This window comes from Poecile atricapillus, chromosome Z, assembly GCF_030490865.1.
Source record: "Poecile atricapillus isolate bPoeAtr1 chromosome Z, bPoeAtr1.hap1, whole genome shotgun sequence".
NCBI lineage: Eukaryota > Metazoa > Chordata > Aves > Passeriformes > Paridae > Poecile > Poecile atricapillus.
Genome location: NC_081289.1, coordinates 33572942 through 33861299, shown reverse-complemented (window position 1 = coordinate 33861299; position 288358 = coordinate 33572942). Strand labels below are relative to the sequence as shown.

Here is a 288358-nt window from a genome sequence, read left to right as displayed (position 1 = left end):
AACTTTCATTAGCAGGATCGAGCTAGTGAGAGCTGCTGGCTATTAAAACTGCTCTAACTTGTTCGTTTGGCTTTGCACTACAGAAAGTGTCCCTGAATTCACTGCATGCTATATCTAAATCTCAGGCTGCATGTCCTGTGGAACAGATGTTGATTTAGGATTTTTACTCAGGACAGGGCAGAGGGCATCATATCCTCTTCAGTAGCCTGACCACTGGAAAGAGAACGAAAAATCACCATTCTGGGTATACAGAATGAGCATGTTTCATATGTTAACCTCCACAGAAGCACAAACAGATCAGTCATCAGCGTGTTGTTCATCAAGGCATTTCTAAATAACAACTCCTCTAAGAACCAGGATATTATGGGTTGAATAGCATTTCTGCTCTACTTTTCCCCTTCTCTTTGAATTCATTTAGGCACCTTGAAGCCACATGTAGAAGTTGCAGTGACACTGGAGAAGCTTGAGCTGATTACTTTCTGCTTCATGGTCTGCTGAGACTTCAGGCACCAGGTTCTTTGTGGTACTGATTACCCTCACATTTTAGCCCATTAAGCATTGCATATCTGCTGAGCTATCCAACTTTTATTCAGAAAGCTAAAAACCTGTGCCATCATCCAGCACTCTGCAGATGCCCCAGATATTACAGCAGCACAATCACTCTACTGTTTAGAATACTTTGTTCCTGTCTCTGTGAATTATAGGGTGTCACATCATAGCATGTGTTGCTAAAGTAAGAAGTAACCCAGCATGACGTGACATAATGGGATACAGCCTGTAGGCTCAGGGAGAGAGGTGGGAAGGGAAATACAACTAGATCCATATCTGATGAAAAAATCGGTGACCAAAAATTTAGCTAAGCAGTTACTAGTATCTTATCAGATTATTCAAAAAAAAAAATCAACTTTTTGTTACATAGTGGCCCATAAGCAGAGTCATTTGATTGCATAGCTATAAAAAGTAGACTCAAAATCTTTATTTGTATTTCTGTTAGCTCATAACTTCTGCTGATTCTAAAGATGCCCCACTTAGCCAGCATTAACAGCCTCTGTAATTTGAAAAGTTCTACAGAAGCCCTTTAGTTTCATCAGTCTGGAAGAGACATGGGATGGGGTTCAAAGCCTGTATGTTTCTGTCAAAAACATGTTTATGATTTCCTGTCAAGCTCATCTCTTCCCACTCCTCCCAGACTTGCAGCTCCTTGGCATCAAAAGGCTCCCAAAGCCTGTCCTGAGTTCAAAATTCCCTTGTCTTCAAAAATAATTTTTGCCCTTTTATTTCTCATCCTACGGCAGATCAGAACCAAATGTTACAGTGACAAAATTCTTTGTGGAAAGGCTTTACCTCTCTCCTTTACAACTTGCAGGCTTTACAACTCTACTCAAAATCTACAGAAAGAACCAAATTAACAGCAAAACTGCTGTTGCCATGACACATAAAACCAGTTTCTTGGGAGACATTTAGGGTTTAGTCATACACCAGACTCCTGTCCCTCTTTTTCTCTCTCTACCTACACCTAAGTATACTCAGCCACAGGTAATTAGGAAGAGTCTCTCCAGAGAGAGATATATTAGCCTGCAGCCTTATTGTTCTCAAGGGAGAAGTACATTGCCTGTCCTAGAATAATTGTTTGTAATTGCAAAATATCCTCTGACTAAATAAAAACAAGATTCTCCTTGGCAAACTCAGACAGGCCAATGGTTATTTATTGTTTCCAATATCATTACACATTTGAACTCAGTCATGAATCAGAATCCTAAGGGCCACCCTGCCCATCTATATGTATATAGATGAATCTAAATGTATGGTTTTATATTCCTCCATTTCTGACTAAGATTTTTATAAGTGGGTCATTGAATTAGAGAAATGCAGACAGCAAAAAGCACTGGAAAGACATGGCAAAGTGCTCGTCTTTTATTAATGTGGTACTTGTTCCTTTGAGTGTTTTTGAGCAATATGAACAGGGCTAGTTTCTGAAAGCAGAAAAAAGGAATTGAAGAAACAATTTGAATGACTGAGAAACTTTCAGAGAACAAACAACAGTCTTTCACCTGCTAATTAAAAAAGTGCATTATATACTGTAACCTTTCCAGATGCAAATGTTTATGTTCTTATTCAGTGTAACCTTGTTTCAGCTCTGATTTTAGAATTTTCTGTTAAAGTCCTGAAGAAACATTCCATGCTTTATCAGGTTGCTGATACTGAACCTTTTCTTGCAGCTGTTTGCTTGTTTCTGAAAGGTGATTCACAGAATAAGAGCTTTGTGTTGGTGTGTCACTGCACATTTAATGAAGACCTTTTTTCCTCTGCTCCAAACATGCTGGCTCTGTCACATGCACATCAGAAGTATTTGTTCCACTTCCCTGTCTAACTGTATCCCTACATCAACAGAAAAAAATCTCTTCCCAAACATTGATTGCCTCCAGAACAAAGAGTTTAGTCACTGTATGCTTTCCCTGCAATCTAAATGTTTATAAAAATCAACCTAATAGACCTACAAAGTCTGTCTATAAGGGCACTGTCTGATGACTCAACACATGTTACAGATGAGACTGAGATGGAAGAGAATCAGCAACTCACTGCATCTTTGCTGAAGACATCATACCTCTGAATATGAGAAAATACAAGCAAACAACCCAAAGTACATCTACCTGTTCCCTGTAGACAACTAGCTCCACTCCATTTTAAAGAAATATAAATGGATGTCTTCCTAGACGCATTTCAAAGAATAAGACACAAACTCAGCTTCCTGAGTTAACCCCATTACTCTTGACTTTGCTTCTGAGAGGTTTATAGTAGACATTTTTTTTACTATATTTTCCCATCTATTTGCCAGTTGTTATGTGAAACTTTGCCGTGTTTTGTTTAGCAAGATCAACCAGATGTTCATTCTGTGTTGATTTTTCAGCCTCAGCAAACAGAGGATGAATTTTAGTCTCATGTCTCTGAGCACTTTTCCATCCTTACTCAGACACAGTCCCTCTAATGGAGGGGAAAGGTTCTCTCTCCCTAGTGAGCATCTGAGACAGATGGCAGAAAGGGGAGGGGAAAGAATTAGGTTTTTTCAGATGTCTGATCTGCATGTATTGCTCACAGGCCCAGGGACATACAGCTCCCCAAATTTTGAGTCAAAAATGGAACTTCTTATTTCAGGTTCTTCTGGAATTTAAGAAGTTTGGAGGAGTAAATTAGTTCACCGTTTTATGTAGCATGGTTCACCTGCTGTTATGATCTAGGCATTTTTTAAAAATACTTTTCTTTTTCAGCACTAGTGACATTTTGTTCCCTTGTCTCTTCAGACAATGACGAACCTGGTGGGGTGTTTTGTTCTTTTATTTTATTAAGAATTAGATCTGACTGAAGCATTCATAGGAATGGAGAGTGCTGTGTTAGACCAGGTGAAAGTGCCACTGAATGAAAGCCCAGTTTCCTGCAATGGCCCATCATGGGTGCCTAGGTGGGAAAATAAGAACAGCATAAGCATGTGTGGAGATACTAACTCACAACACTCTCTCAGCCTGCAGAATTCTACCATACAGGGGCTTCTGATCCAGGATCCTTCTGATCCTTTTCATGATTAGTTGCAGCCCAAGCTCACTGGATTTTCAGTTAATTAATCAGATTAATCCAACCACTTCTTTAATGTCTCCAACACATCCACAAGTGGCAAGGAAATCTGGAAGTGCCTATTGGAGCAAAGATTATCTAATTTAACGAATTAGATAATCTTTAGTAGGTTTTTGAATTTAAAATTTGAGAGACCTCTCCATTTCACAGTTAATTGTCATCTTGCATCACTCTTCAAATCAAAGAGAAAAATTTTCTGCTATCAAAATTCCTTACATTCAATTTTTTCTTTAATAAATAAAGAATTGTGTGTCTCCTCTGCAAAGCAGTGTAGAGAAGCAAAGGCTACAATCCTCCTAAGCCTACACACATACCGTATTTGTTGCTTTTCACATTCTCATGGCAGAATAATATAATGGCACCATTCCCCACTCTTTTCTTTTGGTCACATGCAGATTCTGAATGGACTTCTCTTGGATCACTTGGAAGATATACTAATAGGAAATACTAATGTGCCCTTTCCTCAGGGTGACAGGTTATATAGAGAGGTTTTTCATCAATGTGCTTTATTTCCTGCCAACCATATGGAAAGCAAGAGGAAAAGTCTGGAATTAATGACTCCTAGGAGACTTAAAATGGAGACAGAAGACAAAGTACATCCATTATAAATGTTGTTTTTAAGACATAGTTTTACAACAATCTCAAAACATAAGAAATTGAAAATTATATTCACAAAACTAGATAATCAGGTATGTAAGCATATACCGTTTCAAAGATGATATTTTGAAGATAGATTTGTGGATTTTAAGTTTAGAATGGGTTTGATCACTTCTCTGATATCCTGCATACTACAGATGGACAGATGAGTGGGAGGAATTACTCCTTCTTTAATCTAAATTTATTCAGAGTGACAACAATTGGTTCCGTGCCCCTGATGATCTGAAGGGTTGGCTGGTGTGGAAAAAAGTGTGTGAAATTTTACAGCTGGCTTTAAACCAGCCTTTACAGTATACTGTAAAATAATTATTTTTCCCAAAAAAAGACCAACTTTATATCAATTCTTGCTGATAATGTTGGATCTTTGAAGCCTTCACTTAAATATGTAGATCCTGCCAGTTTTAATGATGTGGCCATTAGTGGGTTGAGGCTTTTTTTTTTCTCAGTAGAGACTTTTTGCTTGGTCAAGCAGCATTAATTTTATTATATAGTACCAATGATGGAAAAGATGTCTAACTATCTGTCTGGGGACTCTTTTCCTGGGGTTTAAATGCTTCTTATAAATTTATCCCAGACAGCGTGGAAGAAATACATGGCAAAAGATAAAAAGCAGTTCACATTACTGGTTTGAGAGGGTTATGAGAACTTCCCTCCTTCTATGTTTTGACCAGATATTTTTGTTTAATTTGTTGTGAAGTGTGACAGGCCTGAGAAAATTTAAACTTGCCTTGAGAGAGGAGGAATACAAAAGCGACTTTTAGATCATTCCATGAATTAAACAGCAAATGTCTTTGCATATTCCCTGGAATATTCTTGTGTATTCCTATTTTTTTAATAAATAATGAAAGTACACATAAAAGTTTACAGATTTTGATACAAAATCAATAAGTGTTCTAGCTTTAGGACTTTTCTTTTGAGCAACTAAAAACTCCAGATAAGCCTTATACACATAACCCTGACTCTTGTAGTGAAATTACACCTCAAACTAGAGTCAGCAGCCCTTGGGTTACAAAGGGAGGAGACAAGGATCTCTGACTTCTGGTCATCTATGGCTTAGCATATGTAATTCTTCTGCACTTGAGATCTTGCTCTCAAGTCCCAGGAGGGCTGCTCCATTCCTCCAAGAAAGACTGCTCCAAGAGGACACCAACTCCAAGAGGTGGGATCCCTTTCATGTTCCTCATGATCTCTGTGCTCTTTCATCTTTGACCCTCCCAAGATCCACAGGTTCCCATGCAGATCCAACATGCAATAACTTTGCTCTGCTCAGGCACTTTGCTAGCCAAGAGGTGAAACTTGGCTGGGTGAGGTGGCATTGTGGATGGCTGGATGCCATCTCCCCTGAATCAGGTACTGTACAGGAGCAGGGATGCAGTGGGGGTACTGGTGTTCCACAGAGTCAGGCTGCTCAAAGTACCATTAAAGAGAAGGCACTATCACAATGCCAGCCTTGTAACATTTTTGGGGGTAATGTGCGCATTGTTACTCATGAGACACCTGACCTAAAAAATACCTGCCAAATTGCCTCTCTCCACTCTGCTTCCCAGTTATGACAAGTGAAATTCCTTGGATTCCTTTATAAGATGTTCTACAAATGTAAATTACCCTGCAAAACAAAAATGTTTCTTTCTTTGACCTAATTTGGTGCTTTTTCCATCATTCAGGTCAAAATCCTCTTTCTCACAGGATCGATACAATACACCAGGAGAAAAGTCCATAGCAAAGGAAGTATATCTTCTCAAGGCAAAGTACTGGTGAACACAGTGAGCTTGCACACAAGGCCATTCTCAATAGCAAATGAAAAAATATCTCACTTTTCAGAGTATCCCAGCAACCAAGGGTAAAAACTTTTCAGAGACAAGGCACTAACCTATTTCACTAATTCACTGGGAGGTGGCAGTTGCCTGCATCTGAAAAAAAGTGGAGTGGGGGTGGATTTGAACCTTAGATAGCAAGAGGTTTAAGTCACCTCTGTTTATTTTGCACCTAGATCACTATCTTCCTATGATCTGTACCTAAGGCAAAATGTTCTGTGAGCACACAATTTATCTTAACAGTATTGCCCAAAAAAACCAAAGTTCAAGTTAGGAGACAATAAAATATATCAATTCAAATAACATTAGAAGTTCAGAAAGCCTAAGATATGGACATTTATGGATGAACACAACATTTCTGTTTAACAGTCAGAATTGCATTTGAAATTCCTCTATTGGCTCATGCACTGGAGCAGCAATCAGAATTTATGAAAAATAAAATAAAAGGTCAAAATTACAAATGTTATAGTGATGGTAACTCATGCTCAGTTGAAAGCTAACTAGCTATTTTAAAAGCATGGTTTTTTTCTGTTCCTCATCAATATGCAAATATTAGTCATAACAGCTTTAACAGTCCTAACAGAGCTGGAGAGCCATAATTCTTAACAGAGATTTTCCCAACATGAGAAATTGCCAACATTATATTCCAAGAGCCTTATGAATAGGAACCATGAAAAATTTTGTATAGTAATCTACAAGCAGTCAAACCCCATTAATTTATTTTTATTTCTTCTATGTAAGGCTCAAACTCAAAGTATTTTATATTCCAGGGGTTTCAGAGGGGTTATGGTATCAGTGCCAATGATTCTGTATATGCTAAAAGCACAAAAACTACCGGGAGTCATTGACCTACAAAAAGGTATAAGAATACCTGATATAAAGTGCTTTAGGGCTTTGAATGTTTTTTAAAACCAACACCCAGATCTACCCTCAGCATGAAAGCCTAAGGCAACAAGTTGTCAATCCACATGGCAGCAGTGGGAAGAATGATTCCGAATAGCAGCCCAAAAACTGGGACACAGACTTTTGGAGAGTCTTTCCCCTGGGATGCCATGCTAATATATCTTTATAGCACAGCTTTTTTTGGGTATCAGAAATATCAGAAATACTGCTGAATAAATGAAGCCACAATAGCCCATCCACAAAATCCAGCTTGCTCACCCAAATTATAAGGAATTGAGCAAGGATAGAGGCAGGGTTTGTGAATTTCTCCCATGGAGAGACATGGAAGAAACTCCAGACAAATTTCCTGAGGAATATCCTTGTTACTGAAGCCTGTTCCTGCTTCAGGATTTTCTGTTGGAGAGGGGGTGAAGATAGGTACCCAGAGCTCCATCATCTACATGCTGACTTGTCTCCCTGTCTAGGCCCTGTACAGTCAGTGTGAGAGACCTCACCACTACAGACAGACCCACCCAGCAGGCATCATCCTATCTGAGAAGCTCAGTGTGGAAGGAGGCAATGAGGTCAGATTGGACACAGATTGAGAGACACTTCTTCAAGGCAGCCCTGTGTTGCCTGAGCTGCTAAAGAGCAAGAGGACAGGCTGCACACATGCTGGGAGGGAATGGAGATCAGATCAATTGTGTTTTTGACAAGGTCAACACACATTGTGGTAGTGACAGCTGGTCACACCTCCTCTCATGACTCAAACAACTTGACCTGGTTTCAGGTATGGATGCAAAACCTCACTCTTCACCTTCAGTGCTAGGTCCATGCTTGTAGGACTCAACCTGGGTTTCAGGTATGGATGTAAAACCTCACTCTTCACCTTCAGTGCTAAGAAAGTCCATGCTTGTAGGTGGGTCCCACATGGTAGGATGTGATGAGCTAACTTGCAGCATCATCTGCATGGAAACAAAACATTGTACTTCCCTGCCCTGAAATAAGCTAGGCCCCACAGACCACAAACCCACTGTTAACAGCCCCACAGTAATAAAAGCTTTCATAAGTGACAATGTTTGAGGCTTTGAGTATTTGTGAGGACAGAGAAACCAAATGCTGGTTTAGGCAGACAAAGACAGATGCTTTGCATCTGTGTGCACTATCACATTCAGGCTTTTAGTTTATTTTCAGGTCTTTTGGAAAAAAATATTAGGAAATAGTTGGAATCTCAATGACACAATTTTCTAGAATGCTTTCCCTTGACTTATTCCTGTGCCAGGGTTACTCTGACTGCTGCTAAAAAAAATTGCATCACAGTCTCATAAGCAAATCAGCAGCCTGTTTCTCATCTCCAGAAGTTGTTTTCTGTGTCTTTTAGCAAGTTGTGTTCTATCATAATTGTAAAAGGAGGATTTTTTCACAACTGAAGCCTTGGTGTACCCTCTTCTGCTATTGATGTACCTCTGCATCCTGCTGTCTGGCCTGCATTTTCAGAAAGGAGAAAAAGGAATGGTCTGCTAGCAGCAACAAAATACACAGAAATGCAGCAACAGGGACAATTGTGCTAAGGATAAACAAATTTATGCAAAGCTAGTGTATTCATAGATGTACTGTAACAGGGATTTTTCAAGCCAAACAGGAAAATGGTCTTCTGGCCTAAAAATGTATTTTACCTTGTAATCAGTACTTGAATATTTCCTAGAGTGTTCTATGAGAAATATTGGTGCTTAAGCATGAGGGAAGATAACAATAAGTAAAGTACTCTGTTTGGGAATAGAATGAATATTTATGCTACAATATGGTGACATTATTTCAGGGATTGGATAAATAACCCAAGGCATTTCCAGAAGAACATCTTTCCAGTCATCCAGACTCTTCTTAAATTGGATGAGCACCACACTGACAAAAGCTCACTATGTCCTTTTGAAAATCACCCTTGAGTCAATGGCTTCCTATGAGTTGCAGACCAAACTGTGACAGTAGCAACTGCCTGTACAACACCAATGCAAGATAGAATTTTACAGATATTATATTTTTTGATATGCAAGTACTTTTGATTGAAATTTACTTGGGATATTTTGGTCATTTGAACAAGGTACTGGATTTATAACTTGTATAGCACTCTCCCTGCCACACAAGCTGACGTTTGATCATTGGCCCATGCCTAAACAGCAATGTTAACCCAAAGCCCCTGTGTTCTTTTCTCTTCATGCATGATTCTTGCTCACAGAGCTTCATGCAGAAGAGATGAAAAGAGGATTTCCAGTGTAAAAAAAACAAAACCTTCTAGAGGCAAACAAACCCAGAGTTTTTAATACCAGAGCTGTCAATATAAAATAATAAACCAAATGAATCTAGAAATATTTTACACAATTTAAAGTCTTAATTTTTCCAATGAGGCCAGACAGTGTTAAGAGACATGGTCCACACATCCAGTGTTTCAGTGAACCTTCTATGAATGATTAACTCACTGCTGCATATAAGGAAGATATCCAACTGGTCTTAGTTTACATTAATTAGTGTATTCTAAGCCATGGCTAAACATACATTGAATATCTGATTAAACTCTGAGAAGATGTATGATCTACCAGATAAAGCACAGGACTAGAATCCAACAGAACTGGATTCTGCTCCTGGCTAACTCCAAGGTATCTAGCCCTCTCATCTGTGCCTCAGATACTCAATTGGTAATGCAAGAGAACAACTTTTCCTGAATTACACTTCCTAATACAAACCAAATCTCAGTGTTGCAACTTGCAAAACGTTTAGGGTGAAGCTGCCTTTGCGAGTCAGAGAATGGCAATGGGATGTCTTTGTTTCTGGGGTGATTAACATTGAGTGCAAGTGCCTCTTTACTGCTCCTCTGGGCATGAATGACTAAGCCATTGAGATAATGAGATATAATTAGCCTCTTCTGCTATCTAGCAACCTTTTCCTTGTCTGTCAGTTACCTGTTCCCTGTTTCAGGAAAACATTGTCTTTCTGCAGTGCCGATAAGATCTTCTGCACAGGTGGTGAATGTTTCAGTGTTCAAGGTATGGGGAGCTTAAAGAGGGATAAAATAATTAGTTACATTCACCTAGGTGAAAATACAAAGCCAAATGAGCAAACATTTTTTACTCAAATCTTAAAAGCTAACACTTGGGAACAGATTGTTGTATTATGGTCCTGCTGCCAAACAAACACTATTAGCAAGGATTACTGAAGATCACTTCATCACAACCTAAAGGTCCTTTTACATTTCTACATCTCCATCAACCAGTGATAATAGTCACAGAATGTGACTATTCACTCTGTTGTAGGATGCCTGCAAACTGCTTTAGCGTGGCCTTCCTCTGTACTGAGAAAAAGAGGAACACTTCCTGGTTTAAAGGAAGGTGAAATTCAGTGCCCAATTTTAGGCATAGTGAAAGTTTTCTTCCAAAGCTGTTGTTTCATCTGTATCACAACTTTTGTCCATCTTTTAACTTGTTCCTCTTTCTGTACCATCTCAACTCCCTTTGTTTCTTTTTTTTTTTTTCCTAGTTGGCAAACACATCCATTTTAAAGGCTCCTAATTTAGTCAAACCAAGGTACCAGAGAATACCAGCATCTTCTCTACATTTTTTAATCACTACTCCTGGTTTTTTTTCCCTCTGTCCACTGTGTTCCACAGGGTGGAGCTCCTTTAAAACATCCTGCAAGCAAATGCATTATCCAACCTGAACTTCCTTTTTCTGCCTATAAAAAATGCTACACTTATGTGCCCTTCACTTCAATGCCAGCTTGAGCTTGTAATAGAGAACACCACCAATAAGAAAGGAACTTCCCTCCCACCCATGCAGATCACCATTTTTCTGCTCCCCTGACATGTGCCAACAGAAAAAGTTGTTGGCAGCACAATGAAGAGTCAGGAAGTTGACATGGGTAAAAATAACTGTATTTTGCTCTGTTAGCTCTTTTCTGCATCAATGCTTGTACTGGGCTAGAGTAGCTGGTGAAGGGAGGGTGTTCAGGGGATGCCGAAGCCAGAATAATCATCCACAGAAAAAGACAGGGCAGGACTGTCTTTTTTGGCAGTGCTACTAGTTTCTGCTGGCTTAAACTGCTTGCAATAGTACCAGGCCATTGGCTCCACTGCCTGTCATACAAAGATGTGTTTCTTCACTGTAATTCATTGTACCCTTTTGTCTCCTTCTATCTTGTGCTCTGCCCTTTGTTACAGTGGAATTTTAGAATGTGTTGGCTTTTGTATAGTGATTAGAAAAAGTAATGATAGTTGCAGTTACAGGAGAAAATGCATGTAGTAAGAGAAATGTTTCCATTAACTTAAAATGATTTTTTACACTTTTTTTCTCACAAAGCAATGATTCTGATTCATGTCTCTTTTTTGGTCATAAATATATCTTGCTGAAAACTGAGGAAAAATATATCCCAAATCAGGTGCCTGCACCTAGAATGTTTCTAACACATTGCATCTCTCTGCTCAGGACTGTTGTAACATATCAGTCTTGAAGAATTTTCTTCTAAATTTTGAAGGACCTACCAGCAGTTATTCTTCTGAGAAAGAATATTATCCTTCTGAGGCAAGTCTTGCTGTCTTAGAAAGTCCTTTCCCACAGCCACAGAATCCATCAGTCTGAAATGCTACAGAAAAGGCTCTAGTAAAGCAATTTCATCGCTTCCCCTCAGCTGTTATCTCTCAGCTGCCTGAGGCTTTGAAGATGCAGAAGGTGAAATAGTATCTAGAAGCACTTAGACATGACAGTGGCAAGAGTGAAGGAACTTTTCAGGCTGAAATAACAGAAGAGGAAGCACGTAGATCTAATGGAAATCCTGTGTAACCTGAGGCATCTCTAGTATCTTCAGTACACTCTACTCCCTTCCTTCCTGATGAAGGGAACAGAGACTCCTCAGGTCCTGTAGTCCCTTGGGAAGATTTACAGGGCTAGAAAGTGACCTATAAAATCAGCACAGACAGGCTTATCAACAGAACTTCCTCATTCCCTGGGTTTGGATGATGTTTGGAGAGCAATCCCCTCCTTAGCTAGTCTCCTTTCTTCTCTCACCTACCTACTGCCTTGCTTGTACACTCTCACCTCATGGCCAAACAACCACAGAAATGGCCAGCGTGACTGACACCAAGAGAAGATGGCTGTGAAGCTCTTAGAGCTGTACAGGAATCTCTTTCCTCTCTATTTTCAGGGGAGAGGTGGGCAAAGGCCACTTTCTTTAGGTTTGTGATGAGCTCATGGCATTGCTGCACCCCAAATAAATCAGCATAAAGAAACCTGCCATGATGTTGCCAAATTGGTGTATTCTTTCAAATGAAGCTTGAAATACATTTCAAAACTTACTATTAAAATGTTTACTGTTCTCTTCCACTGATTGTGGATAGTCAGTAGAAACAAATCCTTCTCCCTTTTACATTTATATTGATGATTTTAATGGCATTCTGTTGCTTTGTTAACAACCAATTTAAAACTTCACAGGGCAGATCTGAGCATGAGCTATGCACATCTGGCTCTGTAATCAGTGTCACTAGGAATTCGTGATAACTTCTCCTGAGGTTTTCCCCTTGCTTTTCAGAAATCAACCAACTCATTTCTAATTCTTCTTGGTTTTATATCAATATCTGATCTATGTTAGAAAACTCACATATTTCTGTTTTTGTCTGAACGTCAGACCAATTCCTTCCCCCTCTAAGAAGAGTCACAAGCAACAGGCAGAGCACCAGGATTGCAAATAATATTTGTCTAAAGACTCTGTCTCAGTTGAACCAGAGTGATAACACAGCAAACAGAATAAACTCTCTGGCAGAAAGCTTGTCTTTGAAGGTGAATGATATCACATAAAAACCAGCTACAGAACACTTACTGATGGCTCAGAAATATTTCTCACCCCTGTCTAAAAGTAGCACATTTGAAGCAAGAAAAGAGGGACTACCTCACAGACAGGAAACTTTAAATATATTATGACCTTTTTTTTGGCACAAGCTGTACAGCCCCAAGCTTCTTATCAATATATAAAATATATTTTATATATGTCATGTTTTGAATGAACATGAAACCAGGACTTGCAAAGTTAAATATATCTGAAAAAATTGTCTCAGTTTCAAATTGGAAGTTGTATTTGTAGTAGGTAGTCATGAAGTAAGATAAATAGTTTATGCATATGTGCTGTTAGGCAGATTTCAGATTCCACTTTCTGCCTCAGAAGCAGCAATAGTATTTTGTCATAAGGGTTTTTACTGGGTGTAAGGGAATCAATATTTTTAATTTAAAACATGCTCATGGTCTCTGTAGATTGATACATAGGTATATTCTTTATATGACAGATTGAAACATATTTTGTCTTAAAGGTCACAGGACTGAGAACTGGTGGTGCTGAGCTCCAATTCTATCTTCCATCCTCTGTAAAATCTTGGTCAAGACAAACTCAGTCTTTTTACAGCACCTGAATCTGTTTTTTGCTTCCCACTTGAAACAAGGTACACTTTGAATCATTTCTCTGTAGTTCTATACTGTTATATTTTCTTTTCATTCTCAGGTTAATTCAGTCTGACAACACTCATTGTGAAAGATGAATCCTTCCCAGGGAACATAATGCAATTCACAGTGAAATAGTATAACAAGTTCTCAGTATATTCTCTTGGCAAAATAGATAGTGGTTTCAATGCTTTTTAAATAATACCATGGAGAAACCATTGCCTCTCCTCCCAGACATTAGGGTCTTGCTAGAGGGAACTCACATGTCATCAGCTACAGAAATTAAGTATTACCAATTAGCTGGCCCTCAACTCCCTCAAAAATCAGTGGGAAGAAATTACATCCTCCAGTCTTTGGAAAAATAACAAGAAAAAAAAGTACTGATAAACTGTTAATTTTTTTATGGCAGATGACACATGAATGATCAGTGTTTAGGATGGAGTGAGCATCTCTCTATTTCTAAAATTTCTTAATGCCAGTGAACCCAAGAAGCTGGTCCACTCCTATTGTTAAAAGCTCTAATGTCTGCTTTGGCAGAATTGTCTGGCTCCACAACTGTCTTGCAATTTGGCAGCAGCATAAATTAAATAGGAATAAGAGTCACCAAAAACCTGGGCACCCGTGGCAAGGCAGGAAGCCAGAATAACTTGTGTAATCATCCAATTTTGAAAGAAAACAAAGTCATCAGGAAATGGGAAGGCTGAGATATGAGAAATGCCTGTGAGGCCTTTTTCTTTTCTTTTTCAGATTTTTTTTCTGAATTGTTATTATTATAGCTCAAGAAGTAAAGAATCACTGATCTCTTAATTCATCAAATATGTTGAGTACTCTGTTTTAGTAGAAATACTTCTAGTTCAGCCATTGCTTAGCATTTGGTGCCCTTTTCCTCTACTATATCTCTCAAGTATGTTTCAATTATTTGAAGGATAATGAAAGCTCTCTCCTGGGAAAAGGGAAGTCATGAGTGATAGAGAAACTGAAATGGTACCTGAGGTTGGCTTGGCAGCAAGCACAGCTGGTGAGCTAATAAAGTCGACATTTCTTACAGATTCTTTTCATTGTGGCCATGTGATGAATGTCATTCTATACCATCTCCAATTCTTCACAGGGGAAATAGAAGGTTGGAGTATTTTAGGAATATGCCTCTGTCAGAATGGGCTCACTGCCTACTCTAAAAATCCTTAATGGAATGCAGCTTCAAAGCTTGGAACATATGACAAAGTGCACCTTGATTCTTTGGCAAGAACTGATGATTATAGGGCACAAAAAAGGTGCTGATCCATTAGATCAACACAGATGACACACACTATGGTAGGGAGTGTTTTATTACTTAGATTTCATTAGGAAGAGTAATAGGGCTTTGACTCTTTTGTTCTCTTTAGAGTAATGGCAGAGTGTTGGCTCAGTTTCTGTAACATTGCTAACAGTGATTAGACAGGTGGCTTGAGTTTTAAATCATAGATTACTTAGGTAGGAAAAGACCTTTAAGATCTTAGATTCAACTATTAACCCAACACTGCCAAAGGCAGCACTAAACCATGTTGCTAAGTGAGGTGTCTACACATCTTTACCTCCAGGGATGGTGACTCAACCACTTCCCTGGGAAGCCTGTGACTCTTAGGAAGAAATTTTTCCTAATATCCAATTTAAACCTCTCCAGGTGCAGCCTGAGGTAGTTTTCTCTCACCCTATTGCTTGTTACCGGTGAGAAAAGACTGACCCCCACCTGCATATACCCCTCTTTCAGGTGGTTGTAGAGAGCGATGAGGTGTCCCCTGAAATTTCTTTTCTCCAGGTTAAACAACCCCAGCTCCCTCAGCTGTTTCTCATCAGACTTGTGCTCCAGACCCTTCACAAGCTCCACTTCCTACTAGCTCCATGCTCCAGCACCTCTGCTGGGAGCGCCACAAAACTGAACACAGTATTTGAGATGCAACCTAAACTGAGTACAGGGGGGTGATCCCTTCTTTTGTCCTGATACAGGCTGAGATGATATCGTCCTTCTTGGCCACCTGGGTACACACACTGGCTCACGTTCAGCTAGCACAACCAGGTCCTTCTTGTCCAAGCAGCTTTCTAGCCACTCTTCCTCCAGTCTGTTTCTCTACTTGGGTTGTTGCGACCCAAGTGCAGGACCTACCACTTTATTTTATTGAAAGTCATGCTGTTGGCCTCAGCCCATTAGTCCAGCTCTTCCATATCCTTCTGCAGAGCCCTTCTCCCCTCCAGCAGATGAACATTCCCACCCAACTTGGTGTCATCTGTTTACCAGGGATGCCCTGAGTCTCCTCCTCCAGACCAGCAATGAAGGTATTAAACAAGGCTGACCCCAATAGTGAGCCCTGGGGAACACCACTGGTGACTGGTCACCAACTGGATTTCTCACTATTCACCACCACTCTCCAAGCTCAGACATCCAGCCTATTTTTCACCCAGCAGAGAGGGCATTTGTCCAAGCCACAAGCAGATTCTCCCAGAGAATGCTTTGGGAAACAATGTCAAAGGCTTTACTGGAGTCCAGAAAGGTGACATGCACAGCCCTCCTCCACCTTGTCATGGAAGGACATCAGGTGCGTCAGGCATGATCTACCTTTCGTACAGCCATGCTGGCTGGTTCTGATCTTCTCATTGTCCTGCACATGGGTCATGATGGCACTCGGGAAGATCTGCTTCATGAGCTCCCCTAGCACTGAGGTCAGTCTAAAAAACCTGTAGTTCTCTTCCAGCCCTTCTTGAAGATGTGCAGCATATTCGTTAGCTTCCAATCAACTGGAACATCCCCAGTCAGCCATGCTTGCCTAGAAATGAAGCTGACTGGCTCAGTGAACACTTCCCTCGGCTCCCTCAGTACCCTTGAGGTGGGTCCCATCCAGCCCCACAGACACATGTGTCTGTACATGTGTCTGTGTACATAGAAGGTCACAGAACCACAGAATACTCTGAGTTGGAAGGGACCCACAAGGATCACCAAGTCCAGATCTTAAGTGAAAGCCCCACATGAGGACTGAACCCACAACCTTGGCATTAGCACCATGCTCTAACCAACTAATTTACCATTTCCCCTTGCATTACAGAGCTTCATTCTCTTCCAGATCAGAGGGCTGGGTACCCAAAGAACAACCAGTCTTACTATTAGACTGAGGCAAAAAAGACAGTAAGTTCTTCATGCTTTGTTACTCTGCTCATCCTCCCCATTCCCCACTCCCTCATTGTTTTTCCAATAAACTGGAATCTCAGATTATCCACAAAGCAGATCAAATAAGAGTGGCTTGAAAGAGCAGACTGCAGCATCACAGAGCTTTGCATCAGCGAGTTTCCATGGTCACAATCAGGTAGTGAAGAAAGCTTTTGTAAGCACCTCTCAGTGTTCTTTATCAACATCTCCCTTCTAGTGTTGTATGGCTTTCTTAAACATTATTTGTTTTTCACTCTGAATTCTTTTCATCACACAAGTGAGGTTACAGATAGGTTAAAAGTGATGAATTTATCTTGCTCAAGAGTTTACAAGACTTATATTTGTAGAATGAATGACAATCATGGAGAAGACAATGACTGTTTTTGGCTGCCCCAGCTCAGGCTGCCTAAAGTTGTGGGAATAGCCAAGCATGGATTGATATCTTCAAGTGACTGGACAGCAAGACTGCAGTTCAATGAAGTGTCTATCACTCATCTGACCCAGCTCCTGGATCTTCCTGTGCTGGAAATGTAAAGGAGGGAACTCGAATCTGCAGCAAGTTGTAGACACATGCGCTTGCTCTCTGTGTCCACATGAGTCAGGCTGTCCTCTACCACCCGCATGGACAGTTTCTATAATGCACTGTGTGATGCCTTAATGCTCCAACACAAACACTGCCAGCGTTCTTAAAGGGGCCCCTTCAATACACACAGGCTTCACCTGCCTCTGTGAGGAGAGGAAATGCAGGTTTGAACCTTCTTTGTACTTGGAAGGTGATCAGGTGAAAAGGGTGATCCACCATACAGCCCTGTCATAACTGAGGTTTTTGCAGGTAATGAAGATGAGTATAGACACTTGGTTTCCACATAAATCCTAGTCAAGATGTCCAAGCCCTCATCTGACTTAGGAATCACACCTTCACACTCCTTGTAATGTGAGGAATGCAAATAAAAAAAGGACAAGGCAGTGTAAGAAAAATTATTTTTGCTGCCCAATCACAATGGATCATATCCCATTTAGGAAACTGGTTGCCAACAAAGTGGAGCTGGGGAAAACCCTGGAAAATCAGATTTGCTGATTCTTCTGTGAGAATAGGAGCAGTAACTGCTGCCTCTGGAAACTGCCACGCCCTAGCAATGCCAATGACTTTCCAATGTTCTGGCATCCATAGAACATAGATTAGTCACAAGCACTACAGACAATTTGTTGATCCAAGGTGCTGCTTTAAACAACTGCCTGTGCTTAGAGGAAAACCAGTGGCAACCAGTGTTTAGCACCAGCAAAGTTCTTCTTTATGAGGCAAAGAAATATTTAAAACTCTGCTGGAGAGATCTTTCAGGCCATTTGCATTCTCTGTACATGTGAGAGATTAGCAAAATTTCACGGCAAAATTTTCCTTCTTGAAAACTGTACTTTCAAGTTGAAAGAAACCATCTGTAAATTTGTGTGATGTTTTTCAAACCATTTTAAGCAGAGGAAAACAGGGGCAATGCCCAACAATTCTACCTCTTGGGTTTGATTTTTTTCAGAACGCAACATTGGGATATTTTTTCAAACCATGCTCCTTAAATTTCTTTAAATATAATTAAATTTTGAGTTAGAAGAACTGACAATCCTGTAAACAGAACTTTTTGTTTTATGGAATTTTTAGAGGTGTTGCCTTTGGGTTGTGAACTAGAGAACCAGCTCTTTGTCACGTCTAGAAACATGGCTTCCATTCTCCAAAGATCAGAATTTTCTAAAAATTTGGTGTGCTCAGAGTAGCTATGGCAAATCAATTTAGGAACTGTGTACCTCTTCCCTGGGCTTAACCATGGCTGTGGAAAACAGCCGAAAACAGGTTTTCCAGAAATGCTGGCCATGACTGTTAAATGCAGATATAATCTGGACACTGAGAGAGGAGACAGGCAGTGCAGACAGCAGGAATGTGCTTGTGGTAGTGGGAAGGGTCGTCAGGCGAGACTGCTACTTTCTTATAACCTAACCTGGGAAAAATTATGCTTTTGAGATTTTTGTTTTTGTTCAAGTTTTCTTTAAGCTTTCTTCAAGTATTTCAGTAAAGTAGTTAAATATTCAAGAACGCCCAAACTGAAACAACTTCTCCTGTTTTCAGTGATCTCAATGGGTTTGAGGGGTTGAAAATTAAGGTTTTCCCTATAGATGTGGAATAGCTCTTGGAAATGTTGAAGCAATTTGGGTGTGCTAGATTACAGCATCAGGGTCTGGGATTTATACTGAAGGCTAAAAATTCTTCCACTGAATGCAAAGGACTATAGGAGAATCTTTATATAATTTTTTTAATTATTTTTCCTTTTCCATAAATCAACTGGATATTTTTTTACATTCAAATGGATATAAACTATTCATTGTTGTTGAACTAAACACATCAAGAATGCAACATAAACTGGTGGTTTCAGGGGAGCAGAAGGAAATGACAAAAACTAGACATCTCTTTTCCTTAAGTAATAAAGTATACAAACCCCAAAGTCTATTGTGAATGCTTCAGAAGGACAAATTTCTTTTTGCTGTCCTGCACACAAACTCTAAGAGCTACTGATAATGAGTCTAACCACACTTTAAGTCTATAACATGCTATAATTCTCTAATAAACTAAGAAAATAGCATATGTTCTTTCCTCACCTGCTAAACAGATGGCAAGGAGTGTAAATTAATTTATTTGACTTTCTTTTTTTTATTGCTTTGGGCATCTTAAATTTAAATAATCAGATTCAAAGTACTAACTTCAATCTAAAACAGGCATGCTTTGGAGAAAGGAGGGATCCTTTTTCAAAGGGAAAAAAAGGTTTCTGGTAAATAGTAAGCAATTAGCCACAAAATGCTACTAGGGGCTGTTTAATTGAGGCTACCATACTAAATTAACCAGATACATGCCCTTGAAAGGACTAGTAAAGCAGAACTACTTACAGATGTTTTTTATTATTCTATATTGAACCTTGTGCTTTTTCTTTGATTTTTTTAATTTGTTTTTCCACGCCAAGAAAATTAAAATGCAAACCAAACTAGCCCAGTCCTTCTTTCTCCCTAAATGGTAGGGCTTGAACGATTGAATATTAGCTGCCAAATTCTCTCTGGTCTACTCTCTGTGGGTGGATTCATGAGACAGAAGTAACTTACAGTTCTTGTCTGCCCTTAATGACTGTCTAATCAAGTTAATCTGCCCTAGTTTCAGGCTTTAAAGAGCACTTATGACTGCTTAGCTCTATATGTCCCATAGATGTGGGGAGCATCGGAAGAACTGTAAATGAGTTCATAAAGTAGCATGGCAAATGCCCTTGGTTTCACTTCCAACTAGAGTGCTTCAAGTACAGAGAAGCTCTCTCCCAGCACTGAGATTTTTGATTCCAACTGCTCCTGGGACAGTCTTACGATCTTATCTCTGAGTTTCCTCGCTATGATTTTTCGGGTTTTGTGTGGATACCATTTTCAGGAGGTTATCATCTCATGAATTCCTGAATCCCATGTGAACTCCATTTGCAGTCTAACAATAAATTCTCTGTCCCTGAGGGCAGTGCGTAATTAAGCAGTATATGTTTGCATTAAGGGTTGATTTAATACGCAAAAACAGACATAGTTAATAAAGGAAATTATCTTATTTGCTATTGGTTTCTCATCCAGTCAGTGGTGAAAGTTTGGGATTTCCAGGATAGAGCAGGAAATCACCGAGACTGGAGATCTGCATAAACACAGGACAGGTGTGAGATGAGTCTGGCATGGGGCACAATCTGGACCCAAGAGAATCTATAATCAGAGGGTTGAGTAAACTTAGCTAATACAATTCAAAGTATCAGACTGCCATAAGTTGTTAAATGTATTATTTAAAAACATTAATGAAGTCAGGTAGTTATAGAGGATCCAAAAGAATGTAGCATATACGAAATAAAATGTTTTAATTATCTATTTAATATTTTGTTTCCTATGACTCCAGAAATACATAGTTCTAATCTCTAAAATGAAAATATATATACTATCCATTTTTAATTAAGCCTTGCCCCAGAATCCTGTATTTCACAAAGATGCTAAACAGCACTGGTCAGTGATTTTTAATATTAAGAAAAATAATCAGTGCATGTACTATCTGACAACCAGAATATAATGACGAAGTGATCAGATGAATTCCTTGTTGTGAATTGTTGAATTCCAGTTGTGTCCCATTATTTAGTCCCATTCTAGTGCAATATCTCAACACTTTAACTATACATTGTCAGTTTAGGTTTTTGGATGACTTACCACACAACTTTCTAACTCCTGTGGGTTTAAGTTTATCCCTCATGTTATTTTAACATAGGTTTGTGGACTCTCATTTCCTTTGAGGATTTTATAGAAATAGAATTGTTACCCAAATACATCAAAAATATTAGTATCTGCAGAATGGGGGAGGGGGTTGTCCTGAAGCCTGTAAGCAGCACCTACAAAACAGGAAGCCATTAACTGCCATGGACATATATAACTGTGGATATATTGCATGGGATATTTATAAGACATTTACTGATAGAGATAAGGGGTTTGGAAGCTGGTTTTGGTTATAGAAATACTGACAGCAGCTATATTCTTTTCTCTTTTCAAGATTTTATTAAAAATAAATTAGAGCGAGGGAAAAACCTATGCTTTAGAGCTAGTTGTGAAGATTTTCAGAGCTTGAAGTTTTAGAGAAGACCACAGAATGGAAGAGGCCTCATACAAGTTATAAATGTGTGCAAGCTTAATTGCCTTTCCAGTTTTGAGATTCACAGCTAAGCCATGGCCTGTCCTTGGCTCTCCTAACCTTCACTTTTAGGAAAACAGATAAATCAGTGAATGAAACACTGGGGATGAAACACAAGCAGCTATTGAAGAGACCTAGGAGATTTATTACTTGAAGATGACTGGAATTTAACCTGAAGGTGAGTTAGTCACTGCAGTGCCACAGGGTTAAAGATTCTTACTAATCTGCTATAGTCAAAACATTGACATCTACATCCATTGCACTCATTTAGCTTTCTGAATGGCCAGAAGCCAGTTAGCACTTTCCTCTGAGCTATAACAGAAGCTTGAAGATGGCTATTCACAACCATTGTCATATCATGGAAGATTACAGCTGGAACAGGATCTCTACAAGCTTGAATTTGTGATCTGTTCCCTCAATAAGGGATGCCTGAGTAAAGCAAAAATTAAATAGAACATCAAAGCTAGACTCAGTTCCAAAGAAAAGAATGGAAAGCTTGAAACGAGAGAGGTTTTTTTTTTAATATCTCTGAAGTGAAAAAAAATTCTGAGGAAAAGTCAAACCAGAAAAAAGACCATGCAGATCAATGAAAAGAAATATGAGACATTTATAGACAGCCAAAAGATCATCAGGCAGTGCAGTCCTCCTGGCAGATTCTGAGGTTGAGATAGCTTGTCCTTTTATTCATTAAATTTCCATTAAGGCACTGTCAGGCTCCGGAATTTTATTAAGCATTTCTAAATTTAAGAGAGCAATCAAACTAAAAAATGCACAAAAAAATAGCAGCCTCATGACCTCTGGAAATTTAGTGCTTGTGTCCTGAATCTATGAGCAGACAGTGTGCTCCTGTTTTGAAGGATGTTTGCGCTACTTGTTTGCACCAGGTTTCTGTTGCATTTAATGCCACATTTCAGGGATCTTCTGGTAACTTGGAGGAGAGAGAAGAAATTTCAATCTTGCACATGTTTTGTACCCATCTTGGCATGCTGAAGGAGAAGGCAGCAGTCCTCTGAGCATTCTAAGTTTGCAACAGCTGCAGATAGGATTTAGGCAAGGAGTGATGAAACACATGGTGGCATTCAATTCCTGTTCTACTCATAAGACTATCATGTTCAGGATCTGACCTGTAAAGCTATCTGGAACCAGAACACCATTTTCCCAGGTTAGGCAGGAACTTTGCCTTTCTTTTTAATGTGTCTGCCTTATAAGTTATCCAATGGAAGGTTGGGTGGTTGCATCCAGAGAGTAATGGTCAGTGGTTCACAGTCCTGATGGGTATCAGTGACAAGTTGTTTCCCTCAGGGTCCATACTGGGACCGGTGTTATTTAATATCTTCATTGCTGATGTAGACTAAGGGACCAAGTGCAGCCTCAGCAGATTTGCTGATGACACTAAGCTGAGTGGTGTGGTTGACACACCTGAAGGATAAGATGCCATCCAGAGGGACCTGGACAAGCTGGAGAAATGGGTCTGTGGGAATCTCATGAGGTTACACAAGACCAAGTGCAAGGTGCTGCACCTGGGTCAGGGCAGTCCCTGGTACCAATCCAGGCTGGGGGATGAACAGATGGAGAGCAGCCCTGGGAGAAGGACTTGGGGTGCAGGTGGTGAGAGGCTGGACACGAGCCAGCCATGGGCACTCCCAGCCCAGAACACCAAACGTGTCCTGGGCTGCATCCAAAGCAGCGTGGGCAGCAGGGCCAGGGAGGGGATTCTGCCCCTCTGCTCTGCTCTGCTGAGACCCCACCTGCAGGGCTGCATCAGCTCTGGGGTCCCAGCACAGGAAGGACATGGAGCTGCTGGAGAGAGTCCAGAGATGGGACACTGAATTGATCAGAGAGATGGAAAACGTCTCTAATGAGGAAATGCTGAGAGAATTAGGATTGTTCAGCCTGAAAAAGAGAAGGCTTCAGATAGACCTAATTGCAGCCTTCCAGGACCTGAAGAGAGCCTACAGGAAAGGTGGAGAGGGACTTTTTGCAAGTTTATGTAGTGACATGACAAGTGGGAATGGCTTCAAACTCAAAGAGAGTAATGTTAGATTAACTGTTAGAAAGAAATCCTCTACTGTGAGGGTGGTGAGGCACAGGAAGGAGCACGCTGCCCAGAGAAGTTGTGGGTGCCCTGTCCCTGGAAGTAATCAAGACCAGGTTGGATTGAGATCTGAGCAACCTAGTCTAGGTGAAAGGTGTCCATGTCCAAGGCAGGGTGGTTGGAATTAGGTTATCTTTAAGGTCCCTTGCTACCCAAATCATTCTATTATTCTATGATTCTAAAAATGTTATTCAACCCTGTCAAACAGACAAAGTAATGTGAGAAGAAACATCTTCCCTGGTCATGTATACAGTTCTAAATACCTGAAACTAGTGCACCTACTTTTGAGGCACCAACTGATTTTTTTTCTCCCTACTCCTTCCCATTACTCTTTTAACAGTGGCTCTAAGCTCCAAGTAGCTTTGATTTTAGATAATGTGGCAAATTTTAAATTTTGATTTTAAAACTGTGGCAAATCCACCCTTGTGGAAGCTCATTTTCCCAAATTTGGGTGCATTTTAAGACAGACCAAATCAGTTTTAGATATTGCCTGTTGATTTGCTTAGTAGTTTAGAAAAAAAATGTAGCAAAATTATGAACAAACTCCAGGTTTGCATACCCAAGCAACATGTAATCCATCCCCTATAAAGACAAAAAATATCATTTCTGCAGTCACTGCTCCCAAGAAGGAAGGAGGAGCTGAGAGTAAACAGCTGCTGCTCCCACTGACTCTTGTTTTTGGCACAGCAGAAGCACACATCAGGAAGCCTCCTCAACAGGGTGTAAAAGAAATGAGTTTTCAACTTCAGTGTTCCTGTCCTACCAAATATTCACAGAAGCTGCTGGTAAAAGCTATGTCTCCTCCCATTTCGATGATGGTCCACAGAGAATGAAGCAACCTTCTCCAAGAGCTCAAGTGTTGTGCACCCTTCTACAGTACAGGGCTATTTAGAATTTACTTGCCACAATCATCTAGATCAACAAAACCTTTCAATGTATGAGGCAGGAGGGAAATTGAATATAGGAAGGAGATTGAAAGAGACAAGCCATGAGGTCCCTTCCAGTTCTGTGTTCTCCAAAGGAAAAAACTGACAGTATCTAGATAGAGTTGCCACTTTAATTCTGTAGTTTTTGTTCGCAAAAGCCCAGTGAGGGAAGGCAGAACCTAAAATTTTCCCTCTTTTAAGTAAAAGTAATGTTTTCTGGAAGTACATATATTGCTAAGATGGGATATGGAGACAAACATAGGGTTCCAGTTTTATCTCCAAGATTGTAATGCATTTTGGATTGGGTTGACGTTGCTCACCAAGGAATTTGTCAACACCAAACAACACAGCTATTAAATTAGAACTAAAATGTAAAGCGTACCAGCTTCTTTCAAGTTCCACCATTATCTAATAATCCCAAGAATTTGAATTTAGGGCATTTTTTCAAGTTCTTTTAAGTCAACCAGAGTGTCACATATTTTTAGGTCTCTTTAGAACTGGTTTTATGTAATGTTTAAAACACACCCTGGTAGGACATGTCAGAACTAAAAGCACAAGGCTCTGTGTCCATAACTCAAGGAAAATTTGACTACAGGCCAGTAACAATGGGCATTTTTAGTCATACCTATGCTGACAGGCTGCCAAATCCAATTACCTGGCAGTGGCTCAGCTTTTCAGGTTCTATGAGGCTATGCACACACTATTAAAATGTATGAATGACTCCTTAAAAGCAGGGCTCAGCATTCTTTAGTCTTAATTTATTTTCATTACTGTCTGAAATGTCACTTTTTTTATAACATAACAGGATATTTTGGTTGTAGGAAAGTACACCCAGAGATATTCCTGGAGAACACATTACTGCTGCAAATAGTCATATTTATATGATTTCTCAATGGTCTACATTTCAAAGCATGGATTTTGGCGCTGAATGGCCTGAGAAAGAACCCAACATTGACTCTTAACCTTCTTAACCTTCATCACCATTTCAGCTTCATTTGTCTTGTTGTAGCTGGGACATCCTCAGCATACGTGGACTTTGTAGTTCATGTCAGATACAGACCCCTGAGGCAGCTGTGGGGAAGGCAATGAATGCACATGATACAGCATAGCACAGAGAAGGTTGATGGGTGAAGCAGCTGTGGATCCAAACTGCCTTTATTGGACAGGTAAACTCTGCCATCCTCCATGTTCTCCTTCTGGTGTTCAAAGTCAGTTTAGGATCTGCCATTAGGTATTACCACAGGGATAGGTACGTTACTCTGCGTGTAACAGTGATGGCAACAAATCCACATCTCTTCTTAAAAAAACCTCCTAATCTGTTCAAAAAACCAAAATCATTTGGCCCACACAAGCAGATGATTAACCAGGAACATTTGTTGTTCAATATTACAATAACCTTCACATCTTGCAATCAATTTTCCCCAGAATCTCCAGCTGAAATTGCTTCTTATGCCCTTATTTCACTAACACACTGGTGGCCAGGGACAGATGTGACAAAGTACAGATTTCAGTGTCTTCTGCAAGGACCAATGTTTTCATACCCTGTCCTCCACCTAATATTCAAGATGAAAAAACCTCCTTGTGGAAAACAGCATGTCTTCCATGTGGCAAGGCAAGTGGTGTTACTTTTTTCAATTATAAAGTGTCTTTAAACAAAATGTTCCCCTGCATGTGTGTCTGTTCCACAATGAATACTTCTCCATGCCTTCTCCAAAGAACATTGTCATCCAATTTGTTATGTCTTATGCTGCCCTGAGAGCTCTTTGAGAGAAGCCAGAGACACAACTGTGCAGTAGCCTGGGTGCTGCTGGAGATGGATCACTGCCGAAGTAGGATTGATCAGAAAGGAAAGGTTAAGGTAAAAATAAAACCATCCATGATGTTTTGTAATGAAATAAGATTTCCTAGCACTGATTGGACTGTGGTCTAACTTCAGCTTAATTAGCAGCTATCCCTACTTGAGAAGAGCATTTATGGTCTCAGTGTTGTGTTGATAGTTGCTGGCTAATATTAAAGGGCAAGGGGGTTAAATTTTTATGTGAGTGATTCAGACTTACCCCTGTGCTTACAGAACAACTGATTACGCAGTTAGGTTAGGCTCTGTTCAGTTTGTCATCCTTTGTTACTGTTTTTGTTGTTCCGGGGAAGGCATCACAGACGTGGGCGAACTTTGCTGTGCGGTGGGATGAGAACTCTCTTCAAAGAGAGGAACTTGGTAGGAGACAGATTTGAGGTGGTGTGGGGAAATTAGTCACTCTGTTGTCTGGTACACTTCTGTTAACTGAGATTTTACAGATCTTGCTGTAGAGAGCATGGAAAGTTTCTTGGTCTCTCCCAAGAGGTGATATAACAGGACAACAATGATGTTTGAGATAGTTTTCATGCAAACACCAAGAACTGGCCCTTTCCTCTTACTCATTTGCACATTGCCCGACTTTTCTCCATTCTATTAATTCCTCTACAAGTCTACAAGTACAACCTCTTTCAACAGTCTTACCTGTGATGATCTATTCTTATCTATATGTTTCTAATTTTCCTTCTATATTTCTCTTTCCTGTCCCTCCAGATTTTGACTTCCAGCAGGGACACTTGCTGAGTAGGCTCTCAGATTGCTCACAACCCACAGAGCTGGAACATTGTTTAGGGCAAAGTACAAGGAGTATCTGGACCAAGTCTGAAACATCAAAGGAAAAAGGAAGGGCTCCCCCAGGCCATCAAGTCCCCACCCACACACCTCACGAAGGTCTGCAGTGATGGACAGGAAGGGGTGCTAAAGGCATTTTTTCTAGTCAGTTCAGAAAAAAACTCCTTTTAATTATCCAGTTCCGCAGATACAGATTGAAAAGCAGAGCCCTGGTCTCCATTTCTTCCATGTCAGAGGAGGTCCTCATCACTAATTTGGCATCTAACTCCCTCTTTTTCCTTGAACATGAAGTTGCATTATTCAGGTTAGTACCGTATTACATGCTTTGATGGGCTATGTGGGGCTCAGCTAGTTAAAAACGCGGAACCACACAACTGTGTAGTATGAGCCTCTACCAAGAGAAGATCACAGAGCATCCCACAGACACATCATTACTGCCAAAACCCTCAGTTACCCTCATGATGGCTTGCTTTTGCCTACTGTTTGTGCTGTCCTTAAACAGACATTTGTTGTGAAATACAGTACTACCACATCTGAGTACCATCTCTCTTCGGGTAAAAGGGGAGGTAACTGGAGGCTTTTTAAGGCAGCCATTCTTGTCTGTTCTAATAGTACCCTTCAGATCATTTCAATGACCTGAGGAAGCTCACAAATACTGTAAAAAATATCATCCCTGTCTCTTCCACTTCAGATACTTTCACCTGATGCTGCATCCTGATTTTATTTGATTTCAATAATTGCTCTCCCTTCCTGTCACCAGTGGTCATATATGTAGTCCTTTTTCTGCTTTTACTGTTGACTTACAAGCTTACAAAGCTTACAAGAAGAGAAATATATATCATTGATTGGGATTCCAGTCCCCCACATTTCCCCTTTGGGCTTTTTCTTTTGCCTTTTATTTTGGGTTTGGTTTGGCATTTTGGTTGGTTGGTTGGTTGGTTGGTTGGTTGGTTTTGTGTTTGGTTGCTTTGGGTTTTTTGTTGCTGTCTTTAATTCTTTTATTTTTTTTTTCATTCAGTGCTTAGTTTACAAATGTGAGGAACAAGAGCTTTAAAAATTCATGGCAATAGATTTGTGACATTCTGTGTTCCTATATGTTTTTATCGTCTTGCATTCTCTATGAGGATTGCTTTTTTCCTCTTTGGTCAGCTTTGATCCCTATGACCTTAGCATGACTTGGATAAAACCTGTTCATTTAAGTATCATCCAATTACAGAAGAATTGGTTATAATACAGAGCTTATGTTCAGCTTCTGACAGTTCTTCATGGGTCTTTTTTTCTAGTCTGGTTTTTAAATTATCACCCTGTGTCTTGCCCCTACTGTTACTTTGCAAATTTTTGTTGTGATTACTTGTGTTTGATTTTGATTAAATCAAACCCATTTTTTATTCAGGAGGTAATAGTTTCACTTGCTCACCTTAAACAACACTTCTAGTTTCTCAAGGTATTTGGTTATGATTTCAGTATAAGTCAGCTGTTTATTACAGCCAAGTGAGATGATTCAATTTCCTTGGTGATGTACTGAATTCCTGTTATAGCAGGAAACAAACATTTTCTTGGTAAGCTAAATTCATTTTATACAGTGATGAATGACTCACTGAGCAATCATTCTTGAACATGGCTGCAGCCCTTTTTGAATACTATTTTTCTAAGAAAGGAAGACAATGTTAAGTTGTGTTTATGGTACAGGCTCGCTTATCTATGAGTACTATTTACATTTTATATCCTCTAGAAGAGAACTGTGACATCCATACTAATATCACAGGATCTCATTTTATTTCCCATGACAGCTAGCAGGACATTGTGATCTCTTACTAGGCAGAGAAAGCATATTTGTTCCAAAGTGAATTTACCAGTTCACAAAAGAAAAGGTAATAGCCACACTTCATTAACTCAGTCTTAATTACCTGGTACATACAACAGGTCTTTTCCCTCTAAGGGGATGTAAGCAAATCCTTACTGCTAACAATTGTGAGGTGAATGACAAGAGCTGTCTTGGACTGAAAATTCTCTACAGTGTCTTCAATACCAATATTTTTCCTCAGAGGCTAAACATTTGGAAAAGTGTTTAGATTTACAGTTTTTATGGAGCAGATTTCCATTCTGACATTTTCTATGCCAAGACTTGGTTCTCAGAGGAGCCATCCACGCCCATAAAATGTAAAGCTAATAGCACAGATGCTGACAGATCCTGATTCATCCCAATACTCTCCTTATACCTTTTCTTATCCATGTGCCAACGTGTGCTAAACCTGAACAGAGGGGTAGAAAAGATTCTGCAGCCTAAATAGGCTATACTTGAGAGGTTCTCACGCAAACTCATGCATCACTGTATGATCTACACCATGAGTGTTTCCTTACCTATTTGTAGGATCAGAGCTGTGGAGTCTGGCTGTGATGTTTCAGGAGCACGTCAACTTGAAATTACTCAGTTTTAGACTCTTCCTCTCCAGATCCCTTGAACAGAGCTGAGAGGTGCACAGTCAGATATGACTTCAAGCATCTGGGCAGAAATAGCCCAGGGGTGAAGCTTCAAGACTCTCCAGTTGCCACTGAGTATCTAATACAAATGTGACTCAGGTGGAACTTGCCATGTCTCCAAATTTGAAGAATAATGAGCAACTTTCTCTGTTAAATGACAGTTTTCAAAACACCAAACAGGATTCACTGAAGGAAGTAGCAAGAGGATAGCGGCCATGAAATCAGGACAGAGAGAGAGAAAGGGAAATTTTGACTGTTTGAACACAGGACAGAAGAACTGAGTGGAGTCTGAGACTGAATGAGGAGGAAGTTAAAAAAGGGACCCAGAAGTAAGGAGATGGAGTTATATGCACCATGGAGAGAGAAAGAGCAGCAAGAGGCAGCAGAAGTGGGATTTAGACTGGAAATCAGATGACAAGAAGACCTTTGTCAACAGGCTTATCCTCTGTTCCAAAGCCTAAAAGGGCATCTTTCCCCTCTTGTCACAGAAAATCAGTTCTTAAGCAAAAGTTGCATCCCTATTAAAGCTAATTTTCAGAGAAAACCATGTACTTCACACCCTGACAGCCTGGTACTATTTATTCTATTCATTCCAGTGGTTCTGGTTCCACATCCATTTGCATCAAGTTCCATGGGATAATGGCATCTGAGGGGATGCTGAGCAGGTTTGCGATAGGCATTATAGATACTATCTCTCATCAAGGCCCAGTAGACTTTCACATCATCAACTTGTGCAGCAAACACTTCTATGTCGATGTGACTCTCCTCTGCAATTACAGTACATGTGGAAGTGTCTTTACCATTTTACCAGTTTGTTCAAGTCTTCTTCTCTGTATCCTGCTCAAGCCTGTCTCCTCTGTCACAGTTTCCAAATCTGAGAATGGGCAAATTCCTATTGTTGAGCTAAAGAAATGACACAAGCTCACTGCAAGAGAAAGCCAACATGCAACTGTTGTAGGAATATCAGACGTCTCGAAAATAGCCAAAAACTCCATTCTAAAAACAGTATGCAAGTCTTTGCCTTATTCAGAGTTTTATCTTGTGTGATTGTATGTCAAAACTGGCAAGGACAATCTTTGTGTGGGAGTATTGTGGGGGTTTTGAATTAAATCATATAAATTCCTTTCTTTTTTTTTTTCACATTATTTTTATTTTCCAGAAGAGTAAGTGGAGAGACAGTCAAGCTGGATGGAAAAGGTGTTACTGACTCATAAGGATGAGAAACAGCCAGCCTTAAGAAGGCATTCTGGATTAATGCTTGCTGATTCATAACTTCCTACATACATGGGAGGAAAAAAGTGTGGATTTTGCCCTGAGCTATATTCTGCAGGAAACCCGCCTTCCCTTCACTAAGTGAGAAAGTAGTTTCAAAACTGTAGGACTTAACTTCAACTCCCAGAAGATGTTCCCTTGAAAAATGTTTAGAATAAAGAATTGAAAACATTATCCCCAGCCACCAACTCCTATTTCCTCTGCCTTCACAGAGAAGTTGAAAACTAGTTAAAGCTCTAATTTCCCAGTTAAATTATCAAGTTATTATTACCAATCAAACAAATAACAGAAGAGAGTTGCATAAAGAAGGCATTAAGGGGTTTTTGGAGAACTGCTTTTCCTTTTCTGTGCAAATGCTACTAGATCAATATGTCCCCAGAAATTAAATAATATAAGAATACAAACAAAATCAAGAGCAATAAGAAAATAACAAATAAGTTGTTTCAAATAGTGTTTCATTTCAAAGGTACTTAAAATTCTACTTATATCCAGTTTATTGATTACCTGTGTTTTGTAAAAGGACCTTATTGACAGAGAGTCCAGGTTAAAGTTTTAATTGTAACAACAACTTTTTATGCCCATTGTCATACCAAGGAGCCCAAAAGAATCTGCCTGTCCCCGTAGAATTGCATGACAGAATTAATTGGCATAGTGAGTAGGATCCTTGGCTTAGAATGCTGACTGATTCCCCTGCTATTGCAAAAGGGTTTTATAGAAAATGGTTGGCAAGATCCTAAGTGAGATAAGGAATGACTAAGGGCAATAAGCCACAATCTGAAAGCCTTAGTGAATGAATCCAGTAATTGGAGTGATATGTGTAAAATAAAAACAGAAGAGAGGAAAGGAGGTGCTGGCTGTTAGCTGCTACATGAAAAATTGAAAATGAACAGCCTGACAGGTTAAAAGAAGAAATTCAAAAAGGAAGGAGTGAATTTTCAACAAAGGATTGAGAATTAAAGGTAAATTAAAGGCTGGGAGCAAGTCTGGGAAAAGGATAAAAAAAAAAATCCAAAACCCACCAAATAAAATTAATGCCACAGGATATAAAGAAAGCAAGAAAATACCAAGAAAATTAATTTCAAGGTAGAAATCTAGAACTCATAAAAATCTGCACAGATATGTATGATACCGAGATAGAGATTTTTGGAATAGACTTGATGGGTCTAATGAGGAAGCCAGTAAAAGAGGCAGTGACTCTGTACCAAACCTGATTAACAAGAAACAATACTGATGGTGCATTTGGAAATAAACCAGAGAGATGGAATACCACTGAAGTTCATAATTTTAATATAGATATTCTGTGAAAAATAAAAATAACCTGGGGAATCAACCAATGGTTGTACCAACTTTGATGTGATAGGGCAGAAAGAGCATCTATTTGTGACAGAGACAGAAGATTTAGACCTAGGCCTTGCAAATTGCCTCACTCTCTGAGAAGATGCTAATCAAATGTTAGTGACTCTACCCGCTAGATGGGCAAAAGAGGTCCAAGAGCAAGACTGGGATGAGGAATCCATGTTACCTAGGCAGGGCCCAGATGAATTGCAGGGAGAATGCAAGAAGTGGCTGTCCTAACACTGCACCAAGCCAAAGCCAAAGGTAATGAACCTAGTCCTTGGGACATTCTGCTACCTCCCCTAAACTGAGATCTTTTGGAAAAGGGAATGTGGGGATAGGAAAATTAGTTTTCACACATCTATATCATGCAATACCTGTGGAAATCCCCTTTCTGCAAGTGTTCCCATAAACTATTTTGTAACTGCAAGAACTTAAGCCCTGACACTTAAGACTCTGAGTAGTGCCAGGTCTTAATAATTTTGGCCTGACCCAGAAGTTGTGCTCCATGAGACCAATGAACTAATCCAATCAAAAAAATACAAGACTGTTAGAGGAGTTATCAACCAAACTGAGAAAAAACACCTGTCTATATCAAGGGTGCCCTAGCAACTTACTTCATGTTTATGAATGGCGGGACAAGAGAAAAAGGCCTCAAGATGCCTCAAGAACCCTTCAGATGGAATATTAAGAAACATTTCTTCACTGAAAGCATTGTTAAGCACTGGAACAGGCTGCCCAATGAAGTGACTATCTCTGGAGGTCTCTAAAAAATGTGTAGACATTGTGCTTAGGGATATAGTTTTGTGGAGGACATGTCAAATTGTCAGTGTTAGGTTAATGGTCAGACTTCATAATATAAAGGGTATTTTCCAGCCTAAATGTTTCTATGAATACAAGTACAGAAGAGTTTTTGCCAAATTCTGGTTTTAATTTCATCTCTGTAAATCTGATATTCACAAGCTCTGCCTGCAATCAGGTCATGATTGGCCTGTGGGAATTCATTATTTATTACTGTGAAGCCTGGTACAAGTTCTTCTGGTGCCTCTGTAGAACCCAAGGGACTGCATTTTTTTTCATGGAGTCTGATAGAGGCTTGGCTCCTATCACCATTTTAATGAGTAATCTTTTCCCATATGAGGTTACTCTTGGAGCAGCTAACAACAGAAAGTATGTTAACTGTGCTGGATGGCTTTATGAATGAAGACAGTGAAAAGGATCTGTGATACCATTTCTGTTCTCTGAACAGCATTGTCCTTTACAAAGGAGGAAGGTCGGAGGCAAAATGCAAGTTACAGAACAGATTTGCAAGTTGCCACAATATCTGGGATTTTTCAAAGATGAGGTCTTCTTTCAGGCACCTCTAGCTAAGGAATTATCTTGTTTACTTTCAATACTCCAGATGTCACCAAAGTAATTTTGATGTTTAGTCTCTAACTTGAAAGACGTACAGTGTGCCAACAAAACATTTGAAGTAAACATGATCTGCTTCAAAAATAGACATGGATCAATAGCGCCAGAGATCATTAAGAAGACGATTTCTTTATTATGTTAGGAAAAGCATGGTAGTTTCATTAGTAATAAAAGAAAGACTCCCTTAGAGTTTAAAGCTTAATGTATTAGTGTTTATATTACTCCTAAGGGATTGATATTTAGGTCTTTTTCTTGGCTTTGTCATAGTTGCTAGGTAACAGAGATGCCTGTGACATGAAAATCTTTAGGGATCAAGATGGAAGAAAATTTTATCCAACAAAGTATGTGTGAATGATTGCTTTTTTCTCAGCCCCACTCTAAGAAAAAGAGCTGGAAGAACACACTTTAAACAGATTTTGGAAGAATGCTGTCAAGGTCATGGAGAATTCTTCTTGGTCCCCTCTATTAAAGTTTTAACATCAGTGGAAGCCATTGGAAGAATCAAATTCTTTTCTCATATTCCTTGAAAGCAGCTGAAAACAGCACAAAGGCAAATGACCACCCCATTTGTCCCTCTGTAGTAAGGGCTGGGCTCATGGTCCCCTGTTGTTCTTTCAGCTGTCTTTCCCACCTCAAGGGCTTTGTCCCACTTGCCCACAGTGGTTTCTGAAGCTCCTCCTCTCCTTTGACCATGGAGAAGAGAGCACCAAGGTCAGGTGGCATGGCTGCATTTTTGCTCCCTGCTTGGTACCCAGCTGACAGAGTTTGGCTTTCAGATTTACAGGTGAGGAAGGCAGCACGAGGAGATTCTTTTTCCAGTGTGCTCTGGTGACCTGTCAGTCACCCATCTAAGATGATGAAACAGTGCTAGAAGCACGTTTTAATATCATCAAGCACAAGCCATTAGCCTTAACTAGACAAGAGGAACAGCCTTCAGGGACCCATTGTTACCTTTAAAGGAGACAGAGGAAATGAAAATGTAACATGTCTCTGTGGGGGCCTGTAGAGTTCTGAGTTCATTTCTTTTAGTGCCTTAGGAAAGAAAAACAAAGATGGATTTCAGCTTTTAGTGCTTTGTTACCAAGACTAATGGCTTCTAGTGCTCATAACAACTATATTATTCTTGTAACAATAAGAATTATTATCTAATAGTTTTTGCATTGTTCCCCCCCTTGTGCTTGAAGCTCTGGTGTATCTGTCCCTTGCTTGGTTGGAAGAAGGATAATATATGGTTTACTTGACATATTTCAAATTTCAGCTGACAAAGAGTAAATGTCTTTCTCAGGCACAGGGTAAACACAGCATTTGGAGGACTACCTCTACTTCTGTTTATTCTGAATTATGTTGTTTCTGCCCCTTGTTCACGTGGTTTTCAAAGGTTTTCACAAAGTAAGACAAACTAATTTCAGCAGATGTTTCACCACTTAATTTGCAAAGAGACATCAGCAAAATTATCAGACTAAAGTCATCTCTGAACAGTTTCTTGAAAATACTGAAATGTGGATTCCATCGTGTCCTTGTAACAGGTTACAAAAGTCATGCGTATCACTTTTGTTCCACAGAAATAGCAGTGCAACTCTGAAAATTACACTACAGTTATAAAGATTATTCTAATTCAGGTAAAAAGAATTGGATCATTATTATTTTATAACATCATGGATGTCAGGATTCATGCTCATTTACAAGTAAACAAAAGAAATGGTGCAGGGGGGACTGAAGAAAAATATTTTATTTTTGTATTTATATAAATTTTGCAAAGAACCTTGGCTAAATATATGCACTTCATACAGTGTTAAGGCACATTAAGTCAGGTATTGCACTTACTCAGCTGTGTTTCACATGTCTGGTTCCCAGAGGGAAATCCCAAACCCAGGATTAGGTATTTACCTCTCCTAAGCAACTGACATTCATTAAGATGAATCCCAGCTCTGATTAGGCAGTGACATAAATGCAACCACTTAAAAACTGCACAGAAAAGGTCTCAACTCCTTCCCTTTTCAGAAGCTGAGATCCTACTTCAAAGCTAACAACAAGCAGTCAGAATCTGGAGCCCCCATTTTTTCTCCTACATATCTCTTTTCAAAAACTGTCCTGGTTACGTTCAGGACAGAGTTAATTTTTGCAGTAGCCAGGAGAGGGCATGGAGAGGATCTGGATGTTATTCTATACCATCTCAAGTCTTTTCTGGGGATGAGGAAAGGGCTCTTTTCCAGGTTTGGTATTGCCTACCCTTAAGGATGGTTCCATGTGATCACCTCTTTGTCATACCCTCTGTCTAATGACAGAGTACTGTTGCTCTTACTGCTCATTTTCTTATCTCACTGCTGTTTCCAGTAAGTTGGTCTTATCTCAACCCATGATATTTACCTTTTCTGCCTCCAATTCTCCTCTCCATCAAGAGGGAAGGAGAGAGAGTGAATGGCACATGGTTTGGAGAGTCTCAGGGGGAGCACCAAATTGGGGAATACCATTCCTAAGCCAAAACAAGAGCTTGGGAAAAAATTACACTTTTTGTCTATCTCTCTGCAGGAATGTGCAATGAAGATCACTCATCCTGCAGGCTCTGACCTAGGAAGTGGGAAGTTGGGATACCAGTCTCTTCTACTCTGCCACAGCTGAAACCTTACTACTCTTCTCACCTCCTTCTTCTCCCTTAGACCCTCAAAAGTTTCACTGAAAACACAAAAACAGCTGTGTGCTTGTGGTTTACAGGAAGCCCAGTCAAGGCACTGCTGGGGAGATATCTCCAAGGCTGGATGGTGCAGGTGTCTGGGGAATTAAGTGGATGTAGGGCTGTCTCTGCCAAGGTTCCTGGGGTACCAAAATACCTTCAGAGTTCAAAATCCAAGGGCTTTGCCCTGCAATTTTAAATGTTAACCCAAGTAATTTTGGTCAAGTTGACCTCCTGACAGCAGGGTGGCAATTTGGGATTTAATAAACTTCTGACTACATTCTTACCAGTCACAGGGTAACCACCGAATCTGGATAAAATAAGTACTCCTGGGGTCTTGGGAGGATTTGAATAAATTTAAATTGGTTGTCATAAAATTTGAAGGCAAGAAACTAGGCATATATCTTTATTATTTCCAAATAAAGCTAAAAATACACAAAATTGTTCCAATTTATAAAACATTATTTCAGGGCTTTAATTTCTTCCTAGATTAACATAAGAGGAGAATCAGTTTAAAATTTCCTGTGCACTTTAAAATTTCTGTTTTATACTTTACCATTAGAAAAGATGGAACAGACTCTTTCTATTTGATTTATAATACATTTTTATGCATGTATAGTCCAACCAGATAGATGGATAAATATACAGAGTGGATCACACATGCACAAGCCACTACTTTTTTCCAGTCATAAATATATATTCCCTTTGGGACCATTACTTACTTTCATATAAAGATAGTCCCCAAACAAAATTTTGTTTTATGTTTGAAAATGCAAATTTTCTATAATCAGAATGGCATGGAGTGAAATCCTGAATGATTTAACAAACTGCATAGAGCCATTCAATCTTATTCTCCACTGTACACCCCAAATGTTATCAAATGAAGGTGACTGAAATAATAACTTGAGTTCTTTATGCTTGACTTGTGGAGAATGATTGTTCAAAGTGGAAAGTCAAAGACGTTTGGCTTTTGGCAGAATCAAGAACATGGAAAGGACTTTGCTTGTTATGCCTATTATGATATTGGGAAACACATATGATCTCCACGACTGCATCTGGGGTTTCAACAAAAGTTGAAATGAACAATAAAGATGTCATTTTGCATTATCTAGATCTGCAAGTAATTTCACATTTAAGGGTCTGGAGTTTTCTTTAAGTATGGAGTAGAATGTATACTCCTGTAAAATGTGTCAAGGGATGACTTACACACCACATTTCTCTTGTTTCAATGATGATTTCCCATTTATATCTGCAATATATTTGAGTAATACAGCAACTTTAATCCTTTAATTTTATAAATATGCACACTTATCTATATATCTGCCCAGATATAAAAATATATCTTTCTATCTAGAAATGTCTCTCTGTGCACAGATAGATAGCTGCAGCATTTACAGGATGGTATGTAAACATGTCTATCTTGAGGCAGGCCTGAACCATACACATTTTCTCAAACATTCAGAGTAAATATCAGAAACCTTATAGTCTGGAATCTATGAGAACACTCAGTATTTCAAGCTTATGAGAAGTAGTGGTGACACCATGTCACCAAAACTTTTACTTACAATTTTTTACTTTACTTTTCATTTGAAATGATTTTTCAAACACATCCATCCCTTTTGAACAATAGCTGTAACAGGGAGGTTTTATTGTTATTAAAAATTGTTCACATTATCTAGTGCAAATACAAACAGTGATGCTAATCACAGATTGGTCTACTTGTATCTTGCCCTCATCTTTGCAGGGGACTGGGGATTTCTTACTTAATGAAGCTGTTAAACAATTCTGTATTTGTCAGTGTTATAGGAGACCAATGATGCTGGCTGATGGCATCATTCTAAGGGCTGCTGAACCAAGTTATTCAGACCTCCATTCATGGTGGTTGCTATCAAAAATGCAATGTTTCAGCTTCTTTTTGTAAGAATTAATAAACTTTCTGCAATCTTTTTCCTTGGTCTAAATCTTGTTTTCCAGTTATTGCACTTTCATTCAATACTTGTCCTCATTTTTCTTCCAGACCATTGAGAACAACAGTGATAAATTTGCTTTAATGTTTGTTCTTAAAGTCCTACACCTCTCTCTCTTGTGCTTTGAGGAGTCCCAGTGTAGGCTAGGCTGCCATGCTGGAGATAAAGAGGGACCTGAGGAAAAAAAGTAATTTTATAGAAGGCAGTGTTGTTTGAAGTAGCACAGGGGTGAACATCAAACTGTCCGATATGCTGAGCAATGCTCATTCCAGAAGAGCTCCCTTAGGCTCACATAGTTCCTCCATTGTGGATTAGTGAAGCATAGCAGATGTGGTGGGTGCTCTACTCTACCCTGTGCTAGTATTTTACCATGATTTGAAGGACTAGCTTATTTCCTGAATTGATTGAGAAAGGCTTTTGTTATGACCTGAAATGTTTTTGTGCAGCCATAAGCTACCCTCCTCACAAGGGGAGGTACATTCCCACCTGCAGCTCGGTGTGCAGCTCTCTTGCTTTGTATGTTCTCTGCAACATATAAAGGACATGAAACTGTTGGAGTCCAGAGGAAAGCCACAAAGGTGATCAGAGGGCTGCAGCACCTCCCCTGTGACGACAGGCTGAAGAAGTCAGGGCTGGAGAAGAGAAGGTTGACTGGAGACCTCATGGCAACCTTCCAGTGTCTGAAGGGGGCCCACAGGGAAGCCTGAGAGGGGCTCTCATCAGGAACTGTAGTGATGGGACAAGGAGTAATGGGTACAAACTGAAGGAGGGGAAATTGAGGCTTCATATCTGGAAAAAAATTCTTTACTGTGAGGGTGCTAGATACTGGAACAGGTTGCCCAGGGAGGTTGTGGATAACCCAGCCCTGGCAATGTTCAAGGCTAGGCTGGATAAGGCCTTGAGCAATTTGGTCTAGTGGAAGGCATCTCTGCCCATGGCAAGGGGACTCTGATTAGATGATCTTTAAGGTCCCTTCCAAATTTTAACATTCTATAATTCTGTGACCTAGGTGGAGGAGATTTTCCTCTTAGACAAAATGCTTTTGCTATTGTTCTTCTGTGATTAGTGACAAACCTGTCAATTTGACTTCTTAAGTACTTAGTAACAACAGATCAGCATTCATATGTGATACTGGACAAAATAAAATTCAGTGAGAAACCAGAGTTTTCATGTTCCTAAGTGGAAATTATTTTAAGCATTCTGGAAAATACTTTTACCTTTACCTTTTCATTTGCTCTGACTGATTTTGTGACTTTCATTCTCCTAATGGTGACCAGAGGCAAAAGCAGGTGACAGAAGATTCTAATGTCAGGCAGAGAAGGTTCTAATGATCACAGAAGAGAGACTTAATTAAAGCCCTATCACTAGAACGGTGCTGCTACTTGTCACATAGGAGAGATTCTTCAACACAGAAAGATTTGTGCAGTCCATTTGTGAAAGTTCAGGGACAAACATTCAACTGTGCATCTGCAGGCAATTTTCACAGCAAGTGTTGATGTCAATTGAAATATGAATGCACCAATCAATAAACTAACAAATTCAAGTCTTGTTGCCAACAGAGAGAAGTTCCTGGCTTTAAGGGAGAGAAAATTTATAAATTGTAGATTATCTGATCCTGGAATTATTTTTATAACTTGTTTAAAACTGTTTAAATAAAACTGTTTTTATAACTTGTTTAAACTGTTTAAAATGTTTATAACTTGTTTATAAACATGTTTTAACTCAGGTTTTCATTTTCTGATGAAAAATTAGATAGTTCCCACTCTCTGAAGTGTGAATTTCAAATTAATTCTTCAATTTAAGTAATCCTGCAACTAGTTTTAAATACTCTTTGAATTTTATAGGTTTATAACAGTAATGCATTTGACACCAGTTTTGAACAGCAAGTTCAGAACCTGGAATAGTTAAAAGTTTCTGCTTATGGAGCGGTGGAATACTTGCTCAATTTATAAAACTTTCATATTAAGCCTGCTTAATACATTGTTCTAGTTACCATGACTACATCTAATAAATGTTTGTATACCTCAGCATGTCTACATCCAATTAAAACCCCCTTATTGACATTTGCTTCCTCGTTCATTTGGCACAATAAACTGAAGTCAGGAACAATTATGATTTTAAAGGAAACAGATATCCCATGTTCACACTTTCAAACCTGTTTTTTCAAAATCCCAGGTGGTTAGAGTAGCACATACACAGTTAGAGCATTCACAATTATTTCTGTCATTTATGGAGCAGCTGGTAGGAGGGCTGAAGCCTGATTTGTGCCCACAAATGCATGCTCAGGCGAGATTCAATTTGTAGCGTTAATTGCGTTAAAGTACAGATTCCTATCAACCTGGAGCACAAAAGGTTTTATAAGTCCTACTTCATGGGTAATTATTTTCCCTGGAAATATCACAGGTAATGGATAAAACTGAGACTGACTTTAAGGAAATCTTCTTTGCAAGAAGGGCAGCGAAAGACTAGAGGAAGGCTGCCCACAGGAATGTGGGCTCTTCATCTCTGGTGCTTTTCAGGACTTTGTTAAACAGTCATGGCTGACTATGATCTGGTGGTGGCAACACACCACCACAACGGGAAGGAATATACATGGACCACCAAATCCTCTTCTAAGCAGCATTTTAATGACTTCTTTTGGTTTTTAAACTTAAGACACTATGTATGCATTGGATGTTGTTAGTTTAATATTCCTGTACATTCACATGTGCCTGTATCCATGCACATACATGTGTGTACACATATAAAACTTGCCAGTAGAAATACAGCCTGTATTTTTAAGAACACTAGCTATGCATGCATTTTCATACAAACCTCTGCAGACAAGTAGGTCCCAGAACAGGACTTCTAAATATCCGCCTGATGTGTGTGTCTATTAATTTTGCTCAAATTGTGGTTGTGGCCTCCGCTGGGGTTTGCAAGATGACTCAGGGAAGGGAGGATTGCAAAACCCAGAGTGCAGCTGTCAGCAGCAGCTCAGGTCCTCCAGGGTGGAGGCATGAGCATAACCAGCTGCTGCACACATTTTAGCTGGTTCTTCCTCTCCTGCCCAGAAGGAACTGAACATCTGCTGGCTCAGGCAATGACACAAAGATAAAAGTGTGTCATGTTTTCTAGGGTTTTGAGAGGTACTGATGCTATCTGTCTCTTGAAATGCAAGACTTCTAAGTTCTAATGTTAGATGCACTGGATATATTTATTAGCACTGGACTCCAAGCCTCCCTCCACGAGGGTAGGATGGTTTTGACAACTAGACTAGGTTGTGACTAAGGAATGCCCAAAAAGGAGCACCTCCTTTGAGCAACACCAGTAAATCTTTGGGTATCTGGAATGCCATGAGAGTAAGCATCTGTGGAACAAGACAAATCTTCCATTAAGTGAATTTTGCTGAACTGGGTTGATGTCGACTTGTAGTGCACATTTTGATGGGAAGAAATCAACATTTTAAATTAAGAGTTGGTTTTGCTCTAAGTTTTCAGGTACTGCAGCGCCACTTGCAGGTAAATTAACCTTTGGGCCACTACTTCTTGTTCTTTAGTCAAAACCAAATACTTCTGAAAGTTTGGAAAACTACTTTAGGAAACACAAAGAGCAGGCAGAATTCTGCTTTCAGAATTTCTACTTTCAGAAATGTTTACTAGTCTTAAAAGATACTTAAATTTTAGATTTAATCTTCTGTTTAAAAAATTTACAGTAAAAGAAACAATAACATTTAGCACACTCACTAGCCACCATATCTGTGGCCATTGTATCTGTTTAAGAATAAGTTTTGGACTTTTCTTATGCAGAGCTCTTCCAGCTGCCAAGTAAACAGAAGTGGCAATGCAACATAAAATTTTTTCAAACAATGTCTAGCATTTATTCATGTAACTGAACTGTAACACTGGACAGAAATATATTGTAAATATATTTGTAAAATTCAAAATTTACTAAGTGCCATTGTTCTAAATATTTGTTCCCATCTCTAAATCCTTCCTCACAAATCCTTCTGTTTCCTGTGCTCTATTCTCAGCCAAGACACCACTTACAAAAGTGAAGCTTGGCCTCTCTGGTGCACATCAAATCACACACCTTTCCATTCACCTCTCCCTGATCCCTGTTATGTCTGGCTCACTGCCCAGAGCCTGCTCTTTCCCAGAGCTCGGTTTTCCAATACCTCCCACCTACCTCAGCTGGTTTTTGGCAGAAGGAGGACAGTGGGAACTGGCAGCTGGCAAATAGCAGCTCCCAGCAGATGCACAGTGGAGGGAAGGAAGGAAATTCTGTAGCAAATGGTGCAGATGGAGCCTGACCTTATTGTGTTCACGTGGCCCTGCCATTCAATGAAAAAAGTCCTTTCTTTAGTCCTGAGCAGCTCTTTCTGCGGCTGTTGCAGACTCAAGCCTAGTCAACATCTCATTGCATAATTGAACACTAAAATTTGCTTTCTTAAATATAAGAATTGCCACAAGTTTAGTCTGTCATGAGGAAAAATAGCTTCTGCATGTATGAAGAAGTCACCCTTAGAAACAGAAAAATAATGTGAAATTGCTAAGTGTTACTTTAACAAGTTGTTAGGTAGGAAAGCATTTCAGATGAACATGCCTGAATATCTCTTCTTTTTTTGGGGGGGGGGGGGGGGTTTAATTAACATAGCTACCTAATTGCTACAAATGCTGACAAACAAGGCACACAAGACTATATGCAACAAATTGTGCTAGCAAGCAAAAACCATCCAAAATCTATCTTTAAAAGACATGTTGCATCTTCATAAAGTTCCCTCTAGGACAATTTATTAAATTATATTTTCTATCCAGTCTCAGCCTACTACATCCTGTTTACTCAGTTTTGTAGTGTGTGATTTATTTCCAGTCTTGTATTTGTTTTCTTTTCTATTTCTTTTTTTTTTTTCCAAATTATTTCAATGACTTTTAAAGGCTGATAAAGAAGTTCATTCCAAGACTGAAGTTAATGAAGGCAGCAGATCCTGATTCCTTACAGAATTAGAAAGCTGTGTCCATGGAAACAAAGAGAAGTGAAACCTGAGATTCCGTTTTTCTTCTCTGCTGTATGATGTGATGAGAAATAATCAGTTTAGTGATATCTGAGGACAAATATTTTGTTGTAGCAATTCCAAGACATGAGGTGCCAGGAAACTAGCATCAGACAAGCTCCAAATGATCACACACACTGAAAAGTAACACCTGCCATTTCCCCAACTTATGTGTCTTAACGTTCATCTTTCCAGCAAGCAACCCTAAGCCCAACCCTATCTGTAGGTTTGCAGCACAAAACCCAAAACTGGTTTCGGTATTGGCTCATGGAAATATGTCATGATAGCTCTTTAAGCCACAAGTTAATGCATTACCACAACTTGCTAATGTTGCAATTGTCCCAACATTAGCTCCTGAGCACAGCTACTTATATGTAATTTATTTTTGAGATCTAGAAGGTGCCAGCACATTTTGTGATGATATGTCAGCAAGCCTGACCTGGGGTGGCTTTTTTCACCAACTGTGTTTTTACGTTCACAGATTTTTTCATTTTCTATTGAGAGCTATGGGTAGATACTAGTTTCTTCTCTCCAGAGAACATTATATTTATAGTACATATTTTTTTAATTTTTGTTTAAAGAAACACCATTTTAACTGGATAACTCCTCTCGCTCTCTTCCCTCCAACATGACTCTCAAAAGCCTTGTAACATGCCTCTTACTCTTTATTTGGAAACATCAGCCTCCCATCCTTTTACTTTCCCTAGAGAGCACAAACCTTCTGTCCCTACTCTTTTTTAGCAGGTTGGTTTTTCTGCATTGCTTTTGGAGCAGTCTACTGAACCATCTCTGTTGCCACAGATAGAAGTCAGCCTCCTCATCTTCAAACCCATGAAAGTTTATGTCTATTTGGTAAAGTTGGAGGACAGATTTAACAGATGAAGTCACAGCTACAAAAGATTAGTCACACAGAGGTAAAATACATCCCCCACCTCCCCCACATATACCCATGCATACTGGTCATGAACAGAGCAGTTACTAAAAATTAAGCCTCATCACCTACTCCAGGTACAGTTTTGCTCTCAAAAATTTTAGTTCTTCCAAGTTGGGATGTCAGACCCACCCTTCCCTCCCTCCCTCCCTCCCTCCCTCCCTCCCTCCCTCCCTCCCTCCCTCCCTCCCTCCCTCCCTCCCTCCCTCCCTTCACTTCCGCCACTTCCGCCACTTCCGCCACTTCCTTCCGCCACTTCCTTCCTTCCTTCCAACAGAGGCCATGTATCCAGCTCTACTCTAAGAATGCCACTCCAGCAATTTTCCAAAGCCTGACTGACTCTACCTCAGAATAATCTGAAGAACTCAATGATGAAGTAGAAGTCCAGAAAATGGTCAGCACAAGAACAGTAGTTAAGTCTTCTCTGGTTTAAAAATCAATTTTTTAGCTTGACCTAACTTAGCTGGAAAAATACCTGTACTTCATCCTAGTCTGAAAAAATCCCTAAAGCTGAATCTAGAACTGGCAAGACTACAGGGTGTCTTCTAAGAACACCAAAAAAATCCCTGTTCATGCCACATCAGTGATTAATTTCCTTTCCATAGACTTCAACATATGTCTTCCCAAAATAAAAAAAAAAAGACAAATACTTGCAGCACAAATGTATTCTGCTAAAAATGCCCCATAATCATATCTTTTCAACTGCTTAAGAGTTCATCTTTTAGATATCTTTGGGATATCTTCTACATTAAGTCCTTTAATTGAAATTACCCAAACACTTCTTCACACTATTTGAACGTATTTCATTTCTACCCTTAGAGGGTCATTTCCTTAATTTCTGTGTCAGAGTTGTTCAGAGGGCTAAACAACACACCTCCCAGTCTGGAAGGAGCACTCTGTGTTAGGGTACTGCAAGGCTCCCCTCGGGCTAATTAAACTTGATTCAGGAGCACAACAGTGTGCTAATAGCTGTGCTGCGGGTGGGGTCCCCAGGTAAGTCACAGAGCTGTGCTCTCTAGACAAATCTGCAGTATAATTTTTCACTCACACTCCAAGGAAAACTTTTTACAAGTCCAAGATTATGAAGTCCTTGGCTTTCCTTTAAAATCTTTCTGACAATTCCTCCGATTAGTCATGTGTCTTCATATTTAATAGCTATAATTAATTCATAACTTATCCTATGTTTTAATTGTAATCTATATGACCAGTTTAGCTTTTCCTGGATAGGGTGGTTACTCCAGTCAATACTTTCCTCATTCTTCCATAAAAGGAACTCACATGGTAAAAGAAAGATTAATTTCTGGAGAGTGTTGAAACACCCTCTTCTGAAAAAGCAGCTAAAGTATTTAAACTTGTTTCTTTGCCCGGGAACGACAAGAAGTCTTTCTGGTACTAGAGCTTTATTTCTCCTACTTTGGTTTTTTTCAGGTTTCTTCTGGTAACAACTCAATTTCTGTCTTTTCTTTCCTTTTTCCTATGGACGAAAAAAAAAATCCTATATCTACTCTTTTATTTTCCCTTATATGGTGGAAACTGCTGTAATGTTTTAGCAATGTATTTACAAAGAAAGACACTGCCACCTTTTTCAGCCTTGATAGCCTCTTTCAGATGTTTCCTGTTTTCCTATAATAAAAATGACTTGATGTGTTTTTGGTTCCTGTGCAGTCTTGTTTTCTGTTAGCACCACCTGGTTTACAGCTACGCCACTGTGTCTCTCCTAAAGTGACAGTCTGCTTAGGCTGACTGGTGGTCCTGAAGTACAAGCAGACCACACACACAGAGTATCAAAGGCTAAATACACTACAGACTTGACTGTGACTACTCAGGAAAGTACACTCAGACCCCATGCGCTACCTTAATCCATAGACATGATTTCATTGTACTATTATTGCTTTTTTCCATTTTTCTATCTTTAACGTCATTCCAGAAAGGTTTCAGTGCTTTCTTTTATACTTTAATATTTGGTTCCTGAGTTGTGATTACAACAATCTGAAAATCAACTTTCAAATTTAACACTGTTGATCATTTTCAGCAAAAGTACCAAGAACATAGAACATGGAGTAAAAGCAAGGAAGACAAGTATTCTTTGGCTTCATTTTTGTCTTTTTTTCTTTTTTAAAATCTTGTTAGCTTTTTAAAATTCATCACAAATTATTAATTCTTTTCTCTCCCAGTTGCTTGATATAGGTCTTCTTTAACTTCTTTTCTTGTCCCAGTCAATTTTGCTACTTTTAGAATGCTTTTTCATCTGTGTTTTCCCACCCTTGAACAAAATTATTAATAGTATTAAATCAGAGATTTGCTTAGGCATGATTATCTGCTGTAGTCTTGGTTTATTGGGATACTCTTGATCAAAGTCAATATTTTAACTTTCCTGATGACTTCACTAATATCCCATTATCTAGCTAACTGTTTAGCAACAACTCATCATGTTATCAGCTGGGATGACAGTTATTTCCTAGTTTCATAAGGTATTTTATGTTGGGTCTCTCTGTCTTTCAGCTTTCAGACTGACTTTTTTTATATTTTCTTTTCCACTTAGAAAAACTTTGTTGGGATGAAGCTGTTTCTTTGGCAGACAAAGAGCAGAACATCACAGTACAAAAAAGTGATGTGCTTTGGTAGATCAAAAGTCAACAAAGCCCAATTTACCAACTGTCATAATGCATAGCAAAAGTTCTTTAAGAATAGAAGAAGCATATGCAATTAATTCAGTGATCTTTCCCAAGGTATCTAGCCTGTTTCTGGCAGTCAGCATATGGATTTCCTGAGCCAGAGGTTCCATCCAGTAGACAAGTGTCCTCTTGCAAGGGTTTGTATGACTCCTTTTATAATTCTTGTAAGCATTTGGCTTCCAGAGTATCCTGTGGCAATGAGTTCCACTATGCATGCAAAATTCCTTTGTGTGTGTGTGTGTGTGTGTGTGTGTGTGTGTGAGTATGTGGTTTAAACACAGTCATTTAATTGTATATGCTCTGATTTCCAAATTACTACACATATTGAATTCTTGTTCCAAGTTTTTCCTCCCTTCACCATATATGATATTTGATCTTCTTCCATAAGCGCCAGCTCCTTTTTAAACTCAAATCATCATCCATTTCATCTTCCTTTACCTGGGAGGAGATGAATAACCATTTCCAAAAGACATCCAGGAATACCTCAAGTGAACTCACAGAGTATTTGATTTAGGAACCAATGCTCAAGCTCCAAACACCATCTCTCAGCTGTAAGACATGTAGTGATGCTCTGCATCACTCTCCAGCCGCCTGTGTGGCTCACTTTTAGACTTCTTATGAGCCCCTTAATGTCTCAAAAGAGTGGGGTTGCTTTTCAGCTTACTCTGTCATTACAGACTTGCAGCTTTAAGCTGTGAATCAGAACCTTTAGTAAAAATTTTTAAAGGAAGAGCGCAACATGGCGAGGTCCTTCAGATCCGAGACACTGGAGCATAACTGAGCTTTTGGGACATGCAAGTAAGCAGCGAAGCAAGCTCTTGCCTAGTACTCAGCCACCTCTCTACTGCCACATTGCTTAAGAAAAACGTGCAATTACTCCAGCAAGCAGTTTTACATGATATGTAGGCAGACTGTCTGTGCTACGCTTTAACAGCCTCCAGCTATAAATAACATTATTAGGAAAGCACATTGCCTTAGAAGGAGAGAACAGAGATAATCACCTTTCTGACTGTCTAGAAACATATTTAGATTTCATGTTTAAGTATTAAAAATAGACTCAACAAATGCATTCAGTTTTTGACACTGGGTTAAGCCTCTTACCCAAAAGATACAATTGACACAATAATGCCAAGAGTTTATTGCAAGTTTTAAAACCCATTAAAATACTAGTCAAAAATCTGAAACCTTAAAAGGCTTTTTAATTAAAAGGTGAAAATTAGGGTCATGACACATTTGTCCTAAGAGATAAAACACAGGCGGCTGACTCAGCTACTCCCCTGCTGTGTACATGTACCACCCTCTTGATGGACACCACAGCCCTGAACCTCAGACAGCTTAACTGCCACAGATTTCAGCCTGGGTTTCCATCTGATACTGAGAATGGTTTATGTAAAACGTCAGCCTGCAAATTATGTCTGACTTTCAGGGAGACATTCTGCATGAGTCCCTGCCACATCAGGGATATTATGGGCTGAAACTGTGTCCCTGCTATGTCCAAGGATCAGATGGTGGGGCTATTTGGTATGTGCTGTACTGTCCTCTTTCTGAAGGAAAATAGAAAAGCACTGGCTTCAGCCTAACTCTTACATCTTCCTTACTCTCCTTAGATTCTTCCTTCATAACATGGTAGAAAGTAAAGCCCTGAGGCCTGTGGCTCTGCTTTTGCCTTTGTGCCACTGTGCCATTTCACCCCTATTCAAGCACTGTTGGCCCGTGGATATGCTGGCCTGCTGGAAAGACCAAGTGTCCCTCCTGGTAGGGCCTAACCTGGAAAGCCTGACAGACATTTGGTTATCAAGCATTTCCCCAGGAAGCGGTGTAACCACACAGCATGCAGCTCCCCATGGATAGCCGCTGTAACATACATTCTGACCCTAGAAACTGGATATAGCTTTGTGGTGAGCTAAATGAGCAAGTGTTCACTGAATCCTGATTAACCTAGCAGCATTCCCCTCTTGCAGAGTGTGGATGTTGATGACACAGCCTTCAGTATTGTTAGGATGCACAGAAATCTTGTGGTATATACCATTGAGGCCATTGCAGCCATTTATGTTTGTTTCTTTTTGTTTGGTCCATCAAAGCTCCATGTAGCCTCAGAAACAGCAGCACTGCTTCAAAGCCTGCCAGCCTGACCTGTGGCCAGCTGAAACCAGCAGCAGGTGGTCAGGTGGAATTTGGACAGGCAGATATGCATATCTCTGTGGAAAAACTTCATTGGCCAGAGTTATTGAACTAGTGAACTACCCATCAAACTAGGCCAACTACATTGGACTTCCACTTTCTGTTTGTAGAAATGTAAAATAAACAAATGCACACACTGAACCATATCATCTTAGGAAATAACAAGCCAAGGACGTAACTGGCCTCCAGCCCATACAGGATATTCATTCACACAGGATACCTGTATTGAACACTCCTTGCTATAAATTTTGTTTTGGTTATTTTCTTGACAGAAGGTCAATCCCACACCCAGGCACTCCCCATATGTTCTCAGCAAAGTTGTAAAACAAGCTCTCTGAGTCAGGAGTTACACAGTGAGGGTAAATACACCTGATAACATGGCCTCCCCAAGTAATACATCCTACAAGGATATCTCTTGTGGGCATGCATTGGCATGGCATGCATGCTCTTGTATAAGTGCCAAATCCAGGAGAGATCTCCAGTGTGGGAAAAATAACTTTTATCATTTATAAGAAGTATAAACAAGGTAAAAACAGTCTTTATTTTTGTCTTCATAATTTGATTCCTCTGAAATGAAATATTTGCACTTTCTGTTGATTATCATAAACTTGCATCTGCAAGCTCACCTAGCCAGAACAACAAATTCTTGATCTTCATGCCTTTCCAAACTGATGATCTATTATGCTGATCTATTATGCTGACAGCTGATCTATTATGGCATTTTATCTCAATTATTTCAAGGACAGAATGGCCACAAATAGAGATGTGTCTAAACAGAAACACTGAAGACAAAAGCCACGTTTATATTAAATATGCTATATCACATATTTACAATACTGAATAGTTGAGAATACAAGTAACATCCAAGTTAAAAACAAACAGCTTCATTACAAGTTGGGCAGTAAACAGACAGCTGGCTTTTAAAGGATATTCTACTTCCTGCTTCTTTCCACATACGTAATGTTTATTTTAAATTTCTGTGGGCTTATGCAAACTGGACAGCTCTACTAACTTCTGATTAGATTGTTTAACTTTCTGGTGAGTGAGTGGTACAAACCCCTCCTTGTGACAAAACCCAGAAGCTAAACATATTGCAGACTCCTGACATAGAGATTTGGCACTTTAATTTGTACTGTAGTGGTCCAAGGTCTTGGTGTGATGGTGAAGAAGGAATTATCATCCTCACTTACACACAACATTCGGCCAGTGGGTAATATTTACTAAGTTGAATTTTTGCTCATTTGATTCTCAGAACATCCACTTTGCAATTATTAAGCAAGGTGACTAGAAGTTTCATAGCAAAACATTTCTTTAGTTAAACCAATTTCTCTCGAGATGATGAGATCATTTTGACAAAACACAGTACTGTTAAAGCAAGGTGGGATACACGGTGGTTTTTAGCACTAGCATTTCTAATAGTAATTCTAAATTAGTTTTAGTTGTTATTCATTTCTATGAATATTTCTGATCTAATCTCCTTTCTCACTTGGGCCATGACCCAAGACTCACCAAAATAGATGGGGACCATTACATCAACTTCAGTGGGAGCTAAAGTGATCCCTAAAAATCAATTAGAAGATCATTGTTTAGTTATGTGTATTCATCTTCTGTGATGAATTTTACAACTATTTTGTTGAAGCCATCGAGAAAGTGGAGATTTGTTTCCTGTAATTCATAGCCCCATCAGGCAATGCGAAAAAATGCATTGTGAGTGCTAATGTGAGCACCAATATCTATACAAATACCTCGTTTATTCAATGTCATCTGTGTTCTTGAAAATAACACCCCATAAATTCTTAATGATAAGTACCAAAAATAAGTGTCACTGAGACACACTGGATCAGAGCAGAAAGCAAATACGGTATTGTATTCTGAGATGTTTAGAGCAGTGTTTGATTATTATACCTGAAGAGAGTACTCTCCTTTAAAGGTGACATTTGCATAAATACATAAAATGAACTCATCCAAATAGAGTAGATGTGGGGAAGCCAGTGCAGAGAAAAGGTTGTCTCGCTCTTTTGTACTGCCTCCCAGCATAGGGACTCAAACAGATTCCAACATCTGGATAATCCACCTTTGTCTAGAACCAAATACCCACACTTCTCATGTGTTTCATTGAATCAGCCATAGTATCTAAATAATATTTTGAAGAAATATTGTTATGTATGTGGGGGGAAAAGGAAGAAATCAAGTAAGGCACAGCATGTGTTTATCATGCCAGTTTTCTGAGATATCTTTACTTGATAACTGTCTTTCAGGATGAATTAAAGATGGGTAAATTATTGGAGGAGTGTCACTGGGAAATTATTAATTCAACAAAGAGATAATGGGTAGTGTTGAAAGGGGAACTTCTGGCTAGAGGACAACTAACAAAGGAGTTTCTAAAAGACCAGTCAGCCCCTTCTAAAAGGGCCTATCTTCTTCAATACTGTCATCAGAGAATTTGGCACAGAAACAGAAATGAACTATTGAAAGGTAGTGACAATACTTATTTGAATGTATTTGTCATTACACACTATTTTAAAGGAAGAGCTGGACAACTTTGAGGGCTAGAGTATTAGAAATGGCATAAAATGCAACATTATTATTGCAAAGCATTGAAAAAGCATATTGAAAAAGCATTTCAATTACTAATGAGATTTTTTTTAACACATCACTTGGAAATAAATGAGACAGAGAAACAACTGAGACCACCAGTTGCTCACAGGATGATTATGATCCATCAAAGTGACTATGAAGAAGGCAAACACAATCCCCATAAATCTTTTTTTTTCCAAAAGAGATAAGAAACCATTAACAGTCTTTGTACTTGTGAAACCTCCTCTGTATATAGCTCTGACTGCTTGTGTTCAAGAACGCTGAATGCAAGCTGAAAGAAATATAGTGAACAAAGTAATGACAAACAACTGAAAGCACTTAACTTTTCTAACAAACCAAGTACTGTAAGGTGACATGTTTGCTGCATCTCACGGGTTAAGCAAAGGAAAAAGTGTTAGAGCTAGACAATGTCAGGACGATTAAGACCAAGTATAAACCAGACATAGATTAATAAAGCCTAGAAATTAGGAAAAAAATTGAAACCATGAGAATGTTATGACCTGGAACAGCTTTTTTCCTGTAAGTGTGGAGCCATACTTTACAGTGGAGCTTCCAGAGTCTGTAAAGAAGAGAATATAATGTGGCCCCACCTGAGGTAGCAGAGATTTGCACTTCCTTGCTAAAGTTTTATATACATTGATTTCATTCTTCCCTTCACTTAAAATTTCCTGTAGTGATTTTGATGAGTAGTTAGGTGAATCTGGGTCATTCATGGGCCCAGCTATAGTTCTACCATCAGCCCTTGAGGCTGATGATTGGTTATAGCAAGTTCAAGAACAGATTAGCAATCAGACTGTGAGCCTGAGAGGTGGGATGGATGTAATCTTCACTGAAATATTTTCATTTGCTGCAGCACCATACAGTATGAACTGCGTTGAAAAGACAGAACAAATTCTTTTTTCATATTTACCTTCATACATTACATGGACTGATGCACAACTATTTTCAAAGGACAGAAACAGGGTAATTCATACTCTCAATTTATTCCTGCTAACAGGTGAACCTACGATTCTTTTCTGTGAATATTAAAGAAGTTCTAGAAAGGTAGAAACAGTAGTGATAATGGTGTTTTTTAAATAAACTCTTCTTGGTATCACCAATACTTCTGTTCAGTTCTATAGTTTTAGACTCCCAGTTATATCTGGGGTTCTCTGTGGTTTACCTGTAAAAGAAAGAAATCTCACAGGTTGTTAGAAGGATTCCGATACCAGCAATAATTTTTGTATTGTTCATGTTCATTAGCCATCTTCTCTTTTGCTGACCTTCATGTCATGTGCCATTCACAGTATTGTGTGAAGTACTGTTACCTTTGCTTTACCCAATGACTATATGAGTTACTGAAAAAAAGTAGAGAAATACTGTGAAGAGATCACAAACAGGATCTCCCAAGTCCTGGCATAGCATTTCAGCCACTGAATAAACCTTCACTTTCATCCTAGAAAACTTCAGCTGAGGCTACCAGGGGTTCCTGCATGTAAATGCCAATGAGATTCATGCCTGGAATAGAAAGCACACAGTGAAGCCACATAAATTTCTCGCCTGTGCAGCTGAAATGACAAACAAAAAGCCATCAATACTTCCAACAACAGAGAAGAGATGTAGCTACAGAAGGACTCTTGGCACTGAAGCCTGTTAATTTTGGCTTTCTGAATAAAGGCTTGTGCTGTCATACAAAAAAGGTATTCTGTTTCTGTTGTAAAAGGGGCTGTATAACAAAGGACCCAGGCAAATACACAAGAGAGCCTAAAGAAGGAAACCTCTGAGGCACTATGTGTTTCAGATCTTTATCAACAATTTAACTTGTCTGTGGCAAGGAGCTGTTGTTTATAGACCTCATGTTCCTCTCTGATGAGTGATTTGGGCTGTGTTGGTTTAGAGTGAATGACTATGTTTTTTAGTTATCCTCTTTGCCTACTTGCCCTGTAGAAATCACCAATAAGTATTTCCAGTGAGATACTCTCTGTTGCTTCTCAAGCTTTGGCTTATGTCCTCTTTTCAGGCTTAAGCACCTATTAGAAATACCGGATAAGGTTATACTTAAGCTGCTTTTAGGGATATGAGTCTGTAAGATGTCTGAATGTCCAGGACCAGCTGCTAGAGTTACACACCTCTGACAAGGAATCTAAACAGCCCACTTCCTGAGCCAGTAATTTAAAGTTAACAATTAAGAAACAACAAAATTATTGTTGTGTTTGAAATCACCTTTTAATTGAGCTGTGCCGGTGAAACATCTGCAGGGAAAATTCTTGCAATATCCTTGAGGTTCAAATTCACAGATTCTCACAGGACAGGGTGAATATGCACTTTTTCCTTACACAAAGAAGGAAACTATCTTTTCTATTACTGTCAAGTGGTTCTAGTGTCTTTTTTTTTCTTTGCCTGAAGAGGATTAGAGCTATATCTCTCCTGCAAAGTGGTATTACAAGGGCAAGCATATTATCTATTAGGCTGGACCAAAGAAGACCCTTCTCCTCCTCTACTAACTATGAAGCAAGAAGTAAAGACTGGTGAGAAATGGAAGGAATGTCTCTATGGCCCTAGGAGTCAGCCTGTCCTTTATATGAGAGCTTCGCAAAGTGACCATTATGAAGTTATTGCAGTCCTGGTCCTTGCCTAGCAGTGGCATCACTGACAGAACAGAAGGATCTTCTTGTGAATGGGGTTTAAAATTTCTAATGCTGAGACAGGTTCCATATCTTCTAGAGAGGAAATGTAAGCAATTACAGAAAAACTGGACTCCTAAATCTCTAGATTTTCAGAAGAAAGGGGCTAACACTATTTTCTGAAAGGCCTTTATGCTACCAGAGTATATTTAGAAGCATGAGAGTCTAATGGGGAGCTTAGATTGTAGAACAGTTACTGCTGGTCTCAGATGAGACTTGTGAAGCCATTTTCTCAAATGAGATATCTGTGAAAAAGTACAAGCATTTAACTCTAATCACCAGGAAAATTTCAGGTTAAAGAGGTAAGCACATACCAACAGCATTTTTTCTATCAACAGGACTTTCTATCATGATTTTAAGTTAACCTCCTCAGAGGAACTTTGTTCTTTCTTTAGGATTAAAATCCTCTAGATTTTTTTGGCACAAAGATTTTGATCCAGGCAATGCATTAGCTTTTATGTCCAATATCAAAAAATAAGCATAAATTGCCAGCTTTGTCCACAGAAAAAGTGCAAACACAAAAGGTCTCTGGAGGGTGTTCCTCTGGATATGCACTGTGCCAGATTTTGGACCCTGCTGACTTCAGAGGCATGTAACTGATCCCAAATCTTCACCACATGAATCTAAATGGCTTTGCTTTATATGCATTATCATGAGTCAGCTCACCTCAGGTGATTTAAATATTGAAGGTGTAAGTGGAGCTAAAGTGGAAAATGACGTGTAGCACTTCATTGTTACCTACACAAAAAGTTTCTGGGCCCATTGGTACTGGCGTCATATCAATTTCTCCTGGACACTGTGGTGATATTCATTGTGAATACACAAACCTGACAAGAGGGCATGAAGAAATCACACTTAGAGGAACTTCCATTTCACCCTGATCCCACCAGGCTTTTGAGAAAAACTGGGAGAAACCAGCTTTGAGAAACATCTTTGGCCTGCTTGGCACCTTGTTACCTGCCAGATGCCAGTAGAGATCCAAGGTGATTTCACCATCACCCTCTTTATAACCTCATTTCCTGAGGAACTTGAGCTTCTCTAGTCATCCTGTCTTTCCATTTGTTTTTCAGTTTGCCTGTGATTTGCCTTCTACCCTAGTACCTTTTAAATCTGATAACTGCTCACAATCACATTGGGCAAAAATGGAGAATTTCCAAAGAAATATGAGTTCCTACAAGTGAAAGCCAACAGGTGGGTAGAGGAAAGCAACTAATACAAATTGGAGAAAGGAGATCCAGAGATAAGTTTCCATGCAAGAGCCCCAAAACCTGGCTGGACTATCACCTTGCATGTGTCTGCTTTCTGATCAGTGTGCAGATGGGTCACAGTTCTGCAGCACTGTGCTACCTCAGCCCATAGTTACCAGACAAGGACCTGAAATAAGGTGAAGAAAAAATAGGGACATGGAGGAAATGGATTAATGTGAGGATGTGTTGCAGACATGAGGGAACAGGGGAAGTCTTAGAGACTTTTGACAGAAACTGTGATTAACATGGGAAGGTCAGATGAAACTCCATAGGAAGTTGGGCTTCCTTGTTCTGCTTTTCATGAAACAGGATATGGGACATATTTAGAACTGAACCAGCTCAAAGTACAGTGGCAAAACTTTCAGAGTACAGCCAAGCTATCATTACTATCTTCATTACAGATTAGGCCAAATTTGACAACAGATGTAGCTGTGCCTACAGTACAGCTGTACGGTGCAGTAACCATACTTGAAGTGAAAGGGACATGCAGCTAAGCTTCCAATAAAGGCCCTTGCTGAGAAGCTCCCTGCTGAAAATTGAGTATCTGAGCTTAAACTAAGGAAACATCAGCTGCACCAGGTACTGAATGTGGGTTACTTTCCAGCATAAATTATACCCTTGCCATAGTTGAAACAGGCTCCTGTCAAAGACCAACAGATGTCTCAAGAGTCACATACCTCAGCTCCCTGTTTGCTGCCAGCATCTGATCCACTAATCATTCATGCTGCATATACACTTACTCCCTCCCAGGCTCCCTTCTGAAGCAAAATGACTAGTTTCTTGGAGAGGAAGTCTGGACACAGTTAACAGAATAGCTTGCTCCAGGCTCCACTCCAGACAGACAAAATGGACTTGAACTCCAGCAAGTTTAACTCCCTCAGTCCATGACAGTCGTCTGATCTTACTCCAATAGGCCTTGTGTCCTCAAATTCCCTACTCACCGTCCTGGGACAGCACAGGCAGGCAATACGTGCTTTGAATTAGTAAATCACAGCTGCTTGCTTAATAATTAGCTTGCAGAGTAATATGGGGCCAGCAGAGACCTGGGCCAAATACTATCCCAAATCTGGCCATGCTGACTTAAAGAGAGTAGTTACCTCTGAGCCATGTGGACAGGAGCTGTTATGCACCACCTGGTCTGGGTCAGAGATTAGCCTTGGGGCAGCTGCTCTGGTAGCACAGTCATGGCCCTTGAGAAAGCCAGGGCAGAGGCCGGAGCCCTCAACAGAAGGACTTTGCTTCCAGGCTTACAGCTGGAATTTGAACTATTCACACTGATAGGTGCCACCCCTCACCATCAGCTCTCACCCGGGAGACTCCCATGGCCCCTCCAGCCTTTTTCCTCAGAGGCTGGTTAAAATATTCTCTCAAAATAGATAATGAGGTAATAATTTTATTTTCCTAGTTGCTTAAGGAGAGTGTTAGAAGAGTTAATCCAGGGATCAAAGGTCTTTGTTAGCAGAGAGTCTTTTGAATCCCATGTGTGCTGGTCACAGAAATAACAGTGAAAGTGTACAGACCTGGAAATGACAGCCAGGCTGAAAACCAAATCTGCCACAACCTTCTAATGATATTTAGTGTCTTTTAAATGTTTGGGTCAAGTTTGATTTTGGTGGTTTATGTGGTCCTTTGTGAGATTTAGCCAGTTGTTGTATCTTTTCATGCAAGCAAAACTTTCAAAAAGGACCTTAAACTCTAGTGACGGAATACAGTTATTTGTATGTCAACTGCAGCTTCTATTTATAGGATGATGAAAATATCCCCCAATCAGTAACTCTCTAAGAGATGGCATTTCATAAAAATAGATTATAGAAAACAAACAAAGATGCAGGCGTGTTTTAGGTTAATCAAAACACTCATATTTCAAACTCTCCTCATAACCCATATATTTAAGACATTGGTAAATTCAGACGGTAAACCCGTTCAGACACAAACACAGCAACTTTACATAGGATAAGGAACTTGGCAATTCAGGGAAAAGGAATATTAATATATCCTACAGTGAATGAACACAATAATAAATGGAGGTTTTTAATGACTCAAAATTAAATTAACTGTTTTCTGTGATACCCAGTAGAGCTTGCATGAAGGCACTTACCAGAGGTGAATGTGCTTTTAAAGGGTGTTAATTTAAGACCTGATTTGTTTGAAGATTGACTTGAAAGAATTTCAAAGGATGTTGCTTAATTAAAAATATTCCAAACTTTGCATTCCTGGCAAAACCTTTTGACCTCTCACAATATTTAATGCTCCAAGGTGAGGAGTTGACTGACCACTCCTCTCTTCCCTAAAGGCACTCCGGATCCTTCCCCCCATGCCACAGCCATCATTAATTGTTGATAGGTGCTCGTTACATTGACCTAAAGCAGCACCCAGAGAAGCAGCAGATCAGGAAGTGGCAGGCACCCAACTGCAGCACCGGGGGTACTTTTCCCAGCTATGTGTCAGACACGGCTCATCCTTCCAAAAAGACCCAAGAACAGAGCGTACACTGGAAGGTCTGCTGACTGCAGCCATCACACAGTCTGGCATTCCCACCGACAGAAGGATCAAATGGAGCTATCCAGAGCAGGCTGGCGAGGAAGCATTAGCGAGACTCCTCCGAGCCCACTGGCTCCCGTGACGAATGGCCTGCTGTCACCGGTTCCGAGGGGGCCTCTCGCCATGCAGGCTGTTTGCATTCAGGCAACACTTTGCTTTTATAGGCCTGTGGAGCCAAAGACTGCTAGACTTTTGAACCCCAGGCTAACTTCTGTCTGGCTACAGCCTCATTTTCTGGAGCCAAAATCTTTTTTAACAACTACACAATAACAAGTAATTAGGGTAAAGTCTGCTAATCTTCTCCTTTGGGCCTGGAGGTTGTGTATTCAGAACCCGCTGAAGGTAGAATTACTGCCATCAAAGCCTGAGGTTACTTTGTGAAAGGGGTTGAACTCTAGGTCAAGGAAATGTTAACTGGACAAAGAGAGATCAGGCAGATAGTGTTGAAATTAAAACTGTCCTACTGAGATAATGCAGAATTGACTGCTTTTGCTCTGAAAACTAGCTGAATGAACAACGTGAAGGGAAGGCTAGAGCAGTTCTTTCAAAAGGTGAAAACACAGCAAATAAAAGATTTATTGACTTTCATTTGGGAATTTATTTGTAGTCTCTTTATTCAGTAAGACAAAGTAAAATATCTTATTTTTATATGTCACATTATGTTTGAGCCATCCTGTTTCTAAATCGGTTTGATTTACTAAATTGAATTAGTTACTTCTTATATATCTTCTCTCTCTCCTCTAAAAGCCCTCATACAAAAATTAATTAGAAATTGAAAGGTTTCTGCTCTGGACTTAAGAGTCCTGGGGACAAATGGAACTTGCTGGGCAATAGGAAGGATAAACAAGTACATATTCACATATATGAGGAGGAAACATGGTCCAGAAGAGAGTGTCCATGAAGTGCCCTAGATATGGCACAAGGGTGGATTTTGTGTCTCTGGTACTTGTATTTAACATAGACCAGGGAGAGAATCCAGTTTTTCAAGGGATTAAAGCCCAACCACTTAAAATCTTCAAACGTTCAAAATAAAATCACAGATTTTGCCTGGAAATTCATCACAGAGCAGGACAGCCCTCATTCCACCACATGGAGTCATTCCAAAATTAAATCCACTCACTGCTGTCAAGGATAACAAATACCTTGCCAGTATCAAAGCTGACAGCTCCAACAGGACCGGCAGCACTTCGTTCTCCCCCGGTGCTGTGAGGAGGTTTTTGCCTGCTGCTACCAGTGGATTTTAAGTCCATATGTGGGAGCAGAAGAGCAGAAACATTGAAGCCAGCTATTTCCCATTCCAGGTTCTACTGGGCTCTGTCACAACACTCCTGCCACCTCCCTTGCTTTTGGGAAATGGATGGAAATACTTCAGCTGACACAGGCAAGGGTCATCTGTGTAAATGTGATGGCAATTACCACAGCAGTGGAATTACATCACAGTTCAATTCTCAGGACAAAATGTATTTAATGGTGTTGCAATTTCCAGCTGGATTAAGCCAAGCACGGTAAAGTGGATATGGCTTTCTTCTTCCAAGCTGAGCTATCAGAAGAATTCTCTTGTGGGACTTCTTCAAGCCTGAAGGCTCCCAGAGTAGCTGGGATCAGAGTAGCTACTATCATGGGAAGAAAGAGTTTTGCAGAAGACCAATGGTAGCAAAAATAATTTTCAGCTCTGATATGGGACACTTCAATGCATGGGGAAAGACATCTCCAGCACTACATTTTCCTCCCAAGGAGGTAGCGTCCTGGAGCTCTCCCCTGAGCTGTGGGCAGGAGACTTTCCAGCCTCTCCAGGAAAAAGGCAATAGCCAGTTTTTTAGTTGTTTAGTGCCCGTTTTATTGGCATTTCCCAGGGGTTTTAGAAACACCAGGCTGTCATTACCTTCCTAAAAACATAAGCTTTCTCCATACATGAACTATAAGACATGGGCTCATCAATATTAGTTTTCTTTCACGATATGTACATTTTGCATGTATTTTCCTTTAATTATATCACAACGAAATTAATTAGTGGTAATGACTAATCATGGCACAAAGCTTTTTTTCTTTGAAGCATTCTTCTGACATGGAGACAGAAAATGACAAATGCATTTTTATGTTAATTATGGCCATGTGAATTGAACCAGATAGATGGCACAACATTAATGCTAAAATCCACCAAAGTGAAGCCTGACATTTTTTCTGAAACTTAGCACAGGAGCAGTGTCCCTGGTACAAGAAGCATTGGGATATATATCTTGAAGTTTCAGATTATAAATAAATATTCTCTGCTGCACTAGGAACAGCACCAAAGCTAGTTAAATGTTGCCTGGTTTAAATGCTTCACAGATTAAACTAACCAGTGTAGCTGTACCATGAAGCAATCCTATATTTATGTGAATATAAAAAATTGCTCTTTAGTCAGATGTTTTTCAGACTAAAATGTGAGTCTATCTCCTAATTCAAATACCTCCATCCACACTCTTTTCTGTTTCAACTCTGCAAAATGAAATTTTGTGGCCACTATTGAAAGCTGCCCATCAAAATACCAAATAATAGTGTTCCAATTAGGACAGCTTTTGGTTTTAGAATAAAATATATAGGAATATTGTGGCTGTTTCACAAAATTCTGTTCAAAATGGGAAGAAAAAGTAGTCAGAAAATGATGCTGCAGAATAAAAACCTGGCCACGTTCTCTGAGGAATTTGTAGGTTTGCACATGGATGTTACCCTTTTGGACAGCTGGCAAGCTGTTTTGGGGATCTTGCAGGCTTGTTTCCTTTAGGAAAGAAATCAAGCGTGTGAGTCAGGTGCATACTCTGGTAACATTCCTTTTTAATTCTAAAAGATTTTTCATAAACCAAACAGAACCAGACATCAGGAAGCACTTTCCTTTCCCAGATACCCCCAGCCTGTCTTTCCAATTAATTCTATGCTCAGATGCTGGGACCATAGCTGGATTTTATAGTTAAGCCAATCACAGCTCAAGCTAATGCCAAAAGATTCAGTTCTGTCCATCTTTCTATTGTCATTAATTGCATCCTCCTATTCCTGACATTGTACTGTGTCTGATGCTTTTCTGGCCTCATGGTTTGCTACATCACGGCTAGATCACCAGAAGAAATATTGATACATTTCACAGAGCTTTGCAGACAAGCAAGTGATTATAGCAATGGAAGTGCTTATAGCAAAGGAAGAAACAAGAGCACATAAATGAAAACAAAGAAGGAGAAAGGGAATAGACTGTCTTTTCAGAGGCAGCTGGTCATCTGATTGCCTGGCCTAGCCTCAGACTGTGCACTCCACCCTGACTGTCTGCTCCATCTCAGTGTGATGACCATGACTGCTTCCCTTATAGGCTGGTGAGTTTTTACTTTTCTGTACAAACAGCTTTCCCATCATACTCTTGTTTTTGCATGCACAGACCATGTATTCTAGTACTGCTCAAGCTTTGTCATGCACTTCTTGCCTTGGGCCATAACCCACATCTGCTTCCTACCATCACTGTATGAAAGAGCATTTATTAAATTATCTGGTACTGAGCCTGAAAGAAACAAACCCATTGTCCTTATCCAAGTCTGTGATTATCAACAGATTAAAGATTTGCCTGACAAGAATTGAGACTTCTATGTAGACACACAAGACACCAAACCAACTAGAAGCTTCCTCAGAGAATGAATCAGTCTTCATCCTCACTTTAAGTAGAAGGTGCAAGGAATAGAATCATCTGACATTCACTTTGGAATAATACAAGTTCATTTCTATGTTTCTTGACTAACAGTAACTCACATTTATAGGAATATATTAGAAAGCCTATTTTTCTTTTTTTCTCTAAAGTAATGGCACTCACATGCACAGCTCCTGGGCCTGATTCATCATTGCATTACTTCAGCTTTATTTCAGGAACTCCATTTATAGTGCAGCAACTACATGAACCGTGAGTCCTGCCTGTGACACTCTCAAAAGCATAAGTGTAGGATGGTCTTTTAAGTGGCTCATGATATAGGACTCAATTGCCCCAGTTCCTTGTTTGATTCTCCTCTGTGTAACTAACTCACTAGGGTGTGAGGGCTCTGCACCTCCCAAAAAACCTGCTTCTTCTTCTCTTACACTGAGCCACCAGAACAAAAGAGCATTTGGCTCCTCAGTTAATTCAGAAATCTCTAGTAATGTGAGAAATTGTCTGGCCCAAGAATCCCTATATTCTTCAATCATTAGAGGATACTATCAATTCTTATGCAACCAATGGTGTGCCATGTGTTTTCACATCCAAAAGAATGCCTCAGCATCTTATTTTGCCAATGGTTAAGCATTTGAGTATCTTTATTAACCAGGATTAGCTGACTAAACTCTGCAGTAAGACTCAGCAATCCAAGGATGTAGAGTGGTAATTATGGAATACAGCAACATGCACATAATTTAAGTCAAGTTGCCTACATTAAATGGCTGTGCAGGACTCAGGGAAAAAGGAAATTTTCTTTTGACCTCAGATAATTACTATATTAACTAACATCACAATAGTATCCCATAGCTGTAACCAGCTCACATTAACCAAAGCACTGTATAAAGATACCAGATTGATGAAATCCCTGCCAAAGGAAGCTTACATACACTTTGAAACACATACACACACGAAAAGGAAACCTGTTCATTTTATTTCACCATAATTGGAAGAGTCTTTTTAAAACCTTAATACTGTAATAACACTGCTTGGTTCTGATCTCTGCTACTCCTGTCTAAAGCCATTGGAATGTCATTCATTTAGACCTCAGCAGAGAGGCTGAAATATTATTGCTGACATAAAGTAAAAACACTATTAGAAGACTATTATTGAGGTTGCAATGTCAAGCACTCTGAATCTTACAGAAGAATGTATATACCTAGCTGCCACTTGGGACACTTCAACCCATACAAAATTTAACTGACCATGAACCCCAGAAACTACATTTTCTCATCTCTGGCCTTTCCAGCAACATCACCAAAGTGCTCTGCTTTCTGTTGGTTGATGTGTGTTTTCTTCTCTGCCCAACACCAAAATTGTTCTTAGTTGACCGGCCCCATTAATATTTTGTTCAGGGAAAACAGGGATGTAAAGAGTATTTATACTGCACAGTGCAGGGATGCTTGAGGCAGATGTGATTGGTACTGCTCAGGTACAGAAATACAGTATAGGTCTCCAATCAAACTTACCAGTTTTGGGGCAGACTTACTCTACGATCCTCCACCTCACGGACACAGCATTACAAACCCTGTCCCTCCTCAGAGTGCACTATGCTGTCCCTGCTTGGCAGGCCTGGCAACTCAGCACCAAGGGCAGGCTCAGCTAAATTTTACAACTGCTAACTTATAAAGAAAGTTGCTCATAAAGATTCAGTTGCTTGGCATGTTCAAACCACCATCTTCCAACAGCTCAAATCTTGGGCAAGAGGAGCTATTCAGGGAGCACCAGGCACATTCTCAGCACACACCCTGCCAGATTTCGAGTTCCTTCCTCCAGGCATAGAAAGCTGAGGATGTTCAAGGAAACAGTAACAGATTTTGTTACACAGACAAAAAACAAGGGATTTTCTTCAGAAAAAAAGGGCCAAGTCTTTTAGAATGACATATTCAGAGGGATATTAACTTCTTTTCATCTTTTTAGACCAGCCTGAGGCATTTATATTCAAGTTCAAACAAAGTCTAGCAAAGCTATAAACATGTGAGAAGTTTCTTTTAAGAAGAATTGGTCCACATTAATAATAGGCATTGTCTACTCTCTGCTCTAACAGCAATTTTTAAGTAAAAAAAATATTTTCTTCACATACAGTAGCCTGCAAAATTTCACTGAATCAAAAAAACCTAAGTGAAGGATTGTAAAGGTATCTGAAAGCCTAATTTGTTGTTCCTGATTTGTATTCAAGAAAACAGACACATTTAGTCTTTATTTATAACAAAAACATCCTGTACAGAATCCAAGTGTTACTCAGTTCCTAATGCTTAAATAGAGTATCAGCTCAGTGCTGGGCTGAATTTCAGTCTAGGTGAGAGGTGCTGTGCTATGTTTCTCTACAAAGAGCCAGGCTGGCCTAGAAACCTCTCAAACAAATTCATTTGGTAGAAATACTGACACAGAAAATAAAATTTAGACCATTGATAACACAGGAAATCCTAATCAGTCAAGCAATAGCTGAAGTCTCAGTGGTCAGGGGTTTTTTTGGGTTTTTTTTTTATGTTAGTAGGTGTCCAGGACTCTAAAATTATCTTTTTTTATAAATCAGGAAAAAAGTTCTCTCTCACCACAATGAGACATCTTGACTTTCTAGCTCTATGTCTAGTTCAGAATACTATAACATTACTATGTGCAGGGAAAAAAGGAACAAAAAAACCCACTTATGCCATTAATGGTCTCCAAACAGAGACAGATAATGTCTTCAAGGGGTTTAAGAGTTTTACAAACACCAGTCTCTGGCAAAGCCAAACTGGTAGTCTCTACTGTTACACTGATTCACATCATTTGGGTGTCCAACGTACCTACTGAACAACCAACATGTTTTCACAAATACTGAATACTTGTGCTTCCAGTCTGGTTTTGGTAGGATGCCATTTCCCATCAAAGGCAAAAACTGCCACCTTCAAACTATAAAGAACTTTTGCCTTGCTTAAACTGTCAGCCAGCAACGTCTTTCAGATGGCTTCACTTGCAGATGGGAATTAATCTTCTACAGAGCTGAGGTCAGCAAGAAAAAAAGAGATGAAAAAACAGACTTCTGTAATGCCCCAAAACATGGTTTTAACAAAAAACCAGAAAATTTCATTAAAATAAAAGTCTGGAAGCTAAGCAAGGACATTGCCCTTTTGGGAAAGTGGAAGATCTTGGGAGAACTTTGCAAAACACTTGTGTCTCTAGCAAAATGAGCAAAGTGCTTCACAATGGTGTCCACATTATGGTAGCCAGACCTCCCATGTAGCATCATTTGGTGTGCTGGTATCTACAGTGCTGGAACAGCTTAGGGATGGGAGAGCGCCAGCATTTTTGTGCGCTTCCTGCGTCCTGGGGATCGCAGCTGCGAAGGAGAGCGGGGCGCACTTCCTGTTGCATTTCTCAAATACAGTCCTGAATGCAACTTCTGTCATTAAGAAATATTTCTTAAGCAGACTCCATACCCCACTTTTCCATCTGATAATCATCTCCTTGTGTTTGTGGTAAGTGAACATCCTTCATCTTTGCCTTATGAGGAAAAGCTATGGCTGAGAGCACTTCAAAATTCCCTCAGTACTTGCAGATCCCTACGATAACAAACAACAGAAAGCATCTAACATGGTTTTCTCCTTTCCTTACAGAGACAAGCACTTCGCTCAAGAGAGGGCAGCTCCCATACCAGCCTTCTGTCTGCACTATCTGCTAAGTTACAGCACATGTTTATCTCTAAAATTTGGCAATGAAGATAGGAAACGTATGATGCTGCACTCTCCATTTCTGGCTCTTGCAGAGGCAGGAAAGGGCAGAGTTTGTATAACCCAAGTCATTACACACTGTGAGAAAACACTAGTAGGTAGCCCCTATTTCCTTTTGGCTATGAGGTGTTTGGAGCAAACTCAGAGTCCTTTCTTGAATGCAGCAGCTCACTGAAGTCCCAGAGTGTCCCATTTGTGCTGCTACACAATGAAGGGGGCTGGCCCCATGCTTGTGCTCATGGGGTAGCTGAGCAATGCTGAGCACGCACACCCAAGGTCTAGGGGGGCACTGAACTGAGCTTAGCAATTTGTTCCACCATCTCCACTCAGGCAAAGCCTTCGGTGATTTATTGCAGTGTGGAGAGAGGGCTTAAGCTGTAGCTTTGTTTAAACATTCACATACAATTGTTTTTCCTGGAGCTCCGAATAAAATGTCATCATGCTTCTCAACAGGGAAAAATTTTTGGATAAGCTTTTCAGAGAAGCTGAAGAAATGTTATCCAGACATGATTGTTAAACCTGGCTTCAATTTTGATAGCAGAGCTGCCTTTGTTGGACACATTTTCCATCTCACCCCACTTTCCTCACCACTCCTCTCTCTCTTCAAATGGGGAGTCAGTGTCTTCTGACACTGGATAGGCCCAAAGGAAACGCTGCTTCCTCATGCCTGCCCTCTCTGTTAGCAGCAGCTACAGAAAGAACCAGGGGAAACCATGTGGAGCCAAATCTACACAGAGACAGGGCACAGAGATGAGAAACAATGTCATCTGCTAGGAAGTGGCAAGAGGACAGCAGTAGCATTTTCTTACTTTTTCCTCTAAAATATACCTTTCCTATAGCTCTCTGTAGCTGACTGAGTCCATGGCACTCATTTTGTTTTTCACTGTGAAAACAAAGAGGAGCAGACAGGCCTAAAGTTGGCAGAAAGATGGTTTGATTTAGGAAATATGTGGAAAACAGCAAAAGAATAACAGAGAAAAGAGAGAGGGTAAGAATACAAAGGAGATGTTGCAACTATGTAACTTAGAAAAAGACCTGTGGAAAATTAGAAGTTATAGGAGGAACATCAGCATTAAAAAAAAAACACAAGAAAGTATATGGGGAAAGAGAAAATTATGGCCACTACAGCAAAAAACAGAGAGTTAAGACATTTTAAAGGGAGACATAGAGCAGTTTGAAAGGGTGTGAATGGGAAAGAGGAAATGCAAGAAGAGGAACCAGCACAATGAGTTACATGTTGCTATTGCACAGAAAATGAAAAGCAAAGTGTACACACAAACACAAATGGAAACCTTGGCCTTACCAGAGCAAACGGGACCGGATGCCACAGGACGCAATTTCATCCTTTGTATTAAAGGTAGATGGGTTATGTGAGAAAGTTCAGATCACTCCTAAGAGTAGTTTTCCTTCCTAGTATCTCCACAACTTCTGAAGGATTTCTTTACCTCACATTACTACATTATAATATGAAGAAGCAGGTTGTGATTTTGTTAGCTGCAAAGGGTGAACATTTCTCCTCTTTCCTCCTGTACACACCAGGCCTTCCCCTACAGGCACAAAGGATTTATTCTTCCCTTCACAAATTATTTTACCAGCTGAGGAACTGTAATAGCTGCCAAACCCCTCAGAAGCTGGAGACCTCTGCCCCATCCCAGCAAGGACTGAAACGAGGCAGGGGACAGAGCGAGTGAATTACTTTGAAACAAGTGCTGGGGAGGGGATAGATGGAATAACCAGGATACACACTGGAGAAGCAAGCAGAACCCAGCCTGAGAAAAGCTGGCAAGTGCTGATGCAGGATGAGCCATTCCCTACACCATGCTGGGAGAGAGTTATTTGGGAACCTCTGTGGGGAGGGTGAACATTGGTGGTACGAGCCCTCATCACTTTTCCTCCAAATCCATTGTAACACAGAGCCAGCCCATGACTGTGAACACTCCCAGCAAAATCACACGTTGAACCAGTTTTTGGGTTGGTTCCACTTGTAATTTGGGGTTGCCTGTGACCAAAGTTGTTGTCACACAGTCTGGTTCAAGTTCAGCCAAGGGTCTGAAACAGCCCTGGCTCAGGCCTTGCTCAAGGAAAAATCTGGAACAAGTTTTCAGCCTGACTCTGTTCTGTACGTCTGTGTGTGTGTATGTCTGAGCAAAGCTGCTCTTCTATGCTTGCTTGTCACAAAAAATGATGAATTGCAGAAGTACCCATTTGGTGTTAGTCATTCGGTGCAGCAGGAAGGAAGCAGGAAGCCCTTGTGAGCATTAACTTTTCAAAGCAGTTTGCAAAAAAAGCTAAAGCTCTCCTCCCCTGGGCTACACAGCCACATACTGCTCTTTACCTCCTCACCTTAAGGGGCACCTACTCCCAACTAACATTCTCAGCTCCTTCAGCCGGAAATATTTGCCCGGTGCAAACAGCTGAGGTATTTGGTGTCAGCCCTTTCTCTGTGCAAGGCGTATTGACAGGGGGGAGGGAAGAGGAGCCTTCCACTTGCCAAACGGGAGAGGCCTGATTGCACTCAACAGGTTCAGTTCACGCTGTGACCCTGCCCGGCTTCCTGCTATTCAGATGTGTTACTTCCCCTTTGTGGTAATGGCCTGTGGCAGCCGGCCAGAAAACACTATTAATTTCAGAAGTGGCCTGACAACAAACCCATAGCGAAACGAGAGGAAGTGGCGGGGAGGCCATCTGTTAACTTCAGCAGAACAGTAGGGACACAGCTATGTAGGTTCTACAAGGAAAGCAGATTAATAATCCACAAAGAGGAAACTGGCTAAAATTATCCACAGACCATATTAAATAAAAAAATAAAAAAAAAAAAAGCCAACAACAACAACAAAAAAACCAAACAAAAAAACAAACAAGGGAGTCACTTGAGCTGCAGCTGGACAGGAAATTGCTAGAGCTGCTTGCAAATCTCCACTTTGAACAGAACAGCACAGGGAATGCCAAGAGCGGAAACCGTTCAAAACTGGATTAGCACAAGCCAAGTTTAACTGCAACCCACTTCTACTTTCACAGTTTATGCACTCAATCTAGGCCACTACTGCATGAGACACTGACTCACTTTTTTCCCATGTTTTGTTTGCATTTCATTTCACACACTTGCAGTTTCTAAAATTACTTCAAGTGTGCTTTGGCTGCCAGGAGTTCTGCAGTACCTCAGCCGACAGCCCCAGCCCCTCACTGTGGTACTGCACACAGATTTTGGCACCACCCTGCCTTGGGCCAGTTATCATCAGGAAGGATGTTAATGAATATAGGTTGCAGCAGGAAGTTTTGCAATTGCTATAAGCCCCCTTTTTCCTTCTGCAGAGACACAACTGCTTGAAGGGTCCAAAGAGGAAATGAGCTGACTGAGGGGAGACTTTTCCTCCTTGCCTTCATTAAGTTGCAAGGTGGATGAATGGCAGCAGAAAAGTCATTTACAGGCTGCAGACTGTTGATGAATCTTTGTGAAATTAGTTCCTGCCAGACAGCTAAGCAGAGCATGAACCCATCTCTTGGCATCTGTAATAGAGTGACCAAAATTCATAAACAAAGCCAGAAAACAGAAGCTCCTTACTCTTAATAATAAAAGAAAAAATAATGAGAAAAAACCACTATGGCCCAGAATGAGGTGCGTCCCTAGTACAGCAAAGAGATGCTGGAATACTTTGCAATTAACCTAAAGGCCTTCAAAAAAAAAAAGCATTTCCTTCACCAAAGCAAGGTGAGAATCTAGCACATTCACTGTTTGTTCATTCAGGCACCAGTGGACCAAAGGGGAAATTGAGGTTTTATTGTCTTAGGGGATGTACAAAAGCTATTAAGAGTAATTATTGCCTTTAAACATAAGCGTATGGGTATGGTGCAATTAACCACAAACACACAGAGGGGAAAGGGGGAATAAACCAGCCAGCTTCTCCATAGCCAAAAATAGTTATTTATTTATTAATAATTTAAGGGTTTACATTCTTATAATAAATTCCATCTTAAAACTTTTACACTGTGGATTAAACTCTCCCTTATTGGCAACCATGTGCAGATTCACTGTGCGTACACACAGGTACAAATGCTCGCACATACTTCCAGTTTTATACAAAAAAAAAAAAACAAAAACGCAAAATATTGCATTTGAGGTGAAGCTCCCTGAAGAATTTGTACAGAGGTAATGCACTGTTTAGCACATCTGAAAGTTTTAAAAAGTGATCAAAAAATCTTTCGCATTCAAAGACAAACCTCCTCCCAGATGATCTATTTACAAAAGGTAAGGCAAAAAATTAATTTAATTTAAAAATATATATATATGTATATATATATATCATATGGAACCTACATCAAAAGCATGAGGAAAAAAAATCACCACAAGGAAAAGAAGGATATATGAAAGAAGAGACTACTTGCTCACAAAACATGATCTGCAAACTTCTCACCTTGCCATTTCTCCCTCATGGAAAACTTGCTTCAATAAAATTCAGCATGCTGCAAATATATTCTTTGCAATTAAAACAAACAAACAAAGCAGAATTTATGAAAAGAACAAAAACACAGGTGTCCCTTGGATTGATTTCTTGAGTACATGTGAATTAAGAAAAAAAAAATGCAAATAAATTTAAGGTTAAATATTTACATTGATCAAGTAGAACACTATCAAGCTCCTAGCAAACAAGTACTCCAAATACACTAAGCTGAAATCTCTTTCTTTGGCTCCTCTAAATTAAAACAAACAAACAAAAATAACCAGTCTTCACTGAAGACAAAGATGCGTGTCACAGATCTGAGAGCAGAGGGCAGGACAGTCCCAGCCTCTAGAGAACACGTGCCCAGCCTGTCCAGCCTCACCCTACCACACAGGGAGTCCTCGGACCCCGGCTACTGGCCAAGCAGGGATGAACGTACTGCCCACCTGCTGCCTGGTCACCACGGTCCTGCCCAGAGAGCTCGCCACGTCCCCTCCCTTTGCAATAGCCGATTCCATACTGTGTAACCTTTCGTTGCCTGCACTGGCAGCTGCTTTTTAGTAGCAGAGGCCAGAAAAAGAGAAAGCTGCATTTCTTTTATCGCTGCCAAAGAGAAACCATTGAGGAGTGATCCCATGAAATGGACAGGAGAAGGGGGGTGGTGGGAGCTCACGTGGACTGCAAGGAATCCACCTGGAAGACGTTCTGGTTGGAAGGGGTGGTGAAATACAGCTGCTGGTTCGGCACTCGATTGTCACAGGGGCTGCTCAGTCCCAGAGTCCGCTCAAAGTCCAGCAGCTGACCCATGAAGTTGAAGTTGGGTGAAATGTTAGACTTCTTCATCTTGACAATATCATAGGCATCATTCATGGACAAGTTCAGCTTCTGCATGAGGTAGGCCACCGTCACTGTGACCGAGCGGCTGATCCCTGCTAAGCAATGCACCAGGACGCCGCAGTTCTTCCCCCGTGCTTCATCTGTACGAAGAAGCAGAGAAGGACACATAAGACAGAGGGTTGGTAACTGATCTCACACACAAATGAGATTAGTATCAAGTAGGAAGAAAGTACAATTCTGATCCCAGTGGCCAGCAGTGCAACTCAAGAGTTAACTTTAGCGGCTTAAAACCAGGACAAGAGAAGAATCCACTCCCCCTACTACCCAAGTCCAAGAGCTGAGAAAACTAAGAATGAGACAAAGGACGCAGGACACGCTGCATGACACTGTTTTAAAAGTCAGTTCTAAAAGACAGGCTTTTGCCTGGAGATTTGCCTTTAAATTCTTACAGTCCCCTTGCCCCAGCATGGAAATCCTGCAATATGTCACTGAAAGGCTTTATACAGACCAGCAGACTGCAAAGGTCTATTAAATTATTCTCCAACTGTTGTGCAGCTAACAATGGAGGTATTCAGGCATTTTAAAAGAATGAGGGAAGTCACAGGGGACAGCCCATTAGGAGGAACAGGATGTCAACATTGGTTGAAAATGGGTTCCTTTGTAATAGGAAATGCATTACAATGCCTGGAGATTAGTTTCTTTGTGGCTTCTAGCCCACATTTCTTCCTGCTAGGCTCAGATTACCTACATTCTCCACTATTACTGGTATCATTCAACCGGATTACAGCACAGCTTCCCAACAGATAATGCAATGCCCGCCCCATCGCACCCCGATGGGACAAATTTGAGTCCTCCCCAAAACGAAGGAGACTGCAGATTTTAACCAGAACTCCTTGGGCCCAAGGGTACAGATTTCCAGAGCTGACGGAGAATGTCTGAGGGCCGGCTGACCGAGGCACAGAGCCCGAGAGGTATATCATTATTAGCACGAGCTTTAATTTAAACTCTGACAATGTATTTGCCTGGGACACCGCTTATTCATAACTTGCATTTAAAAGGTGAAGTTAGACTCCCAGATAGTTTCTTTTTATTATACTACTCCTCAGTAACCTCAAGGAAAAAAGAAAAAAAAAAACCAACAAAAAACCCAAAACCAAACAACCCCAAAACGAACATCAACAAAAAAAAGGTCAAATAAACTATCGACCCCAGGCTTATTTGCCCCCCACCCCCACCCGCTAGGAAGTGATTTTAGAAGATCCCACAACATGAGCAGAGCTCAGTCCCCAGCTCCAACAGAAATGACTCAAGGAGAAATTCCACAGCCAGACAAACTAGGTATGTCTGTGCAGCCCTGCAAAGGTAGCCTACAATTCATTGGGACTTCTCAATAACCCCCCCAAACAGTCCCCAACAGCCCCTCAACTTAAGCCGGCTTTAAAATCAGAAAAGGGGGCATGACCCAGAGACGGCCATAAATGCTGCTTCCACTCGCCCGAAATTCACCAATTCTGCAAAAGATATCGAATTCTGCCTCTTGAGATGTAGCTGTTAACAAGTAACCGGGTCTTACCTATAAAGGAGATGGCCTCAGGAAAGAACTGAGACAGATTTTGGCTCCAGTGGTCAGAGATCGGGATCTGTTTGTACTTGAATTCGCCGGCGTTTTCAAAGAGATTAGGCAGGTTAGGGGTAACATTCAAGATGTATTTAATGCCGAACTCTTCTAAAACGTCCAAATTAGTGGAGTCCTTGGCACAGCCTAAGTAGAGGTAGGGTAGAATCTCCACCGGAAAGGAAGGCTGGTTGTTGGAGAGAGGGCTGCCATCGGAGTCGGTGGCACTGTTGGGGTCTCTGTCAATGTCAGATTCAATGTCGGATGATGAATCGGAGCTGATTCGGAGGCCCCCCAAGCCCAGGACCGGTAAAGGAGGAGAGCTGCTGCTACACGAACTGTCTAGGTTAGTTTCACAGTGCAAGGCGAACTCGGCCTGGAACTTGCTAAAACCACCTGGAGAGAAAAGCGAAGAGGAGAAAATGCAACCTGATATAAGATGGCATGTCGACTTACTTCCCTGATACAGCCCTGTCTGCAAAGGAGCGTCTGTTTTGCACCCTCTCGAGCTCCGGGAAAAAGGAGAAAAAAAATGTCACGCTCTCAACGCAGACAAACTAACTTAAAGGAAGGGTTAAGAAAATCGCCCGCTGCGGTGGAGGGCTCAGCATATTCAAGATTAAAGCTCTGTACCGCTTTGCCCTGCGGGGACCGCTGGAGAGGTGTCTGGCCGGCAATTCCTTCTGCCAGGTTCATGCCGGAATCCCCGTTAGCCCTGTCCTCCCCACGCTGCTATAGTGATTTGGGACATCAAGGTTTCTTTAAACAATGCAAGGATAGGGAGAAAGGGGGGAGGGGGGGGGGGGAAGGTGTGGAGTAGGGGAAAAAGCCCCCTACCCGGGTCGGTGCTCTCCTGGTGCATCAATCCACTGCCCGGGGAACGCTGCAGACCGCATCCCCCCCTCCCTCTAACCTGGGCAGAGATCCACGAGGCTCGGCTCCCCGTTCCCCGCAGCCCCGGGCCCCAGGCAGAGATCTCTTCCCCCAACCCTGGGCGGCCCTTCTCACCTTCCAGATAAAATGCCTTGCAGCCTTCATCTTTGAGGCGCTTGAGGAGCAGCCCCAGCACAGACTCGCCGCCCGTGTTCTCGTTCCAGTCGCGGCTATGCTCGTCGTACAGCACTACGGTGTCGGTGCCGCACCGGCGGGCGAAGCGCTCCCGGTCCTCCTCGCTGCTGGCGACGAGGGACCGCAGGGGCAGGTTGCCCTTCTGCAGCCGCCGCAGCATGATGCCGGGGATGGCCACATTGATGGCCGACTCGATGTGGGACGACTCGTACAACTCCTGAGGCCGACAGTCCATCAGCAGTAGCCGGTCGTTGCCCATCTCCAGCTGCTCGTTCAGCCACGCCACGGATTTACTAATCGCCATTTCCGACGCGAAAGGGACGGGTCTGAACGTATCTAGCATGGGGAAGGACGGGGGGAGCGCAGAGTGCTCTGGAAGCGCCCCTCTCTCTCACAGAGGCATGCGGCTGGCTCGGCGGGCGGGCTGCACCCCTCTAACTCCGCACAACTTATCTCCCTCCGCCCCAGGAAAATGAATCACGCAGCCCCCCCCGCGCCGCTTCCCCCGCGCCGGGCGGCGGTGGAGTCACGGGGAGGGAGAAGCAGCCCTGCTCCCGGCGTGTGTGTGAGTGTGAGCGCGTGTGTGTGCCTGCGTGCGCGCAGCCAGCCTGCCCCGTCTCCTTTTTTTTCTGTCAATGAATCCCTGAATGAACCTGCCTAATCGCCGCTGCAGCCCGAGCCCTTGGGCTTTTCCTCCGCCACGAGTGAATGAAATCCAATTAACGTGCCGCCGAGCGGGGCTCCCCGGCTCAGCATGGAAGCGCTGCGGCGGCGGCGCCCCTCGCTTGCCTCGCGTTCCCCTCCTTGTCCGCGCTGCCCCGCGGCCCCGCGCAGCCGGCGGCTCTCAATGGGTACAACCGCGGGCCGCTCAATGGGTACATTCTCCGGCGCAGCCAATGGGGGAGCGCGGAAGGGGCTGTTGCCGCGGCGACGGGCCGGCTGGAACAGGTTGTGTTGATGAATCGTTAATGAGTTTGTCATTCACAAAAACGGAAAGGAATTTCCGCTCCGGATAAGCCGAGTGCAAACAAGCGGCAGCCGCGGCGCGGCGGGCGGGGGCGGCGGGGGCAGGTGAGGGGGCGCGGCCCGGCGCTCCCCCCTTCCCTTCGCCAGCACCAGCCGCGGGGCGGCCGTCGCAGCCGGCGGAACGAATGGCACTTTTTCTTTTCTTTCCCTCCCTCCATATTTTCGTTCCCTAAGTCATACCCCGCGGGGGCCGGCCGTGTTCCCCCCCAGCTCCCCCGAGCTGATCGTGGCCCGGCTTTTCATTAGGGCGTTCTGGGAATCCCATTTTTAGGGAGGCGGGTAGGCGCTGTCCTCGGCTGATCCCTACGGGGGTGAAGAGTAAACCCCGAGCTAATCTCTTCCTACGCGGCCCGGCTTTATTCGCTGCACGCAGCGCAGCCGGGGAGCCGGCCCCGCCGCAGGAGCGGCCCGCAGGCGCTCCTGCTGCAGCCCGGGCGAGCCACGCCACCAACGTGAGCAGGGAAAGTGGCCCGGCCGGCTCCTCCAGGTAGCCCGTGATTGAACCGCGCTGCGGCCTGAGTCCGCCGGCAGCAGCGAGCCCGCAGCCTCTCCCGGGGCGCGGTGGGGTGTGTGCGGCCACTCGCAGCTGGCCTTTGCCCGCGATGGGGACCACGGCCACCGCACCGCCTCCTCCTGCCTGGAGTGGGGCCCCGCCGCGGCCGTCCCGCTCTTCCCCCCGGTCCGGGCGGGCGGAAAGGCGCTGCAGTCCCGCCGCACCGGGAGGCGGAGGGGAGGGCCGGGCTGCGGTGCCCGTCGGAGCGGCGCCGGGGCGGCAAGGGCCGGGGGGCGCCGCAGGGCCGGAGGCTGAGCCGGGAGCGGTGGTTCCAAGGTGAGGGTTAGCAAATGGGTAAAGGAAAAGCGAGGAGCGACAAAAAATCAGGAGAAGCCTGGCCTAAATGCTAATCCTGCCACCAGCATCTGCTTGGAAGTAAAATTGTTCAGGAGAGGCTAATCTCTCTTCCACTGCTATTGCGCATCAGGGCTCACTGTTTTTAACCCCAGCTGAAGGAGGTTCTTTAGGTAGCGAGTGGCTGGAGAGTGTGACCCTGGGAACAGATAGTGGCATGGGCAGTCCTGTGTATTCCACACAGAAAACATCCGTGATGTTAACTAAAGTTGACACATCAGTGGTTGCAGTTTAAAGCAAGGCTGACACCCAGATGGCATTAACGACGTCCTCCCCAGCAGGGATTTTGAGAGGATTCCTTCTTGCTACCTTTTTCAGAGGCTTGAAAGCGGGACTGAGGTGTTACACAAACCTTGCCCTGCCCCTAACCGGGAGATTTCCTTGAACTGACACACACACCCTGTCGCATGGCTCAGCGCAACTTGTCCAGACCACCTTTGCCCACGGTAGACCTGTCCTCTCTTGTTAAAGACTTTCCAGGCTGTTCTTCCCAGGTGCTTCACTCGCTGTTCCATTCTCTATGTTCAGAGTATGCTGTTTAAATGTCCAGAGCAGTGGCAAATACAACTAGAAAGCAGGAGCCTTTGGTATTATTTATTTAAGTATTTTTTTGGGTGGGATACCTGCCTAGTAGTATAACAATACTATTCCAATAAATAATTATAGCATTTAAAGATATTTTTATCATAAGTACTCTCAATTTTGATGGAAATACTATGAACATTAAAGGGTAAGTGTATGAAGGCAGTAAGATGTTAGATGAAGCATACTCCAGAGAGTTGTAATTCCAAAGTGGAGCTGGAGACACTTGTAATGGTCTATAGCTATAGCCTGCTCATTGCATGGCAGCAGCCTGAGGGTGGCATTTGGTGAGCTGAGACTCAGGCAGGAGATTTTGCTCTACAGCAGGGTTAAATCAGTCAAATACAAACAGCACCCTTTGAATTTGTCATAGTACCTCCCTCAGCACACACCAGCTGAAGAACTCTGAAGGAGAATGAGAACTATATGCTACCTTGTCTTTCTGTTAGCATGCATATATGCACTCCCTTTTCCTCTTTCTGTCTGAACTGCTCTGTCCTGTCTGCCACTGAGGGATGCTGGAGCAGATTCAGTTAACCATGCTACCATCTGATGCTTTGTCAGAGACCAGATGTACAGCCCAAGCTCCACCAGGAGATCATTCATCCTTCAACTTCCAGAAGTTTTTGTAATACCTGAGCAGTGAGAAGAGCCTATTTCTGTCAACCATGATGCCCTCATTCACCCAGCCTCTGGCAGTTTGGTTTTCAACTGTGAAATGTTTATTTTTGGATGGGGAGGGACATGTCTTTATTTTTTTGTCAGTTTGGTTTTGGTTTTTTACTTCCTTGTCTGCAAGTAAGACTTCTTCAGTCTGGCTCAAAGCTTATTAATAACAAATAGCCTATTTTTCTGTCTTTTGGACCATTTTGCTCATTTGTAGTATGTGTAGAGGGCCCAGTAGATCTCCATGAGTGCTTATGACCTGAGCTTGTCTTGGCCAGACATTTAGACACAGAGAACAATAGCATTGCATGATGACAACAATTAAAATTTAGTGTTGCTTTGTCCAATTCCTTCATATCTCTCCCTGTAATAGAAGCCCTGGCCCTGAATTAGACAGACAGGTTATCTACATAGTGTAATGGGAGAGAGAAGAACCAAAAAGGCAGGTATCTATGACATTTTGAAACCGGGCCAACCAGGTCACTCTGAGACACTTCACAGTCTGGAATACTAAGGCAGTGATGTAGAGGCATTCTCAGAAGTACTGATGAAGTTTCTTCTTGCATTAGACATCAGAGATGAGATTTTTTTTTTTTTTTTAAAAAAAGTGCTTTCTTCCTGTAAAGATACTGCTTCATGCCTCTCTTCTACTTAGTTGAAACAGAATTTGATAGGAATCTGTCTTTCTGTGGGAAGATGGGGCATAAAATATATTGGAAAGGGTTTTCTGCTTCTTTGGTCACTCCTTTCCCATGTTGCATCAATCAATATTTACAAGAGCAGGGACTCCAGCCTTCATTTTCCACATCCCACTGATGATCTGAATCAAAATGGCAGAGACACCTTCTGTATCTGCACTGTGTGATTTCAGGCAAGCAAAGAACACTCTGGGACTGCCTGCTGGAGAAGGCCAAGGAGTATAACACATGCTGGCATCAGGATTTTGGGTGAGATGCCAACTCAACTCAACTCTGGATGTGCAAGAGCTTGGAAAATGTAGTGAAGACAGGTTTCTCCACTGACAAGTCATACTTAGGCATGAATTTTGAGGATCATGACTATCAGCTTTGACTGAACCAGCAAATGCCTGTGATTGAGCTAAAAAATCATTCAGCTTTAGATGCTGGAAGTTAGAGGTTCACATTTTACCTACTTATTTCCTCTCATTTATCACTTTCAGAAGGTCTTCTGAGAGTGCACTCTGGAACTGCTTAGCTCCCATTGCTGTCTCTAAATTGTGCCTGGTGGAACCAGTCTGTATTTTTACATGCTTACCTTGCAGTCTGTGACTTTCATCTTCAGGTTTATTTCTAAGTCCTTTATACAGTTCCTTTTAGTTTCAGTAAAAGTGAAAAATGTATGTCCGTGTTGGTTTCTGTGAATGATCTATTTGAAAATAGAAATACACAAATCATTCTAGACCAAATTGCCCATAGAGTACCACTAGTGTAAGACTGGTTAGTGTAAGGTGTCTTAAAGGGAGAACAAAAGTGTCCTATAAGGCATTTTATTTCTTTTATGTAAAGTACAAACAATTTATGGAAATGACATTTAACTGGTTATTCAATGTCCAGTTATTCACATCTAAAATAATTCCTGAAGTTGGAGAAATAAAACACTTGAATGACTCCATTTAGGAAATCCTTTTGACTCAAGTGCTTTCCTTGAAACAGCAAATAGCTGGATGACTTCAAGCACATATTTAATTGTGCCTTGTAATAAAGTAATGTAATTAGCAATTACTTAGGAATGATGCTTTAAAATACTTAACAGCTACCACAGACTTTATTTACCACAGACAGCATTTATTTAAAGGGTTTTGTTTTCTTTTGACTCCTTGTGGTATAAACAAGGTTCCTTTCTGAATGCAGCTCGTGAGTTCTCCAAATTGTTCCTTAGGGTGTGCAAAGGTGAGCAGTTTTGTTTGACAGCAGATCACTACTGGCTGTCAGATTCTCTTCTTAGAGGATAAAACTAAGCTTGTAGGAGGGTAGTGCAAGGGACACATTTAGCAGCACTCACGGTGTATTGGCCAAGCACAGAGGCAAGTGCTGTAATATTTTCTTTTATTCCTTTTTTTTCTTCCCACCACATGCTGCCATTGCTAGGGACACTTTTGGTGGCACTGACCTGTGTATCATTTCATAGTGGTTTTGGCAACAGAAACATAGCACAGGTGGGCAGCTTTCTCTTAAAAATAATAAACATGAAAGGAACAGAAGGCTACGTGTCTGCACACTTTTCTTGTAATTACATGTTAATTTGATAGCTTTCAAATAAAAAACGGACTGTATAATAGCGGCAAAAACCGGAAGCAGACTAAATAATAAAAGTGGCACTGTGTGTGTGATTTCTTGAAATTAGAGATACACCATTAAATTTGGTGGCAGTGATTAAATTAATAAATTTGTTTACTGGTTGGAATGTAAATATGGTTCTGTTACCTTAGCTAAGGAATAGAGCAATTTCTATCTAAAACTCCTGATCCATGGTTCAGAAATATCATGCTAGTTGTATACAGACAACAATGTGCTTATATTATTTCTTTGCCCATACCAAAGAATTCAGTAGGGTCCAGAGAGCGTTTTCATGTTGTGCAGGCTGGTGTTTCTCTCTGCTGTTCAGTGGCAGCCTGTATCACACTATACTGGGCACATGCATCACACCAGATGAGGCTGCTGAGAAAATGCTATAATCTCTTTATAATGCTGCCCATTTTGGTTGAAGGGCTAACTAGGGACTAACATGTGGGCTTACCTGGGGAGGCATTAGTGCTGTCACTAAAGTATGTTCCTTCAATAGCACTGTCCCATTTTTGTCCCATTCACTCATCCTACAAGGAAGCAAACCTGACAGCCTTAAGGAAGCATAGAAAGCAGCTCTCTCTTCCCAGAGCTAAAGATTTCTTTTTCTCTGTATTTCAAGATCCCCTGCTACCAAATCTCTCCATTCTGGCCATGGGAATAAATCCTGACCCTGGGATGACTGAAGACTTGCTCTAGACTATGGAAAGAGTAAACAATGGCTGTGTTTGCACAGTGCAGGGTAAATCAACTGTGCAGAGAGCAGAGCAGGGACAGCAAATTATATAAGAAAAAGATCTTCATCCTGGGACAGGCATATTCAGGAAAAGAAATGCTATGCAGCTATCTTATGTTCTGTTTCCAAAGAGAGCCAATTAGTAGTTCAACCAAGGTATGAACAATTCCATTTCTGCTGTCTGTCTTCTATATGGCCACTGAAATGTGTCCTGGGGACCCCATGGAGCTGAGCACACAGTTTGGCTCCAGGACCTCACAGGGGATGACACATGGACAGCTATGCATCCTGGAACTTCCATTTAGCACTTCTGCTTTACTTTTCACAGATGGAAAGTCCCTCATAGGAACTTCTTCTAGACCAGGCAAGACCTGCACCAAACCAGATACATACACTGAGAGGTAATTTCCTTGTTACTGAGCCTGAAGCTTTCCCTTGTGACCTGCTGCTGTCAAAAAAGGCTAGTAAAAGCTTGTTGAGGGGGAAGTACCAAACTGATGGCCAGACCTAGGTGCTAAAATGTCCTACACTGTTTAAAAAAAACAAATGGCTCAAGTCCCATGCTGAATTTGAAGCACCCCTGGTGCTGTCTTCCAGGAGTTGAAATGTGATATAAGTCACACAAACCTTTCTGGTTTAGTTTGCTACATTTTGCACCTCCATTCCCCCAAAGCAAAGCAAACAAACAAACCAGAATATAAAAAAAAAAAAAGCCAAAGTACAGTACTCTTAAGGGATTGGTCACTACAACTCCTAAGTCCCACAGATCAGACAGGTTACTTCATTTGGAAGCTTGAGAGACTTTAGTTGGTAGAAGAGAGAAACCAGTAGAAAGAATATGTAGTAAATAGAATAAGTGGGAAAAGGGTGATGTCCTAAATGTGGAACAGTATTATAAATGTCTAGGGCAATATTGGGTTGTGTACATTACTAGAAAAGTATATATTGAGGGAACAGAGTCCTTTTGAAAGGCATGCATCTCAAAGTAAGCCATAAATGGATGTAGTTCTTTGATTAAGAGTTTTGCAATATAAAATATACCTCGAAGGCTGGGTGTCTACAATTGTAATCACTGCAAATACTGGCAAAACAGTTACTGTTGTCAAGTTTATTCTGGCTTTGCCATGCTTAGGTATTTATGAGAACTTAATAGCAGAACTGTCACATCCGAATTCCAGGTTATCACTGGGTATGTCAGAGCACAATGACGTGATGATGACAGGACTGTTCATGGTCACAGATTTTGTCACTTATTTGGTACGCTGGTGTCACCAACATACCACAAAGGTAAATAATATTAAAACACTTCTTTCTCTGGGTACTTTTGTACCATTTTCACAAAGTTTCCTATTCTGGCTAAATTGTGTGCGTAGATCTTTGTTCAAGGGTTTGCAAGACACTGTTGTAGAGAGACCTACAGCCCTATGCTTTCCAGTGGTAAACTGGAGCCTTCCTGCTCTTTCTTAGAGGTTTTTGTCTGGTAATCATTATAAATGTTAGTTGGTTATTTTCTTTTTGCTTCTAGTCCCAGTTTGCAACAATCTGCTTCATTTCATGTGGCAGTCCCATCAGACCAGAGAAGTATTTCTGGATCACAACAGAATTTGAATGGGAATAAGAAAAGTGCAGGAAGCAAGGACCAGTGTTCAGTGGTTTCCCGCTCGCTTTCCAGTCTGCACCAGATTAGTGCCTTAGTACAGGGTTAGGATGAGCTGGATGGAGGGGAGCACCTTCCTTCAGATAAAAAGGTTTATGGCCAGCTGTAATAACTGGACTCAGAAAGGTGAATGTTACACAGCATGGAGGTTAAAACTAAATGGGTTGTGGGTACAATTGCTTCTGTATTGTGTTTCAGCAAGGAGAATCCTGAAGACCATGGCCAGAAGCACCTAATCCCAGCCTTGCCCTTGTATGGGGTTCAGGCAAGCCTTTAGAGAGTAGACACTGCCTGCAGTGCTGCCATTTTTGGCTGTTTCCTCTGTGATTGGACAGGATCCTGAAGATTTGGAGGGGTTTGGTTTTTTTTTTCCCTGAGTGAAGTGTAACTTTAATCAGGGAAATCACATTAGGATTATGCTATGGATGATGTATCCTAGATGGTTAGGTCTTCAATACGTAGAAGAACACTCAGTGAGTCAGCCCTGCAATTTTTGGTGGAGTAGGTCTATTCCGGTGTGTGGGTGTTCGCAGAACAATTACGTAAGTGTCAGGGTAACGAGGAACTTTTGACATTTCTGGCAGCTTAACTGAGTTCTTTTCAGTCAAAAATACACTAATTGTTGTTCTCTTGCATTAAACACACATCATTGCCTTAACTGGATTTGGGAGGGTTTTTTTTTAAGCGTCAGTTGTCAGGGCAAGATACTGGAGCAGTTTTATTCTTGAGAAAAGAGGAGATTTTTCACAGTTACAGTGAGACAAACATTTATGAGAACCATTTAAATCTTATAAGAGGGTGAGAAAGTTGATATGCCATATGCCTGGAATTTACTATGCTAAAGCTAATTACTGCCGCTGAATGCAAGGGCCATCAGCATTTTCATTACACCCTCAACACCTTGTCTTTTCTTTCTTTTTTTTTTTTTTTTAATTTTTTAAGTTTTAGTTTGCCAGGGTTTTTCACCTATATAATTTTTCTGATGGACAATGATAATGCAGCCTCCAAACTAACCCTTGAAATATGTTGTGTCCGATATTCAAGGTGAGTAGGCTCAGTACCCCACTGAGGAAAGGTGTATTGCGCTGCAAAAATGGTGTATTGCACTGCAAAGGCAACTGCATTTCTACATGTATTGCAGAGGGAAAGAAGAACTGGTTTGTTTACCAAGATCAATATACCAAAGTTAGTCAGACCAGGTCCACATCTAAATGACATTTGAGAAAAGATATCTCTCTGGAGATTAAATATGAAATAAACAAAAACTGGTAACTGTTTTCTTTCTCATTTAATCCAAACTGTGTCTTTGGTACAAAAACCCTGTAGTCAAACTAGTCAATTGAATTCATGTTTTATTTAAAATCTGGATAAATATGAAATATTTCAAATTATGAATATATTTGATATACTCTCTCTTCTACATGTTACTATTAATGAGCCAGATCATAGCTCTGAAGGGTGCTGAGCATCCCACTGACATGCCTGAACATCTAACAAAACAGCATGTCAGTGGATTTTGGATAGCCAGCTAATGGCTGCAGGATGTTTTTAATCTAAGTGTATTTCCTGAAGTCAGTCAGAGAGAGGGGCTCTGTTACATGCTGTGTAGGTTCAGAGCAAGACCAGCCTACCATCTGTGTTGGTGCTTGTCCACACTCAGTGTATTGGCTGTGTTAGCAAGTCCTTACTGAGGCTAGAGATATATAGGGTGAGGATTCCACCAGTGGCAGGATGGGGTGAGGAATCACCAGAGAACCTGGGTTCTTTGGGCACAAACCAATACACTTTTAGCGAGGAATTTTTCTAATTAGTGAGGACAGCTTCAGCCTAGACATTCTGTCTCAATGATGTGTACATTATGTGAGGGTAATAATTGGATACAGGGACCATGTGTCTTCAGGGAGTGTGTTGTTTATTACTTCTCTTTAAAATAACAGAATCAAAGTTTGAATCTGAAGTTGTTGCAATCCCATTTGCTTCCCCAAAACTTAGAAAATTCTAGAGGTCTGCAGCATGAACTGATTGCCTTATATTGCTTGTAGTCTGGTAGACTGAAGGGATTCATTGTTCTGATGTGTGCAGGAGGAATTGCTTAAATCCAATGAGCAAAAACAAAGGAACTCTCAGTGCTTCATATTTTCTTCCCCAGGATTTATGCAAAGAGGAACAAAGTCTTCTGCATTGAGAGCTCGAGATGAGAGTGCTCTTCACTTCAGCTCAGTGCCTTCAAGTGCCACCCCTGTTGATTCATGTAGTTACTCAGAGAAAACTGGTGACAAATAAGCCTGAGTTCTTCATTCAAAGAGCTCTCTGCACTCGGTGATAAAATTAATTTCTATTAGGTTCAGAATACAGAAACAGACTAATTATTTAAAAATAATTGCTCTCACTCTTTTAAATTCATCAACAACACATGATGCTTCTGCTGTGACAGGTGGACAAGAACTGTTAGAAACAGGTAGGGAGAGGTCACCTACCCACACCACTCAGCTTCAGGGTAACTCAGAAATGTACCACAGGGATTCCCTTTGAACCATTTCATTGGCTGGACTTTTTTATTTACTGAAAACCTACAAAAGCAAATTCACGGATACTGATGCTATTAGTTGGTAAAGTGAAGAGATACATTGTTATGGGAAAATACTGATTACTACCTATTAATCATCCCTCTCTTTTGAGGACATACCATTTGATTCAGTCACTTTGAAGCTATTTATCTCATCTGAGTAAGATCATCAATGGTGTTACTGCAGTTTTTCAAGCTAGGTTTAGCTGACATAGCAAGGCAAAAGCAATGCCTGGAATAGGACATGTGGTAGGTGGTTTCATCTTTTTGCTCTTAAAAGCAAAGCCTATATTGATTTTGCAACTGAGTCCCTAAAAAATATATTGCCTATTACTTTAGAAGGTAAATGAGGCCAAAATGGCAGAGAAATTAACCAAGGACTTTTTATTCTCAGGGTTTGGAATTGATCAGTTGCTCTGATCGTCAATTAAGCTGTGTTCAGCACATTGCCTTTAGAAGGAAGGGGAAGATGAACTTCTGACCACAGAGACAGTACAGATGAGATGGGAAAAACAAGCCAGAAGGTTCATGTCGAGCCGTGGCAAGCTGAGGTCCAACCAGGCACTACAAGTAAGGCAAAGATGACCCAAAACCTCCCCTATGCCAACAGCTGCCCTGTGGATTTGTACAGGTTCAGCCCCATGTCCCTTGTCTCCTTGCCTCCCAAATTCCCACTTGACCTTCATACTCAGGTCTCCAAAAACGTGAGACTGCCACCATTCACCATGGATTGAAAAGTTTGCCTGCAAGCAATTCCTGGGCATCTGTTGAGTGTCCCACATGGACTGTTGTGAGGCACGGTGATGGGAGTGATGGGAGGGCTACATGTGCTGGCAAGCAGGGAGCAGCATTTGCTGAGATTGCTTTTGCCTAAGGCCACCCCTTAGAGCAGGAACATGTTTGGGAGCAGTCAGGAGAATTTCTACTCACTTGGGTGGTGTTATGAATTGTGGCTGAGGACAAGGAGGAAGGGGCATGGTCTAGGCAAAATGCAGCTGCAGAACCTGAGAGAACAGCTCCCCATGAAAAGTGCTGGCTCTGCTCTCTCTGAGAACAGGTTGCCCATCAGCTCTTCTTACCAGCTTAGGGAGAAAGTGCCTTAGCTGACATATTCTTAGATATAGACTGTTTTCTTTAGCTCTGTAATTTTCCCAGCCAGGCCATTTGTTGAAACTCAAGGCGTCTGTTTTTGTTTGTGCTGCTGGGTGAGAGGGCACCCCATGCTTCTTTGTGGGCATGGTTATTTGGAGGAAGTAAGAAATGCTTCTTGAGAAGTGGCAGAGGGGACTTTTTTTTCTGACTCCTTTCCTCCCCTCAGCTCCAAAGAAGAGTTTCTAGGAAGCAAAGTTGTTTTGTGTTTTTTAGAAGACACAGCACTTCTAGGAGCCTACAGTCACTGTATACTTGGAAAGAGAGAAGATGGGTGCATCAGATAAGTGTTTCAGAAGATGGACATACTATTTCATTCATTCAGAATGAACTTCTAAGATTGGTATGTCAAAGATTTCCTCCAAGGGCTTCCTTAGCACAAGGTGCATGTTTTTCTGAAATTTGGCATATGTTTTCAGGACTTTTATAAGAACATGTGGGCTATATTTGCTATGAAGTGACCCTTAGACCAGGGTGAATTTTACCTTCCAAAAATCAACTTCAGCTGAAGCAACTCAAAAACCATGTAAAAAAAAGAAATTTTGCCCTGCTGTCAGTGACATTTGTGAATGATAGAAAACCATCCATATGGCTAAACAGACTATCTGCACTCCCCCACAAGTAGTCACTTAGAGGATGAAAGTACTATTCAGCCTGATCATCTGTTTTGTAACAGGATATTTATCTTTAAGCTTTCAAGAATGTCATTATTATTGGGGGAGGAGGGGAATGGGCAGTAAGACAGAATCTGTAATAGATTATCAATGTTGGTAAGCGAATAAGCTGGAGAGAAGGAAACCTGCCTGAACCCCATCATTCATGAGCCCTGCTTTTGCCCAGAAAGGGAGGCTGGAGGTCCATGATAATACAAGGGGAAGGAGGGAGAAGGAGGAAATGTTCTCGCTGCGGTCTGTTAAGAGTTCAAGGAGACTAAGTGGGGTCTGAAAAGTGGTAGGACCCTGAAAGGGAGGGGTAACAGATTTAGTGTCTCTGAAGAGAGGACTGGTTAATACAGGGAATAGGGACAAGTCTGTAAAATTGTTTCTGTAAGCACATCCTTGAAAGCTAATGCAGCTGCCCTGCAGGGAGGCTGTCAGTGCAGGAGGCTGAATATCGGCTCAGGGACTCTGGTCCAGTTAAGCAAATGACACGGTTCTGACTGATACTGGCACAGGGTATGGCTCAGTGGTTGTGGCTGCCTAAAAACCACCTAATTTAAACTCCATTTCTGAACTAAGGAGCATGAAAATTTCAAAGCTTTTTACTTCCAGTGGAGACTTCCAGGGGTAGTATTAATAGCTTTGGTGAACTGTGCTCCATTGATTTAAAGCACCTGTGCTTCTGAAAGTCAGGATTTTATCAATTTTTTATCACTTACACAGGAAGCAGTGCTGGGCTTAATGCTATTTATCCAGCTGGACATATTGACTTTGACTTAGGAGATCAAAGCATTTTGGTTAGGGATTGTGTAACATCTTCCTATAAGAACTGTCAGGGGTAAATTTACCAAAGCCTGAAACTTTGATTGATGATTATTTTGCATGAGTGTTCAACATCAGGAAGCACACAATAAACCCTTTCTCTTAATGGAGGTACAGGCTGTGGCCTCTTTAAACATACATATTTTGAAACACATTTCAACACCTCCTTGAACATAACAGTACACAAAACCCTGGAGATGCACTTGAAGGTGAGCTGTCCCTCAGCTCCAAGGACACCTCCTTGGACCCAAGATGCAGCTTCGTATAGTGCAAACCTGGAGCCAGTAAGGAGAGTAAGTTATTTGTTTTTGGGGTTTTTCTTTATTTTCTTGCTCTTTGCCATTGTAATAACAGCATTTTCCCATAGGTGAGAGGCTGGAAAGTGCACCCTCAGGAGCTCAGAGGTCCTGTGCTCCCTTGAGTCCTCCTTGCCACACTGGCAGATAGATCCAGCCCCTCCTCGAGGCTACATGAAAGAGACTTGACTTCTTGTCCCAGCTTAAAGTGACACATATCACCTACTGTGAACCAGCTTCCCCCAACTATTTCTATCTGGGTGGTACTAAATACACTTGTTGAACACTTTGATATCTTATATCACCAATTACTGAGGGTTTGTTCACATACTCTAACTTTTAAAAGCAGGACACTGTCCCCCTTCACCAGGGTAATGAGGAGAAACTGCACGGAGAGGAGCTCAGCAGGGAATTCCAACTTAGGAATTCTAACAGAAAATGCCTTCTACTGCTGGCTGCAAAGGGAAGCATGAACAGTGATCTGCCACCTCTGTCTCACACAAAGCCATGCAAAATATCTGTCCCAGCCTTAATGTACATGAAACAGTGGTCCCCTCACCACAAGAGGTGGTGTCAGCATGGATGTACTCTTTGAGTAGTTGTCCTTAGTACAGTAGTAGGGAGCATGTACAGAATTAAAATAGATTAAATGAGACAGATGGTTCCTTGAGTTTTTCTCTCAACACAAAATTAAAGCCCAATAAATAATATAGCATTATACTGGCCCTATTGCTGTCTATTAGTGGGTTTCAAAGCCATGCAGAGCTTTGATCAGTCTGAAAATTATTCCTGTTGCACAAGACAGTGTTACTCTTCTTTTTCTCTAGGTGCAGACTGGGCCCAAAAGATGGGCCAGCCCTACTATGGCCCAGCACATCCTGTGCTGTGCCCTGCAGGTCTGCTCTAGGGCTGGCTGGCACTCACCCGTCATTCAGACACCTGCAGGCAACTTGCTCCTGAGCAGCAAGGCATTTTGAGTGATGGTAAAGTTTTGTCTGATAGTCACAGCCCTTGTCCTGAGCATGCCACAGCCTATGTGCAGCTGACCTGTGCTACTGCAGTGCTCAGGGGTCTCCTGCCTTGCAGAAGGAAATGTTCTCTGGGCTCTTCCTTTATTTTCCTTTTTGTTTTTAGCTACAAACAAACACTAAATATTTTGAGTGTGGATGGCATGGCTCAAGGACTCAGGATGATTAAAAGCAGGAGACCTACAGAGACATCCAGAAATTATTGTTTTTAACAAGACAGGAACTTTGTCTGAAAACAGGATGACTTGCTGCAAAAGACGCCGACAAATCCCTGTAGAGCTTTAGAAAAAACAAGCAGGCGCCTGAGTGTGCTTTGAAAAAAAAAAAAAAAAAAAATTCCTGCCTAGTAATAAAAAGGGATGTGAGGGTAAACAGGAAAAGAGCACTCCACACTGCGAGCAGCCCAGAGGAGAGAGGCTGGGAAGAGCACTGATCTGAAAACCTGATATGGAAACTAAAGGGAAAGATTTCTTTCTGTTTCTCAGGACAAATTCCCTGTAAAAGCCTCGATGCAGCTTTGAGTGGCAGCTGCCCACCAGTTCCTGTGTGCCTTTGTTCTGATACTACAGAGGGTGTGGGAGGGTAGCACATGCCCCACAGGTTTTATTGGCTGGATTCCATGGCTGTAAAGAAATGTTGGTTCTGACTTGCTTGAAATACAGGCTTCAGAGACATTTCTACTGCATAACTGTATTTCCTGACAATGAGGTGACTGCAGTTCTGCACACCTGAACTGCAGTACAATTCACTTTTCTAATTTTAGTGTGAATCTCATGACATATGTTGTTTTCTGCTAAGCCCTAGCTCCTCAAGTTTTGCAGTTTCATGACAGTCTCACTTTTCATGAATCTGAATCTAGTCTTTCTAGCCTTCATGCCTAAGAAAGAAAAATCTTGAAATCAAAGGCAGCATAGCATAATGTGTAAAACAAAACCCCTAGTATTACTATGTTATGGATGGTGATTTTTAAATCAAATACCATTTTGAGAAATTAGTATATTGATTTTTGGGCTTGATCACATTACCTCTTCTGCTTTTCGGCAGAATTTTCAGACTCAAGTACTAAGCAGGTTTTCCACTGGAACCAGCATACTGTTAGTGAGACACCAATAACGATGAAGAGGATGGGATAGGTATGCAGCATCAGACAGAGGCCCAGATATACCAGAATCATAGGATGGGCTGAGTTGGAATCAACCTTAAATAAAATCTAGCTCCAATCCCTGCCATGGGCAGAGATGGCACCCTTTAGATTAGGTTGCTCAGGGCACCATCCAACTTGTCCAACTTGCAGGGATGGGGCATCCACAATCTCTCTGGGCAACCTGTTCCAGTGCATCACCCATTGAGTAAAGAATTTCTTCCTCATATCTAATGTAAATCTATCCTCTTTTAGTTTAAAGCTATTTTCCCTGGTCCTATCACTTTTTGTCCATATAAAAAGTCACTCTCCCTCTTTTTTATAAGCCCCTGTAAGTACTGGATAGCTACAGTGAGCGCCAAAATTCTTTGCAACAAGTTTCTGCTGCTCCAAAGTCAAACGCTTCCTCAGAACTGAAATAACACCTCAGTGGCCAAAGTAGGACATAAATGCACTGACAGTAAAAGATTCATTCTCTCAAATGTAGGCCCCAGTACCTACCAAAATGCAGGTGAGTGGTTTGGGCAGGTGCCCATGGTTTGGCTTCACATTGGGGCTGTTAGGATGGAAGCTGCTCCCCTCTGAGCACCAGAGTTGACACAGTCAGCTCAGCCACAGCAGCTGTGCTCCTACCATCGCTGAAAGAGCTTTTCTCTTTCATTGGCTCCTGTGGAAAATACAGCCATTCAGACAAGGTCCTGTGACCTTACAGGCACTGATGGGAGCTCCAGAGAGACTTTTGTATCACGTCCCCTGGATGCAGCCCTAAATCCCCGGTGATGAATATCGGGTCCTCCGGTGCTCCTTTGTCTCTCTGCGGGTGTTTACCAGCCCTGGCCTGGGAGTGCCCCGTGTTCCTCTGTACAAGGCTGCCTTCCAGAGAGGCTCCAGCCTTTTTGAGTGGCAGGGAGCAGAGAAGCAACACTTGTTAGCGAGCTTTTCTGATAACGGAAAATACATTAGTCTCCACCCTTTTCTGGGTATTGCTTTAAGGCAGACAAAGAACAGCTCCTCCTCGCCCTGGAGAGGAACAGGTGCTGGAAGTGCTGAGCACAGGGGCTGCCCTGAAGCTGGGCATCTGGGCCTGGGGGCCACTCTGCACCCCACAGAGGGGACAGCTATCCCTGCACACCTCTTCATCCCTGTGCCTGAAGCCGAACACCTCCGCTCTGCAGTTGTTTGGTTTCAATTTGCAGTTGGTTCACCTGCAGCATTTGGTTTTGCACCGGCTTTCTCAGGCAGCTCGGTACCTTGGGCAGGAGTTTTTATCCACTCACTTTGTTATTACATAATGGACTTGGGTTTTTTTCTTTGCTTTTTCATGTATTTAATTTTTTATTTTGTTCATATTTTTCATTTTCTTTTAATTTACACCAGTACAAATGAAAGGTGGTTTGCTACTTTTAATGTATGTGTCTGCCTGTAGAACAAACACTTATCTGTAACCTGCACCCTCCAGCACTGCACTACTTGAGACTGTTATATAGTAGAAATTATGATCAGAGAAATTTCCAATTTCCAATAAATGAAATTAAAGCCAAACAAATTTTTATCTCCCCAAAATGAATAGAAATACCAGCTGCTTAGTCCACTGATTACCTCATTATTTGATATTCATACACATGCTCACAGGAACACAGCTATAACAGCATGCTTCAGTTTGCCTCTCTAACTTCACAATTCACAATGAATACAGAATACAAAAACCTACTTGCAGAGTGTAGATAAGCATGTCTGTGAAAGGATTTCGAGAATTTTATTCTTGCAAGATGTTCTTGTCCTCCTCAGACAAGCAAAGACATGATATCATTTGTATTGGCCTAAGAAAAAATAATTCTAAATAGACATGTCATTGTGGTGACAGCTTGATTTACAAATAATTGTAAAATAAATGTGCAAGATACTGAACTACATCATTAGGGGAAAAAAAAAGTTAATTCCTTCTCTACAAGCTTTAAGATACTTAAACTCTGCCCTAAAATGGATCCAAGTTTAATATGATGTCCCAGGTTCCAAATTCAACTCAAAAATTGCCAAAAGAGGACAGCAGAAGCAGCATCACTGAAGATCTAACATGGCAAAAGATCTCTCATTTCTGTTAAAAAATGGTGAGTTAAGGGCAGCTACGTAGCTTTCTGCATCTTTTTTCTATAGCTCTGTCCTAAGTAAGACCTACTGAATTCTGTTTTTCACTTTTTATTTGAAAAGTGGATGTTATGAGCTTTTTTTTTTTTTTTTCTGGTGTTTGCATCTGAGGACATTTTAACTCTTGCAAATGAGTGACTCATCTCAGCCTCTTGGAAGGGAGTCGTGGAAGACTGATGCCATTAGTGCACGATAATTTTTAGTCTATTCACTCTTTAATGGGCTATGAAGTAATTGGCTATTTTGGTGCTGCCTAGCAGGGTTTGTGGCTTGGCCCAGTGTTGCTCCCTCAGTGCCTGCCATGCATATGCCCCACAAATGCTTGGGAGCACAGACTTTCTTCACTGACCAGAAAAAAAGCCATTCAAACCAGCCATTTTTCTGTAAAGAAAGCTGACTGGTTTGGGTAGTGAAAACACAGCCTCGTTGCAATACCACCCTCTCCCCAGGGGGACAATGGCATTGCAGGAGCCAGCCAGGCAGCAGGACGGTCGTGCTGGCCACAGAGAGGAGCAGGGGACAGTGGTGTCACATCACCTGAGCTGTCTGTAGGAAGGTGACTTCTAGGGAGAAGACAGAGGGGAAGAGAGCAGCGGGGAGGCAGTCTGTGATTAAGCTTTGGAGAAAAAGGGGCTATTTGAGCAACAGGACAAGGCTGGCAGGGACCTCTGGAGACCACCCAGTCCAAGTCCTCTGCTCAGAGCAAGGGTCAGCCAGAGCAGGATGCTCAGAGCCAAATTCTGCACCTTTAGCTCTCAGACTGAAGTTGGAAGCCTTGAAGAAGTGTGGCACAGCACAGCTTATGCCAGACTCGTGCTGAGAAGTTCTGGACTATGTGGAATGATGCTCTAAAAAGATAATTTCAATTAAGTTCTTCTTCTTTGTATTTCAATCAGTCACATATTTTTTTCTCCTTGCTCAAGATACTGTTTTGCATCATCCTTGCCATATGGAAGAAAGGAATGGTGCTGTTCTGATCTGCTGCCATAAAAATATGACATGTCTGTGTGATTTTTCAGGGTAGATTAAAACTGGGAATTCCCACTTTAAGGGGATATTCAGCATGTTGAATTTTATTTTCTTTTTAATTTAGCAAGCTACAGTAGTGTCAAGTTTTCCTAAAAATTAGAAGTCTCGTCAGAAATGGGTTTGTACAATATATGTTTCATTAGTCTTTATAAATACTGCTTCAGATTAAGATTTTATTATTTTGGATATTTCAGTTTATAAAAGCAAAATTTGATTTTTTTGGCCATTTAGATGCTGAAAATTTTCAGTGAGGAAAGAGTCTCAGAGATAGCATTACTGCTCTCATTGCGGTCCTCCTGGACTTCTGGGAACAGAACATGGCAAGAATATGAGTGCTTTTAGCAAATCCAACACTATTTTTATAACAAGGAGTTATAAAAGAAATACTCTGTAGATGTGAGCTGCGGGTAAGCATCTTTGCAGTGACAGTATCATCTAGGCTATGGTTTGGTGGTGAGAAGTGGTTCTGGGTTAATGGTTGGACTCAATGATCTTAGAGATCTTTTCCAACCTCAATGATTCCATGATCAGCTGCACCTGAGTTGCAAGGTGTGGTGGTGGAGGAGCCAGTGCAAGGGTTACTCTGCTGTCTGTCTGCCTAATGCTATAAAATGGCACATGGATTTCCTTTGCTGAAGGATTTCCCTTGCTACTCCTGGTAATGGGACTAATACAGGTTATACCTAATTCCCACAGAGGATTTAGGTATTGCTGTCCTACCTTCCCAGTACTCTGCTCTCTGAAGAAGTGGGGTGGCTGTGGTGGCAGTGAGCCAGTGGTCCCCAGGCAGGTTCTCTGCTCCAGCTAACAAATCCTTTGGGAACTGGACTGGTAGCACAACCTAGTGAGCTGGCACTTGAAGAACAGCTGGCCTGGGTGTATGGTTCATGCTCCAATGGAGCCACACTGGAGACAGCCTGACTCTCTCTGTTCTGTCTTGGGAGGTGATCCTCTCCTGTCCCAGCCAGCTCTGTGTGAGCTGATGGGTTTGGGTCTAGCCCCATGGGGACACAGCCATCCTACTTCTTGCCTCATCTCTGGCAGCACTACAGGCATGGCTGTGTTGTGCTTCCTACAAGCCAGGAACCCTGTCTGCTTTAAGCCATCACCTTGATGCACTGTTTGTCCCTCAGACAGGTCAGCAGCCTGGACACTGGGGTGGAGACAGATTTGAGACCAACTGTCATCATTATTCCCCATAAGAATTAGACAAATTGGTTATTCTTACAGGGGCACTTAGGGTACAGGGGAGATTGGACTTTGCATCACTGTGTTTACATGCTGAGGCCTGTACTGTGGCAGCCCAGCCACACATGGGGAAGTATTCTTACCCTTCCCATCTTCAATTCTTAATCAGACAGAAGCAAAGATGCAAAATATGAAATTATTTATTAGGGTATATTATACCAGTATTTAAAAACAGTGCAGCAAAAACTACAAATAGCATAGAACTTTATCCCCATGCATTTTGGATAAGATTTTATGGTAGCAGAGGAACAGTTTCTGAGGCATTTGATATAGAAAGTACATCTTATGGCCTTCCCTGGTATGAAATTCAGAATATTTTCAAGGTTTGTTGGCAGTGCAAATGGCAAGTTACTGTGGACTAGATGAAGTGATGCTGCCACAAGTGGGACACGAAAGATGAGGAGGCAACGACAGCTCTCAGGGTGCAGATGGATGCACTCCACTGCAGCACAGGACAGTTGTATTTTGTTCAGTCCAAAATTGCTGGTAAGTCACCCAGAGTCATCGCTGAGTGAAATAAAGCTGAACTGATTACTAATCCTGTGTCTCTAGTCCTTTTCTCATAGTCTGAAGCTGTATGTCATAGCTCCAGGTTAAATGAACATAAATTAGGTACAGAGCTCAGAAGTGCAGATGACTGGGGAACCATATGTTAATGAGATAAAAATGGTATTTTTCCTCCCAAATGCATGTGAACTATTTAAAGATAAATTTCCTTGGGGGAAAGACCATTTCTGAGAGTTTTTTTCCATTGTTTTTCAGCATCATTTCAGCCCAGTCAAGTAAGCCATGCTACCAGGAACAGGGCAGTATCACCTGCGAGTGATGCAAAAACAGCTGGAGAAGGAGAGGAAGACAATCAAGGATTAGTTGCTGTGGCACTTTGGCAGGATATTGAGCTAGCTCCTGAAGACAACCAAGCCATGTTCAACTGGAGTTGAGAGCTACTGCATGAGAGGGACAGGAAACTGGGGTGGATTCTCTTTGCCAGAAATGATCCTCTGGTAAAAGAGGACTAATAACTATGAGGAGAAAAGAAATATAAGGACAATCTTAGTAAGGGACAGAAAATGCCAGGCCTTTTTATGGTCCCCTGACTCCCTTGCCAAGCAGCTGTGTCCTGCTGCAGAAGGGTAATCCTGGACAGAGAGCAGCCAGCCACAGAAGGCATTTTAAGAGCAGGGTGTATATGATTTCAGTACTTCATCTCCAGGCCTTGGCAGAGAAAAAGAAGCAGAGAAAATGTCCTGATGGGTAGACGCATGCATAGATAGATGGGATGTTCTTTCATCATAGTTTTTTATGGTGTGGCACCTGGGCTGAACACATTCATTTGTAGTGCATTGCATGGTGTGTGAGCGCTCAGCAGACATAGGCAGGTATCTGAAATCAAGGTATTCATGGAGATCAGGAGCAGAATGACCTAAATGTGATCACAAATAAGCTTTAGTGTTGCACTGCAGGACAGTAACTCCCACACTGAAGCAAAGAAGGGGTTTGAAGGTGTGGGCTGCTGGCAAGGACCTACACACTGATGTTTATAAAACATCCTAAAAGAGTGTCTGCAAAAAGCACTGGGGTTCAGCAAGGGCTGACTAGCTCTCCAACACATTGCATTTCAATTTAGGGAGTGAGACACCTGAATTTGGCTTGGGCCAACCAGCAGCAGTTCAAACCTTGTTGGTTGTGCCAGGCTACACCTGTGAAGATTTAGCTTGAGCAAAGTACTCTGCTGAGGCTATCACAGCCTGGGCAGCCTTTGTTGGTGGGACCTTCTGAAGATAGTGGAAAAATACTAAGCTGGACAAGCAGGGAAAGCAAGGAGGAGAGATTGAAGACTATTCTGTAAAGAACCCAACTATGGAAAATTTCCTGGAAACAACCTTTCTGAGAGCAAATTCTTGCACGTGAAATGCTGTACTGTGATAGGGGGTCAAAAAAAAAAGATTATTGACTTTGCAGGTGAATGAATGAAGTGCAACATGAGAAAATGAGCTCTTGGTTTGCCATAGAGGTATTTGTTAAGCTTTCATGTGTTGAGCAACAGGAATGCAAAATCTCTTTCAGTGTGGTGACAAGAGGCATCAGAGCAGTAGGAGTACTCATCTGAATTAAAAATCAACTTTTGCTAGACTGGTGTTCCTGGCAGGTTACACCTGCTTCCCACCCCATGCCTTGCTGCCACTCTGTCTGGAGCAACGTGCTCTTAACAATAGCTGGTGGCTGGAAGGTACAGCGTGTGCTGCATGCTCATTTCCCCTTCCTCCCACCCTGATTGTTATTGCAGCAGGCGGGAGCAAGAAGGGCTCTTTAACACCATTAAGCTGTGAGAAACCGTGACAGTGAGGACCTGACTTCATGCAATATGAAGTTGAAGAAAAATATTTAAAGAGAGAAGATGCCTTCCTGTAAGTACTTTGTACTGTAAAGTGCATGTATATACACAAACACATGCACACGCATCCGGGAGGAGGTGCGTGTCCGTGGGGGGAAATCCTGCCTGTACCACTCAATGAACAAATTCCCACTGGCCTTGGCAGAGCAAAGCTTCAGCAGCTCTCTGAGCGTGTGGGGGACCTTGTGCAGGCGCTCAGGCAGGCACACTGTGAGCATTTTACTCGCTGTAGTACTGGGGGGTGTCCTTGGGCCATACTGGCAGCGCACTGGAATGGAGCTGGGGCAGGAGAGCCTGCCCTCAAGCCAAGCCCCGCTCCACATGCCCGGCTGGCACGGCTTCCTACCTCACATCTGGGCTGGGGCAGCTTTGCCTTGCAACTCATAGGAGCTCTGCCAGGGAGTGACCTGCCACCTCAAGGGACTGGCAGGGGTCTTTGGTTGCCTCTTTGGTTTTGGCTTGGGGACTTTTCCATTTTTTTTTTTTTGTTTTTTTCCCCTCATTGTCTGTTTTTTAACATGCATTTGGATTAATCTAAAAGTTGGTGAACTGCCTTCATTTAGTCTGTTCCCAAAATAGGTAGAATAGTTTTTGAGGGTCAATTAGAAAGGCCAATAAGCCCTTGGATAATCCTGACACTACTACTACTTTCATCTAGCTTATTTTACCCTTGGGTCCACCTTTGGGAAGGCAGAAACTCAAGAAACCTACAACTGACTTTAGTGGTTACTGTCTTGAAAACTACTATTTTATGGTTGATTATAGCTCTGTTCCAGCAAATTTTTTTCAACTGTTTTGAAATTGTGCAGCTCTAAGCATCTTTCAGTGATAATACAGATGGAAATTTAAGATACCAACATAATGAACATAAATCTGGGTTTCCTTAGGTACCATTTGGAGATCCATTAAAAGCAATCCAGGGCAGCAAGGTTTAAAGACCTGCTCTAGTATGTTTAGCTAGAGTGTGCCAAAAGTGGCTATTTTCACCTCAATCCCTGCATGCAATGAGCCAGCCACCTGATTTTAGTAACAGAAAATGAGTGTTTATAACTATCATTTTCTAAATGGATTCTCATTTTTTTGTCCTTCTCTTGCACCACAGGTATCAAAAACCAGCATCACCATGTGTGACAAGCACTTAGCTGCCACCTTCATCCTGACTGCACACTCCAGCTCTTGGAGCATGGAATTAGGTGGCTCCCAAAACCAGAGCTGTGATTCCTGCAGGAAAGCATTCTGTATCCATGCCTGGGACCAGATCTGGGGCAGTATGCCAAGCTCTTCTGACAATTTGGCCTAAACTGTAATTACCAGGACTGGTGGCTGCCTGCTGCTGAAATTCTGCTGTAATATTACGGGTGCTGAACATTTGGACAGTCCCAAGATACAGGCCAGCCAGTCAGGGCAGTGCTGCCTTGGTTTGAAGGTGACATGAAGGACAGCAGAACAGGCTGCTTGTGAAGGAAAGCAAAAAGGTGTTCAGAGTAAGAAACACTGTTTATTCAAGACTCCAAATATCTGGTTAAACAAAACCAAACCAGGAGTCTTACTGAATAGTGTCAAGCATACCTATTTTTGTGTAACAAATAAGTACTAAATCACTTTCACAACAGTCTGAGGTACCTTTAAGACTACCATGTCCTCAGTTCTTGTGGAAGAGATTTGAACCTAGAACCTTCCAGCTGCTCTAGATAAACATCCTCTGGGTTCTTGGTTCTTGGCAGATCTGGGTTCTCTTGGCCATGCTCTGCATTTCACTGGACAAGCTGGGAACATTGCAAGCTGATGAAGAAAAACTGCTGAACTGCTTTGGAGCTCTTAGTGGTGAAATTCATTACAATTTAATGATTTTTTTTTTCCATTCATTTTAAAGCTGTGTATGAACTACTACAAAATGTCATTATCATCTGGTTTTTAATTTTTTTTTTCCATGTTCTGAACACTCTCTGCTTGGCACACCCTATATAGGGAAGTTTGTACAGGATAACACATAAAGGATTGTGGTAACCACTCTATAAAGATGTAAATTGCAGACATTGCCACAGTACTTACAAACTATATTCTATCAAATTTACCTTCAAACAGTGATGTTAGCTGCCCCCAAGCATGTCTGGATGACCCCACATGTGTTAGCAATACACTGCAATGGCACACGTGTTCCCACACAGCCCATCCCTGCACTGGCGGCACAGGTTTCTTTGTTCAGAATCATATTATGCATGTGTTTGTTATTCCTGTTTCTGCTTCCCCAGCTTTCCTTTGATGTAAATTTAATACAACTTTTTTCTTTTTTCTTTTTTTTTTTTTCCCCTGTCATTATTTGAAACAGAAACTCCGGGACAATAGCAGCATCAAATATTTGATATAGGAAAAATGTTAGGCAGTTTGTCACACTTCTTCTGCAAGTCTAAGCCATAATAAAAAATACATATTTCTCAGAAGAAAAATAATAGGCTTGACATTTTTCCAGGAGCTGCAGACTTAGAGTTTGAGTCAGGCTGTGATGCCATGGCACTGAGCTGGCCAAACTCTACTGCAGAGCGTTTGTGTCAGGGGTGCCAGGAGGAGACTGATTGCCTACAACACTGTTAGACACATTTTATTTGAAGTGGGCATTGGCTTGTAAGTCCCTTGCAAATATATATATATACTATACACTATACTGTGCCACACACAGTTTTGGAAGATGAGTGGAAAGACTTATGTGAAGGTTGAGAAAGATGCTTAGCCTTAAGCTTTGCATTCCTCTTTAAATGTTTCTGAGCAACACCTTCACCTGTTATTAGCTTTCACAGTGTATGAAAATCATGCTGCTCAGTGCTTAACCTTTAAACAAAATTTCTGTGACTGCTGGCCCTGGTTCCCAAAGCGACTGTGAGAAATGAACAGGACAGATGGAAGCAGCCTTTCCCAGTGGATGCTACAGAATATTTCTGTAATGATTTAAAGCCATGTTAAACAATATTTTGTTCACATTCAAATGCAGAGCATCCCAAGATGCTGCATGAGACAGGGGAGAGAGCTGAAATTGCTTTTGCAGTGATGCTGGGCACAATTAAAAGCTTATGTCTGAATCTTACATCTATCAAATTGCTGTACAACAAGGGAAATAGCTCCCTAAGTAGCTTTTTACAAAACACTGAATATACTACCATAACAATAAAACCTAACTATCCAGCTGCTGGTGAATTATGTGCATGTGGTACTGTGTCCATCATGTCTCCTCTCCGCCCTTTAATCCATCCCTTTCTGCTGCTGGAAAATAGCAAAGGTCCTCCAAGGAGCAGCTGAAAAGTTTAATAAAAGTAAGTCAGCGCTGCTTAATCTGTTTTTGTGATCTGGCTGCACTTTTTCTGAAAATCATGATTGTTCCTTTGGCAAAGTTCAGTGTAAAGTGAGAGCTTTTAGTGTGGCCCCAAAAGAGGAGAGAAAGAAGCCAGTTGCTGTCTTCTCTTTTGATATGGGAAATAAAGGCAAATGTGTGAAGGTATTAGAGCCCCACTGCAGAGCAGGAAGAGGAAAACAAATGACACTACGCCATATGCCCGTAATCCCAATTAAAATGCATTCAAATTCATTTCTCTTCTCCTCAGCTTCCCTTTTCCACACCAGTGAACAAGCATGTTTGACAACAGAGTGTGGGAATTTCTAGTTCACTGAGAAGGTTTCCTTTCTCTTTGCCCCTGCGTCTACCTGAGGCTGCAGCACCAAACCCTCACCATGTGCTTTAAAGCAAGCCCTGTCCCCCCTCACCACACAGCCAGGCATTGCACACATTGCCAGGGACTCCAAGGGACCATATAGAAAATCACCAGACACAGCTTGAGGTTAAGCATTCTCAGTGGCCATGCTGGGCTTTGCAAGAAACCAAACCTTTTAGGCTCCCTGATGATGCTGTGCTTAGCTCAGAACTTTTCCAGGCATGGAGCTTCCTGTGCTTGAGCAATACAGCAGAAGAAGCATTGAGAAGGTGAGAAGGACCTTCTCCCTTCAACAGGCATGGAGAAGCAGGCACAGCAGCCAAGGTGAGACCTTCTCAGTGCCACTGCTGAAGAAGGGGTCAGGAGGAAAATGCTGCAGGGTGCTTAGAAGACTGGAAAATACCTTGGAGTCAGTGGCGATGTGAATACATGAGAGGAAGGCAGTATGAGCTACTATTAAAGGCTGAATAGATAGAGATGGGAGGGAATGTTAGTGCGGCAAATCAACATGCAAGCACCAAAATTATTTTGAAAAATGCAAAAGAATGCACTTGCCATTATAAAATCAAGTAGGAAGAGCAACAAATAAACATGGTCTATGATGCATAAAACCACTGTTAGATAGCAGAATCCTTTTCTGAGGCAGGAGAACAGGCAATTTCATCTACAGCTTTCTCATTCCTATTTTTCACAAGGTCCTTCCTTGTCCTCTTCATCTTTCCATTGACATAAAAGCTATTGACTGGACCTATAAGCACAGCATTGTTTTTCATTGCCTCTTGATTTAAACTCTGTTGCTTTCTCCCTTGTAGGGTATCTTAGAGCTCAATGAGAATTCAAAACACTTCCCTTATAACTTCACAGTCTCCAGGTTTTGGGTTTTACATCCCCCTCCTTGCCAGCTTCTTCAGATCTCCATCCCACTGCTTCCTACACAGCAGTACAGCTGCCAGGCTGATGATACAGATGCAGAGATAAAATTCAATTTTCAAAAGTTGGCTTAGTAAAAGGATTTAAACATACAGTTCCAGATAGTTGCCTCATGCATTTTCTTTATGCTTCTAGATTCACCATATTGATCTTTGCCTCTTGAAAAGGTGAAGAAATCAACACATGCAGGGTGTTAACCTCCATGCTCACTCATACCACAGGGAAAGTGAGCAGTTGGGGAAAATACCAAGAAAGTGGCTCAGTCATCATTTATTCGAGCAAGAGGCTGCTCTGCAAAGTGCTAGGAAACAAGATCTAATGGACAAGAGCCATTTCTTCCCTCTGCCTTAAGCCTGACTTCTCCCAACTCTGACATCTCCTCAGTCCTTCTCAGACTTCTCAGTGTCTTGTCCAGTTCCCAGCCACTCTGTGTTTTCCAGATCTACTCTTTCATCTCCTTACCCCAGTCTCATCCCCTTGCTGAGCTAGTCTTGGTACCACTGGATTCACATTTGGTCTGGCCTGGCTCATTTGCTATGACAGCTTTCAGCAAGCTGCCTGCCTGTGTTCTCAGAAATGTCTCCTGCAGCAGTTATTTCCCATCAGCTGTTTTTACATTTTCTGATGCTAGAAAGGCTCCAGCAAAGGTCTAAAGGAGGAGGTCATGTATTATCGTATTCTTTAAAAAGGCAGAGAATTTCTAGAAAATTGCATCCCAAAAAGGATACCTAGCATGGAAAATTTTATGCAAACCTTGGGAAATGTGTGCAAACAGCCTCTTGCAAGAAGAAATGCAGGAAAGGAGGGCTATTTGTGGCACACCAAGTCTTTGATTAGAGTAATTATATGAGTTCTTGTCCACTGCTTTCCTAACCAGGAATAAGAGCTCCCAAATTAGTTAAATGATTCTCTATGTCAAGCCATATTAGCACTGTACGAACTGTAATACTTACTTAAAATCCTCTTATGGACAATGTCCTAATTCAAACTGGATTCCATAGATGTTGCAAACAATGTCATTATTATACAGCTTGTCATACCATGACAACTGGCAGAAGCGAGCTTGTTAATTTCCATGCCACTTTGAAAATGTGCCTACACCTCTACCTGTCACCCACCATAACTTCTTAATGGCTGCTTGGACAGGTTTCTACCAAACAGGATTGGTACTGATGCTTCAGGCCAATGGAAAGAAACACGTGAATGTGAGGAAGGTTTCTCCTGGCATATGCCAAGGTTATGCCTGTGGTCACTTTTTGCTGTATGACTGTGAAGACCATGCCGGCTCTGTCATGTGAGATAACCACGGGAGAAATCTGCAAGAAGGCACAACATTTTGAGGTTGCCTCATGATATTCAGGGTTTGACAGGCCCATTGTTTGTACAGCACTAATACCAAATTTATGTTTTTGGGAAACTCCACCCATAACTGATCCAGAAAACTTCCTGATATGCCCAACTAGACTGCAGCCAAGTGCAGTACTTCTAGGTTGTAAAATAATTTTTCAGAGGAAAAGGATGGAGAGAAGAGAAGGTGAAAACACAGAGCAGAAGAGATAAGCAAAAAACTGATGGGCTACAGAAGGACAGACAATATAGGCATGACAAATATTAGTGCAGGAGGAGGCAGAGCTTGTTGGTCCATTTGTGAAGACAGTACAACCAAATTATTAGAGGCTGCATTTAAGCAGAATAGGGTTCATACTTTTCCTCTCCCTGTCTCTTCATTGTCTCTTCCTCTCATACCCTGAAAACTTGAGGCCTCTTCTCCTTGGAAGTTTCAGGGTCTGGCAGGACTTACAACATTGCCAGATGCTGTAATGAAGATTACACTGGAACACATAACTTTCCCATTTCTTTCTATAGCTCCTGGTCATGCTGTGACAGTAATACAAGGCTGATCTTGTTGGTTGTACCAGCCTCTTGATCAATCCACTTTTGGACGTAATGGGTCACTGATTGAGAAACTAAAACTAAGAGGTCTGGAAAAAATGAGATACTCTAACGCTTAAAGAGAATATTAAAATGATGCTTGCAGTTGGATTTTGTTGTTTGGTAACACCAAGACCAAGCCAACTTCAGAGGTTAAATCACCAGATCTTGATGTTGACCAAATGTTTCTTCTCAGGCAAATGCTTTTCTAAGCCAATTAATATACTTATGGATGCTTATGGACTGAAGTTAAAAAACAAGTATAGGATGTTGTTAGAGGGTAAGAGTTTGGAGGACAAAGGCAGATGAAGGTGACTGCCTATGACACGAGCCCTGAGGTGGAAGGGAAGCGACCTGCCTTCCACAGCATGCTTCACCCACTGAGCCCCCAGAATCCCAGAACATGCCTGCACAAGGCTCTGTCCTCAGATCACCCCACATTAAAGAGAAGGAATGAAACATCAGCACCCTCAGGTGATTCAGACTGAAGCGCAGAGAAATATCTCTGGCTCTAAGGGAAGATTGAGCAGATAAACCAGGGAGCAGCAGCCAAACCACCAGAAGCTGGGCACCAAGGCGGTTTTCTAGAATATATCTCTGTGTCTAAGGTCCCAAGAAACCACCTCATGTTCACAATTCCAGCAGCCAGAGTGACCAGAAGGCAGTCAGCCTCTGTCCCAGAAATTGGCCTGGAAGAGGTGAGTGAAGGAAACAGTGCTGAAGGGCACTGCTAGGCATGGAGAAAACAAAAGGCATTTGGACATTTTAGAAAATAGAAGAGGCAATGTTGGCACTGGGAGCTCTCCTGAAAATGCTCAGAAATGAAGTTCAGTGCAATATGAAGAATATTTTACTTCCAAGGCAGTCTAACTGGAGCAGCTTCTCAGGAAGGGAGGAAAGCTGCTGTGGGTCTCCCACGTAAAAAAACATGGGACTGGGGTACGCAAGGTCCTTACTATCAAAATGTCTAATTCCAGACAATCAGAAAAAGCCAAGCAGAGCCAATGTGTATTTCTGTCAAGACCTTTTCCCTCTAATTTAAAAAAAAAAAGTAAAAGAAGTCAGGAAGAATGACAGGTTCAGTCCAGAGCCATCCTGGAGCCATGGAGCCTGGAGAGCTGCCAGGCAAGCTGGCAGGAAGTCAGGCAGGCTTGTGATGGAAACCTGCCCTGTGTTTCATCGGAAATTCATTCAAACAGAGACACTTCTCCAAAACATTTTGCTTACGACAAACCGGCATTCTCTGACAAAAACCTGGGCTGATAGAAACCTCCCAGTCCCTGTTTCTGATGGCATAATCATTCCTTACATAATAAAAAAGAAAAAAAAAATAAGGAAGAGGAAAGAAACTGGGTGTGTCATAGCTAACATTAATGGGCTACATTATATATAGTTTTGTAAGTGACTCCTTATATGGAGCAAATCTTAAAAATGAGCTCTCAGGTATTTCAGTCTGATTCCACAAGTACTGAAGGCTCAGCTTTGTTACCCCACAGTGTACACAAATACAGATGTGAGATTTTGGGTGAAGATGGAGTGATGTTACTGTATCCATCATCTTTCCTTTCTGATTAGCATTTTTCAGATATTGCAGGTTGTTAGTTATTAATTCCTCCTTGTTCCTACCAAGTCCATTAGATAGGAAAATATTGATAACTTCTCCTCTGCAGATTCTGTAACAAGGGCATATTTCTCTCACTTTGAAATTACTAACTAAAGCATTTAGAGAAAACAGAGAAATTTAGAAAATATATACACAACATGGAATACCTGGATGGTTGACAGCGTTTTTCTTCATCAAATTAAAAAAGACAAGATGAGGGATATTTCCTCTTTTATGGTTTTGAATGATACTGGAAAACTCTCTTGGTCTAGCATCTCTCCCGAAGGAGTACCCAAAAGGCTGTAGGAGAAGGTCTGCATACAAACTGGGGACCTAGTCCTGCATTCTCTTCATTTACCTGAGAACCACAGCCAGACATGGGAGGCTTTAATTCAGATAGTTGTGAAATAAATAGCAAAGTACCCTTCTAAACTAACCAGAAGATCAAGTTAAGTGGCTGTATTTATTTTTCGTGTACCATTAAAGGAAACAGACATCAGCTGCAATTCAAATTTTCTTTCTTTGCCCCCCAGTTATGTGAACACAGTGCAGAAGATTAAGACATTTCCAGCATGTAAATTCAATCATGTGAGAAGTCCTACTGATTTCAGGCAGTGACTTCCTATTGAGTCAGCAAAGCACTTTATGCCTGTGTGTGATTTTAAGATGACTAATCTCCTTGGCTGCGCCCGCACTGGCGGGGAGGTACATCGGCAGGATGTCCTGCGGCCCTGGCCCTCGGCAGACACCCTGGCTGTGTCCTGCCTCTGCTTTGGGACAAGACTGGTGTGACCATGAGTTCCCACATGCTGTGCCTTCGTCCCTGTGCCCAGAGCCAGCAAGAAGTGCACTGTGCTTTGTGAGAGTCTGCAGCCAGGCTGACAGGGGGGTGCTTGTGGGGGCATCGCTGCTGCTGATGTGTGGCCAAAGCCCAGCTTCATGCTCAATCTTACCCACATGCTGAAACTCTTTGGTAATTTGGAGTGGTACTGTATCAGCCCTGGCTCAAAGGAGACTTTCACAACTTCTCTAATGAACCTCTCACAATCTTTCAATAACACAGCTATTTATAGGCTAGGTCTATACTGAATAGATTGCAGAAGCTGCACAAAAGCTCACAGTGTTTCAGCAAGGAAGCTGCAGAGAAACATCAGAGCAGACTGAAATCACTCAGTATGGTTACATACAATCAAGTATAATCTATGTTTTGCATGATTAGACTCACTGCTTAACTGAAAAGTTAATGGCATTTTAACACATATAATTTTCTTAGAAGTGAAAGCTGAGTGAAGTACAAGAATTTTCAAGTCTTAGACTAAAGGCTAAACCCTGCCCTTGCTCACGACATCAGATTTTAGGTGTGGCATCACTGAAGTTTAACAGAATACACCCAAGTAGTCAGAGCAGAAATTGGACCAACCAGAGCAGAAACCATCACCAAACATCTCATCTTTCTATTTCAAATTACTTTTAGGCTTTAGCAAACATCCTGGGTCTTGCAGTCCCAGCATGCATCATGAAATGAAAATATTAATTAAAAAATGTTCAACCAGTACACTCATGAGAAAGCATTGCTGCTGTCGTTTTTATCACCCAAGCACATTTCATCTTAAACGTTTCTGAGATATATAAGACACAGGTAGCACAAAGCAACAGGACTTTCTGCATATGGCTCACCTGACTCTTAGAAGAAATCAGACAGACTTTTACTGCTTTGACCTTCCCAGACTTGTGTCTCTCTGACACTTGTTCATGAAGTCCCAGTAAACAGCTAATTTACACACACATGCTTTGCTTACGAATGTTATAAATCTCTTCCTGAATCTTAAGGGAGAATTGACATTCAATACAGGTGTTGGAGCAAGCACTGCAGGCCTTTGGCTTTCACTACTGTGGCCAGGAGAGAGTTCAGTGACACTCTCCAGCACAGACTCCCAGCTCTTCCTACCTTCTGTGCCCTAAGGTTTTATCTCTCTAAAAGGAGAAGGGATTTCCTCTGGGGATTAGGAGGAGATAAAAACCCAAGACAGAGCTATTACTTCATTACATTACAAAGCACAAATGGATAAAAAAGACAGTCAGTGATTGTCTTTCCTTCTTTTTTGGCAATTGATTTCTCTTTAGAGAAGAGAAACAAGGTCCCTCTTATTTACCCAGGTCTGTAAGGACACAGGCCATAGATAGACTTACAAACCTAACTGCAACTCGGAGCTGCAGAATTCTGTATTTATATGGCATTGAGACTCTCAGTATTTCTTCTCAGTCCACTCCTGCTTCTGCAAGTGCACTGAGCAGGTCCTTGCTACAGGCATGGGAAAATCATATAACCCCAGTCACCAGCAGTCTCAGTACCCTCATTAACGCCAGTGTTCTGTCTTGAACTACATTTTCCTGCACTGGTTTAGACTGTTAATACACCCCAGGCAGAGGAATTTCACATCCAGCTCTCCCCAGACTTTTGAAGGATGAGGTTAGGCTAGGCATGTGGATCCAAACCACAAGTTCCAGTTGCAGTGGACTTGTATGAGTAGCCTAGAAATTTCAAAAGAAAAGGAATAGCCTAGAAATTCCCAAATTATTAAATACAAAACTATTAAACTGTTAAACTATCTAACAGCAGCTCTTTTGACCCTGGCACACCCAGATAGTTTTTTTTCCACCTGTTTCATTAACTTTTGCTTCTGAACTGTGAGAAAATGAAACAAGGCAAGCCAAAGACCTTGACCTGATTGTGTAGCTTCATGGCAGGAAATGTGCTAGCAAAAAAGACATTTTTTCTGCTTTATTTACAATTACACTGGTGGTACCTTGTCTAGAACTACTGTCTTAGAAAGAAATAATTTTTAAAAGATGACACATTTTGTCTCACGTAAGGTACATCAGTGCTCACCAGAAAAATCTGACAATGTCAATAAACAATCAAAGATTTTATTTTCATATTATTAAGATGTTTAATTGTAGGTACAATATTAAGTTATAAATATGCTCTAAGACAGATAATAAAAGCAGCTTATCACTCACTGACTAATTTAGAAATTCTTTTTTTTCTGCTGGATTTAAAATTTCTGGTGAAATTGGTGAGGAGTGCACTCAGCACATCCTGTTAGCTGAGTCAATTGAAATTGCACCTGTTCTTGGATGCAAGTCATAACAAATGCAACCCATATACATCGTAAAGAAAAGGATTTGTATGCACTTTTTCCAATTAACATCTGCCTTTTGGCAAGTCATTAACCTATTTTCTCACAAAGAAACAGCTTCAATTGTATTATGCATCCGAAGCGTGCAAAAGTCCCTGAGGGGGGTACTCTGACAAAAACATACTGTTCCTGGATCCAATGTGAACATACATATTCATTAATTGTTTGGGGCAATGGGTACAGAATTTCTGATTTTTACAAGTCTTACAAGGTAAACAGGTTACATAAAGCTATGTCCCTGGAAATAGCCACATCCTGGCTACTGTCAGTAGAAAAATCAAGAGTGATTTTATGCTGTGCTATAGCAATGCAAATAATTCAGCAACACTGTAAAAAAACATTCTAGGAATAAAAAAGAACATTGTTAACCCTAAAAATAGTACAGTGTATTTATTAAACAGATATAAATAAAGATGGTAAATTCTATTTTTCAAATCTCTGTTCAGGACATCCTAAAATGGCAATGAGAACCTATTCTACCACTATTTTTCCAGCTAGAAGATTAATATAATCAAAATTTAAAACTACAGTTTAGATTTCTCCCCATGAAGATGATAATGAATAAACTAATTATAATCTTACATGTGTAAAAGCAAGAATCAACAATCCCCCCAAAGACAAGGGAACTGCACAGATACATTCACCTCTGGGAACTGGTTTTCCAAAACCCTAAATGTTGCTACTGTTGACATATTTTTTATAAAAGTGAATGCTGAAGTAACAATTGGTAGCATTTCTTTCAATTAGGAAGCACATTTCCGGTTTGAAATGTCTGCTGAAGTATGCTGCAATGAGCTGCTGAGCTACTGCACAGGGCTTTGACACTTGAGGAATTTGAAGTTGGGTTTCTCCAGAGACAGTCTCCCAGCAACAACTATTCCTGCCTCCACCTTCTCTCTCTCAACACACGAACCTTAGGGATCTACTACATGTCATACTTTTTAATAAGCAATTGAGCCATTTTTGCAGTAACAGGCCTGAAACCTGGAAGCAGTCTTTCTCCACCAGGTGGCCTATTTATATTTAGTATCAGAGGGATAATTTAGCCTGAGGGAAACTGTACTGCATCGGGTACATTGCTGAGCTTGTTCAGAACAAGTATGGGCTATCAGTACTTCAATGCAGTCTCCAATACAGATATAATTTTCATAATTTAAAGATCCACACAATTATTTTTTCGTGTAGTGCAAAAGCACAAGACTAAATAGCAGTCATTTTCCTCTAGTTTTATAATTCCAATTAGTCAAGTCACCATTTATTTGACAGAATACAAACCCTAGAGTAAATGCTTCTGAGAGTTTAATAGCCTTGGCAGGTGCTTTTAAAGGAAGTATTTTCTTTCCATAAGTTTATTAGAAATTAAGAATAAGATAACTTGTTCACATCAATGCTTTTTGAAAAGAAACATCATATTAGATGGTTATGGCTATCTTTTAGGAGAGCCATCACAGCTTGTGGAAAATACATCCATCCTGTTTTTAACCAACCATGACCAGACATACTCCCAAGTGTCATCATGTTGAGTTTCAGTATCAACAGATCACCCAATGGAATGACAATAACATGTCTTAATTTGGGAATTTTATGTTGGTTCATCAGATTCACAAACAGGAAGAATAAACTGAATTAAATGCTCCAGATAATAGGTACTGAAAAGGAAGAGGGATTAGTAATAGGAGCGAAGGCAGAAGGGAAAATTCCAGCAGAGATTTTATTAAAAAATACTGAAGTAAAAGAAATATCTAAATATTCTTGATAAACAATTTTGAAAAAACTTTAAAAAAAAATCTGCACAATTAATACATATATATGTATATAGTCCACCAAGAGAAAACAAGAAATAAGCAGAAGTTTTAATAGCTACATAGAAGATACAAAAGTGTTTTCTAATGGAGACAAGAAAAGGCAAAGACCACAAGAATATTTACAAATTCATAAAGGGAAGTACATTTGATCTAAAAGACAGCATTTATATAACTTTGTGTTACATAGTATTATAAACAATTGTGTAATCAAAGGTCAGGCTGGAATAACAATGTAAAACCATTCTTTGATAAAAATCTGTGGTTAGGATGCTGTCCAGAAACAGTTGCATCCAAAAATTCTTTGCCATAAGCAGTAGTGCTCAAGACTGAGCTGCAAATATAGAGTACTTATTGGTAAAAAATCAGAGTTAACCAAGGAAGTGAGGGGATGTCTGGCTATCTGAAGGTGGTTGCTGAGAGAGAAAATAAATTATACATGAAAAATTGACTGCACATTTCTATGGCTCTAACTGCAGTCATATTTGCACAGTAAGCTTGTGTACTAAAGTCGAACTAAAGTTGATGTTAATGAGGTTCAGCCTGGGAAATGGGCTTTATCTATATACAGTCAGTTGCAGAATTGGATTAAAATGCTCCCCCAGTTCAGGTGTCCTACTTTTCAACACATGCGTAAAGTTACAGAAACAGACGATTACCTAGTTTTGACTGTGGATTTACAACTGGTGCTCTGCAATTGCCATGTAAAAAAAATGACAGACATAAAGAAAATAAATATTTTCCATTAAAAAATAAGACCTAAAATCATCTAAGAAATGCATTTTTATTAAAAATAAAAATAAAACCCAAATCATCATACACTGCAAAGTTTTTCCTGACTTATGTCTGCATTCACAATGCATTACCTGATGGGGTACATTCATAGCATGCAAAGCTTGAGCACATGTGAACATTCTCATAAGATAAGAATCTTTTGTATTTATGGCCTTGATTTTGTATCATTTTGTGTTTGGTTCAAATATATTCTTCAGAAGTATAAAGCTGATTTTTGTTTTTTAAATATGAGAAGTGAATGTTGATGGGGATGTGATAAGCAGAAGTGTTCGAATGCATCAGTTTTGCAGCTGAATTCACATAGATGCAATTATAGCTTCAAAGTTTAAGCGACTTAATTTTTGTATTTGTAACTAAAAGTTTTCACACTACATCATCTTGCAATCATGATTAAAATGTTTAGAAGACATAGAATAACTCGCTACTTTTTGGTAAAACACTTGAGAATATGTAAGAGACAAAGAACACCTCTGACATTTTTTGTATTATATATTATTTAACTTAGGTGTTTAAGTAATGTTGTCTTAGCACAAAGAACATTATTTTCACAATCCTTGCCTGAGTTTAAAAATCTGCACAGTGGTAACCTACATAATAACTTCTATTAACCTAAAAATATGTAGCTAATGGCTTAGTTATATTCAAAGATCTGATTAGGCTGAAATAAGAGTCCTGGGATGTTCAATGGAAATGATTTAGAAAATACTAGTTTTGATTGGGCTACACTTCATTGAATAGATAACCAGAATATCTGCTTGCTATCAATGTTTGAAACAGTTTTTTAAATTTCTTCCATTTTCATTACTTTGATTTGATGTTTCTGCTTATAGCAAAATCCAGTGAAGAAATGTTCCTTGTGATTTTATGTAACATTCATCAACATAGTTCATTTTCATATTTTATTACTTCTGCTTTCCTTTAACATTTTTTGTTGATTTCTTATGAATTCTTTCAATTTATCTTCAGTAAAAGCAAGACGTTGTTCCAGGACTGAAATAGTCTGCATGAAGAAGAGAATAATTTCAATTTGGTTTATATTACTCACACAGTATTATAGAAGTGTGCAACACAGTAACATAGGAAAAGTAATTTGAACTCAACAGGAAAAAAATACTATAAAATGACATCTCCTTAGCTATTCCACTATTTACAACTGAATTTAAAAATTATGCCTTCGTCTCCATGGAGATTGTCTAAAGGTTTTTGTTTTCACAAAACATTTTCACTGAGAAAGGGAAATACATACATGCATAATGTAAAGTACTCTGAAATACTACGTGAAAGTTACATCCATATTTCAACAGCCATTACTGTGACCTCAAATTATGTATTTCAAAAACCTAAAAGAAACTTTTAAGGAATCCCCAAGAAAAGGAAGTGAGAAAAAAAATTATACTATTAAAAGGTATTAATTCTCTAGGAGATTATCTTCATCAGAAAAAGTAGGTTTTTGGACCCAGGCTGGCACTTTCTTTTCCATCCAACTTACTACACAAGTAATTTTCAACTCATGACTTGACTCCATACTTCCCAAAACCTATTTCTTCCTACTTAATATTCATATTGCAAAAGAACACAGAAAAAAAACGCTCAGCTGCTCCATTTTCAAGTGATATAATGCCAATATATTACAGACTACAAAGAAGTATCTTAAAACATAAGCTAAATGTATTGAGCATTTGCAAACCAGTGATTCAGAGTCACTGAGACTGAGCAGTTTCATTGGCACTAGAGCTTACTACACTGCTTGGATTCCTACCTAAGCCAACACCTCACACACTAAGTTTGGAAAGGGATTTATTGGTTATTTAATTGATTTAACATTGGCAATTTACTTTGTTCATCCCCTGCTAGTGCACGATTGTTCCAGCTGGAATTTCTGCTGAACAACTGGCTTCTGACAAAACTACCCCAGATCTCACTACTGAAATACAGTGATTCTCTTCACCCAGACTTAAAAATACAGCACCAATCTTTATGATTATGTATCAGGAAGCTTTACTTTTAGCAAACGCAATAAATGCAAACAATATTTTCTGAAAGGAAAACAGCAAAACAGTCACTTGACTATAGAGCTATTCAAAATAACCCCATAGTCTTTAATGTTCTGATTTATCAACATGACTCCAGGGTATTGCTGCCCTTTGACAGCACTGTCATTTTGCACTGCAAGTGTCACCTGTTACTGCATACTTACTAGAGTTAACATATTCAGCTGCCCCACAATGTCGTCCAAAGCACTGTCCAAGGAGGAGGAGATGCTTCTGTGCAGTCCCACACTATGCACATCTGACCTGCTCTCATTCTCTGCCTTCCTTTTTGAACTTCTTGACAAGGTAGAAGGAGAGGGACTCAGCAGTTCTTCACTGTTGTCCATATCCTTCAATACAGAAACATAATTTGAAGATTCAGCTGCCTTTGTCTTTATTTAAGTGGAACCATACCATAAGATAGACAGGATTTTAATTAAATTTTTAATTAAAAATCAGGCTTTTAATTAAAAAAAAAACCCTCCACATATATGCATACACACAAGGACCCTCAGATTTGCTTTTTGTACCAGGTCCAACTCATAACACTTCAATTTGTTCTGACCTAAGAGAGAATTCCAGTTGTGATGGATGAGGCAACAAGGAAAATCTTAGCAGTCTTTAGGTACGTGTTTCAGGTACACATGATTGAAGAGCTATGTGCTGTACCCACTAGGGTTTGAATTAAAGCTTGAATAAATACAATTAATGAGGGACATTTTCTTCAAAAATATGTATCTGGTTGACAAAGAAATTCACTTAGAGTAGTTATATGGATGAAAAATCCATATGACTAGATGACCACAAGCGCTCCTTCCAACTTCATAGTATGAAACCTTTATTCAGTATGAATTAACATCTTATCTCAGCATTAAAAAAAGTAGTTTCTAGTTATTTGTTCAGTGATGGTACTTTTTGAAAAATTGATTCCTTCAGAAAATGGGAGAAGGAAACCACAGAAAAGATCCACACAATGCAACGTTGAGAGAAATAACTTTGATGTATCAACATTGCTTCAGGTTAAATGAGAGAGGATGATCTTCCCCACCAGCTTGGTTTTGTCTGTGCCTCATGCTTCTTCATGGTATTTTTGAGTCATGAAAGGTTAAATCATCACTAATTCATTAGAAAGTCCTTCACAAAAACTTTGCCTGATTAATTAATGACTTACTGAGATTTCTTTGAAAACTTCTTATATCTTCAAACAATTTTAGTTTACCTTTAGACTAAAATAAATTGTGGTAGTTAAGTTTTACTATTTCTAATTACATTTGCTATATCTACATTTACAAAATAAACATTTTAAATGGTTACAATTAAACTATTTCTCTGGAATTTATTGACAGCCCATGAAAACATCCATTAGCTATGCAAAAGGGAAATTTTAGTCTCACCTGATGTATTTTATATACACAGCATTTACAATGTGCCCAAAATATATTTATGTTGTAAGGCTAAAGAGATTTTCAAAGGAGAGAGTATTAAAATCTCTGTCAAACATTGGAAAAAAATCCCCTAAGTCTCTAAAATAATCTTGTAGATGTAAATTGCTAGGCAGAATTATTGGCAGACTTTTACAAGATTACCTAGGCATGTTGATGAGTTCCTGTCAAGAATGATTTACACATAGTTGACCCTGCCTTTGAATTACATAGGATCAGAGACTGATGGATTAAATACTGCTACTATGATAATGTAACTATTTTATATTTAAGTAATATCAATATTATTGTGAACTTATACTGCTGCATTATCCACAATAACATTCCTGTGTCTTGAGCGCCATCCTGCACAGTCCTATGTGGTGGGAAAAGGCAGAAAGCAGAGACTGTGGTGAGGTAAGAGAGCAAAGAAGAAAGTCTTACAGCCCTCTCTGGGTTGAAAGTTCCATTGTGCAGTTATATTCTGCAAGGACAGGTCTCAAGTCCCCAGGCAAGAAGCCATGAAGTGCAGAGCACGGCAGAGCATGGCATTAGTAGAGACAGGGCAGATCCCCAGGCATGGAATTCAGACCTTAACTGACAATGCTATGAAACCAGAGGAAATCCATCTCAAGGTCTGATAGTACCATGGTATTCACTGACATCACTTTCATTGATTTATGAACAAAGAAACAGATAAATTCACAGAAAGGTACTTCCAGTTTCCTTTCCACCCTCCTTTCTGGCCTTGGTGACTGACTTAAGCGAATGAACCTAGCATGTCAAATAATAAATGGCTAATGCAACTGATACTGAAGTCTATCAGTGATGCATATTGATACCAGGGTGTGGCAAAAATAAAACTGTGCTAGACATCAAACTAGAGATTTCAAACACTAAACGTACAAGGCTGTTCTACAGAAAGACACAATGGTTATAACATCTGCAATGGACTAAGAGAACTGGCATTCTCAGGTCACATCTACTTTAACTCATGAATCATAGAGCAATGTTTTGTTGGCCAGGCTGTTGCCTTTTAAAATGCACAAAACTGTGGAAGAAAGGGCACCCTCTCCAGCCATGCTGCTCAAATATATCACTGGTCAACAGAAAGCTTTAGTTCGGTGGTTAGAATGCTCAGCCAGGAGCAGGTAAATTCTGTTCCCGTAAGAGGCTTTATATTTTATATACAAAAGGGAATAAAATACATAAAAATTCCAAAAGAGAAAGGACATGAACCCAGAACTTCCCCACTCCTAACTAGATGGTTTAATTGCATTCCTCTCTACAATACCATTAATTTAATTTTCTTCTCAACATGAAAAAAATTGTTACGTCAACTTCAAATTACTCCAAAGAGCTGTATAGTGTAAAAAGAGTAACTTGTTAGCACAAAATGAAATATAATACAAATGGCTTGGTTTTTGGACAAGATAGGCAGAAAATTAATTTCTCAGTTAATTTTACTTTGCTTTCACTCCTTGCTTTAAAGTTTTAGAAGTTTTCAAAATAAAGCATTTCAAGTATCTTGGAATATTTTGCCTCTCAATGTCTCCCATGTACTTTTAGATGAACACGATATATAGGACTGTTGCATCTTAAGACTGTCCATATCTTCCCCTTACAAAGGTTTTATGATATGAGATACTGCTAATGCAGTCCTAGAAGAACTCATATTCACTGTGTTATTTCCAAATTATGAAGATAAATCTTGAGGTTCTTGGGAAACAGTATTAATGGAAGGCTTTGGCATGTTTACTGAATCACAAGATGAATATAGTCTTGAATGCTAATTAACATGGGAAAGATTAAGTTCAATTTGGCATTCAAATGTTAAAGACAAAATATTGCCATGCATTAAAGAACTCCTATCTTACACTACGAAGAACGCTCCTGTATTTAACTACAATGGGAGAGTCTGTTAGAATAGACTTATCAGTGATATTTCTAGAAAAACAGGAAGATAGGGAGCCTACAGAAACCTTGCTTTTGTCTGTAAATTTTGACTCTTTGCCCAAAAGATTCCAAACCTCAACCACGATTAGCTAAATTTGACAGAGAGACAAAGAACTCACTGATTAAGGTGCAATAAATTTTAGGAAAAATTGGAGGCCTGGTAGATGGAACACACTGCAGGAAAACCAAGCAGAAAGCATGTATTATATATTCTGCATGGCAGAAGTATATCCTGACCAACTATCACATGCCTTAAGAAACACAGTTGATAAAGGAAGTTAAAAGCATCAGTGAAAAACACTCAGTGCAGGGACAATTTGTAAATCTTATTAAATTGTATTTTGTAGACAACTGTATGTGTTCTCTGAAAATTATAGCATCTGTTGCTGATTTTAATCAAACCTAAGGAAGAGCAGGGTTCTCAATAGTAATTCAGTTCCTGAAAGCTCCAGGAAGCCATTTGCCAGAACTTCTCACCTCAGGTTAACACAGCTCTGTGACCTCACAGTCCTTAACTCTGAAGGAAATAAGAAGGTGTGAGTAAGACCCAGGTCTTCCCAGATACCAGTAACAATAAGCTCACTGTAAATAAACTTAGTATTGTTTGTCTATTGTTCACAAAGCTACTTGTACTAATGCTATGGGAAGTACATTCATTTTCTTGCCTTTGAATGGTAAAAGCAACTAATTGGCACAAGACAGAACAGGTGTAACTGTAAACTCTGATACTCTCTGACTTTCCTTACAGGCATTCTGCTTTGCAAGTTCAGTGTCCCAGGGATAATCTATTAATCCTCGAGTACTCAAAATTAATAAAAAATAGATTTAACATTCAATGACATTCAAAAATTGCTGTCTGTGATTTATGATGATTTTAAATTAATTTAAATGAATGGAACAGGAGAAGAAAACAATCTGAGGTTATTAGACAGTGGTAAATTCTAGGAACACTTCTACTCTGAGGTTGGTGTTTCTATTTCTTTTCCAAAAAGAAACACTGCACTTCACACTGAAGATTAATTAGAAATTTCACTACAAAATGATGACAAATTTTGCTCTTAAACCCAGCCTAAAGAGATTCTTTCAACCCAAGGAGGAAAGGTGTCAATTCAGTAATGAGAGCAAATGTTAAGCTACTAAAAGTCTCTTTTTTCCTATAGTAAAATTGATCCAAAGTTCAATATATCAGACAAATAGGCCATGAAAGAATATTTTGTATCTCAGTAAACTGCCACCAGCATCACAAGTCAGAGTAGTGGAAAAGTCTTCTTGTAATTTACTGGGTTAAGCAGCAAATTGAGATTTTTCTGTTACATATTCAAAGACTTATGAACACAGTACAACATGAAAGCATTTATAGAAGTAAGGCAAAGATCTTGATGTTTGTCAAAACTCAAACACAGATAAGCAAATAATTGAACTTTCAAAAATCCGTAAGAGCAATGAAATAAGACCACTTTAAATTTTCAACTTACATAACTTATGTCCAAAATGGTTATTTTTATAAAATTCATATATATATTTATATATATTATAAAATAAATATATATACAAATTTATATATAAATTTGTAGAGATTTTTTAAACACTGTCAGAGATCAAGTATGTAGCTATAACTTTAAGACTATTTGCTTTATATTTTAACCTTTCCTAATATCTAACTTCAAAATCTCCTCCAGCTCAGCAAAGGGTCCAAAACTGCTGAAATCTAACACAACACTCAAATGCCAAAACCTTGCTGTAAAGGAGTGACACTAGTCTCTTTTTGGACACCAGTCAGCTCATGTCCAACACTTTCAGCCTTACATTTTATTTTAAATAAAGTTCTTTTTTAAAGAAAGTCTTTCTACACAGTCTTTCCTTCTAATCAGCCCCTTTCTAAAGTACTTGAAATGCTACCAATTCATAAACAATTCTATATGTCACCAGACGTGTCATAAAAATGTCTCATAATTAAAAAAAAAAAAACAACTATTTTGAGAGTCATCAGAGCTATAGCTTATTTTGAGATAATAAATTTTAATAAGGCAATCAATTTTAAATTGTTACTTCTGAGCAAAGCAAAGAAGAAAATTAAAATGTGTACAGATTTTCCATTCACAGCCCATTAGTAAAAACATAAACCCACATTTGGGCAACTTTATGCAAGTTACAAATAAGGAGGAAAAGGAACAGATTTAATTAATCAATAGGAAGTTATTACCATGACATTACCAGCGGATGTTCAGCAGAAAATTAAATTTAGCTTATAAAATGATGTCACAAACAGCAAACCGTAATTGTTCATCTTTGTTTTCTGTAAAGCAAAATAGCCAAAACTCTGTGGGTGGTGCATGATCAATTTGTGAAAAATCCTTACACATAACCTTATCACCTCTGCCTGTTCCCAAATGTTTTCCCATGAAACATTCACACAGAACACAGACACAAACACTGCATTCCCAGTCTCCCTTTGCTTCATGACTGTTAAGAACAGAATCTGAGTAAAATGAATCCATATATAAGGATGCCTGAGAAGTTTTATTTATAGAAATAAAAAAAAAAATCCCCTCAAGGAAAAATGAAAGAAAAAAAGGAAAAATAGAAGCCTATGTCACTCAATTGGCTATTAACAGGCTTCAATCTTCTACGAGCTCCAAAGCAGGAAACTACAGACCACAGTTTCTAAAAGCATATCTTAGAGATCTGATCATTAAGATGGGCTTATAAAAAAAGTGACATTGGTAAGCTTCCTAATGAATCACAAAAATTGGCATGATCTGCTTTTTAAAAATAAACCTTTAAATTTTGAACACATGGTACATTTGCTACTAATAGTAAAATATTTCTGACAGTGTGATTAAAACAACTACAAATAATTAGTCATAAGTAGGGCATTAAGCTCAAACAGACTAAGAGCAAAAGCATAACAGAGTAGTGTCCCACCTTACCAGATACTGAATTCCCGTGTCTTTTGGTTATTTGAAATCATGGGAAGTTCTCAGGAGTAACAGTACAATCATTACCACTGCTTTTTTCCTCCTCTTGTGAACCTACCCTCATATAAAAATGGTTCACTGTGGAAATGCTAAATTTAACCGTTCAAGAGTTGTTTTCATTCTGTGTGGTTTTTTTGGGGGTTGGGTTTTTTTGTAGGACATAATTACTCACAGATCACTTGTACTGCTTTGAAATTATTCTTTTCATTCAATGAGTGATCCACATAAAACAGCTCTCTGATCTATTAGTCTAACACTGAGTACGTTAAATCACAATTTGTTTTATCGGTTCCTACTGAAGAAAACTTCCCTATAGTTTCAGCTGATGACAGCACTCCTCGTTTCCTCTCCTCTTACATGCACATGAATCAGCACAGCAACAACTTGCCACGTACCAACTGTGGCTTTCTGCCCCATGTTATCTGATGAGGTAGCTCTGGAATTCTTTATTTGCAAACTTCAATGAAGGTTTGCATTCAAGCAGTAAAATACAGATAAACTATGTGGCGCATCCAGAGCAAAGTTCTACTAAGCATTTCTAGCTTGAGCAGTCCACTTTCAGAACTTATAACAGCCTTTCACACTTCAATCAAAGTCTTTCATGTAGTCTTAGACATCAGAGTCTTCTCCAGCTTTTAAAAAAATGCCCAAGCTGAAATAAAAATATTAAAGCACTTAACAGAAGTGCATCATAACCAGTTTGACATGGAAACACCTTGAAGGACCACTGAAGGTAGCACATCCTTTGGCTTAGAGCCTGATCATGAGCAGTGGGACCAGGTTACAAACTCACAGCCAATAAAACAGGCCAAACTATCAGTCTGTATTCTTTAGCAAAACAGGCATTTTCAACTACAATGGAAGAACATAACATTTTAAGTCTTGAAAATAGGAAATTCAGCCTGAAGCTAACTGAGTTTATAGAGGCCAGAAGGCCAGTACAAACCAATGAAAACTAGTAGCTTACTTCGGTGGGGGTTTTTTATTTTCTGTACAAAATTAACTGAAATCCTGATGCACTTACAGCTATGGTCTGATTAATCAGATATATTTATTTCTATCAGGATGACAGCTATATTGAAATTACTATTCCTGTGATGGCATGAAATAATAAACTCTTCTGTCCATAGGCATATCCCAAGATATCCTGAAAGTTCTATGCAAAGAAATTATATCCCATTTTACAAGCGTCCTTTCACATACATAATGAGAAACTGACTACATGGTTTTCTTATGTCATCTTTTTCCCCAGAGTGCTACTTCTGGTTTGCAGAAACACTGTAAAACAGAGTACATCCAATGCACTCAGTATTTTATAATTCCTCATATACAGAATCTAGTACAGAACAAAAATATTTTCTCTGCATTCCATCCATGTCAAGAAAGCACTGAAGAAGATAGAATAAACCTTGTTTTCTCCAAGAAATATAGTTATTTCTATTTTCCTAATGAAAACATCTTAGAAGTCCACAAATATTTGAGTGCATCCAGACAGAAATAAATAATATTCCTGAAATGCTTCTTTCTAAACTCTCAGATCATCAGTAATAAACTTAACATAAAACCAGGTGGTTTTTTTCTTTCTAATTTGCTCATTGATGTTAATTTCTAACATTAATAGTAGCCTGCACAGAGTCTGCATCACTTTAAACTTTTAGAAAAAACAAAGAATTTCCCTCCAGAAAACAAGCAATACTGGTGAAAAGTTAGGAATGGATAATTAAAAACCAAACAAACAAAAAGTCCCCAACAAAACAACCAAATAAAAAACTCAAAAGTATTTAATGAACATACAAAACAAACCAGGCAGAAATCATCGAAGGTTCAATTTCCAAAGGTGAGAATCCCCTGTCAGGAAGTCAATTCTTAAATAACAGTTCAGGAAGACTCTATTCAAACACTTTCACAAGTTATAAAAAAACATGCACCACAGGCACTAAAATATAAAAATGTACTCTGTAAAAGAAAGGGAAAAAAGGGTAATCAATTACCTCCAATATATCTTCAGCTTCAGCAAGAAGCTTTGCAAAGCTAAGGAGAAATAACATGACACTATGGAAGCATTTCCTACTATTTACAATTACAAAATAAAGTAGCCAAGTTTAATTTAAGCAAATTACTTTGGACTGTTTGCGTGCGTACGCAAGGGGGCATCTTATACCTGAAATTAAAAAAAAAAAAGTTTCCATAGTGGCTTCTTTACACCTACATAGAGTCCTAATAAAAATTATATTACAGACTCTGCTTGAACTTCCTATCCATTCCAGGGCAGAGAAAAGCTAAAGGAGGCAGGAGGAATACTTGTAACAGAAACTGGAAACATAAAGAAGCAGTTACTAGAATGAGATAATGACAAAAAATTAACACTCCTATGTGGACAAGGCCCTCCTTTCTACCATCACAAATAGAGCATTCTGCTATTTTTGATATTACAAACATTAATAAATAAAAACAGAAGCATAAAAGCTCTAGGACTTTCTTAGAATATGGGCAAATGCCCTGTACTTCAAATAATGGGTTGTGGGGGTTTCACAGAGGGCATCAAGTACATGGGAGGAAGGGGCAGGGTTACCCATAGAGTGTGAAGGAGAGTACAGCATCATCACCACGAACATATCTAATCAGAGAAATGACAGCCATTCTTCTGGCTTGCCTGCTCATGACTCCTTTCTGCACTCTTCCCACTACCTAAAAAAACTGAAAGCCTTTAAACCAATACCTAGCTAAAAAAGTCTAACTGAACTTCACAAAGAAAAAGTACCTGGTAACAATGAGTTTGCTGTAGAGTCTTAAATTATATATAAAGGACAGCACTTCCTGTCTCATTCAAAGTCACCTAGTATATACATATTCAACGTGAATTTACAATGAAAAGAGATTGATCAACAAACCTAGAGGAATTTCTTGTTCTTGAAAGCATGTTTACTCCTGAGGAAAAAAATAAAATGAACGAATATACTTTACCATGTGCAATTGATTTCTCCTAGATAAGGCTTTCATACTTAACCTGTTGAGACAAAACTAATCTTGAACAACTTACTGTATGTAAATGAGAAGAACTAAAGGAATACACTTCTGTCTTAAACCCCACCTCTCAAGAATGAACAAAAAATCACTGAAGACAAAATTCTGAAGTGATAGGCTCTGCCAGAGCAAGAACTGAAGGCTGTGCATAATGTTCTCCTCAGCCCTGCAGAGAGGTGAGAAGGGCTGCAGGCCCTGGGTCCAGCCTGCCCAGACCAGGCATCTGGTGCTCCTGAGGAGCAGGAGCTGGCGGAGGGCAGAGCTACCTGTGCTGCAAAGCTTCCCTCCATGCACTGGCACTGCAGCAGGGCCCCTGCTGCAAGAGCACACAGGAGCTGTTTGCCAGCCCCTACATGACTTATGTGCATATCTACACACAATTTACTCTCAAAGTTATATGCAAAGCTAAAAGGAACTCCTTTCTGCCAGCACAGCTGCATCTGTATCAATGGCTTTTGCCAGGAGAAGTGTCTGAGCTATGGTACAAATTTTCTCATTTTGCTACCCCATATCAATACAACTTGTGTCATAACAAAACGTTTTGCACAGACTAACCTAAATTGCCTCCTTTTAGGAAATGCTATGGGGCAGGGTGCCCATACAAAGATTTCACAGAGAAATCTCTTATTAGCTGAGATCTGGCAGCTTTGATTTTCTTTTAGAGCAGCAGTAACCACAGGTGGTTATACCACTTGACCAGGTGGCTATCAACAATACCAATGAGTTTGTTTACTCCATAGAAGCAAGTACTAAATCTCCTTTAATACAAATTACTTACAGGAAAATATCAAAGAGTTAAAAGCATTTGAAATTAAGTTAGCAATCCAGCACAGTAGAGTCCAAAGTTAAATCCAACAAGGCCAGCACACTTTGCCAAAGAGACATACTACTATCTGCAAAAGGAAAAAAAGAAAAAAAAAAAAAAGGAGTCCAATATTTCATAACTTGGAACTGAAATCTTCTGACTATAGCCATGAAAAATATATTTTGCTATGTAATAGAAGAAATGCAGTTCCTCAGCACTTTACCAAGGCTTCTGTTAATGAAGTGTAACGCCTATAGTGGTTCATGAAGGTTTCAGAAGGCCATCAAACACTTCAACAATAGTGTCACAAAAAACTCCCACAGTATAAAATGAAGCTTCAAAATTTTGATTGAAAAGTCAAATTTATGTCCTTTTATTAGATTTCACAAAATACCTGGAGAAAGTAGCAAAGTCTATCCTGAGCTATTTCAGTGCTCAGTATTAGTAAATATACAGAAGGTTTAGATAAGCTGTCCCATTAGTCCAGGTAAAAATAATACTCAGTCCTGCTTTGTTCAGAGGTGGGATTGTAAAAAAATTGCTTTGGTAGCACCAGAACAACTTTGTACTTAAGTCAGTTGAGTTTTACAATTTACTGTGATAGGAATTAAATTCAGAAACAGCAGAAACTGAGAAATATGAGAATTACATACAAATAGCCAAGAAATGTTAACTTTGGAGTGGTTAAAAAAGAATTTTAGTATCTCAACGATTATTTGTACTTTAAAAATATCAGAAACAAAAGAAGCCCCAGCAACAGCATACTTATTAGCTAGAGATGTTAAAGCTTTATGCATATTTTTTGTGTGTTTAATGAGATATTTTTATCTTCCATTTCAGAAGATAATAAATGTTGTAATTGTATTTCTGGCAAAATACTTTCTATTCCAACCACAGCAAAAAAGACTATTGGTTTTGAAATAACTTCAGAAGTCACATAATTATTCTGATTTTTAATATATCCTGCAAAAATTGAGAAAATACCAGGGGAGTGGGGAAGCTGAAATTACATCAGTAATCACAAAGGATAAACAAAATAATTGTGTGGTCACAGGTCAGAGTCAGCATGAGAACTGTGTCAGGAAAATGCCAAAAAATCAACTAAAAAGTTGACTTAGGACATATAGAGCAAATATTTAAGGCCTAACGTCAGTACAGTTTGAGGGGACAAAAAAGAAATGGTCTTTCAAACTGAAGACCTCTCTAATAAAATATTTAGTCAAACTGTTATTCATAAAATCATTTTTTTTTTATATCCATAATATACATGCTACAATTTTATTAATGCATTTTAGGTTGTAATGCATCGTGAACTCAATTATCTGGCTAGTATTGCTTCAAAAACAGTTAAATCAGAAAGACATTGCAGAATTATGCTGGTTTTAGTGACTCCATTGAAATCCACTCTTCTTTAATCCCATACAAAATATACCAGCAATCTGGAAAATCAAGTTTATAGGTGACAGAAAAGGCATCCTGTAAACTGTTAAAACAGTCAGGGTCACTTGGCATTCTGACTGTGTTCAAATGTCAAAATGAACTTTATCTACACACATGAGACATCAGAGAAGAATACACTACAGAGCAATACACTACAGAAAGCAGAGGTGTTGAAAAAATCCACAATGACACATAACTGGACAAAATTATAAACCTTTATGATAAGGTTACTGAAGAATTACAGTATCTTACATGCAACTAACTGGAAGTGCTAAGCAAACAGTATTGTACTATTTCATTACACTAGCAAAAATTGGAAGTATGGACACTGAATTCCTTTCCCAAGAGATGTAAGGAAGAAGAAAACATCTTGGAAGAATAACCTTTTCAGGGAGGAACACTTGATACTGGTTAATCTAAGAATAGTTTAAGATTAAAGTAATTCTTTTCAATCTCTGTTGCAAGTAGGGAGTCTTCCTTTACAATAAAAATGCTGCGGTATTTAACTCAGAGTTGCATTGCGATGCCTTCACTTCAGGATCTAACACGCACAGTGGAACTCACACCTTGGTGTACAGGAAATATCCATGCAGTTAGAAGATGCCAGAGGACAGCATCTCTCCCCTCCCCACCTCCCTCCTCCAACCAACCCAAACTGCTACAACCAGAGTACCATATCAGGGCATAGAGAGGAAAAAAGAACAAGCCCAAACCCAACCAAACAACTTTTCAGAGCAGTAATGCCACATACCTCCACTGATGGTGTCACCCACAGAGCTACTAATTTTTTTCCCCAAATACTTTTTATTGCAAAATACAACAGAATCCTGTGTTCCTCTTCCAGAATCACTAACCATAGATTTGTTTCTCACTTGGTCTCCTCAGGTGTCATTTATTCTCAGCTTTTACTTTCCAGTGTTTCAAATTCAAGCAAAAAGGATTGAGCTGCATCCATTCAGTCTCTGTTACCTGTTTATGTTACAGCCATGCAGACAGAAGAAATCTGAATCCTCTTAGGCTGAAAAAAACCCAAAACTGAATCCAACATACGTTTGCCTGAACAAAAGGAAACCATTACTAACACCTCCTTTCCTCCTATTTTTTCCACTGCAAGTTAAGAAAGATGTTCAGCTGTTGCATGCATGTAACCCACCACTGTGTATTACAGCACAATCACATTGGATACATGGCTCCACAGACATCAGTCCCATTCACTTAGGTTACAGCCAGTTCTGATCTACTCCATCTCTAAATATTTTTTTCTCATTATTTCCTTTGTGCTCATATTAGTGTTTGGACAGCTGAACAGATCAGGGAATTGACTTGGATGGAATTAACCAGATAAAAACAGTCATTAAGTTAAAATGACTGTGAAATCATCCTTTAGCATTGTTCTACCTAATTTCTAACCCCCACACTGTTTTGGTGGAAGATACAAGCCAAGATGTTTTTCTACATCAAACACCTGTCTGTTGAAGAAAATTTTTCTTCCTTAGTTGCTGAAATTTATTTGGAAAGTCTCATTTTTTCAGTGTTGTTTTAAGCAACCTATGTAATTTCTGGATGTGACTCAGTGCTTCCATTATCTCATATTAAGCAAGTAACTACATCTCTTACTGAAAACTCAATGGTAATGCAACATGGCTTCAAGGAGAGATGTGCTTTATTGGAACAACTAATATATTTGGAAAACACTCAAACAAGCTTTTAGTCAGAAAGCATCCTCTGGGTTTAGATATCACTCTAATCTAACTGATAAATAGAATTTGCTAGCACTTGTTTAAGCACTTTCATTTAGGAAAAAAGTAAGAAAATACTGAAGCAGTATTCAAGTGTTTGCTTTTATAACAAACTTGCATTAACAATTTTGAATAACATATGGGTTTTATATATAAATAAATTTAATTTTATAGTCAAGTTTCTACTATACAGCTGCAAGCATGCTGTGCTAAACTTATACTCCAGTCGTATCTACGAACAAAGGGTAATTCAAGGGCAGTATTTTAACTTTACAATCTTGTTTTCTGACATACTTGATCTGTAGCTCGCTTTATTATGCAACTTCAGATAAACAAAAATAAAATCTTGCAGCCTTCTCTATGAGACACACATTATGAGCTAAACTAAGCATTCCTTTGCTTCTTAGTCCCACAAAATGTGCAGTCTCAGAATTATTAAAGTCCTGTGAATACTAAGTTGAAAAATTTATTTTTACTACTGCATAAAAAAAAAGTCAAACCAGGTGCTTACAGGGTAACAGAGCCACTGAATGATAACTTCGTTAACTTCCATTAAGCTAAATGACTCACAAATGGCATTTAGATCAGTAGTAAATCATCATCTAGGTCAGCAGGAAGCTCATTACAGACTGACAATCCAAGTGACAGAAACACTTTTCTACAAGTGCTATAGTAGTAATTTCCTGTGTGAAAGGCTTGCTGCTGTTCCTGCATTCCTCGGGGGACACTTCTTCTCAGAGGATGTTACTCTTCCCCAGGAAGAGGAAGGAACCAGTTGTTATTGGATGTGTGGGCTGATAGCTGTCGGGCATTTTCTGCATGCCGCAGAATCAGCTGTGAGAACTGTGAATACAGCTTAGGTTTCCCGTCAAAGTGGAGGAAAACACTGCTTGAGCAGACAAGGTCAGAGCATACATGTACAGTATCTCAGGAAACAGAGAGAAATAATACCTGGAACTTCCATCCCTCTAGTTCCCAGAAATCTGCCGATGTGCTGAAGGAACAATATACAGACATGGATCAACTTGAAAAGCATTCCTGAAACACAGCTGCCCTGAGCAAGACCCTACACAAAGTAAGCTTTTACCACTTTTAAAAGGCCTGTTATCTTCCAAAATATTTGTGTATGTGTGCATTTTTTTCTTGTTAGGTCCCTCTCCTAGGCTTCCTGTTCTATAGGAACTCAAGCTCCCTCTATATATGTTGAGACACTGTTACAGGGTGCGTTACCAGTAGTCACTCCATGCCTATTCCAATATCAGTTCACATCCACTGCCTTTTTTTAAGTGATAGCACTAATATGTTTCCTTCTTCTAATCACTTCTTTCCAAATATCATTAAAAAAAACAATCCACCAATTATTTGATTATAAAATTATTAGGGAGACAGAACAGTGACAGACAAATAAACAGGACAATCTCATAAAGTACATTTCCTCAGGAAAGCTGGCTAAAAATAGTATAGGAAATATTATATTCTTGCACTCTCTAGTGCCCAAATTCAGAACTCAGTCTCCAATAAAAACATGACTTTCTCTCCAGCTCCAGTTCACTCAGAGAATATAATCAAGACCATTAAGGAACATCAGGACATGTATTATTACTTAATTATGTAGAGGCACAACATACTTCCTGTTCTCTCCTTGTAAACCATAGATTCCATGCTGTGTGAAATAGCATCACCGCAAAACACAAGGACCATTTGGATCATATTCCTCTTTTATTACATGCATTAGGTTCACCTTCAAACATTTGATCCTTAAGCTTTATTTGATGCTAGAGGTATCAAAGCATATTGCTTTTAAGATTCCATACACAAATCTTTTTAAATGTGCCTGGGCATCTACAGCACCTCTAAATTCAAGTTTAGAGATTCACTGTTCAATATGCAAAACCCTTCATTTTTTCGGCACTTGTGGTGAGTCATTTTGTTCATACACATCCTATCTTCTTTAGAAGGCTCTTAGCTGGGCAGCAGAAAAAGCTGTTCTCTACTGCTTCATGACTGTTCCAGATGGATTAGGGGTAGCCTTTGTGGGGAATGGGAGACAGTCCTTCCCTGAACACAGCTGAACACGTTTAGCTACAGAGCTTTGGAGAGAAGGCAGCCTATCCTCTTGCACCAGCCCCTCACACTGTACCGGCCTAGCATGCAAAGAGTAGAAAGGTCTGTCTAAATTGTACTATAAGCCAAGATTGTTGCCTGTCTAAAAGCAAGATTGGACAGAGAGGGGGATTTGTTTGCAACGACACAAAAGCACAATTCTTATTTTTACTCTGCTGCACTGAACAATTCAGACTTCCTCCATTTACAGCATTTATTATGTGTTTGCATAAGACCTAGCATGAGCCATTCAGAGCCTGTTTGAGAGTTTTTTGGTATGCTCATCTATGAAAAAGGTGCAGACAGCTTTACCTCAAAACTGTGGATACACAGGATCTCTTCACACTATTTCCTAATTTAATTCTGTTTGTCATTGGGAGTTCAGGCAGTTGACTATTCAAATAAGCATTTACTGGTAATCAGAAGAATGGCAGTAAATGAAAAAAGCTCACAGCTATTCAGGGAGTGGCCTTTTTTATTTCTCTCTCTGGGAACAAAGAAGGTAAGGTGATGGAAGAGGCTGGGAACTGTCAATTCTTATCAAAGCCTGTTGGGATTACTCTTCAGTGGAGAGCTCAGTCTAATTGGCAACCGAGTTTTGGACATGGAACACAAGTTGGGCAGTGACTTCAGCCTTGCTTTCAAAGGGAATACTGATGGAACTTTCCTTTGGTAGAGAAAAATGTATGTATATCACGTAATGATCAGAGTTTTTGTCTGATGATATTTAGGAAAGTTGATATCTATGAAAAAAAACTACAGAAAGCTGTTTGTTATGCTTTCAAATGATCTATAAAAACCAGCAAAGGTAAGTACTCGGCACAATGAGTTGCTATATGAGTTTTGTTCTGCCAGCTGTTCCCTTCTGAACTGGACTTAGGCCCCAGAGGAGATGATCTATGTATAAAATTGCCATTACTTCCTTTATTCCTTTTACCCTCCCTTTAACCTCACTGAAGACAGTTAGTGTTTATTTCCACATAAGGCTGAAGCCAGGAAAGGATACAAATCAGAAAAAATTTTGAAGTTGCATGGTAAGGAAAATATGAAGTGTTTTAAAAATTAGTTTTTAAGATATAATTTCTATTGTCATCCTCTCCTACTGAATTCTGTAGTTATGTTAAGCCATGCATGGAAGAGACATTACTCCAAGATCTTTTCAAAGCTAATTTCCATGAGGAAGAATAGTTGACAAAGCCTTCAAATATGCAGAAATGGAAGAATAGGTGCTAATTTTTCATTCATAACTGCTGTCTTTTCAAATACATGGGGTGTTTTTTGACTGGGGAGCTTGGTTGGTTTTTTGGGGCTTTTTTTTTTAAATTCAAAACAAAGGCAGAGAAAAGCGTACAAAAAGATACCTAAACCCTGAAACACAAACTGAGAGAGCAAAGTGTACAGAACAAATTGAGAGTACAGCTACTTCTACTTTTTGCCTCAAGACACCTACTACAAATGCAGTACAGATATACTTTCTATTTTAAAACTTAGTATGCTCTTTTTGCTCCAAACAGAAACAATCTTTTATCTTTCCTCACTCAGTAATTAACCCAGTCTTAACTTTGTAGAAGTTGTACTGTGAATGAACAGTAAGAATGTCTTGTTTTTAGTGTTAAATGGCACTGGCAGAGAAAGAACAGCAAACATTTCCCAGCCAGGGCAGACATTCTGACTTCCAGATTACAGTACATTGCTTTGCTTCCTCCAAATCCTGTTTACATGAGCAAGGTCAGGGGATGAAACATTAGAGAGCCTCTACAGTGATTTCCTGCTTCTGTCAGTAAAAACTACAGAGGCACCATCAACTTTCCCTTGTTTCCAACAGCTTATCAGGGACCAGAGGTTACCAGCATATTGCCTTACAGAATTAAAAAGACCCAACCTCCCTCATGACTAAAACTAAAATTGGAGGATGAAACAGAAAGAAGTACTCCCAAAGAGAAACAAAACTTCCAATTTTTCCTTTTCAATAGTTCAGAAAACAAAGGCAATGTTAAGCTGCTTGACACAGAGAGAAGGGGTGGGAGAGATGCAGTAATGCTTTCAGTCTTCAATGAAATAGAAAGGAGAAAAAAACACCACTCCTAGCCCCCAGATTTGACCCCAATTTTGTAAATATTTCCAGAGTGCAAAAGGTCAGAACACACCTAATTTCTAGTAACTGCAACACATGAAGACTCTTAACCATTGAAAAACTCAGAACAAATTTTACAACTCATTACACAAGTACCAGTTTGTTAGGCATACACAGCTAATTTTTACAGTGCTTTCACTAATACACAGGAGAACTGAAGAAATGAATCATCAAATCCAAAGCTACTTCCTAATCACAATAATACACAGGAATTCTTAATGGTTTTAAATTGTAATCCAAAAGAAAGCAACTCCATACTGAATATTACACTGAAATTTTTCCACGGACACAAGGATCACACTCCACTGAGTTTACAAACGTTGCATCAGTGTGAACCTTAGATGAGAAAAGATTTTTCACCATGTTCAAAACAACTGGCCTTAGTACTAAGCTAGAACAGAAGCTAAAAAGATATGGTGTTTACAATTCATGCAGTTTAATAATATAAGTGTTTTTAGCAAAATCCCTGTAAGAACATTCACATCAGCATATCTTAGCTTAACCTCTGAAGCAAAAAAAATACAACTAAATTTTTTAAAAAAACCAAAAATCACAAAAGCAGGCAATTTAAATGTGGAAGCTGTGATGGATTGTTGGTTTTGATGAAGCAAGAAATTAAAATTCCTTGAAAAGAGGAGGAGGAGTAGGAGGAAGAGATAATACTGGTATTTTCTCAGACAGCTAGAGCTCAAAATAAATGAACTGCTAAGAAAATACCTAAACATGTATTTTAAATTCACAATAAAGAAACAAGAGTGTTATATTTTTAATTATTTGTTTTAAAATCTTCTCTAAAATCTACGCAGATTGTTGTCAAGAATAGATGATGGTGATACTTTGCTATACCCTAATTAACTGGAGTAGTGTGTCCTCTTTTGTGCTTCCTGGTCCCAGACAGACACTGACATCCTGGAGCAAGTTGAGTTGAGAGCAAACAAGATAACAAAGGGGCTGGAATACGTGATACCAAGAAAAGGCAGAGAACCAGGTTTGTTCTCTGGAAGAAAAGATCTTGCTGCCATCTCAGATATCTAATGGATAGACAGAAAGAAGACAGACACACATATATTAGAAGACCACTGTGAATTGAAGGCAACAGACATGCTGGGACATAGGATATTCTAGATACATATTATGAGAAAAAATATTTTCATCAACCGAACACTACAGCAAGCTGCCCAGAAAGGTGGTGGAATCTCTATTTTTACACATTATTAACAAATTAACTGGACAAGGCTTATAAGAACCTGACGCAAGCTGGCTTTGCTTTAAGGGGAAGGTCAGATGATACTACTCCAGACATCACTCTTAACCTATACTGTATCCCTTTCACTACCAAATCTTCACAGAAGGAAGGAAAAGAAAAAAAAACCTTTTTGCTCCGTCACAAATCATCTTAGGGGCAGTTATAATGGATTTCCCTTAAAGGAGTAGGACAACAATTCCAGCTAAAGAAAATATACTCAATAAGAAGAGCACTTTCTCCTATTATCTTTTCTCCTGAACTAGGCTGAGACCTACAGAAGTTTTTGACCACTTACTGTCAGGAATTTTGGTAGTTATTCAACAAAACATTACAAGGTTTAGCATAGACTTCCAATCTTCCTGAAGACATTTCAGGGAGCTTTAAGAATCTCATCAGAGATTCTACAAAAGTTTCAGTGTTGTTGCTCACCCCAGAGAAAGGCTGTATTTAGAGCTGCATTTTCTCTGATTGCTGTCTCAAGTATCTCTCTCCTTCAGTAGAAACATTAATGTAAATATGTTGATTAGCTATTTCCAGTGGTCTAGGGACCTGCCAATGTTTTGCTAATAACCCTTAAGATCCTGATGTGTTACATGTGTGATAAATGCATTGAACAAAAATGCATAAAGAAATCTAAATGCAGACTGCATTTTTCTCTCTGCTCATATCAGAAGGGCAGAACTCCTTAAGGCAGAGCCTTAAAAGAATAAGTAGCTATAGATAGGACATGTGTAAATTAACCTGAAAATCTGATCCAAAATTTTTGTTATTGGAACAACATTCTTTCAGTAGGAGTAGTACCAAAAAGCCATGAACAGATTTAAAATGGGTCTTGAAATGTTTGCAGGCAAACAAAAATGCACAGTGATAATGTCTTTGACAACCAGTAGAAAAAGAGCAACCCATTGGGGTTGGAATCAGGAATATGTATGAGGTAGGATGATGAATTGGACTAGGACTAGAGGATGGCAACCTCAAGTTGGAAAAGGATTAAGAAAAAAAAAATACAAACAATGCACAAAAGCAGCATCAATTCAGTTGAGGACAAACTGTATCAAGAGGAAATCTGCCATTGAAGGTGTGATAGAAATAAAGGCTGCATCTGCCCTTTTCTCATTGTTTCTTATGAAGAACACAGGAAGTCTCTATTAGACAGTCTTCATACATTAGGGAAACTGAGAAAGCTTAAGATAAAAAGGTCCAAGTCACTGAAATCCAGAACCCTCTAGAAACAAGACACAAAGAGTCTAGGTGGCTGGCCTGATTGAAAAACAGGTGATAATTCCACAAATGACAGAAGCTGGTAATGCAGCAGACAGACATGGGACAGGAAAATGATAGTAAAAGATGAGCTGACATTAGAAAGCAGGGAGAACCAGATTGGTTGGCAAAGTTGGAGAAAGTGTTATTCACTATGAGAGAGGAAGGATTTTAGTGGCAAAGGAAATATGCAAATGATTCTTGAATTTGTGTGAACAGTGGCAGGGTTAGGGTTAACCAGTGTTGAACAGGACAGCTGCCCTTAAGGCTACAGTCCAAGTAACAAGGTTATAGAAATGTTTCTAGATGGAAAAAGACACAGATGGGGAATGCTGAAATGCAACTGTGGTGAAAATCAATAAGTGGTAAATTGAGATGCAGGGGGAAAAAAAAAAAAAAGTAGTGATTACTGACACAGTCAAAAAGCATCAATTCTGAAGCAACATTTTTATAATGAAGATTTGTAAAGCCAGACTGACAGCAGTCAAAAAAACGCTGTACCTCTTGGGTCAATGTATTCCTCTGAGTTCTGGGCATAAAGTTTTATAAGCTGCTTTCATATCAAAAGAATTAATGGAGACTAAGTGATTAGTAGGTATGTAATAAAGAACTACAGTGCAATCATACATTTGAACCCTGTGATGAGCAGAATCAGTAATGAACACAGAGTACTTAAAAGTGATAGGTAGTCAATAAATTATATCTACCACAATCCACTGTCTATGAAGCCTGTAAGTCCATAAAGAACTGCATTTCCACTGTGAAAACATGACATAATTGATAAGCCTTAAAATATATAACATCATCACCCCTCAAATACAAGTCATTATATGATTATTTGTTTTAAGTAAAGGTTTCTCAACAACCTGTGCATCATGATCTTCAAAGATGATCTTAAAGAATTTTATACAGTACCTTCACAACATAGCTTTCATAAAGCATTCATGACAAAATAGAACAGCAGAAACCACACCTTTTTCTAAGTATTAACCCTTTTGTAAGTATTAACCCTTCAACCACACAAACTTTTTATAGTAACTAAAATTGCTAAAGACACAATTTGTGCCTTCACAGGAACAGATTCAGAGCTAAAAGAAAAATTCTCAGTTTAACCTAATTCTAGAACAGCATGTCTTTTAGATTTCATACCAGAGCATATTTCTCCTCCCACAAAACTACCGCTAAAACATTGCCTTCCTCTCCTCCCACACGCCATACCAATGTCATATGTAAAGCCAACACTAGAAGACTCTAATCCTATTCCTCTGTCTTAAAATGTATTACTTTTTTTGGTTTTTTTCCTTCTAGGGAACTATTAAATTACTTAAAAGGAGAAATAATAAAACATCACTTTTAGAATTGTATCAGTGAGACAATGATTCTTTAGGGTTACCATTATTTGCAGATAAAGACAGACTACAAAAAGTGCTTGAGAATAAGCCACAAATTTTAACAGCAATATTTAGATGTACTTAGCATGGGCTTATAAATAGAATTTGCACTTAGTATAGTGGTAAAATTACAGGTATAAATTGAAAGCTTTGCTATTACACCATCTTCTGGTTAGACTTGGTTACTGTGACAGAAAGTTTAAGTTGAGAATTTAGGATATTGAGCTCTGAGCACTCGACAATTGCTAAAAAATCTATTTCATTCATATGGACAATAAAAGCACATTTCTGTAACATGTTAGCTATACCCTATCCTTTTCCTTTTTTTTTTTAAGTTACTTACAGGAGTACTGATACGTGAAGATGGTCTAATTTCGATGATAATTGTGTCAGGTGCTTGTTTATCAGGCACATCACAGATAGAGTTGACCTGTTGAAAACGAATTATGTCATTATTTCAGCACCAACACAGAAAAGGAAATAAGACTGAAATAAAAAGTGAGGACACACTTAGCAGCCCAGATCAATTGGTTCCAAATCCCCATTCAAGTTCCTCAAGTTATCCACTAATAACAGACTGTCAATATGCTTACTTCTTCTGTACCAGCTCTGATTGCCAAAATAACTTTGAAAGCACTTCTGTGGAAAACAGGTAGAAAGAACACTGAAATCTGTGGTAAGTTAACAGATCAAACAAGCAATGTTGCTCATGAAACCACAGGAAAAACTGCTTTTTACTGATTGATCAGATACATCATCACAGTATCTGCAATTTTGCTCTTAATATCACAGTTACAACTTGCTTATTTTTGGCTATAAGAGTTAATCTATAACTTTATCAATATTTTGCTAATGTCCTTTCCTGAAAGTGAAGCATTAAGAAAGTATCAGAGAATATGAAATTTGAGAAAGCTGCTGCTTTTATCTTATGGCTCCACGTAAAGATCAGAATAACCTCCCTATAAAAATCTGTGTGCATATTATTCCTACCATTATATTATCTAGGTGTATCACAGCCTAAGATGTTTGCCCTCTCAGCACGATGCATGGAAGTACTATTATTATTATTTCATGAGCTGGCAAAATTTACATAAAGACTAGATGACTTCCAAATCACCAAGAAGTCTGATGTAATAAAGAGAAATGAACTTTTCTATTTCCAACTTTTTCTCAGTAATCCAGAGACAGTATTAATTCCAACCCCTCACTGAAAGGAGAAAAAAAAATCCCAGAACCCTCAAAACTCACACTTGCCTAGTGACAGGGTGAAGTTTAGTCGCAGAAAGTTTCTTAGCTACAAGGGTCATTTTATTTTGACTTCTCAAGAAGAAGATCCTACTATTTCACCTGAAGACTGTCAAAGTTCTGGCTTAGCCAGAGCTGCTCACTCAGTAACTGCTTCAGTGCTCTTTCAACAAGGAAAACTCCATGATGCTAGGGTCCATAAATTGGTATAAAGGCCTTTAGGTCAAAGACATGTTTGTTAAGTAGCTAGAATACAATCTTATATCTGGAATTAATAGTCAGGGAAGGAGGGCAACAGCATCTTGTACTGCCTGAAGACTTTTCATTCAGTTTATTTAGATTTCCATAACTTGCAGAAATTTAGGTTAAAATTAATAGAAGCAAGATCTCCCTCAGTAACTACAAGTGGAAGATGGACAAAGTTTACCAGCAAGCAAGAAGGTAAAGAAACATTTAAAAACAGAACCTGATTATTCAAAGTGATTCTTACACTTTGCAGTGCTAACAAAGCAGGGATGACAAACTTCCTTAAGGGGAGATTTTAATACTGTTTTTAAGCTTGTTCACTTCTCTGAATAGCAGTGCTTAGCTCTTTCTTTTATTCAGTTTCAACAAGCCATTCTTCACCAATGAACCCTTTTTTCTGTCTTCCAATTACAGGTGCATCAGTCAAGAATGAACAGGGACTCAGGATCAACCCTGAGTCCCTGAAGAGAGGACAATGCATCTGCAGGATTCTGCAGAAGGACACTAGATACCTCCTACCTATCAGCATTCTAATGTGGAGGAACTACTGCAGTAATATCACTAATAGCTCTTGAAACATCTTCTTTGAGAACCTATATATAACCTTTTCATTTTATACATCAGAGATTTTGTTATATCAGAGATTTTGCAGAATGAGTCAAATTCTTGATACGGATTGGTAAATAAATACATGGTATTATTAAATGAAAAAAATATGATCTTTTTGTAGAAGTGTCACATCCTGGAGCTAAAATGAAAGTTCCTCTGAGTATTCTTCTGCTTATTGCTTTATCAGTGATAAGGGGAGGATGAGGAGCAGTGTAAACACCGACTAGCAGGGGAGGAACTATCATAAACCATACTAAAAGAATTAAATATAAAATTATTAAGCAACTAGTCAGAAATAGCATTTAAAAGGTGTCTAAAAATGTGCAAAAATATAGAGGCTGTATCTAAGTCCTTTGTACAAATATTAGTGTTTAATATTGCACTAAAAATGAATGAGGTAATGGAATGCAGCTAAATGTAAAAGTCTCAAATTACTTGACATTTCCTGACAAGGTGATGTAGTTAGCTGTAAAATAACTAATAGCTGTAAAATAATACATAAGACCAAGGGAAGTCTTAAAGGTAAGTCTTTAAAAGTCTTAACTTTAAGAAACAAGATAGAAAAAACGGAGCACCAAAATACAAGGTAGGGAGTACTGTCATGTATTACAGGTTTCCAAAAACACTCTTTCAAAGCCTTGCTTTAATTACCTGGTAAACTGATACATAAATATTTTCAATATCATCTTTCAATATCAACTTCTAATATGATAATACAATTATCACATTTTGATCCATAGTACAGTAAAATATAGGGAAGGTTTCTACAGAATCTTTCACAAATGAGAAAAATAAAGTTAATAAAATTAAGAAAGGAAGTTTTAAATTACTCAAAGTATTTCTTAGGAAAGTGATTTAGCTATAGCTACTTCTGAAATAATCTGTCCAAACACAGCAAGGGAAAATTAGCTTTCAATTTGGTTAAAAACTTTGTTCTAGACTGGGGCACTCACACCAAGCAAGCCATATAATCTTTTTTCTACTGCCACCTAGTGTATATTTCAATTTCCTTCATCTAAGAAAATATTTACAACTGAAATTACACTGAAAATTTTAAGATTAAATTAAATCAACAGAAGCTATTTGTGCACAAGAGAAACTCTATGCACCTTAATATGTTTGAATCTCAAAGTTGTTTTGAAATAAACTAGTTTCTAATCTTCCATTTATTTTAAAGAAGTCTTTAGCACATGAAAGGTCAGTTACATACAAACATGACAAATTCTGAAATAAAATTCTCATCAAGTCAAATGCAGTTTTTAGCATATTTCACTAAAACTGCATAACTGATTAAACATACTGTTTTCAAGTAACTCCACAAGGTCCTTATGTCAAACAGAGAACAGCGGGGGTTTATCTCAGCTAAATTTAGATACTGCTAGACACCTGTATTTGAGCAGGTAATCACCTAAGATTATCTCTACAGTCAACAGGAAAAAGTAGGCGCCTTTAGAGAGCAAATAATTTACTTGTATTTCCAAGTTGTCTGAAAAATTGCAATGATTATAAGTATTAATTCTCTACTTACTCGAATATTCAAGAATCACATTGATCAGTGCAGTTGGAGAACAGTTATAAAGCTTTACAAGTCAATAACATGAAATTCAACACTGCATTAAAATTCAGGCTACTGCTGGGCTGAGAAGAAAACACAACTAGTGATTTTCTTGTAAAAGTTAATTATGCCTCAAAAAATAGGTAGGGAGAGAGAAAAAAATAGGGAAGGTATCTGAAAAGTATCTGAAATATTACTGGTTTGCTGTATAGCTTTGAAGAGTGAATAAAAAAAAAAGTTATCAGAAAAGGCAAAATACACTTAAGATTAATCTTTCTGCCACTGTCCAGAAGGCAAAACACCAGATGATACCTGGAATTCTTAGCACTCTTGTGCCAGCTGCTTTATTCAAAAGAAAATTTTCCAACAGGTGATGTGTGAAAACATTGCAACTGTGCTTCTGATCTCAGCTGAACAAATTCTAAGCCAGATCCATTTTTGTGTATACTATTTCCCCAGAATCGACTTCTGGAATTGCTTTGCCACACTGAGACAAGAAGGGATAGAGAAGCAATAGCTAACCAAAAGCATTTAAAAAATAAAAAATAAAGAAAAAAGGGAAAGGTGTGAAACATTAGGAATTTTAAAAAATAGGTGGTGAATTGCTTTCCTCTTGAGTTCTGCCTGTACATCTGCTGTACTTTTTGTGTTCTAACACCTTGAATTTTATCCTAAGGCAATCCCTCTTCATTCCTGTTGTAGAGGTGACTAAACTTAACCAGTTGAGCATAACTCAAGGCAATGTATTACAACACATCTCAAGTATTTAGATGACATTGTAGTGGCTCATAGCAAGCCTTAAGAATTCACTGATACTTTTAAAAATCCCATCTCTGAACTGCCTCCTCTGTCTGCATGTAACTCTTGCATATGTTACCAAGTCTCTTTGAATAGTGTTAACTTCTGTCTAGTTAAGATCAATTATCTTACACTGTTTATATAGAAATATGAAGAGAAAGGAAGAAAATAACTAGAAAGGAAGTAGTTCTGCATATTATCTGAGGTGTAGATGAGATAAAAGGAAAAAACTGTCATTACAACTGCTGTGCTGTAGTGGGATAGATCACACAGAGACAGGGGAATCTCCAACCCTCTTCAAGGCCCCCTAACCAGACACAGCTGAACTGATGTACCATTGATAGGGAGAAGAGATGATCTCCAGAAGCTCCCTCTGACATGCCCATGATTCCATTCCTCCTTTCCCTTATATATGAGAACCATGATGAGCCATTCAAAGATGAGGGTGGGATTGCAGTGCAACAGCCTAACATTAGAATTCTCTCTATTGCTTCTGGCATAGAAAGAGGTTGGCATGCGAAAAAAATAAAATATTTTAACTGAAGAAGGACAAAAATACTTTTTTTTCCTTTTTCCTTCTCCAGAGTACAGCATAGCAGGTCTAGACAATATGCTTTTTCTCAGTTACAAGAGGAAATAGTTAAGAAGATGGAACACTGAAAAATTTCATGCACAGTGCCACCTAAGAATTAGTGCACACTAAATAAAGCATGTTACTGCTGGTAGTAACCTGATACCAGTTTTGTCTGGATAAATTATGTTTTTGTCTAGTTGGTAACGTCTATTCTTCCTCATCACAACAAAAATCACACAATTTTTATTGAGACAGACAGGAGAAGCAATAAAAAAAAGAAAATACATACAGAAAGAAAATTTAATAATGTCACCTGAACACCATCTCAATTATAATATTATTATATTAATTCTAAAAATTAACTGCAAAAGCAATTCTAATCACTATTACTATATTATTTAATTTAAATATATAAAAATGTATTAAAGTAATGAGTTTTGTTGAAACTGTCAGACACTGTTTTGTCTCAAAGTATATAACATACTTGGTGTTTACTTGAGAGAAGGATATTCTAGTGACAATATGATGTTAGTGGAAAACTAGATACAGCAACTCTTGTTAAAATCCTGAAATCAGGCCAGAAAATAGAACACAAAGAGTCCAAACTTTGCTATGACAAAGCCATAGAGCTCTTTCACTACTACAGAGCAGCCCAGGAGTCTATAAGCTGCAACAAATGCTGCAGAATAAATACAGACATAAGGCTAAGTTAAATCTGTCAAAGCTAACTAACAAATAATTTCTTGACATTCAGCTACTGAATTTCCTTGACTAGCCCCTTCAGTATTCATAATGAGGCTTCCTAGCCTTAGTTTAGCTTTAGCCTGAACTCATTAATGCTTATACAGAGTTTCTCAATTACACAGGACCATGAACAAGAAAAAAAAAAAAAAAAATCTGCAAAATTGGTTTAGGGTACGTTTACATCTTTTCCAGGCATGTAAGCAGCAGAGACATCTGGAAATATTGACCTGAAAAGAAAACAATGGACCCCTGCAGCTATAAGCTACTGCATTTGTTTAGTACATGTTATAACTAGGTGCAATTTTAATGGTCTTGAAGCAAAATGTTGCTCTAGCAAGACTGGTTTGAATCTGCTGGCAAATGCTGTGACTGAGTTTGTTCTGGCACTTACCAACTATACTGAAGGCTGTACCTGTAAACTTAGCTTCATTCATTTACCTTACAACAAATATGAAAGTCCAGCACGGAAGTTTGTTTATGAAACTTGTCATACCTACAGTCATGCTGTTCTGACCAAAATGCTAAGCATTATAAAGCTTCACATCCGACTTGACAATAGAATCAGGCACAAAAGAAATCTTAGTCATGGATTTTATCAGAGTTCCCTTCCTCCAGCAAATATTTTCAATCTTTATACTACTCATTTTTATATATATTCATATTGCAAACACAGCCACCCACCCAAAAAAAAGCTCAATATCCCCAAATGTTAATGTTTTAAAACTCTGAGCAGGAAACAAATGCCGTGGCAGCAGTATCTACGTTTTCTACGTAGACAACCAGGAAATGGTGAATTTCTATAGTACTCTGATAGCATATTACAGCAATCAGAAAGCTCCTAAATTTATCTCAGATACAGTTCTTCAACACTAAAGGAATCTGGAGACTATCAAAAAGGAAGAAAATACAGAAGCCAGCCAGCTCTGTCAAGGACTATCACAAATAAAGCATAAACAATGGCCTCATTGAAAGCATAGCACTGTTTACCTGTTGAGCACAACTTTCAGACTGCTTAAACACAGGATTTTTCCTAATACTGACACAGAATATTTGACATTGCACTTAGGTTCCCTAATTTCCAACACTTTTGATGGATGCCAGTGGACTGTTTGACAGTAAAGTAGTTCAAGAATGAAATATCAAGAAATCAGACTACATAGCGATGTAAAACACACTGCTAGCCTAGAAAGTCTTTTAGATAGATATCAAGATCATCTCACAATACCTAAAGGCCTTGGAAAAAGGAACAGCTTGTGGTATCTTTTACTGACTTTCAGTAATAGCACCGCTTTGTCCTGCTTACAATGATTTATTTTTATTAGTATTCTAAAGCTCATTGGAGATTCTGATGCCTTCCGCAATACTTGCAGTGTTATTTCAGAAACCAGATTATCACCTATGTTTTGCTTGAATCAGATGTAGAATACAGACACAGAAAAAACATGAAAGTAATTTCAGCATAAACCTGCCAGCACCAGCTTGCCTAATAACCCTAATTCAGATTCATAAGTTACAGTTGCTTCCAAAGTATTATATATAACAATTAAAAGCTCACTGGTATACATAAAACATATTTAACTATAAATGTCAGACAGTGATCACATAAGCCTCTTGTTTCCTATATCAGACAATTTATTACACTCACCTCAACTGACTTGAGTTTTTTACCATGTAAATGAGATGACCTTGGGTAAATATCAAGAAGATGAGGAGGATCATCAATATGTGTTCTTCTAAAATTGTGTTTGAGAACTTCTTCATAATCCAAAGTATCAAAGTTGGTTTTCCATAGTAATACCTGTAAGAAATCTTTATATCAGTAACTACTTGAAGGCTATTCAGTACTCAAAACATAACTACTCAGTAAAGTCTGTTATTGCTAGTAGATCACTGCATCAAAATGATACTGCAGTGATGCCTTCTCCTGATCTCTACCTCAACACAGGCACTTCCCCAGAGTATCTTTACTTCAAACCTAAAAGATGTGGCTCATTCTATTAAAAAAATAACCTCTAAAATACGTCTATAACCACAAAACAAATTCATGCCCCACTGAACTGTCCCAAGTTACCCAGATCAAGGGATCATATACTGTTAAATTTCTGCCCCATAAAAAGGCTTGCAGGTCTAACAAGAAAGTTTGAAGAAATAAAAGAAATGAGATAGCTCCACAGAACTCTAAAACACCTGGTTCCAGTGTTATATGCAAGTGACACAATGACCAAATGCAAAAGGTCGTAGGATATAGAGGCAGTCCAAAGGTCTTATGTATCCAGTCTTACGAAGATTCCAAAAAACAAAATCGCAACACACCATGTTGCTCTCTCATGTCATAAAATAACTGCATATTTAAGTAATTTAATTAACTTTACATGACCTGTGAACTACTTCTTACTTTACATAGTAAGGGGGAAAAGGAAAAAAGGAAAAAAAGAAAAGGGAAAAAAGAAAAGGGAAAAAAGAAAAGGGAAAAAAGAAAAGGGAAAAAAGAAAAGGGAAAAAAGAAAAGGGAAAAAAGAAAAGGGAAAAAAGAAAAGGGAAAAAAGAAAAGGGAAAAAAGAAAAGGGAAAAAAGAAAAGGGAAAAAAGAAAAGGGAAAAAAGAAAAGGGAAAAAAGAAAAGGGAAAAAAGAAAAGGGAAAAAAGAAAAGGGAAAAAAGAAAAGGGAAAAAAGAAAAGGGAAAAAAGAAAAGGGAAAAAAGAAAAGGGAAAAAAGAAAAGGGAAAAAAGAAAAGGGAAAAAAGAAAAGGGAAAAAAGAAAAGGGAAAAAAGAAAAGGGAAAAAAGAAAAGGGAAAAAAGAAAAGGGAAAAAAGAAAAGGGAAAAAAGAAAAGGGAAAAAAGAAAAGGGAAAAAAGAAAAGGGAAAAAAGAAAAGGGAAAAAAGAAAAGGGAAAAAAGAAAAGGGAAAAAAGAAAAGGGAAAAAAGAAAAGGGAAAAAAGAAAAGGGAAAAAAGAAAAGGGAAAAAAGAAAAGGGAAAAAGGAAAAGGGAAAAAGGAAAAGGGAAAAAGGAAAAGGGAAAAAGGAAAAGGGAAAAAGGAAAAGGGAAAGGGGAAAAGGGAAAGGGGGAAAGGGGAAAAGGGAAAGGGGAAAAGGGAAAGGGGAAAAGGGAAAGGGGAAAAGGGAAAGGGGAAAAGGGAAAGGGGAAAAGGGAAAGGGGAAAAGGGAAAGGGGAAAAGGGAAAGGGGAAAAGGGAAAGGGAAAAGGGAAAAGGGAAAAGGGAAAAGGGAAAAGGGAAAAGGGAAAAGGGAAAAGGGAAAAGGGAAAAGGGAAAAGGGAAAAGGGAAAAGGGAAAAGGGAAAAGGGAAAAGGGAAAAGGGAAAAGGGAAAAGGGAAAAGGGAAAAGGAAAAAGGTATTTTGAGACACTTAGAAGTTACCAAAAGTTCAATGCTGGTATCTACAGCTGCCAGCTACACTAAACAAAACAAAGAGGGGACTATAATCTGACTTAAAACTACTTCCTTATCCAGCCAATAATATTTTTGACAGACATCAAAAGTAGTTTTCAGGTGTTAATAATTATTAAGCAACACAAATCACAGATTTGTTCACAGAAATTTCAAGTGCACTATATGATAGTTTTAATATATTCCTGAATAGCTGCATTGCTACAAGTTCATGTCAGGTTCCACATCTTTCATGACTCCCTTGAGTCAAAGACCCTGAATATGCACTGGGAGACAGTGCACCAATAAAAGTGAGCCCAGACTAACTCAGCCATTAGTAACACTGAAAGAGGAATGTACAGATCCCCTACCGCAACCCTCCTCAGAACCTGCTACTTGCAGGACTGTTAGGTAAGAGTAGGTGATTTCACAGTAGCTCCTGCTTTCTCTCCTCCTTTAGTTGTGCAGGTTCTACAATCTTCCATCATTCAGTCCAGAATCAAGTTACTTACATTTTTTAGTAGTTTCCCCTTATTTTTTTCAGGCTAATTTTCTGCTAGTTTAGCAATTTGAAGTGTTTCAACACTTCAATATTTACTGAGTGTAAATAACAGTAAAGGCAGGAGGCAGTCACCTTTTATCTATCACAGGTGAGATTTTGAGCTGCTCAGGCTCTAAATATGTTTCATTTTGTTCTAAAATTAAAGACTATGTCCCTGCAGCTTCATCATTACAGATAAAAAAATCTGGTAAGAGTAAAACCAGCATGGAAACATCCACATATGCCTTGAGTATCTCAACTGCAATGCAAAATCACAAAAGCAAATATGCACAACCTTAGAAAGGTCGATATTTCATAAAGAAGTATTTCCCTTCACACCAAGGCCTTCATCAGACACAGGTTGTCTCTCCTAGAAAGTAACTGAATTGACAGCATAGACTACTACTTTCCAAACAAACAGGTATAACCTTACTCTTTCACACAAAAGGTCTTATGTTTTCCATGGCAACAGATTAATGAAATGCCATGTGCACATATAGCCAAAAATGTGAGGAACATGAACTTTACAACACTACACTTTGAGATCTTTTTTGTTTGAGGAAATAAGCAAATACAAAGAAACAAAAGTATCCAGTGTTTGTTTCAAATATTTAATGCGCTTCTGAACAACCAGAAACTTGATACAAGAAGCAGAAGTACTGGTTTTCCTTCTTTGATGGAAAGGTATGGAAGCATCTGTCAAGTTATATTATTTCAAGACTATTATGTTTTCAAATATGTATGAAGGGAGCAGTCTCCCATAAACATAGAATGTATCAGCTGCCTCTATCACATGCTGTGAACAGATAATATTTTTCAGGTACTGCATGAGGGGTAGAAGATGATACTTTTATGGCCAGCCTCTGCTCATAAGCATGATGTTGCTGGTGTGGCAGCAGTTTCTCCAACAAATACACCCTACAATTACAGTAAATCAACAATCACAGTATGTTGACAAAAAGTCCCACAACCATCCTCCTGGCACACCTGGAAGAAGGCTGTGGATGGCTCAGCAAACCAGGATGTTTGGGAAGTACATGTGTGTTTACATCAAAAGAAAATGGACACTGAGGAATAAAGTTATTACATTTACTAGAGAAAAAGATACACACCTTGGTAGTTACCCAACAGTGATTAGCACATTTTAAAACTTAGAAGAGTGAAAGTTGAAGCAAAGTAAGTACTCCTCACCCACCAAAACCCATAAAACAAAGAAAAACTTCAACAAACATAGGAAGCCAAATTTTTAAGGCAATTTAAACAGTTATTACCAGATCTGCTATGACTACTTTTTAAATTCAACATTGAACTAAGGAAGTGCCTCCTGATGAAAATGGATCTTCCCTCTCATATATTCAGCATGAACCCACTACATCAACTGCTGAAAAATACGAGACAGATTTTTACCTACTTTCTCCATGCTGTCATGCCCCAGGAGCTCTACGACAGAAAATCAGGGCAGGAAAAAGGCAATGACATGACTGCACTGAACACACATGTCATTCAGGTGGCCCCAAATTCAAAGGAACTTCGAAACAAGACAGGCATTCCCAGGGTGTGTTGGCATTCAGTGGGGAAGCTGTACTAGGCTTAATATTGTAGGTCCTTCATCATAGCTTCTTAGATTAATCTTCTGTCACGTTACCTAGTGAATGCAGGCACTTCTGTTCCTCTCAAGTTCAGTATAATATACCAACAGTCATAAAACTCAAAATAAAATACTCATGGAAGGTAAGATCAGCAATTCAGAATCACATAGGACCTAAGCTGCATTTTGGGATTTAAAATCTTATTTAGAACTTCAGCATGGAAAATAAAAGATCATACTAGTAGGTCAAGAAATAATTATCTTTTCCCCATTCTTGGTTGGCTTTTGTAAGTTTTTTCCCTGCTTGTAAAATTAATATTGGATGATTGATAACATTTTCACTTTTCCAATAACTTCAAGTCTTGGAAGTACTTCTTACCTAACACTGTAATAAAGCAAGTTTGTTTATATCCCAAGACCATGTCTGCCACTAGCTGAAATTTATTTCAAGTTCCACAAAACAGAACATAGCCATGAATTATGGTAAACTCAAAAGATTTTAATTTCAACAGCATAGCTTTTTATATCTACACTGAGCTTCTAACTTTTTGTAACAGGAAACATTGAAAAAGACAACTAATATTGAGGAATATTTCAGACTGAAAGTTTAAACCCTGTCCTACAAAAATTCTTTCTTTTTGGAAAATTTACAGACCTGATAGAGATGATTCCAAGATTCATAGTATTTGTTCTTAATTATGAGATTTATTACAGCAGGTGGAGATATTAATTAATTATAAGACTTACTGTTTAACTTTTTTTTAAAAATGCTCAAATGACTCTTCTTCCCTGTATAAAATCCAGTACTTTACTGCTTCACCAAAGTAAATTAGTAGAAATAACACAGGAGTTTTTCTCCCCAATTCTAGCCAAAGTTTTCCCAGTAATACAACTTCATACCAACAGTGACAGAGTAAAAACTTTAAAAGCAGTGAAAACCTTAGAAAGCAGCTAAACCTTAATATTAATTGCAATACAACTACTTCGTTGACACTGAATTGCAACACTTTAAATATTTTTAGTTAAAAATCATTCCTTTCTTTTAATATGCAAAATAGAAGTGGCTAGTCTTCTCCTCGTCATAACATCCAATGGAAAGTCTATACAACACACTAGTAGAGAGAATGCATGCGAGCATGTGAGTAATTAGTATGTTACTGTGACAAACTATATTTAACTCTCACCCACTGGAACAAACATTAAGACATTTCATTTAAGGAGACAATACCACAAACCTGAGAATCCACTCCACCCGAGGCAAATTTTTCACCACCTTTTGAAAAAGCCACACAAAGTACAGCTCCCTGGAAAAAAATCCAGTACAGTAAAATTAGGGTACTGTAAGCATGGTATTTTAGTACAAAGAGAAAAACTCCAATGCCATTACCTAATATAATAGATTTTTCAATTTTAATAAAATAAGGAACAATTTTACTGTAGTGAAATTTCTGCAAAACTTGAATGAAAAGGTAATATTGCACATTTTCGTAAGATACTACATTACAATTACAACAATCTATATTAGGAAAATAGTGCCATTATCCTTAGATTTTATACTTCAGTTTTTCAATGAAATATTACAATATATATATTACATTACTTAAGGCAATACATTTGAATGATTTATTATCAAAAGAAAGGTTTGTTTGGCATTAACAGGAAAAGGAGGAAATGTTCGCCATTCTTCACAGAAGTTATCTTCTGTAAGCTTCCCCCACCTTTGAAAACACTGTTTTTCAACAGTCAAAATGACTGAAGTCCCAAATAACATGATTTTGAAAATCAAGTGAATTATTAATGAATTCAGAACATGAGCTTTTACTTAACATCAGGTGTGTAATATTGACAGATAAAAAACATGGTTACAGGTAAAAACTGATGCATTTCCTTAACCACTCGTGACAAGGTGCCTTAATACAACACCTTGCTGTCCACTAAATTTTGTCTGCAAGTTGTAAGACAAAAGACACAATGGCATAAATGTTACTTTCCCTTGGTAAAGATACTGAACAACCTATTAAGATCTCCATTTAAAGAGGATTACTGTGTATACCTTGTGTCCATGAAGAGTGTAAATAAGTCTTTCTCCTAAGAGGTCCAGAATCTTAAGGGTACCGTCAGTAGAAGCAGTGATGAGGTAGTTACCAGAAGGATGGAATGATATACAATTAACCCCTGCTCTGTGAACTGATTTACAGAAGACAATATTCAAAGCCTGTAGATATCTGCTAAGAGGATATGTACACTTTATTTCTTTGCTCTTTTCTACTTCCCAAAGAGCTACTTCATTTAAGGGAAAAACAACCAAACTACTGGGGCATAGAAGACTCTCCAAAGTATTTGTTTAGTTTAGTTCTAAAAATTAAGAAAAGCAAAGAAATAAAAACAATTCAGATTGGATTCTGAAGGTCACTAGACTACTAAAGGATACTTGCAACATGTCAATATGACTTGTTTGTCCATTTTCCTCAGTAAGGAATGAAATAACAGACTCTTAATAAATCACATTTAATTGCAAAGAGTCCCATTGTAAAGAAAATAAACTACATTGTTTTTACCTTTGAAATGCTGCAGTAGCTTGTTCATTCGAATATCCCATAGTTTCACTGAGCTACTGGAACCTGCAGAAGCTATACACGTTCCACTCGGGTTGAAATCCACAAAAGTTGCAAATCTAAATATAATTAAAGAAAACTGATTTATAATGTGTTTCCACAGAAATATTTAGGGGTGTGTGTATATATATAAAGCCTACAATATTAACACTGAGCTGCCACAAACTTGTGTGGAACCTACACATATGGAAAACTCAAGGCATTTCAAGCAATTGAAATAAGCATAAGAAAACAAGATGTGTGTGATGAATCATAATCTCATTTTTGCTGAAAATATGGTATAATTGATCCAAGTCAAACCTTCAGAGTTTGTGCTACAGTACAAAGTTCCTACAAGATAGTTCTTGATAAGAGTTTGTAAGCAACAAGTAAAATAATTTTGTCTAAGAACCAAGTATCTAGCTATAACAACATTTTGGACATGAAAAAGGATGAAGGCAGCCATGAAATCAGCAAAGCACATATACATGATAAATATTCCACTGACTTCTTAACTAAAACTGGATAAAAGATGTTTAAGAAAACTGCATATAAGTAAAAGGAAGTATTTTTTTAAACTTAAATAAGGCAGATCACTGAAGGTAACAAAATATTGTTTTCATCAACAAGTGGAAAAGTCTTCACACTTTCCTCTTGTTGAAACATCCAATATCAAATAGCATTATCAAAATTGAGGGAAAACATGGAAACACTTCAAAATCCAAGAATAATCTCTGTTTGGATTATCTCTTGATTGCTGGAAAACACCTGGGTAAGTGCAGCCAGTTAACCTCTTTAGAAAAACATTGTATGAATTATTTTACTTGACATGGGTGGTAGAATTCTGATCTGTTTTGAGATTTAACATATATATATGTCAGTACCACAGAACACTAAATTAATGTCATTAAAATTACACTGTTACATTTCTCCCTTTTTTCTAGTAAAACTTACTCCTCATAATCTGAGAAGCTACTAACACAAATTTTATTTCTTGCATCCCAGATGTTAATCGATTTGTCCTCACCACAAGATGCTATTATTCTTCCATCAGGTGAAAATCTGGAACACACAAGTGTACACATTACTTAACAACTGATTTTGCCTAGATTAGAATTAGATACATAAGTAGCAAAACACCAGAACCAGGAAAGCCTGTTTGAAATAACGATGCTGAGCATTTAAAGGACATTTAAACTTCTAGTATTTTTCATGGACTAATAAAACTGAAAAGAAAACCTTCTCCCCCTATTCCACTCTGCCCCATTTCACAATCAACTACAATTAAAAACAGAGCCATAGACAAGAGGAAGAGAGGGGGTTGGGGGGAAGGTATCAACAACCTAGGGATGTCACTTCAGATGACAAAGAAATTATTATAGAGAACCAAAGGCAAAAAGACAAAGAGGACACAGTAGAATCTTTTGTTCAATGTTAACCTATATTTATGTTCTCTGAGCTCTTTCCAAACTTACAAATAACGGACAAAGCATTCACAATTATTCCTAGACTAGCAGACTAGGTTTTTAAACAGGAAAATTGACTTGTCTATAACTTCCTCAAGCATTATTATTTCACTTATTGAGCAACTGCACAATGATATTAAAAAACTGCTCAAGAACTTTCACATGTAATTTTCCAGAGCTTTCATTTTTATTTTCAGCAATCAGATACTTTGAAACTTTGAAGGGGTCTGCACTTCACCAGTGTTAAATTCCTTTCTCAAGAGGCTTATATCAGGCCTCTCTTAGCTACAGATTTTCCATTAATATGGAGGAAATTAAAAAAAAAAAAAACAGCAATCTTTGCTTGTCTTTGAAGAGCTGTCCTGTCTTTAAAGAGTATGAATCCTAACTTGAAGTCCAAAGGCCATTTCTTTTACCTTTTCCAATTATATAAGCTTAATTCATCTGGATTCATGACATTCTTTAATGACACTACTATTCCAAGAATAGTTGAGAAAATCCCTACAATGCGTGATAAATCTAGAAACAAACACTGGGAAATAAGTCAATATAACAAAAAACAAAACAAAACTGAAGAAAGACAGGATACTGGCTGAAAATGAATACAGAAGACCCCATTTGTCTTTTAATGTAATAGAGTGAATACACTGATTCAGTGCATACACATATAAACACAGAGCAAGTTTTCATACTTCAACTACTAGATTGATACAAAACTTATGTGCATAACATTCATTTATTAAAATTCAATTATAGGTGAGAGATCATTATTTGTCATTCACAGACTTCTCTTATTTCTACTCTGGGATATGAAATCACCTTTGTTATAAATTTGATTTTATTAACAGAATACAAACAACACTTACTTGGCACAGCGAACCCAACCAGTGTGTTGGAATAGGGTAAACAAAGGGCGCTGATAGCAAACACTCCATATTTTTACTAATTTATCATTGGATGCTGAAACTAGGGAGCAGCCATCACGGGAGAAGCTCACACTCCGAACAGATGCTGTATGACCTCTCAGTACTGATGATTCTCCATGACTAAGGGGAGAGCAAAGAAAATGAAAGAAAACCCCAAATGCTAAGTCACAAATCACAATTATATTAGATTTTAAATCCCCGTAAAACTCAATGTTAGCATATTTAGAATCTTACCCAAATGAAAAAGTAGTATACAGAGGCCAAATCTTAATGTCACCATTACTTTTTTACTTATTTAAATATTATTAGAATAACGTTTCTTAAGTTGCATCTAACATGACCAATTTTCCAGAACAATGCAATTAAGCAACATTGGCCTTTTGTCTCATTAGCATTAGTATCTGAAAGAGATTTTTTTTTTATACAGTACTCTATAGAACTGCTTGAAAGTTCAAGTAACATCAGTCTAAGATCATACTGAATAACTCATAATTACTACTAGTCAAGAACAGTCTGATAAGGCAAGTTCGTTAAAAATGTTTTTTTCCAAAAAATTGTTTTCTTCATCACGTCTCCCCAAAATGAAGTGCAGCCATGCAATCCTTATTAAAATATAACCTTTAAGCCAGAGAAATATTATGAAGCATAGTTCTAAACACACAAAACTGTGACCCCTGAGTTGTTATTTTTCTTTTGAAACTACAGATTATTCAGAAAATAACAAAGTAATACAGTGAAGACCTGTGTTGCTTGTTGTCCCCAATCTCCATTTCTGTCAAAGCACAGGCATTTGGGAAGGAAAAAAAAAAAACTTGAGAAAAGCCTTCAATATTCACATTACACAATAATGAAACACATATCCAGCAGTGCTCAGTAATACTCACATGCAAGGAATCCATAGCCTGATATTGTGATCATGAGAAGCTGAAGCCAGCACCTGCCCATCTGGTGAGAACTCTACACTTGTCACTGCTTCTGCATGGCCACCAAACTTGTAGGCTCTGCACTGCGTCTCCAGCTTCCACAATATAAGAAACCTATCCACAGAGCAGGTAACTGGCAAGAAGTAAAATATATTAGGAGTATGCTCACTATTCTTATGAATGTCAGAGCTAACAACTAGGGATTTGGATTCACCAGAGAACTTAATGGGTATTACGGGGAAGGAGGAGTTACTAGGTTTTAATGGTTACTTAGCCTGAGCAGAAGCCTGGTAGCAATTAATGCCAACACCAAGCTTTCAGAAGGATGTCACAAGACTGGGAGAAGTAAAGCATAGTTTTTAACAGGTAGCTCTCCCACATACTAAGCCAACTGGCTTACAAGTATTTTGAAGACATGGAGCAAAATGTTCAAAGCTGAACATCATGCACATCAGTCAGCACAAATCCCAATCTGCCTTTACCAAATCCTAAAAGCAATAGACAAACTCTTCAGTAATCTCATTTTGATCTCTGAGATGGAATTTGTTTCAAGCATCAAGTGTTTAAGTCCAAAAAACACAGTAACTTAAACTCAAGTCATAACTTCTAACACTTCAGATATCTACACTTGAGTGGAGATATCAATATATGATAATTCTATAATCCTATTTAAGTACCAATTTTATAATACTAATATTTGTCTAGTTCAAAAGACAATACAAAGTTGTCAGTCTGAAAATATGAAGAACATGTTTGAGGGTGAATTTTTTGCAGTCACTTTACAGGTGAACTATACTATCTACGATCAAAAAGGCAAACCTAACTTTTATCAGAGCTTGATCGTTTCCAGGAACCGATTAGAAGCAAAGACAATAAGCAGTTGAATTAAATAGGTGCATGTGATTTTCCTACATCCCTACCATCTTCATCTCTGCTAAATTCTAGTATATAGACATAAACAAAAACAAGGTAGTCACACTCCCATCCCTCAGTTTTCAAATTCCTAACTCTAGTAGAGAAAAGAAGGGAGAGGAAGGAAGAACAGGGGCCTCCTGGAAGCTGGAAGAGAACATGAAGAAGATGGCTTTTCTCTTCCCAGTTTCTTTCAAGCACTAACATAGCACAAAGAAATTGAGCTTCCTTATTATCACATCAAGGCAAGCCTCAAACAAAATCAAAGCATATTAGAAAATTATATATCAACTATTAAATTCCCTTTATGACTTTGATACAAAGATATTATTTTTATTCCTGAAAGACTAGCTTCTGCTAAAAGATGTGAGACCAGACTATCTCTACACCCATATCAACAGGCCTATATATGACAAAGAAATACAGGATATTTTCCTCCCACTTCAACTTTTCAAAACCCTGCTTTACAGCAGGGTCTTTCTAATTGTACTTGAAAGAATTCCTTTCTCCCTTTGATTCTGAAAAGTGTGATCTACAGTGGAGTAAAACTAAAAGGAAAAAGTGAAACATAAGCTGAAATAGAATTTGCAGGCATAAGGCTGGAAATGCGAAATGTGTAGACAAGACTAATGGCTTCTAAAACAAATGGTTGATGAACTACCAAATACCTGTGGTATCTTACGAAATGCATGAAGGCTGTGCAGTATCAGCTTTCAGTTCTAAAAACTGAGGGAAATATTCTAGAAAGGTGACAGCACCATTCATTCAGAGCCTGGTTTCTTGCAACTTGGTGTCTCATGGATGGGCTATCCCAAGGTAAATGAGACACAAACAGTGACCTGAAGTTCTTCTTTCTGTGGGACATCTGTGACCATCTTCCTTATTTTCCCTCTGGACTCCCTGTTGCCTATGCAATACTTAAACATTGGATAGGAAACAAAAAAAAAAGCACAGAAGGTCCAGAAGAATTTTTTTAGGATGTGCCGTAGCACAAATAGGCTTGTTGCTCCTCAGAGAATATGTACCAAATATACCCAATATATACCCAAAACCATGTTTAGAGGTGAAAGACAATTTGTCCTTGCTATGAACAACTGAAAAATACGACTAAAACGTAGAAAGCTGAAAACTCACACTGAGCTGACTCCAATACACAACTTACTCCAGTTTATAACCCAAGTGCTTTTTTTTTTAAACATCAGTGTTTCTGTACATACCCACGTATAGCAGATATACCACTGGATAATTTGCTTTTCTGCTGATGAGTCATTACAGAACAGAGCTCCAAAAAATAAGGTCCTGGCCTTACGCAAAGGCCAAGTTGCGAGATCTACAGCCAAGTGGTGTGTAAACAGATACCTGAGCTTCACATATGCCACAAAAAAATTTTATGGTATTTGCAATGAAACAAAGTTCAATTTATGAATTGTGGCTATTGATGCTATACATTGTTATATATAAACACAAATATATGAACACAAGTTGCTGTAATAAAGAATTTCCATCTCACTCTCACTTCCCACAATAACAAAGTGGTGACTAAGAAGGTTGTGCAAAGATCAAAAGAGACAAACTCAGACAGGCTTTAGCAGCTCAATGTACATCTCTCAAAATACTGAAGCATCTCCAATATAATTAATCACTCAGTCCAAGAATTACAGGGCAGATGGAATACAGTGCACATGATGGGTGTGTGAATATTCAAACTCTACCACTGCCAACAAACCCCCACATTTTACAGGAATTCTGCAGCTCTCAATGATACAGTACAATGTCACAATAGAAGGACATTTTGCAATGAATTGCAAGATTTCCTACTCAGAGAAAAGTAATTATTAATTGAACCTCTGTCAAAAAAGCCAATCTAGAATTCTAAGTGCAGAGGATAAAATATGAAGAACTTTTAGTAACTTCTGCAAGTTCAAGTTATTGGCAGTTTTTGTTGCATTCTGTATGCAGGTACACAAGAGGAAAAGAACTGAAAGGAGTCAGCACACTAGCCAACATTTAATTTTCTGGATTTTATTTTTTCAAAAGAAATCCCAAAGCCCTCCACATTTATTCAGTGTTAAGTTTACATTCAATTTCTTTTAAGTCACTTAGAATCAGTAGTTTAAAATATATACAAGTGTTCACCAAATCTTCAAAGTCTAACAGAATAAAAAAACATTTGGAGTTTCAGATTTTCCAGAAATCTGTATGTACTGAAAAATAACTGGATAGGAGTATTGAAATTGTAACATGTTTTTGTTTTTTCCTTCTTTCTTTCTCTAGCCCCTCTTTCTTTTATTCACTCGTTTTTTATTCCTATTGGGAAGATTTAAATTTTATTCTTTTTTGATTTTTGTTGTTGTTTTCTCCCCAGTTTGTTTCTAAATAACACCAAAAAATAGAAAGGGACATTGTGAGGAGGAGGAAGGCTTCATATACATAGAAAGAATAACTTCTCAAACTCAGAGGCAGATTCACTTCTAATTATTGCTTAAATAGATAAGGAATACTTTGAAAGTCAGGTTTAACTTGAAGGTATTTCTTTATATGAAAAGAAGTTTTTGCCAAGTGCTAAAAAATTAACTGTATAAAATTTGCATAGTCTATATTCACAGAATTTTATTACTTTCATCTGAAGAAACATGCATTGCACATACCATTTATGATCTGCCACATAGGAGAATCTAGGCCTTTTTCCTGTCATTTCTATTGACTGTAACAGCAAACTTTTCACAAAAGCACATAATTTACATAATTTATTGCCCCAGTACATAATGACTGGTTGCTTTTTAAAATTTGATAAATGGTTCATAACTTGCAGGTCCATAAAAGAATTCCTGCTGCAAAGTGGAATGCAATTTCTCAGGAATGTTTCCCTTATGTAGTAAAAAGTTCCCTTTCTTTTTTTTAACAAACAAACAAAAAACCAACAACAACAAAAAAACCAACTTGGGGGAAAAAAAAAGGGAAAAAATGGGAAAAAAATCAAATTGCAAGTAACTGCCTAAAAATAAATTAAAGTCTTAAAAGAATCCATACCACACAGTGGCAACCATTTTTAGCATGATTCAATGCTGCATTCCAAGCTCCAAATTTTCTTCTGTTCATCTTCTATCTTAACCTGTTTCCACCCAAACTGCTCAAGGCTTTCAAGTCAATAAGATTTAAGAATATGTTCTAACTTATTCTTACTTTATTTTTGGCAAAACTTCAACTACACCAGGTTTCACTAGTCCCTTTTTAACCCTTCTACCACTAACACCTGTAGCAAATGCACATCCACTACATTGCTCAAGAATCCAGATTCCTAATGCTCACTAGCTTACATTTCTACCTACCAGCCCCATGTAAAGACTTACTAAACTACGACTACTGAAGAACATTTATCACTTCATTGAAAATAATCAAAGCAGCTGGAATGCACAACACATTAAGAAAAGTGTTCAACTTAAATCTTATGAAACTAAAATACAGATACTAATGAAAAATTTCTTTCAAGTACACAATATATCTGTGACATCTACCATCTATAATCACAATCAAAACAATTAGTGATATGATTCAAGAATCAGTATTCTTCAAAAACTCAGCATAACAGAAAAAAGAAAACATTCTAAATAAGTAATTCTGTGAACCACCTTACCAACAAATCTTAGTTTCATCCAAGCTGTCCTTTGTCGTTTCAACTCCCTTCATGTCAGAAGCTTCTGCTTCCCAGCCTTACCCAAGGTCTCCAGTAGTATTGTTTTGACTAGAGGCAGTTAATGCTGTATTATTTCAAAACTCCTTCAAGGGCCGGCCCATGCCAGCTGTTGCCAAAACACAAAAAGCAAAATAAAACAGCCCAAATGTTCCTCGATGTTACCTTCCTCTGCCCTGCTGACAGATGAAATTAAAAAAAAACAACAAAAAACAAACAACAAAAAATCCAAACACGGCTCTAGATAACATAACTTTTGTGTCCCTAGGATGTGGGGCTGAACATGGAAAACCTACACAGAGGCAATGCATACATTAAATATATAGCTAAGAAATAGCAGCAGCTAAGGCAATTTTGTGGCTCCCTTCCTTCCACTGCCTTTAAACAAAATTCTTACTTGTAGCCGTCCCTATTTCTTCCATTTGTGATATCGCCAGCATGTCCTTGGTTCCACTGCTACCACACTCACCTCTAAATGCATGAGAGCTCCTGACTAAGCCCCATGGGGTAAGATTTTTACAATAAGTACAAGATTGCAAAGCAGTGCCAAAGCCCTTCTAGGTAAATAAACTTCCTGTTCTTCTATGTAATATAGTACCCTTAATAGCATGTACCGTCAATCAATGTGCCTCCGTTCAACCTACTCCAATGCTACTGTAGCATTACTTAGGATGTTAGATACATATTTTATAATGCAAATGCAACATAGGTCAGCTAATACCACTGCAAGAACCCTAACTTTCATTCTGGAAGTAAAATTTTTTTGTTTACATGTAACATTATCTTGCAGGATTATTGCATAATTTTAAGATGGAAAAAATCCCTCCTCAGTCCACTCAGAAAGTTTTGTTTTACTACAATCAAGACTGAGCAAATTAATAATGGATCAAAATTTTACAAAAGTAAAAAGTATTAGATGTTCTAATCCATGTTTTAGAAACCAAACCCCACTATTTACTTTTGCTTTCCATACAGTTCATCACTACAGACACATCTGAAAACATTCCAAGGTACTCAATCAAACATTGCTATCTGCTCACATGTGTAAAAAGCTTGGAGATCACAGTCCATTCAATTCACACTACCAGCAGTGATTATTTTTCAAATTTCCAAATCTGATTTTTATCTCCAGCATTACAAGTTCTCATTTGCACATCAGCATGCCCCTCAGTCGTACGATAAGCAGTAAGGCACTTCCCCGAATGAGGATGATAAATAGTCCCATCTTCTCTGAAGTGCCAGATAATAATTTCTGGGATGGGAGATCCATCTTTTGGGCAGCTCCTCATACCTATGAAATCTTCACGCTCAGGGACTTCAGCACACAGCTCAGTTACTGAGTTAAATCTAATCTCCTGATTTGACGTATATTCAAAAAATTGGTTGCCTCCCTGACCATGACAGCCAAAGAGAGAAAGGTGAGACCCTGTAGGATTATGTTCCTGTAAGACATAGTCAAGGCACTCCGTAGGTATTCCCATGCTGCGGATAGCACCGTGCCAGCCTGGACGATCTTCTGGTACATGCAACTCAGCAAATACATTTTTTAAATACCAGTGAAAACTCTTGCATTTCAAACGCTCTCTAAGAATCTTTCTTTCAGAAATGTCTCCGTAATTTTCTTTCCTTGCTGAAGGATTTCTATTGTAGAAGTGGTCTTTGAACTCATCCATCCACACCTCAGCAGCACGTGCCGTGTTCTGAAGGAAATTTGGTCTAGCATAGGGCGCACGCTTTGGAAACACATGGCCCACATGGGAGCACGGATGAATCTCCAACATGCCGCCACACTGCCAAACCCTAAATGATAATTCTAAGTTCTCCCCTCCCCAAACATCCATTCCTGTATCATAGGTTCCCAGGTACTCAAAATACTTCTTGCTGACAGCAAACAAGCCACCAGCCATAGTTGGGGATCTGATTGGGTCGGTTTCAGATCTGCGCCTGAGACGTTCGTGTTTAGGCACTGAGTGCCACTGGAACGTCAGCCGCCAGTCAAAGCCCCCAATCATGGGCTCTGCCGTTTGCATGTAGTATTCAAATGTTTTCCAGTCAATGGTGTCAATGACAGGACAAACAATAACAGTCTCATTCTCAGCAATCCTTTCGAGCAGTGGTTCTAGCCAGCCGGAAACACATTCACAGTGACAATCTAGGAATGTGAGAACATCACCGGTAGCAAAGGTAGCGCCAATCAAGCGTGCACGAACCAATCCTTCTCGTTTGTTGGTTCTTATCAAGCGAACTCTTTTCAGACTGCTTATGTATTTTTCGAGTTCAGCCTTCAAATACACTTTATCGCTCAGGTCATCCACCAGTATAATTTCTTTCAGAAGCACTGAAGGTGTTGTTTCAAGAACACTGTGTATCGTCCGCAGCAGTGTTGACCAGGCTTCATTGTAGAAAGCAATTATAACAGATGTGGTGGGTAGTCTTCTGTAGTTGTAAGATTTAGCTTTACAACCACTCAGTCGATTATCTTCAATGTGCCGGTGGAGAGAAATTTTATCACTTAAATAAATATTTATTGCATATTTCTCTATCAGCTCTTCTTCCTGTTTCTTTTCCTCAGGACTCAGCTGTGGGCGAGAGGGTTTACCCCATTCTCCTGGAGCGTAAGGGTCAGGTGGGGGTTTGTCATACACTGGACGAGCCAAATCGACAGCTTCTTCTGCTCTGTCAGAAAAGCGCCTCTCCCATTTCCCTTTAGTGATGCTCTCGCCGGCGAGGGAGGCACCAAAGGAAGAAACCGACAGCTCGACCACAAAGTAAGCGATCATTAAGAAGCCGAGGAACACGCAGCTTTTGCGGACCCACGTCCATCTTCTCGCCAGACGGATCCTCATCTTAGGGAGTTAAAAGCAGCTCCTTAGCAGAGAGGGGTCCGTGAACTCCTGCCGGGTCTCCCCGCGCCCCCGGGGAGGAGGGGGCTGCAGGCACTCCCAGCGTCGGGCTCGGGCCGCCGGCAGAGTTTGCAGCCAGCCCTCCGTGCTGGGCCCGGTAGATTCCAGGGGGACCGCGGGGGAGCGGGGCGGCGGCACGGAGCAGCCCCCTGCCCCTCCGGCCTCGGCGCTCCCCTCACTTACTTCCTCCTCCTCCTCCTCTCTCTCCGCGGGACAAACCCCTCCTCCCGCCTTGTGGTTTGCTCAAAAAGTTGTCGCTTAAGGAAGGGGCAGAGACTCCTTAGCCCGCCCGAAGGCGCGGGAGCCCGCCCCGCCTCCGCGCCCGGACCTGCGCCCGGAACCGCCCGGCGGCTCCGGGAGGGAAAGAGGGAGGAGGGAGCGGGCTGCCCCGCCCGGAAAGCAAACGGCGCCCGGCCCCGCACTCACCCAGCCCCGTCGCGTTCGCGTTGAAGGCGACGCCCGTCACCGCCGCCGTGTGGCCGCGGAAAGGCCGGATCAGGACGGGGTCCTCCTGGGGAGAGGGTGCGCACCGTCAGGCTGCGGGCGGGGGCGGCCGCGCTCGCCCTCCCCCGCCCCTTAGGGGCTGCTAACGCCCCGCGCGCGGCGGGAGCCGCCGGTCCCGGCGTCCGGAGCGTTTCCACCGGCGGGGGCGGCGACCGGGCAGCCCCCGGCGCCGGGCGATGCCCGCCGGCCGCGGCTCGCCTGCCCGCCATCCTGGCTACAGCGGCCGTCGCCGAGGGCCGGGACCGAGCCCTTACCAGCGGGGAGGCCATGGGCGGAGCGGGGAGGAGCGGCCCGCGAGAGCCCCGCGCTGCAGGCGCGGCCGGCCGAGCGCCGGATTCATCCGCCGCGCCAAGAGCGCCGTTCCCCATCCGCCCATGCGCGGCCGCGCTGCGCGGGGCGGAGCCGCGCCGGGGCCCCCGCGCCGGGCGCTCTTAAAGCCGCAGCGACCCCCCGGTACGGCCCGGCGGCGCTGGAGCTGGGCCGCTTCCCCAGGGAAAATGAAACACTCCCGGGCTCTCCGGGGGTCGCGACACGGCGGCTCAGCAGTTGTGAGGGGCTGCGCTCTCAGCGAGGGGCGGGGCTCGGCGGAGCCGCAGACTTAGGTGGGATTCTCGGCTAGTGGAAGGTCTGACCCACGTTACCTCGATTTTGTGACGCAAATTCATGCAGGGCAGCTGTGTTTTAAACCTCAGACTGATTTTATATTAAGCTAGCTTAAGTAATTTGGCCTCTTGTCTTCTTTTTCTTCAGTTGTCGGACTTTCTACATTTCTAAGTTGGCACTCGCCAACTTAGTGTCATACAGAGTGGTCTTTTAACAGACCTTTAATGCTCGAAAAAACTGCACCTACCTTAAACAAAAATTAAGAAAATCCCAACGCTGCAACGCTGTTGTTAGTAGTGCTGTGAATGTTTGTGCAGCTTCATGGGAAGCTAGGTGAGGGAGCCAGCCTCGCTGGAAAAGTACTGTTCCCATAGCTGTGCTAGTAAGAGCAGGGTTGACGGCAATTAGCAAAAAGATGGACTGTGATGTCAAAGCTGTCATTCGATATGCGAGTGCTCCTGAAGAAGTAACTCATACTGCAATTACCCTTTCTTTCTTTTTTAAATCCAGTCTGCCTTTTACTGGTTGTTCTGACACTGAACTTTTACATCTAGAGAATCAGGTCAGTAATTAGGCCAACATATAAGAATTGTCACTTATAGGACAGTTCCGAATAAATTGTGTTTAAGCATGAAATGTGCATTTAAAATAATAATTTTGGAAGTGGTGAAAAAAGTAGGATTATCACAAATATATAGGGCAGTTTCCATGAAAATCGACTAGCACTCCTTACATTGAGGTTATGTAGGCTGATAATTTCCCATTTTGACTTCACAATATGAAACCCTTTTAAAAAAATAAGTGGTGGGACAAGACACATTGATTTTAACTTGGACCTAGCAAAAGCTACAGGTTTTCTGCCACTATTTGTTTTTGGTTTGGCTTATTAGTGGAGTTTTGGGTTTTTTCTTCCTTCTGCATAGCTCACACTCCCATCCTTTCATTTTATTCCTGTGGTTTAGATCACAAAGTAAAATGTAGCATTAAAAAAAGTTGGTAATGATAAGACTTAAATGTTCTGCACTGTACCCCACTGCAGGAAGTAAGTTAAGAGTTAAATTGACCTCTTCACCATTATTAAAGTCTTCCAGCCTTTCTCAACTTTTTTTTTCCAGCTATCTTTTTTTTTCTGACAGGTTTTTTCAGCTGTGAATGATGTGCCTCATCAGGGAGACTACATTTAGATTCTATCCCTCTGGGCTAGTACCAAACTTTGTGTGATCTTAATTTATTCTGTGTCCTCTCATCTCCTGAATGAGAGAAAGTACCATCTCTGCTGCTTTAATTGTGTGCTGCTCATTTTCAGTATTTCTTGTACCTTGTGTTTTCGGGTTTGGATCTGTTCTGGAAGCCCCTTAAAACCCAGTGGTCAGAAAAATGTTACTTCTTTAGAAATTGAGCTGAATCACAATTCCCAGTCCTACTGAATCCTTTTCTTTTGCTTTCTTTAGAGCTGCTATTCTTCCAGCAGCTCAGTATATTTTACTAATTTTGGTATGCTAGCAATAAACTGAAATTTCTACCTGCCCACAAAATTCCTGGACTATAAATTGCCAGGTGATAGGCATAAAGCAAAGGAAGGACTGTGATTTTGGAGAGAGGGATGTTGGCATTCCTCTTTCTATGAATTGATAGATGAGTGTTTCTCAAATTGTGGGGCTTACAATGTTAGTCTGTTCCTGGCTCTTCTCCTCAGCTGAGAGTGCTTTGAGGACTCCCAAATGCTCATAGGAAGCAAAGTATGCCTTTACTGCAGACGTGTAATTAGCTTTAGTGACTGCAGTTATAGAGCTGTCAGGTAATAGTTTTTATGATGATTATGTTTCCTCATTAGTATGTATAGATTTTATTTTTAGAATTGTTTTAAGATTATTGTAACTCCTAATAATGCAACTATGAGCTGGCGTTGTCTTTTTAAGGTTATGATATGCAAGAGCAATTTACTGTAATAAGTTGTTGTGCACTGTGATGACAATGATAAATGGTGCCTCAGAAAATATGTTCCAAGCATCATGTGTCAGCAGGCTGCTGTTTCACCAGCTATGGAGATTTTATTTTTTTTTTTTTCCTGAGGCACTGTGTTAAGGTAGTATATGTCTGAACAAAAATTGTATCTGGAGAAGAGCACTTTAAGATGGTAATTCCAGGCTTGTGCTGACTGCATGTTCACTGCAGGAAAAGAATTAGTAAAATGATGTGTAGAATTCAAGGATACATGGACAAACGTGATAACCTTGGTGCATGTATGCTGCAATGCACACATAAATTATTATTATTATGAAATCCTAATTAGTGTAATTAATATAAAACAATACAGGAGCATAAGGGGCAAATATACTAGGAATATAGTATCCCACAAAAAATTCTTTCATGTCTGAAATGAGGTATTTTAACTTAGTGTTAATCCTACTTTAAAATAAAACTAAAAGCCCCAGCTGTAATTATGTGGCATCCTATTGGGAGCAGCTCTGTTAGCAGCAGAGCTGTCCAGGCTGCTGAGAGGCCTCAGGAGGTCGTACTCTGTCACTAGAGGGGAGTGTGAGATCTGCTTTGCCAGGGTGGTGTTGGGTATTCACCCACCGACATGTAGGAGGAGAATGTAGTCCAAGGGCACAAAGATTTAATTGCAGTCTGTCTGGCTGTTGTAGAACCGTTATACCTTATGATCTTTTCTCCTACATCAACATGGTTATGAAAATAAAATAAATATTAAACCTATAAAATAACTTGTGGAGTAGTGTTGGTTTTTTTGCTTCTGTTGAAATTTTCTTATCAAAATCCTGTTAAAGTCTGTTTGTCAACAGCAGCAAGAGAATGGAAAAGAGTATTGAGTAGGTACATAACAATTTGAAATACAAAGATGATTTGGAATACACGTGATGGTACTTTTAGTCTAAGAAACATCCTGGGGTTCTGAGGGAATTGGTAGGTGTGATGGCTGAGCCATGTCTCAATCATATTTGAAAAATCATGATAATCAGGCTGTGACTATCATTCAGTGACTGGAGTGACACTGACTACTGTCCTGTAACAGTATCTCAGGCACTGGAGGGAAGGGATTATCACACCCAGACCCTGGGAACTGCTGACCAGCCTCACCTTTGTGACCAAGAAGATCATGGAGCAGGTCCTGCTGGCAGTTATGTCAAAGCATATGAGAGGTGATTGTATGAAGGTGATTAGAGACAGCCAACACAGCTTTGTCAAGAGCAAATAATGCCCAACTAATCTAGTGGCTTCCTGTGATGGAGTGACTGTATCAGGGGACAAAGGAAAAGGAAGAGATATCACTTGACTTCTGTAAAGCCTTTAATACTGTCCCTTCCAATGCTTTTGCCTCTAAATTGGTGTGGGTTTGATGGATGGACTATTAAATGGCAAGGAATTGTATGACTGCAACCAAAGAGCTACCAGTGCTGAGTGGTATCCTCTCACAGATGTGTTTTGGGGACTATAGTATTTAATCTTAGTGACATAGAGTGCACCTTCAGGAAGTTTGTGTGTGACACCAAGCTGAGTGGTTCAGTTGATATAGGGGATGGGATGCCATCCAGAGGATCTTGACAGGCTTGAGGAATTGGCATGTACATACATCATGAAACTTAAAAATTGTCCTGCACCTGGCTTGAGGCAATGCCCAGTATCAATATAGACTGAGGGATCAATGGATTGAAAGCAGTGGAGAAGATACTGGGAATACCCATGGTTGAGAAGCTGGACATAACCCAGCAATGTGCACTCGCAGCCCAGAAAGTCAAATGTGTCCTGTGCTGCATCAAAAGTAACATGACCACTGGATGGAGCGGAGTGACTCTCCCCCTCTGCTCTGCTCTCAGGAGACCCCTCCTGGAGTGCTGAGTCCAACTCTAGGACACCCAGCGCAAGGTGGACATGGAACTGTTGGGGCAGGTCCAGAGAAGGGCCACAAAAATGATGAGTGGTCCATTGACACTGATAAATGTTTGAGATTTTTCCTTTTTCAATGTAGGGATTGTATTTGTATGGAAGCATAAATAAGAGAATTTATCTCCTATTACTGATGCCTGAAGGGAAATGTGTGAAAGAAAACTGCATCATTCAAGACCAGCACTTTAAAACAAGTAGCCATCTGGATTAGAAGCTGAGGGTGACAATTACTCTGCCAAAGAACCTAAAGTCATTAGAATTTGTATAAAAGTGTGTGTGTTATCCAAAGGTCTTTTTTTTTTTTGTTTGTCTTTTAATTAGATGCTTTTGTGTAAAAGATACATATCTTTATAATGACTATAGGGATTAAATCCCTTAATGTTCCTCCCTTAGTACCCAAACATCACAATAAAAACACCAAGGAACAGGCAGCAGCTGCATGTAAATCTTAGTGTTACCTGAAATGTCAGACTATAACTCTTGCCCTCTATAATGTATGTGCATTATTTGAAGCTCAGAAAGTTTGCAGTCCCTGATTTCCTTTCTTTTCTCTAAGGTTTTAATGGATTGTCAAAATCAGTAAGGTTTCCTGTGTTGCCAGTAACATGAGTATGTTGGTAAATATACTTTTATTTCAAAGCACTTGTATCCAGCTTTTCTAAAAATAAGTAAAGCAGTTTTTTTTCAAAATAGGTATCTAGTATGGTGTCTCTTTGCCATGCAATACCTGAAATTCTGTCATGTTGCAAAATTCAATGTATTGGAATCTAGCTATATTATCAAATTGTTTGGTAATGTGCACTTAAAAATCAAGAGCTGTTCCTGTGTCTGAGTTTGTGAGAACTAGAACAGTTTTGGAAGAATTTAGTACACCATAGCAAAGGTTAGTAGAAATTTATTAATGCTTCAGAAGGTGCTTTATAGAATGTTTGAGAGCATCTTCACTTTATAACAGGATCATTCATCTGCTACAATGTGGATGTTAACTGCAAAGGTGGATGAATGAAAACTGCTGAATTGTATGGAGATGCCTAGTTTGGTAAAGTATCTCTTCAGGTATGTACTACAAGGTGACATTTTACCCAAAGGAAGACGATCCAGGGGATAGAATAAAAGGAACAAGGAATCTAGAATAAGAAATCTAGCTAGAAAAATGATCTCTTGATGTCAGAGCTCATCAATATTCAGGAAAAAATTAATTGGCCAAGTGAAACTATGTTATGCATGTTTATAGGTAATTTTAACAAGTGGCCTTTTAAAAAAAAATAAAAAACAAATCTTATAACTCTGAATTTTAATTATACATAATTTTCAGGGGTAAGTATTTCCTGGAAGCACCCTAGTAATTTCTTAGAGTGCTAAAATAAGAATTATCAGCTAGACATTAATCCTATTTCTGATTTTTTCTATAATCCTCCATACAATTAATTTCTTTAGAGTGCACATTTTCAACATCAGTCTTCCAATAGCAGTAAAGTTAAAATGAAGTCCTTGAAACCAACGTTTGCAGCTGTCAGGTAGAAAGTGAGACAAATGATAACAATTGTAATTACAAAAACAAGTGAGGAAAAACTATATGCCACAATTATTGAAAAATAAGGAACCTAATGGTTCTTGAACAACTGCAGCTACAACATCATGTTGCTTTCTTCTGCTGATTGCTTTCTGAAGGGTGAGGTCTGACCCACCAGAGACTGCAGGTGCTTAGCACAGGGCTGTGCTCTATGCATTTGTTTGGCTATGTCATAATGCAAGGCTCCCACACCACCCATGCATCCTCTAAGAGGATCCTTGACTCTGTATCTCATGACTGGTCCAGAAATTACTTGAGTGCTGATTTAGAAGAGCTGCTCTCTCCTCTGCTGCTTCTTTGTGGCATCTGTCTAAGGACCGAGCCATCAGTGTATTTTACCAGGGCTGAAACAGACTTTTGTTAGTATGTTTAAAAGAGCTAGGAGACTTTGATTCTCTTAAGTTAGCTATCTGTCCAGAGGGACAGGAGTCAGGAGGCCTTGGCAGCTGCTTCATTTCAAGATAGTTGCAGAGAAGATATGAGAGAGAGACAATTTTACAAATTACATCTGTGTTCATCACTACTTTAACAGAGTAGGACAGGGACTTGTGTCTGGACAAGGAAAAACCTGCATCTGTACCTATTTTATTTTATTATTTTATTTTATTATTTTATTTCTGTTGCAGCACTGTCTGCTTGGGCAGGAGGAACTTTCCAGTATGACAGTTGGCAAACCCACCACATGACAGACTGCCACAGATGCTTCCTGCTGCTACCATATAGATTTTCTCTTGAATATTACTTGTGGGGCTGATGCACACAGAAGAATGAAGGGAGTGGTAGTAGTTTCAGACTGTCTTATTATTAAATACATTGTTCTGCTTTTGTATCAAGTACAAAAGCTGCCACTATAGATGAGATAGCTAGGCACTCGTCTGATTCAAAAATGAGTGATGTCATTACATCTTAACAAGTCATGCTTCTAAAAAGGTAAAACTGTAATCAACAGACCCTATTCCACTGGTGAAGCATGCACATATATAGCAGGTCATCTTGGGGGTAGAAAACTGCAAATACCTTACCCATTCCAAGCATTCTTCTTTAAAGCTCCCTTTCCTCTCTTGCAGGAAGGCTGTATACATACATAGCTGTATGTGTGTCAGCTTGTGTCAGCCCCTTCTTGCAGTGGCTCTAGTGTTATGAAATTTTATGCTGATCTGAGCATGTCAGGTTCTGTTCAGAAAAGGACAACTCCTGAATGGCTGAACAAGCCATGCACCATAGAGTGGAATGAAGCAGGAAGCATCTGCTTAGTATCAAAAAATGAAGTCAGGAAGAATGCCTGCGATTTTCTTTTTAGACCAAGCTTGCAAAAAAAAAACCCTCATGCTTCCAGTATCACAGAATGTTACCTGCTTTTATCATCTTGCACATTACTAATTGCAAGGCTGTAGCATGGATACACTATATGCAGAATCTCCATCACAATCCAGTTGCAATTCTCCAGACTGTTTTACAGTGGCAATTAGCAATTCAGCTACTATGAAGACTGCTCCTAACTGCAGGAAGAGTCAGCAGGGTTACATAGCAGACAAGAAATGCAGCAAAATGCTGCAATTCACTTTCAAAGTTACAAGGGATACCTGGGTGCCAGAACTTTTGCAGGGGCAGTAGTAGGAATTGCCCAAGAAGCATGGTCTGGTGGTGGTTTCTGCCCGTTCAGAACAAACCAGGCAGTTTTCCATCAATATCCTGTAAGGCTGCAACCTACCAAGTGTTTTTACACCAATCTTTCTGATGGAGACAACATACTAAATTCAGGCTAAAAAGATCAGAAGGAAGCATGTTGGAGATGAGAGCTCTAACTTACTCTGTGCACTCTTTCCATTTTTTTCCCCTAATTCTTACTTAGAAATTGTTTGCTGGCTACTTTAACTCTGGTTTAAGAGAGTTCATCTTTAACTAGGTTTATATTTTGAAGAACATACCCTGTCATTAGTATAAGCAGCTGATTCTTGCGTCCATAAAACAGACACTGAATTTCCCAGAAGATGCTATGATTACGTTATTGCTACAAGAGCTGCTTTCAAGATCACTCCTGCTGCAAGGAAGTTTTCCTGCCTTAGTATTCAATATGATCATGAAATTTTGTCGTCACCAAAAATATATTAACATTTGCAGATAAGCACATTTTACTGTGACACACCACTTAATTATGTTATCCATGTTTAAATTTGGTATTTAAATAAAAACTACTAAATTAAGTTTCTTATATCAGTTTACCAAGAACAGTTGGTGTTCTAGTTTGGTTATGCTCCCTGAAACCTATCATCACTTATGTGAAATCCTAGAGTGGTCCATAGTGGTTGTCAAATTTTGGTATTCAGATTCACAGCACAAATCATCATTGATTCTTCTCCCAGCCAAAACAAGAGGTAAAGATGACTGAAGTATTCAAGCATAAGTAGAATAGTTTGTAATGCTCCTGACATTAGTGCCTCAAGCTGGATAAATCTGCTTTAAAACACAAGCTTTTCAACTTGAATATTCATGTTTTTTGCTCTTCTTACTTCTTTCCTCTTACCCTACTTTTCTTCCCCAAAAATTTTCAAAAACCTTCTCGTTGCTCGTATGTTTCCTTCCATTCTCCCCATTCAATTCCTACTTCCTTCCATCTACAATGCCTAGGTTGTTACTTTCATGAGCTCTAGACTGGGCAGCAGGAGTCACAGGAGGAGCTCTGTGTTAGAGTTTTTGCTGTGCAGAGAACACCCCACACCACTTGCCTGCAGCAGCAGTTTACCCAAAATAGTTCCGGTGTGGTTGACCACGCTGTCACAGAAGCTGTTGAAATTACACAACAGAGAGAACACTGCAAGAAGAGAGGAATGGCAACCTGGGCCAGCAGCACATGCTACAACCTCATTCTGTGAAAAACTCAGTTGCAACCCAATCACATCCCTGCAATGAGTCAGAGCAGTTTGCTTATAAAAGGTACTGTTTTGCTGGAAAGCCAACAAGGCTGACTCTAGAGGTACTTATAAGTTGAACTTGTCTACACTCCCTGCTGGTATAGCAAAAGAGATCCCCAAAACGAGGAGATCCTCCTTGACAGCTGTCAAAGCTTGCTTAAAAGCTTGGAGATAGTAGACCAACCGGCATGAACAGAAAAATAATAAATTTCCTTCTTGAAATGGCTAAGCCCTTTCATTTCATAACACAAAAGCAAACTGTTGAACTGTATAATTTTATTAGGGTGCTTAGTACTTAAATACATTCTTCCATGAAGTTTATGCTAAGGCCTGATTTCTGAGTTACAGCACAATCATCAAGACTTACAAGACTAAAACAAGGCAAGAAAACCACAGAAGCACTTCTGTTTTATTTGGCAATATCCCAAATGTAGTCAGTTTGGAAATAGCTATCTTTGGCTTAACTGTTGGACTTGGATTGATTCCAAGTGGAATGTTCCAAATTGTGTCTATGATAGTATGCATGAGTGTGTCCCAGTATTTCAATGTTTTTGACAATGATTGTCAAGAGATAAACCATGACTTTGGAAAATAAACGCTGAGGGGTCTATTGGTTGTTGCTGATTGCCTTTGGGGACAAGAAGAAAACCAATGGAAAATTGTTTTCTCAAGAGGAATTTTATCAGCTCATACTCCTCATCCAGTGATCAAAAGCCCTGTAGCACTTCTTCATTCAAATATATAAAATGCTGATTGTGTTGATTGGTATCAAGCTGACACTTGATCATTTATTGACATTCAGACTTGGGTCATGGGTTGATGGCTCTTTTGAAAAAGGCTGAAGTCAGTGAGATTTAAAGCTATAATAACTGTATTCAAGTACTGACTTGCCTACAGGTTTGGCTGGGCGTCCCAAGCTCTTTAAAAATGGCAGTTCAGAATACTTTTAACCATATTCTGTAGCATTATCTTTTATTGAATCATTAAGACTTTTGAAATGAGACATGCTTCAATATATTGACTCTACAGATGAAAATACTAAAGATTTCTGCACCTTTAAGGTAGAGAGCCATTACACGGCATATTGGAAATCAATATTGTAGGTGCTCCCCCACATCCTCTAAATATGCTTGTGCTAAATGTGTTTTAGTTTCAAAAGGAATGTGTTATTTCTAAGAAAAAAAAGACTGTTTCTGTTTTGTAGAAACTCAGCTATTTTTTCAATAGTTAGAATGTCAACTTTTGGGTTGAATCATCTCACTACTATAACATTTGATCAGCCAGGCAGCTAGTTTTACCATGCAGGTTATGCTTGGACTCTGAAACTTATTCCTATTACAACATTTTTAAGATCAGAATGGCAGTTTCGTAATGTCTTTCTACATTAGCATTAAAGTTTTATAGGCAATTATGTGAGAACCAATAAAAAGAGACTCCAACTCTGATATAATACTAAGTTCTTTAAGTGTAGCAAAATATTTCTGCAACTCAAGGCAGAAGAAGGGAGCATTTGTATGCAACATCAGAACTGACATTTCATTTCATTTCACCAATCCTTTACTCAATTAGATAAAAGCCTGTAACACCACCACTCCATGAAGGTAAGGAGAAAAAGTCAGCTTCTCAATTCCATGTAAATTATAGTCTTCTATGACTAAAAACATACTTTTCAGTACTCTTTGTCTTGATCCATTAGAATAATATAAATTCCATTAGCTTTATAGGCCTGCAAGAGAATCTCCTTTTTTTTAGAAACTGATCTTAAACACTTGAAACCAGAAAAAAAAAATACTAACTTTGAGATAAAGGACTAGGTTCTTTCAAGAGAGTCCTAAGTAGGGAGCAGAGCAATGAAACCACAAAAATCTTCAAATAAACTAGAGTTTAATTTTTCTTAGAATGTTACAATTTTTTTCTTTCTACACCTAAAAGAGGCAAATAACAGAATGAGAAATCCTCTCCTTGAAAAGAAGTTGATTTCCATGGGTCTGTGGCTTTCTAGAGATCATGTTAAAATCTGTGGGCTTTCCTATGAACTACAGCCAGCCAGTCATCGTTCAGAAAGGTTTACTGGAGCAGAATTGATACAAGCTCTGTTGTCACAGTAAACATTGCAGCAGGCAAATATCAGCAAGCCTTTTGGTCAGGTCAGTTTAAGATAAGAGAAAGAAAATAGTCAGCTGCTTTCTTGTTTGGCCTCAGGTTTGATTGTTCCAGCGACTGATGTCTTTGTTGAATTCCATCTATGTATAGAAAGAATACCAATGAGGATTATGAATAAAATAAATAGAATTACACCTCCTGCTCAAGAATTTCAGGATCAGAGAATTACTGAGGTTGGCAAGGGCCTCTGCAGGTTATCTAATCCAAAGCCCTGCTAAAAGCAGCATCAGTGCAGCAGTTTGCTCAGGGCAGTGTCTAGCTGAGTTCTGAGTATCTCCAAGGATGAAGACTCCCTAACGTCTTTGTGTGTTTTCTTGTGTTCAGGCAGTTTCATGTGCTGTCACTTTTGACTGGCTGGGAAAATCAGAAACTAATTTCTTAAAATGGCATCAATTTAGCTATGTTCTGCTAAAACATGATGGGCTTTATAGAATATTTATGGGCTAAGTAACCAGCTGAGATATTCTGGTGATATTTGGCCTGCAAATTCTTTTGGACTTAAAAACTTTGTAATGTAGTTCATACTGTTGTTTTTCTAATTGAGAAAAAAGCTGTCTGTCCCTCTTTAGCTCCTTTTCCAAAGCCAATTCTTTCCATAGATCTTGTTGAAAGAGCTCTCCTATGAGTTGCTCTGGGCTCTGGCACCAAAAGATGCTACCATATAAAAAGTACTCCCAAAATTTACTGAGAGTGGGTAAGATCTTGAAGTAGAAAACAGAAGAGAAGACCAAAAGGCAAGATAGAAATATGATAAAGGAGACAAATCCACAGCTGCACATCTTGCCCCATCTGTCCTTCACTTATTCCGTACAATCATCCTTGGCAGACTGGAAGGGGGAAGACAGGAAGGAGATATCAAGTTGTAATTCATGTCTCTCTATTGCTAGATTTATTAGAACAGAGCCTAGTTGATTTGTCAAAAGGAAAGAAGCTAAGAATGACACATCTCTTGGGGAAATTAAAATATGACAAGAAGCACCTTTTCCAGTTTTCTTTTTATTTAAAAACACTTGTTTATATGAATGCTTTCTGAATGACTGTCCTCAATGAATTCAACTGTTGCACTGATCAGAACATTAATGGCCAATACATGGCAAGTGATTAAAGAGAAATCTTCCCATCTCTAAAGCAGTGTTGCCCAAAACAAAATCTTGTGTTCTACCAAAATATCAGTTGAAAGAATTCCCTACTTCATGCATCCTGTGTCTGACTCATGTGTTCTCTGACAGGTCCCATTGCATGGATCTGAATTTTGTAAATTGTTAATTTTGCAGATTCTTTCCTAAAATACATAGCACAAAACACTATGCAGTAGCTGCCAGCACAGTAGTCAAAATAGGCTATGTATTTTCCCACAAACATCTGCTAAATACAGGCTTACCTTCAGGAGATCTTGTAACTACCTTAGGTCATAACTGAAGAGGTTTTGTACCTAACAGCCATCAGAGCAGCCAACTTGTGGAAAACTGAGAAAGTCAAGTTAAATCCTGTATTTGGTAAGGCTAAAATTGTGAATGATGAAAAACATATCTTCTGGGGTTTATTTGTAGAGTGGTTTTTTATTGTATCTTAAATCAAAAGTTTGGGAGGCTTTTCACACAAAACATTTCAACTGTACACCCTGATTCTCTACAAGAGACTGAAAGTTTTAAAACAGGAAAAGCCAGTACTCATTCTGTGCCTGAGCAGTTGCCATGGAGTGAATCCAAGACTGTGCCTTTGCCAAGGAGGAAGACATAGAAAGGTTTTCTGTATGATCATACTTACAGTCTTTCAGCATAATTCAGCTTCATGCCTTGCAGAGAGGCAGCCTAGGAAAGCCGATGAAGATGTTCAGAAGATGTTACATGCTGCTATGTTTGCAAGGACAAAAGCATCAAAGGGATCCAGAATGCATATTTCCATTTTAGTGAGCAGCTGCTGCTTCAGGTTTGGATTGACACTTGTCATTACACCAGAATTTGAGATGATGCTCCAGTATTCCAGAATGTACACTTCCACCAAAAGCTGTTAATTCCCAGAAATATTCCTGCTATTTTTCCAAGTTTAAATTCCTACTGTCTTCTATTTGGGGCAAGTCAAGGAACCCTTTTCAAGCTGAAAATTGTATGGATTTTTGCAGAAAATTCTACATTAGTAGTAAAGAGTCACTATCCAATGAGCTACCTTTTACATGCTGGTTTTTGCAGTTGTCTAAGCCCATTCCATCATTTTCTTAGCAAAACCTCATCTTTGAGTACAAAGGATAAATAGTACCTGTAGGAGGTTTCTGTTTTAGACACTAAGTCATATCTCCTTGATGGATGCTGCAACCTCCTGAGGAAGGTGGTTAGGTATTTCTGTACACAGTTCAGGGGAGAAGATTGGCAGGAACAGCTATAGGCTCCTTATTCTGGCCCAGAATTTCTCATGACATGGCCCTGAATAAGCAGGCCTAATCAGTCTGGAGATAAATTGGAGCTGGACCCTTCATGCTGGCCAGGCTTATCCAACAAAGTTAAGGTACTTCAGTGAGGGCTTGAAATCTGTAAGATCAGAAAAGATGCACAGCTGGGGGAGAGGGTGCAGGTGGAAAAAGCAGCAGCCTCTTTAAAACCAAGTGTTTGCATTAGAAAAGTTGTGCAGACATTAAGATACTCTTATGTAATGGTTACTATGATCTGGATTATTCTAGAGCTCTGCAGAGGCTAGAACTACTAGCAGTAGAAATTGAGCTTATCAGGCCTTTGGAATCACTTTCCAATACTCAGTACACACAAGTTATCCTTCCATGAATATTACATTTGCTTGCTTACTTCGAAACACATTGGAAAATTTGCTGTTATTCTAAGAAAGCCTCAGTGTGTTATTTCATATATTTGACTGCTTGTACTTGCTACAGACCTCTGCATTTTCCCACTGATTTAGCATTAAGACATTTGTTTCCATTTTTCTCTCCAGACTACTCCATGACACAGCGTTTTCCTATTCCTGTTAAGGCCATTACAGAAAAAAATGAGTCCTCTTGTATTATTAGCATTTCCAGCCCTCCTTCAGCACTAAGATGAGGTGTCCTAACATATACACAACAGTAGACATCCCACCCAGGAAACCACATTTTAAGCCACTCCAAAGAGTAGTCAGGCTAGAACCGAGTTTATGTTCAAAGTCACTATTGCTTAACCATGTACACAATATACCATGACCTTTTAAAAGATAATGAGCATAAAATTGTAGCAAGAGCTGTTTTATAGAATTGGCATGCATTCAGGTTTAAATCACTACTGTACTGGCATTCAAGAATTTCAGTCCCCATACAGACTGAGATGAACAGCACTTTTATTTATTTCAGTTACAAGAAGAAAGACAAGTAAACCTTACAACCAGAAAGGCAATGAAGGCCTCATGAGCTTAGTGAAAACCATTTCATAATCTAGGCAATGTTATGATTTCTTGAGATCACAAAGAAAGCATACCCCCCTCTTAAACAACTTTTCCTTGTTTCTGTAAGGAAGTTTCCTGTAAGAACAGCACACTGATGTTAACAGAATCAAGAGGGACCAGCGATGTACAAAGCCTACATTCACCCTCCCACCCCCCACAAAAGGCTTAAGTGTAGATTTTATTTCAAAAAAGATAACATGCAGTCATGATCACACCTAGAGAAGAGGGGAAAATTAAAGTCTGTTTTGAAATGAAGTCAAATCATTATTCATTAATGAAGCTAAATGAAGATACTTTTCCACATGGCAGTGTACTTCACAGGTAAAGAAAACTCCCTTTATTTTAAGCCAATGCTTATCTGACTTTTGTAGTAAAGAGAAAATAGCTTACATAAAAACTGACCCCCCTACCAAGCGCTCTAGATAAGAACTATGATGTAAGAAAAGTGCTAGAAACATGTGGGAGAAATTACTATACAAAGTGTCAAGTGCAACCCCCCACCCTCGACCCCCTTACCTAGAATTCAGTGTATTTACTGAAGTACAATAGAAAAGATGGAATTCAGGAGTGGTTGACAGTGGGATACAGTGCCACAGGTTGAACAATATCCACTAAAGGACAACCCCAAGCATGCATGTACCCCACCACAAGGGAAAGATGTGCTTGAGCTTCCCAACCTGCTCATTTCTGCAGTTAGCTCTAGTATTATTTCCTTCCTCATTACCAACTTAATTCTTGCAGTCCTCCGAAGGGACCACTTTCAAAAAGTCCGTAATTCTGGATTATCTGACAAAAAAATTCACTTGCTATTTTAAAGAATACAGAGCTGGAAAAAGAAAATCTTACAACTCATGTCTTCTGTTGCTCTTTTAAGTAGTATTGGACCTATGAGGAATATGAGGAAGTGCCAGACCAAGTACTGTTTCATCATCCTTCGCTGTCTGAACAATACAGCAGAGGCAGACCATAACTTCTTCATTCAATCTCTAGCCGATCAGTTCTGGTGCATTTCACCTGTGCTTTATGTCAGTTCTCAGTCTCCCTCACTTAAGCAGTCAGAGATACATTTATTACACGGTACTCACAGCGAGTCTCAGAATTTCAGGCAGACCTATTAATTCCCCAGGAGTATCCTTTTGGCTCAGTGAAGACTTTTGAGTACCTTAACTTACATTCATTCTGGAGGCAGCCACCATGTTTCCATTTATCCAAAGAGCTATTTGGAGTGGGGCTGTTACCATCTTGAAATTGCAGTTTAAAGGTAACCAGTAACACAAAAGAGTACTTTCTGTATTTCCACTGAAGGAGCTGAGAAAAAAAAAATCTGTAAGAAACCATTGCTGCAATTTTATTTTAACAAAAGGGCAGATTTATTCATGTTTACAAACAAGTTTCAAAAACAAAAAGGAGAACATGTATGCTACCCACTAACAACCTTTCAAAATGCCAACAGCCCTCATGCTGCATGAAGGATTCTATAGATTAGAAAAAAATCACAGTTCCACTCACAGTTCACCAAGACAGCACTAAACTAACATGATTAGACAAAAACAAAGGACTAAGATTCTGATGTATTTTGATTTAATCCATTTTGCCCGAGATAACAGAAATATTTCAAGCAAGTTCCATCACGTATTGATGTCCTGCATTAAACAATCCTACTAAGTTCTGAACAAAAGTTATTCATTAAGTTTCTCAAAATTTTTAAAAATTAAACAGTTGTTTCAAAACCATTAAGTAGTAAATGTATTTAAGAAACTAATTAGGACAGAGGCCATAACTTCATTAGAACACCACTGCTCATGTTTTTACAAAGCATTAGTGTTATCTATTTGGCTATTAGTAGTAGCAATTTATCTACAATATTTAACAAGGTAAATTGCAGGCAAAATTTAGTACAGTTTCAATAGAAACACCCTTTTCCTGAAAATACAGCAGTATTTGAAGGACTAGTTTTTTTGGTTTTTTTGTTTTGTTTTTTGTCTTCTCTGCATCATTTATAAGGAAGCTTCCCATCTATGAACAGGAACAAAAAAGTATCTACAAACCTTGTAAACAGATCTGTATCATTTATAAACATAAATAATCCAAATTATTAACAGCCAACAGCAGAAATTAAAGTATCAATTCAATGATCCAGGGCCTCCTTGCCCTTCCCAGCTTTCCCCTCAGAAAAGGATCATGATAAACTAAAGCTCTGCTAACACACTCTTCAGGACCATTCTTAGTACAACAGATGATCCACAGGTCACTTATGCTGAGTTACTGTTTATCTGTCAGAGTTCATTATTACTCCCACCCCCAGAAAAGCACCCTCCAGTCTGGCAGAAAGCTTTTTTTAAAAAAATAAATCTACATTCGTACAAGTGTTTCTTCTGTTGAAGTCCAAGACAAGAATATCATCTTGTCCATCATAATGTGTGAAGAGACCCAGTTTCAATTTCTTTACAATGCAGCTAGTGTGTTAACATTCAGCTTACAATCAGAGTGATGTTTCCAAACTATGTAGTGGGCTCCCTGGGGATGAAGAGGTAGCAGACTTGTTCTTGTCTGTTGTAAGGTGAATTCCACTGTCAACCGCATTGTTATTTCTATTGGGAGAGGGAGGGGGACTAGAGTTGCGTTTTGTTGGAGCGTCATCTTCAGCATCAGTATCATCAATAAGGGGAATATGAGGCTCGGAGTCTTCTATTCTAAACTCAGGATGCGTCATAAAATTGTGAATTGAACTTCGTGTCTCAGGTTTCTCTAGCCCCTCGTACAAGGAGCTACGAAATGCATTCACCACTCGGATCTGTAAACAAAGAAAAAACATTGTTAAAATGCTGCAGATTTACTGATCATGGCATGGTTCTTATGAGTTTGAATCCACAAACAGCTAGACATGAGTGAACCAAATTTGTATGATGCAGTGGAACTTGCAATAAACTGTAAAAAATGAAGAGCATTTCAGTAGAGCACTGCCAGTCTACACAGTAGGAATAAAAATTGTGAAAGTACTGCAAAAAGCTGAAGGGCCCTAAAATTCAGACATGGCACTAAAATTGTTTAATTACTTAACATGGGCTAAGCATTTTTCAGAAGTGAGGCCAACAAATATTTACTTATTCAAAAATTAAATAAATCTCAATGAGTGTTTTATTGAATATTTGGGTGAGATTGGAGGGAGGGAAGGAGGGGCGAGGCTGAAAATAAGTTAGGGGATAAAAGGGTCACTAATTCTCATGCTAGGAATTAGGATGTCAGCTGACTATGAAAAAGCCAAGCAAGTGTAAGCCAATGTCACAATGAACAAACATTTACAAAGTCATGCAAAAAAAAGGATACCGCTGTAACAGCTGTAAATATTCGAGTATATAGCCATTTACCACGCTAGAGAAAGCTCCTTAGTGAACAGTGCTTTGGAAACTTAAGACCAGAACTAGGAAATTGGATACTGTATTGTACAGTTTAGTAGCCAGGACAGGTTGTAACTTTGAAGAGACTACTTAAGTAGCGCCAAGTATGAGAAAAGCAGGATGATCAGCCTTTGCACGAGTCTTCAATTTACATTGAATTCATGGACACAGTTCCCAGGCTGAGGGCTGTTTCATGTCTTTTTCTTGTTTAATATTTTTTGAATCAGAAAGCCAACAGAATTCATAAATGAACCTGTCATAGTTAAATTAGATATAATAGAAAGTACAGTTTTGTTTTGCAAATTGCACATGTCCAGGCTGACTGGAATTTAAGCTTTCTGAACTATTATTTGAATGATGAAGCCCGCTGCCCACACTCCCCTTCTCCCATGCCCCATGTTTCCCTGATGAACTAGAGAAATTCAGGATTCATTCTTGAATGGATAAAACAAGTAAGGTGAGGCAGAAGTCATTGAGTCATTCATCCAGCACTTTTCCCAAGATAGTTTCCCCCTACTGTTGACTCCCTATTCAATTCTCAACATCCCTACCCTTAGCAAGTCTCCAACAAAGCAGTGTGAAATAGTGTTAAATAGTAAGCAGCAGAACAACTCTGTAGTAAACAAGAACTTGCTGTTACAAACAGCAAGTCAAATTTAAAGCTTTTTTTAGAGCATCCATGATGACTTGTTTCAAGCTGAGAAATACATCATGACTATATTCCAGAGTTCCTCGACAGGAAAAAATAAAGTGACTTCCAGGTGAAGGAATGATGCTGGAAGGTCAAGCAGATCAAGAGCAGAGACTTCGAAACAGCTAAGTTACACCAGGGAAGTTCACTGTAAACAGACAAGGGCTCCCCAAAAGCAATGTGTTAAATCAAACTGGTTAAATAGAACCATTGCACATGATAAAGTCTCATGTCCCAACTGTCTTCTTTGACCTCTAGAAGTGGGGCATCCTCTCCCCAGCTCTGCTCCCTCAGACCATTTGTACAAAGAATTTTACTCCAAAGTGATCATGTCCCCATTTTTATACTACAGGTACATGCTGGGAAAATTAACCATGGAGGCAAGGGAAGAGGGCACAGGGAATAAGGGGGCATAGGGATGGGGCACACCATCAAGGGGGAGGACATAACTACCAGTAAGGGGAGGACAGAAAAGAGAGTGAATGTGCTGGAGAAAAGATTACAACAGCAGCTAGTACTTGACTGTTCATTGCATGACAAACGTTGAGCACACTGTCAAGGAGTTGGCGCATTATGCGAAGTTTAAACAAGTCCAGCCAGCTGCCTAAACTGTCTTGGTGCTTACCAAGAAAATAGCAGTGACAATGCCAGACTGAAAGTTTGCAATGACTTTATTTGGCATGTTGCACCCCACTGGGCCATTTATGTGGCAAAATGAAATATGAATGTCTCATGGGACTGTTTTTTCATTGCTTACAGATGAGATTTTAGAACATCAGAAGCAATGAAAAACAATTCTGGCTTAAGAGGAGAGCTGTAATTATCATAGAATATAAAGGCTTGGTTCCCATGCAGAATGCAATACACAAGTGGGCTAGACACTACAGCAAGCCCAGGACTCTCAGAGTCCAGCCACAAAAGCAGAAATCAAAATTTCAGCACTTAAAAAGGGAAAATCTAGGGCTTTGAAGGCTCTATTTTCAACCACTCAAGATAATTAAACTAGAGGGATAACTATAAATAAATCATGTAAGTGAGGTGCAAACAAGACAATTTGTTAAGTGTAATTCATACTGTCATCAGGCCTTCCTCATATTAGTACCAGAATAGCAAGGAATGCAGTTGGCACTCCAAATCCTCCTAACCAGATGGCTGCTTAAGGGTTGCAACCTTACTTCATAGGAACTGTTTTCCAACAAACAGCTCCAGAAAAGAGACAATAACACATTTGCTTCCCATTAATCTGTATTAGTTCTCAAAAGTTGTTCTTCTGGAGAGTGTAGCAGAAGGCTGTAGTAGTGAAGATAAAAAACTAGTTCTCTGCTATGGTAGCTCTGTATCTGGTCATTTGATGCAATGAGATGCTGCAGTGCCCAGTAGATTCTGCTCAAATAGCAGCATGGAATGACATTGCTCTCTAGAGAATTCTGAATGTCTAATTAATGTTCTAGAGTGTAGTTAGGGATACAGGTTACTAATTAGCATTTTAACTAGGAGATGCAATCCTGTGCATCCTTAAGTGTTAAATCTACTTTTCATTTTGTGTTCCTGAGGCATGCAAATTTGAGAGCTGGGCTTCTCAGTACTTCTGCAAGGTAGGGAAATACCTGTCTCACCACTGGAGAACAAATACAGAGGTAAATGCTTGTGCAAGCTCACATGTGAATTCTAACCAAGCCCAAAAATAAAAAAATAAACCTTAAAAAAAAATCTGAAGAGACCATTTCACTTAAGACGGCTCCTGAAATTAAGGTCTTCATCCATCTGGTAATCTGAAAGTTTAAGCAGGGAGAGGAAGGGGGAGAAGAAGCCCTCTCAGAGTTATTTTTAAAAAACAATTATTTAACCCATCTCTAAGAAGTTAGAGGAGAAAGTTAAACATATATTAAGAGCGAAAACTCTGAACAAAGATATTGGCTATCAGTATTCAACTACAACTACTACACATCTTCTGGCTCCCAAGTTTAGGCCTACATCCAAGAGAAAATAAATCTCCAGCCTCAATAGAGAGGAAGGCTGAAACTGAAATGCTACTTAAGAGTACAATATAGAGAGGGTAGAATTGAGGTGAGACAAACTTCACTTTCACTGATGGTTTATGAACTGCTCCCAGAAGAACCTAGAGAGGAAAAAGAACTCTTCAGATTCGAATGAAAGTTTCACCATTTAATGCTTAAAACTTTTTTCTTTTATATATTAGCTAATTCATATTTCTTCTGACTTGTACGCATTTTAGGAGCCTTGTTTCGCCACCTGAATCCTGATGCTGAAAAAGTTGTTATTCAGTAAATATGGTCCAATGAAAGCGAAGATTCATAAAGTTCCTTACAGGCTACAAAGAAAATGCATTTAGTGCTCCATGTTCTAACTAAATTCATATCTTCAAGATATCATTTGCTTCCAAATCAGCTTGCTTACTTAAGTATTGTTTGTGCTGCAGTGCAAGAGATCTGTTTTTGTTGATCTGGGTCCATGACTATCCAGTTAATTCACTTATTCAATGCAAATCACTCTAAGAGGCATATACTCGAAAATTTACAACAGTTTTCCATTTTATCTTAAAAATCCCTCTGTACACGAATGGATGAAGGCACAGGATATGCAGGCTCACAGCTTTCGCATTAAAGTCTTTTGTTGAAACTGTTCCACCTGTTCTCAGCCCTCTAAGAAAAAAAAGTCTTGAGGACTCCACTTTGTGGAAGAGCTCTATAAAAGCCTGAACGATGATTTTAAGTACTAAGGAGAAAATGAGAAACGTTAGGTACGTGAATTAGGAAATGTTAATTTCATGCACTTTAGGAACACACACTCACACCCCACAGTAGTAGAAGCAGTAGTAGAGGAAAACACTACATGTGTAGGGGTAGAAATATTTGTTACATCATGGTGCTGGCTGGCGATGGAGGGTTGCCGCCTTAGAGCCCCCTGAATGGTACTTCCACTCTGGAAAGCATTCACTACATCCATCTGCAAGGAATCAGAGATTGTGACAGCTTGCTCAGCAAGAGAGAGAGAGAACAAGAGAAAGGACCATCCCATCTATAACACACAAAAAAGTAAAGAAAAAAAAGGCACTTTTTAAAAACAGAGCAGATATACAGGCAAGAGTTGCATTTAAAGCTGAAGAAAACAGAGGACCCTGAGGGTTTACACATCCATCCATACCCCCTTTTGACAGTCTCAGTCACACCAGTTAGAACAGCCACCTTTGTCAAAAATGGAGAGATTTCCCTCAACACCCACTGCATCCTACCTTTTTCAAGACCATACCTGAGTTTGTATCCTGTTTAGGCCCCTAAACCACAAGATCTGACCACGACGCAGTTCTCTCTCAGCATGATCAATCTCCTCTACATCTTCTGCTAATTCTTCTTCAGGAATCTCTTCCTTTTGTGTTCCATGACCGGCTTCTTTAAGGAATTTCAGTCGGCTGGTTGGAATTGTTGAAATCAACTAACAGTGGATAAAATATATAAATCAGGATTATTCTTTTTTTAACAACAAAGAAGGAGTAATACCAGTCTTAAGGCTTAACAAATATCCTGCACACAATTAGCGAAGTTGAACAAACTAAATTATACAGACACGATGAGTGCATCAACGTAAAACAATCACTCCAGGTGAATAGCTGCAAAGCTGTGAATATACTTACTACCTCAACCAAGATGAGAAATTAAACTTGGACTACAAACCAGCCTTGCCAGGGACAAAGAATTCCACATTAACATTACTTGACAATGCCAGGAGGGAGCAGTACTGAAGCTACAAAAGCCATTAATCCTGTAGATTGTACTTGTATCTAGAGCTTTTAGTTTCATCAATTTGATAAGCATGATGTGTCGCCTCAAGTGGGACCTCCATCACCTAAAGCAACCACAATTAATTCAGAAATACAGAAGAGACATTCATTCATTCATTTGTGACCTGAGAGATACCTATCCCTTTGCAAGGCGAGTGATGTTTCTGAAATTGTATGTATCTCAAACTGTTACTTTGCTACTCGGTGTAGAGCAGTTAATATACCTTAAATTAATCAAAAGCTACATGTGGTTAAGAGGAGTAATAATTTGGTACATTGTATCTAGCAGATCCAGATCAATTCCAAGACTGCTTTCCTTGACCATCACAAACCTAGAAGACAATTTCTGCAGCTGCAGAAGAAAAAAGTCTGTTCCATAAGCAAGATAAGCAGCCCTTTATGCTGAAACTGCTACTATGAATGCTCCCAGCTCACACTTCAGCTTCTATTATTCTCAGAAAATTAAAGCTCTTTGACTTTAATGAGATGCTAGGACAGCATGAACTGCAGCAGGGAAGCATTGCCCTTGCAAGCCACATTGGGTCAAAGGTATTTCAAGCCATCTCAATTCTCTTCTAGGACACTTTTAAACCTCAGAGTGACTCTATTTGATTTTTTTAAATAATTAATTTTCCAGAGAACCTTGTTAAAAAGCTTAGTCACTTTTAGAATATATGTCTATGTATATGTATTTACAACTAAAATTCATTCTACCAATTTTATGATGAAACATTAAGTGTCTTTTACTTAGTGGAAGGAAAGGAACTGTAATGGAAAACTCTTCATGTGGTATGAAAAGTTTAGACAACTATGTCATTAAATAATAGAAAACTCTGTAGCTCTAAAGTTTCACGTAAATAAGCTTGCTGTTTACAAGCACTGTTGTGCATGCAATAGTAATGACTCTGGGGGGAGGGGAAAGGAAATAGAAGTCCAAATGTAATGGCTTAATAGGTGGGAAGACTTTTCAATTATGTCACAATTATGCAAATGTAGATTAAAGAGAAAGTTGGTTTGAGTTTTACTGCATTTCTTGCTGCTCTTGGAGGTTTTTAAATCAAGAAAATACTATCAAGTTCAGCAATTCTTGATTTTTCAAGAAAACCATAAAACACCGAGTTAAACTATATTTAACATTGGCCTGTTCATTGCATCTTGTATTCTTACCACATTTTCTGGTACTCCTATCTGGCTGAAGATATAATTTCATATTTAAAAGGTAACTACAGCTTCTGCTAGTTAAAAAATTGCTAAACAAACCAGCCATGGCATCTAGTTATGGAATGTAAATAATTGACCCACTCTGAGGAAGGAATATTCAACTAAGAACTAACTTTCTAGCTATTCAACAAGTCAATTTTAATTAATATTTACTGTCAGTCTTCATATATTCATACAGTCCACTTGAAAGATCTGAATGCTAAAACCAGTGTGTTGGGGTTTTTTCCCATTTAAAGTATACTGTTGCAAGTAGATATTTGGCACTTTTAAAAATCCTAGTTTACCTGGCCCCAAAGTAATGTGCCCATGCCCAGGAAAATGGACCACAGCCACTGTTCAACTGAGAGTTCTGAGCAACTGAAAGGCTTTCCACCAAACTGCACAATAATTATCTGTGAAGAAAAACATAATTAAACATGTATCAGTGACCTGTTACTAGAAAATTCCCTAATGCTTTGAGATAACAACAGACAGCTCTGCAAGAGAACATGGGATTTCCCATCTTATTAAGCATATTCTTTCACTGACTCAGCAGTTTGAGCAAGTTTCCAGACATAAGTCATATTCTTCCTCTTTTCAGTATTTCAAGAACTACCCATTTATTCTTCAAATGTCACACTCATGAAGCCTTGTTGAGTCCTCAATTTTCCTTGTCGTTTTTTCCCTTCATTTCACGATTACAGCATGTATTTGATGCTACAAATGTACAGTGGTTACTTTTGCTATGAACATCCATCTTGGAACTAAGTCCAAGATTCATAAACTTGTATTAATAGAATTCATAGATCCACAAGACATGAAATATCTCAGAAGTAATCCTAGAGTATATTACTGTGTATCACATCAGTGTTAAATATCAGACTTTAAATCACACATGTGACTTTAAATCTTGGGGGAAGGGGGCAGAGATCTCAAAAGCTAAAGTAAGTGAGCTCTTTCTTACTGCCTTAACTATTACAACAAGCTGTACGGGCCCTAATGAGCAAGGTATCTCTGCATAGGAATTATATGCATGAAAGTCTGCCCTGGAGAATCAACAATTCAAAGTAGCAGGGCAGGCATGAAAAGGAGACAGTATTGACCATTAAGTAGGGCACCTGACAGCTGAAAAAGCAAAGAGTATCTTCTGTTATTAGCTCAGAATAAAACACTGAGATGGCAAATCAGGAGTTGGGAAGTGATTAGGACTGTCAAATTTATGAAGGGAACATAGCGGCAGTCAGGAGTAATTTCTAAATAACTAGATTTTCTAAACCTAATTTCTAAATGTTTGGCTTTGTTGCACAACAACAGGCAATCTGCTGCATACATAACCCCAAAAATAAGAGCAGCTTTCTGAAGCAGTGTCATCTATAAAAATCTAAACCCAAGAGAGTAAGTTCCCTGACTTAATGTGAAGCAGCGGAGTGTAAGTTTCCAGTGCTTGAACTGATATGACTCCCATCAACTTCATGAATTATCAAGTCTAAGGAGAAGCTTAATACGTAGGCTATATGTCCCAAATAGCTTAATCCAAAATGAAAATGGGTTCTGAAATTAAGCAGTATACTGATTTGTTTTTTATTTCTTCTGACTAAATAAAGTGAAGGCAATTTAGAGGGTGAAAATATTTCTTGTAAACTATTTTCTGCAGATTCAGTTTTAAATTGGTGTTTCTCAACACCAGCATGTGAATCCAATCAACTGCAGCGTTTCATTTCCTTTTTTAGCATGTACTGATTTAACTAACTAGCTTTTATGAATTCCCTTGTGTACCCCAACAGAAGGTCCCTAGACATCAGGTTTTCTTCACTTAAAACAGCACCTTTACAATATATACCAGTAGGTATCACTGATTCCTGTGTCAATAAGGTAAAAACTGACACTTAAATTTCTAATGCTTATTCATGTCCTAATCTCATGAAGAAAATAAGAGAGTTGTATCTTTTCTATAATTGCTTAAATGGACTCTCGTTCAGAAACACAGGTAGATATTATAAGAAAGATTTAGGGGCAAGGGTTCAATGAACAGATGACAAATATAATTCCTTTATATTTTTCCAAGAGACTAGAACACCAAGATAAAATTGGAGAACTAGAAAATGCAAAAGGTAACTACAAATACAATATTCCAGCATTACCAATTACAAAGAGGTCTTACCTGGAAACTCCATCAAGCTGCACTTACAACTTACTTATTATGTGCTTGACCCTGCAGGTTTTCCACATTGCAGAAATTAGATCTCTGGCACTAGTTGATTGGCATTTCCAAGGTAAGCAAGTACATCAGTGCACTAAATGCATTTTCCCCCCACCTTCCAAGAACCTGCTTACCTGCACAACAAATGTCCCCAGCACAATAGAACAGAAGATAGCGTTGTTAAAGATTCCTTCAAAAACATTTCTTTCACCATGAATCTTTCGGGCATTAATTTCATTAAAAAGCTGCATCATCACAAACGTATTAAATACTATAGTATAATGCTCTGAAGGAGGAGCATGCAGAGGTGCATTTCTTCCACTATCGATATCAAAAATTTTCTCACCTGTATATAAAAGGCATTTATGAACAGCTTAATTAGTGTCTTTACACATGCACTACAGCAGAAAAATAGTTTTAAAAACACACCTCTCTACAACATTCAGAATAACTTTGTAAAGCCTCAGTGTCCTTACCAGCAAACAGGAGCGTGAAGACCACTACAAGCTGGTAGAATGCATGACCCAAAATGTTCTTCATCATTGTACGAGAAATCAAAGGTTTGTTTCTACCATAAGGCTTCCGCAACAGAAGAGCTTCAGTGGGTGGTTCTGTTGCCAGGGCAAGGGAAGCTAATGTGTCCATTATGAGATTTACCCACAGCATCTGCACGGCTTTAAGTGGAGAATCCTATAAAGATAGATACATAAACCCTCCAATAGAAGTGCAGAAATTACAGCCAATATTGGCATTTATCATACAATATTGGCATGTTCTGAGGAGCATTATGTTCTTTGGACTACTGTTTAAATGGAAGTTTGAACTTAAGAATTAATCAACCATGACTTTTTCAACCTTTATTTGCTGAAACAATCCCCCACTGGTACGTACTTGTGTTATGCATGCTCCTGTAAAAGCAACAATTACTGCTACTACGTTGACAGTAAGTTGGAACTGAAGAAATTTGGAGATGCTGTCATAAACATTTCGTCCCCACATAACTGCTTTAACAATACTGGTGAAGTTGTCGTCTGTAAGGATAATATCAGAAGCTTCTTTAGCTACGTCTGTTCCAGCAATACCCTGATAGAAAAAGAAAAACATTATGAAATATTACAGGATCCACTGACTTTTTATGACAAAAACTATTATGTCCTTGGTCAGCATCCACTTGGATGGACCACGTCTGAAGGACTCCTTTAATGTAAACATCTAAAGACCTATTGAAACAAGTTCTGCTCAAACTTGGGGAAATGAAAACAAAGTAATGCTCTCTTTAAACTAAAGACCTTGATATAAATTTGAGAGTTGACAGTAAAGACACGCTAAGTTCTCCCAAAGAAATGTCACCAAACCCTATTCAAGCTGAAGGCCACCAGATGGTGCAGTGCTACAGTTCAAGCTCTGTTCTAATTACTTTGTTGTATGGATTCCAGCAGCAGGCAACACATGTGCTTGCAACACAGTAGGATGATAAACATTGCCAAAACCCTCTTGCAGAATGGCATTAGCATTGAACAATAGAATATGCAATGTCATTCCATATGCATTGCAAAGCAACATGTCATTCTCAAATTTTAAGCACCTCTAGTCTCCTATAATACCCCAACAGCTTATTCTGTAATGATGCCTGAAGACAACTATTTCAAAAATGTTTTCCTTTTGCCATTCCAAACCCATCAACTCAATAGCAAATTTAATGATCCTTACTCTTGATATATTATTTTATCAAGGAAATGAGTCACCTGCACAACTATGTGTATGCCTTGAAATGCACCTTTAGATTTCATATGGTATATTTTAGCTGCCATTAAGGTAAGAAATTGGAGAAGATATCTCCTTACGCAGATGAACACAGACAGCAACTGCAGCAGAACACATTCAAAAACAGATACACAAATCTGCCCCTGACAGCAGGCAGCTACAGCAGCTATACCATACCAGAACAGAGATACTTGTTACAAGACTCTTACAGTCTAGACAACATTTCAGTAGCTGTCTAATTCTAAAGTTACATTTTTGAAAAACGCTCCTTGAGAATGATGCAAAATCTCTTTCCCATTTTTTTCTTTCAAGAGTAGAATCTGAGTCTGTTTCTTTTTCTGCATGTGGTATAGGAAGAGTTTGGTCTTTATTTTTTTTTTCCTTTCAAATGCTTTAAGACTACAGTGACCTGCCATGACCAAAGTTACATTTAAGGCTGAGGAGGAATCCTGTGGCAAAGGGAACCTTGAGGAATCTGTCTTACTCTGTGTCTTGAAAGAAAGCTGAAGCCCACATACTTGAGGCATGAGTCTATGCAGCATAAGCAGTTAAAAGACGAGATATTGTTTGGCAGCCACATGAAAGGGTAGCTGAGAAAGCCATGTAATCTAACGAATCATCCAGACAAGTGCTGATCCTACACTATCATAAAATGCTGTTGCTTCAGTTGTACTTCAGATATACAAGATATGTTCTTCAAAGACATTTTGAGCATCAACTGGCAGTCTCTTATATTATGGTCTCCCTGTTCCTACGTATCCTTGAATGGGAAACAGATGATTAAGCTCATTCCATATTGCATATAAGTTTTACTCAAAATCAACAAATATGCTATTTACAACCTAAAGTCACTATTTTATGGTGAAAACATTTGAGAAATCTTCAGTATTCTGTTCCAGTACTTTGCAACAAGCTTTTGTGCAAACCATTTTTAATTTGCAAGTAATTGGCAATCTCCATTTTTAAAGTTTTATTTAATGGTGAATACCACAAGAATATTTTCCATCAAATAAAAACACAGTTAAGTTGGAATGTTGACTTCATGAACATAGTTGTATGCTAGGCCCATGAAACAAGGCCCTTTAATCTTAAGTGATTTGATAAGTTATTGATAAAATACTGGGGATTTAAAAACAATATCCTACCATAGCAAATCCAACATCTGCCTTCTTCAACGCTGGACCATCATTGGTACCATCACCAGTTACTGCTACAACTTGCCTCTGGTCAAAGACAGTGCTGTCAATTATACCTAAAATAAAATGACATACAAGTGTGACGTTCTAAGTTCTAAATTAACAACACAGCAGGGACTTAACCTGAAAGAGAAACCCAGTTTTTGTCTTTATCAGTCATAAAACAAAAAACAAACAGAAACAACAGTCACCAAAAAAAGTTCTCATTGGCTCAATTTCTCAAGCAGAAAGGAAAAAAATCAGTTGGAAACAACTTCATAGACATTTCCCATTCCTCAGTCCAAATTTTTTTTTTCCCTAGAAGCACAGGAAAAGAAATCTAGCTTTACTTACAAGCTCAGAGAATTTTTGCCTACCTTTTACTAGAGTGTGTTTGTCAGTGGGTGAAGATCTTGCAAGAACACGAAGCTTTGGCCAAATTTTATCTATTCGCTCTTGCTCTATCTGCAGAAAGAGCATTGGTTATATTTTACACATGTAGGAGGCTTAGAATATCTGTTGATCTACTTGATGAGAGAGTCAATGTGCTTACCTCTCCTTTTTCATTGCGTATTCTCCTGTTAAAGTCTTTGCCCTCTAAACACAGGAAGTCTTCACCAGGATTCAGAATACCACATTTCAATGCAATAGCACGAGCAGTGTTAATGTTATCACCAGTGACCATGCGTACAGTTATGCCTGCACGTTGACATTTTTTTATTGCATCAGGTACCTGTAAGGAACAAAAAACCACACAGGCTCAGAGACTATAGATTAGTTAAATAAATCTAGACATGTGAGTAAAATGTACAGGATAAACGTTATTTTAAAATTAAGACTGTATTTATGGAACATTAAAAAAAAAAGATTAAGTAGCATACCACAATTCTCTTCCTAAAATCCACACAAATTGCAATTCTGGCAAGAGGCTTTGTGCCACTGCTATGTCTGTTCCCCACCCTCCTGCAATTTTTCAAACACTGCAGTATTCAAAAATACCACCAAAATCCTCATGACATATCAGGCTATACTGAGTACTGGCATTTTATTTATGATTATGTGAAATAAACTACAGCTGATACTCCACTACTTCACCCATAACTTTTACTGTAAAGTGACAATGGTGCGGATCAGCTCCAATTTCCATGTGCATGTGGCATAAAAGCTTTCACTGTTGAAAAACCTTACACCTCAACCACAAGCCAAACTCCTTGCCCACAGATCTCAGGTGACAAGCTCACCTCTCCCTCATTCCCCATGAGAAGCTGGTAACAAGTACAATGGCTAATCTTATCCTAACCAAAAGTCCTAATGCTCCAAGTGGTAAAAAAATAACAAGTTGTTTCATTTGCTGAGATCCTGCACAATAAGTACCTTAAGTTATTAGTTTGAACAGAGCTTCAGTAGCACAGTGTAAGTGACATTAAGTAGTTTTAATCTGCTTTTATAGCTCCATTAACTTTCCCTTCAAGAAATTAGATTTTCATTTATTAACTATGCTTAAGGCATACAATAGCAATTCAGTTTCTCGTACTCTGCATGATGAAAAACATGAAACCCGTGTAATAGAACCACGGCAGCTTAGCTGGTGACCCTACCTCAGGTCTCACAGGATCTTCAATCCCAACAACAGCAATGCATGTCAGACCAGTAACAATATCATTTTCATTGTCCCACTCTGGCTCAGGCTCTCCTGCTGGGAAGTCTCTGAATGCCAGGCAGATGGTTCTGAGACCTTCAGAAGCCATTGGCTCAATTACAGTTTTCACAATATCATCGCGGTCCCTAGGTCTAAATACCTTTGGTTCACCATTAGCACTCAGTATTTTGAAGCACCTGGAAAGGAAGGTTTAAAGAGTTATCAAATTTTAACCACAAGTTCAACCCACTATTTGACTTATTAGTCAACTCTAATAAGGTTTTTTTTAAGCTATGTTTTTGCTAGACTCACACACACAGGCACAAAAAGCCAGTAGCTATATCTCTAAGTTTATCTTCTCCAAATGCACTTTATTTCTTGCAAAACACACTTTCTGTAGAAAGTTAACTGAGCCACTCATCCCGGGATGAAAGTAATGCCCAATGAATTTCACATGCAAACATCAGTTACCTCCCAGAAGTATCCATTTCTCCATTGTATGTAAACAGACTGGTGTCTGCACTGGTTGAGTCAGGAAATCCAGTTTCAAACTCAACAAAATAATCCCACTTTGTACTCAGGTACTGGTATCCTGAGTACAAAAATCTTTGCAGCCCCTCCCCCCCAGTCAAAGTGCAGAGAATTCAGAGAGCATCTGGTATGCGAAGCAATGTGAAAAATTAAAAACAAATATTGAAACTGATTAAAATGTTTGTATAGGAGACTAGATTCACCACTATGCACTCCAGCATTTCAATACATGCTCTCTTCATTGTTTCTTCATGCCAAAGATGCCACTGCTTTCACAGACAGCATATATACTTTACCAATATTGATACCATGAATATAATGCTACCAACGATTTTGAACAAGAAATTTAATCTTGCTCATGTGTTCTTCACAAGGTTTTGCCATAAAGTAACACCATTATGCATTAGTTTTACAAATTAGTACTAATACAGCACCAGGGGAAAATTAAATAAATATGGAATTCATTACTTTCATTTAATTAAGTTCAGACCTTGCAGAACTGCAAATATGACAAGTGTTACAGTTAAGTGTATAGTCCAAAGATTTAGGAAATTCCCTAAAATTTCCACATCATACAGAAAATCAAAATGAAGCAGTCCCTTAGAGCTTCAAAATTCATGGCATAATTGGAATTTGAAGTCTATGTGAATTTTCTGATTTTACTTGTCTGTTCAAATGTCAGCAATCACTGAGGATATCTAGTGTTAGCTGCAATCATAAGGCTGGTGACAAATTAAAACATTCCAAAATTACTTAATACACATAAATAAGTTCTATGCAAAGACCACACTGAAACTCACTTCAAACACTTGGCTTAGTGATAAGAAAAAAGAAGGTGATCTACTTGAAAAAGTTTCTGCATTTCTTCTTCATCTACTAGTGACTCATTAGTGTCTTAGAAATGGTCATCTTTAAGTTTTCAGTATTCAGGGGTAGTTACATATGTTACAATAGAGAAGGAGCAGCACAACTGGCAAACCAGATTACAAGTACTGCATAGGAAGCAGCTTATGACGGCTAAATATTTGTCTTATTCAGAGCATACTCTGAAGTAGTTTCCTATTTGGACACTCTTCCTATAGCATGCAAATGAGTCTAGGTTTTCTTGTTCTTTGCCAAATGCCCTTCTTATTTATTTTCATATTTCAGTTATTAAGTCAAGTGAACCACATGAGTCAAGGATGACTGAGTTCTAGTAACTTCTACAGTTTAGTTGTCCAATATTGTAAGTTACAAAATACTTCAGAAGGTGGAAGTGATCTAAATATAGGCATACCTATTCATTGATAAAGTTTGGCTTAAAATCTAGCTATGCAAAAAAAGTATGAATTTTAAGTTCCATATCAAGAGGAACAAGAGTCCTTTAGAGATCGACACTTTGTACTCAGCACAAAAGTTGAGGAGAAGGAAGAGTTCATATTTTTTCTTTAGTACATTAGTACTTTCCTAAATAATGATTTGAGGAGCTATTAACAAGCAAAAAAAAATATAAATTTAACCGATTAATATATCATCTATGTGCTACTCAAGACTAGAAACCATTTGACATTAGAGCCAAAACTAATAGCCTGGCTACCAACTGCTGTTCCTGGAGAACTTGATGCATTCATGTTTGACGTCTCTCCTCACCTAGTTAGGAGTTACCACAGCTGACTTACCACCTATAAAGGTTTGTCCCAGTGGTGCCTAATCGCCCACTAAGTCTAATCTCATTCTAATAAATCCTTTATAGGTGGGCAGAAGGATAAGGAAGCAATTGCTTTGTCACACTGAAACCCCTCAAGTTGCTTGAACATTTAGTTCAGCCTCCTGTTAAAATGATCATCTTGCGCAGTCTAAGCAGTAATATGCTAAAAGTAATCACTTCTCAAAGGTACAAGCCCTTCCTGGAATTTAGGCAAATCAACTGATGGGGTGTTACTAGAAAGCATTTTGATCAACCACACCTAAAAGTAAAATAGTTTAACTAAAGCATGACCATGTCTTTATTTTTTTTGTGTTTTTTTTGTTTGTTTGGTTGGGGTTGGGTTTCTTTTTTGTTTTTTGGGGCGGTTTTTTGGTTTGTTGTTTTTTTTGGGGTTTTTTTGTTATTTTGAGGGATAGGGCTGGGGTGTTTGAAGTAAAGTAACTAAAGTTCTAATGGCCCATCTTACTGTATAAATTCAAACAACTGAAGGAGACAAGCTGTGAAACTGCAGTCACAAGAGTATAGGACTGTTGCTCTTATCTGTGATTAGAGAGACAAGTATTTCACAGACAATGTCACAATGTCGTTTAGCACGTCAGTCTCCCCACCTATCAGAACATTTAGCCAAACTTAAGTGCTGAACCACAACAGTAGTTGTTCTTACTTTTTAAGAACTATCTCAGAGGCACCTTTACTGAATATCCGGAAACTGCCATCAGAGTTTTTTAACACAGTACTCATCGATTTTCTAACAGAGTTGAAGGTGTACACTTTGTACAAATCCTCTTCTGGTATCTCATTTCTTACGTCCTGATAATCACGTTTTAAATCCAAGAGCAATCCCAGCAAGGCACATTCAGTTTTATTTCCAACATGACGTGGTAGGCCACCTTCTTTTTCAGGAGGCTGCAAGAACAAGAACCATCAGGGATTAGATTAACCTATAAACCACTGAAGCGAAGCACATAGAAAACAAGGAAGGACATACTTCGTTCTGGGATGGGGAGGTTTCCTTTTTTCAGTAATTACTTTATAAATTCCTATGAGTCATGATCTGGTGTCATATTGCTGCTTTTTAAAAGTAAGTTCTGTACCTATTTAGGAGCTTTCAATCCTTCAGAAAACACCCATTAAGTTTGTATCAACCCCAACATGACCTTTTTAAAAGACATTTTCCATTTCTTTAAATATTTATCTGCTCAATCGAGTGCAGACCCTGAACAATTATTTTGGATTTTGAAAGTACAGAAGAGTTCACATAGGCTGACTTTAGCAAGCTAAATGGCATTATTTCTGCTAAATTCAAGTATCCTCTACTGTAATAATTCTTCAATGACTTAGACTATGACCACATTACCTGTTAGCTTTCTTCTGAACAAACTAAGTCTTTAAGCCTCTTAAGTCTCACTACAAGTTCTGTTTTCCAGGCCATGGCCTATTTAACTGGAGAGAGTTCAGAAACAAGTTTCCAATCCTTTCATACCAGAAAAAGTTTCTTATTCCAACAATGTGGGATATGCACATACTAGTCCTATAAGTAAACAGTTCTTTCTCTCAAAATATTTGAGCTCATATACCTATAACACTGCGGTGTTTTTTGCAGCAAAATAGGGAGAAGCACTTACTCAATTTGACATGTTTCAGGTGGCTATAGCTGAACTACATTAATCATAAGTCAGTGGTCCATTTTCACTGTTCAGAGCCACAAGATTTTGGATTTGGCTGTAGTTGCACTTTCAATACATTCACTTTAATGTATGCTTTAAGACATCCAGTTCTGGGTGCCCTACTATGTGAGATATCAACATCCAGGAGTAAGTGCATCCATGGCACACAAAGAAAATACAGAGACTCAAGCACCTGACATATGAGGATGAGCTGAAAGGGCTGGGACTGCTCAGTCAGGAGAAGACAACACTCTGGGAAAGACACTTTGTGGTGTGTATTAAATGCCTGAATGGTAAGGACAGTCTAGCCAGACTTCTCAGTGGTGCCCAGTGAGAGGACAACAGGCAATACATAATACTAACTGAAGCTTTTGAAACTCCATTTTAAGACAATGAAAGACCTTCTTCTCTAAGTGTGATCAAATACTTGACCAGGATGCCCAAAGGTTGCAAATGCTCCATCCTTTGAGATTCTTAAATCCTGAGTGGGTGCCCGGAACAGTGTGCTCTGGCTGACTGTTTAGATCAGGAGGAGTGGATCAGAGGCTCTCAAGAGATCCCTTTCAGCCCTCTCTGGTTCTGTAAAGCAGACTAATTCTACTGCAGTGGACGTAATTCAGTTAAAATTGTAGTAATAAGGGACTTGGTCAGTTTACATACAGGTACCTTTTTCTTGATATAGAAAAAGAGCTATAGAAAACAGTTTGTGAAACTCCTCACGTGCTGTAACTCATGGTATTTTCATCTTGTTTCAGATAAATCAGTGCTGTCAAACTTTATGTGCTGCCTCAAGTACTGCTATTGTGGAAATTCTTGCAGGCATACAATTTTTATTAGCCAATAAGTAGCTTTTGAATTGAGTTTTCATTGCTATTTGTGTACAAAGCATCCATAGCAGAGGCTTCTAAAGAATCTTCAAATGCTAATTCATTTACTAAATTCTACTTATCATTTTTACTGCCTAAGGAATGTAACTTATACAACGTGTTGGAATTACTACAGCAAGGAAGCTCTGTTTAGAGTTTTAGAAAATAATGCACACAAAATGTTTAAAAATCCACTATTTAAAATGTGTAGCAGTCCATTAGTCTTTTTTTTCAAAACATTTTGCCTTTTTAATTTCAAAACACTTAAAACAAGATTTTGACAAATACATAACAATTCTAAAGCTTACAGACTTATACAGAAGTATCTGCAATAAAAATCCATTAGAATCCTTACCTGTAGCTGCGTTTTCTCGTTATATTTTATTTAATGTACTACTCTTAAATATTAATTGGTTAAATATTTATTTTTAAGTAACACTCAAATCCATCCAAGACAAGTGGGGTAAACAAACAACTGTGAACTTGAAATTATCTTGAGATTTTATCTTTCAATTATCAGTTCTAAGCGAACTAAGCTATTTTTTTCCCATTGACTTTCAAATGAAGGTTGAGCAATTTACAACAGGTGCAAAATACCTTACCCTGCATTGTGCCACACATTTACACTGAAACTGCCTGTGGCCATCAGATAATCTGAATCTTTTGAGGAAGCTACTTAGTTATCTTGATTGGAAAGAAGAAAATCCACTTACCAGTATTTTGGAAGTATAAGCACAATTAACAGAAATTCCTGTCACAAGATAAGCCATGGTTTTCTCTGGAATAGCTTCTGGTTCTGGAATTTTTTTATAATGTTTTTCATTGATGTAGGCTTGGACCACTGTCATTCTGTTCATAGTCAATGTTCCTGTTTTATCTGAACAAATAGCTGTTGCATTGCCCATAGTTTCACACGCATCCAGATGTCTCACCAAGTTATTATCTTTCATCATTTTCTAAGGAAATAAAAGCAGTTAACAGCAATCCATGACCATTACTTCACTTCAGAAATTCTCATTTATGGGGTCCAGTCTTACACAGCACTTTCAGAAAGCACTCAGTCATTAAGTCATCTGGCATATTTCAGAGGAAGGACTTGCAGCTGCCACTTTCTGTAGATTCCCCTAAGCCTATTATGTCACAGTAAACTTCATTCGGAACAAGGTACATAATAAAAACAGTCTTTATCTCCTGCACCTGCAAGTCACACTGACTCTACGGACACTATTCAGACTTTAAGGAGCAGAGTTTATGGTGATATTTAAAAATGGAGAAGAGGTAAGGTTTGAGCTTTACCTGATACAATGTCTAAAAAGTGTTTCTGCTTACAAACAAAAGTCTAATACAGCTTATTTTACCTGTCTGAAGATCAGATAATACAGATTTCAAAGGTCCTAGATTCAGACATAATCAAATACTAAGTAGGAGCCTAATGTTTCAGCTAAAACAGCGAGGATTACATGAGTTTCATAAATTAAATATCACTTTAAATTCTTTCATTAACAGGCTTGTATAGTATTTTCACCTCTAAGAGAAGGATGAATTTCAAGTGGTAAAATAAGGCCACTATTAGTAAGTGCTTAAATTATGAATTTAAAACACATCCTAAGCACCCATAATCTTTACAATTAGATTTTATATAAATAATCAGTCTCAACATGCTGATGTAGTAAGAAAATTAAGAACACAAAGAGCTTAAGTTAAAAAACGTGCTGAAAAATAAGCAGAAAACAAAATGCTTTACGCTATTCAGTCTTAAAAAAAAAAATCCATCTGGAAGCTTTCATAGCAATTGTTTAACAGATCAGCTAGGTAGAAGTTCAGATTTTCAGAAAAGTTTGTTATTTACAACCTTTAAGACATCTGTTTATTGTAAGCAAATGCTACAATGCTGCATTCTGAACCCATTCATCTTTAGCTGGTGACAAAAGGCTGGCAATGCTAACTGTTCTTACGAGCAGGTATTCACTCAAAGATGAAGAAAATATTCACTTGAAAGAAGAAAAATACTGCAGGAGAATTCATATGCAGTTCAAAAAACAAGAAAAGTTTCTTCCCAGTCTGATATATATGTATGTGTGTGTATGATGCAGCATAACTCAGTTTGCATTTAACAGCTGATGAATATATCCACCTACCTTAAAAAAAATCTATTTGTCCTCTACCCACTTACCTTAACAGAGTAAGCCAGAGATATAGTGACTGCAAGTGGAAGACCTTCTGGTACTGCCACCACCAAGACTGTAACTCCAATAATGAAGAACTTCACAAAATACTGAATATAAATTGGGGTACATTCAGCAAGCCAAGGTCTCTTCTGAACCCAGAAGGTATCAATTACAAAATATAACACAAGGATAATGACTGTGATTGCAGACATCAACAAACCTTGTTAAAAAGAGAATAAACAGCTTTAAGAAATTATCTCAACTATATGGCAATACAGACTATGGATACATGCAAATACCTCTGCCTTTATATAAACTACTTTAGAACTAAGGTTTCAAACAGGCAAGTCAAAACATTGAGGTAGTTCTCAGAGGTGTTCCAGCTTCCATTGCAAGTATTTCCTCATGCATTTCACCTAGAAATTCCCTTTTTTCCTCCAATTTAATTGGAAAGGATGGGGCTAATTAGTAACAGGACAGAACAATATGTAAAATCAATTGACTAAGCAGAACAAGAAGTGAAAAAATTCAGGAGGCCTTCACCAATTTTATGCTGACTGATTCAGTAGAGTGCTTCAGTGCAGTCTCAAAGCAGGAGGACAGGAAAATCCATACATGAAGTAGATGATTATTAAGGCTGTGTGGGGAACTACAATGGGTCAAAAGGTACATAAAGGAAAACACAAGACCTCTTGGGAGATATGGAAAAAATCTTTGACAAGGACAGTAGTTTACAGTAACCATATAATGGAATTGATTAAACTCACTGAAAAATTAATGTCACCATACAGAACTGCAGTGTTACACCTAAAAGCTCATTGCTCCATTTCAGGCTGTAACTCTCTAATGATGCAAATGCTAAAGACAGCCCTTCTTGAGCTGTGGGCTGGACTACAAGTCTTTCTGAAATTCCTTACAGCCTGAACCTTTCAACTATTCTACTTGAACCAAAATAAATCCCGAAATATTTGAATTAAACCACTACCCACTAGATAATGTAGCCTAAATTTCATACTGAACTTCACTGTTGTTTCAGCCTACTTTCAACAGCAACAATCTACCAAATATTTTGACAAAGCAGCTGAATATTAGCTGATAGAAAAGTAGGAAGTCAATAAAAATGTTAGGTATCAGCAAGGCATATGTTAAGTGGAAAATTCTAAGCCTCTGAAAGTACTAGAGATAGTACCACATTTTCCAGACTTCACTCAACTCACAGTTCTCTCGGTATATTGCTAAATGCTGTATCTAGCCTAAAAAGATCTTTCGTAACAGTTGTCCAATGTTATGAAGCTGGAATTCTCCCTCCTAGAAGCTGGTACTTGAAAGCCTGAATCTATTTAAATTAAGGAAAAATAAAAGCCATCCACATGACATAGCCTGAGAGGCCACCAGCATACTCAGGCACAACAGCATACTTACATGCATTAGAATTTTGCACTTAAGTAGCCAGCTTTGAGTGGTTCAATTATTTTATCTACTCACAAACTATGCATGTTCCAACTTTTTTTAACATGACATCAACATAAGGAGAGTACTGAGACATTGTACCTGCTTTGCCAATCTGAACTGCAAGCTTTGTGAGCTTGCCTTGGAGAACTGACTTTTCCTTCTTTGGCAAGTTTGCTTTCTTCTTGTCTTTTTCATCTCCATCTCCACCATCCTCACTCTTCAGTGGTTGCATTTCCATGGCTGCACCATCCTGAGCTTTAGCTAGAAGATCAAAAAAAAGTTTAGTCATTGGTGAGTCTCCCAGATCAAGGATACCTAAAAAGCTTAATACCCAGCTCCACTAAATATAATAGCACTAAGCATTATCTTGTATTCAGAGAGGCCATACTACACATGTATGTTTAAAGAAGTGTATTGCGTACGGGTGATGGAATAGCAGGTTCAGTGAAGCATTTTTTTGGGGGCAGATTCACTTATGTCATCTTTACTATAAGCAGTTTGGATCTAAGGACTCAATATGCATTTTTATAGGAAAGTCTGTATTCATCAGCTATGGTCTTAGTAAATAGACTTGCAAGACAGAATCAGAAAATGTGCATTTACCTTTGTTACGGTTTTCAACAGCTCCATCTTGCTTTTTACCTGCCAGAGAGGGAAACAAGTTGTGTTTTAAGCTGAGTGTGCAGAATTAATTATTTTATTTATGTTTTTTATATAATAACTACATTACTCTGCTAAAACAAGAAACTGTACTTAAAAAAAGAAAAAAGTAAAACATGTAAGTCAGCTCACAGAAACAGCTTATGGCACTTTTTGGACTTTTCCCATACAAGACTGCTGCAGTGTTATTGTACCATGGTTAAATTTGCACAAATTACTGATACTGACACTTCTGTCTTGTTAGGAAAGCTTTACAAAAGACTTCCTGACACATTTTTCTAGGAAAGCTATTTGTGACAAGCGATTCTGGTGGCCTCTGTCTTGCTGTGTTATTCCAATGCTTGTCACCAGTACCTCTATAAATAAACTGCAGGGTCTCAATTTGAGAATCAGTGCTTTTGTACAATACTGCAGAAGCTACTATAGTATAAAATATTCATAAATCCACAGCAAAGCTTAGCAGAGGTACAGCACTGGATTAGTGGATCTATGCTAACCCTATTTACACAAACATGAGTATAATATGTAGGCAACATACCATACATCACTGTGAGAACAGCTCAAGTTCATAATAAAATATCACTCCTACCTGTGTTCAGAAATGGGGCTCAACAAGAGATCATAAAGAAGGACAGTGAAATAATGAAAGAATTTAACAAGTGAAATATTAAAAGTAGTTGGAAGACCAACACGTCATGTGTTGTTTTTGCGGGCTTAGCAAGTGACAAACCATATTTCTAAGTAGAGAAAGCAAGGGTTATAATTACTGTTTGTGATAACTTGAAATGAAAGCATAAAATTGAGGAACTTAAAACAAAACCCAAACATTTTCAATATTACTGGCAATTCACCAGTTCTTTGGCCTTAGGTTATGAAAATCAAAATCTGCAAGAGTACTCCAGTAGAAGAAAACCAAATTATCAAGCAGCCTGCCTGGCATGACATTTAATACTTCCACTACACCATTACTGTAGACATAGTCTGATTTCTATACATAAGATTTCTCCCAGTGTTCTCACAACAGCTGAACAGGAAACAGAAAAAAAAAAAAAAAAAAAAAAAGCACATGTTCACTTTCTGTGGAAGATGCCACCTCAGACTTCTTAAGAGCTCATCATTGTTTCCTAATTATGTATTTGTTTTCCCCTTGTTCCCCTCTTCCTCTTTCAAGGGCGCAGTTCTACATTTGAGTTACTTGTAACTCCTTGTACTTACATTTGCTTTCACTCTGAACCATGTCATACACAGCCAGCTAAATATAGTCCCTTTAATCTCCTTAACATTCACAGAGAAGTTAATTTAGTTTAACCTGAGTTTTATCAAGGAGAATCTCATTAGGCACATAACTTAAGGGAAAGAGGAAGCTGTCTATCTTGGGAGACAAAAAAACCCCACAAGTGTTCGGGTCCTAAGATACACTGTTTGACAAAGAGACTTCTGCTTTTAGAATAATAAACACTGGCAGAATATTAATAAAAGCTGTAATCCTCTCTGCATCTCCCGTAGCAGCTGGTACTGTTGTTTGTTTCTTTCTCCTTCCTCTGTGAAGGGAAGAGCACAGGATGGCAACTGTTTCACACTAATGACTGCAAGGGTTGCATTGCAGGGCAGCTTTTACTTTTCATTATCATGCTTGAGCTTGAAACTAACTTAGAACTTTCAATTTTTCTTGTAACAATTTTTCTAATTTGTGAGGAAATTCACTAAATTTCACTATTCACTATGTTTTTTTTCCAAGTTTCAAAAAGGGTCAGAATTGTAAAGTATTTGTGGGTTAGGACAAGACCAAAAAAACGTCAATTCCATCTCCTGCACAGAGCATGCATTTTAGCAATTGCCTATTGAGTTTGAAGGTATCTGAGAATCTTAAACACATTTCTGTGTGAATTTTCCATCACTGTCTTGTACCCCTCTGATAAAAAATAGTATACTTTGGTTTATAATTTAATTTTTGGTTCTAGTGCCAAGAAGCCCCAGACTTAGTCTGATCCAGAAGACTTCATAATGGTTTCATGAAAAATTTTCACCATGAAGCTCAGTCCTGAACATGCCTTGTGAGCAGTACTATCAAAACATTACTGCTTAACATTTCTAAGCTTTGATTCTCAGGATAAATGCTAAGGTTAGATAAGTGACCTTATAATAAGGAAGACAGCTCATTTCATTCTTCACAGAAGGGCTCCAAAATATGCTGTTGCAAGCCCCTCATTCTTCCAAAAACTAAGTTACAGGAAAGTGTCATGGGGAATTTGCCTTGTGTATATCTCTGAGCATTCAAAATTTGAGCTCTGAAGAAAAGGGGTGGCAGAAATGCCACTCAAAATTCCACAGAAAATGTCTGCTCATTTTTTATCAAGGTCAGTCATACATGTTTAGGTCATCCACAGGCTCAGCAGTATGAAAGACCTAAGCTTCTCCATTTCAAGTGTTATAGAAGAACTCCCTATAAGGGGCATTTTCTATCTGTCAAGTGCAGAACTAGATGCTTATTAGGTTGAACCCATGACAACTTGTTTTACATAAACAAATATTTGCTATTAGACCTCAATGCACCTTGAAGTTACACGAGATGAGAGTTTAACTATTTATACATGGTATGTACGGCTGGTTAGGATTTGCAAACTTTCCAGACTCTGACTGATCAATGAGATCTGAAGTTTAACTAAATTCCATGTGACAAGAGTTATTTGTAGTGGTGTACTCTCAGGTCACTGGACCTAAGTTGTTTTTCCTATGAAACCTACAGAAGGCATGAGTTTTTAAAAAGGCTGTCTGGCTTTAGATGACTGGAACATGTTTTTGTCCAGTAATATTCAAAAGTTCATCACCAGCCCCACTCCCATCCCCCTGCCAAAGTATTTAAGATTAATATGCTTACTTTTCTTTTCCTTCTTTTCTTTTTCCTTCTCCTTCTCCTCTTCATCTCCTCCAGCCCCAAGTAAGGTAAAGATGATTCCAGTCTGAGAGTTCACACCCACAGCAGTAACTACCATTCTTCCAGAACCTTCCATCACATGTGTACCTGAAAGATTGAATTGGATTTTTCACTGAGACATGAGCAGTTATGTGGCAGAGCACACAAGTACTTTGAAGAAATAATCTTTTAAATTTGACTTTAATAAAACTGTGACCTGTGTATATGTACCACTGTGCTCCCCTAAAGCTTTAACTGCCAAAGCAATCTGGAAAGTAAACCCATAAGCAACTACACAAAATATTTGTCAGTTTTATAGGTCTGATCACTCCAACAAAGTTTTGTACTTGATGGCCTGATTGGGATAGTTCTAGGAGTCAACCTAGATAAAAAAACAATTTGCTAGTTTAACCTCAAAATTTTAAGTAACCAGCTTACCATAGAAGCAAACTACTTTATCCAAAAATTGTCAAATGCTACACACCTGACAGCAGCATAGGATCTCTATCCAGAGATTTCTTAACATGATCGGATTCCCCAGTCAGCGAGCTTTCATCAATTTTGAGATCATTTCCTTGAATAAGTACACCATCAGCCGGTAAAAGGTCACCTACGAGAGATCACTGGGTTTGTTGACTGCAGTTCCTTTTTTAAAAATAAAAGAAAGTTCAACTTTAAAAACATGTTTACCATATTTCACTTGTGCAATATCTCCAACAATTATGTCAGCTACTGGTATTTGGATGACTTGGCCACCTCTGATGACTGTGAATTTCTGCTCTTGTTCAATACGGCTCTGCAATCCCCGAAATTGTTTCTCTTTACTCCAGTCATTGAAAGCTGTTACTAATACCACACAAACTACAGATAGGAGGATAGCTGCTCCTTCAATCCAACCTGCTTCAGATTCCTCCTCTTCTTCACCAACATTTACTGATCCACATACTGCAGAAAACAGGTTTTAGATTTAAGAAAGTTCACAAAGATATTTCAACAATGAATGTTTTGGCAAACAAAAAGCTTATAGTTGCTGAACATTTTCCATGCTAACCTTCTTTGCAATTTTACCTTTATTTCCATACGGGTAACACACAAAGAAGCTAAAAAACCTGAAAGCTAGAGCAACTTGAGGAAGTTAAACCACCCTGCTCACCTGAACACAAGAGAAATTGATATAGAGAATGTTGCCTGTCCTTATTTTGTTAAATGATGACATAAGAATGCCAGACTGGTAAACAACATTCTCCTTTGTCAGCATAGCCCACTTTACATTCGCCTTAACAAACTATCACTGCAAAAATTCAGTTAAATGAAGTCACAACCCCTTTATTTTCTGTTTAGAAATATAGTTTCATTTCTTAAATTATAAGGTTACCACTGTCATATCACAAAATCAAGGAAAATTTAAGACTTGCTGACTCCCCAAAGAAAGCCCATGACTACAAATTATAAATTGCTTAAATATTTGAGGCAAAGCTGAAAAAAATCCCACTTGCACAGAGACTGAATTTCAAACAAGTCCTTGTTCCTGCTGCTTGCAATTTACCTTTGGTCAGAATAATTCCAGATCATGACCAAGGAAATCTCATGTTGCCCTTTTAAGGCAAGCTAGAGTTCTAGTAATGTGCTCTCAATAAGGAACAATAAGCTGCTTTTCCACTGACTTACTGTCTCCCATCAGATTTACAGTATAGGCATGTTGAACCAGGAAAGTCAGTTGTATGATAAAAGTAGACACCTACTTTTCAAGAAGTTTACTTACATGATTCATTTCCTCCTGGAGGCTGGTAAAAAGAAAGGCCCAAGGATACTACGGCTGCAATTTCTAATATAATTAATGTAACGTCCTGTAGTGCTTCCCATACTAACTGAAGAAATGTTTTTGGCTTTTTAGGAGGTATAAAGTTCTTCCCAAAAACTGCTTCTCTCCTTTCTATATCTGCTGGATTTCCACTTAAACCTATTTAACAATAAGATAAAGTTAGTGACACTTGCACACATTTCACCCTCACATCAGAACTGTCCCACTCATGGAATCAAGTCCCACTCCATATTTCAGTAACAATACCAAAAAAGCCACGTCTCAAACATAATTACGTAAGTAATACCCTTTAAATCAGAGTCACTATAGAAAGCCAGCTATACTTTACAATTCTCACCTTGCCAAAATAAAGCTGATGGTCTACCTGCTTAATATGTCACTTAATATGACATAGGAACAGAGTAATAATAACACACATACCTTCGTTCAAAGTAAACAAGTTTGCAAGACAAGATCATTAGTAGAGTTACTACTACTGAGACTGAGTAGCACCATAAAGCTTTAGCAAGACCACAGCCCGTGAAGGCAGCTCTGGTTCCCAGTGTAGGGATTCTGTATTCAGAGACAACATCCTAGGATCCTAAAAGTAATGTAACATTTATAATGAGATGTTTATTATACTTAAAAATGTAACTATTATAATCATTGTATTTCAATATTAATTATCATATAAAATACTATTAGAAGTAGTTGAAGCTCTGCAGGCATCATATGGAAAGATTTATGATGCTGCATCCACCTGGAGTGGTGGTAGTTATTTGCTCTTCTGAAGCTTCACTTTCTATCTCCTCTCACACAGAGAGAGCCCATGTTTAGCACTATGCCAGGTCTGTCACCTCAGTTTTGTACCCATCCTCTTTCTTACATAGGATATTTGAGTCCTCCTCTGTTTCAATTCTTGTACTATCCTTAAGGGACACTAGCAGACAAGAGTGAGGGGCCTACGCAAAAGGCTACAGCATGTTTCAAGAGCTTGCCAAGATCTTAAAAATAAAGAAATACCAAGTGTTTTCAGTGCAAGGTCATGCACTCAAGGTCTTCTGTGAGCACACCTGCTGGCTACTCCTCTAGAAGTTTCCAGCTGACTAACCCACCATTCAGAATTAAGCTACTAACTCATTTTTCCAATCAAAATTGCCACATTCAAGGCATGTTCAGAGCAAAGGTCTGGATATGTCAATCATACTGACCCCAAGGTTATGATCAGCACCAGCTTAAAGGCAACTATTTTCTTACTAGCAATTTTTTTAGTAGCTAACCCATCTGCTTAGTGATAAAGGCATTGCAAACATACAAAGTAATTAAGAAGAGTAGCCACTGCAGCTGCCTTTCATAATAAGGGGGGGGGGGGTATTAAACACCTCTAACAGACATTTCCTAGAATCACATATTTCAAGACACTTTGAAAAGGCTACTGAATAGCAAAACTCAATTTTAAATGCTAACAACTTAACTGAAAAGCAAACTATGTGCAGATCTTTTCGAAAGTGAAATTAATTAAACATACTCTGAGTATATGATAAACTACATTTATTCTAACAGTCTTCAATTCACCTTGAATTGACTTTGAAGGTTTAATACAAAGAAGCAATTGTACTCATTAGCCATAACCTTACACTTCTTGCAGTTCAAGCTTTAAGGTGCTTACTTTCACTCTCAACACAAAGAGCACTGCAAGTCTATTTTCAAAATCAAGCTATACATTACAGAATCTACAGAAACTCAGGACAGCGTGGTCATTCCAAAAGGCTGGGCCATATTGCTATTTTGCAAAAGATACTACTTATCTATTCCTTTTACATGGCAGAATCTGGAAATTTACGTAATGTTAGCAACATCACTCTCTTCCTCCTTTTGCAGGGTACCACAGTGCAGAACATCAGAAGTGTACAGCAAAGTTCTTTGAAGATTGAAAAGTGTTTCCAAATGAGGCTATATAAAGTCAAGCTACTAGCAGAACCACTTAGTGAAGATTAGTAAATAAGCCTAGCACAGTCAAAAACCATTTGTATTTTTAGTGTACACTATAATACACCATGCACTATTACTGAACTTGCTTCATTTACCACACAGCTGGCAATTTCACAGTTCACAATCTACAGTCCTGAGATCAAAACTACTGTCATTACATTCTTCATTAGGTGTCTTAACTAGGGTAATTTATGCTATTTGGGGTTAAGTTTGAAGAATAATACCCAAGGGACTATTAATGCTTCATATCCAAATTTTATTAGAAATATCTGTATCTGTCCGGAATATGACAGACTTTTGCTACTAAATGTATGTCAAACATTAATTTTGCACATTTGTATACTTGCAAGCAGTAAAGTCTACTCAGTGTGGTTTTTTTAAGTAACACTGGTAAAGCTCTGCTCCCATTTCTCATTTAAATCAGCTAAGTTTGATTGAAATTTTCCCTGAAACAGACATTGCCTTACACTGTCAACAACTTCACAGCAAGAAATGGAATAAGCTGAACTCATCCACTGTGTACCATGTCAGAACCACCTGTACTTTTCCTGTGAAGCCACTAGTAATTACATAGTGGTAAGAGTGTCATGTCATAAAGAAAGCATCTGATTAGGAAAAACTGTCACAGGGCCTTGCAGATGTACAGACAAGGTTTTAGAGCGCTACTATTAGCCTAACACATTACAGTTTTCTGCAAGACCTTCCCTAGACTTTTTTCCATTAGTCTCCCTTTCTATACTTACAATTTGAATTTGACAAAAGCAGAGACCTTTACAAGAGCTCTCTGGTACTACCTTCCAAAAGTTTATAGCAGGTTATCTGACAGAGAGGTTGATTCTCTTAAAATTTCATGTTGTGGTTTAGAGTCAAAATGACACCTCTGTTGGACGCTGTTCTAACTCAATTAACCTCTTCTGAGCCTATTAACATGCTCAACTGTTGAGTCTTTGGTGTGTTTATGAGCTTCTCTAGCACTTGAAAAAGGATGGTGCCCTTTTATTAAGTCAATGACTGTATGTAACCGATTGTAGTGTACATGTAAATGTCAAATCCTTTTGAAAGTGAAAGGCCTTGATCACACAGCCCTCAGTACAGCACAACCAATCTGAAGAAAGGGCATCCAGCCCTTGAGTTTTAGTACGCTGACACTCATCGCTCCCATGCGTTAACCTGCATGTTTGTTACATTTAGAGACAAAGTGAATCCTGCAGTATATGAGCTGTTTGGTGCTTAGTGCCCCATGGCTATGTAAAATCATATGCCCACCTAGCTTGCAGTAATAATGGGCCTTTAGCCTTGCAGATCACTGTACAACAGAATATAACTCTTGGTTCAACTCCCAGTTGTAGAAAACTATATCCGTTTTCACTGAGAAGGGAAACTGCCTTTTAATGCTATTCAACAGGTCAACAGGGTAACAAAAGCCTATTGCTCCTGAGATGTGTTACACTGCTTATACACTACAGTGCTTCACACACATGCACTGTACTTTACAACTGCCAAGGAACAGAAGTTTGTACTCCTCATGTTTTACAAACTTCTTCATCCTGAAATTGGTCTACTCCCATTCACTGGTAGTTCAGCCATGTCAGCTGGCTGCTTTCAGTTTGGTAAGAGGAACCCAGTTCATGTACTGATAATTTCAGGAGTCTGGAAGTCAGGAGTCTGGCTTCAAAAGCAGATCAAGCTAAAACATGCTAAATGCAGATGTACCCAGAGGTACCTTACGGCATTAGTAGGCTGTTCTTGGTCCAAGAAGACAAATCTTTCCATAGCATTTCTGAAGAACAGAAAGCAACGGCTTCCCAGGATTAAGACAGCAGGTACTTTACTGCCACCAACATGACACCACATTGGTTAAAATCTATGTGAGTCCTTAAATGCAGAGACACTACAATTTGCCAAAGTCTTGATTTTGGTAATTCTCAATTGCTCTCAACAGCAGGACTTTGCAATAAATTTCAGTTAATGTTTTTACATATTTTTTATTTAAGTACAGTTTACTGCAAGGACTACAGCATGTAGATATATTCACAAATATCCTTAATAGTTTTCATTTACATTGGAAGAAAGCAGTAAGAAAAGGCCAGGACTTAAGAAGAACTTCTAGAAGGCTCTCAAGAAGGAGACCTAATAAATTTGTTTTCTTATTTCTTTACATTTGTGCAGTCTATCCTGGAGTAATAACTCTAAATAGCAAAAGCATCATGTAGCCACACTTTACAGAATGCCACTAAGTCCAGCATGGTAAAGACTCCATAATTGATGCTTATTTCTAGGGAATAAGATTGTGTAATCACTTTGCAAATCTTGCACTACGATTACAGGTTAATGCTTCAAGTTATAGTGACAGTTATTTTGCATAGCTCAAAAAAAATCTACAGAAACACTGCAGATTTAGAAACTAGATCCTGCTACAAAGAATTCAACATAGCACAAACAGAAAACATGTAATCAGTTTTAAAAATTGCTGCATTAGCAAATCCAAGAACTAGGTAGCCACACAGAAGCATTAATAAGCCCTGCATTAATTATTAAAACCTTGAGCTCTACAACAGCATGATCTGAATTGTGAACTATAGGTCATATGAACTGTTCAGAAAACTGATGCTTTCACAGTGAGTTGACCACTGCTATGTTACACTGCTGTTTGATATGTGGATGTTTACATCAGTGAACTTTGTTCCAACTTCATTAACACAACATCTCACATGCAGTTAGACCAACTGAAAAAAAATTGTGCTTACTTATTACCATGGAATACTTCTGTCTTAAAGGAACAAGAAACAGTATTTTGTAATGGTAACTAAAATGCTTTTACAAACTTTGTTCTATTAAAAAAAACAGTTTACTGACTAAGGCTTTTCCTAAATGGAGTTTCCTCAATAAGTTTTAAAATTTACTTACCTTCATTTGGTGAAGTTTTCAACTTTGTACAGATGCCATGTACATCACCATAGCATTCCTGTATTTTATGCAGTGCATCTGCAGCTCGAAGTTCCATAAGAGAACGGAGCTCTGCAAGAGTAACTCCAAAATCTCCATGATTAGCTTCTTTTACAGCATTTTTTACGCTGCTATATGCAACCGAGTTGTTTGCCATGTCACCCATGATGCATGCAGTCTTTAGCGTAGAGAGTTTCCAGTAAGGAACGAAATTTCAACTTAAAATATTTCCAAAAGGAAAATAAATCCTTTGGGTATGAAGACAGTCAGGAGAGCAGACACATCACCCAAGCAAGAGAGCCCGTCTGGAGAGATATCTTTGAGGTTGTCCCATGGCGTGTTCTGTTCTCCAAAGCCAAAAGGCATGTACAGTCTAGGGAGAGAATAAACACACATTCAGTTACAGAACAGCTATACTGAAATCTATTGTAAGAAAACCCTTACTCTTTTACTGAGGTTACAGAACAAATTTGTCTTTAATTTCCTGTAACATTTTTAGTTTGCGTTCCGTGGGCAAGAGTGACAAGGAAGAAAATGGATGTTTCCCATCCCAAAACAGCCTTGCATTATTGGATTTCCTTAAGTCATTAACTTTGTAACAACTGTTGCCTTTAACACTGGCATTTTCCTTCATATGTCCATATGGTTCATCATCAAGCAGCAACCTTTAAAAATACCTAAAATTAAATCTGTTTCCAGGGAAATGGAGCTTGTAGCATCCACAAGTGATGTCACATGGGGAAAGAACATGCTGAGGTTAAAAATCTCCACTTTCCAATGACACTCTCACCTCAGAGTTTGGGAAGAGCAAGCTATTTTGTGCTCCCATTAAGTCATTTGTGCAAACCTCAAGAAAAATAACTTCAACACTAAGCTAGCCCATGCATGAAGTACTTTTGTATTTTAAGTAGGATTATATCTTCAGGCAGACCTGGATAAATTCAGGCAGCTCTTAATTAATTCTTCATATCCATACAGTTCTAGCTCTGCTCCAGCCCACTTCATCACAACTCAAGCCTCACACAGTATCTCCATTTAACTCTTTGAAGACAGGGAAAAATTGCACAATACCACCTTTCCAAAGGAAGGATGAGGAGACTGAGAGCAGTTCTTCCATCTGATAATCAGGGCATTATAGCTGAGAAATTATCATCTAGCCACAGGACTCTGAACTTGCACAGGCGTTCTATACATAATCCCTGCTCAGCTGACACATCTTGCACGTAGACATGTAGCTACACAACAGTGCAGCGCACACACAAACTCCTCATGACTGTGTGAAGATTTGTTGTATGCCAAAACCAGACATCTGATCATGTAAGTCAGCTTTATTGGCATAATGGAGTGCAATGAGCATGTGTAAGAATATATTCCCCCACAGAACATGACTCCTAGGCTCAGATGAACAATAACTTGGACACTTCCAGGTCAACGAGACCCTCAGGTGTCATATGCCTAGCAAAGGCAAATATACAAAGGCAAAGCATCAGCAAACAAAACATTTCTAGCTATTTCCCTGCCCGGTTAGTGGACTGTTTGGCTGAACTGCCAAGTCTATGTTGAAGTAAAGGTATAAGCACCCAATTACCAGAAATTTAAGGTCTTGGTTCCAGGAAAGACTCAGATTTCTGCTCTGGTAATAATCAGTTGCAGCTATACTAAATCTACCATTTAAAGCACCGTGCCACAATACTTCGTTTGCTCTGAGAACAACCACTGACACTGCAAGCCCCTGACTGATGTCACCTGACCACAAGTGACAGGCTTATCTCTGGCAGAGCTACAACTTCTACAACTGCAACTGCTGTTCTCTTCCTGTCACAGGAGATTCTGAGAAAACCACTGTCCTTGGCTGTTTTCCAGAGAGTGACAAAAAGCATAAAGCAATGAATATTCACATTCATAAAACTTCCAACATTTTATAACATCAGAAAAGTCCTTAATTTAAAAATTAATTTCAGATCTTCATTGTTTTCTGTTATTTGCAAGAAAATGTTGCGAAGTTGAAGAGTTCGTGATGATGCTGTTAGCCTGCATACTAGGTTGCAGTTTTAATTAGGATTCTAATGAGTTCTGTTAAGAGTATCCTGCCAGTGAAGAATTTCATGCAAACCACGTATGAAAGGGTTTTTTTAAAGACATGCCACATTCTTATCTAATGCCCAAAAGCTGGATGTTGCTGTCCAGCTGGGAGCCTAGGAGGATTTGTCAGCTGGCATCTGATCATAAGCTATGACAGTGTAACAAGAAGCAGATCAGGCAAATGAGTTTGTATAGCTATGGAGAAGATGCTGCAGCTGCTAATTAGGCAAAAATAGACCAAGCAGAAGGCCCCACAACCAATTTCATCAAACTTGATTCAATTTTAATTAAGAAAAGCTCTGTTCAAGCCTCTAGCAGGAGCCCAGTACTTGATGCCCAAATACACCCAAATCCAGGAGAAAAGGATAGGAAAAGCTACAGGTCTAGTCACTGTTCACTTGTCATCAAAAAATTTTAAGACTTTCTCTCTCCATATATGCGCAGAGTGGGCAAAATGTGCTTCCATATGAAATTAAACCTAAGAGTAATAACTCTGCTTAGTCATAACTCAGTGTGCTCTGCACTCCAGTTCTAGCCTCTCTATGCATCTATATCAATTCTTACTAATAAATAATAATCCAGATTTGTCATTAATAAGTTTATACTGAAGGGAGTCCTCATGTGCTCTAAGTGCCATCTAACATACCAATGGGCCCTTAGGGTTCACAGGCAAATTTAATAAGTATGCATTAACTACAAAAACAGTGCAGCTCTACAGATCAGCTCTAGTAGTAATACAAATTATTTGGTACATCCATGTTAGCAAAAACTGTGGAAAATTGAAAAGAACAGTGTGAAGACTTCAAATTCTGAATACTGAGCAAGTGCAAGATGAAGATCATAAAAAGTTATGAAAAAAACTTATAAACATTATCAATTTTTTGCACAAAATCAGATCAGGATCTGCTTCAGTAGTCCATTTTTACCAGACATGTCAACAGAGAGCACAACATACCTGTCATACAGGTACAGGATGGACTTGCAACTCACCTTAAACTTCCAATCTGTTAATATCTCAAGTTTTAAATTCAAGAAACAGTTATCAAACTAAAACTCATTTGTATAGCCTATTTAAAGTTTCATTCAGTTGAAGTTTTGTCTTAGTGTCCAGCTTAAACAAGCTGCATACAAAAAATAAAGATGTCTATCTCTTATTAGACACATCAACTTTTGCATAATCCTTTATCTGACACTTTGTTTATCCCTTTATATGACTGAGACAAGGAATAACTTTAAAATCTATTCTCTATCACACTCAAGTGACTAAAAAGCTTGACTGCAGAGGCACATTTCAGTAGCAGCACTCTCATAGGTAGTAGTATTCAGATACTTATATAAATCCCTCTGAGAAGACCTTGCTGCTCTTTTGCTGTAGCAACTTTACTGACACATCATATCATTGTAGCTGCTTATGAGGAGCAACTTCCTCACCCAAATCAAATTACTATTTATTGCTAAGGGACTGTGTTTTGCTACCAAAGACACTACTTCAAACCCATAACCCATTAAACAAAGGTTAGACAACTTTACCAGTGTTGGAAGTTCATCAACATCACAAGTTTCTGTAGTTGGACTGGAGAAAGGAAAAGCTCTAAACAGGAATCTACATGTAGAGATGCTTACCAAAGTACAAAGACACTATAGATTACTTGTTTAGTGCTACCAGAACATCCTGTGCTGACCAAATTAGAAGCTGCAACATGCTTTTTGAAGTGCATCTGTGGTGGCACAATTACTATTGCCCAGATGCACTGGACCCAGCATACCTTAGACCCCTATCCAAGCTATTCCTATGATTATATTTACATTTAATACTTGTGTCACTAACCTACAAGGAAATACAGTTTTCTTAATCAATGTTAAAACACTTAAGCACATTTACACCTCAAGAGTCAAAGCTTCAGCAATTATAAATCTTGTGTTTTTCAATTTAATTTATACATCTGCTTGAACAGTATGCATTGAGATATTGAGCATTAGCTGGTAGCATTTGACCTTCAGCAACACACTAAAACTGGGTCCTGTAATATAGGAAAGGGCTTGCAAAGTGATTATCTCAGGAAAGCCTTTGTTTAATCTAATTAGTTCAATGAATGCCAGACAGATCTGCATACCAAGAAGCTGTTGTGATAAAAACTGTCCCCATATGTTTCAGCTGTCATGCCTTTTAACCTGCTCACAGCTTCAAAGATACTGAAAAAACATAATATGTTTTTGCATACTTTAGTTTGGGTGTGACCCACAGCTTCAAGACATCACACAACATTGCAGGGGTGGGGGGAAGAAAGAAGGGAAGATGTCTGCAATATTATTTATAATGGAATATTATTACTATGAAAAGTAACTGTGACTGAGAAAGTAACCTGGAAATCACACTGAAATTGACTGAGGTCTTGTGCTCTGAAGGGTCAAACTTTTTACTGTAAGAGACAGATCCTCCCACCTACTTGACAGGCTACAGAAACCCCCCAGCTGTTTCACAAGGAATATGAATGAATGCTAATGAAGCAAAACGTTAGTACAGAATAGTATGCATTTACAAGTCACTACTCTGATAAGTTAAAATGTGCCTAACTGAACAAATAGGAGTTAAATAATTTCAGTGCTATGCTGTTGTTTTAGATCAAACATCTCAGCCTGGTTTATGATGAGACAAGTACAAGTAGACTGAAGAACTAAGAGGCAAAGGGCACAAACAAAGTTTTTAGCATATCATCTTCAGCCTTAAATATGCCCAACAGAGCTGTAATGACAAGTTTCGGTTGTTACAGCTTATGTGCTATAAATGGTGAATTCATCAAAGGTCACGACTTTTGCTTAGTTTTCAAAGAGAAATCTGATTTAATTCTGAAGCTTAATCTCCTGGGAGGCAGATGTACTTACCTATCTGAAATAAAAACTGTCCTAGATACTGCATTGGATCTAAACACTGGTATTGTCCCTGCTCATTGCAGGGAGGTTGGACAAGATGACATTTAAAGATCCTTTCAAACCCAAATTATTCTGTGATTTATTGCACTTAATCTAAGGCATTTCTGCTGCCTACTGTGATTGACTCTTGTAGAAACTGTTTCATCCATTGGTGGTTTCCTTCCTTCAAGACCCCAAATTTATTTCTTATTGAAATGATAGCAAACAAATTAAGACTTCAGCAGTCTGAGGTCAGTTTAGTAGTAGTATAAATTAGCAGTGTTCACACACAGGTTCTGCAGCATTTTCCTGCTATTTTGGTAGTAGCAAGGAAAAATTGTACAAGTCTTGAAGGTGAGTTATTATGGCACGAAGGACATAAGCTTCTCTTACAAAGCAGCTTGGTCCACAGCCTCTGCCAGGAGCCCAGTAAGCAGACATTTTGTTATGCCATCAGCCATCTGCACAGGCCTGTATTGCCCTGCCTTGTCCAAGGCATGGCCTCTCCCCACCCACAAAAAAACTCAGATCCAGCTGAATTGACACCTGCATTAAGAAACAAGATTAGAAAGTGCTGTAGAGAATAGCCTGAGTAGGAAACTATTTTATCAAATGTTTAAACTAATCATTAGGTAACCAAATAGAGGTAACAAATGAGATATTACTGATCCAAAAATAGACTGATACAACAATAAGGGCTATGACCACAAGAAAAACCTATGACCACTTTCAAGGAACATCAGACTTTGAGACATACTGGAAAATCCCAGAGCACAAAACCACCGTGATCATCATTACAGGAAACATCAAGTGTTCCAGGTGTTTGAAATACTAGGCTTTCATAGTCACCTATTTCATATTGCATTGCTGGCTTGTCCACAAGATGACAAACACTTAAGACAAAACCGAGCAAAAGCGTCAAGTTTTCAACCACTGAAAACACTTCTGCAGTCCACAGCTCTGATCAACACTTGGACAGCAGCTTCTCTCTTCTCCACCCACAGGCCCTGAAGCTTCCTTCTCTGTACTTCCTTTTCCTAGGCCCATCTACTTTCTGCTTTGTGATGACACCACAAACTAAAAGCTACATTCAAGAGGACTGTTTGTGATACCAGGTTACTCCAGTTTAAGAAAGACTATAATCCCAGTGAAAAAAAAAAGTTTTAACCTCTAGAAGACTCTGTCCCATCCAGAATCATTTTCAGTGTGTTCTAGTACCTAAAATACATTTACTGTGTGTATGTCAGCTTCCTCATCTAACTTGAGGTGAGTGAAGGCAGCTGATGGCTGGAGACAAACCTGCTGGTGTTTGAAATGCAAGAAAAAAATGCTTGCCCAAAACTCATCAATATTTTCCTTTCCTTCAGATCCACCGAGTCCTAAATAAGATGACTGAGGATTTCAAGTCTCTTAATCCTGCACAGTTAGGATAATTATTCTGTAAACAAAGTTCTTTTAACAGATCTGTCATATTAATAGCTAAATATATAAACCTAAAAGTGAGTTAAAAAAAAAATAAAAGTAGTAAAGTCATCCATTAACAAGTATTCACATTACTAGGTTCATGAACAACTTGCCACACTTTTCTAATCAACATTTGTCAAAATGATACGGACAAAAACGACAAGATAAAGCTGAACTTTTTTTAAAAAAATAGGGTGGCAGCATGGCAACCAACTCACTAAAATGACGAATCTTAAGACTACAACAGAGTTTACTGGCATTCCCAAACTGCAAAATGTGCTCTGGTCACAAACTCTGACAGGTGTGTGTTAAATGAGGCATATGACATCACTATATGCAACTAAGTTTCAAGTAAAGGTAAAGTGAGATGGCTCCAAATTTCATCCAACAGAGATGGAATTGGATTCCTGGATTTCAGTTACTTGTTGTGTTTAAAGCTCAGTGCAATGCATCCAGCTGGTCAGTTCTGACCAGCAGCTGACTTCATCAGTTATTCCTACAGGTATATGACTTGTCTTGAGAAATCTTTTCACTTTTTTTTTTTTTTTCCACAGAACTTATGTTTACCATTTCATCCTGTTTTGAGCACTCCCCATTTTTTCTTTCAGAAAGCATTCTTTTATGCTAATATCCATTTATGCAGAGCAGTAAGCTGCTGACTGTGATCATGCTTCATGACATCAAAGAGACGCAAAAAGCTCTTTAGATTTATGATCCTTCAGGCAAAAGGCTAAAGTCCATTCTTACCTGATTTATTTTGTATTCAGAAAACCTCAAAAGGAATTTAAAATTTGTCTTAAAACTACTAGGAAATATTTATGCCTATGAGATTAAGCCTAATTACTTCCATAAAGTCATTCTGTATGTAACCAATTCCTTTCTATTAGAGCAGTAAAATTAACTTAGGTAAAGTTTTAAGGCTTTTCTTGCTACTTTGGACTAGCTTACTGCTCCATATAAACAGTACCACAAAATAGTCTATACTGTAAATAACCAATATACAAGTTTTGATATTAATGTAGTAGAGGATCCATTTATGATCCTCAAAATCACCATCCCAACCAAGAAAGGGTCTGGAATGTAGGAAAAATAAAACAAAAACCTCAGGTCTTGTCACCCAATGACACGCAATGAGCCCACACTATGGCGCTAATTAGATATATGTTTTGTCTTTGTGAACAAAGTTTAAGAAACTTCCCTCTAGGTCTGTAACAAGCCAGTCTGAGAACTTTCATCTTCAGATTTTTCACAGGTCTTCTGAAAATAACAGATCACTGTACATCCTTATCCTCAAACACCTTCAAAAAGCCTTATTTCTTCAGAAACCTACATTTTGAAAGCTATGCTAGCTTCTCCTGAAAGTCATTAATTCCTGTCTGCCAGAAATACACCAAACAAACTGGCTAAAAGAGTCATTCTGAGAAAATCCCTTTCAAAAATTGCAATTATGTATGCCATCTTCTCTTCCTAAGGAGACAGTTTTGGTTTTTTTTTTAATTCAAATATCATAACTAGTCCACATTTGAGCAGCACTTTGAGAAATACTTCACAACTTTGCTGTTCCTGCTAGTTATGGCAAGAGGTTCAGGGGTCCTTTTTGTTTGTGGAGTTGTTCTGTTTCAGTTTTGGTTGGTTTTTTTTTGGTTTTTTTTTTGCTTGTTTTCGTGGGGGTTTTTTATGGGTTTGTGGTTTTGTTTTGTTTTTTGTTTGGTAAAGATTTGTTACCTCAATATTTGAATTTGAGAATCCAGTGTATGGCTTTGCAGAAGCACAAGAGTGAAATCTCTTGCAAAATTCTTTATTATGATTATACTTGTCATCCCTTTAGCTCTTTTCGATAAGTTTTGAGAGCTTAGATCACTAATTCATTCTACTGGGCCTCCTCTTTCTGGTACAGTGTAAGAAGCATGTTCAGTAGGCTTCACCTCATAGTATTATCTGACATATTTTATGATTTAGTCAGACTACATATTGCTTTATCCTTCAGGGACATCTCCAGTTTCAAAACTAGTCTTTCCTCATGATAATACTTTTCCATCTCTCTGAAGTCTGACCCACTTATAGGCTAAGTTGTCATGCTTTATGCACTGTCACACACTTCTAGCTACTCCAAACTTTCTAATTGATGCAGGGTTGGTTGCTGGTCTGGGATTGTTTTACCCACATTGAAGCATTACTGCAATACAGGTATTGGCACCTGTCTGTAGAATGATGGTAAATTAACTGCTCCATGATCAGTAGATACATGACAATCCTATGTCCACCATCCAATATAAGATAACAAATACCTCTCTCAGCAGTTCGTTTCTTTAACATAGACAGGCAGTATTAGTAGACAGAAAGCACAAAGCTGAGATTCCCATCACAGCATTTGTAACTCTAGCAAAGCAGCAAGTCTGTCACATCCTCAGGTGACCAAAGGTATGGCTGTGCTACAGGGACATGGTGTAACACTCCCACTCACAGAGGTCCTGAAGCAGCTCTCATTATTTGACACTAACAACACTGCAACTTACACCTGCCCCCTTATCCTTTCTCAGTGGGAAAAGCCATTGCCTCTGCCAACTGCTTTAATGGAGCTGCATCCATGAGTGTGGGAGGTCTGCTGTTTGCAGCAGTCACACAGGCAGCCCCGGGCCCAGAAGGCACACTTCTTGTGTGCTTTTCTACTCTTCTCTACAGCCAATGAGAGAAGATATTTCATTTTGGGTCCTGCTCTAAGTCCATCTCTTGTGGGATATACAGCACTCCAAACAGTTTTGCCACTTCTTCCTTTACTAATGTCTTTTTCTTTTTTTTTTCACTGCTCTTGCTTTCTCCGTGTACTTCTATGATCTTTAAAAATAAACAATTTATTTCCTAGCCATTAAATCTGCCCCACTCCAGAATCCAATAAGCAAGAAATCACCATGCCATGTTCCCAAGCTTCCACCTTCCCACTAGCTGTGATGGTAGCCATACACTTCATGGTTCCACATCTGTGAGTAGGCTACCTGTACTCATGTGGTGCAGAAAGCTGTCATCCAAAAAGGATCTCCCCCACCTCAGTGAAAAAATTAAATAGCAGCATTTCTACTGTCTGAACAAGTTTTCCCACAAGACACCTGAAGGTGCTCATTTATTTGTATAAGCCATACATGCAATGTGGATATGCCAGTTTAAGGGACAAGATACACATTCAGCCAATGCTAGAAGCATCTTTATCTTGGAACTATATGGCTGCCACCTTTAAGATAACATTAAATCTCCCTTCAAGGAAAGGTTCCTCTTCCCTCTGTTATTTGAAGTTGTAGTGGGTTGAGCAAACCCAAGACACAAATCAAGCGACGTGCCACTAAACAAATAGCATTACCCATCACTTTCCAGTGAAGGGCAGACACTGTTTGTTTAGACTGAACAGCAAATTCACCTGTCAGACAATGGCTCAAGCAGATTTAGTAAATTTAGTTGATTTCTCAGTTTTGGTAAGCTATATAAAATTGCTATGCAAACTGGCTATGTGTAATTAATAATCACAGCTTCATTTCTGAAGTCTTCAGTTGTGAAGAACTTTATTGTGCATAACTCCTTAGGTTTCTGAGATTACAAAGACATCAGTGCTTGATGAATTCATTAGAAAAAAGCAACTCAGGAAAAATGCAAATAAAACCATGTTCCATGATAATAATTATAGGTCCTATACCACACAGTAAAGGAAATCCCTTCTCCAGTTTCCTATGAACCAAAGGCCTTAAGTCTTCGCTAGCATCAGTGGATCCTAATACACTTTGCAGACAGCTCTGCTTCCAGTCTAATCAGCAATCATTCAAATTATGAGGTGAGCTAAGTGTCTAATTTAGTTCTGGCACAAGTCCCCTAGGCAGGGAAAGGCCATGCCTTGAAGAACTCCATTGCAACCAGCTGAACCGACTCAGTGCTGAGGATCAGCTATTAGATTCCCTTCACTCCCCTGCCCTATCAAAGCACAAGGCAGCAGAACTAAAGCGGTAAACCAGCAGGCGCTCAGATGCCTGGAGCACAACTACCTTTGGCATACAGTGAGGTGTCAGTCTTCTGATAAGGTAGCTCTGAATCCTCAGCAGCAATTGCTAGCTTAACAAGCTTCATATTTGTCCTTACGAAAGGCAGTATCTGGATTGAGAGCCTAATGCACTAAATGCTCATAGCTCAGCTACAGCTGACCCTCAGGGCCAAGAGCCCACCCACCCATAAAGACTGCAGGTCATCATCCTGACTCAGCAAAGTCAGACGTGTTTTGTTCCTTCTACACAAAGCTACTTTCCCACAACTGTGTGCTTTACGGTGGCACATTGTAACTGTGTGACTTTGAAATTTTGTTTCTAGTGATATACATAGAGTATCTCTGATAATCATACAGTATCTCTGAAGAAAGGGAATTGGGAAAGGCAGTATGGGCTTCTTCACTCAAGTGACAAACTTGAATTTTGTGCATGTGCATCACTGCTGATGGCACAAACTCTTTAAATAACCAAGATTTGTATGTTCAGCTCATGGGTTCCAACAGACTTCCTTAAAGGACCAGTGCCACTGCACGTCTGACTGTGTCACACTTCAGCTCAGCATGAGATTCCTTCACTGTACAGCTGAGTAGGAGCTCACAGACCAACCCTTGTTAAGTCAGAAACCAACTATATTTTTAATCTAAACCGTGCAACTCACAGATTTCTCTTATGCAGCATGCAGGTAAAACAGAGTAAGAATGACAAGAGCTTCCTCTAGCCTGAGGCTAGTAATATTCAGTGAAATGCCTGTTTCCTCAGTGGAGGGAAGTGACTGGGAAGATCAAGTCTCATGAAGCAAACAAAAAATGATGCAGCACCATGAAGCAAAATTTAACAGGAATTACCCAAACTCCCACAGTTAGGGGCTCAGTCTTTCTGAAGGTAATTTTGGGAGATTCCTTCACTGTTCCTATTGCTCCACTTTCCTAAGCAAACTCCTGTATCCCTGTTTTCCTCAAAGGATGCCATCAGCTGGTTTCTCAGCACTTTCAATAGGTCCTTAAGCCTGAAGGACACATGGCGTTTGGAGAAGAGAGAGCCGACTACTAAGAAGCAGCTGTGCTAGGAGTCTTCTCCAAAAACCTGCTTTGCAGTCCCATTAAGGATGATTTATTTTAATTAGTTTGTCAAGGGAAATATAGAAGGAAGCCATCTGAAAACCTCTATGATTAAGCATTATTTTTGTAGCCTTAAAAAAAAAAAAACAAAATACAAAAGCAAACAAACAAAAAAACCCCTACCTGATGTAGACAAGACTTAAAAAAAACCCTGGTGCTAGTAACAAGTAGCAGACTTGTTATTCACACTTTCAGACCTGAGGTAAGGAAAACACTGGTAAGGAAGATGAAGTGAAACTTAATGGAAAGTCCAACACAGTAAAAACCAATCATACACCTCATTTCCAAGTTGTTATGAATTTGCATCATTTAAGTTGCACACAAATTCAAATCTGTACACCATGACAAGCAGACTGACAGCTAAGTTCTACCATGGTCTGTAACCTATCAACTTCTTAGTTTAATTTTACTTCCATTATTTTACAACGTTTGTTTTCCATTTCCTCCTTTTCTCAAGGAAAGGAATGCTTTAAGAGACAAAAATTTACACCAATGGACTCCTAAATCTTCTTGATGTTTATTCAGACATAGCAGCACAGCTTATAAACAATGTTCCCAGTTCACCTTCAGAAAAAAAACATGCATTATATACTGAACATATATGTAGTTTTGCATGTTGCACTCAGACTTGTTACCAGTAGCTAGTAGTTTTCTCTAGGTTACCAATAGCTAAATTGTTACTTAGTGTGTCATACCTCTGCTACAGGAGTCAGATTTTTGCACATGTACGCATTGCCTATGAAATCTTCTGCTCTAACCAATCCAGCATGAAATTAGGGTAGAGGTTGGTTTGTTTGGGTTTTTGTTTTGGTTTTTTTGTGGTTGTTTTTATATAATAAAGGAAGTCAGCAATGTGATCAAAGAGTATATAGTCAGAACCCAGAATCAAACTAAGTGGAAAAGAACAAACAATTTTAGGCAGTTACACAGCTGTCTGTCAAAGTCACAATCTAGTTTGACGTGTGATGCTTCAGACACATAATTAAGCTAAACAGCTTTCAAGACAGCTTTCTTCCTTAAAATTGAAAAAGTAGGTAGTTACTAAAACATTACCTTGTTGTTGAGCAATTATTATTAAAATAAGCCATCAGCTGTCACAAAGTATTTTACACAGAGCAAATATTTTCAAGTATTTAAACAATTGCATCATGGTAAAATTGCCAACAGGAAGACTAAACCAAGCTATTTTATTATTTTAAGATATTTGAAGATCAGGATTCTCTGACTCCTTAATTTCTGAAACGTACTATTAGACATTCCTAAAATGTGGATGCATTTTCCTGTGCATGGAAAATCCTCCACTGTTCTTTTTTGAAAAGACCAGGGTTGAAGGCAGACATTGCTAAGCTAAACTTAATGGCCTATGTTATGGAGGTCCACAAGTTTTGGTTTACTTGTCAGCTTACATGATTATTAAAATGGAACTTTGGACATAAAAAAAAATAATAAATATTGAGCAAGGCAGTAAAACTCTGAATTCTGATCATAAGCCAAGTCACAGGGATAAACTTCAAGAACTTAATCCACAGTACCAGGGGGAAAGCAGAGCATATTTGGTAGGGGGAATGCACTTGCTGTGAGAAGACAACTTGTTCTAACCTCTGTGTGAAGTCCTGGGCAACTGTCTGGTTTTTTGCAGCCAAACAGTCCCTTCTCAGTACAGCAATGCCTGAAGACATCTACAGACAGACACAGGTATACCCAAAGAGAAATTCAACAGGAGGAACTACAGTGCCTGCACTGAATTCTTAATTGAGCTTGCACTGTAGTTTTACTGTTCTGGAATATTTGACAGTTATGAATTATAAAAGTAAAGTGTCTGGACAAAAGACTGTTTTCCAGGAAATGCATCTTGCAGGGTTCAAAAATCCAGAAAAATCTCCTCAGAGTTTACAACCAGGAGCCAGACTCCACGTCACAGGGCTCAAAGGTTCTTGTTCAGAGATGTTTTGCACTAGCAAATGGCAAAAATAAAAAGGCAGTTAGGTTTATTATTCCACTTATCTGGTTACTGACCAGTATATTAGGGTGAGTTACCCTTTTGTTTCTCTGAAATCATTAAACTGTCACTGAATTCCACAAACTAAAAGTATCCAGAGCAGTAGTATAATAGAATAATACCAGAAAACAAGATAACAGAGCAAACTACATTGGCATGTAAAGATGTCTATTGATTTCCAAGTGCAATTGTTTTGATTATGTTCATAGTACCTATATATACACCAAGACTTCGTTCAAGTCCAAACTTCTTTCATTCTGGCTGAGAATTTTTATATTGAATGTCTCTTCACACAGAAAGAAACAAGTAGTCTCAGAATAAGCAAATAAAGGTATATGGCACTCTATGGAAGTAGTTTTCCTTCCCCATGAGGCTTCTTATCATAGCTTTTTCATGTACATATACAATACAATACCTATAAAAGTGGATCTTAGATGTATAACTAGATGTACAAGTATTTTAATGGATAGCCCCATCCAATTGTTGATACACAAAAACAGATCAGACTACAATTACAAAGGTATATACAACACCAGTGTTTACCATTATAGCAGGAGATAGCATCTGAGACACCTGATTAGCTTTCAGCAGCTATTTGTTGACCCATTTTTCAGGAAAATCCCTCTCCTATTAATTAAACTCTTCTTAACTCAGAATTACACACGGGCATATTTGTAAAAGGTGCTACTCAGCTATTTAAGCTCATGAAAGCTACTCTTGCAGAGCCAGCAGAGGGAGTACAGACATCATTTTACTTATCAGCTGTGAAAAAGATACCTTGTAAGAAAGCACTAAAAGAGCTGTGCCTGCAAATCTAATGCACTTAGTTTAAAGCATGCCAAGAACTTCCTCGGTCTTTCATAGACATGTATGTCAATGGGCAGTAGAGTTGGTGTTTTGTTTCTGATCCTCAACCAGCTGTCACATCTTAAAAGTCTCATACCTGACAAATGGGAGGGGCAACTCTAACAAGTACCATAAGGTCTGATGTTTCATGTGCATAAAAAAAGGGGAAACAAACAAACAAACAAAAACTAAACAACTAAAACCATCATATAGCTGCAATTCAAGTTTTTGTTCCTATGGATTCTGCTGTTTCTGGGAAACCCTTTTGGTTGTCCATTTCTTAGAAAACAACTTCACCTGGAAGACAAGCTGAAAAACTCGAAGTTCAAGACAACCTATCAGCAAAGGAGCCAGGAAGGCACATAGCAGTGCTGGACTAGAAGGTAACAAACAGTAAACCTTTCTGCTGATATTCACAGAGGCGCACACCTCCTGTTAAATCTGGTTTTACACAGCCTCTGAGGCCAGAGCTCTGCTGCTTTATTTATAATTTCCATTGATCAGCCTGCTTTGGAGTTGACAATTATGACTGAACGGTGTTGACACAGTGGCGGCTGTGGAAACAGTTTTGGAAAGAGAAACAGGCTTTGAGCAGACAGATTGATAGCTTGTTGCCATCTCACAGAGGTGCACCCAAAACTCAAGCCCAACACCAGACAAGGTACCTTCCTGGCAAAAACTCCACGAACAGACACATTTTTCAGTCTACATAATTGACAGGATTTTATTTCCTTGAATAAAGTCTGCATATCTTAACTTGTTAGTATGAGGCTAAGCTCATATATAATTCTTTCCAATCTTAAGCATTTATCAAATAATTTTTTGGGTGGCTATTTTTAAGTTTCACTATTTAGAAGTCTGTATATGAGAAACTCATACAAGTGCAATAAATGCCTTTGTCTCAAAGTTTCCTCTTGAAGAACAGCAAAACACTCCTCCTCCAAAAGAAAAGATAAATTTCCATCATCTTAAACTTCACGTGAACTTTAAAAACCTTTGACAGCTTAAATCATTAGATTTTGATTACTACCTACCGAAGAAAAATGTGCCTGCAGCTACATAATTTAGCCTTCACTTGTTTCAGGTTTTAAAAATAGAAGAACAACCCTTCAGCAAATTAGATGGCTGTTTTTTCTCCCCATCTACAAGAAAGTGGTGTTCACTTCTCAGCTTCATTCTCATGTGGCAGATTCATGAAATTAGTAAGTCAGAGTGGGCTGAACTGGTTCCCATCTTGCAGAGCTTACATGATGTTTTACAGATGACTAAAAAGTTTTACCCCTATCATGCAACAAAGCCACCTCAGTTTTGGTGTTGAAATTCAGAGCTCCCGCAGCTTTCTCCATTTGTGTGCTGTGCCTGGGTGGCTCCCAGGGCTCCAGCTAGGCTGCTCAATACGTTCTATGCAGAGCAACCACAGCAAGGAAAGCCACGCTTCTTCCATCACAAGCATGGTGATGATCAGCTATCAGGATGCATACCAACCACTCTGATCCACCCCAAGTTATACTCTGATCATTCTCCAAGTTATTGCAGTCTCTTGTGACAACACTGAAGTTCCTGCAGGTACACAAAAAGCTCATGCAGACAGTAAAAATGTTTTTTATTCAGGCAGAATGGTAATCTAACCAGACTCACCACACAGATAATCCAATGCCAGTGCCAACTCAAAACACGGCACAGAACTACGCTGAACCTGCTTGAATGAAGCAAGTATGAAACCATACTCGCAGGAAATACACCACAAAATCATCCAGCAACTGGAGCCTTGCTAAGCTCCCAGCTAACTAACTACGTTTATAACACTTTACATTTGAGAGGCTGACATTAGGCTTCTAATCAGCAAGTTAAGGCACATGATCCATTTATATAAAGTAGGGTGTGGGAGAAAGGACTGAAAAGCCCCTTGAAACATGAGCATCCTCCCTCTTGGTGAAGTTTGAACAGCAAATTCCACAGAATTTTATACTTTAGAATTACTACAGCTGCCTTTAAGGATCTACAGAGGCTTCTTGTTATCTCAGTTTTTAACCTGAAACCCTTCAATTTAGTACACAGCTGAACAACTACTGACTTTAGCATTAATCACGCCACAAGATTTAGTACTTCAACAATTTGTAACAGACAGCATGCAGCAGATGCAAGAGCTTTTTTAAAAAGTCAGTGTTGAAATCGTATTCTTCCCCCATCACCTGTTTTCACCACCTGAAAGGTCTGTCTCACACCTGTGTGCATTTCATGGGTTAAAAATTTACATTCCTTCCATCATATGCAAGATTCTCCTGACCAAATGGGAGCACCTACCTCTAAGGTAGCCACTTCAGGTGTTTTTTTGTAAATGGGCAATGTATAAATTAAAAATATATATCTTAATATTAAATTTAGCCACCTAGGACATGATCTAAAATAGTCACACGAATCTCAGATGCGTTTGTGTCGCTTCAGCAACAGAGGCGGCCCAGAGTGACTAGTTTCAGTTTTTTAAGACGCTTATGTAAGTGGCCAGGATTGCTCTGCCAAAGTTAAGCACAGTCTGCTGGGCTGAACTCGCATATCAAGCAGCTGCACTACCATGTCAGAGCAAGAGGAAGGATGTGGCTTCACAGTTAGTTTAGGAATACCCAAGCCTGTGCTACTGCCAGAAGGTACAGCCCTGTGCCAGCACCGCCACTCACCTGACCTCAAGGTCAGGGGACAGCCCTAGATGAGAACGGGTGACATGGAAGACAGCAGCAGCACCAGCGGTTCCTCCTGAAGGTCACACAGTGACAGGAACTGCCCCTTCCAGCCAGCACGGGCCTCACCAGCTCAAGTCAATCATGGAAGCTCTTCTCCACACCCTCATCACGCTCATCCTGGGAAAAAGACAAGCCTAGCTGCATCTGCCCTGCAAGGCCCCACTACAGACCATCCCTAGAACCCTCTTTAGCCTTCCCCTTCCCAGGCTGAGCAAAGCCACCTCACTCTACTTCTCCCCACACACCGCAGGACAGCCTCCCATCCAGTGTTGGGAGAGGTGCAAAACAAGGCACCATTTTTGGACGTGGCCTTACAAGCACGACTAAAGGCAAAACCCACTGGTCACACTCTTGCTTATACTGCCCAGCGTGGGCCAGCCCTTGCCAGCACAGGGGAGCCCTGCAGTTGGCTCAGGCTCCCTGTACTGCAGGGTGGCCAAGACCTTTCCCGCAGGCATCCTCCTCCTCACGGCAGGGTACAGGTGCCAGCCAGCCTCAGCTCTCCTGCTCACCCCCACTCCTGGAATCTAGGACATGCAGTAGCCCTACAACCACGTCACCATTTTCAGCTACTGCCAACTGTGACAGTGAAGAGGAAAGCCTGTCAGAAGTGTTTTTACTTGGTCAGCTCAGTAATGCTCAGGAGGGGCCTTTGGCAGCTCCCCATCAAGAGTTTGAAATTGACCTGTTTTACAATCACTGCCTCAAAGTAACATGCATTAACTTTATTCAGTTCAAAGCATTTTGCCCAGGTTTATATATACCACCTTATTCTCCATATTAATTTCTGTAGCCTTAGATTTGACTATCAATGGAAGGCAAATATAAAGCTTTGAGCCTATGCAAATTCAGTGTTGCAGTTTTGGATTAAGATTCATCTATCAAGAATGTTAAAACTATCTCCCCAGAAAATATGAAGTACTCCGCTCAAGCATACATCCCTTGTATTTTTCCATCTGGTAAATCAAGTTCCTGTGTTAGAAGGCAGCACATCACAGTTTTAGGGTATTAGACTTCTCACAAGACAATTTTTCTAAATCATTTTGCTAATATGGTTTGAGGAGCTGCTGTCCAGCGCCCAGCAACACCAGGAGCAACAAGAAAAAAAGAAAGCCATACAAGCAAGACGTGTACCACTTCTTTATATGCTGGTATCTAATTTTGGATGTGTGCGTTTGTACCAAAGTTCTTTCGAAAGGTTCCTATAACCTGGTATGCAATGCAGAGTGGGTGACTCTATATGAAGGATAACTCCACTTTAAGTGCCTCCACTACCAGTAAACAGCACACATACACACAAATCCAGAAAGAGACCCTGCTTTTCTTAAATCCCAGAGAATTTATTCCCTTTATTCCCAAATCTCTTTCAACTCGCTTTAGAAATACAGCCCTAGTTTAAGAAAAAATCCTGTTATCAAAATGCATCTGAAAGCAGACTCTGTGAAGATGTCAAGATGTTTCACTATGCAAAGCAAGCTCATTGCAGAATAAGAAAAATCACTGTCAATGTTAACTACATGGATTTCAGAGCAGAAGTAGGTGAACACACACTGAAATTATTTGTGTTCTTAATAAAGCAGAAGTAAATCAGTTGTTCTAGCAGTGGTAAAGCACCTTCCCTACTCTCTCCAGCTGTCAGTCTCAACTATGCATATTTGAAAGCCATCTGGCACAGACCCTGACAGCCAGTTTAAATAATTTCATGTTTCATACAACCTCAGCTAATTGAGGCAGGTAGACACTGCTCTAATTTAAGTATTGATTTGCACTATGCTCCATGGGCTTCATGAGGTTGTACATCAGCCTCATTCCCAAGTGAAGAAAAATTGGCAGATCCAAGCAATGTAAAGCAATTTGAAGTGCGATATCAACACTGATAGCAGTAGTACCTAGATGGAAGTGAAAAAACTCCTGTTCAATATGCATATTAAGATCCTGATCTACTAGATCTAACTAACCAGAAGATAATCAAAAAGACTGCCCTTTCTGAAACAGTTTAAGGGATAAGCACACCTGCCCCTTTTCTACCCATTTATTGTTACTATCTACTCAGTCCTCTCTATGTAAAAACACCAGAAAGCAAGTCTGGATGCTCAACACAACAAACACAATTTTCTTTTCCTCCACTGTAGTATTAGAGACCACCTAGGCATATAGTTCTTGTGTTTTAACACAAATACACTTTTATGGAACATCATTAGTTGAAAACTGGCACTCAAACTACTCTCCCCTCTACTGTCAAAGCAATAACTTCAAGTTCTCCCATGTGAAAAGGTTAATACTCTCCAGGGAATGGTTTCATGTGACTGCTGCACAAGGAGGAACATTCCTAACCACCAATCCAAAGATTTGTGTTGCTTTCCTCATGTGAGCCTCACTTCTCACCTTGAAGAAACCAGTTTGTGCACAAACCATCTAGTGGTGCACTAAGTAGACTCAAATTGGTAGAGATGGCACAAAGGAGGGGGAAATTATTTCAGTTAGCCTAAGATGGAAATTAAAGTAGCCATGAGGTCAGCCCATGAAACTTTGCACTCACAGTGACAAACCAAATAAGCAATTACAAATGATGCTCTCTCTGTCCTCAGTATCTTGGATTATGTTGATCAACCAGTAGCTTCAGAAGGACATCATAAAAGGCTGATAAAACTTCCGAATATTAAAAAATCTTCAAACATATTAACAGAAGTGACTAACTGATCTTTTGATGTGGACTTGAAAGACTCCTGTCTCTTGAAACACCTACCATACAAAACCAAATGTTTCCCAAGCTTTTGGAGAGTCACGGTGACCACCTTCAACTTTTTAGGACCCTCTTCAAATGTTCTTTAAAAAAAGTGTGCTGTAGCTACAAGACTTCTTTATTGCTAGTGGCCAAAGCGCAAAAAAAGTTATGCAATTTCTACATAGGGGCACATCTGTAACACTGCAGTGAAGAGTACTTGATTTTTCCTTCACTGGTGTATTAATGTAAAGACGATTAAGTTCATCTTTAATCCAAAATCTTAAAATTAATATAAAAGTTTTAATGAAGACATAAACAGAAAAAGAGCACACCACTATAACCCTTGGGGCATATCCTAGCAATGAGATAGTTGCTTAAAGCAGAGTGGGCTGAATCATCTTTCCTGCCTTGAGTTGGGGTTTGTTGCTATCAACTATGCAGAGTATGGTACATCCTGGGCCTCCTCTGCCCAGACACTGTACACCAAGTAGTGAGAAACCAATAGTGTTGTTTTCCCTGCTGCTACCTTATCTTTCTGTGAATATAAGGGCACAAGTAAGGGTAGCAGATTACAAGTGATAGGCTCCCAGAAGTGTGTTTTAAGAACATGGTCACTGTGGTCACTGGGAATTAAGGCAACATCCAGCTCATACACAATACTAAAAAAAATGAGACATGCCAACCACTGAAGTCCACTGTAAATAGGAGGCTGTGCAGAAACTTACCTAACTCTCTCCTACAAAGCAGCATCAGATTATAAGCAGCAAGAAGCCACGGCTGCCCCTAGTGCTAAGACTGGTCATGCTGTAAGTGGTAGAACCAAAGTTTATCAAATGTCATCCTCAAAGTGCATCTGTGCACTCTTTAACTGCACAGTACAGTTGCCAACACCAGTAAGGAGGAATATATTCTCTTTCTCAGTCCATTCCCCTTCAAAGGCAAAGATGTTATTTGTCTACTTTGCAATAGCAATTACATATTATCTCTTACTGGACAAAAAAGTAAGTTATATTTATTTTCAGAGCTATTTCTGATTTCTTCTTTAAATGCCTCCTACATTTTCGTTAGATTTCTTCTCCCACAATACCTTTGAAAAACCAATGGAGAAAGCCTCATACCTACTTTGCAATTCACCAAAATTAAACTAATAACACCTCCTGCTGTCATCTGTCAGTTAGAGTAAGATTTATAAGTGGCAGCAGAAATAATTTTCATAACGTTTACTGGAATATCAATAGCTTGAACAGACAGATCCTTCAAAGATACTGCTCATATCAAATGGAATCTGTCATGAAAACTAGAAATTCATTTTAATTAACTGTATTTGAAAGCCTGATAATTTAAGAATAAAACAAAATGGACAATACCACGTGTTTGTGCAGAAATTACATTCTGTGTGAGAAGGTGCAACTATTACAAGATGGGTTAGTCTAATATTTTGCCTGTTGATTTCACTGTACGTGTCACCTCCTGGAAATCCTCCTTCTATACTGCTCGTTATCATTGCTTACATCTTCTGTGTAAAACTGCTGAACATATTTTTATTTTTTACATCCTCTAACAGATGTTTGGAGGGCTTCATGAACAAAAAATTACTCTTTTATCACTCTGTTCAATTAATGAACATGTTCTTTTCAGCTAATTGAAACCTAAGTTAGGAGAACACCAACATTAGGTGTGGAAAAGTGAAGGTGTCCAATCTTTATAAAGGCACACTATTCTGAATTAAATTGTAAACCTTAATGCTTCTGAGAAATAACCATCCTCTACGTAAGGCATCAGAGGTTCACTTCTTTTTCAAACCAGGAACAGTATCACCTCGTCTCTCTTGCCTCCCTGTTCTTCAATCTGTTAAACTTTGCAAGACGAAATAAAAATGTCTTCAGAGAAAATTTAACAGGTTTGAATAAAAAAAAGCAAAGAAAAAACTGCCTGAGACCATTGCACACACTCTAGAAAGCCAGTAGGCAGAGCTAATCCTAGCTTTTTAGACACAGTTCTGTAACTCCTAGATTTTATCTAGTTTTTAATTAAAATACTCTATAGAGAAAGATCCTTATCTCTTGAACTGCAACTTTTAACAAGTCTTATTATTATGATTATTTCTTATTTTAAGACAAGTAGAGAATACTACAGAATACAAATTTAATACTATTACTGCAATTTTATTGATCCTTTTGTAATAAAGTAAGCATGCATTTCTGTAACAGAGATCTCTTAAAAATTCAAGCAGTCTTCCTTATTTCTTAAAAGATATTTACTTTTAAATGTCCAGGACTAATCATAGCTGCTCATTATTCTGCATTAAATTTTGCTAACTGAAACCTGACTTCACCTTTAAATCAGATGCAAATTAATTTTTGCACTAGTATTATTTTCTCTCTAAAAACGGAAGAGAACATATATAAAAATAAATAAAGAGTTCAAACACTGAAAGGCATTACTGAGGTCACATTTCAGTGGTAAAGAATGCCATTAATATTTAGTCTACCTTAATGGAAGAAATTCGAGTTAGAAGATACTTTAGGTTATCTTGTCCACCCTCATGTCAAGGGAGAGTTGCTTGCTATGGCATGTTATTGATTGTTTTGCCAGGTTCATTTTGAACTTGTCACTTAACAGTAAATTCCCAGCTCTAAAATCTTAAATGCTGGTTAAGTTAATTCTTCCAAAGCATCTGTTTTTGAGGTGGCATTAGCAGATCCAGCCTATGTTTCCTCCTTCTTTGTATCATCTCATGATAACCTCCCATTTATCACATTATTCTTTCCAAATCAACTCAAACAGTTAAAAATAAAGACAATAGTAGTAATTCCTAGACCTTTGTGCCTTTGCTACAGGACACTTTCAAGCCTCTCGATTTTCTTTGAAGCCTTCTACAACACAGTTTAGAGATTCCCAGTTTTAACAGCTGACAGAAGCTCTCTATATCGTGGTCCACAAAAGAATGACTTTCTAAACAAGACTCTCCCTTTAGAGCACAGTGGATTTTAATTTGCAGGATTACCCCCAGATTATTAAGTGCAAATGTATTAAACTAATGGGGATCCTTTCCTTGCACCGTTATCTGTATATAAGGCAACTTTGTGTCAGAAACCGATACACAGTTTATTCAATGCTATTGTGACAGAAGTCTTGATTTCTGCTTTAAATTCCCAAAAACATTTGCTTAACATGCAAAAGTAGCAGTATGTGTGCTGACAAACAGTACATCCAAAATTCCCTTTAAAATTAGTTTTGACTTGTATCATTTCAAGGATCCACATGGCTTTCCATGTGTTTTTCTTTGAGTGCATAAAAGTAATAATGTTGCAATTTAGCACTGACATAGGAACATTGATTGGGAAAACCTTCAAGTATCCCTACACAACACAGGATTCACGTTTCCTTCAGCTAACTCAGCCTAGTTACCATAATCATCAGTAGGAGAAGCAGTAAACCGAACCACACAATGATGCTCTTCCAGACCGAAAATTTCACATTGAAGTGCGTGAGTTTTTTTCCTCACTGAATTCAGTGACCACTTTTTCCACTGACACCAAGAGTTTCCATTCATTATGCCATAAGTATTAAAGTCCTAGTACATTGGAAGCTATTCCTGCCAGAAGAGCCAATAGTTTAAAGATACACAAGTTTACTTCTATTGGAATTCACAATTTGTGATGCTTGGAAGAAATGCTTGAAAATGCCAACAACAAACAGCTGAAAAGAAATGGCCCTGGCTATAGCTACAGCTTCCACCTTCTGAACACACAGTATCATGAACCAAGGAATTGGCAAGGTGTCTAACTAACACCTTTCCAAGCACTTAAACACATTATTTTACACCAAATTAATTAGGACCAAGGCATATTTTAAAGATGCAACAGCTTTTCTACAGGCGGTGGTTTTCCAAGGGCACACTCACTTCATTCCCCAAGAAGTCAAGATTGCCAGCCACTAATGATGGAAGATATTTCACAAGTACAGTGGGCTTGGAAATTGACTTCTAAGAAGGGACATGATTTGAATAGTCACCTCTCAGCACTGTGAGGAGATACCTGCAAACATTATCTGAATGATGGTTTCACACACAGCATAAGGTACTCTCACCAGCTCCTTCTGAGCAGACCTTGAGACCTTCACCAACTGAAGTAACAAAATTACGAATGCCATATATAACAGGTATTTAAGGATTTCCGTAATGGTAAATCATAAAATGACAAGAAAAAAAGCCCCCGAAATTTTGTTACTGTTCGTGTGTCTCGTCACCAGCCTCTACAGTTTAAAGAGTCAACCGTAAAAAAGATTTTTGTAGAATATGGATCATGCACTGCACTAAATAAACGCCTATTACAGCTGAACTAATACACTGCCCCTCAGGCTGCGAACCCTGGGACAGACTCAACCGCAGCCCTCCCTTCCTAAACGCTTCCCCCAGCTCACGCTGAGCCCCTTCCTGCCCCTCGTGAGCACCACTCGCACGGGCGCTCTGAAGGAAACGCTCCCGGGGACCACAGACCGCTTCTCATGAGATCTTCCTCTCGAAATCGTATGTCCTTCCGATTTCAGCCTTTACGGACTGACCGAGGGGCTCGGCAGGAAGCCAGGGCAGACAGCGGAGCGGACACTCACCCCACTCCTCCCCACTGCGAGCGCTGCCTCCCGCGCTCGGCAGCGGCCAGCCATCCCCGGCGGAGGCTCCAACCCGCTCCCAAACTCACGTGGTGCGACAGCCAAAGGTTACACGCACCGCCGGGACGAGGATGACACCGCTGTTAGAGGCGCTTCCCACCGCGGAGCGGCCCCGCGGGGACGGGCTCACCCGCGGTGAAACGCCCTCGAGGGCTTCCCTCTGCCGGCACCCGAAGCGGTGCCGCATCCCTTCCTCGTCCGCGCCGGTCGATGAGCAGCCCTGCCAGGCATCGATAAATCAAACCAGCCCGTCCACTCCGACGGAAAGCTGCGTACGACTCAGCCGCGGCCAAAAACACCGCCCTGGGGGCGCGGCGGGCGGGCGAGGGAGGTAGGGAGGCGGCGGGGGAGGCTGCGCGGGTGCCGGGCTCCCAGCCCCCGCGGGGCGGCGAAGTGCCCGGGATGTCGGTGTCGTGCTGCCGCAGCGGGCTAATCCCGGCTACTTAACCCGGCGGGCGGCGGGGGCTGAGCACCACCTTAATCCACGGCGTGTGCGCGCCCGCCCGCCGGGAGCTTGCAGGGCCGTGGCGTGCCGGCCGTGTCCGGCCGCGGGGTCCCCGACGGTGTGACGGTGCGCTCCCGCGGCGGCTCAGCCCCGCATCTGCTGCCCTCAAGGTCACGCCGTGCCCCGGCTGCACGGTGGCGGCCAGGTGCACGCTCCGGTTACCTGCGGGGAGAGCCGGCGAAAGCCCGGGAGCGCGGCACCCAGCCCCTCCGGCCGCGCCGCCCCCCCGAGCGAGCCCGGCCACGGCTCGCAGCCCCGCGGCGGGAGCGGAGCAACGCTGCACCTGCCGCCACGCTGTCGCCCGCCCCGGCCGGCCGGCCGGGAGGAGAGCCGCCCCCAGCCGCCGCCGCCGCGCTTACCTCTGCGCCGTGGGGCCGACACAGCCGCCAGCCGGGGGCCAGGACGAGGCGCCCGTGAACCTGACGCCGCCCGCTCGTTCGCTCGCCGAGCGCACAAGGTCCCCGCGCTCCCCGCCCTGCCCACGACCGGCCGGCCCCGCCGCGCCGCCCCCGCCCTGCGGCCGCGCGAGGAGGGCGGGAGAGGGGGCGGGGGGGGTGAAGCGGCGACCGAATTGGGGAGGGAAGGAGGGAGGGGGCACCGGCGCGGGGAGAGCCGGGGGAGGAGAAGGAAGGAGGGAGGGAGGGAGGGGGGCGCGGACGGCCCGCCCCGCCCCCGTCGCCTCACCGGCAGGAATCAGCGATTCGCCCTCCTCGCGGGCGCTCCCACCGTCGCCGCCGCCGCTTCCCGGGGCCCGCCCGCCTCCTTCCCCCCGCACGCACCGGGCAGCGCCGAGCGCGCCGCCGAGCCCCTGCGCCGCAGAGGAGCCGCTACAGGAGCCGGGCGCCACCGGGCAGGGCGGGGCGGGGCGGGGCGGAGCGCAGCGATCCGCCCGCCTCCCGCCTCCGCCCGCCCGCCGCGGTCACTCACTTGCCCGCGCCCGCCGCCCCCTCCTCTCCCGGCGCCGCGGCCGCCGGTCCCCGCCGCCTCTCTCGCCGCCTGCGGAGTGCGGGCCACGTGACGGGGCCCCTGGCTCGGCCGAGGAAGGGGGGTCTCGACGTGCGGAGTCCTCAATGGGGGAGGTGGAGGCGGGGCCCCGGTAGGCACGGCGCCCGCGGAGGCGGAGCCCCGCGCCCCTGCCCGCCCGCCGCCGCTGCCGCCACTGGCGGGCGGGAGGCTGACGCGCTTGTTTCCATGACGTCGGCGGGCGGGGCCGCGGCGTTTGATGGAGCCCGGCGGGCTTCGGGGGTCGGTGACTTTGCCACGAGCGGCTCCGGCGGGGCGGGGCGCGGGCGGGGCGAGGCGGGGTGTCGCGTCGCGTCCCTTCGCCCGTGGGTCGGACGCCGCCGCCAGCGGGGCCGCGGGCCGCCTCGAAGGGGCGGGGATCCCCCGGCGGCGGGAGAGGCCGCGGCCCCACGAGGGAGGGGCGGCCATCGTCCGGACCGGGGCGCGTCGATTGGCCCCGGTGGGCGGGGGCCGTGCGTGGTGCCGGTGCCGTCGGGGGAGGCGCTCTGAGGGACCGCCGGGCTCCCGGGGCGCGGTCCTCCCCCGCCCCAGGGGGCGCGGGGGCGCCGTGCAGAGCCGTGCCCGCCGGGGCCGGGGCGGTGTCGCCGCACGGCCTCCCCCTCCCGGGAGCAGCCGGTGGGAGCCGCGTTGGCGGCTGCTGAGCAGCGGGCGCGGGGAGCACGGCGGAGCCTGGGTGAGGCTCCGTTGTGTCTGCCGGGGTGCGCTGCGGCAGGAGGTCCCTGTTGCGTGGGGCCGCTGGCGGGTCCGGAGCGGCAGGAACCAGCGTGTCGCCCGCTGCCGACGGTGGGGTCCAGCCTCCCGTCAGGCGTGTCCGCCTCTCGGGGAACCCTGGCAGCTCCCTCAGGAAAACGGGGAAGGTGTGGGGGACGCAGGTGTTCAGCGCTTCCCAGTCTCCAGCCGAAGGCTCTTCGATTGGAGAAAGAAAAACAAATGGGGTTATCAACGTTTGAGCCCGAGTGAGTTGTTCAGGGAGACGTTGGAAGTGAATAACAGGACTGGGAATTAAACTGGAAATGAAAATCCTCACTTCAGTTCTCTTCCAATGCAGTAGATCTCCCACTGCCCCCTCCCCCCTATGAAAAATACCCATCCATAAACTATGACATTTTATAACCGATTTGTGTGGGGTATTGAGCTGTGTTTTGACTTCCTCCACACTCCTCTGTTGGACACCTCGCTCGAGTGACTGGCCAGCTGCATCCTAGGCTGTCAGGTTCTTTCAGCCTGCCATAAATACCCTGCTTCACCTTCGTTATCATTCAAATCCTAGCGCTGCAAAGGAAATGAATGGAGAAGCTTATGCAGCTCTATAGTCGCAGACCCGAGATGATGCAGAGCCTAGAGGGTTAAAGCAACAGGATGAAGTCAGCACAAAGCAGCCCACAAGGACTGGCAAATAAATAAATCATCCTAACTACGCTATTATTATGGCTTGCCTGAGGTTCATTGTCTCTTTCTTTTTTACCTGAATGTCTGTTACATTTTTCTCCTTGTTCAAGTGAAGCAATCAAAAGAGATGTGAACAGTAAATGGCTCCTGCCCGTTTTGAATGTTGCTAAAAATACTACCTTACCTCTCCATATCTAGAGGTCAATTGAAAAATCAAAATTATGAGGTAAGCGATCCTACAGACTGTTCTGCTGAGGATATTTCTTGCATTTCTTCCCAGAAGGAGAATATAAAACTATCCGAACATACATAAAACAAATTCTCCTGCATTCTGTTTGTAGTTCAGCATCCTCCTCTGCACTTATGGCTGTAGCTCAGTGAGGCTTCCTTCCCCAGGCACTTGGAAATTACATTTCTCAATACAGCTTTATAAGACTGGCAGATGTGTTCTGCACAGTTCTGTCATATCTCCTAGCTCTCGGGCAGATAAAATTAGCTTTGGTACAGCTAAGAAGGAGATGATGTGTTTAAAGCACTGCAGTTTGGGTGCATGTCTGTACCTGCTTCTGTTTGTCTTGAGGGAAGGTAGGTAGGTTGTGCTTCAGTTCTTTTTCTGTGAAATGGGAATAATGTCCTGTTTTCTTCACAGGAAAGAAGCAAAGGTGGGAGGGGTACATATCATCATTATATTTTATGGTAGAATTCTCTAAGTGGATACATTTCTCAAGGCACACAATAGTCACTTAATGTTCCTCTTGCACTGATATACAGGCATAGCATAAAAACATGCAACACATTGACTGAAAATATGGAGAAATTTCTTATATTGCCACAAAATCTTCTCCCCGAGGATTAAAAATTTTCCAAATTAATCCTCAGTATCTAACATGCTTCATGATTTTTAATTTTTTTTTTCTTTTGTGAGAAAGAGGTGCTCATGCTGTTTCTAAAGATTAGGACATATAACTGACTAACAGAAGACATTCCCTGTAATGTTGATCACCAATGGTATAAAGCAAGCAATACCAAGATGCAGAAAGGAATGTTTTTGGATATCTTTCATTTAACTTTTGAGGAAACAGTGCCATTTCAGGAAAATTCAGAGTAGCTTACAGACCATTTGGAAAGGCCAGATTTGACAAGTCAGTGCCAGCACTTCAGCTCATGGAGAGCTGGACATTACGACATGCTAATGACACAAGTATCACACATTTTAATACACACAGAAAATGTGTCACAGCAAAATTAAGTGGATTGCCTGTATCTAATCTACTTACTACTTTTAACATAAGAGTAAGAATTAGAGTATTTGGATCATTATAGTATTTGGTCAAAAATTATTAAAGTGACCAAGATCTGAGTGCCCACCTCACCATCCTGTATCAACAAGGGGACTTTTGGCAAAATCTCGTGATGGGCTTGATCTGAGAGGAGAGAAAACAGGCTTTTCATAGTTCGTGTATAGATCTTAACTTTCTTGAAACTGTTTTATTGACTGTTCTGCTAATGCTGATCCTGTTCAAACTCAGTCAGTTTATTAAATTGGATGGAAGTGGAGAGCACAAAGATGAGAAGTTAGGGGAATATTTGTATATGAGCAATGAGATATGAGTGTCTAAATCTTCCACGGGTTTTGCAGAACCAAATTTTTCTGTACCAGGTACACATGTCCCAGTTGTCTTTTTCTGTTCAGTACTACTGTTTGACCAATCTCTTCAGTCCACCATGGAGAAGATTCCTGTTTTCCATGCTCCTGGCTAATGCCCTGAGCTGTTCCTGACAGGCCCCGCAGGCTGCAACTCGTGATTGTTCCAGGATCCTGCACTCTAAAAGATCAATCTGTTGCCTAAAACACTAAATAGCCACCTAGATAGGCAAACAATAGACCACTCACTCATCTGCTAGATGGCACAATGACCAAATTGCTCTATCATTCACCCATGCAGCCTAGCAATGACCTTGTGTAACAGAACAGTATCACCATTTCATCCTGAAATCCTCCACCCCACCCTTAGGAAGAAGCCTATCTGTAAACATTTGCATTTTTATCAGCTCAAAATTCTTTCTCTTAACTGTTGGGAACTCAGGATTTGTGCATAATGTGCTTCCCCTCGAGAATGCATATGATAATTTCAAATAGTTTATTTTATATTCTCTATTCAATTTCCCTCTCAAAAATTTTGGATAATTTGGTTTTCAGTTTTTTTCTTTTGCACTCAGTTCTATGTTTTACTGTGATACTGCAGGATCAGAGGGTGAAAGATTAAAAGAATAAACAAAGAAATGTGAGGAGTAACAGTTATTGCACAAATCAGTTTTCATGTCTATGAAATATAGCAGAAAAAGATACACTGGACTTAAAATATTAACTGTTTCTTCTTTATGTGTTCTTTTCAAGCACCTCTGCAGCTCAGCAACATTACAGTCCCAAAGCAGATGTAAGAGTGGAAAGGTATTTCCCGAACACAGGGGCGACGTCTATATGCAAATTAAAACAAACAAACTAACTAACTAACAAAAAACCAAGTGTAAATCCTGGAACTGATGGAGAATGCCAGCAGTTAAAGGAATTCGAGCAGGCATGAGAGAGAAGGGAAAAACAGAGCAGGGTGGAATAGCAGTAATTTACACATCTAGAAAGAGCAGGGAAAAAAAAAAAAAAACAAAACCAAAAAAACCCAAAACATTGGTGAAGTGTTTCATGATAAAACATCAATCGTTAGAACTAAGCATGGATGATGATCACATAGTATGACCACGGCTGCCTCTTAGAAAGTGAGAAACGACTGGTGAACGGATGTATGCTATCACTCAGTGAATAAGTACTAAAAATGCATCCAGTGCATTTGTACTTTCACACAGTGAATATGTACTTTCCCAGTTTGGAGTCGATACTTTCTCCCCTATGGCAAATTCATTCTTAAAGTCCTAAAGGATGGGCAAAATTTCAAGCAAGGCTATCCTGGAAGCAGTTTCGTCCAGTCGACCAGAAGGGTTTGTTAAAAATAAGCTACTGTTTTTGTTTCCCAGGAACGGCTTTTAGACATCAGTCCACAGTGCCTGTCCTTGGTATGGACACACATTGCTCCTGCAGCTCACCTATCACCAGAAGACTCAAAATGTTAGGAGTGTCCATTATACTTACCAAACTACACAAGTCCCTTTGGGGGTCAGTGGTATGTACAGTTGTGGATTGAAATAAAAATGTTTGTCCACTAGGTTGATGACGCTGTGGGTGCTTTTAGATACTATGCTTTTTAGGGCTTCTCACTCATCTGATGAAGTTGTGGCCTTATCTTTTGAGAGCTTTCTTTCAGCTGATGTTGGTTTGTGAGGCTTCATTGATTTCACTCCTTTTTGTGATCTATTCCAGTTCATGCTGACTGAATATCTTGTTTGTAAATTGTAATGTAGTGTTCCTCTCCTCTGTGACCAAGTGACAAGTGACTTATTTATTTTTCTTCCTCCACCCAAGATAAGAAGCAAAAGGAGTAACCAAGCTATCTCTCTCTGATCAACATCACTGACCAGTCTGAGTCACACTCTTGACTCACCAAAATTTGTCTTATGAAGAATAAATGTAGCCCCTGCTTGATCTCATCAGTGCTGGGTAATTTTCTTAAGGAAAAAAAATAAATTGCCTCTTAGCAATACTAGTTCAAAGTCCTTTGGATAAGAAAATAGATAATTCAGTTAAGTTTTAGGTTCCTTCAGCAAACATTAGCACTTCTGCCCCTTGGCAATTGTTCTAGATGAGCTTGAAGAATTTAAGAGTCATTAGAGTTAACAGTTCCCATTCTGCATTTCTCTCAAGGAGTAACAGAAAAGATGCACTACTTTATTTCTGCTACCTTAGTCAATAATTAATCATTCAAATGATAAGTGATTACCAGAATATAGCCAAATAAATTATTTGCTTACTTTGTTGATCACATACAGCTCTAAATCATCTTGTCTGGTTTCAAGATACTGAGGAAATTAGCCCACCTACCTAAAATTGCTTTTGAAGAATATTACTAATGACCTACTTCATATGCATTTTTTAATAGTTAAAACCTCTGGGCTCAGCCTAGCAAGACTTATTCAGGAAGAATCTTTTTCAGATTACAAATACAAATCTGAAGATTATCAAGGTCAAAATTTGGCTCTCTATGAAAAGGTGTGGATATGAAATATCTAGTATCAAAGCTTCAAAACAAATCACTCTCCACAGTAGTATAAATTACAGCAAAAGTATTTTTTAAAAAGTTTGTATTTGTGTATATATAAAACCAAGTATGCTTACAGTGTTTAAATTAAGACTATGGGCAGTCAGAAGAAGAAAGTCTTGCCTTGAGTGTTGTTGCTATTGTCAGGTAATAGAATCATATATATTAAGGTAAGTGGAAACAAACTTCTAAAAATCATTCAAAATGTTGCTTGTCAATTCATAAAAATGAGAAAATTTGAATAAGTTCTTGTAACACAAACTACATTTCTATTATGTACTAGTATAAAAGATCAGTGGGATTTTCCTCTAAGTTCTCTTTTTTCAATAGGATAACAGCAGCCTTGTCTTGAGCTAGTGGAGCTTGTTATGGCTACATCTAGTAATAGCACTGCTGTAGGTTATCTTCAGGCTACAGCATGTTAGGCAGCAGTAAAAGCAGTTTGTTTTACAAGAGAAGTGGATTAAAAGATAGAAAAATGTTTTGTATGTGACAGCAGTCCAAACATTGTCAATTTTGTTATCTTCAGTTCTGACTGGATTCAGTGAGAGCTGCACATGCTAGTAATTGCTAAAGCTGATGTCTATTTTAGTAAAAATACCTTGGATTACTATAAGGTATTTCAAAATAAATACACGTAAAAGGCTTTTAGATCTATTCAATATTAGATCTACAGTAAAACTTAATTTTGCTTATTTATTGTGTTTCACTCAGCTTGATGTTAAAAACAACCAGGCCATTTCACTGTTCAGCCACTTTCTCAGTGCTTTTCATGTTGAAGTGCCCAAGCCCTGGCAGTGCCTTTTTATGAAGCCGTACACTAGAATGGTCCACCAGGACAGCAGAAAGGGCCCACAGCTGCTCTGTGAAATTAGTTGGGAGTAATTGTGTGAGATGTCCTTGACAGAATATGTAATGGCCTTTAAAAGTGCTGCACGGCCAGCTGGCTCTGGGAAGAAAATGACTGTGGTTCCGCTAACAGACGTGGTTCATGGAGTTTCTTAAGAATAAGGTTTGAGTTGCAGGGTTGAAGTGCCAGAACTATCACAACCTGTTTTGAAAATGTCAAAAGTTTTGATCTTTGTAATCACTATATGTTTATCTGCCTCCCACCTTTATGTGGTTCGGTTGAAGTTCGTGATGCTCTGTCAAAGTACAGGGAAATGTAAGCACTTGGAAAAGGGTCAAGAATCCCCCTCAAAGGTAGTGTTGGTATGTACAAATAAGTATAAAAATATGCATATACATATAGAGATCTTGCTTTAGAAGGAAACCCTACTCTAAAAAGATGTCCAGCTAAAACTCTAGGACAGTATTATAATTAGCAAAACAAATAAAAATTTAAAAATTGTAAGGCAACAGTAAAATGACCATAAATTCTGTCAGTATTATAAAATCCCCCTTGCTACCCAAGCCAAAATTGTTCCTTTCATTGTTACTGTTTCTTTCCCCAAGCATATCCCTATACATTTTAATTTGGCTGTGAAGACAAGCAAAAATATCCATTTTAGAAAAAAAGTTAGGAGATCTGATGGTTCTAGATGGGAACCATACAAAAAGTTGTTGTGTTTGTTTGCTTATTTATTTGATTTAAAAAAGGAACCAGAACTCTTATGGTAAACCATGGGAGTTAACCACAAGAAATGAAATCAGCAGGAATTAATTAAGACCTCTGTAGCCAGAAAAAAGATAGTGTTGTACAGATAAGGTTTGTTTGGCTTTTTTCCCTTTTCCTCTGATCTATTCCTCTTTCCTAAATTAGATAAAAAAACTCCATGAAACATTAAATTGGCAGGAAAGTAAAGCTAAGATAAAGAACCTCCCTTAGACCCATAATGCCAGGAAATTCAGAGATGTAGCTATAACAATACTCTTACCCCATACTGCAGTGTTTTTAGACTGTGGAGTTTCTCATTGTTAACTGAGATAGGTAAAAATTACATAATTTTTTGCCTCCCCTCAAAAATTTTTGTTTTGAGGTTGAGGAGTAGAGTGGTTTTTAATAGTTTACTACAACATGTCTGTTTTCCCCTGCAATGTGTTCTGCACATTAGGATATATTCATATAATATTTTTGGGTTTATGGTTGACAAACGTACATACAATTATGTGAGAAAAAACAATGAATATAATATATATCTCATACTTGTATTAGATGGGGCTTTTTTTCAGTCATTCTGTTGCAAGCTCCAAGCAGAACAGGTATATAGATTAACTTGAACTTGTACACGCCTTTGCAGGTTTAGGACATAAACTGCCTAAAGGAACTCACAAAATTATATTACTTGCGCTGTGAAATTATATTACTTGCAGGGAGTTTCTGTATCTCTCTCACTACAGACATTGTCTTCCATGTGCAATATTTAAAAGAAATTTTCAGAACTGCAGCCTGTCCTTTGAAACTTTAAAGAAGTGCACTTATATGCCATCCTTACGAGAAAAAGGAATGTTTGTTGAGGTTTTTCTCTTAATATATTTCAACTTTGTTGCAGGCCTGAAATACATCAAAGAGGCATGTGATCTGAAGCCATATAGTGTGTGTCATTTTCATCAGGATTACAAGGACCAGCAAGTATTTTTAAAAATAGAAACCACCAGGCAGGTCCAACTTATTTTGTTGTTCAGCTTCCCCACTTTTTACCTATGGCCCCTTGGATGGAAAGGATAAAAAACTTTGCTGCTCTTTCACAAAGTGGTAGGAAGGAGGGAGAAGGAAGAAAATTAAATAACAAAGTCCTGGTTCCACACTCCCTTACTCAGCTAGCACTCTGTATATGTTGACCTATGGGAGTATAGAGATTAAAAAAGACATTTATTAATTTTAAAGAGTAGGGAAACATTAGAAGGATAATGGATCTCAAGCAGCTCCTGAGTCATTGTATCTTAGATATTCATTAATGGACTGGTGCAATCCAGCCATCTCTTATTTTTCAGGGCTGTCTTTAGAGGAACTTTATCAGTCTACAGGAATTGAAAGCTAGCTGAGCAAAAACTACAAATAATTAATCATATAAAATGCATTCATGTGTGTTCCAATTACTTTAGTTTGTATTTTGAACCATCAGTGGAATAAGAGGTGTGATACATCCAAATATATCTAATTTATATATTAAAAATAATTTATTAGTGTTTAAGACAAATATTTAATTTGTATACCATAATCTGTATGGTATGGTATGTTTCCACTTGGCTTTAGTGACACGGGTTGTGGGGTATTAATATGATTATGATGATGCAGATGATGATGACAACGATGATAATTATTTGTTTTTAAACATGAATCATGAGGTTTCTGTATGCTGGTTATCTAACGCTTCCTCTTTCCTGATAGTGACTATCTGTTCTCTACTTTTGACTTGCTTTTCTATTGTTGTATCTAAATTGTGTACATGTAACTGATGACTGGAGGATCTGTTTAATTAATACAATAATTAAAGAATAGTTGCAGTATTTGCTGTATATGAAATGTCTTTAGAGAAATAATTTTTAGTATTTGATACTTTTATTTTATTATTCTACAGTGTTCTTATACTATGATATCCATTATACATAAATCTGACTACAAGGAAAAAAAAATAAAAATATTCTCAGGTGTCCCTGATGAAGGAGGAGCTTATGTTGTCAAAATCAAATGCATGAGGGAGTAAAAGGTGATATTTATGAAAATTGTGGAAGACATATCAAAGTTTCATGAGAATGCAGATGAGTTAAAATAATGTTTGTATACATTGATAAGAAAATATGTTAATATGTTTACTTTTTAGTGTGGTTAAAAAGGCAAGAGTCTTCTAATGGATTGTAACTGCAAGAGCTTTTAAAAAAGTTAATTCTCCAAATGCCAGATAGTACCAGTTTAGGTGGTAAATAAATAAAGCAATATTCACCAGAATGAACATGGCAGAGTCAAGCTTACAGTCCAAATAAATGCTGGGGGAAGAATATTCACATTTTATTATTGTCTCCTCTGATATTTGCTGTTCTTCATAGTTAATATTTATCCTAAAAATGAGTTTAACATTGCCTTGACAAAGACAAGATGCAATGAAAGAAAATATGCATCAACTATTAATATTAGTTCTTTCTCTAATTTATAAAATTCAAATGTCCTTAATAAAGTTTACAATCCTTACTTTTAAAGATAAAATCTAATCTGCAAAGATATATTTGTTATTTTTGTTACACTTTAAGTTTCATATTCAATTTAATTTTACAAGTTAATAACAGTGTTGTATTTTTATTAATATAGTTTGATATAATTGCTACTCCCCATTTAATGATAGTATAACTTTGCAATTAAACAATTTGCTTTACTCACAAAAGGTTTCTGTGATATGGGGTTTTTTTCATTAGTCCACTGAATTGCTGCCAGTTTCTTGGTGAAGCTATTCTCTTTTTCATCACACTCTCTCATCCTTTTATTTAACACCCACTTAAGTGTTCTCCTGAACTGGATGTTTGATGACAAGTTTGCAAGGTTCAGAACATTTGATTTGTTGGGCACTGCCCTTTGGAAATGGAAAACACGTAAGAAAAAATAATGTCTCTGAAGACTTGAATCAAATGTAGGTTGTCTCTCATAGCCGAAACAAACATATGAGGGCTTTGCCTCTGTAGGATAATGATGAGATGCTTTATAGGACAATAATTCAAGTTTCTGTTTTTGATGGTGGATAGTTGTCTTCCTCTAATTTTACCTTTCTTATAAAATAAGTTATGTGTTCTTTTACAGCTCACTTTTGTAACCTCTCTTTACTAACTTACATAATCATTCAAGTGTCCTCTAGTGTAATGTCTACTCATCAAAGCTGTAAAAAACTTGTGTAATGGTTTGGGGTGCTGTGTCACATCAGCATTACAGCCTATCTGACAGATACCACTGCATAATTCTGAGGTTTCTCAGAGACACTGTCTCTTTGTATATTGTCAGAGTTGCTGTATCCATGAAAAGCCTTTTTCTACCCTAGCGGCTTGAAAATCTTTAGAGAATTCCCCTTAGGAGAGGGGACTTGGGCAGTGTGATGACAACATCCATCAGCTCATCTTCAGGAAAAAACAAACCCCACAGTGTAGGTAACATCACACTGAAGAACTTCCAGGGAAATCTTTACTAAAAATTATCTGCCAGATTGCTTGTGCTATGAGGAAACAAATACTAGGGAAAGAATAAGGCAAGAACTGACAAAGCATAAGGACCTAAATCTTGAAAATGTAAATCCTGTGTCTACCACAGCTATATGAGGGTAGCAAACCACATTCTGTTTCACCCTTACCTCTCCTGAAAACATCCTCTGCTAAAGCTGAGAAGGAAAACTCGCCTATATATTTATCTGACCATAACCTTGGGTTATTTATAAATGCATTGCTATTTTACTTGTACCTGTTCATATTTGTAGTTCTTCAGCAGTCAACAAGCAGCAGCTAGAACATATGCATCAACACAGTTTACTTACTCCAACGTGAAATGTTTGTTAATGGCTAGGATGAGTTCTTAACTTAGTTCTGCCTTTTGCACAGTTTTTACATCAAATACTGCATATTACATCCAAATTTTGATAATGTAAGGCACTACTTTAGTCAAATTGCCTCTAAGGGTAAGGCAGAAACATTTTTTATTTTCTAGGGCGATTAATTAGGCATCTACAATGTCACTCCCACACTTAAATTAATCTCCATATGTTCACTTATCATGGGGGAAAGAAAAGAAAGAAGAAACTGAAATGAAAACTCATAGTCAAAACTCTGAAATTTATTTCTCAGACACTTAAATTTCTGCTAGCTTGCTAGGAATTCAAAACCTTTATATTACATGCTTAGCTAATCAGCACATACCACAATTTCTATACAAACAATGGCTCTGTCATTTTTCATCATATATTTAAAATAAAGGGGGAAAAAAAAAGAAGTGCCACTGATGAGATTTTGGTTCTTTTATTCCATGCAGTTTAGGATAATTACTATTTACCTGTGAAATACTACTTTTGATTTAAACAGTACTTCACAAGTTACTTGTCTTGTGATATATTGTCTTTGGTTCATTTAACTTCTTGTTGCAATTCCTTGTTAATACGGAAAACAAAATCCATACTTGCTTGGTAATTTTTCTGAATAGACGAAGTTCTAATAGGTGTTGTTGGAGACCCTTTTAGACTTTTTAAATTAAGTATGTTGCGTGGTGGATGGACTCAGGAGAAAAAAGAAACTCGGAAAGCGCATCTGAAGTATTGAAACACTTTAACACAGGAAATGTAAAGAACTTGCAACTACTGAAATGTAACAACATTAATCTGTACTTATGTATCTTTGGCCTGATACATTTGTTTTCTTCCATGCAACATTCCAATGTTTTGGGACATTGAAAGCGTTCCCAGCCACATTTCTCACCCTTGTTTGCAGTGTGTCAGTTGCAGAGTCTGGTGATCAGTTGGTACAAGGGGACAGGATTCACGATTCACAGCTGCATGGGGTCAGGTAGGATGAGTTACATTTCTCCAGGGCAGCTCCCCTGGTGCTGTGGTGTGTGTTGGTGCTGGAAAGGTGTTGATAACACACGGGTGTTTGGCTACTGCTGAGCGGTGCTGGCACAGCACCAAGGCTGTCTCTACAGCACTGTCCCCTCACCAGCACACTGGGGGTGGCCCAGGTCTTGGGAGGGGACACAGCCAGGACAGCTGACCCAAGCTGACCAAAGGGATATTCCACACTTTATGGCATCTGCTCAGAAACGAAAGCTAAGGAAAAGGGATGGAGGCATTTGTTATGGGGTTTGGTCCTTTGGAGGAGCCACTTACCCATATGAGGCCCCACTACCCAGGAAGTGGCTGGACATCTGCTGGCGGGAAAGCAGAGAAGACATTTTCTTCTCTCTCCCTTCTCTTCATGGCCTTTACTTTTTCTTTATCAACCCTGAGATTAGTTATTTAGGGCATGGTGCTAATAATATTAAGGTTGTTGATCCCTATGTAGACCACTTACTTAAGTTTGACTCAATTATCCTTTTTGGACCCTTTAAACTCAGAATATTCTGTGATTCACTGTACTTTTCTGACCTGTGAGGTGTTTGTTTGTTTGTTTGGGTTTTTTGTTTGTTTGTTTGTTGTTGTTTTTTTTTTAATCCTCACCCTGCCTTGCTGAGGAAAGGGAGTGATAGAGTAACTTGGTGGGCACCTGTCATCCAGCTGGGGTCAACTCACCACAGCCATACAGGCACAAATCTTACCCAGCCAGCAAGTCACAGACTCTGCCCTCCTTCTAGACTGGTGCACACGAATGTTTAGGATGCTTACTGTACAGGTGTTGTTGTGATAAGGAGTTTTCTTCTCCCAGCCTTTGGAAAGGAGCATGACAAACAAATCCTAACCATCTACAGAGGCAGTTGAACCATGCTGCTGCTATCACTCTTTGCTCTACAGCACTTCAGTGCACAGCAGGTACTTGAAACCCCTAGTTTCAAGTACCCCAAATGAACCCAATATGAACTTGTTGATCTGGATTTTATAGTTTCAGTAAACAGAACCACATTAAGTTGGAAAGAGTCCATGGCTTTATGTAAAGTTCTGCTTGATATGCCTTATCTGTGACAGGAAAGTTCTGTGTCTTTCTCATCTTTCAGGTCTCATTTTTAATTTCTGCATTTCCTGAAGTCTTGTGACCTTATTTCTCATTTGGTTTAATGTTTTCTTCAAGCTACTATGCTTTCTTGCATTTTTATTTCCAACCGGGTCATTCATCAGGCATGGCAATAGGACCATTAGGACAGAGAAGACTGTTTAGTTGTAGCCATATCTGTGCTTTTTTTTTTCTTTTCATTTGTAGAGATTGTGTCAAGAAAGATGTTGGAATTTAGTCAGTCTAAAAGCAGCCCTTCCTCCTTCCCTTCCTCCTTCTCATTCTCTCCTTCTCCTTCCCCTTTCTCCTTCTTCTCCTTCTCCTTCTCCTTCTCCTTCTCCTTCTCCTTCTCCTTCTCCTTCTCCTTCTCCTTCTCCTTCTCCTTCTCCTTCTCCTTCTCCTTCTCCTTCTCCTTCTCCTTCTCCTTCTCCTTCTCCTTCTCCTTCTCCTTCTCCTTCTCCTTCTCCTTCTCCTTCTCCTTCTCCTTCTTTCTCCTTCTCCTTCTCCTTCTCCTTCTCCTTCTCCTTCTTCTCCTTCTCCTTCCTCTTCTTTTTTTTTTTTCTTCTCCCCTGTCTGTAGAACCACTAAGGAATTCAGTAAGATTTCTGAATTGATTGTAACTATATAACTGCACATTAATAGAATTGTTCTTCTGTGTAAGGGCAAATAAAAGAGATATTGAGTGAGAAGATTTCCATGGAAACAATATTTCACTAGCAATGAAAAATATTTCTCACCCCAATGTGCTAAAAATAACTTCACAAATAACTTAATAAAATTGGACTTTTTTATTGGTAGCATGGCAGGAAAAACCATAACACTTTTCATCTGGAGGATAATATGCCTCATTCTGAGTTCTGGATAGATAGGATAACTTTAGTTATATAGGATAACTTTGCATTTCCCAACCTGCTTTTTAAAGCCTATTCTGATGTTAGTTATTCCTATTCATCTAGACAGAAGGATTACAAAGCAAAGTGGGCTACAACGTGCTCTTGGTTGCTTGGCACTTCCCAAATTCCGCTTTGTCGTTCTTTCACAGCAATCTTAAGATCAATTTCCCTGGAAAAGAGCGAGCAGCTTGTACCTGCACATTCTTTGCTATTGCAAGGAAGCTCTGTCTTCTTTTACCCTACTTACAATTTTTAGGGAAAGGTTGATTGACAGTTCCTCTACAAGGTACAATAGAGAAGTTAAATTGGATAAGCAGTCCTTTGTGAGAACTCTCATTGTACCATATATTCTGCTTCTTCTATCATTAGGCTTATGAAATTCCCTTTGGGATCTCAGTTTTATGTTCCTATCTCCAATAGTCCAATGTACATCCTTGGGTTTTGGTTTCTTTTTCTTCTGCATTTGATTTTCAAGTACAAATATAAAAGCATATATCTGTGATGATTTGTGTCACTAATACTGCAAGGTGTACACAACTGGTTTGCAGACTACAGCTCTGTTTTGTCTGTAAGGGTTCTATGGTTGTACTTGTTCTCCCGTGGTGCTTCATTATTTCAGTTAAGAAATCAAGTGGAATTACGTGTATAGTTGGTTTGTGTAGCTAACTGAAACATTGTAGTCATAGAGGAAGGAGTTAGTTTCTATGGAATAAAGTAGAACTGTAAAGAGTATTTGGTCAACAGTAATTGTGCAGCAGGGCTTTGTGATCAATTGATGCGTCTTGTCTGACAAACAGACTGGAAGGCTTAGAACAGCAGGAGCTAAAGTAAATACAAACACCTTTTCATCTTTTGTCATCCTATTTAAGCAGAAATTTTCTGCAAGAGCAGTTTGAAGGAAGAGGAAATGTTCCTGTCATGTTGCTGACTACTGGGCCTTCAGGGCTTTCGAGACGTATGGGCTTAGAAGTCCTACATGTAGACCTGTTACTTATATAGCAATCTCTAAGTTTGTTTTCTCCTTTGAGCAGGTGAAATTGTGAGATTCTAAAGGTCATGCAGAAGGGCAATTGCTCATAATTATTTTTTGAGATATGTGTTATTAAGCTTATGGTGGTAGTTGGAACTGGATCTTATGCAGATATACCTGGGTTTTGGCTCTTAGAGGAAATGTTAGATAGTTGGTCTATGTTCTTATCTGGAAAAGTAGCACTTAGATTCCACCCAGACGGTGAAGGTCTCAAAATGGGAGTCACTAACTGCATCTCCTCAGTTGCATGAGAATGTCCACACCTGGGCACTTTATTGGATGCTATAGTGGAGAACAATCCAGATTAAACTCTTGCGGTGTTTTCTCTGCCAATGACCTGCTCCTCTGTGGCTATTTGTGAGCCACTCCCAAGAAGAAGTATGTTACCAGCTTAAGAAATGACCTGCAGAAAATTAGGAAAACCATCACAATTCAAATATACAAATACTTAGGCAGGAAAAAAGCCTTTAGGAAGTCAGGGTTAATAGACCAAGACTACACAGTCTTCTCCAGTCATATCCAAAGAAATGGATATACAAATTTAATGTTCATTTTAACATGAAATTATGGAAAAAAATAGTTTGAGATGTAAGATGTGCATACAATAATGAAATAATGATAACATTGTCATATTGATAAAAAAATGATTATACAGATCAATGTATTTTTCTTCAATGTTTTGTCCACCTGTGTAGTAACACTTACTTACTTTTGGATCAGTGCAACTGAAAGTTGAATATCCATGACATATTTGTGTACTAGTGGGAAAGAAAAGACCTGAAATTTGTATCCTGAAGAAGAAATTGAGACAGAACTCTGAAATGGAAGTTTGACTGAAATAAGAGATTGGAGGGGGAGTACATACTCTTATTTACAGCTTTCAGACAGAATGATCACAAGAGCTGAGTTCATTAAAAAGGTCAATAAAGAGGTGAAAAGAAAATTAAGCCAGTTTTAAATGGAATTTTTAGGTTTGGTAAGGACAGCCTGAAACCTTGTTAGCCATACTGCACAGGGTTTTGCAGCTGACAAAATAGATAGGGTCAGGACCCATCCATCTTGACAGTATGAAATGCCTGTAGTCTACTGGTGGCCTTTTCTGGAAAAGCCAATTCTATTTTAAAAATAATCTTAATCTGCAGGTTGGTTTGATGTAAATATGTTCTAATTAGGTACATCTGCATCGATTAAATGACTTTAATTTCTTTGTGCTTTGAAGTTTTGTGGCAATCTCATTGGTGATCATGCTTAAAAACACTTGCTTTGAGTAGACCATCCCTGCACAATGGATAAAAAAAATACCGCTAGCTGCAGCATTTGCAGTCAGAACTCCTTTTAAATGGATTTTAGAATGTCAGATTGAACATACCCTCCTGCCTGTGATCCAAAGCAGTCACCCATGTGAAAGGTTTTCAGCCTTCATTTGTTTGTGCTCTTGGCTCCACTGGAAGTGTAGGTTTTGCACACTTGATTTAAGCTGACTGTCAATAAGCAGTTTGCTGCTGTTAAAGATGCTGGTAACAGCTTAAGCAGAATATGTAGACCATAACTTGGAAACCTTCAATTTGAGAAACTGATACATGGCAGTTACCTTATATGACCTATTAAATAGTATGTGGCATGACAGACTTGAAATGGGCTTGTAGTAATGAGCATCTTATGCAATAATTATCTTAACTAGATCCCTTTCTTTGTGTTACCTGAGCCTAGATCCAGAAAAACATATATTTATGTGTGCCTTCACTGATAGCTCATTTGACTCCCCTGGTGACCTTCAGCCAAGATCTCATAGGCATTTACATTGCATAAACCTAAAGTTTACTCTAGCAGAGTTGAGCTTCATTCTGTAAGATGTGCATGTGCTCCCCAGGGGCTAACCTTGTTCCTGTGGAGTTTGGAAAGCGGATCGATGCTGAAGTGCTATTTATGGGCAGCAAATGTAGGTAGTTAATTCTAAAATATTCTCAAAATTCAAATTCTCAAATCCAAGCCTTCTATTGCCCATCACCTGTGTTGTCTGTTCTTAACAGAAGAGTTCTGCAAGCGAGCATAGGTTTGACCTGAGTATGCTCAGAGATACTGACAAACTCACAGGACTGAAAGGGTCACTGGGATGCATAAATTAGAAACTGGCTCCCCAATCATCTAATCCACTGCACGTATTCAGAGAATGCTACTGAGAAAAACCTACTCTAAACCCCAACTGTGATGATGAAAGAGTTTCCTTTAACTGCTAACCTCATGGTTAAACCTCTCACCTGTTAGACAGGGCACATGACTGGTTTCCTTTTTTAGGAGATTTCAGCCTTCTACTTCCTGTAGAAATGGTGAAATATCAACCACTAAGATAATTTGGTACTAGACTCCTGTAGCCTCTTCTGATGAAAAATAAGAAAGGTCATTCTGTGGAAACACAGTGTTCACCTAGCTGAGGCCACATCCAGGGTGCCAGCAGCACTGGTGGGTGCCTGAACATATGTTGTGACTCTCCTCCTAGGCTGATAAGGAGGGCCCCTTCTATTTGGGCTGCTTCAGTTTTTCAGCTCAACCATTCTTCTCACAAAGGACATGAGACTTTCCTTGTTCTGTTTCCCAGAAGTGGTTTTCTTCTGTCCTTGTAATGATAAGATGATTTTAATTTTTTTTAAAGTATTATGGAATATGATTATTATTTGGGATAGGTTGTGTTTTTTCCTTGTGTTTATGTAAATAAGTGATCAGTGTTTCATTTGAAGCTAAAATAAAGCTGAGAAGACAGTCCAATCTAAATGAAAGGATTGTAAGCACTATGAACTCTCCTTCGATGTGGTAGCAGATGTTGCTTGAGAGAGGTGGGTCAAACATTGTTAGAGATCTAGCTCTCCTCAGCACAGGGAAATGCTGCAAACAGGTCCCAGTGCTGCTAACAATTGTTTTGGTCCTCAGGTGATGGCAGCATTTAGAGTCTTGGGGTAAACAAACTGCCAGCATTTTCAGCGCTGTTATCTACTTAGAGCAGACCTAATCAACACTGCTTAAAATGCTGAAGGTCATCTATGCTCTGTGCTATAGCTCCTGGCTTTTCTGAGCAGACAAATCAGTCAAGACTTTAGGTTTTGATATGGTATACAGCCTTTGCAGCTTACAGAGTGTAGTAACACATTTAACTACTCCTTAAGAGCTGGGGTGATGGTGAGAACCATAGGAAGTTTGGAAGGAATGCAAGAGGTGAACAAAACCTGATCATAATCTTTATCCAGGAAGGAGGCTACTATTTGAGAATTGCCATCAGTTGTCATCAATGATGTAACACAAATCTTCTGTTACAGTGGAATAAAAATGATTATATATATATTTTTTCAATCAAAAGTTAGTAAATGAACTGTTCTTCCTTACTTTAAGGTAGACAATGAACCAGACTGCATACATATAGTCCTGTGGATTTCAGTTGTATCAGAACACACTTGCACAGTTTTAAAGTATAGATGACTCTATTAAAATTTTCATTTTTTGCTCCCTGTGTCAAAGTCTTAGCTTCTGTGACATAAATCGTATTTTGATCTGTAAATCCTCACATATGGTGCTTTGCACTGTAAACCACAGGGTTTCAGTTTCAATATGCATTGTACTGTAAAGTAGAAAAAAATCTTTTTAAGAATCAGAGATAAATAAAAATGTGTTATAAAGCACAACTGGAAAACTGCATGGTGCCTTCTATTGTGCCTTACATGGCAAAAAAAATATATTTTAACATAGGATGATAAAGACACAAAGCTTTGTGAAGGCCCTTGGCTATTTTGATAATACCTTGACTGTCTGATTTGCAATGTTTGCTTTGGTTTAATCTTAATTTTATTGAATATTTATTGACTTTTAATATTAATATATTGATCAATTTTATTTTAAGCTTTTGTTTACTTTATATTATTTGAATATCCTTCATACTATATTTTGTCATAGTATTATCATAGTGCAAACTTTAAAGTCTTGATTGGAATTTTTTCTAGCTGGTTAAGTGAGATTCTTGGGGAAATTCTCAACTTCAACTGGCATTTCTCTTTCAAGTTTAGGATAACATTCCTAAAAATGGAGATTTAGTCTACACAGAAATTATTTGCCACTGACCTTTTGTATTGCTTCTCTGCCAAGTTCAAAGTACTGCAGAGCTGCCTCTTTTTTTCTTAAGTTTAATTTGTTGCTAAGTTCCCACCACCGTATATGGTATCATTGTTTCTCTTATTCTTTGTACTTTTGTTTTCTGACTAGATTTAGTGCAATGATTGAAAACAGGAAAGTTCTAAGCATGCTTCGTGGGGTACTTAGCAGTGTTTAATTTCTGGCAACATATTGTAGGTATTATCTCAGCTGTGTTGCAAAAATGCTTAATATGGGTAGGAGGGAAGAAGATGAGAAAGAAGCAATTTTGCTTTCCCTTACATGGTTGTAGAAGACAGACAAGGTTGTGGAAGGAGCAAAAAAACATCTCTTTTATAGTTTGTGCAAAGATTTTTGTTAGACCACAGGGTAGCTGCTGTCAATTTGCTCATCCTGAAATAGCTGTTGGAAAACAATGGAGACATGGGAAAAAAGTCACTAGCTGGTCTGATGAATGAATATTGTACCTGCAAAAATGTGCACCAGTGGGCTTCCTCTCGTCCTTTATTGACATAGCAACTTATCTCAGGGAAATGCTGTGCTTCCAAAAAAGCCTCGAGCACCCAGAAGGTTAAGTAATTGGTTTGTTCTTCCATGCTTTGCAAAAAATAAATTAAAAAACCCCAACCAAACAAAAAAAAACCCAAAAACAAACCAAAACAAAAAAAAAAAAAAACCACCCAAAAACTAAACATGGTTCCAAATATGGAGATCTTCCAGAGGTAAGCTTTGGACAGTACAGATGATGGAAAAAGTTCAGGAAGAGGTAGGAGTGAACAAAAACTTGGTAGGGTAGCAAAACTGCAGTGAGATATTGAGTTTTAGATACCGCCTGAAAGCAAAGAAAGATGCTTGGCTGACAATGAGTGAGGTAGGAAACAACATTAAAGAAAGTAAAAGTTGAAAGAGCCAGAAAGATAAAAGAAAGGGAGAAGGAAACCAAAGCTGTAGGGACACAAAGGGTCACTTGAAATTTTACAGTCCTATTACACTTATTGTTTATTCCACTTATTGTTTTTCACTCTGTCAGAATGTCCATCTGTTATCTAAGTTATCTAACTTTTCAGTGTCTTTCTCCACTTTTATTTCCTTTCGGAATGAGTAAGGTACAAAACATTAATTTCAATATATTTGTATTTAAAGCTGCTAGGCAGTGCCAATTCTAGTCCCTCTTTTCCCTATTCCTATAGTGGAAGAGAAGTTAAAAGCAATTTTTTTTCTGTTTGTTCATGAAGCCAAAATGAGCAAGGTTGAGATCTGAGACTTGTGACTCATAACCTGAATAGCAACTACTTTTTAGCTGGGAAAAAAAAAAAAATACATTGATCTGAGACTTGGCTTGGCAGGTTTTACATTTTCATTAAATATTAATACTCAAACATCATCTTTGTTTACACTGCATGCTGCTACCTCTAGGTTTTAAACAAGGTGGATTTTTGCAGATAGTGTTGAAGTCAGAAGTTCAGAACAACTTATTTGTATGTGATAGGAGTTTGTCAGTGTCTTTTGAAAAATGTGGATACATTCTGGTGTTGTTAATGATGCTTAAAAGCTGTGGGGTTTTTGATAGCAGATTTCTGACCCCAGTCACCTTAAAGATGCTTCTAATTAAATCATAGTCCAATAAATAATTTGCATAAACATCATGCTATCTGTAGTCAATGCATAGGGTGCGAATACTAAGGACATCAACATTTGAAATGGATCTAATTTGCAGTCTTCCTTCTAGTTGTTTGTATTGTGTTTGCTTTATGTGAAACATATTCTGGTGATTTAAATGAAAATAAAGTTGCTTGTGTGTATAGTTTTTAAGTTTGATTTTCCTATTTTTAATAAATTAATTAATTTACTTTTGTATTTGTATCAGGGTCTAGGGAAGGGCAGAAAGAAAGCTGAGAGGAAACAATTCTAAGGTGTTTAGAGGTACCATTTTTAGCTATTGTGAAGATAAGCAAGGACATGCTTGTATATTTAGGTTCTCAAATCAGGGTCAGATCCTGCCTTGAGGTTGTTACACCAAGTAAGCTATTGCTGCCCCGTGGATGGATGTGCAGGAACTGCACAACTGAAGTCACTTGTAACATGACTGCAAGCAGACTTCACTTGGGATGCAGTGGAAAGGGGAAGAGCTACCTCCATTTTACTTCTGCATGTTTCTTCTATCAAAATCATGAGAGAGAGAATCAAATTGGCACTTTTTCACTTCTCAGTGGTACCCTGTGAGTTCATGGGAATGTAAAGTTCAGGATATCTACATAGTCAGCGATTTGAGAGGCACTTCATGTCTTATGGTGATAAAGTTTGCATGTAGCTAAATTAGTGTAGACTTATGTGGTTCTGACTGCCACAGAGGTGAGAGCATGGAGCTGTATCATGAATACCTGCTTCAAGGGTATATGACACCAAAAGCATGTTAGAAGGTATAGGCATATATAACTCCATTTTATATCTTCCCATAGCCACTCATTCAGAGCTCTTCTTGCTCCCACTGTGTGCATACAATAATTTTGTTTTACCCTATTGTTATCTGCAGCACTGGGGACACTCATGCCATATCACATATAACCACTTCTTATATACAGAAGATCCTGGAAGATGTTATCTGCTTACTAAAAGGAAGCTGGTTGAATTTGCTGCAGTTTCAAGTTCCTAAGTAACACCCAGATTATACAACTGAGAAACACCCAGATTATACAACCACAGCCTCCTACCACCCTCCTTTCAGAAGGCACTCGAATTGCTCCAGCCATCATCCACTTTCTGTGCTCTACTGGACTGGATCCACTACTTTTCCCTAAGAGGGCAAAACTAATCCAAGATACAGAGATACCTGTTAAGCAAGCTTGAAGGGCTATTAGAATAATTTAGCAAAGGAGACAGTGGATTTTCTGTTCAACTCTTACAGACTGTTTTTCTATTTCAGAGACATACCGTAGTTCAATCAGAAGCTCTATCCAGAAATTAGTTGGATTCAAATTGATGACCTAGATTATCACTGTGAATATATTTGTTTTGTAAACAGAGTCCACGTAATAATCTGCTTATATCTAGCTGCAAAGAATAGGTAGGCATCAATGTAATTTAAATAAAATAAGTCTAAGCATAAATTCAAATGGCAAAAATTGTCTCTGAAGTCAGTACACTTACTCTGGTGTAAACTGGCACAGTATGCAGTGAACCACAGGCAAGTCATAAATACTGTTCCAAAATGAAAGAAGTCACATGAAATATTGACATCAAAAGCAAGGAGTAAAGGTGAGTTACTATTACCAGATCATTTTGTTTACCACAGCAATGACTGGCTATAGAGGGAAAAAATATCTTGATAGCTTCTCATGAGTAAGTTTTTCCATTGTATTTTTATGCCCACACACAGCAATCAAAGATGAAATGAGTTGTAAAATGGGTTCTGAGATTGCATGCCACTGGCAGGCTCAGGGCAGGGACAGGTGTGTACCTGCTGCTGCCTGGGGCTGAGCTCTGCAGGGCTGCCATGCGAGGAGGGATGCCAGGACACCCTGCTCTGCCAGGGCTGCTGCTGCTCTGCGCTCCAGATTGCACCTTAGGACCCATCACCAGCACCAGATCTGTTTATCAGTGCTAACAGAAGCCTAGCATTTGAATGCCAATTGTGTCAGTCAGTAGATCTGAGAAAATCAGGAGAAAGAAGGCTGACTGAAGCCTGGATATTCTGTACTAGATAAAATGGGCAATAAATTAATTATCTTGCACAGGAGTCACAAAAATCTGGGCATCCAAACCAAGAGGAAATGGGTTGTTGAGTCAGTCTTTCCACTGGACAAAATAACTGGTACAGCTAATGCCCTGAAGACCACCACCATCCCTTCTACTTGTTGATATATGTGTCTGATAGGGGGAGAGGGAAAGGTAGGCTGAGAGCTGGGGTATCATTCACAGAGCAGACAAATCTAGCTTGTCTGCCATCAATTCCATGTGCTTGGTTTATCTGTGTGTTAGCCTTCAGCTCCAGATTCATTAATTAGTTGTTTGTTTGGGGTTTTTTCTGTCATTTTGTTTGACACTGCTGGGAGATATCTTGCATCTGTTTCTTAAGTTGAATGTTTTGTGGTGAGAGAATCCTCTCTGCATGTAACATGTGAACTCAGCAGCTCAGCTTTTCTTCTTCTCATGCTTTCCTGAAATGTCAGACAGCAGCATTCAGTTCTGTACAATGACAGGGCAGGAATCAGTCTGAAAAGAAATGCAGTTCTAGTTTCTTTTCAGCTGAGTGGCTATGTTTTTGGTCATATTTAACAGTGAGTTAAACCATGTTTCTATAAGTGTATGAGAATTATGCCACCCTGACAGAAGTAAGGTATGGAAATTAATGTACAAAGCCACCTTGACCACTATTCTTCAACAGTGCAAAACTGGTTGATTAATCTGGGTTTACACTGCTTCATATTGCCAGAAAATATAAAGCTAGATTTGATAAAAACTAACGTATCAGGTAATAATTTAAAAATTATAACAGGACACATTTTCCTGTATTATCTGATTGTCTGCCTGTTTCTCTACTCTTAGAAATACATCCTAAGACATGTGGTAGCAATGGGAATTTTAGTTACTGTATGTATTACTGAAGAGGTCACACAATTTGGTTTAGACTTGAGAGAAAAGAGTGGTCAGAAAGCTGTGCCAGATTGGAGAGATTATGAAGAATATATAACAGTTATGTTTGTCTGGCATAAACTGTATAATCGATCAATGCCCATGGGGAACACTCCTCTTTTCTGGCATGATTTATGTGTCATTTATGTGCAATAAAAGCCATGAAGAAAGAAGTGAGACACAGAACTGTGAGTTTGAATGACCTCTGAATGCTCAATTTGGCTTTGTCTACAACAGTATACAGTAAGTCATATATAAATTAGTATAACTTCTGGATTTCAATAAGTTCTGTGATGTCTACCCTCAGATATAAAGTGCACAGTTTGTGGCCTCTGCAGGGTAGCATGGAGGAGAGGAGAGGGAGCTGGGTATAAAATAGGACCACAGTACATGCTCATAAGCAAAAAAATTCAAGTTACTAAGATTTCAATGGCTTTAATGGTTTCATTAGTCCTGAGTAGTGGTGCTAGAAAGAATAAAGAAAACATTCTGTATATAAACAGCATTGACTGAGAATTAATTTTGCAGATGTGTGAACTCTTTTCTGCAAAATGCTGTTTGATCAGTTTTGACCGCACCTTTCCTGTCTTCTAAAAAAAGCTGAAACTATAAATGAGGAATTGTGGTTAGAAACTGACAACACTTATTTGGTTGCATGGTTACAGGCTGTGAGCATATAATGTCTATTAGGGTAAATAGATTTACATTATTATCAGCTCTCTATGTTTTGTGAGGTTGTTTCTATGTACAGTTTCTAGAAATTGTTGTGTAGGTGAACAGAGACTTAAACTACAATTAGTGTTTTGCTGAACAACTGCTGAGTTTGATCAAAATAGAAAAAGAATGACTGAAATAGTAAAATTCTATATGTTGGAAATGAGAATAATGTTTATATATTACTGTAATTTCATTGGGCCATTAATGGGATTTGGCTCTGCATTTCTGAGGGGAAAAGGGGATGAAAGATGCCTTAAAATTGCAATTGCAGAACAAAAACAGTGCACAACTGCCCCTGAATATTCTTAGTATCTTGAACCTTGATAACAGGGCAGAGTTACCATCTCTTTAGAGCATACCTGGCCTTTAGGTTAACCTGGTTTGGACATGCTTAGCATTCAGTATACATGATACAGCTGCTTCTCCTTACAAGTATTTCACAATCTGAAAATAAAGTAAGTACCTTCAAAAAAATGGACACAAAGAGCAATATCAGAAGTCTGGCATTTGAAATGCAGTGTAGGCTCAGGTATCTATACTAAATAGAATAAATTAAAATAAATTATATAGATATAGACCTATATGACCTGAACAATGTCCTCAAATTATTGATGAACCTAAGTTTCCTGGAAAAAGTCCCTTGCAGGGACATGCAGCTTGGTAGTAAACATGATATCCTGTGAGAGGGACGGAGCTACTCAGCTTCAGCTCCCCATTGGGTACATTGCAGGAATAAAAAGTAATGTGAAATTCAGAAAGTTTCCTGGAAACAGGTGATATAGTAATCCTTCAAACAATATGCTGTTGATTTAGAAACAAAATGGAGCAGCAGCTGAAATGAAAGTGAGACAACAGGACATAATGTCTCAGACACTGTTGTGTAAACCCTAATGGTATTTCCAGATTGTTCTTACCCTCATGGCAGTCACTGATAAGTTTGTTGGTTGCTCTCAGAAGGATGAATAGAAGCAGGCTGGGTGTGTGTAAGTATCGAACCTGTCTAGCAGAACTTCATGTCTACAGTGGCTTTGATTTATGAGAGTTCAAACTATACAAAGCTTCACTAGATCCCTAAAATTTTCTTGCTAGCAGGGAAAATGTTGATTTGTTATCCAGTTGTCATGAGGTGTACAGCCATACAGCTACTAGACTTGGGCTGAAGGCATGTATCTATTCAATCTGGCTGTAGAGAGACAGTAATAACATGGCACTGCTCTAGAGCTGTCCTCTCATTCTTACTAGCACAGTAGAAGGAGCATAAGACTTTTCTCAGACAGCCCTAAAAGGGCATTTTTGCAGCAGGCCATTATGCTGTGCAAACTGATATAACACTCATTGACTCAAAGAGAAATAGGCTGATTTATGCAGAAGGTGTCATTTGAAAAAGAAAATCTTCTTGTCAAAGTCTGAACTGCTGTAAAACTCATGGGAAAAAATGCAAGCAGGCCAGTAGGAAAAAAAAAAGCCAAAACATTTTAAGATGAATACATTAATTTTGCAAAATATCAATGTATATACAGCTAAAATGAGTTGTAAAAGATAGGCTAATGACAAAATGATGTATTAGATGATGGAATTAAAACCAGGTGCTTGCTACATTAAGAACACTTGATAGTTCAACATCATCATCTATATATTTATCAGCATAGTGACTGAGATGGCATGCAATTTGCTTCTGAAAGTACTCTCCTGCAATCCTTGGGTCTTCAAAAGCCATTAAAGCAAATTAGCCACAAAAAATCTAGACATCAAAAATAGGCTGCCAAATAGCTGGGCATGGATTTTCAAACCCATAGGTACAGTAAAACCAGATAAAAATCTTAATGTGTCCCTGCAGTTGCAATTCATGGCAAACATCAGGTCTGGCAATGGTTATATTATGATTGAAATCTATGCAAGAAATCTATACATTTAATAGGCATTACACATTAAGTTCAGTAAAAGTTAATGTTTGTTGTTGTTTTGTTTTTTTAATTGGCAAAATAATTTTGTTTGGTTGTTTTTTTAAGGCAATCCAGCTGTTACTGGTACTCAGCAGAAATTGGATGTAGTTTAGAAAAGTTGGTCTGCTTAATCTAGCTCTGGTATATATAAGTATGCATGTCTGTAGAGTCTGCAGTATTAAAGACAGGAAAAACATTTGGTAGAGAGGAGTTATCTGAAAGAGAGGTTACAGACTGCATAATGTTGGTAAAGAAAGCTCACACTGTTTATGTCTGCACCATATGGCCCATGTGTTTACGAAGTAGTTCAATACTTATCTCATTCCTACCCAACATTCTCTTCCTCTTATTCTCATCTTCACTTCCTTGTTTATTTTTTCTGCTAACATAAACAGCATTGTCCATGGAAGAGACATGCATGAGAACTGGAGTTTCATATGAAGTTGTAATTCCCCTTACTGTTTTTTCCCCTATTTTTTTAAATTATTTTTGCAATAGTCAGCATCTTAACTACTCAGAATTGTATACAATCTTTAAACATGTGAACAGAAATTCCTCAAGCCCAGTTGGTAACTGAGTTCATTGGAGCTATGCTAAAAGGGAATAGGACCACTTGTGCCTAAAGAATGAATTCAGAGGAACAAAAAATGTTGTGGTAGATTATCACTGGACTGGGTTAACATTGAGCAGTTGGATGTTAAATGGTCAACAGCGAAGTTCAACAAAACCATCATCCAACCGAGGATAGACACTGGTTCAACCAAATCATGTTTGGTTTATTTGCTGCTAGCTTGGCTGAGGATACCAGTAGCCAGCCAAAGGAATAATGAAATCCTGTTGCTGCCACATTACTATCCTTGCCTAAGAACAGCTGATTATATTTATTATCTCTACCCTGTCTTACGTCAGATATACAGATAGCAGAAACTGTTTCATATTTTCCTTGTGTAATCCCATGGGCTTCCACTGGCACTACTAATGCTGCTGAGAGAGGCAGTATTGGAAGTACCAGAAGGATGGAAATCTGTGCTTTTAAACCTATACATGCATACCTGTTTTCACCTTTGCATATACATTCTGGCATATATGAGAAGAGGTATCAGGTTGATAGATGAAAACACATTTAGCAGCATCAAACTGTTAAGGATTGAGGATGAGCCAGCAGAATGACCTGCTTGCAGAAAAGGCCATCAGCATCCTGGATTGTGCTAACTGGAGCACAGGCAGTAGATGGAAATGATTAGTCCCTTTTACTTGTGAGACCACATCTAGATATTTCATCCAGTTTTGGGCCTCCCAGTATAGGAAAGTCATAAATAAGCAAGTTCAGTAAAGGACCACCAGGTTGGTGGGGGCTGAAGTGCCTCATCTGTGAGGAGAGACTAGGGAACCAAGGCTAGTTTAGCCTATTCAAAAGGCTTCAGGGACGCCTAATAGCTGCCTTCCACTCCCACAGCGCTCAGTACCTACAAAGTACCAGGAAGACAGAGCCAGGCTCTCCATGGTGCTGCATGGTGGGTTGACAAAAAACAGAGGGTTTTTTCTATAAAGGGTTTCTACCTAATAAAATTAATTTTTTTTACCATGAGGACAGTCAAGCAGTCTCCATCCTTTGAGGTTTCCAAGGCCTGACTGGATATAATAAGGCTCTGAGTAACGCAGTCTTATCTCAAAGGTGAATCCATTTTGATTGAGAGTTTGGACTACAGACTTCCTCAGATCCCTTTAACCCAGAATTATTCAGTGATTTTATGATTCTTTGATTCTACATGGATGAACACATTTCCTACACGGAACTCTAAATTAAGCCCTACTTAATCAAAGGAAAAATGGGAGACTATTCTGCCATTACTTGTGCCCTGGCTGTGATTACAAAGTTAAGATGTTTCTCAGAGAAAATTTCTCTCTAAAACATCTAAAAACTGTATTTGTGTACTTCTTTCATCACTAAACAGGTAAGAGTGATGTTAAGTGCTTAGGGTTGCTCAATGAATCTGTGGGAGAGGGAGTTAGCTCAGATCTCTTGGGCCCCACTTTATTTTGAATTTAGTTGTGAAGACATGGTCCTCACAGGTTTTCAATTCTCTTATTCTATAATATACACACTTGTGCTCAAAATACCCCATTGAAAATAATAATCTGTAACTAAATCTGTTGTTTTAATAGAAAAGGCTTTCATTCCTTTAAAAAAAATTACATAAACTGATTCAGCAATAACTTCAAATAATGTTCTATTTTATAGCAGAACTTACTTGTGCCAGTCATTTATATACCCTCATCTGTGATAGCCATATCATCAAAATCTTGCTCTCAATTTATTTTAGCTCTAAGTGAGAATCACATTTATTTATGGTTAGTTATTAGAATAGCATATGCACTCCAAACAGGACTGTGTCTCATTCATTGTAGGTGGAAACATGTATAGAAGACTTCTGCCTGTGAAGAACTTTCATGATTAGCTACCTGGCTGGTTATTAGAGACATATGACATCCATATTTCAACTAAGGTGAGCCTTTAAATTCATCAGCCGACATTCCTTAGAGGTGTCTCTACATGGAGGTCTTTGGGTTCATATATGCTAACCTCTGTCTAGTTTTAAAACCCACTGAAAGCCGTATGTTAAAAATGCAACAAAGCAGAAGTGAAATTGTTCCTTGTTTGTTAACTTCTGCGATGTGAACCATCTGTCTCTCCACCACATCTCCAGTAATACTCTAAGTCTCACAATTTACCCATTCTGGTATGGAATTAGTTTCCTCCTTCAGATATCCTCATGTCAGTGCCTGATTACCTGACAACTGCTCCTGTCCATTTTACTTCCACCAGGGAAAGAGCAGATAGCACAGATAGCATTTTGAGCATTTCTATTCTGCCTGGAATCTGCAAAACCTCCTCCCAGTTGGCCTGCTGAGATAAAAAACCATAGTTTGTCATTGTTTCTTCTTCTTCTTCTTCTCATTACGTTCCCATAACATCTTTTATTCTATTGTCTTGTCCATTGCCACAGAATGAGTTTTCTTCTCTTTGCCTCATTTGCCTTCTATTTGCAAACTTCTCTTCTTTTAAAACCTATCATAGAAGCACAGAGCTCAGAATAATCTAATTACCTTATCAAGTGTCCCATGTTGAGCTCTATGCTACTCTACTGAGGTGACTACTGTCAACTAAAATAGGTAGTAGGTTAATGCTGGCTTAAACACAAGTTTTTACAGTGCAATAGAGGTGCTCTGCTAATATATGTTATGTCTTTTAACTTCCAAAATGCTTGATGTGATCTTTCTTTTCTTTTTCACTTTGAAGAATGGCTGCTACCCAAACTGAGAACTGTGATAATAATTATTTTTGTTACAACACTTTATGGCTTCTTAGAAATTTACAAAGTCATTATGGAGAACTATGCTAAAGAATTTCACCAAGTACTTTGCTTTAAGTGTAAAATAAGTTCAAATTTACAATTTCATATGCAAACTGGATGATTAGATTGACCACTCATGCAACAAGGGTTTAGGCAAAATAAAGCTTGCTATTTAGAAGTACTTTTTTTGTGCATATGGACTTTTTCATGACAGGAGTGATATTGTTGTCTTGATTTTCTAATTGAAGACCTCCACTTGAAATTCACTTTAATTAAACATGATATGTAACAGAATCATACTATATTTAAAGACCAAGAAAAGTAAGAAATTATTAGAATGGTCCTGGAGATTACTTGGATGACCTGGGTGGAGGGAGAGGGGAGGGATGGAGAAGAGGGGGAGGGGGCTTTGTTTACATGGAATTATAGGCATTGGAGATGACCCCCCCATTGTGACAGTATAGCTAAAAGCTCCGGTGTGGCTCTTAACAGTAGAAATAGACCCTATTGCCATGGAGGCTCTATCACCTTGGTGCTCCTGCAAGCAACTTCTACTGGAATAATGTATCCATTTCATGCGTCCAGAAGTCAAGAGAAGTATTGGAAGCTCAGAACAAGCGAAAAGAACAGTTGTCTGGAGGATGATAAATGTGTTAGCAAGTAAGTTTTCAGCAGACACCTTGTCTGCATTTGAAGTAAAACATGTTCAGTTCTGAGTTAATGAACATGTCAGCTTTGGGGTTTGGTTTTTCTTGTGTGTGTGTGTGTTTGTTTTGTTTTGTTTTTCAGAAAATATAATTAGATATCAGAATTATTTACCAAGGTGGATTCTTCATCACTAAAGCTTTAATAGAAAATAGTTTTTGAGATTGTTTGTTTGTTTTTGGTTTTGTTTTTAAACATGCTGTAATTAAAAGAGGAACAATTTGAGGAAAGTCCTGTAGCCTAGCGGGGATCAGAAATACCAGTCATTACACTTGGCAGGCTGCTAGACAATTCCTAGCCTGCATAACTTCTTATTATATTAAGGAGAAAAGTGAGAGTAGAGAGGGATGTTAATCTTGTTCCTACTCAGCTCACAGGGTGATAGAACTGAAGAATAAGAAGAGACATCAGCCACTAATTTCTACTGTTACAAAAGCAATGGCAAGTATTAATATTTCATCATGGGTCTGAGTGACATTGCATGTATTTTTCTCAGAAGGAAAATTCTTGAAAACCAATGACTGGAATTTTCAACTTTTCTTAAAACAGAAAAACCAATATCTTCCTAACCTTCTCCTTTCAAAGAGATACTTGAAAACAATGCACTGTTTCACCCTGAAGGCTCAGAAAGTGATAGATAAAAGTATGCATATACATAATTAAAAAAAAAAAAAAGTTGGGTTTTTTTTTCAAGAGAAGCAATTCATAAATTTTACATGCTTGAGGTTGGTAGTGCTGTCACTAACACACTTTATTAATACACTGATCTGGATACTCTAGATATGTGCTTCTTCATCTGTAGAGAATGCAGAAAAGAGCAGATGCCCTCCAGGTAATTTCACATGAGCAGGACGTCGCTGTGGCTCAACAAAGTAATCTTTAATGCTGAAATCACTTCACACTCCTGGTAGGGGGAGGTTTTGGGAGGGTTTTTTGGTTTTTTGGTTTTTTTTTTTTTTAATGCCTGTGAAAGTCATTCAATTGTGAATTACAGTAAAAGGCTCCAAAAAAAGTTTCTAAATCATTTTGGGGCTACAAACAGCCAACAGTAGGAGACAAAGGAGAGATTCTGACAGAAGAGATAGGCTCCTTCCAGCACTGCCTGCTGCCTGACACTGCCTTCTGAGCTTAATGGTGTCAACTTCACCAGGGCTTGCAATAAAATCTTACATGACACCACTAATTAAGTCTGACTGGGTCCAAAAGTTTTCATTGACTGTTTGCTTCTTATGCTCCAACCTGGACACATAAACTAAGGCAATGACTTCCTAAGGCTGTTTAGCAATTTAACAAGGAGCCAGTTCTTAGGAATGTAGGCTCCTCCGATGAGTTAGGGACCTATGAGGCGTATGTGTCCTTAGTTAATAGCCAAGATAAACCAATGATGAGACCTGAACCACAAGTACTATATATGGTCTTTTGCTATTATTCTTAGAGAAGATATTCCATATCTTAACTCACTGAGGTGGCAATGCACGGAGTTTTAATGCTGTGTAACTCATAATAATAATTTCATATGTTGCTGCTTCTTTTTAATTTCTCTATATTATCTTTGGATATTAAATATGTAATTCAAAAAATTAAAGACATTTCAAATAACTGATTTTTAGGAAGGGATAGCTTTTTAATTAAATTTTACTTTTCTGACTTGTTAATTTCCAAATACTTTTCTGAATATTTTGGAGTTACCTGCATGCTTGTTTTGTTTGAGCTGACATTTTTAATTCCTGTCCATTGTGGATAGGCTCTGCCTTGACATATTCAGAGTTGTATGTAGTTGTATGGTCAGAGCTAGAAAAGTCTGAACAATATATTTTGGACTATTACTTTAATATATATGTATATTATATCTAAAAACAAACAAGCGAACAAATAAATAGTCATTAGTTATTCCAAACTAGTTTATACTCCATCTGGAAATGTGTGATTTTTAAAAAGCAGTCCAACTAGAAGATAGCTTGGGACCTTGAAATTGGTAATATGAACATGAGTTAGTCAAAGTGAGTAAATCAACTTCTGTGTAAGGTGTAATACAATATTTTTAAAAGATGTTAAATCTCAAAGTAGATCCTGAGTCAGCCAAGCTTGTGAAAAAGCTGGGAGGAGGGAAGCAGTGGACTTACTCAGAGCAGTAATTATACAGTATTCCATCTTACTTAAAGGTCAGGTCCCTGGCCTCATGTCCAGTTGCCCCAAGGTTTTCAAGGAGTGCAAGACAATGAGGAATCTGCTCTTAGTACAATCTAATCCCTGTTGTTACAGAATCCTACTCCCTTTTCGTTACAGCCACAAAATGCTAAATCAGGAATAGACAGCTTTTACAGCACTCATTTCCATGATTCTGCCTAAAAGAATTGGAGATTTGGATTATGAGGAAATCTGAGCCCCAGCCTTATGGATTCATCCTATTTTGGGCTGCTGAACTGGTCCTCATGAATCTGCTGTAGCCTTGGGCAGCCAGAGAAATGTTATTCCCAAGGTGATCCCAGACTGAGGAAGAGAAAAAAGGAGATTTAAGAGCCTGTTCTTGTGTAAATCACGTTCACAAATAGCTTAAACCTCTTCAGGAATGTGGAAAAAACGGAATTGCATCCCCTGGAAGCATTCAAACTTGGACAGTTCTTCCATGTAAAGGCAAGATGTCAGAGGAGAACTTTGAAGTCGGTGCACCTCTTTGTTTTAATGCAAGGAGTATTATAAAGTATCAGTTTTGCCAGTGTCTGCTTTTGCCTGGAAATGGTGCCACTAACATTTCTGTCCCTAATACTTTCATGGTTGCAGCCACAGCAGACCAGCACGCTCTGATGCTTCTTTCTCAGCAACACCTGCAGACCTGGTTTTCTATGACCTTAATACCCATTTGTTGTCCCTGACTCTAGTACTGTGGACAACTTACTCCTTTACCTGTATGTAGAACTTGCCCCAACTATAGTGCCACTGAATATATTCAAATTCTTTAAGTAATTCTAGACCAGAAAGTAGTTAACATCCCTCTAGTATGCCATATTCCATTGCTGCTGCTTTTCCAGCCTTTTCCTCATGAGGTTTTTAATATTATGGAAGCAGAAATTGAATGCTTTTGGTACAAACTGACCTCAATATTACCTAGACTAATGTTGCTTCATTCCTTCTGTTTCTATGTTTTTCTTCATATAATTGAAATTAAGAATCTGTGCTTATTATTGCTGACAAACAAAGATCACCTCTTCCTCTATTCATCTTGCAAAGGTTAGCCGAATGACTTCATGAGAGAGAGAATTAAGGTAACTGTGTGGGAAGAATTGGTTCAGAGTGAGAAATCTCAGTATCCTGGAGACAAAAAGGATTCCTCATACTCTATACTGCATATGATTCTTGTTTTAAGATCTCTTCCAAGGCAGGATCTCACTTCATCACACAAAGTGTTCCCAGAAATATATGATTGAATTGCCCATGTAATTGTACTCTGACCACAGAAAATATGTTAAATGACTGTGAGAAGCCTTTCTTTAACCTTGTATGTTAACATGGCATAAAGACAGATTTTAATGTAGAAGACACTTGAACTTCTATCCAGAAATGCCAAATCTTTATTTTGAAATATGTATTTCTTTCCTATTCTGGAGCCTTAAGTGCTGGATTTGGAATTCATATTGGCAGAATTGTTTGTAAATGTGTGTATGTGCATATTAAGATATTTACATGCTTCTGAGTAGTGGTGGAATTATAAACCTTGATACAAAAAAGGCTAAAAAAGGATTTCAATGTATCTAAGTAACTAGTGAAATGTTAAACTCAGAGTTCAGATTATCCAATACTAGCCTAGTTTTTAAAATTAAGTTCTTTGTGACAGCATTGGTCAGTCATTTATATGGAACTAAAGTACTAAGAACAAACAAAACTCTAAAATTGGAAGAATGCTGCTGTTTGTAATTTCAAGGTAACTACTTTCAGTTCCTTAAATAGACCTATTTTGTTTGAGATTAGATCTTCATCAATTTATGGAAAACTAACATCTGTAGAACTTTTCAGTGTGGATATCAAAACACTGAGGTATATGAAAGCATCGGGGTCTGCTTGATTACAACAAGTGCCCAGAAAATTATTGCAAATAAGACTGTATAACAATCTTGCTTATGCTGCACTGCATTTTGTAGTAACAACAAGGATTTCTAAAGCATGCTATTTATGTTCTGCTTTTTTACAGACTTTTTGGTAAGATTTTGTATTGATTCTAATCTGTCAGTTGGATTTAGATCACTTTATCCTTCTACCTTTGTTAGAAAGTATATCCACTTTCACAAAGAGGTAAAGCTATGTCTGGACTGAAATATTTGCAGAACACTTGAGGGAATTAATTATCGCACCACACTGAACTTGACTGACTGAGGTGAAGGAAATGGAAAACTCCCACCTCTGGAAAGTTTAAAGAAGCAGAAATTTAAACGCTTGGGTTTATTTGCATTTGACCCATGCTTAGAATTTGCCACTGTAATTGAACATGTGATAGCCATGAAGTGTGCTAGCTGACTTCTGTGTGCTGGTGCTATAATAAGCACTGTTCTGTTTCATGGCCAAATTCTCTTCATCAACAGAACATTTTAAAAGTTTCAACTGAAAAATTGCAGCAGCTTTCATGTTGGAAAAATTTTAGTAAGATGCTGGTTTTAGACAGCTTCATATTTCCTGGCAAGCAAGTAAAGCAGGTTGAAAAATTTTCCTCTTGGAAAATGTGGCTTTGCTGAAATAAGAACTTTCTGTGAGAAAATGTCAAATTCAATGCATATTTTTTTATATTACAATTTGGGTAATCAAAACAAAGCCCTCCATGTTTCAAAGTGACAGTTTGAAACAAAGATACTTTTCTGTTCCAAGTAATTGCTTGAATTAAAAACAAACAAACAAAACAAGTCAAGTTGTTCAGGAACTTTTATTCCAGTCAGAGGTGTGGTAACTTTTCACTTTGACATTTTCATTTTGAAACTTCTTATAGTTTTTCATCCTAGGTTTTTTTTTTATATTCCAATTTTTCATCCTGTTTTGAAGTAGAAACTAATTTCCTATGAAACAAAATTTTGTTTCCCAACCAGTTCTGCAAGAGACCAATCAGTCTAAGGTTTTCTATAGGAATAAGGGAGGAATACTTCATAAACATATGAATGTCAGCTGCAGTTACCTGACTGATCTCCCAAGCTGTTTTGAAATAGCTCAGGAAAAAACAAAGATGTTATCAGATGTGATGTACCTCAGAGTTTGTGCTCCTCAGACTACCTTTACAAGCAACACTACACATGGGGAGTTGTTTTAGATTTTCCTTTGTCTGGGTTACATAGACAAGTTCTTCAGAAAATATCTGGTTTTGAATCACTTCAGGAACCTTCCTCAGGTCTGTCACTGATGTCTGTGAGAACTGGGGACAACCTTTCCATATGAGAACTATGTAAAGACCTCACCAACCTCTTTTGTTGACCACAAACTAATACATCCTGCATGACTGGTGCCCATTAGTCTGACTTCCTTTTCTTGTTTTATGAAATTGTTAGCATGTGTAGTCAAGGATCTAACAATCTGAAAAATCGTACCTGAGGAATGACATCTCTCTTGATTTCCACTTTGCTGAGGAAATAACTTGTTCACTACAAGCCCATCACAACCACCCTCTGTCATCTATTATAAGCAATTACCTACTCAACAAAAACTTGTAAACCATACCTGAAGAACATTTCAGGTGGCTAGTTGAATTACTGTTATAGCTAGAGATGATCAAGGATTCTGTAGGAAATAAAGGATTCTCTAAACATGGATTTCACTTGTCATGATCACTGCTATCTAGATTTCACCATCTCGCTCTCAAAAATGTGGGATTATTTTTCACTTGTGTTTTAGTCTCTGACGTTCTGAATATTTAGATATGCTGAAAAGTGTTTCTCTAAAAATAATACATCAATCTCACATATTTTGGGAAGATTAATCAGCAAAACTTGTGAATTCAACTAATTATGTCATAGTTTATGATTTTGGCTTTAGGTACTGCTATAGAAGATCAGCACCATTTTCTCTAGGAAATAACATCTAACAAATATATTTTCTAGTGCAGAAGTGGTGCTAGAAGCAGTATCAATAAGCCTGGAATTCACCCAGTGATGTGGAGTGCTGGATATTATTGGAGAAGAAAATAAATCTGTGTTTGTTTCTGAAGGTCATACAGTTAAAAAGATGTATAATGCTATAAACAGCTTGTTTCGGAACAAGAATTTTCATTGCAGAAGATATGTGGTATTTTTCTCATTCCTTCCTGATTCATTCTGAGGGTAGACTTTACTGCATCATGTAAAAAGGGTGTTATTAAGCATAAATAACAAGGGATTGCTTCCTTAATAATATAATAAAAATACACAGTTTGATTAGCCAATCTATGCTTCACAGAATGAATCAGAAAACAAGATGATTCCTTGCAGATAGAACATGCTCTTAAGAAAGGATTTTTGGAACAGCATGTGGAACTAAGATTAAATGTCTTATACACACATACATGCCCATGCGCCTTGGATATATCCCAAGATTTAGGATGTAATCACTGGAAGAGATTCAGCTCTCCTAAAGTATTATAAATGGAAGTAGATAAATGTCCTGATGTCCAAGGGAAGGTAGTCTTGCATAAGCTTTACAGCACTGTGGCTATCAGTGCATGGCTAGGCAGTAATTAGCATAGCTGGCTCTCAGTGATACCATTTATACCTGGACCCAACTCTCCACAGAGTCCATGGATGTATTGTTTCAGTTCCATCAGGGCTGATGACAGCCTTGTGTGTCCAAATTGTTGTCTCAGACTGGGATGGTCAAGAGACTTCTTGAGCAGAGTTGTTTCAGAAAACTGAATCTGCAGAAAGCAAGATGTAGAAGCTTTTTATGAGACCTTATTCTTAAATCATATATCTGCTATAATTCTGTGAGGATTTTTATGCTACTTCTGGCATAAGAAAATGCTCAGTTTCTTATAAAATTGGAATGTTTGTATCTGCTTTGATTCATTAGCTTTGCATGGGGAGGGGAGGAAGCCGAAACTCAGGTTTTGCTCTGCTTGGATGCTCTCCTTCATGGTTTCCAAGAGGTGCCAAAGTTCAAAGCAGAAGAGTTATCTAATTTTGTTTTTCTGTAAATCTTAGAAAGAAACTGTCTGTATGGAGTAAACCTAATCTATCAATAGGAGCCCTAAGAAAGTACATGGTTGACATGTCTTTTTCTGTCACAGGGGTGACACTATTCAGCAAGCAGTTAAACACATTTGGGGAAAAAAATCCAGTTCCCTGCCATAATGCAGTAGGTTATTATCCAATTAAAAATGATCTGATAAAAACACTTCTTAACATTTGTCACATTTTTTGCCTGTTTGTGATACAGCCAAAGAATTTCTATCATTTTGTGAATGCAACCAAGATATAACTAACTGTTGCCATACCAATAACTAGGAAGAAAAAGAACCTCCTCCACATGTCCTACCCACACAGATCTGATGGGCACAGTTTGTGAAATGCCTTGGGAATAAAATGGTGCAGCAACTGATGGCATGCACATGGCTGCTGCAGTTGGATCTGGTCTGGGACTTAGAGGCTCTGTGTGTGTGTATGTGTGTGTGAATCACTGAGGCATTGTATCTGCTCACAAACACAGCTCCCATTTTACTCACTTGCTACTTCTTTTCCTCAGTCTGTCAAATTCTGCTAGAGGAGCTGTGGACTTGAATCTGGCTGTAGCTGTCTAACAGTACAACTTGCATAATCCCCACAGCAGAATAGTGAGACTATTCTTATTTTCCTTTGTTCCATCTTGAGGGCAGTTTTGCCTGTGTAACATCTTGAGGTGTTTGATGTCTATGTGTTCAGTGATACCCTTTCACTGACACTAGATGTTCTGACATTCATATGTAAAGTGAGGAAGTATTTTTATAATGCAACTTATATTTTCACTTTTAGTATGTCCACTAATTTTCCTTTTAAAGCAGCATTTCTTTTTCCTGTCCTTCTCTCTGTCTTCTTGGCTGTTAGATTGTGAGTGTCTTGGAATAGCATTCAACTATTTCTGGATGATGGCAGTGGGCTTAGCACGTCATGAAAACTAATACATATATATTTTAACAAGGATAAGGTTCTGAAGAAGTGTCTGAGCTACTTATTTCCCACTTATGTTATAAAACATAAAATAAAACAGAAAGCAAATCTCTGTAGTCCAAGAAAAACACTCAGTAGAAAAGAGAACGAAGAATATGTAGTTCCTTAATCATTAGACTCTCAAAGATATTAAATTTACTAGTCAGTTACAGTTGTCTTGTAATGCTAATGTTGTGATATGACTTTCTGTTATGAACAAATACAGACATTGAATCCTCAACACTGAAAAACTTAAGCCAGTTCAAGTCAAAATAAATTTTGTATGATAAGGGAGGATTTCTGTGAAAAGAAAGGAAATCCCATCCTGCTTCATTTTCATATCAGTCAAAAAAATTAATATAAAATGAATCATTTGGCTATGGGCTATTTAAGACTTTTAACCCTTTCCTCCTCATTTTAATCTACTATGAAATTCTTCTATTTTGAAAGTGTAGAAAGCAAAGAAATATTATTACCCTTCCATAAGAAAAATTTAAAAAATATTTTGGATTTTAAAGAGTTCTATTGACTTTTTAGCTAACATTTTTTATCCGGTTCTACTCACACTCGTAGATAGCTTCTGCAACATGTGCCCCTTCACTGAAAATGCCATTAAAGATGTATTAAAAATGCCATTAAAAAGTAACTGATGACTGGTCATCAATAGCACAGTGACCTCCATTTCAACAATGGAGTCATACTTGTATATACACTTAACTGTGTGCAAGGTTTTAAAAATCATGTTCCAATGTAATATGTGTGGTCATTCTAAATGTCTAATGCACTCTATATTGAATTCAAGCTTTCAGCACTCACAAATATGTGTTCTCACATTTATGCAGGACTTTTTTTTTCGTATGTTTGCTAATAAATATATCTTCTAAGATATTTGATGGGAAAAAAGTTTAGGATAGGTCTACCTCTCTGGGCAACATGTTGAAGTGTTTCACTTCCCTCATAAAATTTCTTCCAGACATCTAGTCTGCATCAACCCTCCTTTAGTTTAAACCATTATTCCTTGTCCTATTGCTACAGGCCCTACTAAAATGTCTGCACCCATCCTTCTTATGTGCCCCCTTTAAGTACTGACAGGCTGCAATGAGGTCTCTCTAGAATCTCCTCATCTCCAGACTGAGCAACCCAAACTCTATCAGACTTTACTCATAGGAGAGGTGCTCCATCCCTCTGATAATTTTTGTGAATCCAGCAGGTCCACTGCTCTCCAGTGCATAGCACCCCAGAGCCTGTTGAAATAGTCCAGGTGGGGTCTCAGAAGAGCTGAATAGAGGGGCAAAATCACCTTCCTCAACCTGCTGGCCATGGCCCTTTTGATGCAGCCAGAATATGGAAGCAATCTTCTAATTTGACTAGGCATCATAGGATTCACCTACTTAGATCTGCAGTGGCTCCAGCAATTCACAATGAAAACACTGCTCAGGGCATTTATGTCAGATTTGATAAAACTTCTGCTAAAATATCCATTCACATAGGTCAGAAGTTTTAATGGTGAATCTATCAGACATTTTTTCTGAGGTCGTGAACTGTGAAGAATTTTTTCCTTCTGGCTGTCAGTAGGTCTGCTCTTGTGGAAAATAAAAGGAGTATTTAGCTAAGGATACAGCTTCCCTCTGGGACACACACGCCACTTCTGATTTCAGTGGGGCTTATGAAGTTCACCTGAGGATTAAATGAGACTTCTGATAATTACTTGTAAGGATTTTTAGGTTAACTTTAACTGTTCCAGTAAAAATTCAGATAGAGAACCTTTTATAGTAACAGACCCAGCAGCAGAAAGGCATCAGTCTCTTTTGTCACCTGGTATAGCAGTCACAGATACACACATGGCAGCTCTCTGCTGAGGTTAAAGGGGAAAAGATACTAAGCACAATTTCTCTATCTCCTTAATTCTGTGTTTGTGAGAAGGTTGGCTTTTGTTTTCCATAAGAAATTTCAGCTCCAGTCAAGCCAGCATCTTGCATCTTTACATGACCTTCAAAGTTACACAGGCATTGATAGCAGGGGCCAAGAGATAGGGGCAAACCTGTCCCACACCATACCAGAGTGAATTGGGATCACTGGGTACACAACTTATCCTGATATTTCCTACATCACAGATGACTATGAAACATTTGTATGCCTGTCCTAATGGTGCACACAATTGTGTAGGTTAGAATATATTTTAATATTAACCTAACTTTGCACAGTTAATAAAAAATTAATATATTTCCAGATATGATAACAGGATTTTATTGCCAATACACCAGTATTTCCCTTCAAGAAGTTGACTTCATAGTAGGTTCAGAATCCTGCAAATGTTGCCTCAAATTTTGGTGTTGCTGTTGTATATTTCATTTTTATATATACTCCTTCATACAGACTTCCTATTTACTTAATAGAATGGTACTTAGCTTTTGGAACTTTACAGTTTTTGGCACACTAAAATAAACCAACCTGTTTTATTAAATTCATGATTGAAGGAAATCACTCTAAGCCTAATAAGATTTATGTGTTTCCATTCAGTGTCAGCAGGGAGTCAGATTAAATCAAGGCTGAAGGTCTCAACTGCATTCAAACCCTTGATCAAGCTACTAATGTTTCAGTTTGAAAAGTATGACAAAATGATTAGATGATTTAAATAGCCCTGTGCTTTTTGAGATGGCTGATGTCATGAAAGAAATTATTTTTGCAGCAAAAGTATGTATTTCTTATAATCACATTAATAAAATGTGGTGTCATGGCTTTACTCCAGCTGGAAACTAAGTACTGCACAGCTATTTGCTCACTCCCTTTCCTCACGGTTGGGTGGGGAGAAGAATTGGGAAAATCTGTGAGTTAATAGCTTCAAATTAACATAAAATAGTATATACTTATAAATAATACTAATACTGATAATAATGATAATAACAACAAAAAATATACCAGTAATACTAATAATGAAAAGATAGAAAATGAGAGGAATAAAACCCAAGAAAAACAAATGATGCACAGTACAATTTGTCACTGCCTGCTGACAGATACCCAGCCAGTCCCTGGGCAGTGATCAGCCCCTCCTGCCAGCTTCCTGCAGTTTATATGCTGAGTATGATGTTCTCTGGCTAGCTCAGGCCAGCTGTCCTGACCCTGCTCTCTCCTGGCACCTTATGCACCTGCTCACCGTCAGGGCACGGGAAATGGAAAAGTCCTTGACTTAGGGTGAGCACTACTGGGCAACAACTAAAACATCGGTGTGTCACCAACATGAGGTTTGTCAGGTTTTTCAATGAGGTGGTCTAATGGAAAGATTAATTTATTTTGCTTCATATGGTTACCTGTTATACAGGCTATCTATTACTAAAAACATAACGCCTGATGCTTACACTAAGTCGTCCTCAAAGCATTTTACAGAAGAGATCTGCGTGATTATCCTTTTCTATAAATATGGAATGTAATATCTTTAATGTTGCAGTTATTAAATGATATGCTGAGATTTCAACATCTGTGCTGATCTAGTGTGAATGAATAGTCACCCACCTTTTGAGCTTGTATTCCCCAAATAAAGTTTAAGTACGGCTAAAAGGAAAGAGCCATTTAACCAACACAGAGCATTTGGAAAAGTTTTCTTGTACCATTTGAAGATTAGATAGCATGAATTGGTGTGCTTTCATGAGGAATGGTCCAAAAGCTGCCTGTGAAGGTCTACAAACTGACTGGCTCCCTTTCCCTTCCAAGGTGAGACCAGCAGTGCACCAATGCTTTAGTACCTGCTGCATTCATGAGACCTATAGTCAAGGGTGGATGTCAGCTGGATGTTGGATTTAGAAATATGTCATCTACAATTTTATGGGAATTAAGTGTATCTTCATTTTACTGCAATGTATGCAAATCAGACTTGGATTCTGGGCCACTAAGAGCCTACTGAAGGAATCTAGGGAAATGGAGTGAAATTTTAAGAATCTTATTTTCATGAGTTTATGTGATGACTGTATTGAAATTAGTCAATCAAACCATATTTCTATATACATAAAGCCCACACTTTGAAAGCCAAAATTATTAATATACCTTTTGCATCAATGTCTACAAACCAAAGACAGTTAAAATCTGTAGATAATGGATCCATTTGCAATTAAGTCAAAAGGTAAGTTAAGCATTAACGAGAATGGTAGATATGGAAGGTTACAAACTTTCCTAAATTTTATCGAGACTAAGCTCCTTTGTAAAACATGTTTTTCTTCCTTCATTAGCTGAGAGATCTTTGCTGGCATTGTCAGTTTGCAATGCTGTGCAGCTTGTTCCAAAAGATGGGCACTGCTACAAAATGAATGAACAAATCAAACTCAGTTTTGGCAGCAAGGTATTTCCTGGTCTTCACTATGACTAAATGACAACATGTGACACTGAAAGCTGGCAGCAAAGTAGCTTTTAGATATTTACTAACTGTCTCACTGAAATTTTTTCCTGTATCCTATACTGGACTTTGTGCACAGGCATCAAGCACTTGGAGTAGAAAATAATCAAGGTCTAACCATGTGATGCTAGAATTTTTCTGTAGTGGAAGGTAGTAGAAAATGACTTCTGGGATTCTCACATGGAGTACAAATAACCCTAACACTCTTCCAGACAGGACAGATGTGAAGGGTAGGGAGACCATGGATTGACACTTCATTGGGGTAGATCTCTTCAAAATGGAAAGGCCTTCTAGATACAGAGACATCATTGTTGATAATGTAATGGAATTGTCTGAACTGCAATCACATTGCTTCAGCCTGGGACAGCCTGGGATCACTTGGGAGATAAGTACTTTCTCTTTGGTATTAGCAAAGTGATAGCTGAGACCTCTCCTTATAATGTTTCAGCCCACTGAAAGATATTTTCCCCTCAATGAACACCTTAAAAAAAGGTGATGAGCAGATGGACAAAATGATTCTCAAGATATATCACTCAGGACTGTGTAGTCAAGGATCCTCCAATGAAGCAAAATGCTGTGGGCTGATATAAATTGTCAATCTTCCCCTTTACTACTACTTGCCAGTTTGTTGTGGCTGTATAATATTATCAGTCTACTGGAGAATGCTGATAGAGATAAAAAGTTTCCATGATTTATCCCAATCAGATAAAATAATAGCAGTCTTAAATACAGTTCCCCTTTAATTTCAGACTATATGGGTACACAGTTATGCTTGACTAATGTGGGCTGTAAAGATTGCAAATTATGCAGTGGCTGAAGCAAGATCTCACAAACACATTATATTCTAGATGCAGTCGACTGAGTACTGACTGACCATTTACAGGTCTCTGGCAATAAATTCTATGTGGTTCAGGAGTCTCAACTACAGAAGTGTCTTAAGATATGTAAAAATGTCCTTTAGGAAGTAGAAACATACAAGAATAATTTATTCTACATGTAGGAAGCAAGAAGTTATATATTTTATATATGTATAAAATGTTCATCATTACAGAAAAAGTGGCAAGGGTTAAAGAGATGGAAGTTGAAAAGAAATTCACCCTTTCTTTTTGAGAGTAAATGAATAAGGGAGTGTTTTGCAAAACGATCCAGTGAACTGTTTGAGCTTTCCAACACTACTTTAGGCTCCTGACCACAAAACAAAGTACTTATGCATCTATTTTGTTAGAGGCTGTGAAATGTTGCGTTCTCACAGAACTTGTTTAATGATGAAGGTCTGGTAAAAGCATTTCACTTCTTCCTGCATGAATATCTATTAACATGAATGCCTTTTCTCAGGCAGCAGTCTTGGCTAAGACTCTGCAGTGACTGGCCAAGCTCTCACAAGTGAGACAAGACAAGTTGTGAGTGGCAGATGTCAGGAGCGAAGGCAGCTGTGTGATGTGGGACTGCCGTGGAAGGAGCCGGCTGGCTGCCAAGGCCTCTGAGCAGCGATGTGCTTGAGGTATGTGTGAACCACACAATTTTGTGCTTCAGTTGCAGGGCTGCTCTGATCCATTTTGTGCTCACATATGAAATGTGTCTCCAAGTACTGGAGATAAAACTGGAGTGGTGTGAGACCAAGAAGCAAATGTGCATCCATAGCACCGAGCACCCTTAGATAACTTGAATGGACTCCGAAGTGAGAGGAACTCATGTCTGCCATGATAAAAAAGCCAAATGATTGTGGGCTAGACTGATAAGTGGCAGAACTGAGGCACAAGGTGGGCTCTGACCCACACCGTGGCTGCCTTTCTTTCATGCTAACCTCTCTATCCGTAACTGCAGGAATCCATTAGCTCCCAGGAATGCATAAAGAGGAATCAGTCTGTCAGTGACCATCCCATTCCCGTCTCTGCAGAATCATACAGACACTCAGAATGAGTGTTCAAGAGTTCAGATGCTAACGACTAATTTGCAAAGATATAGGAAACCGCCGAGACTGTCAAATAAATAGCAATGACACAATAATAGCAATAGATCATAAAATGTCCTGGTTTTAGCTTATCTCTGGGACTTGCAAACTACTAAGTGGCATACACACCCACACAAACTCATGAGGGTGAGTAGGAAAACACGTGCTTCGTGCTCATCTAGCCTCCTTTTTGCTATCCACTTTCAATGCTATGCACTCTGTTCTGACTTCTAACACCTTGAGTGTTTGAGGTTTTAATCTTCAATGTTTCCACACATTGCTTTTTATTTGGTTAACGGTACCAACAGTAATGGATTAGGTATTAAGTTACCATGATTGTTTGTGAAATGTAAAATCTGTATGTGATTTCTCTGAATATTTGGTTTTGCTGCTATGAAAGAACAAAGACCACTGTTTACGTGTCGTCCACTGGTGTTAGTGGAAACAATAAATTAAGTCTTAGTCAAATCCAGGAAGCCTTATTCTTCCTTTGTTTTCATGCTAATGCAGAATTAAGACACCCTCATACCTGTGCAAAATGCAAGAAGGGAATCCTTGTCTGACAGTGTTTGTTTCCTTCCAGAGACATTGTTTCCTAGTTCCTAGTGGGCCAGCTGCTGCAGGTTTGCACAGGGGTGCTTGTACAACTCCCCTGTATTGTACCAATAGATGGCTACCTGCTCCTTGAGCCTCACCATCCAACGGGTCTGAAAGCATTGCATTTATGCTGGCAATAGTAAATCTGCTATGCAACTGGCCTGTTATTACACTTCATCTGTTGCAATAAACACACAGCCAGAGATGCTGCAGCTCTTCTTTGTGCTAAATGTAGGGCGAGAGGGTGAGTGGAGGGACAGAAATTGGTTTTAAAGTATTCGCAAAAATTATGAAAAAGGAGCCATATGTTTGGATAAAATTTGAAATATCTTTAATTCAAGCCCACATGACAATGAAGATATTGTAATCCCGCCACCTACATATTTTATACAAAGTGAGCCAACAGAACAATGAAGATAAAAATTGCTGTACATCTCCTTGCTTAATCACTCTTCCCTGCAGCTCTGAACAACAAATTAGACTTTTTAACATTCAAAACAATTCTTTCCTGACAAGTGCTGTCTGAAGGAGTTCCTGCAGAGAAGCTGCCTTTTCCTATGGAAAGGTTCAGGAGCCTTACTGGCTACTTGGGTACAAAGCTGAGGCTTCTTAGTGACTGTAAATCAGTCCCATCTTGTTAATGTCATTAAGGCTATGCTAATTTATGCTTGCTAAAGTACTCGAACCTGCCAACAGGCACCTGGTTAAATAGGCATGTTTAACCTACTGGAGCTGTTCAGAAACAATTAAAGCAGCAGCCACTCCATTCGAGTTACACAGATCACGTCCATCTCTCCCTTCACCATCAGCGGCATTAGGGTCTCCCTGCCAGTAAAGCCTCTGATGGAAACGTGAAGGCAGAGTGCTCCAGATACCATCAATGTGCAGTAGGAACAATTGAAGAAGGAAGCTGAAGGTTTGCTGAGACATTGTCCTGCTGTACCCTGTGCTGGATGATGTTATGATGCAAACTTCCCCCACTATTATCCTCATAGTCCTTACTTTTGCCTTCTTGACCTGCCGTATTTCCTTGCTCTCTTCAGTTCTTGAGCAAATTTTCATTTTGTTTATCATTACCACTAAAACACCAACCAACCAACCAAAAAAACCCACAACAAACCAACAAAATAAACCCACAAAAAATCCCAAAACAAAGAAACCCCAAAAAACTAAGCAACCAACCAACCAACCAACCAGCCAACCAACCAACCAACCAACCAACCCCACAAACCCCACAAAAAAACCCAAACCAATCAAACAACAACAAACACAAACCAACCAAACAAAAAAACCCCAAAAACCCCACCCCAAAACCACCTGACCTGACATTGTTATTGCTGCTAGCTCTGCTTACATACCTCATACTTTTCCTCTCCTTTGTATTGTCTACTTGGACTGTATACTCTGAGTAGCTTTCAGCTAAGTGCTATACAAATAATGGAGACTAAATCTTGGTTTGTCCTCAGGCATTACCATAATAAGAAAGGCATTTCAATTAAGAGCAGTATTGTAAAAATGTGCCTGTTCTTAATGACAGATTGTCTTTCCTAGGTCCTACCAACACAAACAAAGCAAAGAGAGACCAGAATACTCATTATGAACAATGCTTCAGTGCAATTCTGCTATTTCATTGCTTTCTGCAGTCTACCACCCACTTCTTTTCCATACAAAATGTACCTTTTTAACAGTTAAATAGTCTCATGAAACTACGCAAAAAAGTATTATTCTAATGTGGCAGGTTGTCCTCTTGCAGAACTGATGACAGAAATTGTAACAGAAGTGTATCAAGCAATTCAATTAATGTTTAAGGTAATATTTCACATGAAGGAATAGTTAGGAAACAGAACACTGCAAATTTGCAATGTAACTTTGTGGTGGCAAGATGGGCAATTTTTCTGTGTTTTTTGCTATGTTTTATTTGTTTGGCTTTTCATTCTTGTTAGCACCTACTTTTCTTTCTTTACATGGGACACTACCTTCATACAGCAATGACAACTTTTTGTTAGGGTTTTATATGGATAGTGAGATGTCAGAGATTATTTTGGTTGCTTTGTGCTCATGCCAGTGGTTGCTACTGTTCTGACTGCAATTTTTTTTGTGGAAAGCCTTAACCCAGGCAATACCATTAAAAAAACACATAAATTTGAAATGCTAGGGTACTCATTCACATGGAAAGGGAATGTAAGTGTGGATGATTTTTGCAATTCAAATCAACACTGCTTTCTTTCTTTATTAGATGGAGATATGAGACATCTCACCTAACTGTAAACACACACTAGATGACTACTGCTTTGGCCAAATTATGCTACTTCTTTTGTAGTCAATGGAAAGAACTGCCCTATCTTAACCATTTCCTTTCAGATGAGAGAGATTACACCCCATGAGTGCCTGTTTCTCCCTCTTAGCTCTAAAGGCCATTTAGCCTACAAGCTCAGATGGGGATGTTTGCATTATAGATATTTGCATTTTGTCAACTCAGTCCTTTTCTTTAGTGTCAAGTCTGTAAGGATTGAAGAAAATACATCTTCTGAAAGGCCTCACTCAATTTGTATAAATTACCCCTTCTGTGCATGCCAGGCTTGGACCAGAGCTGAGTCACAGCTTCTGAGTTTGAAGCAAAACTGAAAATTTCTGTGTAATGGGAAGGAAAATCAGAGCAGGGTCTGCAGCACAAGAAGGAACAGGGCAAAGTTGGAAAACTTAGAGGACTTGGCTTAATGGTCTCACCATTTCACTGCTCACAGCTCCCATCCCATGCACTGCCACCCTTCTCGGCTGCAGCAGGCAGCCTGGTCTCCAACCTCCTGGCACAGAGAATCTGTGCTCTGAGCCCTTGGCCTTTCTGACACCTCTGCTGATTGCTGCTTCTGGTGTCTCTGACATGAACTAGCTTTGGCCTGAGAAAGGAAGAACCAAACCAGGTGTTCTCAGAGATAAGTCCTCTTTCCTCGCTCATCTGTCCAGCTGCAGTTTTTATTTGCCACTTGAAAGACTGGGATATGTAGCAATTAGTAGAAGATAGTACAAGCAGGCATCTGCCTCCCTTAGGAGGGAATGAAGGGAGCAAAATATTGTGAAGGAATTTGCTTCCCTTAGAAACTTAATTCTATTTAAAGGCCTCCCTGTCATTTCAATAACTAATCTCAGGAGGAGGGATGTGGCTTGAGGGTTATGGGAATAGTTAACTCCTGACTGCCACTTGCTTCTTATGAAGAGTAAACCCTTCATGGTTCTCTCTTCCTCAATCTCTCTTTCACTCTCTCAAAGATGCCTGAATCTAACATAATAGTGAATTTTAAGTATTATATAATTTTTTTTTAGAAGCCATGTTAAGCCTCACAAAACCAATGCAGGAGATAAATTACTACTATTTTGTATGTCTATGACAAAAAAACCACTATGGGAATGTTTGTGGGAATTAAATGATGGTCAAATTCACAGAAGAGTCTCAGAGGGGACAGAAAAGCCCAAAATACTTGTTTCAATAGTTAAGAACTATGTATACCTTTCTAGTCTATAAATCTTTACATTTTGCAATTATTTTATTTTAAAGATTTTTTATATTCAAAGAAAAGAGATTCCACAAACAAAAACATAAACATATTTGCTTTCTGAACCAGTCTGAACAAATCTTTTTCATGAAACCTAGAAGGCCATTATTCATAAAATTGTACTTAGAAAAACTGGAGGCAGATGAGAGAAACACTTTTCCTCCAGGCTCCTTGGAGACCAGTGAAGCTGCTAGTAGCTTACTTTAATGCAGAACTGGAAAAGGGCTCTGCCTACCCACACAGTGTAGCTGTATTTATCCAAAAGTATTCCTATTATTTGCCTTGGATACAATTAATTATTTTGCACCTAAGGTGTTCTGTGGCATACCATTACATCACATTAACCTTGTGCTTGACATCAGACTGATGCAATGTGATACATTAGGAGTTCTACCAGAGCTGTTTTAATTAGGCAAGGTATTTTATTCACTTAGTGAATATTTGCTTTGAGTTGACTGTACAAGGCCATAAAATACAAGCACCTCAATGCTCCCAACTAAATGTCAGACGGGGTATCCTACACTCTGCTGATTAATTATATAATAATTAGATCATTTAGCTAATCTGTTGAATGCATATCACACAGTTAATGAAAGACTTCAAAGCTGCAGGCAGACTTAAGAAATGAATCATCACAGTTTTCATTACTCATTGCAGAAATGCAGCATTCATGTTACTAAGTTTGAACTAGGAGAGGTGCAAATGGCAGGGTTACCCTGCCAAACTCTGCTTACTCTTTATTTTCTCTCTCTTTGAGGTGTCACACACAGCAGGGTGAATAGAAACTCTGGCTGCTTTTCAGAAGGGCAGAGACTGATCCCTGAGGCATTGATGAGGAAGGCGATTCACCAGCATTGTTCCATTCTCTGGAGTGCTGCAGCACCCATGAGCCAGGCTCTCCTCTTGCATTGCTGACCTGGGGGAAATTTTAAGGCAGCAAAGGAAAATAGTAATGCTTGCCCAAGCAGAAAATTTCTGGGAAGAGATAGAACCTGTGCACACCTATGGAGGTTTGTTTTTTTTTTTTTTTTCCCCACATGGATGTACAATAATTAGCAAACACAGACTAAAAAGTCAAGACATTGTCATCATCATCACCTAATGTCACGGCTTGAGTAGTTCATTCCATTTTCAGAGTGAGGTTTTTGGTTTTTTTTCCAGCCTATTAGCAGCAATTAAATGTATCAGTTTATCAGTTGACTTCTGAAATGGCCATGAGTTTTTTCCATAACTCTGAGGGCTGAAGTTTACTCGGTTTCTCTGGGATGGTGGAGGAGAAAAGGCTGGTTTTGGGTTTTTTTTTTAAGGAAAAGATCTGGGACCATGGAATGGAAGCATCATTGAACAACAGCTCATTGATGTTTTGTGATCTGGCTCATTAGGTCTGGAAGCCTTAAGAGTGCAGCAAAGATACTCTGTGAGGGCTTGGGTGAAATGAAAAGTGGTAAGGAAGAAAGGCATATGGGTTGAGAGGGCAAAAAAGAAATCTAGTTATTATGATTTAGCTGATCAGGCAACTCCTCACTCACAGATTGCCTGTGGAAAGAAATTATGTGAATGGTGTGACGTACTATCAAAAAGAAACCAAAAATAGTAGAAACTCCCCTCTAGGGTACATCCAGGAAGCTGCAGAGCGACATTCATCCCCACATCTCTCACATCCCTGTTCTGCACCGTTATCAGTGCTCAGTAGCACTGGGGGTCACCCTGCCCCGGTCTCCCTTTGTGGGAGGACCTGTGAATTCTCTTCTTATCTGAGTCACCCGAAGGAAGCTGGAATAGCTAACAATCACCTACTCTTGTTTTTAAAATTGCCTCTGGCTGAAGGAGATTGAGCAGTATGTGAGCTATCCCTCTGTCCTCTAACCCTCCAAGGGGGGAGTGGAAACAAACCTCTCAGGTAGGAGTGTCCTATCCACTCCATACACTTTCTGAGTTAATGTCCCTTAGGGTATGGAGGATATAGAGCAAAATGCAGCATATATCTCCTCCCCCCGTTTAAAAAAATTCATGTATGTGGTCAGAACCTGAGTTTTTTATCTCATCTGAAAGATAACAGCTCCAGGAGAGCATCTTAGGAGAGCAATCTAGTACTGAGTCAGAGGGAAGAGAGTGAGTCACTGCAGCGCTTAGATTTTTCTTGGAAGTTTCTCACTAAAGCATTGCCCCAGTCTGACACTGTTTAGTAGATGACATCAGAGAGACTGGAGTTTATCTTAAATTCAGAATGGATAAAGGGGCTACAATCCCAGGAAAGTGTTTTAAAAAAAGTGATTAATTTTTTGTGAGGCAGTTAAAAAGTACTTAATTGAGGGTATATTCATCATGCACTTACTGTAAAACCAGAGTAAACAGCAAAAAAAAATCAGAAGGGAAGACTAATCAGAAATCTTAGGCTGCTAAGTAGGATAGATACAGCATGTGTCACATTACAGACTGTTCCTTCCTTTAGCAATGGCACACAAAGTGAACTCATTATAATTGAATCGTATTTGGCTAGGAAGAGTGCCGGTCTTTTTATTATTTTTTTTTTAAATCCTACTTTGCAGCTACCTGTTTTTTGCAGTAAAGCTGCTTGCAGTCCTGTGAAGGATCCCCTCAACAACAGCAAGACATCAATGGCAGTGCCAGGTTGTCATTGTGGGGTGGTGCTCTGGTGATTACCAGTGAATTGACAATGATTAGTGACTCACTGTTGCTCATTCTTAATCCAGCCCACTCCACCACTGCTTGTACTGCCTTGTGGGAAGCAAATCTAAGCACACAGAGAGGAAGAAGCCTCAGCTTTTTTTTGCTGGTAGCCTTCTAGAAACCTCCTTTGCACTGTAACTACTTGTCTGCTACCCATGGAGTTTGCCATCCAGCCAAGATTTCCTTCCAGCCCTACGGGGACTTCAGAAGGTAGACATTATACATTAATGCCAAATGGTAAAAAGATAAAAAATATTCAAGCTAGTGAAGCACTAGATGCACATGTATGTGTTGTGAAGATACCACATGTTGTGAATTAAAAATGTGCTGGCAAGAATCACTGCTGTCATTCTCCTGAGGAATCTCCCTGTGCTGAAGAGAGCTCCTGTGGACCATGGTGCTACCTACCTCAGCATTCTTCAGAAGGGACCCAAACCCAGAAAGGTTTATATAGGCTTTTTTTCTCCTACTTCAGGCTTGAAGCCACATGACATGCAGACAATTTTAGATGAGCAGAAGCACTGTTTGCTCTGCCTTGCCCTTGGTATATAACTTCTAGTAAAAGTCAGGTGAAGTTGAAGAGTGGTGTGGCTGCTCATGTGCCTTGACTCATCCCAGTCAGATATGTCAGAACAGCTTGTAGGCCAAACATCCCCTCACCAGGTATCACAATCGTATGACATCAAGAAAGAAGAGTACAAGGGCAGATCAGAATCTGAGGGACTTCAGCTTGAGAAGGGCTTTTAACAACTGAGCTGGCAAAGCTGGAAATGAACCTTCCAGTGAAAGTATCTGATATTCACTGTGTTTGTGTCAGTTCTCTTAAAATGCTATAAAATCTGTCCCTTTCCTGCTATTGCCTTCTGCCTCTATTGCCAACATATTTCCTCCATGAAGCTGTCCAATAAAACCTGAGCTTCCTTTATAATTAAGTGCTCAGGCTGCAAGCAAATAGAAAATAGAGGCCCAATGTATTTTCAACAGGCAATTCTTTAAAAGATGGAGAGATGAAATAGCTCCCTATACAAATGCCTGTTTTTTTAGTCTAGCCCTCATATTTAAAGCAATATTTCTCATAAACCATACTGAAGGCAAAAATATGCTCAACAGTTATATGTTCAACAGCATTGTTTCTGGAAAGAAAAAAACATTTCTGATACTTGAATGAATTTATAAAACAAGGCAAAGTTGTTTACGATCACTTTGAGTAAAAAGGGGTATGTCTGCTACAGGGTCTCTAGTCTTTGACTTTGCTTTTCATGCCAAACGTATTTTGTCACATTTGCTCTCATTGATTTGAGCTGTTTCCTGGCAAATTGAGCAAGTTCTGCTTACTGCAGCTATGCATCTTAAACAAACATGGATTTGTTTATATGCACAGTTCTGACGGATGGAGCGAAAGCTGGCATTTCAAGGCGCATTTCAAGAGTTTGCATCCATGGTTCTTGGCAAACTGGTACATCCTGAAAAAGAAATTGGTTCTGCCTCAATGGTATGGATGACCTCAGCTATATTAAACGGGCAGCCACAGGTAAAGTGGCATCCACAAAGCTGCCTGCCAGACACGCTAGGCAGGTTTCCAGGCACAGAATCATAGAATGGTTTGGGTTGTAAGGGACCTTAAAGATCACGAAGTTCCAACCCCTCTTCCATGAGCAGGAATGCTGTCCACAAGCCCAGACTGCTCAAAGACCCATTCAATCTGGTTTGAGCACTTCCAGGGATGAGGCATCCACGGTTTCTCTGTGCAACACGTTCCAGTGCCTTACCACCCTCACAGTGGAGAATTTCTTCCCAATATCTAATCTAAACCTGTTCCCTTTCAGTGTAAAGCCATTTTCCTTTTTCTTGTCATGCCCTTGTCAAACGTCTTTCTCTAGTCTTCAGGTTCTGTAATGCTGCTATGAGGTTATCTTGGAGTCTTTTCCTCTCCAGACTGAACAATCCCTGTTCCAGGGTTTGGAACTCCCAACTCTCTCAACCTGTTTTCATAGGAGAGGTTCTCCAGCCCTATGGTTATCTTCATGGCCCTCCTCTGGACTTACTCCAACAGGTTGGCATCATTCTTATGTTGGAGGGTAGTAGAAGTAGAATGGGAAAAAACTTCCCTCAACCTCCTGGTCACACTTCTTTTACTTCCAGGCCAGGACACAGTTGGCTTTCTGGGCTAAAAGTGCACACGGGCAGGACACGCCGAGCTTCTCATCGATGCACCCACATCCACAAGTTCTTCTCTTCAGGGCTGCTCTCAATCCATTCTCTGCCCAGCCTGTATTTGTGCTTGGGATTGCCCCAGTCCACATGCAGGAGCTTGCACTTGACCTTGTTGAATTTTGTAGGTATGCATCTACTAAACAGGCCAGCATATCTGCTTCTGCTCAGTGATGCCAGAGGCTGCTCAGCAGCTGCAGACTAGACTGACCAGCAGTGGCACAGAGTGTTGGAGTGGGAGGGAGACCTTGGCTTTGTGCTGCACAAATGGAACAGTGCAGATCCTGCTGCAAAACTTGTGTGGTGTGTGAAGTGAGGTGTGCCTGCTAGAGGTGTCATGGCTTACTGTCACTGCCTCTCTGGCGCTTCATTAGCAGCCACAGTGGCTCAGAATCCTTAGGCCCCTGCTTTAGACATAACTCCAGGCAGCATCAACAAGTGTCCCAAGGACACGTGCTGTGCCTCACGCTTGTTGGAGCAGGCTCTCCCCCTGCTGCAGTTGAAACCAAGGGACAAAACGCCCATGGAAACTAATGGGAACATGGGCAAGCCCACTTCCC

General features: G+C 39.3%; 4 protein-coding genes across 11 annotated transcripts; all 4 read right to left on the bottom strand.

The window, feature by feature from the left end:
* Positions 1–69337: 69337 nt before the first annotated feature.
* Positions 69338–74299, bottom strand: LOC131573452 (dual specificity protein phosphatase 6). The gene is made up of 3 exons (XM_058827431.1): positions 73333–74299; positions 72283–72720; positions 69338–70849 (listed from the first exon to the last, which is right to left on the bottom strand). Exons 1-3 carry the CDS (start codon positions 73733–73735, stop codon positions 70542–70544), a joined length of 1149 nt encoding a protein of 382 aa, XP_058683414.1. The 5' UTR covers positions 73736–74299; the 3' UTR covers positions 69338–70541.
* Positions 74300–109155: 34856 nt separating this feature from the next.
* Positions 109156–158799, bottom strand: LOC131573478 (POC1 centriolar protein homolog B-like). The gene is made up of 12 exons (XM_058827473.1): positions 158694–158799; positions 158362–158446; positions 150391–150562; positions 149447–149626; positions 148069–148176; positions 147079–147194; positions 146574–146707; positions 145756–145824; positions 140654–140806; positions 133581–133667; positions 111908–112090; positions 109156–110710 (listed from the first exon to the last, which is right to left on the bottom strand). The coding sequence occupies exons 1-12, from the start codon at positions 158706–158708 to the stop codon at positions 110603–110605; spliced, it is 1410 nt and encodes a 469-aa protein (XP_058683456.1). The 5' UTR covers positions 158709–158799; the 3' UTR covers positions 109156–110602.
* Positions 155381–159387, bottom strand: LOC131573477 (polypeptide N-acetylgalactosaminyltransferase 4-like). 2 transcript variants are annotated; one of them, XM_058827472.1, is made up of 2 exons: positions 159290–159387; positions 155381–158446 (listed from the first exon to the last, which is right to left on the bottom strand). In XM_058827472.1, exon 2 carries the CDS (start codon positions 157876–157878, stop codon positions 156127–156129), a length of 1752 nt encoding a protein of 583 aa, XP_058683455.1. In that variant the 5' UTR covers positions 157879–158446; positions 159290–159387; the 3' UTR covers positions 155381–156126. The 2 variants fall into 2 exon arrangements, with proteins under 2 accessions (XP_058683455.1, XP_058683453.1); XM_058827470.1 differs by lacking the exon at positions 159290–159387 and adding an exon at positions 158694–158706 and having other exon boundaries at positions 155381–158443.
* Positions 159388–172897: 13510 nt separating this feature from the next.
* On the bottom strand, positions 172898–233539 carry LOC131592952 (plasma membrane calcium-transporting ATPase 1). Of its 7 annotated transcripts, none has more exons than XM_058864935.1 (22): positions 233337–233539; positions 207531–207942; positions 202593–202790; positions 201521–201775; positions 201315–201440; positions 200795–200938; positions 197860–197898; positions 197356–197517; positions 195810–196024; positions 194350–194592; positions 191768–192009; positions 188845–189082; positions 187800–187979; positions 187624–187711; positions 187217–187323; positions 185199–185390; positions 184784–184997; positions 184442–184653; positions 182413–182520; positions 180379–180561; positions 179922–180147; positions 172898–175813 (listed from the first exon to the last, which is right to left on the bottom strand). In XM_058864935.1, exons 2-22 carry the CDS (start codon positions 207733–207735, stop codon positions 175788–175790), a joined length of 3603 nt encoding a protein of 1200 aa, XP_058720918.1. In that variant the 5' UTR covers positions 207736–207942; positions 233337–233539; the 3' UTR covers positions 172898–175787. The 7 variants fall into 7 exon arrangements, with proteins under 7 accessions (XP_058720918.1, XP_058720920.1, XP_058720913.1 ...); XM_058864937.1 differs by having other exon boundaries at positions 179922–180075; positions 233337–233535; XM_058864930.1 differs by having other exon boundaries at positions 179989–180147; positions 233337–233532.
* Between the last annotated feature and the right edge of the window lie 54819 nt (positions 233540–288358).

Bases quoted from the DNA above. Each gene is read 5' to 3' on its own strand.
- LOC131592952 (XM_058864930.1), bottom strand. From the start codon at position 207,735: ATGGGTGACATGGCAAACAACTCGGTTGCATATAGCAGCGTAAAAAAT. The intron at 201,441-201,520 runs GTAAACATGTTT...GATCTCTCGTAG, and splicing joins TATTGCACAAGTGAAATATG to GTGACCTTTTACCGGCTGAT. The intron at 182,521-184,441 runs GTAAGCAGGTTC...TTTTCTTCACAG, and splicing joins TGGGGACATTTGTTGTGCAG to ATAATTATTGTGCAGTTTGG.
- LOC131573452 (XM_058827431.1), bottom strand. From the start codon at position 73,735: ATGCTAGATACGTTCAGACCCGTCCCTTTCGCGTCGGAAATGGCGATT. The intron at 72,721-73,332 runs GTGAGAAGGGCC...TTTTCTCTCCAG, and splicing joins CAAGGCATTTTATCTGGAAG to GTGGTTTTAGCAAGTTCCAG. The intron at 70,850-72,282 runs GTAAGACCCGGT...TTCTTCGTACAG, and splicing joins TGAGGCCATCTCCTTTATAG to ATGAAGCACGGGGGAAGAAC.
- LOC131573477 (XM_058827472.1), bottom strand. From the start codon at position 157,878: ATGAGGATCCGTCTGGCGAGAAGATGGACGTGGGTCCGCAAAAGCTGC.
- LOC131573478 (XM_058827473.1), bottom strand. The intron at 147,195-148,068 runs GTAAGTTTTACT...AATTATATTTAG, and splicing joins AGCTTCTCAGATTATGAGGA to ATTTGCAACTTTTGTGGATT. The intron at 140,807-145,755 runs GTTTGTGGTATT...GATTTCTTACAG, and splicing joins CGGGTGGAGTGGATTCTCAG to GTATTACTATGGAAAACCAA.